The 288,358-nt window shown below is 43.0% G+C and overlaps 1 protein-coding gene across 1 annotated transcript; it reads right to left on the reverse strand.

The window, feature by feature from the left end:
* Window positions 1–36,270: 36,270 nt before the first annotated feature.
* LOC120030233 (receptor-type tyrosine-protein phosphatase delta-like) lies at window positions 36,271–212,487 on the reverse strand. The gene is made up of 32 exons (XM_038975579.1): window positions 212,391–212,487; window positions 162,277–162,422; window positions 157,179–157,320; window positions 131,770–131,958; window positions 127,647–127,757; window positions 123,056–123,325; window positions 121,323–121,904; window positions 120,581–120,726; window positions 120,319–120,463; window positions 118,229–118,534; window positions 117,175–117,368; window positions 115,845–115,871; window positions 115,300–115,417; window positions 113,861–114,448; window positions 113,316–113,413; window positions 112,855–113,111; window positions 111,655–111,748; window positions 106,380–106,589; window positions 104,794–104,954; window positions 99,572–99,684; window positions 96,269–96,366; window positions 63,236–63,359; window positions 60,158–60,333; window positions 52,731–52,850; window positions 52,309–52,463; window positions 44,654–44,939; window positions 43,093–43,271; window positions 42,854–42,980; window positions 42,451–42,576; window positions 41,277–41,431; window positions 40,703–40,838; window positions 36,271–38,248 (listed from the first exon to the last, which is right to left on the reverse strand). Exons 1-32 carry the CDS (start codon window positions 212,485–212,487, stop codon window positions 38,180–38,182), a joined length of 5,745 nt encoding a protein of 1,914 aa, XP_038831507.1. The 3' UTR covers window positions 36,271–38,179.
* Between the last annotated feature and the right edge of the window lie 75,871 nt (window positions 212,488–288,358).

The following is a 288,358-nucleotide window of genomic DNA, read 5'->3' on the forward strand; positions in this document are numbered from 1 at the left end:
AGGAAAACGACCCTAAGCACAATGTCAAGACAACGCAGGAAAGGCTTCGGGAAAAGTCTCTGAATGTCCTTGAGTGGCCCAGCTTGAACCCAATTGAGAGACCTGAAAGACCTGAAAATATCTGTGCAGCCACGCTCCCCCTCTGACCTGACAGAGCTTGGGAAGATCTGTAGAGAAGAATGGGAGAAACTATCCAAATACAGGTGTACCAGGCTTGTAGCATCACACCCAAGAAGACTCGAGGCTGTAATCACTGCCAAAGGTGCTTCAACAAAGTATTGACTAAAGGGTTTGAATACTTATGTAATTGTGATATTTCATTATAATATTATTTTATAGATTTTCCCAAAAATGTACATGTTTTTACATGGTCATTATGGGGTAATGTGTGTAGATTGATACAAATATATATACACTATATACACTACCATTCAAAAGTTTGGTGTCATTTAGAAATGTCCTTGTTTTTGAAAGAAAATCACATTTTTGGTCCATTAAAATAACATCACATTGATCAGAAATACAGTGTAGACATTGTTAATGTTGTAATTGACTATTGTACAGTAGCTGGAAGATTTTTCATGGAATTTCTACATAGGCGTACAGAGGCCCATTATCAGCAACCGTCACTCCTGTGTTCCAATGGCACGTTGTGTTAGCTAATCCAAGGTTATAATTTTAAAAGGCTAATTGATCATTCGAGAACCCTTTTGCAATTATGTTAGCAAGCTGAAAACTGTTGTTCTTATTAAAGAAGCAATAACTAGTCTTCTTTAGACAATTTGAGTATCTGGAGCATCAGCATTTGTGGGTTCGATTCCAGGCTCAAAATGGCCAGAAACAAAGACTTTCTTCTGAAACTCGTCAGTCTATTCTTGTTCTGAGAACTTAAGGCTATTCCTCGAGAGAAACTTCCAAGAAACTGAAGATCTGGTACACCTCTGTGTACTACTCCTTTCACAGAACGGCGCAAACTGGCGCTAACCAGAATAGAAAGAGGAATGGGAGGCCCCTGTGCACAACTGAGCAAGGTGACAAGTACTATTTCCTTTTGCACTTTGGGTTCGCTATGTGCCTTTTGTTTATTATGATATATTTTGAGCACAACAACATTTGGGTTTCATCCCACTTTTTCTAAACCTGCAACTATCTCCTGCCTACTCCTTTCTACACCAGTGACACATTCCTTATGAAGCTGGTTGAGAGAATGCCAAGAGTGTGCAAAGTTGTCATCAAAGCAAAGGGTGATTCCTACACTACATGATTCCATATGTTAGTTCATAGTTTTGATGTCTTCACTATTATTCTGCAATGTAGATAATAGTAAAAAATAACTTCTCTAAGGTAGGGGGCAGCATTCAGAATTTTGGATGAAAAGCATGCCCAAATTAAACTTCCTGCTTCTCGGGCCCAGACGATATGATATGCATATAACTGGTAGATTTGGATAGAAAACACTCTAAAGTTTCCAAAACTGTTAAAATAGTGTCTGTGAGTATAACAGAACTGATTTGGCAGGCGAAAACCTGAGAAAAATCCATTTGGGAAGTAACCCTTGAATGAGTAGGTGTGTCCAAACTTTTGACTGGTACTGTAGATATACATACATATTACCTCAACCCCGCACCGAATACAACAGGTGTAGACCTTACAGTGAAATGCTTACTTACAGGCTCTAACCAATGGTGCGGGGGGAAAAAGGTATGTGTGTGTGTGTGTGTGTGTGTGTGTGTGTGTGTGTGTGTGTGTGTGTGTGTGTGTGTGTGTGTGTGTGTGTAGGTAATAAAATAACAGTAAAAAGACATTTGAAAAAAGAGTAGCAAGGCTATATACAGACACCTGTTAGTCAGGCTTATTGAGGTAGTATGTACATGTAGGTATCGTTAAAGTGACTATGCATATATGATGAACAGAGAGTAGCATAAGCGTAAAAAGAGGGGTTGGCGGGTGGTGGGACACAATGCAGATAGCCTGGTTAGCCAATGTGCGGAGGCACTGGTTGGTCGGGCCAATTTAGGTAGTATGTACATGAATGTATAGTTAAAGTGATTATGCATATAAGATAAACAGAGAGTAGCAGCAGCGTAAAAGAGGGTTTGGAGGGGGCACACAATGTAAATTGTCCGGGTAACCATTTGGTTACCTGTTCAAGAGTCTTATGGCTTGGGGGTAAAAACTGTTGAGAAGCCTTTTTGTCCTAGACTTGGCACTCCTGTACCGCTTGCAATGCGGTAGTAGAGAGAACAGTCTATGACTGGGGTGGCTGGGGTCTTTGACAATTGTTAGGGCCTTCCTCTGACACCGCCTGGTGTAGATGTCCTGGATGGCAGGCAGCTTTGCCCCAATGATGTACTGGGCTGTACGCACTACCCTCTGAAGTGCCTTGCGGTCGGAGGCCGAGCAATTGCCGTACCAGGCAGTGATGCAACCGGTCAGGAAGCTCTCGATGTTGCAGCTGTAGAAACTTTTGAGGATCTCAGGACCCATGCCAAATCTTTTTAGTTTCCTGAGGGGGAATAGGCTTTGTCGTGCCCTCTTCACGACTGTCTTGGTGTGTTTGGACCAATCTAGTTTGTTGTTGATGTGGACACCAAGGAATTTGAAGCTCTCAACCTGCTCCACTACAGCCCCATCGATGAGAATGGGGACGTGCTCTGTGCTCCTTTTGCTGTAGTCCACAATTACTTCCTTAGTCTTGGTTACGTTGAGGGATAGGTTGTTATTCTGGCACCACTCGGCCAGGTCTCTGACCTCCTCCCTATAGGCTGTCTCGTCGTTGTCGGTGATCAGGCCTACCACTGGGAGGACAGGAGGGGACTGAGCACGCACCCCTGGGGAGCTCCAGTGTTGAGGATCAGCGTGGCAGATGTGTTGCTACCTACCCTCACCACCTGGGGGCGGCCTGTCAGGAAGTCCAGGATCCAGTTGCAGAGGGAGGTGTTTAGTCCCAGGATCCTTAGCTTGGTGATGAGCTTTGAGGGTACTATGGTGTTGAACGCTGAGCTGTATTCAATGAACAGCATTCTCACATAGGTGTTCCTTTTGTCCAGGTGGGAAAGGGCAGTGTGGAGTGCAATAGAGATTGCATCATCTGTGGATCTGTTTGGGCGGTATACAAATTGGAGTGGGTCTAGGGTTTCTGGGATAATGGTGTTGATGTGAGCCATTACCAGCCTTTCAAAGCACTTCATGGCTATGGACGTGAGTGCTACGGGTCTGTAGTCATTTAGGCAGGTTGCCTTTGTGTTCTTGGGCACAGGGATTATGGTGGTCTGCTTGAAGCATGTTGGTATTACAGACTCAATCAGAGACATGTTGAAAATGTCAGTGAAGACACCTGCCAGTTGGTCAGCACAGGCCCGGAGCACACGTCCTGGTAATCCGTCTGGCACCGCAGCCTTGTGTATGTTGACCTGTTTAAAGGTCTTACTCACGTCGGCTACGGAGAGCGTGATCACACAGTCGTCCGGAACAGCTGATGCTCTCATGCATGCCTCAGTGTTGCTTGCCTCGAAGCGAGCATAGAAGTAATTTAGCTCGTCTGGTAGGCTCGTGTCACTTCCCTTTGTAGTCTGTAATAGTTTGCAAGCCCTGCCACATCCGACGAGCGTCGGAGCCGGTGTAATATGATTCAATCTTAGCCCTGTATTGACGCTTTGCCTGTTTGATGCTTCGTCGCAGGGCATAGCGGGATTTCTTGTAAGCTTCCGGGTTAGAGTCCCGCACCTTGAAAGCGGCAGCTCTACCCTTCAGCTCAGTGCGAAAGTTGCCTGTAATCCATGGCTTCTGGTTGGGGTATGTACGTACAGTCACTGTGGGGATGACGTCCTCAATGCACTTATTGATAAAGCCAGTGACTGATGTGGTGTATTCCTCAATGTCATCGGAAGAATCGCGGAACATGTTCCAGTTTGTGCTACCAAAGCAGTCCTGTAGTTTAGCATCTGCTTCATCTGACCATTTTTTTATAGACCGAGTCACTGGTGCTTCCTGCTTTATTTTTTGCTTGTAAGCAGGAATCAGGAGGATAGAGTTGTGGTCGGATTTACCAAATGGAGGGCGAGGGAGAGCTTTGTACACATCTCTGTGTGTGGAGTACAGGTGATCTAGAATGTATTTCAAATCAAATCAAATCAAGTTTATTTTATATAGCCCTTCGTACATCAGCTAATATCTCGAAGTGCTGTACAGAAACCCAGCCTAAAACCCCAAACAGCAAGCAATGCAGGTGTAGAAGCACGGTGGCTAGGAAAAACTCCCTAGAAAGGCCAAAACCTAGGAAGAAACCTAGAGAGGAACCAGGCTATGAGGGGTGGCCAGTCTTCTTCTGGCTGTGCCGGGTGGAGATTATAACAGAACATGGCCAAAATGTTCAAAATGTTCATAAATGACAAGCATGGTCAAATAATAATCAGGAATAAATGTCAGTTGGCTTTTCATAGCTGATCATTAAGAGTTGAAAACAGCAGGTCTGGGACAGGTAGGGGTTCCATAACCGCAGGCAGAACAGTTGAAACTGGAACAGCAGCAAGGCCAGGTGGACTGGGGACAGCAAGGAGTCATCATGCCCGGTAGTCCTGACGTATGGTCCTAGGGCTCAGGTCCTCCGAGAGAGAGAAAGAAAGAGAGAAGGAGAGAATTAGAGAGAGCCAAGATGTTCAAAATGTTCATAAATGACAAGCATGGTCAAATAATAATCAGGAATAAATGTCAGTTGGCTTTTCATAGCCGATCATTAAGAGTTGAAAACAGCAGGTCTGGGACAGGTAGGGGTTCCATAACCGCAGGCAGAACAGTTGAAACTGGAACAGCAGCAAGGCCAGGTGGACTGGGGACAGCAAGGAGTCATCATGCCCGGTAGTCCTGACGTATGGTCCTAGGGCTCAGGTCCTCCGAGAGAGAGAAAGAAGGAGAGAAGGAGAGAATTAGAGAGAGCCAAGATGTTCAAAATGTTCATAAATGACAAGCATGGTCAAATAATAATCAGGAATAAATGTCAGTTGGCTTTTCATAGCCGATCATTAAGAGTTGAAAACAGCAGGTCTGGGACAGGTGGGGGTTCCATAACCGCAGGTAGAACAGTTGAAACTGGAACAGCAGCAAGGCCAGGTGGACTGGGGACAGCAAGGAGTCATCATGCCCGGTAGTCCTGACGTATGGTCCTAGGGCTCAGGTCCTCCGAGAGAGAAAGAAAGAGAGAAGGAGAGAATTAGAGAGAGCATACTTAAATTCACACAGGACACTGGATAAGACAGGAGAAGTACTCCAGATATAACCAACTGACCCTAGCCCCCCGACACATAAACTACTGCAGCATAAATACTGGAGGCTGAGACAGGAGGGGTCAGGAGACACTGTGGCCCCATCCGATGATACCCCCGGACAGGGCCAAACAGGAAGGATATAACCCCACCCACTTTGCCAAAGCACAGCCCCCGGACCACTAGAGGGATATCTTCAACCACCAACTTACAATCCTGAGACAAGGCCGAGTATAGCCCACAAAGATCTCCACCACAGCACAAACCAAGGGGGGGCGCCAACCCAGACAGGAAGATCACGTCAGTAACTCAACCCACTCAAGTGACGCACCCCTCCTAGGGACGGCATGAAAGAGCACCAGTAAGCCAGTGACTCAGCCCCTGTAATAGGATTAGAGGCAGAGAATCCCAGTGGAGAGAGGGGAACCGGCCAGGCAGAGACAGCAAGGGCGGTTCGTTGCTCCAGAGCCTTTCCGTTCACCTTCACACTCCTGGGCCAGACTACACTCAATCATATGACCTACTGAAGAGATAAGTCTTCAGTAAAGACTTAAAGGTTGAGACCGAGTCTGCGTCTCTCACATGGGTAGGCAGACCATTCCATAAAAATGGAGATCTATAGGAGAAAGCCCTGCCTCCAGCTGTTTGCTTAGAAATTCTAGGGACAATTAGGAGGCCTGCGTCTTGTGACCGTAGCGTACGTATAGGTATGTACGGCAGGACCAACTCGGAAAGATAGGTATGAGCAAGCCCATGTAACGCTTTATAGGTTAACAGTAAAACCTTGAAATCAGCCCTTGCCTTAACAGGAAGCCAGTGTAGGGAAGCTAGCACTGGAGTAATATGATCAAATTTCTTGGTTCTAGTCAGGATTCTAGCAGCCGTATTTAGCACTAACTGAAGTTTATTTAGTGTATTTAGTATTTCCCTCTGGTTGCACATTTAACATGTTGATAGAGATTTGGTAGAACTGATTTAAGTTTCCCTGCATTAAAGTCTCCGGGCACTAGGAGCGCCGCCTCTGGGTGAGTGGTTTCCTGTTTGCTTATTTCCTTATACAGCTGACTGAGTGCGGTCTTAGTGTCAGCATCTGTCTGTGGTGGTAAATAAACAGCCACGGAAAGTATAGCTGAGAACTCTCTAGGCAAGTAGTGTGGCCTGCAGTTTATCACAATATACTCTACTTCAGGCAAGCAAAATCTAGAGACTTCCTTAGATTTCGTGCACCAGCTGTTGTTTACAAATATGCACAGACCGCCCCCCCTCGTCTTACCGGAGTGTGCTGTTCTATCCTGCCGGTGCAGCGTGTATCCCGCTAGCTGAATATCCATGTCATCATTCAGCCACGATTCCGTGAAGCATAGGATATTACAGTTTTTGATGTCCCGTTGGTAGGATATTCGTGATCTTACCTCGTCTAGTTTATTGTCCAATGATTGCACGTTGGCGAGTAATATTGACGGTAACGGTACCCCCCCTGTATATAGTCTCGCTATTGTTATTTTACTGCTGCTCTTTAATTACGTGTTACTTTTATTTCTTAATCTTATCTGTAAAATAAGATTACTGCATTGTCGGTTAGGGGCTCGTAAGTAAGCATTTCACTGTAAGGTCTACTACACCTGTTGTATTCGGCGCGTGTAACTAATACAATTTCATTTGATTTGATTTTATGGTGAAATACAGCTCATTCAATGCTGTCTTAGTGCCAGCCTGTGGTCTGTGGTGGTATGTAAACAGCTCTCTAGGTAGATAGTGTGGTCTACAGCTTATCATGAGATGCTCTACCTCAGGCGAGCAATAGCTCAAGACTTCCTTAGATATCATGCACCAGCTGTTATTTACAAAAATACATAGTCCCCTTGTCTTACCAGGAGCCACTGTTCTATTCTGCCGGTACAGCATATAACCAGCCAGCTGTATGTTGATAGTGTCGTCGTTCAGCCACGACTCCGTGAATAAACATATTCAGACTATTATATTGTCTCAGAATGAACGTATTCTGACTATTATATTTCTTTGCTGTTATTCTTCTACAATGCATTTGTGAATGGAAACAGCTTGCGTAGCAATAATTTGAAACACTAAGACCCCTGAGAGAGGAAAGGGTAAAATGGAAGATGTGTGAGTGTGAGGAAAAACCCTAAAAGTGCTCCCTTGCTGTGAGTTAGCGTATAAAGAAATAGCTGCTCATGGCGGAACTGTCTCCACTATCAGCTGAAATAACACACACTCCTACACACCCCTGACTGAGAAATTACTACAGCAGCCGGTCGAAAACATTGAATTTCATGACAGCTTATTTTAATTATGCCCCTCCCCGCAGTAGTTGGTTAAGCCCGGCATTGCATAACAGTTTGAACTGACTCTTCCTCCATGTTATCCCCATTAAATGGAGGAAACTGAATTTTCTCATTACAGTGAGTTAGTCACAGCCATTTTTGGTTAGCGCAGCAGCCGTACAAGGAAGAGTTTTATCAACACGTTGTATTATGTAAGATTGACTGCAGGGGTGAGAAAAACCCACTTTGGCTATCAGCTCCCTTGTCGAGAAATGGAAGAATCCTATGCAGGGGTGGTCACGGGCCAGAACCATTCAAATAGGGCCAAAAGTGCTGATGCGTTGTGGTAATGGATTTGTTTTCCCCTGAACCCCCCCTGCCGTCTCCTAGGAACAGTGGGGGCTTAGTTCCATTCACTTTCTGCTGCCTTGGCCATGTATTTTGATTAGGGGAATTAAGTCCTTCACACAGCTATCCCAAGAATAATTGACACGATGCCCTAGGAGGTCAAGAAAAAATATTCCAATAAGCTTTGTACTTATCCCCACGGCGAGGTGCCGGCATGTAAAAGGATTGCAGCCGAGCATGGAATGTTATATGCATTATTGCCACACATTGCAACAACAGCGGTCGGGACGTCCCGTAAATCATATTTCCTTTTTCTGTCTGCCACCTGACAGACAGCATTGCTGGGATAATTGATGAGTGTCATAATGTTCAAATTTGTTCAAATCGTTTCAGTCAGCAAGTTCATAGGTCAACGTCTGACATCAAAGACCTAATTTATGTTGGAAACTTCAAATTGTCTTGAACTCCCAGCTCACCTGCTATGTTGACAAAAAAACACAATCATCCACATTCATCCAAACCATGTTTTGTTGTGTTTTGTCTATGTTCCTCCCTACATACTTTACCTATTTGCTGGAATAGCAACCGGAGGTGAAAGTGCTTTTTTGTTCATGTTCTGAGCGCATTGCAGCAGAGGAATCTCAGGGGCTAATAGGGGGGACAAGGGATGAGGTAACCAGTTGCAGGGGCGCAGGAACTGATGGCAGGCCTGCAGAGGTTGAGATAGGGTGGATATTGGCAAGATGCTGAGGTAGGAAATTAACCTTGGGTCTTTTAACTGCTGCTGCTGGCTGCTACTGGCTGCTGCTGTTACCTCTCCAGCTCTATGGTCATGTGCATTAGGCTCAGTCTCTATTTCTTTCACTTCCTCTCAACCCTCATCTGTTTCTCATCATGCCCTTGTAAAATTATAGATGCATGTGGACAAATACATACACACCATACGGTTCAGTCAGAGAGATAATCATATCAGTTTGAAGAATAGTTCGTTCAAACACTAGTGGATAATGATAGAAAAGCTAAATATATGATCCAACCACTGCAGTGAACTTAATGCTTGAAGACTTTCTTGACCATTGAAAAGTTGCTATGAATTCTTTGCTTCCCATATTTATGTTACAAATACCCCCATTCTCTTTCTCCGTCTTTCCCAATTATTTGAAGGTCAATGGTTACTTGCTCCCAGAATGGAGCAGTAATATGATCTGCATGCACATCCAATGTAGCGTTCGGTGTAGTGTCAGCTCTTATCTGGGCTTGTTGTCTCAGCTGAGCTCCAAGTCTGTATGATGGTAGATGCCCATATGTAATGTGATCATCTGCCTCCTCCAGGGCATGGTGCCGGTCTCGTTACTGGATCAGAGGCTTTGGCTTCTTCTCCATTCTGGCAGGTTTGGCCCGGGGGTGAGGGGGGTTCTTGCTCGCAAAGCCGTGGCTGTCCATTTTATTTGCCCGACACAAACACTCTGGTGCATTGTTGTGTGTTTGGTCAGTGGAGCTTAGACTGGAGTAGTCTTCTAGCATATATTCTTCCCTCCAGTTCAAAGTCGACTGCGCTAGTCGAGGGACGCTGCTGTCTGGTCAGTTGGAAAGCTCTACTGTTTACTGTCATACTGATGTTATACTGATAGGGGACTAGTACCTTCGGGGGACACCAATGGTCCTGCACAGTCAAAACCGCTTTATGTAAATGTCCACAGCAAGAGAAGGGGCAAGTCCTCTAGATCAGATTAATCAAGTTTTAGATTAATCAAGTTGCATTACAATGAATATACAGTACATTGATTAATTTAACCAATTTAACAGTGTTAACAACGGTATCTGGCATTAAACAAACAGCAAACGACATTAAACAAATTATTAAGAAGGTTCATCCCTAGCCGTTCTTTCTGTTTTAAAATCTGACAGACATGGCTACTGGAGTCACTGAGATGTGCCAAGGGCAAAACCCAAACTACAAAGAGGGGTGATAGAGAGACTAGAAGTGGGTAGTTCTGACAGTCATGTAAAATTGAGGAAGAGATGAGGTCTTCTGAAGACAGAGATGGGTAAGGATGTGAAGGTGTAGGGTAGGCTGGAGCAGATCATCTTCGGTTTGAGAAATGGGGAGATGGAAAGAGACATATGTAGAGGAGTAAGTTTCCCAAAAGCCTTGACGCTAACGTGTACTTCCTTTCTCTTGACAACCCAGACACACATCACTCATAGAAAAACAAAGTGCTTTATTCGACCAAATAATGTTTGTCTCCACAGAGTAGAGTGACTGTCAAGCATAGATGTTTTTTACTTATACTTTCTTGCAGCTGTGATACCATTACATGATGTAATACATCACAAAGTGTGTACAGTATAACTACTGACTATCTTTCTTTGCTCAGAATGTTTTCCCCAAATGTGTTTGTTTGTTTTCCTCAACATTCAACATAGAACTTCTCCCATGGCCACCGCCTTACACATTTAAGCAAACACTTTCACTGCTCCTACTTCCGTACTCATGTCAGCTTTTGCTTGAAAAAGCATCAGCCCAAATTTAGACTGAGAGGAGCACCATGGGAGCCTGGCAAGCTGTCTTTGTTAAAGAACAAGGATAAATGAGAAATGACTCGCGTGTGGTGTTGTGACTGGCTGGTTGATTTCATCATTCTGCTGAATCTTGAGAAACAATAATGAAACATCTGCTCTGTGCAGCTGACGTGGAGTCTTCAATGGAAAAATAAGTGAAGTGACAATAGAGTTAGTTATTTTAGCAAAAAGTGTCTTCTGTCTAGTGTAAAGAGAACATCTGCATTGGAATGATTATAAAAAAATAATGTAAAAATCCAATTGGGCCAATTTCTGTATAATTGCGGAAAACAAGATGTAGCAAAGATTTGCTCTTGTACAGAATTGTGAGAGCATTTAGCCTAAACATGTCATATGCTATTTTTATGTGGATAACTATTTCTTTATGGCTTTCAGATGGGCCTATAATCCATTCCAGCGATGGAGCTCATACTATTTTCCCAGTACTCTCCCTTGGGAGTATTCAAATAAACAACCATAGTTTACTAGAGAAAGTAGCCAGACTGACTTAACAGCTAATTTCAATTTAGATGCATCAATAAAGCAGTAAGAAATAGGTTCCAGCTTTCATCTTGACACAAAGCACAGTAATAGTTTCGGTCCTTGATCCCAGATTGAAATCTGGAATCATGATTATTATATCAACCATCCACGTGAACCTTTTATCCTGTTATGGCACGATGTCATTATATTTTGGCACTGAATCTATGTAACAGAGTTTGTTGGATGATATACAGAAGGACCTTCTTTGATATTTCCTTTCAACACTACCATGGTCAGTGATATTATGTGATATAAGATATACATCTGTGAAGCCGATATTGGAAATTAAAGTACATTTCTCATTGGAACCCATACAATGATCTACTTTGGCACCCAAGTCAGCCTTAACAGTTTACATTATCTACAGTGTTCAATGACATTTTATTTTCTGGTAGCAAAGAACATTTTCGAATTCAAGTTCTCATAATCTTACCAGAGATGTTTTATCCAGGCCAGAACTTGATTTAGAAAGTTTTCTATTTCGTCATTCACAAAGTACTGTAGCAAGAGATCTGAACTTGGGTGTATCAATGGTGACCTTGACATTCTTAGAAAAAAAGGTGCTATCTACAACCGAAAAGGTTTTTTCAGCTGATCCCATGGGAGAACCCTTTGAATAACCCTTTTTGGTTCCAGCTAGAACCCTTTTTATTTTGTACCCCTTTTTCTCCCCAATTGGTAGTCACAGCTTTGTCAGATCGCTGCAACTGCCGTACGGACTCGTCCTCCAAAACACGACCCTGCCAAGCCGCACTGCTTCTTGATACACTGCTCGCTTAACCCGGAAGCCAGCCGCACCAGTGTGTCAACAGGAAACATTGTGTAACTGGTGACTGTGTCAGCATGCATGCGTCCAGCACGCCATAGGAGTCGCTAGAGCGTGATAGGACAAGGACATCCCGGGCCGGCCAAACCCTCCCCTAACCCGGATGACGCTGGGCTAATTGTGCGCTGCCTCAGTTATTAATGAAAATGTCTTATTATTTTTGTTTGTTTTGTTGTTTATACCTGCGATCTACTTGAATTCAGACATTTTACCACAGTCGGCTGCAACACAGCCCGGGATCGAATCCGGGTCTGTGGTAATGCCTCAAGCACTGCGATGCAGTGCCTTAGACTGCTGCGACACTCAGGAGGCCAGGTAGAACTCTTTTGAGTTCCATGTGGAACCCTTTACACAGAGGATTCTACATGGAACCCAAAAGAGTTCTACCTGGAACCAAAAAGGGTTCTCCTACGGGGACAGCCGAAGAACCCTTTCGGAAGCCTTTTTTCTAAGAGTGTTTTTTTTTTTGTGTTATCAGATTATTTATTTGCCTATATGCTATACTGGTTTGTTTTCTGTCCTTTACAATTCATTGAAGAGTAGCAATAAATAGCAAGCAATTGAATGAAACAAGTGCATCAAATATTTGCCCCTGACATTACAATTTCTAATGTGCATAGGACATACAGTGTATTCACACCCCTTTACTTTTTACACATGTTGTTGTGTTACAGCCCGAATGGATTAAATTGAGATTTTGTGTCATGGGCCTACACACAATGCCCCATAATGTCAATGTGGAATTATGTTCCTAGACATTTCTAGAGATTAATTTAAAAAGAAAAGCTGATGTTTTTAATCAATAACTATTTTCTTATTTTTTGTTATTTCACCTTTATTTAACCAGGTAGGCCAGTTGAGAATAAGTTCTCATTTACAACTGCAACCTGGCCAAGATAAAGCAAAGCAGTGCGACAAATACAACAACACAGAGTTACACGTGGGATAAACAAACGTACAGTCAATAACACAATAGAAAAATATATGCACAGTATGTGCAAATGTAGTAAGATTAGAGAGGTAAGGCAATAAATAGGCCATAGAGGTGAAATAATGACAATTTAGCATTAACACTGGAGTGATAGATGTGCAGATGAAGATGTGTAAGTAGAGATACTGGGGTGCAAAAGAGCAACAAAAAAAATAACAATATGGGGATGAGGTAGTTGGGTGTGCTTTTTCACAGATGGGCTGTGTACAGGTACAGTGACTGGTAAGCTGCTCTGACAGCTGATGCTTAAAGTTAGAGAGGTAGATATAAGTCATTGGCATCAAATGACTGAAAGGAAAGGCGGCCAAAGGAGGAGTTGACTTTGGGGATGACCAGTGAAATATACCTGCTGGAGCGCGTGCTACAGGTGGATGTTGCTATGGTGACCAGTGAGCTGAGATAAAGTGGGGCTTTACCTAGCAGGGACTTGTAGATGACCTGGAGCCAGTGGGTTTGGCGATGAATATGTAGCGAGGGCCAGCCAACGAGAGCATACAGGTTGTAGTGGTGGGTAGTATATGGGGCTTTGGTGACAAAACGGATGGCACTGTGATAGACTACATCCAATTTGCTGATTAGAGTGTTGGAGGCTATTTTGTAAATGACATCGCCAAAGTCAAGGATCGGTAGGATAGTCCGTTTTACGAGGGTATGTTTGCCAGCATGAGTGAAGGAGGCTTTGTTGCAAAATAGGAAGCCGATTCTAGATGTACAGTCTAACCAGACACCTAGGTATTTGTAGTTGTCCACATATTCTAAGTCAGAACCGTCCAGAGTAGTGATGCTAGTCGGGCGGGCGTGTGAGGGCAGCAATTGGTTGAAGAGCATGCATTTAGTTTCACTAGCATTTAAAAGCAGTTGGAGGCCACGGAAGAGGTGTTGTATGGCATTGAAGCTCGTTTGGAGGTTTGATAACACACGCTAGGCGAGCTGGAGACACGTCGAAGCTAGCGGGCCGGGGCTAGCAGATGGGTCTACGGCGACATCGCGACGGAAAAGCCTGTTGAAACCACCTCGGACGATTTCGTCGGCAGACCAGTTGGAATGGATTGGCCGGGCTCCGTGTCAGCAATAAAGGGTCCAGGCCAATTGGCAAAAGAGGTATTCTAGCCCAAGAATGAACTGGTAGACCTCTTCGGCTAGCCGGGAGATGGGCCTAGCTCGAGGCTAGCTCAAGGCTAACTGGTGCTAGCTTCGGGACAGAGGCATTAGCCAGCAGTAGCCACTCGGTTGCAGCTAGGCAGCGTTTTCCATCACCAACAACAAAACGCCAAATTACGGAGTTTCTGGTGGAAGAATGGTGTTGCATCCCCCCAATAAAGGTCCAGATTGGTGATTCTATGCCAAGGTGCATTGAAGCTCTTCTGGCGGCTCGTGGTGGCCCAACCATATATTAAGACACTATGTTGGTGTTTCCTTTATATTGTCAGTTACCTGTAGGGCGATCATAGGAACTTAGGAATATAATTAACTTAACTAGTTAACCATTGGACAGAAGGGAATCTTACAGACAGACTGTGCTTTTGAAAGGGCAATCTGGAATTTCTACATCCATTTTTGCTTGTTTATAAGACTGTTATAATTTTATATTGTTTAGAAACAATCAAGAAAAACGATGTGTTTGTAAACAAAGACTGTATAGTTTCAAAACATGCTTCAAACTATAATTTTATCTCATGGATGGTCAGTCCTTGCTAAATCTTTGAATTTGAGAGTGGCTACATTTATCCAGCGCCATCCCTCAGCTGTTTACCAAAAAAATGGTGGAGTCTGCTTTGTTGTTGTTTGAATCCCAGATTGCCTTTTTAAATACTGATAAAGGGTCTAAGATCTTTTGATACAATGTTTCCTTTCCAGAGTTCTGAGGGGCTGTTTGTAATATATATATATAAACTTCAAATCAATTGCTATTATTTAATAATGAATTTGCGTGCCAAGGTAGAGGACAAATAGGGAGGGATTTAGGACCTATTCCTCCAAGGATGACAACTAAACTGCAGTGAGATATATAAATAAAGATAGCTGTGTACCTCAAATAGGGGGAGTAACTATAACTAATTCAGTGTCATGGTATCACCCAGGTGGGTGCTACACATGGATAGTGGCTGAGATAAGCTAAGAAACAATTTGATCAAGTGGAAAAATCACAGAAATCAATCCCTCACTGTAGAGGATCATTAGCTGAAGAGAATCATCAAATAGAACTTCAGTATTTGGATACAGTTACTTCCCATGCCATTCTGCGTCTTTGTTTTACGGTTTCAGTATAGTAGGTGTCTCCAACTATTTACCACATTATGCATCTGTAACATTAAACCAGCTAACAATATATTTCAAAACAAGTAGAATCTGAAGCACATGGGTGTTGTATGTTTGTCCCTAGCCCAATAATGGACTAAAGAAGCCTAACGTTACTCTTTATAGTCCAATGACCCTACATGTTCTGTTTAGAGGCGAATTGTCTCTGACAGCCAAAACAGCCAAATATCTAGACGTGAATCGATACTCAATTGCAGTACAGTTCTAGAAATGTAAAGCCATTTACCTTCATATCACATCAAAATAATTTCACAAACGCAAAACATACTCTTACGGTATACTGTTTTAACAATTTTTTACACAGTTCCCATTAGGCACAAACTTCTTGAATCAACGTTGTTTCAATGTAAGTTGTCAATGTATTGTGACGTGGAATCGACGTGGAAAATACATTGGATTTGAAGAAAAGTAATCAACGTAAAAAGTTGTTTTAAGGATGAAATTTCAACCACAGGATTATGTCATCTTGGTAAGCCATATTCAACATAGACCAACCTTGTATTAAATATGTTGAATTTGTACCTTGGAAACAACATCACCTCTTCAGCGTTATATCCAGTATCAGAAAATTAAACAATAGGCTTTGTAGCACCTCCTGCTGGAGAGTAAATCTATCTACAGCTACCATTTGGTCTCACATCCAGGGTTTTAACCAAGCCCAGCCCTGTTAAGCTTTGATATTTGTCACTGACAACAATTTTTTATTTAACTAGCTAAGTCAGTTAAGAACAAATTCTTATTTACAATGACAGCCTACCCCAGTCAAACCCTAAACTGGACGACGCTGAGCCAATTGTGACCCGCGCTATGGGGCTCCCAATCACAGCCAGTTGTGATACAGCCTGGAATCGAACCAAGGTCTCTAGCACTGCGATGCAGTGCCTTAGACTGCTGCCCCACTCGGGAGCCTGTACCAATGTGTTATTGTGAGGATGGTTATTGAGGGACATATAGGCCTAGGGTTTCAAGCTTTGGTTGATAGGCCTAGGGTTTCAAACTTTGGTTCTAATTTAATTTTCAAGTTAATAATAAATATGTTGGATTCACATCTCCCTCTCAACCAAAAATCTATGTTAAAGAATAGGACTAAATCAAATCAAACTTTAGATGCACTTAAATAAAGTTTGGTTTGATTTAGTCCTATTGGGTTGGGATGGAGACGTGAATCCAACATAACAATTATTAATTTGTAGACAAACTGGATATTGTGTTTGGTTGTCAACGCAACCAAATATAATTTGAAGGAGATGTATATTCTGCTTGGATAGTTCCATCTTTGCCACTGACTTAGTCTGGCTTTAATTCCAGTTTCTCTACAAATTAATAATTGATATGTGGAATTCACACCTCCATCTCAACAAAAACATTTAGTAAATGAGGGATACAACATATATTGAAAGCAGGTGCTTCCACACAGGTGTGGAATTAACATCCCATCATGCTTAGGGATTTAGTATACTTCTTGGTTGAGATGATGTGAATCCAACAGTGGTGGAAAATGTAACCAATTGTCATACTTGAGTAAAAGTAAAGATATCTTAATAGAAAATGACATAAGTAAAAGTGAAAGTCACCCAGTAAAAACCTACTTGACAAAGTCTAAAAGTATTTGGTTTTAAATATACTAAAGTATCAAATGTAAATGTAATTGCTAAAATATACTTAAGTATCAAAAGTAAAAGTAAAAGTATAAATCATTTTAAATTCCTTATATTAAGGAAACCAGACGGCACCATTTTCTTGTTTTTTAAATCTACGGATAGCCAGGGGCACGCTCCAACACTCAGACATCATTTACAAACAAAGCATGTGTTTAGTGAGTCAGCCAGATCAGACGCAGTAGGGATGACCAGGGATGTTCTGAAAGTGTGTGAATTAGACCACTTTCCTGTCCTGCTAAGCGTTCCAAGTGTAACGAGTACTTCTGGGTGTCAGGGAAAATGAATTGAGTAAAAAGTACATAATTTAAAAATGTAGTGAAGTAAAAGTAAAATTAATCAAAAATATAAATAGTACAGATACCCCCCAAAAAACGACTTTAGTACTTTAAAGTATTTTTACTTAAGTACTTTACACCACTGGAATCCAATATATAAATTATTAATTTGTAAGTTAAAGGACCCTGAAACAGGTAGAATGATTGTCCAAATCAGATGTTAGCTACTATATTTATTAAAGATTATATGAATCCTATACATTTAAATGGCCAATTTGGGTGCAATCAATTACTGTAGCTTACACGAAAGAATGATCCAGGAATACTAATCTTATATGTTTCTAACTACACAAATGATGAAAAAAAAATCTGAGATGGTGGGTATCTTAATCCTCTTTCTTGTGTATTTTGAGGTGGAATGACTAATGTTATCTGTTGTTGCTGGGTTTTTTTTTGTTTTTTTTACTACACTTTATTCAAAAGATTAGCCAGCTGGCTCTATGACTGAGCTGGATTTGTCATAATCATTGATTTAGGGAAAACTTCACCACTGGCCTATTTTTTACTTCATCTATTGTTATCTCCTGATTTTGGATGGAATTACCTTCATTATTATTCCCAAACTAAACAGCAAATGCTCTGGCAAACAAACAGAAACCTGAAAACACCATCCAACCTGGAACAGAGTGAGTAATGTCTAGTCTGAAGCTGTCTTTTATTTTCAAAAGGCAAGAAGAAAATACATTACAATGATATATTTTACTTTATAAGGACTGAATGCTAAATTGAGGCACACAGCTGCATGTGAGCTCTCACATTTTTTTACATGTTTTTTACAATAAGATAGTTTTAGAGTTAGATAAACTTGGATTTTTCGGCAGGGATATATACAGGGTGCTACCCTCCACAGCATAACCTTCACTCCAGATCAAAACTCCAAACCTACAACCTAATTTTGGACAGACCAGATACAACTTAAATTAGCACTGAGGCGTGAAGTGAAATGTGTCGAAGCCTTTGAGCCCAACACATGGCAGGAGTCTCACAGGCTACCCCTCCCAAATCCAGAGGCCTTGAAGCACCCTCTTGCTGTTCAGGGCCATCCACTGGCGTTTTCAACAAGAAATCTGCCTCCAGAAATTAAGCTTCTCCCAAGTTGGTGTGACACCTACTCCCGCTGCCTGCTGCACTGCTGCTTGGATTCCACCTGGTGATCTGTTCAAAGTCTGCCCTGGCATGTCTTCCCGTCTGGTACAGGTACCCCCACCACACTCCCCCATTTCTACTGAGCTTTCACTCACCTCCAGCACAGAGGCAGTGTTGGGGCGTGTGACTCTGAACTTACAATGGCTAGCCCCAAGTCGTTATTTTTTTATCTTGTGCATTTTGCTATTTTACTATTTGCCTCATGCCTCCTGCATGCTTTGTTGACTATGAACTTTCTTGTTTACCCTACCGAGGGACAGACTATCTTTGTTCCCACACTCTGGACTTTCGGCCCCCCATCCTATTCCAACCACCTCTCGCTGGCTTTGTAGTCATGTTACCTGATGAAATTGCTGTATAGTATGCTCCTGTTGCCATCTAATGCTCATTCAAATGTCATGAATCAACACTGCAGAGCTCTCCCTGTCCTATGCCGTGCCTTGATTGTATTATTGTTGGTGATATCTGGAAATGTGCATGTACAGCCTGGCCCATCTACTGTTGCTAGCCCCAATTCTGACTTGTGCTCTGATATCTGTTTCACAGATTTCTGCTCTCGTAAAAGCCAGAATTTTATGCATGTTAACACTAGAAGCGTATTACCTAAAATGGATCAATTGAAAGTGTGGGTTCTCAGCTCCAGTCCAGATGTGTTGGTCATTACTGAGACATGGTTAAGAAAGAATGTTTTGAATACTGATGTTAACCTTTCTGGCTATAATCAATCAAATGTATTTATAAAGCCCTTCTTACATCAGCTGATGTCACAAAGGGCTGTACAGAAACCCAGCTTAAAACCCCAAACAGCAAGCAATGCAGGTGTAAAGCACGGTGGCTGGGGAAAACTTCCTAGAAAAACCAGAACCGAGGAAGAAACCTAGAGAGGAACCAGGCTATGAGGGGTGGCCAGTCCTCTTCTGGCTGTGCCGGGTGCAGATTATAACAGAACATGGCCAAGATGTTCAAATGTTCATAGATGACCAGCAGGGTCAAATAATAATAATCACAGTGGTTGTAGAGGGAGCAACAGGTCAGCACCTCAGGAGTAAATGTCAGTTGGCTTTTCATAGCCGATCATTCAGAGTATCTCTACCGCTCCTGCTGTCTCTAGAGAGTTGAAAACAGCAGGTCTGAGCAGGTCTGAGACAGGTAGCAGACTGACCCTAGCCCCCCGACACATAAACTACTACAGCATAAATACTGGAGGCTGAGACAGGAGGGGTCAGGAGACACTGTGGCCCCATCCGATGATACCCCCGGACAGGGCCAAACAGGCAGGATATAACCCCACCCACTTTGCCAAAGCACAGCCCCCACACCACTAGAGGGATATCTTCAACCACCGTGCTTCTACACCTGCATTGCTTGCTGTTTGGGGTTTTAGGCTGGGTTTCTGTACAGCACTTTGAGATATCAGCTGATCTAAGAAGGGCTGTATAAATACATTTGATTTGATTGCAAACATAATAAAATGGTGGTCCGATAGTCCAGGATTATGAGGAAAAACATTAAGATCCACAACATTTATTCCACGGGACAAAATTAGGTCCAGAGTATGACTATGTTGACTATAACTGCCTTGGAAGTGAGGGATCTAACATTAATTAGCCCTATTTTGAGATGTGAGATATCATTGTGCTGCTATTTTTATTGACTTGGTCAAAGCTTTTGATAGGGTAGACCATTCCATTCTTGTGGGCAGGCTAAGGAGTATTGGTGTCTCTGAGGGGTTTTTGGCCTGGTTTGCTAACTACCTCTCTCAAAGAGTTCAGTGTATTAAGTCAGAACATCTGTTGTCTCAGCCACTGCCTGTCACGAAGGGTGTACCCCAAGGCTTGATCCTACGCCCCACGCTCTTCTCAATTTACATCAACAACATAGCTCAGGCAGTAGGAAGCTCTCTCATCCATTTATATGCAGATGATACAGTCTTATACTCAACTGGCCCATCCCTGGATTTTGTGTTAAATGCTCTACAACAAGCTTTCTCTGCCCTTAAACCTGTTCTGAACACCTCCAAAACTAAGGTAATGTGATTTGGTAAGAAGAATGCCCCTCTCCCCACATGTGTTTACTACCTCTGAGGGTTTAGAGCTTGAGGTAGTCACCTCATACAAGTACTTGGGAATATGGCTCGACGGTACACTGTCCTTCTCTCAGCACATATCAAAGCTGCAGGCTAAGGTAAATCTAGACTTGGTTTACTCTATAGTAATCACTCCTCTTTCACCCCAGCTGCCAAACTAACCCTGATTCCGATGACCATCCTACCCATACTAGATTTTGGAGATGAAATTTATAGATTGGCAGGTAAGGGTGCTCTCGAGCGGCTAGATGTTCTTTACCATTCGGCCATCAGATTTGCCGCCAATGTTTCTTATAGGACACATCACTGCACTCTATACTCTTCTGTAAACTGGTGATCTCTGTATATCCGTCGCAAGACCCACTGGTTGTTGCTTATTTATAAAACCCTATTAGGCCTCACTCCCCCTATCTGAGATATCTACTGCAGCCCACATCTTCCACATTCAACACCTGTTCTGCCAGTCACATTTTGTTAAAGGTCCCCAAAGCACACACATCCCTGGGTCGCTCGTCTTTTCAGTTTGCTGCAGCTACAGTGGTTCCTCCTTTGAAAGTTGTGTCATACTGCGGCACACCTTCAGTGCTGCCGCAGCATTCTGTGGCACGTCATTTATTTGTCAGACATTTTTTCTGTTACTGCAAGTTATTGCTACTTTGACCACCAGAGGGCATCTTTGAGAGCATTTGATAGTATTCCGTATTGGCATTACCAGAGAATTTAAAACCTTTTTTGTAATAACATAGCAGATGTGGGACCAAGTCAATGTTTTACAAGTCCCAAGTAAGTCTCAAGTCTTAGCACTCAAGTCCCAAGTCAAGTCCCAGGTCAAGACAGGCAAGTCCCAGTCAAGTCTCAAGTCAAGACCGACAAGTCTCATGTCAAGACTCAAGTACCCAAGATGGCGTAGCAGTCAGACATCTTTGTCTTTTGTCCTGTCGTGTTCCTTGTATATATCTTTTTACATCTTTTTCTTCACATATCTATTTAAAATGTTTTCCTAAACCTCAACTTCTAAATACTCTCCTGCAACCCGCCTCACCCAACGTGGCGTGGATCTGCTTTTTTCTAAAGTATTTCTATTTACTTCGGATCTGGAATCCCTCAACTGAAGCTAGCCAGCTAACTACCTACCAGCTATCAGTCAGGAAACCACTGCTAGCGGTCATCAACTAACCTTTAGCTCGGAAAGCTCTTGCCAGTTTGAACAACGTGACTCATACCCGAGCATAACGGACCTATTTCTCTCCATATCCCCGGATTCCTACCGCAATCTCTGAACATTTTCATCTGGATCTTCGCAACTAGCTAACCGCAATCCCAGGTGACCACTCCTGGCTAGCGTTTCCATCCCGGAGCCATCACCAATTAGCCTGAAGCTAGCCGGGCCAGGGCTCCTGTGCTACCACCGAAGCCCACTCCTGGGCTACAATATCCGTACCCCTTCTACTGCCGGTACGGGGCACGGAACCCCGCCGATCCTCTACGACTGGAATACCGACATAACCTGCCCGAAGATTCCAACAGGCCCCTCAGGCACGACGCCCGCTGAAGGCCCATTATGCTAACCTGCTAGGCCTGCTAGCTACCTAGAGCTACTTGGAACCCTACTAACTCCACGACTGGTCTATCGACGTCACCGCACGAAGAGGCAAAAACAGACTTACCCCCATCGCGACGTCCCCCAAAGGCTAACTTGCTAGCCCCGGTCTACTAACTGCTAGCTTGCCTGCCCCGGTCTGCTAACTGCTAGCCCCTGCTAACTGCTTGCTTGTTAACCCGGGTCTGCTAACTGCTAGCTTGCCAGCCCCGGTCTGCTAACTGCTAGCTTGTTTAGCCCCGGCCTACAAACTGTTAGCGTCGGCCTGCTAACTGTCTGAATTGCCGTGTTCCCAGTCAGCCCAACCACTCACTGGACCCATATGTTCACTTGGCTACGCATGCCTCTCTCTAATATCAATATGCCTCATCCATTACTGTCCTGGTTAGTGATTACTGTCTTATTTCACTGTAGAGCCTCTAGCCCTGCTCAATATGCCTTAACCAACCATGTTGTTCCACCTCCTACATATGCAATGACATCACCTGGTTTAAACGTCTCTAGAGACTATATCTCTCTCATCATTACTCAATGCCTAGGTTTACCTCCAATGTACTCACATCCTACCTTACCTTTATCTGTACACTATGCCTTGAATCTATGCTATCGTGCCCAGAAACCTGCTCCTTTTACTCTCTGTTCCGAACGTGCTAGACGGCCAGTTCGTATAGCATTTAGCCGTACCCTTATCCTACTTCTCTTCTGTTCCTCTGATGATGTAGAGGTTAATCCAGGTCCTGCAGTGCCTAGCTCCACTCCACAGGTGCTCTCATTTGTTGACTTCTGTAACCGTAAAAGCCTTGGTTTCATGCATGTTAACATTAGAAGCCTACTCCCTAAGTTTGTTTTACTCACTGCTTTAGCACACTCTGCCAACCCGGATGTCTTAGTCGTGTCTGAATCCTGGTTCAGGAAAACCACCAAAAACCTTGAAATCTCCATCGCTAACTACAACATTTTCCACCAAGATAGAACTGCCAAAGGGAGCGGTGTTGCAATCTACGGCAAAGATAGCCTGCAGAGTTCTGTATTACTATCCAAGTCTGTACCCAAACAATTCGAGCTTCTACTTATAAAAATTCACCTTTCCAGAAACAAGTCTCTCACTGTTGCCGCTTGCTATAGACCTCCCTCTGCCCCCAGCTGTGCCCTCGATACCATATGTGAATTGATTGCCCCCCATCTATCTTCTGAGCTCGTGCTACTAGGTGACCTAAACTGGGACATGCTTAACACCCCGGCCATCCTACAATCCAAGCTTGATGCCCTCAATCTCACACAAATTATCAATGAACCTACCAGGTACAACTCCAAATCCGTAAACACGGGCACCCTCATAGATGTCATCCTAACTAACTCGCCCTCCAAATACACCTCTGCTGTTTTCAATCAAGATCTCAGCGATCACTGCCTCATTGCCTGCATCCGTAATGGGTCTGCGACCACACGACCACCTAGAGCTACTTGACCACCTAGAGCTACACTGTCAAACGCTCCCTAAAACACTTCTGCGAGCAGGCCTTTCTAATTGGCCTGGCCGGGGTATCCTGGAATGACATTGACCTCATCCCGTCAGTAGATGATGCCTGGCTATTCTTTAAAAGTGCCTTCCTCACCATCTTAAATAAGCATGCCCCATTCCCAAAAAAATGTAACTAGGAATAGATATAGTCCTTGGTTCACTCCAGACCTGTCTGCCCTTGACCAGCACAAAAACATCCTGTGGCGTTCTGCATTAGCATCGAATAGCCCCCGAGATATGCAACTTTTCAGGGAAGTTAGGAACAAATATACACAGGCAGTTAGGAAAGCTAAGGCTAGCTTTTTCAAACAGAAAATTTGCATCCTGTAGTACTAACTCAAAAAAGTTCTGTAAAGTCCATGGAGAATAAGAGCTGAGGCTAGGAAACACTGTCACCACCGATAAATCCACTATAATTGAGAATTTCAATAAGCATTTCTCTACGGATGGCCATGCTTTCCATCTGGCTACCCCTACCCCGGTCAACTGCCCGGCACCCTCCACAGCAACCCGCCAAAGCCCCCACCATTTCTCCTTTACCCAAATCCAGATAGCTGATGTTCTGAAAGAGCTGCAAAATCTGGACCCCTACAAATCAGCTGGGCTAGACAATCTGGACCCTCTCTTTCTAAAATGATCTGCCGAAATTGTTGCAAGCCCTATTACTAGCCTGTTCAACCTCTCTTTCGTATTGTCTGAGATTCCCAAATATTGGAAAGCTGCCGCGGTCATCCCCCTCTTCAAAGGGGGTGACACTCTAGACCCAAACTGCTACAGACCTATATCTATCCTACCCTGTCTTTCTAAGGTCTTCGAAAGCCAAGTTAACAAACAGATTACCGACCATTTCGAATCCCACCGTACCTTCTCCGCGATGCAATCTGGTTTCCGAGCTGGTCATGGGTGCACCTCAGCCACGCTCAAGGTCCTAAACGATATCATAACCGTCATCAATAAGAGACAATACTGTGCAGCCGTATTCATCAACCTGGCCAAGGCTTTCGACTCTGTCAATCACCACATTCTTATCGGCAGACTCAACAGCCTTGGTTTCTCAAATGACTGCCTCGCCTGTTTCACCAACTACTTCTCAGACAGAGTTAATATAAATAGTTAGACAGAATAAGGTGAAGCTCCAGTAATATGGATAACTATTTCAAGATAGCTGATATGCAATTTTTTTTACATTGTAATGGACACGGTGCAACCATTGGTAGGTAGGCTGCTGGCAGGCTTCGGCTGCGGTACAGCAAAGCCAAGTCAGCCCATGCTCATGGTTTTCACAGGGGAAGTGAAATGATAGGGTACAATGACTTTGCTAATGATCGTGCAAACCGCAAATGACATGTACGTATCATACTTTGACTAAAATTATGACTTGATTTAAATCGTTGTTTAACCTCAAGTGTAAGCTCTGGCCATCATCTTTCAGCTCAAAAAAGTGGATTTCTACTGGTGTGGGCGTTTAAATAATATAAATAAATCCCTTTAAATAAATCAAGTTAGATTTTATTTAGTCCTATTCTTTAACTTAGAGTTTTGGTTGAGATGGAGATGTGAATAAAACATATAAAGTATTAATTTATAGACGTACAGGAATTAAAGTCCGCCTAAATCATTGGCACAAAATATCCTTCAAATGTTGATATTTGGTGTGCTCACAACCAAACACAATTCAATATCACTTTTGCAATACAGCAAATGGCTTATTAACATTGCGACAAGTTAACAAATTATATGTTGGATTCACATCTTCAACTAAACAAAAAATAAAAGTTAAAGGTAGACTCAGCTAAATAAAGTTGCTACGAGCAGCACCGCAGATATTGAGATGAGCGGGATGCAAGATTTCACAGTCACACACAGTATCAACAGGACCAAAACTGCGGAGATGTTGAGCCTCACGCTTCAACGCTCTTAGTTGTTGCAAAATTGACCCACTATGCTGTTTACTTTCTGCATCTACGTCCTATAGCTGAGTCGACCTTTAAAGAATAGGATTAAGCCAATGGCTCAGATGAAACTATGACTGGAAGTTAGCGCAATGACTGGAAGTCTATCCATAGACTTCAAGTAATTGCACTAACAATAGTTAGCAACTTCCTTCAAACCGCATGCAGATACATAAAAATGGTATCCATGAGTTAATCTGAATCTGGGGAAGTAGACATCTCCAATCCAAACATCTCCAATCCAAAGTTAAATGTAGAATTGGCTTCCTATTCCGCAACAAAGCATCCTTCACTCATGCTGCCAAACATACCCTTGTAAAACTGACCATCCTACCAATCCTCGACTTCGGTGATGTCATTTAAAAAATAGCCTCCAAAACCCTACTCAATAAATTGGATGCAGTCTATCACAGTGCACTGTGAGTGCCATCCGTTTTGTCACCAAAGCCCCATATACTACCCACCACTGCGACCTGTACACTCTCGTTGGCTGGCCCTCGCTTCATACTCGTCGCCAAACCCACTGGCTCCAGGTCATCTACAAGACCCTGCTAGGTAAAGTCCCCCCTTATCTCAGCTCGCTGGTCACCATAGCAGCACCTACCTGTAGCACGCGCTCCAGCAGGTATATCTCTCTGGTCACCCCCAAAACCAATTCTTCCTTTGGCCGCCTCTCCTTCCAGTTCTCTGCTGCAAATGACTGGAACGAACTACAAAAATCTCTGAAACTGGAAACACTTATCTCCCTCACTAGCTTTAAGCACCAGCTGTCAGAGCAGCTCATAGATTACTGCACCTGTACATAGCCCATCTATAATTTAGCCCGAACAACTACCTCTTTACCTACTGTATTTACTTTGCACCCCATTATTTCTATCTCTACTTTGCACATTCTTCCACTGCAAACCAACCATTCCAGTGTTTTTACTTGCTATATTGTATTTACTTCGCCACCATTGCCTTTTTATATTTTTATTTATTTATATATATTTTTTGTTTGCCTTCACCTCCCTTATCTCACCTCACTTGCTCACATTGTATATAGACTTATTTTTCACTGTATTATTGACTGTATGTTTGTTTTACATGTGTGACTATGTGTTGTTGTATGTGTCGAACTGCTTTGCTTTATCTTGGCCAGGTCGCAATTGTAAATGAGAACGTGTTCTCAACTTGCCTACCTGGTTAAATAAAGGTGAAATAAATAAATAAAAATAAAATTAAAGGCCACATTGACAAAATCCTGAAGTATCCCTTCAGCACTCTCTCAACCAGCTTCATGAGGTAGTCACCTGGAATGCATTTCTTAAAAGTTAATTCGTGGAATATCTTTTCTTCTTAAAGTGTCAGTTGTTTTGTGACAAGGTAGGAGGTGTATACAGAAGATAGCCTTATTTGGTAAAAGACCAAGTCCATTTTACGGCAAGAACAGCTCAAATAAGCAAAGAGAAATAACAGTCCATCATTACTTTAAGAAATGAAGGTCAGTCAATACGGAACATTTAAAGAACTTTGAAAGTTTCTTCAAGTGCAGTCCGAAAAACCATCAAGCGCTATGTTGAAACTGGCTCTCATGAGGACCGCCACAGGAATGGAAGACCCAGAGTTAGCTCTGCTGCACAGGATAAGTTCATTAGAGTTACCAGCCTTAGAAATTGCTTGGGCCAAGATACATGAGCAATGGACATTAGACAGGTGGAAATTTGTCCTTTGGTCTGTAGTCCATATTGGAAGTTTTTGGTTCCAACCGCCGTGTCTTTGTGAGACGTGGTGTGGGTGAACGGATGATCTCCGCATTTGTATTTCCCACCGAAAAGCATGGAGGAGGAGATGTTATGGTGTGGGGGTGCTTTGCTGGTGACACTGTCTGTGATTTATTTAGAATTCAAGGCATACCTAACCAGCATGGTTACCACAGCATTCTGCAGTGATACACCACTCTATCTGGTTTGGGCTTAGTGGGACTATCATTTGTTTTTCAACAGGACAATGACAAAACACACCTACAGGCTGTGTAAGGGCTATTTGACCAAGAATGAGAGTGATGGGGTGCTGCATCAGATGACCTGGCCAGCGGGGGAGTGAAGAGAGTGAAGGAATCGCAGCCAACAAGTGCTCAGCATGTGTGACAACTCCTTCATGACTGTTGGAAAAGCATTCCTGGTGAAGCTGGTTGAGAGAATGCCAAGAGTGTGCAAAGCTGTCATCAAGGCAAAGGGTGGCTATTTGAAGAATCTCAAATATAAAATATATTTATATTTGTTGGTTACTACATGATTCCATATGTGTTATTTCATAGTTTTGATGTCTTCACTATTATTCTACATTGTAGAAAATATTAAAAATAAAGAAAAACCCTTGAAGGAGTAGGTGTTCTAAAACTTTTGACCGGTAGTCTATATCTTGAACAGCATTGATCACTTGCACTATGTACTATCAATGTAATCTCAAATGCAATCCAGGTCCTTTGGTTCTGCTACTAGATAAAGCACAGTGATAATACATTAAGTTGTTGTATAAATACAAAATATCTGACATTGTATTCCCATTTTAACTTTGTTGTGCTTTTAAATGGTTGAAAGTGCAGTAATAACATATTAGATCTGGCCGTGTCCGAATACCCATACTTGCGTCCTCAATAGTAGGCCGTTGGAGTATGCGAAAAATATATAGTTTCTTAAGGGTCAAAATGACCCGCCACTATGTTTAATAGCAGAGAAAAAACACTAAATAATACTTTTTTAACTTGAAATTGTATGACTTTTCCTAGAGTGACCCCAACATTAGAAAAAGTTAAGCAGCACCTTTGTTCAAATTTCCATGAAAGCTGTACACCACCAGGGTACAAAGATTGTCTTCTGGTCATTTTTGACCCAGCAGTTATAAAATAATTTACACACCACAAAAACCACAAAGACACACACACAAAATGAGAAATTGAGATTATGTGTGCTACTGATTGAACTCAGCCAGCAGCTCCTGAAGAGGAAAATTACCATGGTTGGCACAGTTAGAAAGAACAAGCCTGAGCTCCCCCCTGCATTCCTCGCAACAAGGGGGAGAGAGGCCTTCACATCAAAGTTTGCCTTCATCCCCACCCCCACTCTAGTTTCTTACCTCCCAAAAAGGAACAAGAATGTGGTCCTCCTTTGCACACTGCACAAAACGGCTGAGATCAGTGAACGTGAGGACAGGAAGCCAGCCATCATCCTGGACTACAACCACAACAAAAGAGGAGTAGACAACCTGGACAAGGTGATTGGAACTTACAGCTGCAGGAGGATGACTGCCCGCTGGCCCCTGGTCATCTATCATAACATCATTGATGTGTACTCATGCAATGCCTTCATGATATGGAACAAGATCAACCCTACCTGGATGCCTGATAAGCGAAACAAGAGGAGGGTGTTCCTGGAGCAACTGGGAAAGGCACTTATAACCCCACACATTCAAAGAAGGGAGCGCCTCCCCCACACAGTGGTCTCTGCAGCGCTTGTGGAAGCTGTTCAGGGGGCTGAATCTTGTCCTGATTCACCTGAGGCTGTAGCTGGGGCAGGCAAGAGGAGGAGATGTCAATTCTGCCCCCCCAAAGAAGGACTGTAAAACAAATACTATGTGCTGCACATGTGAGAAATACATCTGCAACCATGCACACACACGTTGATACTGTCCTACATGTGCTAATTAGAGTTGATTGATTTATGTACTTTTTTGTTTTGTGTATATTATATTATCTTATTTTATTCTTATTTATTGTTGTTGTTTCTACACCTTGTCGGTGGGGGCAATGGTTCAAAAAAATGGGAGAAGACTAGTATTCTGTAGTTGAATTCCTCATTGTACGGTATATAAGAATATATCTCTATGTTGCCAAAAAAGTTCAAGACTGTTATTGTTTCCCTTCAATAAAATGCATTCAAATCTACTTCCTGCACATTTCTGCTACTTTCTTAGTCTATACAAGTGCGATCTCTTGCTAAAAATTGTATGTTTACAACTATGCACTACATTTAGCAATAATAATAATAATAATAAACCTCTACTTTAGTAAAGAGAACAATTTTAACAGGTGTGTTGTAATAAAAACGAGTGGTGTCCACAAATTAAATGCAGTCTTTCTGCATTGTGAAGAGGGAAAACCCAGATATTCACAAAGTTTGTGATGCAGGACAGGTTGTTTCTTCATAGAAAATTGATTTGGGGTTTAAAACTCAATTAAGCTCCGTTATTGTAGGGGTTTAGTGAAGGCGGGTCATTTTTTTACCCTTAGGACAAGGGGAGTATACATAATGTTAAGACTACACAACAGTTAATAGTATACGACAATTTGAAAATCAAGTATACTTTAAATGCCCGGATGTCATACTAACTGATCAATTAGATATGTGGAAGCGCTACCGAAATCAACTAATAGCGGGAATCATTGCTATTGTTCATGATGCATTCTAAGTATGCAAAAATATTATGTTTTATGGTATGTGAATTTCTTAAAATCGAGTATGATTTAAATGCCCGGATGTTATACTCATTTCAGCTCTTCATCTAGTAGAATTCAATGCACACTTTTCCACAATGCATTGGAAGAGGTGGGCTGCGAGGCCCTAGTTGTCTGCATGTAGCCAAACAACAAAACTAGGCTACTTAATAGGGAAGATGCCGAATAGCGAAGCTTCTGCGGTGGTGTTCAAATGTAGGCTAAGTAGTTCAAATGAGTAGTTCAAATGATCACAAGTAGCCTATTGCATCGTATGCTACATATTTGAAAAATATGTAGTCTTTTTTTACCCAAAGTGAATGACTGTTTTCTCATTGAAAAGTGATTCTTGTTCTCTTGGCCATCTTTTGATTTCTGAATGTGTCTGCACCAGGGACTCGGGATGTGGCTGCGTTATTGATGTTATGTTAATCAGGTCTTTTGATTTGAACACATGGATTGTTTTAGTTTTGTAGGCATGGCTATCTATTGAAATATTTAATTTATGGATCAAGCCTTAGCAGTCATTCTGATCTCATTCCCAGTGATAAGTGCTTTAGTTTATTATGTTGCTGTCCAGGGGTTCTGAATTCACAATGCACCAGACTGTCCACGCTTTTCTGTGCAATAGCCTTTTGATTTGAACATTTGAAAAGATTTGGTGTGTCCTAGGCTATTTGATTTCATTTATACTGTATATGTTACAGCACTTTTGTTTCACTAATAAATATGTTGAAATGGAACCAAATGATCTATTTCGGTCTTCAGTCCTTTTTAAATAGGACAGATGGGCTATGTCAACAACGGTATAGGTCGAATGTTATAATCTATCTATAACCAGCCTGAGTAGGCCTATAATGCCATTTCTATTCTATTCCGAGTTTAGAGATCAAATTGGAAATGAGCATTTATCAGGCTGGTTAATCCGATGGATGTCTGTTGAATTTGGAAAAATCCACCCGCACTCGGCCCCGCCCCACCTACTCAGACATTTAGGAGCCACTATTGCGTTGTGGCCGTGGCATACTGCATACTTTTTACTAAACGGTACGTGCTAAATAGTATGTGAAGATGAATACATTTTTTGCAGTTCAAGTATATAGTACGCTACCAGTATAGGTATTCGGACAAGGCCTTTGTTTTTCCATTGGAATTTGGTTGTAATTTTAGATGGCCATGGTTGAAAGCATAGTGATAACACATTGGGAAACTTCTTGCTGTTCTTTCTGAGTGGGTGAATGAAGGTTGAAATCTCATTGATCAACATCTCAACCAAATATTGCCCGAATTGAAATGATGCGGTGTGCCCAGTGGGTTGCAGCCACAGCCTTTTTCAGTGACAATACGTTCGTGGAGTCCGTCCTCCATTTACATACAGGTGTTTAGAGACACAGATAGCTAATTAGCACAGGTAGTCAACTCTGTCTTCCGTAAACAAGCGCTGTAACATAGAAATATGGCCATGTGGGAACCCTAACCCTACAAAAGGTGTGTAGTAATTTAACCTTTTTTTTTGGAAAATAATTTCTCGCTGATATGACAGACACGCTGCTTATGTTTCCAAAACTGTGCCGCAAGCGATGCGTGTTAACATTTAGAGCAAGTGTCAGGGCTCTTAACAAAACTCCCCCAGCCAGAAGATACTACCGTCAATAGGTGCTAAAGGTAGTTAGCATCTATGGATAATATGTTCCTAGAGGAGATAGCATACTCAACAGGGTCCAGGGTGAGCTCACTCACACTGTATAGTGGGTCAGCCCAAGCAGGTCATTGATGTTCAGGTGGTAACAAAGTAATAACATTCAAAAGGAAAACAAAAAGGCATACCAATTGAAAAGGATTCAACTACATGTGGGAAAACCCTGCTGGGTTGGGAGGCTGCTCGATCAGCCTCCTCAAATCAGCAATCACCAGTCAATCACACACACACCTTCTACTTCGTCTTCTTCTTTGGTATTGGGTTTTTAGGTGCATACACCGCCACCTACTGTAGTGGAGTGTGAGGCCAGTCATGGCCTACCTACATAACTTCTTGTAATACAAAATTGTGAAAAAGGAAAATTACCCTGCCGACTATTAGCCCTCATTAAAAAACCCACCACCCCATTCCACTATTTAACCGTATCTAATGCTACACCAGGCCAATGGTCTTGGAGGACAGAACACTCCGACTCAACACCCCCTGCAAATCTTCTGCCGTAAATCCTCGCCATCCCAAGTACTTCTCCGAAGCTGCCACCACGACCTCTATTTTCGGTGACTTACGTTCCATTTCTGCGATACAGTTGACAACCACGGCTATGGATGCTAAGAAACCCACCTTACTGAATCACATATTATTCCCATCCATCTCTATTGGTCTCTGCGTACTCACAGGAATCATCTCAGGATCCCTCACCCTCATATCTTCCTCTACCACACTCATCACTGATTCAGCATACAACACTTTCTGTACTACTCTGACCCTGACAACCTTAACCTGCATTTTTCTCACCGGACACCTCTTTCCTCCAGCCCCATGAACTAACAGCTAACACACAAAACTTGCTCCACCGAAACTACACATTCCTTTGTCTCATGCCCTTCTGCACACTTCTCACATCTAGGAATCTCCCTCCTACACACTGCTGCAACATGACCATAACTTCACCACACTCTCCACCAGGCCTGCGTCGCACCAAACAACTGGCGTCACATTCACAAGGAATCTTCTATTTCAACAGATCCTCCTCAACACATAATGCTACCTCTGTTATCACTCCTTTCAAAGGCGCCTTTCTCCGAAGAGCAAAGCAAGTCACAGTTCTTGTTCCTAGTCGTGTGGTCCGCAGCACCCTCTGGACAGAAGAAACACAATAAATCATCACGAATCCACTTCGAGTTACTTACACCACCTCAACAGTCCCCAACCTCTTCTCCACCCAACCTGACACCACATATGGATCAGCCAAAATACAAAGATCCACTCTCTCCACAAATCTCACTCACACTGGGACAGAATCATCCTAGTCATCATCGGGCCGAGCCTCGAACTCTGCGGTCCATCTCGGAGCTACTGGAGCATGTATCCCTCTTTTTGCACCTGACGCCAACCTTCCTCACCACACTGCTTCCCTCTACACTCGGTGGTCATCACTGCACCTGCCATCGCATTTAATTCATCCTCACTCTCGTCATGTTCAATTTCCTTCTGTAGCTCTTCCAAAAGTTCTATGAAATCCTCCACTCCATATTTACTCATAAGATGTTCCACTTTCCTCCTTTTTGTCCTGTCTACCATCTTACAGCAACAAAGTAATTTGGTTCACACCACTCCATCACTCACACCTGTGCGCAAGCACTACTTGTTAATCCACTCCGAGTATCTGCTAAAGCTGCTGCTGCCCCTAGGGGTGGGAAATGAACTCTAGTGGAAATGAGATGTCCAGCTATAGCCTAACCCTATCCCTATATCTATTACTAACAATACAGGCAATTCTCAGCTGGCATGACATGATAACGCAACTTATGAAACCTGAGGTGCGTTCAGTTCGGAAGGGTTTGTTCTGAATGACACGTTCCTCCAAAACGTTCTTGAACAGACTTCGAGGTACGTTTGCTCACGTTTGGTGGGTGTGGCGAGGTGTGGCTTGACGCAATGAGTGACGTATTTAAAAGGTAGTGGGCATGCTGACAGCGTTCCCCAACCTCCCTATTTTCAATTGGTTGTTCAGTACAGCACCGTTAGCATTCAATTGAACGTACTGTAAAAACGTACTGAACGCAGCCCTGGCCATCACAAGCTTGGTATAGTGTGTCTAGGATTACAATTTAAATTGTCTCTCTTGTTCCTTCCCTCCAAATTCCAACAGTGGTCATTGGTAGATGTACAGTTGAGGCCCAGGTTTCAGCTGATGTGTCAATGACAGAGTTAATTGCACTATGAAAATCCATTATGGCATGATGAGGCCCCATTTTTCTTTTGGCAGGAGAACTATGGATTTCATTAATGACACTGCCAGCAAGAGGCAAAATGGCCTCATCAGTCTTTCAAAGTCAATTTGAAATGGAGGGAAAAAAGTAAGACCATGGTGCATAACACAGACATTGTTTAATAGAATTCATTTATAACAAATGGAACTTGTGTCAGCAAATAACTGATTTTCATACAGACTTATTTCGCCACCAATGTAACCTAAGTAAGAAAATAAAAAGCACTCCTTTCATTCAGAAAAAAAAAACAGTTTACGCTTACAACTAACCAGAGGTAATTGTATGAGTCTTTTAACAAGCCATTTTTTTGTTTACAATTTCATTAATTAATTTCAGTCTATGCATCCAGACGAGCGATAGATAGAGAGCAGAGAGAACACAACGTTTATTTCTGTAATGACACTCCAAGCTTGAATGGCGAAGCCACGTTAGTTAATAACAGATGGTTGGGACAAATTTAGGAAAGTCGTCTTCTGTAGTAATCATGGCACCAGAATGGATGCTCTTTTTGCCACAAACTTTCTTTTTTGTCTTTTTCAAAGTTGATACCTTTTTTGTGTTATTTACATACACACAACGTGAACGTTGAAGGAGATTCTTACAGATGGGTTCAAGTAATATATTATTGGGTTCAGAATCAATAGGGCAGTGCATAGTACAAAGAGATATAGAAAGTGCAATTCTTCCTACTAGGCCTGCTGCGGCCATTTTGCAATGTTTCACCATGCATAATGGAAATCAAAAGATCAAGATAGGAAAACAAAATGAATGTTGTGGATCAATTAATGTACAAAGACTGCTGAACTAGGTACATAAAATGTGGCATTGAGGTTAAATAATAAAAGCACTTTTATACTGTTTTATTATATATACATACACTACCGTTCAAAAGTTTGGGGTCACTTAGAAATGTCCTTGTTTTTGAAAGAAAAGCACATTTTTTGTCCACTAAAAATAACATCAAATCGATCAGAAATACAGTGTAGACATTGTTAATGTTGTAAATTACTTTTGTAGCTGGAAACGGCTGATGTTTAATGGAATATCTACATAGGCGTACAGAGGCCCATTATCAGCAACCATCACTCCTGTATTCCAATGGCACATTGTGTTAGCTAATCCAAGTTTATAATTTTAAAAGACTAATTGATCATTAGAAAAACCCTTTTGCAATTATGTTAGCACAGCTGAAAACCGTTGTCCTGATTAAAGAAGCAATAAAACTGGCCTTCTTTAGACAATTTGAGTATCTGGAGCATCAGCATTTGTGGGTTCGATTACAGGCTCAAAATTGCCAGAAACGAAGACCTTTCTTCTGAAACTCGTCAGTCTATTCTTGTTCTGAGAAATGAAGGCTATTCCATGCGAGAAATTGACAAGAAACTGAAGATCTCGTACAACGCTGTGTACTACTCCCTTCACAGAACAGCGCAAACTGGCTCTAACCAGAATAGAAAGAGGAGAGGGAGGCCCCCGGTGCACAACAGAGCAAGAGGACAAGTACGTTAGAATGTCTAGTTTGAGAAACAGACACCTCACAAGTCCTCAACTGGCAGCTTCATTAAATATTACCCGCAAAACACCAGTCTCCTCTGTCCAGTGTCTGTGTTCTTTTGCCCAGTTTAATCTTTTCTTTTTATTGGCCAGTCTGAAATATGCTTTTTTCTTTGCAACTCTGCCTAGAAGGCATCCCGGATGCCTCTTCACTGTTGACGTTGGTTAGAGCCAGTCAATTTGATGTTATTTTAATGGACAAAAAATGTGCTTTTCTTTCAAAAACAAGGACATTTCAAAGTGACCCTAAACTTTTGAACGGTCGTGTATATATATATAGATATACTGTATATAAATAAAGCAACTGATCCAAAAAATTAAACAATTTAGCTACGTGAAATAAAAAGGGAAAGAAAGCACCTGGAATGCACATCCACAAAGCCATCAAAGAGGGTCAAATGAAAGAGGGGTCCAAAATATGTTGTGTCCTCCACCCCGAAAACCGTAGAAGTCCTCCACGATAGCAGACGTAACACACATTTAAGGATTGTCAGAGTTGTAACACTAACCTGTTCCAACAGTTAGTATCTTTCCGCAACTGTTAATAACTGCAAGTAAATGTATCAGTTGAATACTTTCAAGCCTAAGGCATAGTGAAGGGATCCTTTGGCTGAGTGTCTATACACTTCGTCTATACAAGGAGTGTCAAACATGCGGCACTATTTGAACAGTCAGGAAAGCTCATTGACTCCGCAAATATTCTCATGATCTTTCCCATGGTCTTTGTTGACAACAGGCATGTGGCATTGACTCATTAATAGTCCTAATAAAGTGAATAGTCCTAGTTTGTTGCAAATGCACATCGACTTTCTGCGAAGGTATCAGTGAACGCAATGGGAGTCTTCGATGTTTTATTCTTTTTACTAAGCCACAATAAGGCAACAGAAAATGAAAATAGGGCCTTGCCATGTACGTATTTGCATATATAATTTCATATTATGTGACAAATGAATACTTAAGGTAAAAATGTAATATACAGTTAGTTATATGTTCTATATGCACGGACTTCTCAAAGAATACGATAATGTGTTAAATGAAGGTTATAAAAAACAGGTATAAATATAAGGCACTCTAAATGCTAAATGAAAACATGTTACGCCGTTGAGCGTTTGAACCCCTCAAGATGAAAGTTACATCTATGTACCTTGCCCTATTGTATGGAGCAATGACTTAGTCTAAGGGACCCCCTGCTCTGCTATGGAACTACAGACTGTATGAGCGTATCTATATACACTGGGGATACGTGACGTTCCCAACAAGCCTCACCACGGGAACAACAATGTCATGATGTCTAACAAAGTATCCAGATGAACCCTATCTATAATACACCTATTTATTGCACAAGAAAATATGCACTGAATCAGAATGCGTTTTTGTCCTACTGATGTGCATTCCAGTGAAAAATATCTTAATTTCCCCCAAAGTATAGAAATCTCATCGTAGAAGCTTTCATATACAATCCTTTCGTTTCATATATAGCCATAAATTATGTACTTTATTTCAATATACATATGTTATAGGTTATGCAAATGTATTATTCATATATAATGTATATATCTGTCATCTTATATAACATAAATATGTATATATCATTTCATGTATTTTATCCATCAGGTGCTCATCTTTTACCATCATTCTAACATGGAAGAACTAAGATAATCGGTAGCAGCAACTTCATACTTTGCTCATCCCTGTTGATTCCACAAAGCCCCAGATTATTACATGGGTGTAAGTAGGTTATTGTGTATGTGATCATGGACAAATAAGACAAAACTAAAAAACTAAACTAAAAACCCTGTAACAAAGTCAACATTTGGTAGTGTGAATACAGGACTGCACAAAGTGCGAAAAACAATAATAAAAAAAAAAATAGCAAGAATACCGAAAAGAGCGAAGACTTTCTCTGCATGACGGTGCATACAATAGAACAGTTCTACAGCTTTAAAAAATACAACTCGAAAGGAAAAAATGAACGATTACGCAAGGACTTTGTTTGATTCACTTTGTCGAGTGATACGTTTTGTTAAAAAAAGGAAATCAAATTTCACATGGTTCAAAATTAAGCACATATCAATCAGCTGTATAGTAAAAAACGAAATCAATAGGTTTTATTTGTTTCATATATCTTTAAACATTCCCCCTTCCCCCCAATTGTTTAAATGATGAACGTTGTGACCGGAAACGGGGTATATTATTAATTATTACTTTAGCTGTGTCCTGTTTTTCATATTGGACCAAGCACTGGTGTCTTCTTTTTTGATGGGTAGTTGTCTCTGTGTAGTTTGATTGTGGAACAGAAATGTCTCTTTACAATGTGCATCGAGTTTTAAGCCATTCTCTGTGCCTCCATTTGCCTCTCCTATGGTTCGTAATATGATGCATTACTTGTCGATGTAATAGTACGTTCTGTTATTTTTTTGTTTATGTTTCTTTCAGTTATTTGAACCCAAGATGAATCCTTGAAGCAACAGAAGAATAAAAAATATTCCATAAGATGCTTCAACAGTCAGGATTCCCTCTCTCTTTCCCACATCAGGGTGAGTTCCATGGGTTTTGGGAAACATTTGGTCCTCCAGGAATCATCTTTATAAATTTTTTGACATTTTTGTGTCTCACATCCAACACTTAATTGAGTTTTTAGCTAGGAGTTAAGAAGTACTTTCTCAAACAGGAAATTATGGCTCAGAAGAGAGGCTCGCTGGGGTTGTCCAAGGGCCTTCTGCTTTTCCTCCGGGACAGGGACTCTTACGTAGCATAGTGGTCAAAGCTCCCAAGGTATTCCAAGCCAGCTCTGTAACAGAACTGGTATTGATCCTGAGGAGAAAGGAGAGAAAGAAAATGTGACATTAGTTCAAACTGTTCGTCACTATTTTCCAACCAGGTACTATTTATTTTTCTGTCTGCCTAGTGCTCTTTTCTTTTTTGTCTCTCTTTAGTTTCACTGGCCTCTATCATTTTCTTTTTCTCTGTCTGCAACTGTCACATTTTGATTTGCTGCTGCTCTGAAATTTAAAAAAATAAGCTTAGAAAAAACTTACTTGACTCACCACAGAGTAGAAGATTCCTGCTTTTAAAGGAAAATCCCACCCAAAAACTATATTTTGGTATTTGTTTCATTAGTCCATTGTTGACATCGTCCCATTTTTTTTGCTTGTCGGGAATCAAGTTTTCAACATATGTAACTTTCAAAATACAGAAATCATCCCATATAATGCTGTGTTTTGCTACCTGCCTAATAGTTAACAATACAGTGCCTTCGGAAAGCATTCAGACCCCTTGACTTTCTCCACATTTTGTTATGTTACTGTCACGTTCCTGACCTGTTTTCTGTTGTTTTGTATGTGTTTAGTTGGTCAGGGCGTGAGTTGGGGTGGGTATTCTATGTTGTGTGTCTAGTTCGTCTGTTTCTGTGTTCAGCCTAATATGGTTCTCAATCAGAGATAGCTGTCAATCGTTGTCCCTGATTGAGAATCATATATAGGTGGCTTGTTTTGTGTTGGGGATTGTGGGTGGTTGTTTCCTGTCTATGTGTAGTGTTTGTGTCAGCACTATTTGTCATTATAGCTTCACGGTCGTCAGTTTGTTATTTTGTTAGTTTGTGTATAGTGTTCGTTTCGTGTTTTTTCTCTCTTCTAAATAAAAGAAGATGTATTTTTCACACGCTGCGCCTTGGTCCTCTCTCTCACCCATAGACGATCGTGACAGTTACAGCCTTATTCTAAAATTGATTAAATTAAATAAAAACTCAGCAATCTACACATAATACCCCATAATGATAAATTGAAAACAGTTTTAGACATTTTAGCAAATGTATAAAACATTTAAAACAGAAAATAACATATTTATATAAGTATTCAGACCCTTTGCTATGAGACTCGAAATTGAGCTCAGGAGCATCCTGTTTCCATTGATCATCCTTGAGATGTTTCTACAAATTGATTGGAGTCCACTTGTGGTAAATTCAAATGATTGGATTGTAGAGCTCCGAGACAGGATTGTGTCGAGGCACAGATCTGGGGAAGGGTGCCAAAACATTTCTGCAGTATTGAAGGTCCACAAGAACACAGTGGCATCCATCATTCTTAAATAGAAGTTTGGAAAAACCAAGGCTCTTTCTGGAGTTGGCCGCCCGGCCAAACTGAGCAATCGGCGGAGAAGGGGCTTTGGTCAGGGAGGTGACCAAGAACCCAATGGTCACCTTGACAGAACTCTAGGGTTCCTCTGTGGAGATGGGAGAAACTTCCAGATGGACAACCATCTTTGCAGCACTCCACCAATCAGGCCTTTCTGGTAGAGTGGCCAGACGGCCACTCCTCAGTAAAAGGCATAGGACAGCCTGCTTTGTCAAAAGGCAGCTAAAGACTCTCAGACCATGAGAAACAAGATTCTCTGGTCTGATGAAACCAAGATTGAACTTTTTGGCCTGAATGCCAAGCGTCACATCTAGATGAAAACCCTACGGTGAAGCATAGTGATTGCAGCATCATGCTGTAGGGATGTTTTTCAGCGGCAAGGACTGGGAGACTAGTCAGGATCGAGGGAAAGATGAAAAGAGCAATGTACAGAGAGATCCGTGATTAAATCCTGCTCCAGAGCGCTCAGGACCTCAGACTAGGGCGAGGGTTCACCTTCCAACAGGACGAGGGTTCACCTTCCAACAGGACAACGACTGTAGGCAAACAGCCAAGACGACGCAGGAGTGGCTTCAGGACAAGTCTCTGAATTTCCTTAAGTGGCCACGCCAGAGCACGGACTTGAACCGTATCGAACATCTCTGGAGAGACCTGAAAATAGCTGTGCAGCAACGCTCCCCATTCAACCTGACAAAGCTTGGGAGGATCTGCAGAGAAGAATGAGAAAAACTCCTCAAATACAGGTGTGCCAAGCTTGTAGGTGTCATACCCAAGAAGACTCGATGCTGTAATTGCTGCCAAAGGTGCTTCAGCAAAGTACTGGGTAAAGGGTCTGAATACGTATGTAAATGTGATATCAGTTTTTTATTTGTAATACATTTGCAAAAATGTCTAAAAACGTATTTTTGCTTTGTCATTATGGGGTATTGTGTGTAGATTGATGGGGGGAAAAACGATTTAATATATTTTAGAATAAGGCTGTAACGCAACAAAATGTGGAAAAAGTCAAGGAGTCTGAATACTTTCCGAAGGCACTGTGTATAGTGTGGCAGCTAGGTAGGTCGGTTATGTATCATGCTTGATCGACCTCCATAAGGTTAGAGGTGTGGAGAGTACAGTATACAGGGCATCTCACCTCTGTCTGCACCATGGCCGGTCTCTGTGTCCGGAGCATTTTCACCGTCTGGAAAATATCCACCACGCCCTCGTACCTCATCCGCTCTAATACGATGCTGAGGGTGATGAAGACTCCGGTCCTACCCACGCCCGCACTGCGAGAAAGATGATCAATCACTAAATAAACAGTCTGAGAACCTCCAAGCTGTTGACAACATGACCAGACAAAACCACATGTGACCGGAAAAAAACAGACATGACCAGACAAAACAACACAGTCAAAACTAGACTGTTGTTATTTGTCTTTTTTCTCTAGACTGTTTATATTTATTTATTTATATATTTATTTCCCCCACCTGCCATGGTATGTCAGAGGACTGCTGTGGGGTGTCTGGGAGCTAATTTAATATCTGGATAGATCTTTGATCTTATCTTTTATCCTAGTAGGATCAAAGTAAAGCATCACTATTTCCGTTGCAAGTCGAGCTAAATCTTTTAAATACCATTAAATCTTGTGGTCTTTTATTGTACTTGCTTACCATACTGTCTGTGTATGATATAAAACTCAATTGAACATAAAATATTATCCTTACCTACAATGGACTGAGATAGGCCCATCTTGACCAAACTGTTCTTTTGTTTTATGCACTTGGCCGATAAAATCAATGAAGCCCTCTCCCGATTTTGGCACTCCTTGCTCGGGCCAGTCTGTAAACTGAAACTGCCTGACCGTCCGTGACTGTCCATCCTGGAAAAATAGGGAGAGAGAATACAGTGTGCTCACTTGAATGGAACGTCACGCCAAAGATATGGAAAAATGACAAAGTGCAAGTGATGAAGTCAAGGCAACCCGTCTAATGCACTTGACAAACAGGCCAAGTCGGAAGATAGTGAAGGAAAAAAAGGAAAACTGACTATCTCAATATGCCTCAGTAATGACAAAGGCTTGTGTGTGCTTTTCTATTGAAGATACCAGTTGTTAGCAAATCAGGGTGCACAGAGGCACACAGTTTTAAGCACCAGACAGGCGTTTGTTACTAAAGATATCTGTCATTTTCACCTGAATGTATTAATATATGAATACTAAAGACACTAAGTCCTTTGATGTGCCTGTGTTCGGCAGGCTCTTGAAATGACGTCTTTGAGGGTGTGCATTACTTAAGTGATATTGTATCCCCTTGATAAGGGGAAGTAATCCTATTCAGGTCCCAGTATAACACACACTACAAAGGAGAAGCCTGCACCATTTATCAGTGTAAGCCTTTGATGGAATTAAAAACTCCCAGCGGCTCAAGGCTGCCAGAAGCCGTATTTGTTTTTACACCATTGACACATGTCATAATTCCCTCATATATTTGTGCATATATTCCTTTTAAATCATCAAGTTTGGTATAAACAACATATTTGATCTTGGGCCCAGATGCTGGCTTTAAGACTACTGCACAGTAAAAACAAAACAGTAGGAGTCAGCCAACTGATGCTGTCAACAATGTCTCAATCTGAACTGTTCAAATCAAAGGGCTCCAAAAAATTGTAGCGAGTGCCGCTAGTTTTGTCTCTGTTTTTATCATCAAACAGAGACACAGTTGTTCAAAGACAAAGACTTCAAAGTAGACAGATTTTCCACTTGACCAAACTCCACACTGTAAACAACGAATCTGATATATTTGGACAAAAAGTACAAAGTCGGGAACGCTTTCTAGCACTGTCAAATCTCAATGACTGTTTAGACAGTAACTGAGGGCTGTTTTACAGTACAGCACTTACCCTGGCGTCAGTCACTTTGAACTCTCTCAGGATATACTGGGGCATGTTGTACTCAGCCATGGGGTCCACCACAAAGTACTGGTATCTGGCCGACCTCTCTGCTGGCCAATACTGGTGGCATTTTTCCTGCAGCGGTGGAAAAACAACAGAAACAAACTCCATGAGCGATATACTACCTTCTACGGTACACTGAAACTCCAGCAGAGTGCCTGGATATGTTACAGATTGTGGTTGCACGTGTCATTGTTGGTCTGAATTCAATTTATTTTGCATAGTTCAAGAACTACATAGAAAGGAGAAGTTGAAGTAGCAAAATTGTTATATGTATTGTTAAAGAAGCAGCAACATTTGATTTGCACAGGAAACAGAGTGCACAGAGACAACATCATTTTGCATAACATACCCTGCCCATTTCTCTGAGCTTCGTTAGCATGACCACGATTGTGGAGTTGTGCTCCCAGAGCATCCTCCAGAAGTCCTCCGTGGTCTCCGCTAGAGGCCCTTGCGTGGCAATATAGGCTTTCTGTTGCCTGTGGACATAAAACAATATGCTCTCTTAAGTAACACAGAATACTTGGTAAAAGTGGACTACCATTTGAGTCCCTTATTCAACTATCTTGGTCAACAGAGTTGAAAGCTCACCTGTATCCATCAATGAAACTGGCATTGATGTAGTCGGAGCCTTCCACCCCTCGGATTGGCTGAAGACACACTCGTGTGGACTCGTATGGCATTATGTTCACAAGGCGGTTCTTGAACTTGTTACAGGGGAGATTGGCACTGATGAATCGCGACGTATGGGCTTTAGTGTTGGCTAAACGCTACAGAGAGGTGGATAAGAAGCACGGTGGTTAGGTGAATGCTGGCGAATGCAGCTCTCTTCCATTTATTTCCCCAGTGCCTGGCTTGTGGTTGACATAAAAAACAGGGGGGTTGTCTAATATAAAGACGTGAACGTTATTAATAATCACATGCTACCAAAGTGAGGGGAGGCCTTAGGAAGATCATGGGTTCTCGGCTGCCAACAATTCTGAACGGAAAAAGGCTACCCTGTTTCTGCATCTACAGTACTTACATATTTAATGTTAACGTTAAGTGTGTAAGGGGAACCAAGTGGATTATTGTTGCCGCTCAGATTTGCAGTGAGGGGCAACATTTTTTATTTTGTGATGAACATGAAAATGGATGCTGCGGCAAGCCCGACGTGGACAGGGCCATGAGTAATCTAACCTGTTTCACATCTCTTAGGGGTAGGTGCGTGACAAGCAAGGCAAACAAGCTTTACATACAGCACATATAACACACTGCAGACTGGCTGACTATGACGGGTGGGTGGGTTGGTAGTGGAGCCCGCTCATTGTAAATGCAGGGTGTATGTTCTAACCCCCCTCTGGCAACTGTCCTAGTCATGGGGGAAAACCAGTGTTTGACATTTTGCTGTAAAACTACCCCTCTTATAACCATAAGGGTGGAACGGAAAGGGGAAAGGGGTAACCAAAGGGGGGATTTAACCCAAGTCGGGTTACAAAAGGAAGGCAACTAACTGGAATGGGGGAAACCACAGGCCCCACGCTGTCTCGCTGGGCTAATGGGAATTGGAAAAGTGTCTGAGTGGTGGTACAGAGATTGGCCAATCAATGACGCCAGGGCCAGGATGTGACTTGTAGCTAGGGGAGTTGGGGAGGATAGCGGGGGCAAGAGGCCTGGGGTTTTTACATGAAAAAATATCTAACCACCCTCTGACTTTCGGTAAATAGAATATATTTAAGTTTTCTGTAAAACCTCACATGGGATCAGACAGAATTGGACATAAAAAGGGACTGGTGCTTGCTAGTAAGTTTTTTCTTCTACTTTTCTTTATGTAGCTCTTTTGTCGGCATGGGCCTTTGGAACAAAAGCAGGATATGAGCTGGAGCACATTGCTCTTTGGTTAGCATCCAGTCCAATGTCTTTATGTTGGCTGTTTGTCTGTAGCGTGCAATGCTGCTTTATCAGTTTAGCTATTCCCTTTGCAATATATTTTTGCAATAAACTGCATGCTTACTCATGTAAGCCTCCTGTGCATGCTACTTTTACAACTAGCTTGCACTGAACTGAATTTTTCCCCTTAAAATAACGGAAATTTCTGTGTGGACTTTTCCAATTATCGACAAAGAATTTGAAATTAAATTCAAGGCCAATAATAAGGCACAGAGCGGCTTACCTTGAACTCCAGCTCCATGCCTGAGACGTTCTCTCCACCCTCGATCCCAGTCAGCTTCTGGATGTAGGCGTAGAGGTTTCGGGCGGGCACTTCGGTGGTGCCGCAGGTGACGGCCTCCTGGAGCGCGTCGTGAATGAACACGTACTGGTCCTCCGTCTGCACCATGTAGTTCCGCTGGGCGCGCATCAGCGTCACGTGGCCGTAGATGTCCACCGTCTTCTCGTGCTTGATGCGCTCCATCATGGCGTCGATCACGATGAAGCAGCCCGTGCGCCCGACCCCGGCACTAAAGACAAAACAAAGATGGCAAACTTGATATTGGCCCCCTTAAGAGACACAATAGCCTGTGTGGGAAACGATCAGTGCTGGGCGGTTGACTTGGTATTGACTCGTTTTGAGCCGCGTTGGCAATTGATGACTTCAGCTAAATGTTTTAGTGGCTCATCCATCTTGACAGATGTAAACCATGATGCACCTTTGAGATAATATCTTCATGAGGATAAATTATTATGTATAAACAGATAACAGGCCTATTTAGAATCACCATTTCATCTACAGCTGGAACTGAGTTATTTTACAACAGTAATTACCTAAAACTACATCTGGGGTTTTCACTCAAACATTTTTCTATTCTGTATACTGGCCTAACATATACCCTTCATACCCCAGTGCACCACTATCTGCTGTGCAAGACCATTCACCTATGATGAGAATGATTACTCTCCATTGGTGGAGAATGAGTGACAGATCCACGCTGGGAGAGGTGCCCTGTCTCAGCGGTGAGGAGACCTCAGAAGCTCCCTGGCTACACAGGGACCAGACCAAGGGGCAAACCCCTTGTCTTCATTGCTAACCCCTTGGCCACAGCAGAGCTGACCGTTTTGGCTTGGAGCGTAATCAAAGTGGTGGTGCAGAGGCAGCAGGTGGAGGAGAATGGCTCTAGCTGCAGTGGTCTGGTCTAAAGTGTGGCTCTCTGCTGGTACTGCAATCGTGGTGTACCCGCCCCCCTGTGTGACTTAGAGGCGGGTGAATTTGCCAGGTAACTTTGTCGGAGAGTAGCGCAGCTGACTTCAATAACTGCCATTAGCTTAGCGCATTGTGCTAAAATCAGAAGGCACTGAAAGACAGGCCTCTTCATTAAGACTCCCATTGGCACATTTTCACATTAGAGCCAGAAAAAAGTTAAAAAGGAAAGAAGGAAGGAAAATGTATGGCTACTCTTTCAGTTTGAGGTCTTCTATTCAGGTCAGATAGCAACACATGCTTTGTAAACGTAACCACATGGAAAGACTGCTGAGGGGAGATGTCTAATTTGAATATTATGCTGTTTTTCTTCTTCATTTTTTGGGACAATGGCATCGCTGAGAGTGTGAACTCTAGTCCGCCTGACAGCTCACGTCTTCCCCAGCCGAGCATTGACAAGACAGTCAGTTGTTGGCTGGCTGCTCTAAAGTAAATAGGTTATTCAACCCATTAAGTCGACATGGCTACGAGGTGTGACCAACGCTCCCCTGCCTCTCTTCCCCTGATAGGCCATTTGTTTTTCATTTATACAGAGGAAAAAAGGAGTGAAGAAATACTCAAGAGGGAGTTAAGATAGTCCCCGGGGCCCAAGTCTGGCTAATGTGCCATGGTGCAGCGGAGAGGGAATTAAATCGTATACGAGAGTCGTTTGTCGCTGCAAATCATTGTGGTTGCGCTTAAAATGGCCGACGTTACCTGATTGATTTGGGGACGTGTTTTGATGTTGGCTTTATCGTGACTCTTGAGGTATTACACAGATGCTCATGGGTGTTGCTGGGCTTTCTGAGAGATTGGTGTGTGTGTGTGTGTGTGTGTGTGTGTGTGTGTGTGTGTGTCGTGTGTGTGTGTGTGTGTGTGTGTGTGTGTGTGTGTGTGTGTGTGTGTGTCTGAACCACATGTGACCCTAAAATATTGTGTGTGAAAACATCTCAGGAATATTTGAGGATATGAATCACATCCAGGGTCTAAGGAGCAGCCGTCTCCGGAGCATGGTGAGGGGAGAAAACACGGCAAGCGCAAGACATTTTCTACCCCGGCCCCAGCTGTTTCTAATCCTTCGCCACTTTACAGTCCAGTCTCAAACACCGGAGAGTAATGACCTGTGAGCATGCCAGTGACAGAGTGACAGCATCAAGAGATGGGCAGGTGGAGGAAGAAGAGGAGGGAGGAGCGGGGGTGACATAGCCACTTGGCTCGCCTCGTCCACTATCGGCAGAGAGAGAAAGAGAGGCTCTGTACGTTTGGCAGTCCTGGGGGATGGTTGGCCCTGATTCGGGGCCTGTTACCACACCCCCCCCCGCACTAAAGAACTGACATTGGCTGCTCTGAAAGGCGCAGCCAGCTGCTTTGGACGTTGGCAGACATCAGTGTTAAGCTAATGTGTTTTCAAAGTTTTTTCAGAGTTTGGGGAATGGGGAGATTGTACACTGAAAGATACAGCTGCAACTGGACCTGGAATAGATAAAGCCTAGACAAAGTAAAAGCAATTACATGTTGGTATTGTTACTGAATCTATGTTGGTCGGGCAACCTCTCAAGCCGCCTTTTTACACTCCATTCACCCATTAAACAGACACAGACCAACCAAACCATTAACTTCAAATTCACCATAAAAGTTCAGTGTATGGCTTATATGTAACGGCTGTCTAATGCCTCCTCCTCGGATGAGGAGGAGGAGTAAGGGTCGGACCAAAATGCAGCGTTGAATGTAGACATAATGAATTTATTAAATGAAAGACGAAACACGAAGAACACTTGAATTGATTACAAAATAACAAACGACGTAGACTGACCTGAACAAGAACTTACATAAACACGAAGAACGCATGAAACAGGAACAGACTACCTAAAACGAACGAACAAACGAAACAGTTCCGTGTGGTGCAAACAGATACAGACACAGGAACAATCACCCACAAACAAACAGTGAGAACAGCCTACCTTAATATGGTTCTCAATCAGAGGAAACGTCAAACACCTGCCTCTAATTGAGAACCATATCAGGCAACACATTTAACCCAACATAGAAACACATAACATAGACTACCCACCCAGCTCACGTCCTGACCAACTAAACAAAGTAAAACAAAGGCAAATAAGGTCAGGAACGTGACATTATAATGGCGACCAGGAGGCTGTGCAATTATTTCCACATTTACACTGTGTTTCAAAATGCTCCCCCTCTATTCAAGATTAGTTTTAGCGTATGGCTACTAAATACAATGAGACTGTCTGAATGGCAACGTAGTTTCATCAGAGATAAAATCATACCAAAACAAGATTATGTGTGTTTGCGTGTATACGTGTAAACGTGTGTGTCTATAAACCCTCCTGCAGTATGGTTACATTGTTCTCCACAATCTCAAAAGGAGACACTGGCTGCATCCCAAATGGCACCCTTTCCTCTATGGGCCCTGGTCAAAAGTAGTGCTCTATATAGTGAATAGGATGCCATTTCAGACACACCCAATGACTAATTCTTAACCCATCGTGTGATGTGTGAGACTAGACCGCAGTCTCGCCACTCGAGGGGAAAAAGGTTGAGAATACTTAATTTCACTATGGGATGAGGCAATAAGGTCAATAAAGACAGACTTCCTTGCAGAAGACTAGACTCCTTTCCTGTAGACTTATGTTTATTCCTTCCTCCTATTCATACGAGACACTACTCTAACATTCCCACTCTAACATGAACCTTCAATGTCAGTCTGTGCTGTACCTGTTGTTCAAGTAGACAGAGTACGAATCATACAACCACCAAAGAGTATGTCTGTCGCAGCAAAAAAGGGACACATTTTCCCATCTAAATGATGTCTCTTTAATTCTCCCAGCATTGAACCAGTCCTGCTCTTTGAGAGACGCAAAGAGCTGCAGAAAGGGCTGGCGATCCCGGTTACATTCAATCATGTCCGTTGTGACTTCTCCCTGTGAACCCATAACGCCTGAACGGCCCTGGTTCCAATAGGAGCACAACGGTCCGCAACCCTGTGGGTCACTGAGAACAGAATGGAACTGCTGAAACACAGAACCTAGTTCAGTGCTCCGTGGGGGTGGGTGGGGGACTTTTACAATATGCGCCCCCCACAAGAAACGATGACCTCACCTCATGAGGAGAGAGAGCGAGCGAGAACACATGGATGTACTTTCAATAATATCCTTCTTCACTGCTCCTTGGGGGAAATATTGGCTGATGTCCACGGCTGGGTTTGGGAAGTTTTCCACGTATGATATAAAGTGTTCTGTTGAAATATAGGGATAGTTAACTTTGATCCTGTGTTGTAGGACATTTCCATTTTTCTCTGAAGCTTTGTTGAAAGCTCGATCGTCAATGTTGGCCACAGGACTTAAGATGCAATCTCGCATAGGCCTACTTAAAGTTACTCTCTAATGAGCTTCAGACAGTAAACTGAGCAAACTCACATTAGTCAATCATTTTACTAGAGAACTTGGCCATAAAGTGAACTTTTTACACACTGTGATTACAATGGGAATATAATACTGTGGGAAGTCGTACAACATCAAATTGAATAATGATAATGTAATGATAATCCAATTTAATTGTTTTGTCACTCATTATAAAAAACACAATTAAACTCAAAACCCCAATGCTCCTAATTGCCATGCACTGCCTGTCACGACTTCTGCCGAAGTCGTTGCCTCTCCTTGTTCGGGCGGTGTTCGGCGGTCGACGTCACCGGCCTTCTAGCCATCATCGATCCATTTTTCATTTTCCATTGGTTTTGTCTTGTCTTCCCACACACCTGTTTTCAATCCCATTCATTACCTATTGTGTATTTAACCCTCTGTTTCCCCTCAAGTGTTTGTCAGAGATTGTTTTATGTCAAGTATTGTTTTCTTGTTGTATAGGTGTGCGACGGGTCCTCGTACCCATGTTTATTTGATATATGTATATTTTCGTGCTTGGAGCATATTGAGTGGACATTTAGTAAAAGTCTACATTTAAACTCCGTCTTACTCTCCTGCGTCTGACTTCCATGCCACCTATACACACTAATATGACACTGCCTGGCTTCAACAGGGAAGACATTTTTTATGAACCAAAGACACAAAGCACTTTGAAACCAGGCGAGACAATGTTAAAAACAGAACACCAACCACTTTTCCTCATTGTCGATGACTGTCACGTTTTTACAACGCATGTCATCCAAAGTAATGTTAAGGTGGCTAGCTCGCTATTGAGCATGACTTAAATTCGACCATCGATGTGAAGGTCTGAAGTGGATAGTAGACAGACAGAGTGACAGTGACCATTGGTTTCTGTGTGATAGCAATGTCAAATCTGGGAGGCTCCTCTACTGTCCCGTTCGTAATGTGCACTCTTGAAGCCTGGGTAAATTGGGGTCTCTGTCTGGGCGTGACAACAAAGCAGCTAAATCAATAATAGCACTTGAGACACGGTCGACTTTGGTCAGACATTAATTCTGCTCCTTCCACTCCAGAGGCCATTACAGATTAAATTATTGTATGTGTGTTGTGTGTGTTTGTGTGTCAAATTAATTCTGCTCCTTCGACTCCAGGGACCATTACAGATTAAATTATTGTATGTGTGTCGTGTGCGTTTGTTTTTGTCGATGCGTGTTTGAGAGAAAGCCTCTAATGAAAATATGTTCAGCAAACTGTCAAAAGAAATTACACTGATTTGTGTTGTGTGAAAGCTAAAAACAATGTTTCTTTAGGATTGGTTCACACCCACACCTACTCTGATTATCTCTTTTGGTCAGTTTGAGTGTTGCAACACTGATTTCTTACAGGGAGCATGGAATAAGTGTTTTCCTGCAAACAATAGCCTGGCCAGCTAATTAATCAAATGCCCTAGTGACTGTACAATGCAGTTAATTATACGGCACATTTGTTTTTCCTTAACAGCTTTCCCTTAACAGGGAAAACCCAGCCAACTGTATATTATTTGTGTCGTTGTTCAGCCACGACTCCGTGAAACATAAGATATTACAGATTTTAATGTCCCGTTGGTAGGATAGTCTTGAACGGAGCTCATCCAGTTTATTCTCCAGTGATTGCACGTTGGCCAATAGAATGGATGGTAGAGGCGGGTTACCCACTCGCCAACGATTTTTCACAAGGCATCCCAATCTCCGCCCCCTGTACCTCCGTCTTTTTTTCACGCAAATTTGGTCCTGGCCTCAGAGAAACAGAATATCCTTCACATCAGACTCAATAAAGAAAAAATCTTTGTCCAGTTCGAGGTGTGTCATCGCTGTTCTGATGTCCAGAAGCTCTTTTCGGTCATAAGAGACGGTAGCAGCAACATTGTGTACAAAATAAGTTACAAACACATAAAATAGCAGTTGGTTAGGAGCCCGTAAAACAATAGCCATCCCCTCCGGCGCCATTGTAATTTTTTATTTTTCCTGAAGTGTGCACTCGTTCACTATGTACACACAAATCTAAAAGCATTGGATTAGTGGAGGCAGGGCTAGTGGGAGATCCCCCCCCCCCCCCCATATTTATTATACCAGTAATTTCCTTCAAATCAATAAAGGGAAGTGAACACTTTGGAAGAGATAAGGAGAGATAATTAGAATGTAGCCTTAAGTTAACATTCTGATGCAAGAATTGAAATACAAAAATGGAGGGATGGAAAAAAATATAGATTTTCAAAATGGTGGTCTGACAAGGCATAGGGGATGTGGTATTGTGTGAGATGCTTCCGTACGGATTTGAATCTCTACACTCCCTTTATCTGATGCGGTGGCGAGGCATTAAAATACCCACCTTCTGAGTGACATTAACTCCTGCATTCTGGTTCGCCGTAAAAAGTCTGGATTTTTCCATTTAAACTGATTCTGCGACTAGGTCTAATTAACTCCAGCTTGTAGTAATTTGTATTCTTTGGTAATCCCTTTTATTGTACATTCTTCAGACATAAATTTGTATCTTCTTGCTTACTCTATCTCAGTTTAATTTTCTGTCCCCCTCTCTCTCTCCCTCTCCTCTGGCTCTCTCACACGACACACACGCACACGCACACGCACACACACACACACACACACACACACACCACACACACACACACCAGAGCCTCCTATAACTCCCCAGTCTGAAGAGAGGCAGACGGCTACATTCTTCTTTTGCCTCTGTCTGGAGTTTATTCCTTCTTGTCATTGGAAGTGAGAAGTAAGTGCTTTATTTCGTATTTTATTTTGTAATAACCCCGGGGATAAGCTGGATACTCATGGAGCGCTGATGCATGGATGTTAGTGTGGGGAGGACAGGTGTTTGGGTGTGTGTCTGTGTGTGTGCGGAAGGGATTTACGTTTCTCCAAGGGCACTGACACCGGTAATCCTTACTCTGTTGTAGTAAATACTTTCAGATTGAGAAGAAAAAAACATCCAACAAAGCTAGTAGGACAACTCCCTCCGGCTCTCAGTCGGTGATATGCAGCTCATGTCATCTATTCCCGCCCCTCCTCCTACCCTCCACCTCTTTCTTCCCTCTTTCTTCGCTCTCTCTTCCTTGTCGCATTCTCTTTCCCTCTGTCATTTTATCTATATCTGTGACAACGCTTGAATGATGAGTAACAAGAAGACCTAGTCCTTAGCTCGGCAGGCTAACATAGTCTATGATAGTGATATCATGGGAGCCTTGCTTACCTGCAGTGTACCACCATGGGCCCTGCATCTGGGGGGTTACAGGCTTTGACCCGTCTGAGGAAGGCCAAGAACGGAGTGGGGTGCTCGGGTACCCCGTGGTCCGGCCAGGCCGTGAACTGGAACTGCCTCACCTCTCTCTTCTCACTGGAACCATTCTGATAGACAGAGGGGAAGTAGGCTATATACATGTATAGAACACACATTGGGCAACATTTTAAACAGCAGCGATAATACTTCAATACCTTGAGGAGGTGTGGTCCCTCATCTCAACCACACTGCACCAATGATGTCAGGGGATTAGAGTAAAGCTACTGCCCGTGGCTACGGTTATCCGTTTAATTCAGTTCAACTAAAACCCAAATTGGGTGTCTGACTTCCAGGTGAAATAAAGGTTCAATTAATTATGAAGAAATCAAACGTACTTTATAAAGTGCAAATGTCCTGACACAGTATGTGGCCAGCTCAACCGTGTCCAACAGCGTCACCTGGATGAGGCCGTAGGTCTCCGTCCCTCTAGTGGGCCAGTACTGGTCACATTTCACCTGAGATTGATAGAAAACGTCACATTAGACAACTGGTTTGGTCACAACTTCTAACAACTCTGTATCTAACCAGTTTCTAATATACATAGGCATCATTGCACCTATTATTTTTGAGAAGGAACTAATTACCAACTTTGCTTTGTTTGAATAATGAGTCAAATAACCAATATCTGCTATATTTTCAGTGTACAAATAATTAATCTGAGAGGGTCTGTGCACCCCTTAGTTTCAATGGGCAGGACTCCCCTGCTACACATCCCCAACAATTGTTGAATCACAATAAAGTTCATATCCGATCTGATCCTCAATGCTCCATTTCTTCCCTCTAACTCTCTGAATCACTGTCTGAGATAGAATAGACCCTAATAGACATAACTGGCAAATACTCATCCAGCTTCATAAAGGAAAGTCAATACAAGGCAAACAGGAAAGCGAGGCTGCCAAGTCTTTCCTACGCTGCTGTGCTGACTTGTGTGATTTCACAATGGAGGAAACAGGCCCAGCGAAGACGTTCCACTGAAGCCCGACAGTGCTATTTGTTAGCCTGACAGGCTCTATAATTACAATCTTAACCACAGTTTTCCAATCACATTACAGGCACAGGTTTATTATGATTATAGCGTTTTTGTTGCCGAGCGAACAGCCAATAAAAAACTACTTCCATTACAGTATTGTCATTTCGCTGCCAGAGGAAAGCACAGTGAACTCGAAGAGTCCTTATGCAGATGCCTTACCTCATACACTGTACTACCCTCATCTTACATACAATGGAAGCTAATATATTGTTGCTGAAACTAAATCGAGACAAATCAAATCAAATTTGCCACATGCGCCGAATACAACCGTGAAATTCTTACTTACAAGCCCTTAACCAACAATGCAGTTCAAGAAATAGAGTTAAGAAAATATTTACTAAATGAACAAAAGCAATAAGAAATATATCAAAAAGTAACACAAGAAAATTACATAACGAGGCTATATATAACGAGGCTATATACAGGGGGTACCGGTACCAAGTCAATGTGTGGGGGTACAGGTTAGTCGAGGTAATTTGTAAAATGACTATGCATAGATAATAAACAGTGAGTAGCAGCAATGTAAAAACAAAGAGGGGGGGGGGGTCAATGTAAATAGTCCAGGTGGCCATTTGATTAATTGTTCAGCAGTCTTATGGCTTGGGGTAGAAGCTGTTAAGGAGCCTTTTGGTCCTAGACTCGGTGCTCCGGTACCGCTTGCCGTGCGGTAGCAGAGAGAACAGTCTATGACTTGGGTGACTGGAGTCTTTGCCCATTTGTAAGTGTACATCTGACACCACCTTGTATTTACATTGACCCCCCCCACTCAGAGTAGTAAGTTGGTGGTTTGAAGATATCCCTATAGTGGTGTGGGGGCTGTGCTTTGTTTGGTAAATTGGGTGGGCTTATATCCTGCCTGGTTGGCCCTGCCTGGCGGTATCGTCGGACGGGGACACAGTGTCTCCCGAACTCTCCTGTCTCAGCCTCTAGTATTTATACTGCAATAGTTTATGTGTCGGGGGGCTAGGGTAATCTATATCTGGAGTATTTCTCCTGTCTTATCCGGTGTCCTGTGTGAATTTAAGTATGCTCCCTCTAATTCTCTCTCTCTCCCTCCCCTCCTGGAAAACCTGCTGTTTTTGACTCTCTCTCTACCGCATCTGCTGTCTCTAACTCCGAATGCTCGGCTATGAAAAGCAAACTGACATTTACTCCTGAGGTGCTGACCTGTTGCACCCTCTCCAACCACTGTGATTATTATTTGACCCTGCTGGTCATCTATGAACGTTTGAACATCTTGGCCATGTACTGTTATAATCTCTGGCTACCCCTCAAAGCCTGGTTCCTCTCTAGCTTCCTTCCTAGGGAGTTTTTCCTAGCCACCGTGCATCTACATCTGCATTGCTTGCTGTTTGGGGTTTTAGGATGGGTTTCTGTATAGCACTTTGTGAAATCGGTGATGTAAAAGGGCTTTATAAATACATTTTATTGATATAGGTCCTGGATGCCAGAAAGCTTGACCCAAGTGATGTACTGGGCCGTAAGCACTACCCTCTGTAGCCATACCACGCGGTGATGCAACCGATCAGGATGCTCTTGATGGTGCAGCTGTAGAACTTTTTGAGGATCTGGTGACCCATGCCAAATCTTTTCAGTCTCCTGAGGGGGAAAAGGTTTTGTCGTGCCCTCTTCACAACTGTATTGGTGTGTTTGGACCATGATAGTTTGTTGGTGATGTGGACACCAAGGAACTTGAAACTCTCGACCCGCTCCACTCCAGCCCCGTTTATGTTAATGGAGGCCTGTTCGGCCCTCCTTTTCCTACAGTCCAAGATCAGCTCCTTTGTCATGCTCACATTGAGGGAGAGGTTGTTGTCCTGGCACCACACTGCCAAGTCTCTGACCTCCTCCCTATAGGCTGTCTCATCGTTGTCGGTGATCAGGCCTACCACTGTTATGTCGTCGGCAAACTTAATGATGCTAGTGGAGTCGTGCTTGGCCACGCAGTCGTGGGTGAACAGGGTGTACAGGAGGGGACTAAGCATGCACCCCTGAGGGACCCCAGTATTGAGGATCAACGTGGCATATGTGTTGTTGCCTACCCTGACCACCTGGGGCCGGCCTGTCTGGAAGTCAAGGATCCAGTTGCAGAGGGAGGTGTATACTCCCAGGGTCCTTAGCTTAGTGGGTACTATGATGTTGAACGCTGAGCTGTAGTCAATGAACAGCATTCTCAAATAGGCGTTCCTTTTGTCCAGGTGGGAAAGGGAAGTCTGGAGTGCGATTAAGATTGCGTCATGTGTGGATCTGTTGGGGCAGTATGCGAATTGGATTGGGTCTAGGGTTTCCGGCATGATGCTGTTGATGTGAGTCAGGACCAGCCTTTCAAAGCACTTCATGGCTACCGACGTTAGTGCTACGGGGAAGTAATAATTTAGGCAGGTAGTCTTCGCTATCTTGGGTACAGGGACTATGGTGGTCTGTTTGAAACATGTAGGTATTACAGACTTGGTTAGGGAGAGGTTGAAAATGTCAGTGAAGACACTTTCCAGTTGGTCCGTGCATGCTTTGAGTACACATCCTGGTAATCTGTCTGGCCCCGCGGCTTTGTGAATGTTGACCTGTTTAAAGGTCTTGCTCACATCGGCTATGGAGAGCGTGATCCTGAACAGCTGGTGGTCTCATGCATGCTTCAATGTTGCTTGCCTCGAAGCGAGCATAAATGGCATTTAGCCCGTCTGGTAGGCTCGCGTCACGGGGCAGCTAGCGGCTGTGTTTCCCTTTGTAGTCCGTAATAGTTTTCAAGCACTGCCACATCCGACGAGCATCAGAGCTGGTGTAGTAGGATTCAATCTTAGTCCTGTATTGACGTTTTGTCTGTTTGATGGTTCATCTGAGGGCATAGCGGAATTCTTTATAAGCGTCCGGATTAGTGTCCAGGATCATTGAAAGCGGCAGCTCTAGCCTTTAGCTATGGCTTCTGGTTGGGATATGTATGTAAGGTCACTGTTGGGATGACGTCGTCGATGCACTTATTGATGAAGCCGGTGACTGAGGTGGTATACTCCTCAATGCCATTTGATGAATCGCGGAACATATTCCGGTCTGTGCTAGCAAAACAGTCTTATAGCGTAGCATCCGCGTCATCTGACCACTTACGTATTGAGCGAGTCACTGTTACTTCCTGATTTAGTTTTTGCTTGTAAGCAGGAATCAGGAGGATAGAATTATGGTCAGATTTGCCAAATGGAGGTCGAGGGAGAACGTTGTATGCGTCTCTGTGTGTGGAGTAAAGGTTGTCTAGAGTTTATTTCCTCTGGTTGCATATGTGACATGCTGGTAGAAATTAGGTAAAACGGATTTAAGTTTGCCTGCATTAAAGTCCCCGGCCACAAGGAGCGTTTTCTTGTTTGAGCATTTTCTTGTTTGCTTAGGATTTATACAGCTCGTTGAGTAGATACTGTGGTCTACAGCTTATCATGAGGTATTCTACCTCAGATGAGTAATACCACAAGACTTCTTTGATATTAAACATAGCGCACCAGCAGTTATTAACAAATAGACACACACCCCCACCCCTCGTCTTACCAGACTTAGCTGCTCTGTCCTGCCAATGCACGGAAAAGCCAGCCAGCTCTATATTATCTGAGTCATCGTTTAGCCATGTCTCAGTGAAACATAAGATATTACAGTTCTTAATGTCCCGTTGGTAGAATAGTCTTAATCGTAGATTGTCCAGTTTGTTTTCCAATGATTGCACATTGGCAAAACATACGGAGGGTAGTGTGGGTTTACCTACCCGTTGGCAAATTCTTACAAGGCACCCCGCCCTCCTCCCCCTTTTCTCTGTCTTTTCTTCACGATTTGGACCTAGTCTCGACAAAGCAGTATATCGTTTGCGCCGGACTCATTAAAGAAAAAAATCTTTGTCCGGTCCGAGGTGAATAATTGCTGTTCTGATGTTCAGAAGTTATTTTCGGTCATAAGAGACGGTAGCAGCAACATTATGTACAAAATGAGTTACACACAATGCAAAAAAACTAACAAAATAGAACAGTTGGATTGGAGCCCGTAAAACGGCAGCCAATCCCTACGGCGCCATTATCTAAAAGATCGATACAGAAGATGGGGGCATTAGTTAGCAACAAAATGAAGCATATTTCATCATCAAATGTTGTCAAACAATGCGCTAAAGCTTGACAAAGGTCTATGAGGCAGATTTTGTATATATTCACAAAATTATGAGTCATTCTTATGTGATACTTCATTATCTAAAGCAACTAACAACTAGAACCAGACAATGGTCAAAACATGCACTTGGGTCTACAATATACAGTGCCTTCAGAAAGTATCCATACCCCTTGATTTATTCTATATTTTGTTTTGCTACAACATGAATTCAAAATGAATTACATACATTTTTATAATGACAAAGTGAAAATTGTTTTTTTTGCAAATGTATTGCAAATTAAATACAGAAATATCAAATTAACATAAGTATTCACACCCCTGAGTCAATACTTTGTAGAATCACCTTTGGCAATGATTACCCTTTGAGTCTTTCTGGGTAAGTCTCTAAAAGCTTTCCACACCTGGATTGTGCAACATTTGCCAATTATTATTTTCAAAATTCTTCAAGCTCTGTCAAATTGGTTGTTGATCATTGCTAGAAAACCATTTTCAGGTCTTGCCATAGATTTTCAAGATGATAAAAGTCAAAACTGTAACTCGGGCCACTCAGGAAGATTCACTGTCAGTGTCTGGTGAACCAGGTTTTCCTCTAGGATTTTGCCTGTGCTTAGCTCCATTCTGTTTTATCCTGAAAAACTCCCCAGTCCTTAACGATTACAAGCATACCCATAACATGATGCAGCCACCACTATGCTTGGAAATATGGAGAGTGGAACTCAGTAATGTGTTATATTGGATTTACCATATTGCTTTGCCACATTGCTTTGCCACATTTTGTTACAGTATTACTTTTGTGCCTTGTTGCAAACAGGATGCATGTTTTGAAATATTTTTATTCTGTACATGTTTCCTTCTTTTCACTCTGTCATTTAGGTTACTATTTTGGAGTAACTACAATGTTGTTGATCAATCCTCAGTTTTCTCCTTTCACAGCCATTAACCTATGTAACTGTTTTAAAGTCCCCATTGGCCTCATGGTGAAATCCCTGAGTGGTTTCCTTTCTCTCCGGCAACTGAATTAGGAAGGACATCTGTATATTTGTAGTGATTGGGTGTATTGATACACCATACAAAGTGTAATTAATAACTTCACAATGTTCAAAGGGATATTCAATGTCTGCTTTTTTTATCTACCAAAAGGTTCCCTTCTTTGAGGCATTCAAGAACCTCCTCTGTCTTTGTGGTTGAATCTGTTCTTGAAATTCACTACATGACTGAGGGATTTTTCAGATAATTGTATGTGTGGGGTACAGAGATGAGGTCATTCAAAAATCATGTTAAACACTAATATTGCACACAGAGTGAGTGAGCAACTTATTATGTGACTTGATAAGCACATTTTTACTCCTGAACTTATTTAGACTTGCCATAACAAAGGGGTTCAGTTTTAAATGTTTTATTAATAAAAAATATAAAAAATTAAACATATTTCTACTTTGACATTATGGGGTTTTGGATGTAGGGCAGTGACAAAAATCAATACATTTTAAATCCAGGCTGTAACACAACAAAATGTGTAAAATGTAAAGGGGAGGGAATACTTTCTGAAGGCCCTGTAGGCTAGAGAAGAGTGAAAGCAATCCATTCACAACATCTGTTCAGACAGTTCTTCTAGGTAATACAGTAAAATCGTAAGGTGGAATACATGGAATTGTTCTCCTCTTGAGAGTATAAACAAGTAATTAATGATCTCTAGAGGAGGAATTGTGTGAACGTAGTGAACTTGCAACTTGTGGAGACCATGCAGTCTTTGTTTCTTTGTGATTTCAAACATACATAAGAGACCTTGCAGTGTCAGACAAAGTGTTTGCCTTTTAACTTTGAAAGAGTGAAAAGTGCCATGTGCTTGGTTCTTGTACCGAATGACTGACATTTTACAGTTAGCATTACAGTTAGCATTAACATGCTTAAAGCAGTGCTGCTGGCTAACCTAGTGACCATGCAACTAATTGCAATAACGGTATAGCAGCACTAATACTAAAAAGAAGAAAAGGGAAAGTCATGTTGTGGCAAATAAGTGAGTGAGTGACATCCATTGGAAACAGAATGCAAGATGTCTTGCCTTAGAGAAGAAATATGAGGGCATCTGAAGGAACATGACAAAACACACATAGAAATATGAACACAGAATGAAAGGAGGAATGGGTTCTAGGAAAATGTTAAATGTTGTATTTGCATCACAGAAGCAAATGGTTAGCCATGATGAGTCATGGGTTAGGCTATGATGTTGCTGTTTGAATGAAGCTTGGAAGTAAACAATGGAAAATAGGCTAATTGAATTACACCTAATTTGGTATCTGAAATTATATTCCAGTATGTTTGCTTTACAGACCACATACACTGATATCAAAATGTAGACGACTGAGGTAGAATATATAACGAAGACATAATTATATTTAGACATGTTCTACTTTACAAATCCAATGATATGACACTTCTGCCATATATTTAAATGTACATTTGTAGAATTACTCCATTTTGTTTCGGCGACTATGGCTAATGTCAGGGTAGGATAAAATGGATCTGTGTAACACCTAGACCTGTGCATGACAATCAAATGAATAATGAATCCCATAGGGCTGATTCCAGATCTGTGCTTACCCTGGACCTCTCCTCCAGCTTGGTCATCATGACGATGTTGGCACTCCGCTGTTCCCAGATCATCCTCCAGAAGTCACCAAATGTCTCGGGCAGCGAGCCCTGCGTGGCGATGTATGCATTCTGCTTCCTATAGCCGTCAATGTAGTTAGAATTGATGTAATCACTTCCAGGGATACCTAGAAAATATGAGGGAAAGTGATTAGAATGGATGGTGTCTGGTTGGGGGGGGGGGGGGGGGGGAGTGGTGTGTGTGTACATACTTGTGTGGGGTCTGTGTGTGGGGAGTGATTAACTTTGGTTGTACGACAGACGGGGGAAAAACGATGAGCGACACAACAGTGGCTTTGGCTTTGATTGGGATCAATAGCGTTAGTCCATCCACTAGACTAGCAGGTACTGTGAAAAGTGAAGTCACTCTGCTAGTGCTTAGAGGTTCAGACCCCTGCTACTCAATACCTTGAGTTGTTTTGACATTGAACAACACTTAATCCTGACTGAGTTCTTTCTGACTAAAAGGGCACAAATCCAGAGTTAGTTTACTCAGCCAGGAACTACCCAGGCATACAGTCTAAGTGTACTGTGTTTTTCGTTTAGGCTTTGCCATTGTGTGCCTTTTGTGTCATCCATCCACACAAAATGGCTGCCTACTAGTTGAATCACTGTGTCAATTGTTATCATACTCTTGAATGTAACTTTGATGACTCCAAAAAGAGCATTTCCGCTATCTACAGTGAAACTTCAAGGCGGAGATAAAGTTTAGCTTTGAAAAAAACCTCCGCCCCACCTCTCCCCTCAACCTCACAGAGAAAAACAAACAACGAAACCAGGCAAAACTGTTTTTCTTCCACAACCTCCGCCTACTCTCCTTTTCTCACCGGTTGCTAAATGAAAGCAGTTGTTTTTTTTTCCAATCCGGGGAGAGGCGAAGACGGAGCTGACAGCTAGTCAATGCTTCAGGACTGGCAGTTGGGGGCCCAGCGCACACATGGTCTACCAAGATAAGTCTCATCTGCATGGATGCCACGTTTGCATAGCCAGCCGCCCGTGCTCCAACTCTCCCCCCTTTCATCCACCACTCCCTCTTTCTCCCAGGTAACTTATTCAGTGCAAAAAAAAGAAGACTAGAAAAGAAAATGTGAGCTCATTCAAAACCCGACATTTCTTACGCGTCTTTTTTCTCCCTCCCTTCCTTTTCCCTGCTAAACCTTTTCATGCAGCCGTTGCCTAGCTGTATATTTCCATAATGGACAAGGGATAAAGACAATTAAGCCCCCAGCTTTCAAAATGAAAGGGACGTGTAAGGAAAAAGAGACATTATTATGGTTTAATGAAAACAAGACAGTGTCTGGAAGCATATTTGGTTTCTCTGCAGATGGCCGGAGTGTCACTCAGAATTTGTGCAAAACGCATCCATCTGCTTGCAAAACGTTCAATACCGTTATCAAAAAGAAACACAACTAATAACATGGTGCAGATATCAAACTTACTGGCAAACAATCAAAGAATCACCTACATATTTGGCAATGTGTCTTAAAAAAGGCTAAAAGTGGTGTTTGTGGTTGGAATTTTAATGGTTATCCGTTTTACGAGGCATAATCCACACTGAAGTAACTTTTGGTAAAAGCCCTCTTTTAGAGTTCTATGCTGGCCTGTTCCTTCAGGAAAGAGGCCATGAGTCTGCTTCTCTCTGCTAATACATCATCGGCCTGCTATCACAATTTATGACGGTATCATAACGTTCCAACAATTGGAGAATAACCAGTATACCTGGACATTAAAAGCTCCTCGATCAAGCACAGAAAACCATAATTAGGATATGTTGTGATCTCCATTTTAGTTGCACTGACCTTTTGAGAAACAGCTGGCCAGTGACTCAAGTTGGTCCACTTAGAACTGCGTCTCAACTGAGTTACAAATAAAGTATAGTGGAAAACTGACTATACAGATGTTTGCTTACATAACGTGCATTCATCTGGTGAGGAATGTTACAATGAAAAGAGACAAATTTTGATGAATCGTTCGGAGTTCAAAGTGGGGGGGAGACACGTAGGTTGGCCAACTAAAGTCCTGTGGCAGCGTACAAAGGAATAAATCAAGTGGTCTTCATGTCTGGCTTATGGAACACAACTATAACAACATGTTGTGGACATAATTAATGACTATGAGTCAATAGATGATGCTGAACGTGTTGTGTCAGTTACAATCATCTGACATGACTGTTTATGACATCTGTTAGAACACTATCATGACTTTGTTATGTGGGTCTATAACGACAGAGTTATAGTATCACCCAATTCCCCTCAATACAGTCAACGCTAATAGCCTACCACACATCAGCGGATTCCAAAAGCACCCGAGGAAAACGTCCTCCATTCGAATCCCGACAGTCAGTCGCTAGCTTGGTGAGCTACTTATACAGACATGTTCCTTACGCCAAAAGAACTTAATCTAAGAAGTCCTGGTTGCCAAAGGCTTTGTTTGGAGCTCCAGGGGGAAGTCCCACAAGCCTGTCTGGCAGAGTAGCGGTTTCCTCCCTCGCGAAGGCTTCGATGTGGCCGCACAGATGTGTGTTTATGGCTTGTTAATGGGGTCCATCAACACTCTCAGCTGCATGAGCTTTCTGGGAGACTGCAAAGGGCCTCTGAATGTCTTTATTTATCAGTTTTCTTCCCATTAGCATCCATTTACTGGCGCGGAAGCGCCAGTTTGTTTATGTTATTTTTTAAATGTTTTCTCTCTATGGGAAATATTCAATGGAATTGGTTAATTAGTATGTATGTATGTATGTGTGTGTGTGTGTGTGTGTGTGTGTGCGTGCGTGCGTGCGTGCGTGCGTGCGTGCGTGCGTGCGTGCGTGCGTGCGTGCGTGCGTGCGTGCGTGCGTGCGTGCGTGCGTGCGTGCGTGCGTGCGTGCGTGCGTGTAACAAATAATCGTTAAACCAAATTCCATGACCGTCACAGCCCTAGATACCATAGCTCAGTGTATGCTAGTACTCCTATGGCACAGAAGACAGTGGTACTGTATAGAAGTAGACAGTCACTTGACAGTCAATTCAAGGCAAGGGGAGAGCTGCTTACCGTCAATAGCCGACAGCAGGACTCTGGCGTGGTCGTATGCTATCACGTTAGCATATCTGTTCTTTGGTTTGTTGACTTCCAGGTTGGAGTTCTCCCACGTGAACTGCTGCCCGGGATCGATGGACTGCAAGTAGAGAGAGATTATATTCATTACTTTCCTTCATCACTTACAGTAGTATATTTTGCTCAATACCACCATTTAGCTCCATTTCCCAGACAAGGACTATGGATTCAAACTAGGATCAATAATAGCAAAAAAGCTATTTTGAAGCACTGTGTAGGTTCTTTTAGTCACATTTAAAGGGATAGTTCACACAAATTCCAAAAGTACATATCAGTTCAGATCCTCAAAAAGTTTGACAGCTGCACCATTGAGAGCATCTTAACTGGCTGCATCACCGCTTGATATGGCAACTGCTTGGCATCCGACCACAAGGCCCTAAAGAGGGTTTACGTACGGCCCAATACATCACTAGGAAAAAGCTCCCTGACATCCGGGACCTCTATAAAGGCGGTGTCAGAGGAAGGCCCTAAAAGATGTCAAAGATTCAAGCCACCCAAATCGTCATAGACTCTTCTCTCTGCTACCGCACAGCAAGCGGTACCGATGCACCAAGTCTAGAATCAACAGGACCCTGAACAGCTTCTACCCCCAAGCCATAAGACTGCTGAATAGTTCGTCCTGGTAGCTATTGGTTAACTATTTAACTAATAGCTACCAGGACTACCTACATTGTCCGTTTCCACACTAAGTCTTTTGACTCATCACATATGCTGCTGTTACTGTTTTTGATCTTTTATTTGTTTTATTTAACCTTTATTTAACTGGGCAAGTCAGTTCAGAACAAATTCTTATTTACAATGACAGCCTACCCCGGCAAAACCCAGATGACGCCGGGCCAATTGTGTGCCGCCCTATGGGACTCCCAATCACGGCCAGATGGGATACAGCCTGGATTCGAACCAGGGACTGTAGTGAAGCCTCTTGCACTGAGATGATATTTTCAGATCTACCTCAATTACCTCGTACCCCTGCACATTCCCTCGGTACTGGTACACTGTGTATATAGCCAAGTTATCGTTACTCATTGTGTATTTATTCCTCGTGTTATTATTTTTTTTATTTTGTCTCTCTGCTTTGTTGGGAAGGGCCAAATACAATGTCACAAATACAATGTGATTTGATTTACTTGCCCTGTAAGCAGTCTATGGACAAGGTATGACAACAATCCCCATGCTTTGGTTTGTTAACTTCTCTAGGATAGGGTGCAGCATTTTCACGTTTGGATGAAAAGCATACCCAAATTCAACTGCCAGCTACTCATCCCCAGAAGATAAGATATGCATAGTATTAGTATATTTGGATAGAAAACACTCTGAAGTTTCTAAAACTGTTTGAATCATGTCTGTGAGTATAACAGAACTTATTTAGCAGGTGAAACCTGAGGACAAACCATTCAGATTTTTTTGTTTTTGAGGTCACTCTCTTTTCAATGGATTTTCATTGGGAATCCAGATTTCTAATTGACCTTCTTGCAGTTCCTACCGCTTCCACTGGATGTTAACAGTCTTGAGAAATTGGTTGAGGGTTTTTCCTTTGTGTAATGAAGAAGTAGCCCTGTTCAGAACGAGAGTCGAGTGAAGTGTACTTTTTGTTTGAGGCGCGTAACCAGAAAGCATGCTACAGTTTGTTTTAATCCTGTATTGAACACAGATCATCCCTTCTTCAATTTTATCGATTATTTATGTTAAAAAATACCTAAAGTTGTATTCCAAAAGTAGTTTGAAATGTTTTGGCAAAGTTTACAGGTAACCTTTGAGATATTTTGTAGCCACGTTTGAGCAAGTTGGAACCGGTGTTTTTCTGGATCAAACACGCCAAATAAATTGACATTTTGGATATATATCGACGGAATAAAAGGACAATTTGTGATGTTTATGGGACATATTGGAGTGCAACAGAAGCTCGTCAAAGGTAAGGCATGAATTATATTTTTATTTCTGCGTTTTGTGTCGCGCCTGCAGGGTCGAAATATGCTTCTCTCTCTTTGTTTACAATGTTGCTATCCTCAGAAAATAGCATTGTTTGCTTTCGCCGAAAAGCCTATTTGAATTCTGACATGTTGGCTGGATTCACAACCAGTGTAGCTTTAATATGGAATCTTTCATGTGTGATTTAATGAAAGTTTGATTTTTATAGTATTTTATTTGAATTTGGTTGCATTTTTTCTGGCTTTTGGCCAAGTGAGACAGTAGCGTCCCGGCTAAACTCAGATTTTTGGATATAAATATGAACTTTACCGAACAAAACATACATGTATTGTGTAACATGAAGTCCTATGAGTGTCATCTGATGAAGATCATCAAAGGTTAGTGATTCATTTTAACTCTATTTCTGCTTTTTGTTACTCCTCTCTTTGGCTGGAAAAATGGCTGTGTTTTTCTGTGGCTATGTACTGACCTAACATAATCGCAAGGTGTGCTTTCGCCGTAAATTATTTTTGAAATCAGACACTTTGGCTGGATTAACGAGAAGTTTATCTTTAAAATAGTGTATAATACTTGTATGTTTGAGGAATTTTAATTATGAGATTTCTGTTGTTTTGAATTTGGCGCCCTGCAATTTCACTAGCTGTTTGTTAGGTGGGACGCTACCGTCCCACATATCCCAGAGAAGTTAACCTGGCCACTGTCTCCAAATTCTAATGTTTTAGCATTTGTGGAACAAAGCCAATGCAAGTCAAAATCCCCAATATATGTCATTTTGTAATTTGGGGGAACTATCCCTTTAAGCTTGACAGTATTTAAACTCTTTAGGAATCTCAGTTTGAAACTAGGACCGCGTTCACATGCCTTAGCAACTATTTTCCAACTCCTCCTGGGTTATTTTGACATGTAGCATAACAGACATTTTGTGTAAGTGACAAGCGCTGTTAAATTTAGCTGTCCCAAGGCTGGTTGGCGCATTCTGTCGGCATCATTTCATCAGTTTCCAATAATATGCTCACATGCATGTACAGTACACTGGTCAGTTTGGTTATGAAATGGAGAAGAGGAGGGACACGACCATTTGACACATCCATTTTCCGACCCATAAATATACTGTACATTTCTCTCAACCTCCAGCATCAGGGTCAGCGCACTTTCAAATGTTGTTTTTTGCCATCATTGTAAGCCTGCCACACACACACTATACGACACATTTATTAAACATAAGAATGAGTGTGAGTTTGTAACAACCTGGCTCGTGGGAAGTGACAAAGAGCTCTTATAGGTCCAGGGCACAAATAATAATATAATAATAATCAATAATTTTGCTCTTTATTTAGCCATCTTACATATAAAACCTTATTTGTTCATCAAAAATTGTGAATAACTCACCCCCGGTTAATGAGAAGGGTGTGCTTGAAAGGATGCACATAACTCTGCAATGTTGGGTTGTATTGGAGAGAGTCTCAGTCTTAAATAATTTTCCACACACAGTCTGTGCCTGTATTTAGTTTTCATGCTAGTGAGGGCCGAGAATCCACTCTCACATAGGTACGTGGTTGCAAAGGACATCGGTGTCTTAACAGTGCGATTTGCCAAGGCAAGAAACCAGAAAATCTGACAGTGGCTTCTGATTAAATTAAATTTCCACAGAATGGCTTGTTGAATTTTCTTGTTCAGATATCGATAAGTGGACTGGAGGCAGGGCATAAAAGGGGTAACGAATCCAGTTGTTTGTGTCATCTGTTTCGGGAAAGTACCTGCGTAATTGCGCACCCAGCTCACTCAGGTGCTTCGCAATATCACATTTGACATTGTCCATAAGCTTGAGTTCTTTTGTGCACCAAAAAAATTATACAATGATGGAAAGACCTGTGTGTCGTTCTTGTTACTGAAGACAGAAAAGAGCTCCAACTTCTTAATCATAGCCTCAATTTTGTCCCACACATTGAATATAGTTGCGGAGAGTCCCTGTAATCCTAGATTCAGATCATTCAGGTGAGAAAAAACATCACCCAGATAGGCCAATCATGTGAGAAACTCGTCATCATGCAAGCGGTCAGACAAATGAAAATTATGTTCAGTAAAGAAAATTTTAAGCTCGTCTCTCAATTTAAAAAAAACGTGTCAATACTTTGCCTCTTGATAACCAGTACACTTCTGTATGTTGTAAAAGCGTTACATGGTCGCTGCCCATATCATTGCATAATGCATAAAGTACACAAGAGTTCAGGGGTCTTGCTTTAACAAAGTTAACCATTTTCACTGTAGTGTCCAAAACGTCTTTCAAGCTGTCAGGCATTCCCTTGGCAGCAAGAGCCTCTCGGTGGATGTACCCAAGTGGCGTCGGGAGTAACTGCTTGCACGTGCGTTACCACTCCACTATGTCTCCCTGCATTGGCTTTTGCGCATCCAGATACCAACACATCTTGACCACCAAAGTCCATGTGATGTCACAAAGCTGTCCAGTACTTATAAATATACTTTAAAATATCCTCTCATGTTGTTCTGGTTTCCAGTCGTTTGCAGAAGAGGATGTCTTCCTTAATTGACCCCCATTAACATAACGGACATATACCAGGTGCTGTGCCAGGCCCACCACGTCTGTTGACTCATCCAGCTGTAATGCATATAATTCACTGGCTTATCTGCAAAGCAGTAATTGTTTCAAAACATCTCCTGCCATGTCACTGATGCATCGTGAAACAGTGTTGTTTGATGAAGATATTGTCTGTATAGTTTTTTGGGCCTTTTCCCCCAGCATTGTCCCAGCCATATCCGCAGCAGCAGGAAGTATTACGTCCTCCACATTAGTATGGGGCTTGCCTGTCCTAGCCAGTCTTACCACTCGAAAATCATCGTTATTCTCGCTCAAAAAACTCATGTGTGTAACGGCTCTCTTTCGGTGAGTGAGTAGACCAAGGCGCAGCGGGTGATGAATACATAATGTTTATTTGACAAGACGGAAAAACACGAAACTAAATACACTTGAATGATAAACAAAATAACAAAACGAACTAGACAGACCTAAACTATGAACTTACATGAAACGAGGAAACACATGAACAGACAGGAACGACCGAACGAACGAGACGAGACAGTACCGTGTGGTGCAAAATACACAGACACAGCGACAATCACCCACAAACAAACAGTGAGACCAACCTACCTTAATATGACTCTCAATTAGAGGAAAACGCAAAACACCTGCCTCTAATCAAGAGCCATACCAGGCAACCCAAAACCAACATAGAAACGGAAAACATAGACTGCCCACCCAAAACTCACGCCCTGACCATCACACACATACAAAACAACAGAAAACAGGTCAGGAACGTGACAGAACCCCCCCCTCAAGGTGCGAACGCCGGGCGCACCAGCACAAAGTCCAGGGGAGGGTCTGGGTGGGCATCTGACCACGGTGGTGGCTCAGGCTCCGGACGCTGTCCCCACACCACCATAGTCACTCCACGCTTCTGTATCCCCCTCCCAATGACCACCCTCCAACTAAAACCACCTAAATGAAGGGGCAGCACCGGGATAAGGGGCAGCACCGGGATAAGGGGCAGCACCGGGATAAGGGGCAGCACCGGGATAAGGGGCGGCAGGTCCTGGCTGAGGGACTCTGGCAGGTCCTGGCTGAGGGACTCTGGCAGGTCCTGGCTGAGGGACTCCGGCAGGTCCTGGCTGAGGGACTCCGGCAGGTCCTGGCTGAGGGACTCCGGCAGGTCCTGGCTGAGGGACTCCGGCAGGTCCTGGCTGAGGGACTCCGGCAGGTCCTGGCTGAGGGACTCCGGCAGGTCCTGGCTGAGGGACTCCGGCAGGTCCTGGCTGGGGGACTCCGGCAGGTCCTGGCTGAGGGACTCCGGCAGGTCCGGGCTGAGGGACTCCGGCAGGTCCGGGCTGAGGGACTCCGGCAGGTCCGGGCTGAGGGACTCCGGCAGGTCCGGGCTGAGGGACTCCGGCAGGTCCGGGCTGAGGGACTCCGGCAGCTCCGGACTGGGTGGCAGCTCCGGACTGTAGGGCAGCTCATGACTGTAGGGCAGCTCATGACTGTAGGGCAGCTCATGACTGTAGGGCAGCTCATGACTGTAGGGCAGCTCATGACTGTAGGGCAGCTCATGACTGTAGGGCAGCTCATGACTGTAGGGCAGCTCATGACTGTAGGGCAGCTCATGACTGTAGGGCAGCTCATGACTGTAGGGCAGCTCATGACTGTAGGGCAGCTCATGACTGTAAGGCAGCTCATGACTGTAGGGCAGCTCATGACTGTAGGGCAGCTCATGACTGTAGGGCAGCTCATGACTGTAGGGCAGCTCATGACTGTAAGGCAGCTCATGACTGTAGGGCAGCTCATGACTGTAGGGCAGCTCATGACTGTAGGGCAGCTCATGACTGTAGGGCAGCTCTGGCAGCTCCTGACTGGCTGGCGTCTCTGGCAGCTCCTGACTGGCTGGCGTCTCTGGCAGCTCCTGACTGGCTGGCGTCTCTGGCAGCTCCTGACTGGCTGGCGGCTCTGGCAGCTCCTGACTGGCTGGCGGCTCTGGCAGCTCCTGACTGGCTGGCGGCTCTGGCAGCTCCTGACTGGCTGGCGGCTCTGGCAGCTCCTGACTGGCTGGCGGCTCTGGCAGCTCCTGACTGACGGACGGCTCTGGCGGCTCCTGACTGACGGACGGCTCTGGCGGCTCCTGACTGACGGACGGCTCTAGCGGCTCCTGACTGACGGGCGGCTCTAGCGGCTCCTGACTGACGGGCGGCTCTAACGGCTCGGGACAGACGGGCGGCTCTGACGGCTCGTGGCAGACGGACGGCTCAGACGGCGCTTGGCAGACAGACGGCTCAGACGGCGCTGGGCAGACAGATGGCTCAGACGGCGCTGGGCAGACAGATGGCTCAGACGGCGTTGGGCAGACAGATGGCTCAGACGGCGTTGGGCAGACAGATGGCTCAGACGGCGTTGGGCAGACAGATGGCTCAGACGGCGTTGGGCAGACAGATGGCTCAGACGGCGTTGGGCAGACAGATGGCTCAGACGGCGTTGGGCAGACGGATGGCTCAGACGGCGTTGGGCAGACGGATGGCTCAGACGGCGTTGGGCAGACGGATGGCTCAGACGGCGTTGGGCAGACGGATGGCTCAGACGGCGTTGGGCAGACGGATGGCTCAGGCCGGCTGAGACGCACAATAGGCCTGATGCGTGGTGCCGGAACTGGAGGTACCGGGCTGAGGGCACGCACCTCAGGGCGAGTGCGGGGAGGAGGAACAGGGCTCTGGAGATGCACTGGAAGCCTGGTGCGTGGTGTAGGCACTGGTGGTACTGGGCTGGGGCGGGAAGGTAGCACCGGAAATACCGGACCGTGTAGGCGTACTGGCTCCCTTGAGCACTGAGCCTGCCCAACCTTACCTGGTTGCATGCTCCCCGTAGCCCGTCCAGTGCGGGGAGGTGGAATAACCCGCACTGGGCTGTGTTGGCGAACCGGGGACACCATGCGTAAGGCTGGTGCCATGTAAGCCGGCCCAAGGAGACGTACTGGTGGCCAGATATGTAGGGCCGGCTTCATGACATTTGGCTCAATGCCCAATCTAGCCCTACCAGTGCGGGGAGGTGGAATAACCCGCACTGGGCTATGCACCCGTACAGGAGACACCGTGCGCTCTACTGCGTAACACGGTGTCTGCCCGTACTCCCGCTCTCCACGGTTAGCCTGGGAAGTGGGCGCAGGTCTCCTACCTGCCCTTGGCCCACTACCTCTTAGCCCCCCCCCAAGAAATTTTTGGGTGTTACTCACAGGCTTTTCGGGCTTCCGTGCAAGACGCGTCCCCTCATAACGCCGGTTCCTCTCTCTCTTTTCCTCCGCTCTCCGAACTGCCTCCAGCTGTTCCCATGGACGGTGATTCACTTTAGCCCATGGTCCTTCTCCGTTAAATACTTGCTCCCAACTCCACAAGTCCTGTATACTCTCCCGTTGCTCGAAATTACGCTGCTTGGTTCTGGATTGGTGGGTGATTCTGTAACGGCTCTCTTTCGGTGAGTGAGTAGACCAAGGCGCAGCGGGTGATGAATACATAATGTTTATTTGACAAGACGGAAAAACACGAAACTAAATACACTTGAATGATAAACAAAATAACAAAACGAACTAGACAGACCTAAACTATGAACTTACATGAAACGAGGAAACACATGAACAGACAGGAACGACCGAACGAACGAGACGAGACAGTACCGTGTGGTGCAAAATACACAGACACAGCGACAATCACCCACAAACAAACAGTGAGACCAACCTACCTTAATATGACTCTCAATTAGAGGAAAACGCAAAACACCTGCCTCTAATCAAGAGCCATACCAGGCAACCCAAAACCAACATAGAAACGGAAAACATAGACTGCCCACCCAAAACTCACGCCCTGACCATCACACACATACAAAACAACAGAAAACAGGTCAGGAACGTGACAATGTGGCTTATTTTTCTAATTGTCATGTTTCATTTCTAAATGTCGGTGCAAGAGTGAAGGTTTCCCACAAGAAAGTAACGGTTAATGTGATTGGATGTTAATTATTGGACTAGGCTACCTGTATTTGACATTGTGTTATTTCGCTGAACACTGGATGGTTTAATTTTAATTTTGGCAGTGAAACGAGGCTACTCAGGCGAGAAAAAAACCTCACCCAAATGTATAGCCCCGTTGGAAAATATAAATGTACTGTTTGAAAATGTGAAAAAATATATATATATATATATACTATATATACACTGCTGTTCAAAAGTTTGGGGTCACTTAGAACAAGAATAGACTGACGAGTTTCAGAAGGAAAGGTATTTGTTTCTGGCCATTGTCACGATCGTCTTGACTTTGTAGAGAGGACCAAAACGCAGCGTGTGAGAAATACATTCTTCTTTTATTTGAGAAGAGCAACGAACGAAACAAAACAACAAACTGACGACCGTGAAGCTATATAAACAGAAATGGTGCTGACACTGACCACTACACACTGACATAGACAATTACCCACAACAGCTAAAGCCTATGGCTGCCTTAAATATGGCTCCCAATCAGAGACAACAATAACCAGCTGTCTCTAATTGAGAACCAATTCAGGCAACCATAGACTTTCCTAGACACCTACACTGAACACTAAACCATCTACTCTACTTAACCCCCTAAACCATACAACACCCTAGACCAGGGGTGTCAAACTCATTCCACGGAGGGCCTAGTGTCTGCAGGTTTTTGGTTTTTCCTTTCAATAAAGCCCTAGACAACCAGGTGTGGGGAGTTCCTAACTAATTAGTGATGTTAATTCATCAATCAAGTACAAGGGAGGAGCGAAAACCCGCAGACACTCGGCCCCCCGTGGAATGAGTTTGACACCTGTGCCCTAGACAATACAAAAAACACACAAAGACAACCCACCCCAACTCACGCCCTGACCAACTAAATAAATAAAAGAAAAAGGAACAATAGGTCAGGAACGTGACATAACCCCCCCCCCTTAAGGTGCGAACTCCGGGCGCACCAGCATAAAGTCTAGGGGAGGGTCTGGGTGGGCGTCTGTCCACGGTGGCGGCTCTGGCACTGGTCGTGGTCCCCACCCCACCATAGTCACTACCCGCTTTCGTAGCCTCCTCCAAATGGCCACCCTCCACATTAACCCCACTGGATTAAGGGGCAGCACCAGGATAAGGGGCAGCACCAGGATAAGGGGCAGCTCCGGACTGAGGGACGGCAGCTCCGGACTGAGGGACGGATCCTGGCTGGCTGGCTCTGGTGGATCCTGGCTGGCTGGCGGATCCTGGCTGGCTGGCTCTGGCGGATCCTGGCTGGCTGGCTCTGGCGGATCCTGGCTGGATGACGGCTCTGGCGGATCCTGGCTGGATGACGGCTCTGGCGGATCCTGGCTGGATGACGGCTCATGGCTGGCTGACGGATCTGGCTGCTCATGGCTGGCTGACGGATCTGGCTGCTCATGGCTGGCTGACGGATCTGGCTGCTCATGGCTGGCTGACGGATCTGGCTGCTCATGGCTGGCTGACGGATCTGGCTGCTCATGGCTGGCGGAAGGCTCTGGCTGATCCGGTCTGGCGGAAGGCTCTGGCTGATCCGGTCTGGCGGAAGGCTCTGGCTGATCCGGTCTGGCGGAAGGCTCTGGCTGATCCTGTCTGGCGGAAGGCTCTGGCTGATCCGGTCTGGCGGAAGGCTCTAGCGGCTCCTGTCTGGCGGAAGGCTCTAGCGGCTCCTGTCTGGCGGACGGCTCTGTAGGCTCATGGCAGACGGGCGGCTTTGCAGGCTCATGGCAGACGGGCGGCTTTGAAGGCTCAATACAGACGGGCAGTTCATGCGGCGCTTGGCAGACGGACAGTTCAGACGGCGTTGGGCAGACGGGCAGTTCAGGCGCCGCTTGGCAGACGGGCAGTTCAGGCGTCGTTGGGCAGACCGGCAGTTCAGGCGCCGTTGGGCAGACGGGCAGTTCAGACGCCGCTGGGCAGACGGCAGACTCTGGCCGGCTGAGACGCACTGTAGGCCTGGTGCGTGGTGCCGGAACTGGAGGTACCGGGCTAAGGACACGCACCTTGAGGCTAGTGCGGGGAACAACAACAGGGCACACTGAACTCTCAAAGCGTACTATAGGCCTGGTGCGTGGTACCGGCACTGGTGGTACCGGGCTGGGGACACGCATCTCAGGGCTAGTGCGGGGAGGAGGAACAGGGCATACTGGACCCTGGAGACGCACATTAGGCCTAGTGCGTGGTGCCGGAACTGGTGGTACCGGGCTGGGGACACGCATCTCAGGGCTAGTGCGGGGAGGAGAAACAAGACGTACTGGACTCTGGAGACGCACAAAAGGCTTGGTGCGTGGTGCCGGAACTGGAGGACTGGTACGAGGGGCTGCCACAGGAGAGTTAGCACGTGGAACTGCTACAGGAGGTGCAGGACTAGGGAGGCGTACAGGAGGCCTGGTTCGTGGGACTGTCATTCCCAGACGGTTAGCACGCACCTCAGGACGAGCATGGAGAGCTGACTCAGGTAACATCACTTCCCGCACACGCTCTGTCGGGTGGATTTTGTGCCTCACGCACCAACACAGCAGCTCCCTCATTTCACTCTCCTCCAACCTCCCCAATAAATCCTTAACAGTCTCTGTATCATTCCCATTGCTCACCTCCAATATCAGCCCGACTGGCTCAGGTTCCTTCTTAGGGTCCTCACGGGTAGCACGGGAAGTTGACGCAGATCTCCTATCTGGACTCGCCACACTCCCCATGAGCCCCTCCCCAAGAAATGTTTGGAGTTTCCTCGAGGGCTTCCTACCGCGCCTTCGTGCTCCTTTCTCCAGCTCCATAATCCTGTAACCCTCCTCGCACTGCTCCAGCGAATCCCAGGCAGGCTCCGGCACTTTCTCTGGATCGCACGCCCACCTGTCTATCTCTTCCCAGGTTGTTCTCCACTCATCCTTTTCCCGGGTCCATTCCTCCACTAAGCGCTGTTCCATCCTTTCACGCTGCTTGGTCCTGGTTTGGTGGGTAATTCTGTCACGATCGTCTTGACTTTGTAGAGAGGACCAAAACGCAGCGTGTGAGAAATACATTCTTCTTTTATTTGAGAAGAGCAACGAACGAAACAAAACAACAAACTGACGACCGTGAAGCTATATAAACAGAAATGGTGCTGACACTGACCACTACACACTGACATAGACAATTACCCACAACAGCTAAAGCCTATGGCTGCCTTAAATATGGCTCCCAATCAGAGACAACAATAACCAGCTGTCTCTAATTGAGAACCAATTCAGGCAACCATAGACTTTCCTAGACACCTACACTGAACACTAAACCATCTACTCTACTTAACCCCCTAAACCATACAACACCCTAGACAATACAAAAAACACACAAAGACAACCCACCCCAACTCACGCCCTGACCAACTAAATAAATAAAAGAAAAAGGAACAATAGGTCAGGAACGTGACAGCCATTTTGAGCCTGTAATCAAACCCACAAATGCTGATGCTCCAGATACTCAACTAGTCTAAAGAAATCCAGTTGTATTGCATCTTTAATCAGCCCAACAGTTTTCAGCTGTGGAATTAGCAAACACAATGTGCCATTGGAACACAGGAGTGATGGTTGAGAATAATGGGCCTCTGTACAACTGCGTAGATATTCCATAAGAAATCAGCCGTTTCCAGCTACAATAGTAATTTACAACATTAACAATGTCTAAACTGTATTTCTGATCAATTTGATGTTATGGACAACAGTTATTGAAAAAATATTTTCTAAGTGACCCCAAACTTTTGAACGGTAGTGTATATACAGTTGAAGTCGGAAGTTTACATACACCTTAGCCAAATACATTTAAACTCAGTTTTTCACAATTCCTGACATTTAATCCTAGTAAAAATATCCCTGTCTTAGGTCAGTTAGGATCACCACTTTATTTTGAGAATGTGAAATGTCAGAATAATAGTAGAGAAAATGATTTATTTCAGCTATTATTTCTTTCATCACATTCCCAGTGAGTCAGAAGTTTACATACACTCAATTAGTATTTGGTAGCATTGCCTTTAAATTGTTAAACTTGGGTCAAACCTTTCGGGTAGCCTTCCACAAGCTTCCCACAATAAGTTGGATGAATTTTGGCCCATTCCTCCTGACAGAGCTGGTGTAACTGAGTCAGGTTTGTAGGCCTCCTTGCTCCCACACGCTTTTTCAGTTCTGCCCACAAATGTTCTATAGGCTTGAGGTCAGGACATTGTGATGGCCACTCCAATACCTTGACTTTGTTGTCCTTAAGCCATTTTGCCACAACTTTGGAAATATGCATGGGGTCATTGTCCATTTGGAAGACCCATTTGCGACCAAGCTTTAACTTCCTGACTGATGTCTTGAGATGTTGCTTCAATATATCCACATAATTTTCCTTCCACATGATGCCATCTATTTTGTGAAGGGCACCAGTCCCTCCTGAAGCAAAGCACCCCCACAGCATGATGCTGCCACCCCCGTGCTTCACGGTTGGGATGGTGTTCTTCGGCATGCAAGCCTCTCCCTTTTTCCTCCAAACATAACAATGGGCATTATGGCCAAACAGTTCTATTTTTGTTTCATCAGACCAGAGGACATTTCCCCAAAAAGTACAATCTTTGTCCCCATTTGCAGTTGCAAACCGTACTCTGGCTATTTTATGGCGATTTTGGAGCAGTGGCTTCTTCCTTGCTGAGCGGCCTTTCAGGTTATGTCGATACAGGACTCGTTATACTGTGGATATAAATACTTTTGTACCTGTTTCCTCCAGCAACTTCACAAAATCCTTTGCTGTTGTTCTGGGATTGATTTGTACTTTTTGCACCAAAGCACGTTCATCTCCCTTGCTGAGCGGTATATTGGCTGCGTGGTTTATACTTGCGTACTATTGTTTGTACAGATGAACGTGGTACCTTCTAGCATTTATAAGTTGCTCTCAAGGATGAACCAGACTTGTGGAGGTCTACAATTATTTTTCTGAGATCTTGGCTGGTTTCTTTTGATTTTCCCATGATGTCAAGCAAGGAGGCACTGAGTTTGAAGGTAGGCCTTGAAATACATCAAATGATGTCAATTAGCCTATCAGAAGCTTATAAAGCCATGACATAATTTTCTGGAATTTCCCAAGCTGTTTAAAGGCACAGTCAACTTAGTGTATGTAAACTTCTGACCCACTGGAATTGTGATACAGTGAATTATAAGTGAAATAATTTGACTGTAAACAATTGTTGGAAAAATTACTTGTGTCATGCACAAAGTAGATGTCCTAACCGACTGCCAAAACTATAGTTCGTTAACAAGAAATTTGTGGAGTGGTTGAAAAAGGAGTTTTAATGACTCCAACCTAAGTGTATGTAAACTTCCGACTTCAACTGTATATATATGTAAAGAAAATATATATCATTTTTTTTAGAAATGTGAATCACATTTTTATTTGGCGTACCCCAGACGGCATTGCGCGTACCCCTGGGGAGGCTAAAAATGTTTTGCATCTGTAACTCTCACTTATCATTATTCACGATTCAATCTAGGACTATCCATAATCATGGTAACATCCACATTAACCTTTTGTCAATAGGGGGCGCAGTTAGCATTTTTTATTTCTGGGTGTCGCCAAATTAAACTGCCTCATGCTCAATTCTTGCTCGTACAATATGCATATTATTAATTCTATTGGATAGAAAACACTCTCTAGTTTCTATAGCCGTTGGAATTTTGTCTGTGGGTGACCCAGAACTCTTTCTACAGCGAAATCCATGACAGGTACTGCGATGGTCTGAGAGCGAAGCTCTGATTTCAGATCAGTTTTAAAAGTCTGTGTATATCCTATGGAACGACATGAACTGCACCCGCCTTCCCCTGGATGTCAGTAACCAATGAGAAGTGGAATGGGCTTGCTGCGTAGCTCTCAGAGGTTATAAAAGGCCAAGGAGCGAGAGGAGCCTTCCTTTCGACGCTGAACATTGCGCGAAGAGGACCTCACGATGCCATTTTCAAACGCTCAATTTTAAACGTTAGATGTATCCGTCTGTAATTTAATTAGACATAGGTGTTAGAAGCATCATAACGAAGCTATTTTAAACCGAGTTATATCAGATTATGCGAGTATATTGCTATTTTTCGGAATTTCCTCAGTATTGCGCCTTGAGGATTTGGACACGTTGGGGCAAAATAGCTATGGTTAGCTACTGTTAGCTGCTATATCAGAAGTTGAATGCAACGTTTTACAACCAAGCAACGATTCTTTTGGACAAAGAACCACCATGGCAAGATTCTGATGGAAGCTCGTCGAAAAGTAAGAGCTATTTATGATGTTATTCCGTTTTTATGTGGAAAAATGTAAACTCAATAATGGTGAATAGTGATGCCGTTATTGCGGCACTAGTCTGGCTGTAACGCACACTGTATGTCTAGTAACGTTAATTTAAAAAATCTAACTCTGCGGTTGCATTAATAACTAATACATCTTTCATTTCATGTCCAACCTGTATTTTTTTAGTCAAGTTTATGAATAGTTTTTGATAAAAATATTTGTATTTTCAAAATGGCGCCGGGCAGATTGCTTGAGTAGTTGAACACTATTTCCATTGTGTAAGCACGATTTGTGCCGCTAAATATGCACATTTTCGATCAAACTCTATATGGATTGTGTAATATGATGTTACAGGAGTGTCATCTGAAGAATTCTGAGAAGGTTAGTGAAAAAATTAATATATTTTGGCGATGTTGAGTTATCGCTCTCTTTGGCTAGAATCAATGCTCTGGTAACGTTTGCATATGTGGTATGCTAATATAACGATTCATTGTGTTTTCGCCGTAAAACACTTAGAAAATCTGAAATGTTGTCTGAATTCACAAGATCTGTGTCTTTCCATTGCTATGTGCTGTGTATTTTTAAGAAATGTTTTATGATGAGTAAATTGGTAATACACGTTGCTCTGTGTAGTAATTCTAGGAGCTTTGGTGAGATTTGTGATGCTGGCTGCAATGGCAAACTATGATTTATACCTGAAATATGCACATTTTTCTAACAAAACCTATCCTATACCATAAATATGTTATCAGACTGTCATCTGATGAGGTTTTTTCTTGGTTAGTGGCTATCAATATCTTAGTTTAGCCGAATTGGTGATAGCTACTGGTGTTGAGAAAAAATGGTGGACAAAGAAAAATTGTGTCTTTTGCTAACATGATTAGCTAATAGATTTACATATTTTGTCTTCCCTGTAAAACATTTTAAAAATCTGAAATGGTGACTTTATTCACAAGATCTGTATCTTTCATTTGGTGTCTTGGACTTGTGATTTAATGATATTTAGATGCTACTATTTAAATGTGACGCTATGCTAGTGATGCTAATCAGTGTGGGGGGGGTGGGGGGTGATCCCGGATCCGGGTTTCTGAGGCGGTAAAAGTTAATGTAGAAGTGTTTCGAAACATATATTCTTATTTATATAAAAATAATCTGAAACACAACCTAAACAAACAACAAACGCATTCAACAACCTTGTAGAGTCATTGTGTGCTTGGAATATTGGACCAAATACTAAACTTTTGACTACTTTAATACACATATAAGTGAATTTGTCCCGATAGTTTTAGTCCCCTGAAATGGGGAGACTATATACACATAGCAGTAATTTCTTAAAGGTTCACCTGATATGGATGAAAATATCCTAAAATGAAAGTTGACAGTCTGCACTTTAACCTCATAGACATTGTATTATTTCAAATCCAAAACAACAAAACATTTGTTACAGTCCGAATACTTTTGGAGCTCACTGTAGATAATGTCGTACCTAAGCTCAGCATGTGTGACCACAATGAAGTTGAGTTCGATCGCATGCCATTCTGAATTACTCTTTAAATGTAGAATGCTTTCATTTGGCATGCCCATATACCAATATTACACAAAAAAGCCTTGCGATCTGGAGAGCGGCCTTTTGCATCCCCCCAAAGTTCCAAATGTGGAAACCGTACCCTTACCAATATCATGAACAGTAATGGTTTGGGAACATTCCAAGATTTGAAAGATACATACACATTAACAGGCAACTTCCTTTTTCTTTTTTTCCCTCGATATTTACAACTTAGGTCAGCTATGCTGGCCTGCGGAGTCCCTTGGGTAACCCAACTACCGAACTATCCAAAGATAGGATTTCTAAATAAAATATCTCGGCCCCAGATAGACTGATTCTCTATAATATATATACAAAAATGTGAAAACTCATATTCTGAGCTAGCCATTAAAAAAGTATTGTCCACAGATCTAGTTGAATCTGAACAAATGATGTTTGTTCAGAAAAAACGGAAAACGGAAAAAATAAACATGGACAACTTAAAACAAGCAAGTAAATCAAGGATAATGATTGAATTTCCACAAAATACAAAGCAATACTTAAATGGTTTCAAACTACAGTGGAAATAGTATTTAAAAAAGCACCAGTTTAATCTGAAGTCAGGGCTGGTATGCACAAATAGATTGTAGTATTGTACCAACTCTCACAGAAGCTTTGCTGGTCTAGCTTATATACCCTGTTGAATTAGCTGAATTTGCTTCTCTGAATGCCATCCCACCCAAGAGAACACGCTGCAAGCAAACCTTTCAACAAACATTTATGCAGTAAAGCTATGAGTTCATTCTTCAATATGCATATAATTAAATCTTTAATTGGAATAGAATATGGAATAATATAACTTTGGCGTCCCGTAATCCGAACCATCAACTTATACATTTTAAGTTTGTTCACTGACTAACATCAAGATAACGTTTACGATCAAATTGACCCCAACTCTCAACTGCTCACTGTGTTCCCTACGATATTAGTCCTAGTCAATAGAGAGATAATTTCCTTTGATTTAAAAGCCTATTTTCAAAGTCAACACATTCCGCCATGTTTTCATTTATTTTATTTATGCCATAAAGATATTACTCTCTCTGCGACTTAAGAGACCAATGTTCAGCCATTGTATGCTTCTCTGACAACTGTTATATGAAATTTGTCAACCCAAAAACTTTGCTTGCAGGCTGATGCCTATCAACATTATATTCTTTAAAGACAGCAAAGAGTAAAAAAAAGTGCTACAAAAGTAAATTACTTGAGGTTAGTCAATGCACTATACAAAATCAGTTTCAGACAGACGAATCATTTTATTTGAATTGTGTATATATTACGGTTGTTATGATGTGCACTTTTCCCTCGCCATTCTTCAAGTTATCTTAACATTTAAGAGTTTCTGAATAAGCATGCAAAAACATTTTTGTGAATAACTTTCAACTCTCAATTTATCATCTTTCTTTGACAGGTACCCAAATGATTACTGCAAGCCAGTATAGAAGCCCAGACATTACTGACTCCTAACTTCTTGATATCAGTTATTGTTCGCTCTTGTAAAGCTTAAGCACTTCCGAATTATTCATGCGAACCATTTCCTCCTAACAAGGATCCCTTGAGAGCCACTTCACATTCCTTCATATGGTGTGGGAGTGGCCTGCAGTTATTCAATGCTTTGCATCTAAATATTCAATGCTTTGCATCTATTCAATGCTTTGCATCTATTACGTTACTTAATGATGATAGCCCCTTGAATCTCTCAATCAATAAGACAAGATTACTGCTGGCAGGCAGCACTGCTGCAATCATTTTTGGGGGTTCTAAGACCTCACTCTCTTCCATTTAACCAGAGGATACATTTACTGTTAGAAGTTACAACATTAGAATTATTGACAGCGAGAATGAATGGTGCAAGTCAAGGAACAATTGTGACCTGGACAAATATACTTCTCTATAAAGAACAATCTCAGCTAAAGCCCAACACAATTACTGTGCCTTCAGGAAGTATTCATACCCCTTGACTTACAGTATTGCACATTTTGTTGTGTTACAGCCTGAATTCAAAATTGATTAAATAAATAAAACATTCTCACCCATCTACACACAATACCCCATGACAAAGTGAAAACATGTTTTTAGACATTTTAGCAAATTTAATGAAAATTAAATACAGACACATTTACATAAGCATTCACACCCCTGAGTTAGAATCACCTTTGGCAGTGATTACAGCAGTGAGTCTTTCTGATAAATCTCTAAGAGCTGTCCACACCTGGATTGTACAATACTTGCAAATTATTATTTTTAAATTCATCAACCTCTGGTTGGTTGTTGATCATTGCTAGACAGCCATTTGTAAGTTTTGATATAGATTTTCAAGCTGATTTAAGTGAAACCGGTAACTAGGCAACCCAGGAACATCCAATGTCGTCTTGGTAAGCATCTCCAGTGTATATTTGGCCTTGTGTTTTAGGTTACCAGGTTTTCCTCTAGGATTTTGCCTGTGCTTACCTAAACTCAGCAAAAAAATAAACGTCCTCTCACTGTCAACTGCATTTATTTTCAGCAAACTTAACATGTGTAAATATTTGTATGAACATAACAAGATTCAACAACTGGTACATAAACTGAACAAGTTCCACAGACATGTGACTAACAGAAACAGAATAATGTGTCCCTGAACAAAGGGGGGGGTAGTAACAGTCATTATCTGGTGTGGCCACCAGCTGTATTAAGTACTGCAGTGCATCTCCTCCTCATGGACTGCACCGGATTTGCCAGTTCATGCTGTGAGATGTTACCCCACTCTTCCACCAAGGCACCTGCAAGTTCCCGGACATTTCTGGAGGGAATGGCCCTAGCCCTCACCCTCTGATCCAACAGGTCCCAGACGTGCTCAATGGGATTGAGATCCGGGCTCTTGAATGGCCATGGCAGAACACTGACATTCCTGTCTTGCAGGAAATCACGCACAGAACGAGCAGTATGGCTGGTGGCATTGTCATGCTGGAGGGTCATGTCAGGATGAGCCTGCAGGAAGGGTACCACATGAGGGAGGAGGATGTCTTCCCTGTAACGCACAGCGTTGAGATTGCCTGCAATGACAACAAGCTCAGTCCGATGATGCTGTGACACACCGCCCCAGACCATGACGGACCCTCCACCTCCAAATCTATCCCGCTCCAGAGTACAGGCCTCAGTGTAACGCTCATTCCTTCGACGATAAACGTGCATCCGACCATCACCCCGGTGAGACAAAACCGCAACTCGTCAGAGAAGAGCACTTTTTGCCAGTCCTGTCTGGTCCAGCGACGGTGGGTTTGTGCCCATAGGCGACATTATTGCCGGTGATGTCTGGTGAGGACCTGCCTTACAACAGGCCTACAAGCCCTCAGTCCAGCCTCTCTCAGCTTATTGCGGACAGTCTGAGCACTGATGGAGGGATTGTGCGTTCCTGGTGTAACTCGGGCAGTTGTTATTGCCATCCTGTACCTGTCCCGCAGGTGTGATGTTCGGATGTACCGATCATATGCAGGTGTTGTTACACATGGTCTGCCACTGCGAGGACGATCAGCTGTCCGTCCTGTCTCTGTAGCGTTGTCTTAGGCATCTCACAGTACGGACATTACAATTTATTGCCCTGGCCACATCTGCAGTCCTCATGCCTCCTTGCAGCATGCCTAAGGAACATTCACGCAGATGAGCAGAGACCCTGAGCATCTTTCTTTTGGTGTTTTTCAGAGTCAGTAGAAAGGCCTCTTTAGTGTCCCAAGTTTTCAGAACTGTGACCTTAATTGCCTACCCTCTGTAAGCTGTTAGTGTCTTAACGACTGTTCCCACAGGTGCATTTTTATTAATTGTTTATGGTTCATTTGACAAGCATGGGAAACAGTGTTTAAACCCTTTACAATGAAGATCTGTGAAGTTATTTGGATTTTTAAGAATAATCTTTGAAAGATAGGGTGCTGAAAAGGGATGTTTCTTTTTTTGCTGAGTTTATATTATGTTTGTTTTTATACTTAACACTCCCTAGTCCTTGCCGATAACAAGCATACCATAACATGATGCAGTCACCGCCATGCTTGAAAATATGAGTCCATCATTACTTTAAGACATGAAAGTCAGTCAATCGGAAAACTTCAAGAACTTTGAAAGTTTCTTCGCCCTCCTTTCGGCAAATCTGACCAAAACTCCATTTTGCTCCTCCCTTCCTATAAGCTGAAACTCAAACAGGAAGGACCCATGCTAAGGAATTTTCAACGCTGGTCTGATCAATCGGAATCCACGCTTCAAGATTGTTTTGATCACACGGACTGGGATATGTTCCGGGTAGCTTCCGAGAATAATATTGACGAATACACTGAGACGGAGACTGAGTTTATCGAAGAGTGTATAGGACGTGTTGTACCCACTGTGTCTGTTAAAACATACCAAGGCAAAGGGTGGCTACTTTGATGAATCTCAAATTATTCCATATGTGTTATTTCATAGTTTTAATGTGTTCACTATTATTCCACAATGTAGAAAATAGTAAAAATAAAGAAAAACCCTTGAATGAGTTGGTGTGTCCAAACTGTTTTCCAGCACTGTACTTTTTAGTCAAAGTAAATTCTCTCTCTATTGCCTTTGACTATTGTTGTATACAATGAATGACAACCGTAGTAAGCAGAAAAAGAACACAACAATAGTCTACTATAATAACTACAATGATAAGAGACCACTATTTTAGCCATTGTAGATTAGGTTTTCCTCAAAGGCCAAGTTTGCTCTCCACCATCCTTGGTCCTTCTATCGGGTTAGGGTTTACGGCACACAGAAGAGCTGTACAATTGAGTACAACCAACAGAATCAGCAATCTCTGTAAAGCCTGGATGGTCCCTCACCGTAAATAAACTGGCTATTAAATGTAATACCACTTGTTGTGTAAGAGCAAACACCTCGTTGTTAAACATAGTGTTCAATTTCACATGTCAGAGGAAATATTGGGCTGTGTTCTTTAATGAGTCTCTAACTTTTTATATTTCCAATAAGGGAGTTATGAGCTTGATTATGCTCACTATTGGAAATTAAGGTACCTGATGCCAAAGGGCAGGAAGCACAGAGAGGTAAACATGTTAAAATATTATTTAAATGCATAATTCCTTCCTCCTTTCTGATAGTGATATCACATAATTGGTGAAGGCAAGCTAGTGGAAAGGTTTATGACACCAATCCAGTAAGGTCAGGCTACTACAATGGCACTGGAGAGAATAGCAGACGTTTTACGGGCTACTGACCAATTGTGCTATTTTGTGTGTTTTTTTGAGCTAATCTTAATTTATTTTGTACATGTTTCCGGCATCCTTTTCTATGACCGAATAGAGTTTCTGGACATCAGAACAGCGATCACTAACCTTGATTTAGATGAGGATTTTTGCTTCAATGAGTCGGAGGCAAATGACATACTGCTCATCCCAGACCAGGCCCAAATCCCTGACACTCGAAGAAGGAAAAAGTGGCGTTATAGAGGCCGGCGTGTGGGATACCTGACGAGACTACGTCAGCTAGTGGATAAACCACCTCTACCGTCCGTTATATTGGCGAACGTGCAATCACTGGAAAATAAACTGGACGAGCTCTGTTAGAGACTAGCCTATCAACGTGATCTGAATAACTGTAATATCCGTTGTTTCTCCAAGTTGTGGCTGAACAAGGACATGGGAAATTTTAATCTAGCTGTTTCTTTCTATACATTGGCAAGACAGAACGGGCAGCGTTGGGCAAACTCGGGGGGTGGTGTGTGTCTCTTTGTTTTCAACAGCTGGTGCGCTGTGAGGAAGTCTCGAGGTTCTGCTCGCCTGAGTTAGAATACCTCATGATAAGCTGTAGACCACCATATTTACCAAGAGAGTTCTCATCTATATTATTTGTACCTGTCTACTTACCACCACAAACCAATGCTGACACTAAGACCACACTCAATGAGCTGTATAGGGCCATAAGCAAACAAGAAAATGCTCACCCAGAGGTGGCGCTCCTAGTGGCCGGTGATTTTACTGCAGGAAAACTGAAATCCTTATTACTTAATTTCTACCAGCATGTCAACTGATGCTAAGCTACAGGACTGTTTCGCTAGCACAGACTGGAATATCCACAGAAGATGCAATCTCTATTGCACTCCATACTGCCCTTTCCCATCTGGACAAAAGGAACACTTATCTGAGAATGCCGTTAATTGACTACAGCTTAGCGTTCAACACCATTGTGCCCTCCAAGCTCATCACTTAAAAAAAATATATATATATTTCACCTTTATTTAACCAGGTAGGCAAGTTGAGAACAAGTTCTCATTTACAATTGCGACCTGGCCAAGATAAAGCAAAGCAGTTCGACACATACAACAACACAGAGTTACACATGGAGTAAAACAAACATACAGTCAATAATACAGTAGAAAAATAAGTCTATATACAATGTGAGCAAATGAGGTGAGATAAGGGAGGTAAAGGCAAAAAAAGCCATGGTGGCGAAGTAAGTACAATATAGCAAGTAAAACACTGGAATGGTAGATTTGCAGTGGAAGAATGTGCAAAGTAGAGATTGAAATAATGGGCTGCAAAGGAGCAAAATAAATAAATAAATATAGTAGGGGGAGAGGTAGTTGTTTGGGCTAAATTATAGATGGGCTATGTACAGGTGCAGTAATCTGTGAGCTGCTCTGACAGTTGGTGCTTAAAGCTAGTGAGTGAGATAAGTTTCCAGTTTCAGAGATTTTTGTAGTTCATTCCAGTCATTGGCAGCAGAGAACTGTAAGGAGAGGCGGCCAAAGGAAGAATTGGTTTTGGGGGTGACCAGAGATATATACCTGCTGGAGCGCGTGCTACAGGTGGGTGCTGCTATGGTGACCAGCAAGCTGAGATAAGGGGGGACTTTACCTAGCAGGGTCTTGTAGATGACCTGGAGCCAGTAGGTTTGGCGACGAGTATGAAGCGAGGGCCAGCCAACGAGAGCATACAGGTCACAGTGGTGGGTAGTATATGGGGCTTTGGTGACAAAACGGATGGCACTGTGATAGACTGCATCCAATTTATTGAGTAGGGTATTGGAGGCTATTTTGTAAATGACATCGCCGAAGTCGAGGATCGGTAGGATGGTCAGTTTTACGAGGGTATGTTTGGCAGCATGAGTGAAGGATGCTTTGTTGCGAAATAGGAAGCCAATTCTAGATTTAACTTTGGATTGGAGATGTTTGATGTGAGTCTGGAAGGAGAGTTTACAGTCTAACCAGACACCTAGGTATTTGTAGTTGTTCACATATTCTAAGTCAGAACCGTCCAGAGTAGTGATGTTGGACGGGCGGGTAGGTGCAGGCAGCGATCGGTTGAAGAGCATGCATTTAGTTTTACTTGTATTTTAGAGCAATTGGAGGCCACGGAAAGAGAGTTGTATGGCATTGAAGCTCGTCTGGAGGGTTGTTAACACAGTGTCCAAAGAAGGGCCAGAAGTATACAGAATGGTGTCGTCTGCGTAGAGGTGGATCAGAGACTCACCAGCAGCAAGAGCGACATCATTGATGTATACAGAGAAGAGAGTCGGTCCAAGAATGGAACCCTGTGGCACCCCCATAGTCTGCCAGAGGCCTGGACAACAGGTCCTCCGATTTGACACACTGAACTCTATCAGAGAAGTAGTTGGTGAACAAGGTGAGGCAATCATTTGAGAAACCAAGGCTATCGAGTCTGCCAATGAGGATGTGGTGATTGACAGAGTCGAAAGCCTTGGCCAGGTCAATGAATACGGCTGCAGAGTATTGTTTCTTATCGATGGCGGTTAGGATATCGTTTAGGACCTTGAGCGTGGCTGAGGTGCACCCATGACCAGCTCTGAAACCAGATTGCATAGCGGAGAAGGTATGGTGGGATTCAAAATGGTCAGTAATCTGTTTGTTGACTTGGCTTTCGAAGACCTTAGAAAGGCAGGGTAGGATAGATATAGATCTGTAGCAGTTTGGGTCAAGAGTGTCCCCCCCTTTGAAGAGGGGGATGACTGCAGCTGCTTTCCAATCTTTGGGAATCTCAGACGACACTAAGTTAAGGACCCTGGGACTGAACACCTCCCTCTGCAACTGGATCCTGGACTTCCTGACAGGCCGACCCCAGGTGGTGAGGGTAGGCAACAACACATCTCCCATGCTGACCCTCAACATGGGGACCCCTCAGGGGTGCGTGCTTAGTCCCCTCCTGTACTCCCTGTTCACCCATGACTGAGTAGCTGTGCACAACTTGACTAGCTGCATCATCGCTTGCTATGGCTGCTTGGCATCCGACCATAAGGCGCTACAGAGGGTAGTGCATATGATCCAGTACATCACTGGGGCCGAGCTCCCCGTCATACAGGTCCTCTATACCAGGCGGTGTCAGAGGAAAGCCCTAAAAGTTGTCAAATACTCCAGCTACCCAAGCAGTAACAGAGTGCCAAGTCTGGGACCAAAAGGCTCCTGAAAAGTTTCTACCCTCAAGCCATAAGACTGCTGAACAGTTATTCAAATGGCTACCCTGACCTGCACCGGCTCTATGCACACTCACTGGACTCTACCCACACACAAATGCACATGCACATGCACACGCACGCGCACACGCACACACACACAAAACACACACACATGCATATTGATGCCACACACACACTCACACATGGACACACATGTGCTGCTGCTACTCTGTTGATTATCTATCCTGATTGCCTAGTCACTTTTACTCATACCTACATGTCCATATTACCTTAATTACCTCGTACCCCTGCATATTAACTCGGTATTAATCTTCCTATATTGTTTTTTTCTGTTATTATGTTACTATTTTCATTTATCTTTTTAGCGAATTTTCATACTTTTTAACTCTGCATTGTTGGAAAGGGCTCGTAAGTAAGCACTTCACAGTAAAGTCTACACCTCTTGTATTCGGCGCATGTGTAATACAATTCAATTAAATTTGATTTGAGGTTAGTGATTCCTTTTAGGAAGTGTGGAGGAAGGATGCATTGTAAGAGTATTGAAACCGAACAAGGCTCTAGAGTTTACAACCAAACGCTTTCTCCCTCCTTGTTTAAAGATGAAATGATCATGTTTGTTTATACATGAGGCGGTTAGAGTCTTGGATAAAATCTCCCTGTATAATCTCGAGACGAATGACTGAAAAAGGGAAATTTACTTTTTGGACAGTTAACCTTTGATTTATGTCTGATTTCTCTTTGGCTTGGGGATGAGATACACTTTAATAAGGGTTAAGAGCATGTGAACTTTGACCAAATCTCAGTTGTGCGACATACATTATCTGCAGAAATACAGACCAGAATGCAGTGTGAGTCAGTCAGAACAAAGCTAAGCTGCCACATTTTTAACAAAATATGTTGAAACAGTCGGTCGCAACATTGCTCATAACAAAGACCTTTCGTTGTGCTCTGAAAATTACTTTCCATTCCTTGTGAAAATACCAGCATTGGAATTAAAATTCAATGTACAGAAGGTGCAATAACGGTTGGGGCAGCTTGGCAGCCAGCCACATTTTGAGCTCATGGTTTGGATCTGTGGTGGCACAGCCCACAGAGAGAGGGAGAGAAGGAGTGAGAGAGACAGAGAGAGAGTTGGAGACAGAGAGAGAGGCGGAAAGCGAGAGAGAGAAAGAGGTTGACTGCAGTTCCATCACACACAATGCCCGTGAAAGGACCCCGGCGCTCTAGCGCAATTCTGCAGCTTCACCAACATTCAGTTGAACGCAAGTTCATCTATTTAGATTTACTCCCATTGTGTTTCGCACAGAATCTATCTAGCAATAGCGAGCGGCGGTAGGAATACAGGGGATTTATTGGGCTTTAAAAAAGTATTTATAGACACATTTGTGGAGTGACTGCCGAGAGCAATGACTGTGAGGGGAGGGAAAAAATTGTAACTTTACGTTTGGCCCCTGCCACTCTGCTAGAATCAATCGAACCCAGTAGGTTTCATCGTCTGATGAAATCACAGAAATAGGATTATGTCTTTGTGAACGCCACAAACCAAAGACTAGGGCTGTTGCGGTGACCGTATTACCACCCCACCGGCAGTCATGAGTCATGACCGCAGTCAAATTCCACGTGACCATTGAGTCACGGTAATGAGTCACGGTAACCTTTATTGAACTAGGCAAGTCAGTTAAGAACAAATTCATATTTACAATGACGGCATACCCCGGCCAAACCCTAACCCGGACGACGCAGGGCCAATTGTGCATTCACAAAAACAATCAAGCGCTATGAAACTGGCTCACATGAGGACCGCCACAGGAAAGGAAGACCCAGAGTTACCTCTGCTGCAGAGGATAAGTTCATTAGAGTTAACAGCACCTCAGATTGCAGCCCAAATGAATGCTTCACAGACTTCAAGTAACAGACACATCTCAACATCAACTATTCAGAGGAGACTGCGAGAATCAGGCCTTCATGGTCGAATTGCTGCAAAGAAATGACTACTAAAGGACACTTGCTTGGGCCAAGAAACACGAGCAACGGACATTAGAAATTTGAACTTTGGTCTGATGAGTCCAAATTAGAGATGTTTGGTTACAGCCGCTGTGTCTTTGTGAGACGAAGAGTAGGTGAACGGATGATCTCCGAATGTGTGGTTCCCACCGTCAAGCATGGAGGAGGAGGTGTGATGGTGTGGGGGTGCTTTGCTGGTGACACTGTCTGTGATTTATTTAGAATTCAAGGCACACTTAACCAGCACGGCTACCACAGCATTCTGCAGTGATACGCCATCCCATCTGGTTTGCGCTTAGTGGGACAATCATTTGTTTTTCAACAGGATAACAACACCTCCAGGCTGTGTAAGGGCTATTTGACCATTAAGGAGAGTGATGGAGTGCTGCATCCGATGACGTGGCCTCCACAATCACCCGACCTCAACCCAATTAAGATGGTTTGGGATGAGTTGGACCGCAGAGTGATGGAAAAGCAGCCAACAAATGCTCAGCTTATGTGGGAACTCCTTCAAGACTGTTGGAAAAGCATTCCAGTTGAAGCTGGTTGAGAGAATGCCAAGAGTGTACAAAGCTGTCATCAAGGCTTAAGGGTGGCTACGTTGAAGAATCTCAAATATAAAATATATTTTGATTTGTCTAAGACTTTTTTAGATATTACATGATTCCATTTGTGTTATTTCATAGTTTTTATGTCTTTGCTATTATTCTACAATGTAGAAAATAGTAAAAAAAAAAAAAAAATTTAAACAAACTTGAATGAGTAGGTGTGTCCCAACTTTTGACTGGAACTGTATATAAGATCCCACAGTTGACAATGCATGTCAGAGCAAAAACCAAGCCATGAGGTCGAATTAATTTCCCATAGAACTCAGAGACAGGATTATGTCGAGGCACAGATTTGGGGAAGGGTACCAAAAAAGTTCTGCAGCATTGAAGGTCCCCAAGAACACAGTGGCCTCCATCATTCTTAAATGGAAGAAGTTTGGAACAACCTAGACTCTTCCTAGAGTTAGCTGCACGGCCAAACTGAGCAATCGGGGGAGAAGGGCCTTAGTCAGGGAGGTGACCAAGAACCCGATGATCACTGACAGAGCTCCAGAGGTCCTCTGTGGAGATTGGAGAACCTTCCAGAAGGACAACCATCTCTGCAGCACTCCACCAATCAGGCCTTTATGGTAGATTGGCCAGATGGAAGCCACTCCTCAGTAAAAGGCACATGACAGCCCGCTTGGAGTTTGCCAAAAGGCACCTAAAGACTCTCAGACCATGAGAAACAAGATTCTATGGTCTGATGAAACCAAGATTGAACTCTTTGGTCTGAATGCCAAGCGTCACGTCTGGAGGAAACCTGGCACCATCCCTACGGTGAAGCATGGTGGTTGCAGCATCATGTTGTCAGGGTGCTTTTCAGCAGAAGGGACTGGGAGACTAGTCAGGATCGAGGAAAAGTTGAAAGGAGAAAAGTACAGATAGATCCCTGATGAAAACCTGCTCCAGAGCGCTCAGGAGTGGCTTCGGGACAAGTCTCTGCATGTCTTTCAGTGGCCCAGCCAGGGCCCGGACTTGAAACCGAACTAACACCTGAAAATAGCTGTGCAGCAACACTCCCCATCCAACCTGACAGAGCTTGAGAGGATCTGCAGAGAAAAATGAGAGAAACTCCCCAAATACAGATGTACCAAGCTTGTAGCGTCATACCCAAGAAGACTCAAGGCTGTAATTGCTGCGAAAGATGATTCAACAAAGTACTGAGTCAAGGGTCTGAATACTTACAGTTGAAGTCGGAAGTTTACATACACTTAGGTTGGAGTCATTAAAACTCCTTTTTCAACCACTCCACACATTTCTTGTTAACAAACTATAGTTTTGGCAAGTCGGTTAGGACATCTACTTTGTGCATGAAGTAATTCTTCAAACAATTGTTTACAGACAAATTATTTCACTTATAATTCACTGTATCACAATTCCAGTGGGTCAGAAGTTTACATACACTAAGTTGACTGTGCCTTTAAACAGCTTGGAAAATTCCAGAAAGTGATGTCATGGCTTTATAAGCTTCTGATAGGCTAATTGACATAATTTGAGTCAATTGGAGGTGTACCTGTGGATGTATTTCAAGGCCTACCTTCAAACGCAGTGCCTCCTTGCTTGACATCATGGGAAAATCAAAAGAAACCAGCCAAGATCTCAGAAAAAAAATTGTAGACCTCCACAAGTCTGGTTCATCCTTGGAAGCAACTTATAAATGCCTGAAGGTACCACATTCATCTGTACAAACAATAGTACGCAAGTATAAACACCATGGGACCACGCAGCCATCATACCGCTCAGGAAGGAGACGCGTTCTGTCTCCTAGGGATGAACGTACTTTGGTGCGAAAAGTGCAAATCAATCCAGAAAAACAGCAAAGGACCTTGTAAAGATGCTGGAGGAAACGGGTACAAAAGTATCTATATCAACAGTAAAACAAGTCCTATATTGACATAACCTGATAGGCCGCTCAGCAAGGAAGAAGCCACTGCTCCAAAACTGCCATAAAAAAGAGCCAGACTACGGTTTGCAACTGCACATGGGGATAACGATCGTACTTTTTGGAGAAATGTCCTCTGGTCAAAAATAGAACTGTTTGGCCATAATGACCATCATTATGTTTGGAGGAAAAAGGGAGATGCTTGCAAGCCGAAGAACACCATCCCAACAGTGAAGCATGGTGGTGGCAGCATCATGTTGTGGGGTACTTTGCTGCAGGAGGGACTGGTGCACTTCACAAAATAGATGGCATCATGAGGATGGAAAATGATGTGGATATATTGACGCAACACCTCAAGACATCAGTCAGGAAGTTAAAGCTTGGTCGCAAATGGGTCTTCCAAATGGACAATGACCCCAAGCATATTTCCAAAGTTGTGGCAAAATGTCTTAAGGACAACAAAGTCAAGTTATTGGAGTGGCCATCACAAAGCCCTGACTTCAATCTATAGAAAATTTGTGGGCAGAACTGAAAAAGCTTGTGCGAGCAAGGAGGCCGACAAACCTGACTCAGTTACACCAGCTCTGTCAGGAGGAATGGGCCACAATTCACCCAACTTATTGTGGGAAACTTGTGGAAGGCCACCCGAAACGTTTGACCCAAGTTAAACAATTTAAAGGCAATGCTACCAAATACTAATTGAGTGTATGTAAACTTCTGACCCACTGGGAATGTGATGAAAGAAATAAAAGCTGAAATAAATCATTCTCTCTACTATTATTCTGACATTTCACATTCCTAAAATAAAGTGGTGATCCTAACTGACCTAAGACAGGGAATCTTTACAAGGATTAAATGTCAGGAATTGTGAAAAACTGAGTTTAAATGTATTTGGCTAAGGTGTACAGTATGTAAACTTCCTACTTCAACTGTAAATGTGATATTTCTATTTAAACATTTTTATAAATTAGCAAACATTTCTAAAAACCTATTTTCACTGTGTCATTATGGGGTATTATGTGTAGATTGATGAGGGGAAAAAAGAGATGTAATCAATTTTAGAATTAGGCTGTAACCTAACAAAATGTGGAAAAAGTCACGGGGTCTGAACACTTTCCTAATGCACTGTATTATGATTACTGTATGGACTGGTTACCTTATGGTTGCCTTATGCTATGCTACAATCTTTCTATCCACGAGTCTGGGAGATAACGTATAGGCCTAGGCGATGCTGTTGGTTCATTGATTGTGCTTATAGAGTTAGCCTACAATTATGGTGAATTTGTATTTGATTTTTAATAGCCAGGTGAAAGCTCTGATCCCTTATTGATGTCACCATTTAAATCCTCTTCAATCAGTGTAGATGAAGGGGAGGATACAGGTCAAAGAAGGATTTTTAAGCTTTGAGACAATTGAGACATGGACTGTGTATGCGTGCCATTCAGATGAAGAATTGTCAAGACAAAATATTTAAGTGCCTTTGAACGGGGTATGGTAGTAAGTGCCAGGCACAATGGTTTGAGTGTGTCAAAAACTGCAAAGCTGCTGGGTTTTTCACACTCAATATTTTCCCGTGTGTATCAAGAATGTTCCACCACCCAAAGGACCTCCAGCCAACTTGACACAACTGTGGGAAGCATTGGAGTCAACATGGGCCAGCATCCCTGTGGAACGCTTTCGGCACATTGTAGAGTCTATGCCCTGATGAATTGAGGCTGTTCTGAGGGCAAAAGGTGGTGCAACTCAATATTAGAAAGGTGTTCTTAATATTTTGTACACTCAGTGTATATTAAATTGATTTATTAGACTTCTTTAAATGTAGGGGCCTAGACGTTCCAAAGTCTTGCATCAGTGGCTTGTAAGTGTGATGGTGTGGAGATGCTAAACATGTTTATGTTAATTAACGTTCAATTACTGGCAGTCATTTGCATGACAATAACCGTCTGACAAAATTCTATGACCGCCGCAGTCCTACCAAAGACTTCTTCTTCTTCCCTTCTTCTTCTCCGGTCAGATGAGACTTTGGCGAATCCTGGCCGATGAGTCGTGTCACCTTGTCTGCGAGCAACTGAGATTATGTTGTGTTTGCGAGAAGCTGACCTTTTCCGAGCGGCGTCCATATTAAATAGGAAAATGATTGCCGTTCAAAGATACGGCGGCGCGGAGACGACAAGCCTTTCAATCAAGCCCGCTATGACTGGATAAATGTTTCATTTTCACTTTGCATTGGGCAGATTGGAAGGATTGTGAGATTTGGGTTCCCCGGGTGTGACCGGTGAACAGGTTCTCCACAGGAAGCCATCTTTGTTTTTTTCCCCTGAATGCCAGCCGCCATGTGAGGACTGGCTTTCCTGAACGGCAGGTTGGCAGGGCTGTGACACTTTTGTAATGACTGGATTAAAGGGTTCCGGGAAAATAACATTACATGGCGAGACTTGGGGCTTAAATAAACTCCCTGACACATTACACAATGAGTGACACAATGAGTTTAGAGGGCATCCAGCCTCTCTCAAGCACATGAGCCTACACTGTTGGGGTAGCATACGCTAACAAGCATGTAGATTAATGGAATAATTTCAATGTTTTTACATACAATGTACCAGGGGTGAACAACTCAGTCCAAACCGGGACACCCAGTGATGTTTTCACTGTGACCATGAAGCATAATCAAAAGTTGAAATTCTTTAAAAACATCCTAAAGATTGATTCTATACATCGTTTGACATGTTTCTACGGACTGTAATGGAACTTTTTGACTTTTCGTCTGGACCTAGTGATCTATGCCTCATGAATTTGGATTACTGGGGTAAACGCGCGAACAAAAAGGAGGTATTTGGACATAAATGAGGGACTTTATCGAACAAATCAAACATTTATTGTCGACCTGGGATTCCTGGGAGTGCATTCTGATGAATATCATCAAAGGTAAGTGAATATTTATAATGCTATTTCTGACTTTGTTGACTCCACAACATGGCGGATATCTGTATGGCTCGTTTTGTTGTCTGAGCGCTGTACTCAGATTATTGCATGGTGTGCTTTTTCGGTAAAGCTTTTTTGAAATCTGACACAGCGGTTGCATTAAGGAGAAGTTTATCTAAAGTTCCATGCATAACAGTTGTATCTTTTATCAACGTAACGCGCCAATGTAAACTGAGATTTTTGGATATAAATATGAACTTTAGCGAACAAAACATACATGTATTGTGTAACATGAAGTCCTATGAGTGTCATCTGATGAAGATCATCAAAGGTTAGTGATTAATTTTATCTCTATTTCTGCTTTTTGTGACTCCTCTCTTTGGCTGGAAAAATGGCTGTGTTTTTCTGTGACTAGGTGCAGACCTAACATAATCGTTTGGTGTGCTTTCATTGTAAAGCCTTTTTGAAATCGGACACTGTGGTGGGATTGACAACAAGTTTATCTTTAAAATGGTGTAAATACTTCTATGTTTGAGGAATTTTAATTATGAGATTTCTGTTGTTTGAATTTGGCGCCCTGCACTTTCACTGGCTTGCTGTCAAATCGATCCCGTTAACGGGATCTTAGCCCGTCTCAGCCATAAGAGGTTTTAATATACCAACCTTTTGTTCTGAATGACAGATGGCATTTTAATTCATCGAAATCATGAATCCTTCTCCGATAACACCTCCAATCTGACCCTAATATGCAAACAGATAAGAAACAAGCCTCATGTTTACCTCATATTCCTGCGAAAACTTTAGGTTGTCGTTGGCTTTCAAGCGCTCCAGATGATCAGCTAGGTCCAGGATGGGGATCGGTGGGTGGCTGGCCATGCCTGTCAATCAAACAGACGAGAGGTCAGTCGCCAGGGGAGAGGGGTCGATACCACGGTTACAACTAGTGAATCATTATAAAAGCAGCATGTGTGTAACAGGGGGATGGAGAAGTGGATCGTTGTTAGGCAATTTTTTCACTCAAAGCAGTGGCATGCTCATAGGAAGATATGGACAGGAAAGGAAGTCAATGAGAAGTCATCGAACAGACTTCACTTCCTGTAACACTTCCTACTGTGAGAGAAGAATGTTATTCACCCTGAAGCGGCCGGTGGGAGTTAGCATGACGGAAGACATACTCACAAACAAACAAACCAAACCACAAACAAACAAATCACGAAGTTAGGCCAAGATGTTGTCTGCTTTGAGTGATGACATGTTACTAGGGGGTGTAATTTCTTAACTCCGCCTCCTGCGATGGATGACATGGCAATAAGTAACGTGTGGATTAGATGGGGGTGAGATTAACTACAAGTTTACGTAGAAAGGAGGAGGAGAGGGGGATGAAGGGAAAAAAACGGAACAAAACAAAAGAGAGAAAGAAAGAAAGAATGTGGTGAATGCATAAACAAGACCAACTAACTTGACAAATGGAGGTTACTGGGGTAACCGGAGTCACCTGAACCTGCGGAGGAAATGGCGGTATAAATAAAAAGTCTTAGACGATCGTAGAAATGTGATGAATCTTTTGTTTTAGGGGTAGAAACCGTTTGGGAAGGTGACTGACGGAAACTAGAATTATACACTGTATCATCTAAATGTCACATAGATCTGTTAGTAACGCACACATTGACATGCTAGAAGCTAGCCTACGCCACCATGTGTAAATCGGTGGAAAGGACATGAAAACACTCAACAAAACAGAGCCGGGAAACAATTCAGAGACATTGAAGAACTGAGTCAAGCGATCGCACAATCCTATCATAATGAGATCCATTCTGACCATCAGATATCCTACAAAGTCTGCAGGCAGGAAGTTTCACCTTGCATAAAAAACATTTGGTGGACTTTACTTTGACAAGGTAGAACTGACATTATAAATAGTGTTAGCACACAGGCTACCAATGTATTCTGTATAAGTTGTTTGTGGCGAAGGTATGTGAGAGAACAGAGAAGAGAGCAGAGAAGGGGGGTTGTGTGGGGTTGACCGAAGTCACTATGTATGTCCAGGCTTAAACATAGCTTCCGAAACGTTGACTAAGGACACCTTTCGGCCACCGGGTGGGGGGGTTTGTGACGACGGCGCCACACAAAGTGCTGTCACCCAGTCCCAGATAGCAGAGGTTTCATAATAGCCGGAACACAGTGACATTTTTCCCACTCTCCCGCCTGAGACAAGTGTCTGCAAGGGCAAGTCAATGGTCTTTTCATCTACACTGATAACACAAGTGGGCATTAGCTAATGGAAAAAGCGAAAAAGCGGGGCCTCTTTTCTCCCGCACTCACTCGCTCTATTTCTCCAAGAGGGTGTTTCTATCGGCCCCTACCACTCAAGACCCATTTTCAGCCGCCGGTTGACAATGGAAGTACCACTCGCCGCGTGGCGCCATGCACACATCAAGCATCCTCAAGATGGAAATACGCATTGAGGAGCAGCGAGGTGAGAGGGAGGAAAAGGGGGAGGGAGCGAGGGAGGGAGGGAAGAGAAACAATCTAATGTAGCACCAATCAGCATTGGAGAAGAAGCTCTAAAAGAGGGAGACAAAGATGTTTGGATCGCTCGAGCAAGTCGAGAGCCACTTTGAGAGGCTCTTTGGAAAATGAGAATGGTGTGCGTGGCTAATCAAGATGGCTGTAGAGGATTCCGGAAATAGGGAAAGTATGGTGGTTTAGATCACTCTGAGGTCCCCTTCTCAAAATGAAAACTGAGAGGGGAAAAAACGCCCCCTTTGCCAAGTTTGACATTTCCAGTAATGGATATAACGTCATTGAGAGTAGGGGTTTCATAAATATGCATAATCTTTCAAAAAAAAATCTGCCTGCGGCTGGGATATTTTATTCCCTTTTCATACGAGCTGACCTGAAAAATGTGGCTTTGATATTACATTATTGGCAGTCCCCGAACACCTGTCCCACTACTCTCGCTGCCAGAAGAACTCCAGTACCAAGTTGAGCGTGTCTCTTCACTCAAAAAAATTGAAAATGCATTGGCTATCCAAGGGACAAATGGACTGTGACAGCCATCTTTTCCCCCTCGGCAACAAAAAGGGGTCACATAACCAGACAGCTCAGGCATAAACGCTGTTCACCTCTGTTCACCTCGAAGGTCAAAAGGGAGGGGACATTTGTGTTCACAACTTGTCACTGGCCCACTCTCCACCGTCCACTGCCTCATGTACAGGATGTAACATGGCACTGTGACACTGTCATAGTTTCAGCTACCTGTGACTTCCAACATGCTACACTGTCACTTTGAGTCTAGTGTTAGCTTGGCAAAGGCTGCAACGACCTACAGATGTAGGATCTTAATTTGATCACTCTTTTGTTGCTGAGAATTTTCCTTCACAGCAGTAAACGTGTAATGTATTCAATGTTAAAAAGGATTTCCACTTTAAAATGTCAGTATTGATTTGCCATAATGAAAAATGTATCAACCCCACATAATAATTCACATTTGCTGTTGCTACAGGATTATTTTCATGCTATAGCAAACTGTCTCAAATAAATATCCTACATCTGTAGGTGACCCGTGAAGACAAGGATGATGGTAACTGCCATGAAAGTATTAGCCTTGCACTGCTGTCTTCAGCACCTCTCTTTGCTCTCTCTCTCTATCTCCTGGGAGGAGTTAATCAGTTTTGACCCTGTGTATCTTTTCCCCACCACCTGTCCATTTTCCATCATGTCCGGCCACACTTTGAACAATGACCTCCCCTGAATGTTGTAGTCATGGGAACTCCGTGAGAAGTGTTGGTTTAGCATTTAGGTGTTGACTTTTAAAGAGGTCACGCATGAGCAAGCACATCGCAAAGAGGAGACATTCACACACTTTCCCAATGATAACAAACCAGATTTGATATATTACATTAATTCTGCTGCTTCACTTACTAAGTCAGGTGAAGATAAGTAACTACAGCCATCTAAATATAAAGCCATCTTAATTTGACTAAGATGTCCGTAATTTCTTAAATCATTGAGTGATTATGGATCTAGGACGCTTTGCAGTGGTTTGTGTGATTTATGATTGCTATCACAAAATTCCCTTACCAGGCGTTTGGAAGTTCATGCGTCGGAGCTCCACAGGGTCGGTGGGGTTATGAGATGGAATCTCCTTACTGTTGGGCAGACTTCCTTTTCTAGCTTCGGATTCTGCCCTTTTCCTGTGGGGATAAAACATTTAAAACATGAATACTTTAAAAAAAAATGTTTTGTGTTCTATCGGTTTTTTGGGTGCATTTTCATCCCTTTTGAAGATATTTCCCTAAATGAAATGACACTAATAAAATGTATACATTTTCCATATACAATGTCTTGATGATGAATTACATCTGATGGGTTCCAGCATAGTTTGCGTCCTCCTTTAATCCGCCAGATTGTGTTATGTTTTGTATACATGGGGATGAATGCTACTCTTAGTGGACATATATCTTAATGTTCATACAAGTTGATCAGATTCACATTTCAAGAAGCATGAAGTTAAAGCCCAGTAAAGAACATTCGTGCATCTTTAATTCATTCCGATAATGGGAATGCAGTCTAATAAATTCCATATCATGCTTATGAGAGGATAGAGGTGCCATAAATACACTCAATCTCTGAGATTAACCTACATGGCATTGAGAGATTTCATCAATTAAATATAATCCATCTACTTCGGGGATATAATACTTTTGACCACTTATTTATATAACTGTGCAGTCTCTGACAAAGAGCTTTGCCAAAGAGATCTGCCCAAAGACTCACTACGGTGACATTCGATCTGTCTAACGAGAGGTGTACAGAGTACAAGGGGGACTAGCACTATACTAGAAGTGACCTTTCAAAATAGTTTATCATCATTTGACCTCTGACCTCCAACCTCTCTTCATTAGGGTTAAGTAAAATCACTAACCTGTGACCTTTGCATTATATGGGAAGCAATGAGGCTTGTGTAAATAGCCTGGGGGGGGGGGGGGGGGGGGGGGTCAATGGTGTAATGGTCCAAAACAACAACAAAGGATGAAATGGGTCGTGTGAGGTCATCGTTGCATGCGTCTGAAAACACGTAGATGGGACCATACAGAATGAGTCATATGATTTGCTACATTTGGTGGAGAATGCAGGCATGAAAAGAAAAGGCTGAAAATGATAGCATGGGTACATCTGAACAGATATCTGAACACATACAATAGTCTATGTATGACATTGTAAGAGTACGGCAAAGTGTACCTACAATTTAATAGCCATCTAGCAATGCAAGGGCTCATTTGGTAAAAACACAGGGTTAATCAAATTGAAAGCTGAATAAAAAATGGAATGAAATGATTTGGGAGTAAGAAAGCTGGGCAAACGCTGTTAAAGTGTTACAGTACCGGTACAGTATAGTGCTTTCCCGGCCAGTGAGTACATTTGGCTGTGATGTAATGCTGTTGAAGAAATATATCTATTTGTGATATATTATTGGCATTCAATGTTCATGCCAACTAGCATTTTGAGAATTAAGGAGAAAGTGAGGGGGAGCAGTCTTGGCATTGTAATGCATGTTGGTTCTGTTCAAGGCATGCAAGTCAGTTGTTTCTTGCGTACAGGCGGTGAGACATTGAATTCAGTAGAAATCTAAGAAATAAGGATTTCTAGGGGTTGTGTTTATCAAGAAATTGACCCTTTGTATTGAGACAGACAGGACATTTAGACATGTTTGGTCAATGGAACATTGAAATGGTGATATGGGTTTTCGTCAAATTTGAAATAATATTACTATTTTTTATGTAATGTAGGGTGAGAGTAATGGAAGAATGGAAAGCACACATACATTTTTTGAAAATGAACTGTCCTGGCTGATCAAATATATGATGTCGATTCAAATACTATCAATTGGAACGTAGGTCAGAATTCAATCAATGCAAACAGCTGACTTTTAAAAGTGCTTTGGAATTGCACAGCAGTGGGGGAACTCACTTTCTGCAATGATTGAACTCTGCCCAACAAGCTAGAGGGTAGGAAATGTCTGCAAAGGGATCAAAAAAAGGGTTGAGGTGGGGATAGTTGTGGTATTGTCAGCCATATCACATCCTTTCACTCTTACCTGTCTGGTTTGCTGCTCCATTCGTAAGCAAGGAAAAGAAAGAATGACAGGATGTTAGCTGGCACGACAACTATGACGACTTAATAATCCTGACAACAGTATCACGCCCCATGGCCGAAGTTGAACTACGACGCTTATATTTTATACTGTAATGCGCTATTTCCTGTTTAAGAAGAATAAACATGTGTCTAACTACAAAAAGACAACTGAGCGACAACAATCGCATCTCAATGTTGGTTGGCATGCGATATTAGTGTCCCTTCACTACCGACACAACGCTCAATTATGCCACTTTGGGTACTTGTCGTTTAAAATCATATAATCTCATCCCAGGTGCAATCCAAAGATGTATTATTTATTTAGTAGTTTCAGGTGATTGTTTGTCACTCGAGCATGGAAGGGCTCTTGTGTATCTGTTTACTGTATATCCTAAAGAATAACTACATCAAGGCAACAACACAGGACAATTGTGATAATACTGAATACTGATTATACAAAATAATGTGCTTGCATAGAGTTTCTAAGAAAATACATTAAAAAAAGATCAGATAATAAAATTTGAGCTTAACGTTGTAACAAAAGCCACTTATGTTCGTTGTGATCTATAATGGGGTCTGGGACATGGGGAACCTGGACTTTCAGCTCAGATGAACATAAACCATTTTGTGACCTGTATCCAAGTGTGCATGTAGGTGTGCATCTTGCTGTGACTGATTTATACAGTTAATCAGCAATGCTGTGGGGCTATTATTTCATCCCTTCCCCCTGCCGCAACACACACAGCAACATGAACATGTTGTCCTTTGCTCCTCACACAGGGCACCAATTATATTACATACAAATGTATCTTAACAAGTGAAGCATTTCCTGGTTATGTTCCAGAAATCCCGACACGCTGGTGACATTGACTCAAAAAACAAGCTGGTGACATTGACTTAGTAAACACATTGACTTGGTAAACACGCTGGTGACATTGACTTGGTAAACACGGTGGTGACATTGACTTAGTAAACATGCTGGTGACATTGACTTAGTAAACACGGTGGTGACTTAGTAAACACGGTGGTGACATTGACTTAGTAAACACGGTGGTGACATTGACTTGGTAAACACGGTGGTGACATTGACTTAGTAAACACGGTGGTGACATTGACTTGGTTAACACGGTGGTGACATTGACTTAGTAAACACGGTGGTGACATTGACTTAGTAAACACGCTGGTGACATTGACTTAGTAAAGACAGTGGTGACATTGACTTAGTAAACACAGTGGTGACATTGACTTGGTAAACACGCTGGTGACATTGACTTAGTAAACACATTGACTTAGTAAACACGGTGGTGACATTGACTTAGTAAAGACAGTGGTGACATTGACTTAGTAAAGACAGTGGTGACATTAACTTAGTAAACACGCTGGTGACATTGACTTAGTAAACACAGTGGTGACATTGACTTAGTAAACACATTGACTTAGTAAACACGGTGGTGACATTGACTTAGTAAACACGCTGGTGACATTGACTTAGTAAACACAGTGGTGACATTGACTTAGTAAACACATTGACTTAGTAAACACGGTGGTGACATTGACTTAGTAAAGACAGTGGTGACATTAACTTAGTAAACACGGTGGTGACATTGACTTAGTAAACACGGTGGTGACATTGACTTAGTAAACACGCTGGTGACATTGACTTAGTAAACACAGTGGTGACATTAACTTAGTAAACACAGTGGTGACATTGACTTAGTAAACACGGTGGTGACATTGACTTAGTAAACACGCTGGTGACATTGACTTAGTAAACACGGTGGTGACCTTGACTTAGTAAACACGGTGGTGACATTGACTTTGTAAACACGGTGGTGACATTGACTTTGTAAACACGGTGGTGACATTGACTTAGTAAACTCGCTGGTGACATTGACTTAGTAAACACGCTGGTGACATTGACTTGGTAATTGTTGTGTAAATCTTTCCAGGCGCAAACAGAAACCAGAGGAGGACCCCTCTACGTTGATTCCATACCTGACAGTTAGTTATCAAATCAAATCAAATCAAATTTTATTGGTCACATATACATGGTTAGCAGATGTTATTGCGAGTGTAGTGAATTGCTTGTGCTTCTAGTTCCAAAATTGCAGCAATATATAACAAGTAATCTAACAATTCCACAACAACTACCCAAAACACACAAATCTAACTAAAGGTATGGAATAAGAATATATACATATAAATATATGGATGAGCTATGACCGAGCGGCATAGGCAAGATGCAATAGATGGTATAAAATACAGTATATACATATTGGATGAGTAATGCAAGATATGTAAACATGCTTAAAGTGGCATTATTAAAGTGTCTAGTGATCCATTTATTTAAGTGGCCAACGATTTGAAGTCTGTATGTAGGCAGCAGCCTCTCTAAGCTCTACTCGGGTGCCCCTGGCATTGAACGACCAAAACAGTCAACATGGAAGGACAATCAAATTGTCACCTACGCCTAGAGTAAGTAAATAGCCATAGGACTCAATGATGTTTGAATGCCTTCCGATTATAGTGACATATTTAACAAATACCTATGCATTCAGGGGTACTTATGTTCTCGATTGGCGTTGAGTGAAAAACATATCTATTGATAGACTGTCTATAAGCCCAGGCTTCACTTCTCTCAAGGCTGATTCTCCCAGTAATGCGTTAATACACTTTACAGTGCCATTCAATGTGGATGCTATGGAGACTGCTTCACTTGGCCCAAAGCAGCATTCAATCAAGGTGAAAAATATAAGAGGGAGAAGCTAGGATCGAGAGAAATGTGTCCCTGTTAAAGCACCAGGTCAACCGGGGGTCACAAAACAGGCCTGGAGCTTGGCTCTCTTGTGTATGTGTGTGGTTCTAAAGCAGCATGCACTGCCACACAGCAGATACTCTGAGCGCTCCCCCTCTACGCTTGACTGATGGACGGTGGCGGCGAACGGTCAGCTTACGCTGGAGGTTCAGACAAAGAGCTACTATGATTTCTTCTGTGTATGTGTGCGTGTGTGTGACTGTGTGTGTGATTGAGTGTGTCTGTCTGATAGGTAGACTGTTTCTGTGACAGTGTATTTGAATGTGCTTCGTTTGACTTTGATGATGCAAGTCTCTCTCTCTCTCTCTCGCTCTCTCTCTCACTCGTGTGCTTCACTTTCTTTAGTCCTTACCTCTTGTACAGGAGGATGGCGATGACGATGCAGATGATGAAGACCACAGCGAGCACTGGGCCCACCACCCAGATAAGTCCCTCCTCCTCGTCAATGATTGGCTGGGGGTCAAGGTCAGCTGACACGACAGGGTCGGAGTAGGGGCTGGTGGCATACATGGTCTGGGAAGGAGAGGAAGGGGAGTTGTATTAGTCATCGCTGTGTTATTTTATTGAGGTTCTCAGGCTACACTTTACATAAACTACTAGTGGAATAACTTATTTAATAACCACGCAATAGGCTAGTTCTACATGCAGGTAGTGTAGAGTAGAGAAGGGGAAATTGTTTTATCACCACAATGTAGTTAGGTATCCAGGCAACAATAGGAAATATTTTTGGCTGACTCTAATGCCACTATTTCTCTGCCTCCCATGACTTTGAAAACATATTCTGTGGTCCCAGTTCAGACTCTGTTCCTAGGTTCCTGAAGTGATATCTTATTCCTGACTGTGTAGCTTTGTAGAAAAACAACCTGCACTCTCTCACATATCTATCAACCCTCACGGCTGAGCTCCAATCAATAGACCTCAGCCCTTCTGTGAGGCCACCGCAAGTTCAAAAGTGTCCAAGTTTCAACTTTTCCTCTTCAAGTACATGTATATTCGGTCAGTCTGACTTTCAAAAAGACATCAGGACAACCTGTATGTGCCGAGTAGGCTAAGATTTGCCCATTCAAATGTATTGTGTCAATGCAAATGTACAAATTCAACTATCCACATGATATGGGCACGTTCGTAATATCCGTAACATCTCTCATTTGTGATTGAGTACATTTACGCCGTTCTGAGCGGAACGAGATAAAGACTGGGGGCTTTGGGGCAAAGAAAAAGCCAATCAGTGCTGGTGGGCAAATTAAAGATTTCCCCCCATTTTGTCCGCTCGCCCACCTGCCATTATCATCCTCCTAGATCTGCAGTCAAGACTGGAGGAGTCCAAGACAGACTCCCTTAAAACCTCCCAGGTCATCAAATCCATCATTCTGATGCATTTAGCCAGCTAATCATGCCCCTTTCTCCTTTGATCCACACTCTCCTTCTCGTCTCTCTCTCTCTCTCTCTCTCTCTCTCTCTCTCTCTCTCTCTCTCTCTCTCTCTCTCTCTCTCTCTCTCTCACACACACACACATGCACACGCACGCACACACACCCTAGCTGCAGTGGAGGAGATAATGGCGTCCACACGTAGGTGTGCAATTAAAGAGGAGTCCCGTTATCGAGTTATTCCTGGGGAATTTCCCCCATATTTTCCCCTATTTCCCCCTGTTCTTGCCCTTTTTCAGGGACCAGGGCTCAAACGGACTTGACGTAACACATCCAGCCAAGGGACGTGCCCCCTGCCAAGACGCAATTGATTTCGGTCTTTGACGTTTAATATGCAACTTTAACCATGAGGGAAAATGAAAAGGAAATCGACAGAGGGACGACTGTTGCGCCTGTCTGAACTAATTCCTTTATGGAGTGGGGTGTCTAAGAGAAGAGAAGGAAACAAAGGATGAGAGAGAGAGAGAGAGGTTTTCTAAGAAAAAAGCATAAAAAGGGATATACTTACATTTTCAGAGATCTCGAGGACAGCAAGCACAAAGAAGATGTACTCTTGGCCGTTGGCGAGCTGCTTGTTTTCAAAGTCCCCATAGATCTTGGTGTCTCCCAGAGTGAACTCGGTAGGAAGGTCTTTGAAGTAGGCAGCGATGTAGGCTTTGGGCTCAGCTTGCCTCCGGAAGCGAAGGCCTCGGCTTGTTCGGTTAATCTCTTTGAGCAGCTAAAAATGAAAAGAGTTGAGACGATGTAGCTAGACAGTCGATAAAAATGTTGTTTTGCAGTCATACACACATGGACACACACACACACAAATCTGTGTTACATCCCTTCTGATTACAAAAGCTCAAACTACTGATTGCAACGGAAGAGGAAATATTCCCATTTGGATTTCATTTGTTTTATGCTGCAAGGATTTCAAGATGTGTGGATTTTCATAAATGAGTTTCTATAATAACCGTGAATACTGTCAAACATTTCAAAATGATTTCAAGTTAAAAAAAATAAAAAATAAATGTTTGGGAAAGGGGACAATGTTTTGAAGTTCCAGTGGCATGAAATAGAATAGGAAGAGATGCCCTGCTCTGCTGTGTGTGTGTGTGTGTGTGTGTGTGCATGTGTGTGTGCGTGTGTGTGTGTGCATGTGTGTGTGTGTGTGTGTGTGTGTGTGTGTGTACGTATAATGCATAATCTTTAGAAGGAATGAGAGGCAAATATATGGTAAACTGACTGAATACTTGTCGATAGGTAGAGATGGACTTCTGTCTCTTAATATTGTTTTGATATATTGCAATCAGACTCCCCAGACACCAGCAACCTTTTAGAACCATCATGACCACATGATGGCTTGTAGTCATTGGAATGTACTTATTAAAACAGTATAATAGCAAATGCCCTGTGGCATGGTACACAATATAGGTGAGGCTACTCATTGAAAGTGCTGAGCGCACCAAATGTACTGTAAGTACCAAGCCCCTAAAGGTATCAATTAAACAACAATGCAATGGTGTTCTGTTTCTTGCTGAGCATGGGTAATTAAATACGCATACACACACACACACACACAAACACACACAAAGAACACCCTTGGCTCCATTTCCTACATCCAAGAAAGTGGTGAGTCCCTGAGCAAGTGCAGTGTGTCATAACAGAAAAATTCTGCCTCAGAGCATTAGCACCAAGCTAGCCCCCGTCAGATATTGCATTGTAACACTGCACTGATAGGGAGACCAGATATTATTTACCCACTAGCAACACCAGGCAACTTGATCAGAATGTGAATCAGATCATATTCGTACAATGGGAGTGTGATTGCTCACTCAGAAAAACAAAGCCAAATTTGTCTCGCTCTTATGGGAAAGTGTAATGTTATGCAGGTCTACGCTCAAGTGCTATTGCTATAGGCTACATAACTAGGTCTAAGTATACCTATGTGGTTTTGGGCGCAATAATGCCAACCAAAAATTATTCAGTGAAGTGATGCCGGTGGAAGAATGGCACGACAATGGGCCTCAGGATCTTGTCATGGTATTTCTGTGCATTCAAATTGGCCATCAATAAAATGCAGTTGTGTTTGTTGTCGGTAGTTTATGCCTGCCCATACCATAACCCCACCGTCACCTTGAAACACAACGCCATACATGTGATCTGCGGTTTTGAGTCCGGGATGGACGTACTGCCAAATTCTCAAAAATGACGTTGGAGGCGGCTTATGGTAGACAAATGAACATTCGATTCTCTGGTAACAGCTCTGGTGGACATTCCTGCAGTCAGCATGCCTATTGCATGATCCCTCAAAACTTGAGACATCTATGGCATTGTGTTGTGTGACGAAATGTCACATTTTAGAGCGGCCCTTAATTGTCCCCAAAACAAGGTGCACCTGTGTAATGATCCTGCCGTTTAATCAGCTTCTTGATATGCCACACCTGTCAGGTGGATGGATTATCTTGGCAAAGGAGAAATGCTCACTAACAATCTGTGCACAGAATTTGATAGAAATAAGCTTTTTGTGCGTATGGACAATTTCTGGGATCTTTTATTTCAGCTCATGAAACATGGGACCAACACTTTACATGTTGTGTTTATATTTTTGTTCAGTGTATGTGGTTTAAGCCTACATAAAAGTACACGTCGAATCAACGTGAGCCAACTTCATATCTCTCTCTCTGGAGTGCGTGTGTGCCTATCAAGTTTCTACAATGGCTTTGGCTAGGGGGGCGGTGTCACTACTCGATAATGTCTTCAATCATATCCCTTGTCAACACGGCTAAAACAAGCCGCCCTTGGTAAAATTTGTGAAAATGTGAGAGCCCAATACTGACAAACAAACTATTTCTGATGGGAGGGGGCTTTCTGGTAATTGGTCAAGGCGTGAGACAGATGAGACTCAGTGAAACAACATGGTTCTTCTCAAGAGATAAAGTGTATGCTCATATTGTGTTTTTGTTTGCTCTATTTACTGGGTTAGGAATAAATCATCCCCATAAGTACCTACCCACAATGACAAGTAAAGTATTAAATAGATATTAATCTATCCCTAAACCGATCTACTTACATCAAAAGTCTAGTGACGCAAAAAGGGCTAACACCTGTTCACACTTGGGTTGGGATAAATAATTGAACGAGAGGGAATGGAGACCATTTTATGGGCCCCTAACCAATTTATCAATTTGTTTTGGAGGGGGTGGCACTGATCTTAACTTTTTCTGAACATAATGTTTCCACCAGCATTTCCTGTGACCCAAAAGAGCTTCTTAGACATCAGAACAGCTATCACTAACCTCCATTTGGACGAGGACTTTTACTTCAATCAGTCGCAGACCAAAGACATAATGATTATCGCGGACCAGGCCCAAATCCCTGACACTCGAAGAAGGAGGAGACAGCGTTGTGTGGGATACCTGACGAGACTCACTGGATACCTCCCTGAAGAAAAAAACTGGAAGAGGTCCATTCGAGACTATACTATCAACGTGATCTGAAGAACTGTAATATCCTATGTTTCTATGAGTCGCGGCCGAACAAGGACATGGTAAATGTGTGTCTCTTTGTTAACAACTGGTGCACGATCTCTAATGTTAAGGAAGTCTCAAGGTTCTGCTCGCCTGAGTTAGAATACCTCATGATAAACTGTAGACCAGATGATTTACAGAGAGAGTTTATCTATATTTTTCATAGCTACCTATTTACAACCACAAACCAATGCTGGCACTAAGCCGGCACTTTAAAAGCTGCATAGGGCCATAAGCGAACAAGAAAATGCTCACTCAGAGGCGGAGCTCCTAGTGGCCAGTAACTTTAATGCAGGAAAATTGAAATCCGTTTTACCCTAATTTCTACCAGCGTGCAGCTAGAGTCGAAAGAAACTCTATATCACCTTTACTCCACACACAGAGATGCACACAAAGCTCTCCCTCACCCTCCATTCGGCAAATCTGACCATAACTCTATCCCCCTGATTCCTGCTTACAAGCAAAAAATTAAACAGGAAGTACTAGTGACACGCTCAATACGTAAGTCGTCCAATGAAACGGATGTTAAGCTACAGGACTGTTTCGCTAGCACAGACTGGAATATGTTCCGGGATTCATCCGATGGCATTGAGGAGTTTACCACATGGATTACCACACAGTAAACGGCAACATTAATACGGGCATCTGTGACGTTGTCCCCACAGTGACTGTACGTACATATCCCAACCAGAAGCCACGGATTACAGGCAACATATGCACTGAGCTAAAGGCTAGAGCTGCTTTCAAGTAGCGGGACTCTAATCCTGACACATATAAGAAATCCTGCTACGCCCTTTGATTAACCATCAAACATGCAAAGCGACAATATAGGACCAAAATCGAATCCTACTACACCAGCTCTGACGGTCGTTGGATGTGGTAGGGCTAGCAAACTATCACGGATTACAAAGGGGAACCCAACCACGAGGTGTCCAGTGACGCGAGCCTACCAGATGAGCTAAATACCTTCTATAGGCATTTCAAGGCTAGCAACACTGAACTATGCATGAGGGCACCAGCTGTTGTGTTCACGCTCTCCGTAGCCGATGTGAGTAAGACCTTTAAACAGGTTAACATTCACAGGCCGCAGGGCCAGATGGATTACCAGGACACATACTCAGAGCATGCGCTCACCAGCTGGCAAGTGTCTTCACTGATATGTTCAGACTCTCCCTGACCCAGTCCGTAATACCTACATGTTTCAAGCAGACCACCATAGTCCCTGTGCCCAAAAACGCCAAGCTAACCTGTCTAAATGACTATCACCCCGTAGAACTCACATATGTAGCCATGACATTCTTTGATAGGCTGGTCATGGCTCATATCAACACCATCATCCCAGACACCCTGGAATCCACTCCAATTCACATACCGTCCCAACACTGACCTTTCTCAGGTGGGAAAGGGCTGTGTGGAGTGCAATAGAGATTGCGTCATCTGTGGATCAGTATGACAAATAACATTTGATTTTATTTGATCAATTGCAGACACTGGATTTCTGAATCGTGCTTTTGGAAGTGCATTGTACTGTACAGCAGCATGTCCTGGATAGAGGGAGTTCAAACACACTTCCGGTAGCTCTATCTGGAGACCTACTGACTGCAATTGATTGAATGCCATCCTCAGTATCTTATGACTGTTAGGAATGTTTCACATGCATTAGGTAAGTGAGTTTGTGGTGTGCTGAAGGCCATTAACATAGCTGAGAGATTGTCTATATGCGAATGACGCATCACAAAGAACACACACATTTCACGGTTTGAAGGCTAAATCATTACGCCAGCTTATCCCCAAATGTACCTAAGGATACACAGAGCACAAAAGCTTCAGATATACCTAGACTGGCTAAATATAAAAGTTGTCAAGTACTTTGTGCATAACCAGTGTGCTACCTTTCCCTTGAATAAGAACACAGAGGCCTGATGCAGCTCTTCAGGTAATTACCGTTGAGAGGGAGAGGGGGTGGGAAGGGGGGGTTGAGTTGCAGTGCACTTGATGACTACTCCATGTTCTACCTATTTCCCATTTGAATAATTCGCTCTGCAGCTATTTTCGTCAATCAACGAGCCCCGTCCCCAGGTTTCCCCACCCCCATCCTCTCGTATCTGCAGAGTTAGAGTCGAGTTCTCCCCACCACCTTTGTTTTAGTAAGACTTGGGTTGAAGTCGATTCCATTGCAATTCAGTAAATATTGAGATTCCACAACATGAATTGAATGTTAATGTTTAATAAGGACTTTTTGACAGATTTTATGGACCATTTTGTGGTACCTACCTCTTCTAGATTCATCTCATCTGGACTGTCCCAGGGTTTGAGATACTTTCCTGTGCGTTGTTTCTTCAGAGGCACCACCACTATGTAGTATCCCCTGGAAATGGGAGGAAAAGAAAGAAAACAACAGAATGACAAGGTATTTCAAGCTCTTCAAGGTCAAAGGTCATTGTCAGTTCATTCCATAAGATGTTTACAATACACCATTGTATTGTAAACAAAACAAACCAAGATCAAAGCTTTGAGCTTCATACACAAAGCTTTGAGCTTCATACACTAGCGTCCCTGAGGAGCCTTATCCTGTAGGTGTAACAGGGTAGGAGGCATGGAGGACAAGAGACAAAGATGACAAATGATCGCGCCATTAGCTAGTTACGCTAGCCCGTTATCATCAGAGAAGTCGGCGCACTGTTAGCCCCGCGGGCTAATTAGTACCCCTCCGTGAGAGTGAGAAGAGGAGCTGGAATTAGAGGGATTTTCAACCCTCCATTGGGGCGACAAGGGAGATAAAGGCCTCGACCAGAGTTTTTTCAGGGCTTCTCCAGGCTGGGCACGGTGCTAGCTAGCATTAGCCAGGAAGGCAGTGTGGCAGGCTGATGGGAAGCTAATTAGCTTAAGCACTGGCATAGGGGAGAGTGGGCTCGAGTCCATCCAGCAAGATCAAAATCCTAGATTGGTTTGAAGTGCCCGTCTACAATCAGATCTGTGCATTGGCCTTTTGACAACCCAGAGCTTAGTTGGAAAGGCTAGAAGAGACATTACAAGGCTTAATACTGGGGAGTGGGTTAAATTGGATGGGAGAATTCATTGTGTCATCTTCTCTCTGATGAACAGAGAACAATAAGAACAGGCTTGATACAATGCAATTAATGTAATATACAGGGTACACTAAAGAAAGTGATGACCTCTTCAGTGCTGATGTTCTGACCTTTCAAACAGTATTAAAAAATAAAGTGCTACAAAATCTGGCAGTGTCAAATCTTGCCCCTTTCACTTATTGAGAGGAAAAATAAGCTTTAATGGTATTCTGCTGATATAAAAATCAAATCAAATCAAATCAAATTTGAACCCAAAGACGAGCTCAAGGTAAATAAATGGATTAGGGCAGCCACCGAGGCAAATGAATTAAGTAAATTCAAATTAGGCTAAATAGCCAGCTCTATAAATACAAAACAAGCGTTCGTTTTAATCCCCGCCACTCACCTGACTTTCTCTGAAGTCTGGACTGAGGGCAGCTCCACAGAGACCATGCCATCCAAGTTGGTTTTGCCGATCAGGTAGGGCTTGGTGCGCAGGATGTCCGGGGCGGTCATGGTGGAGACGCGGTGCTGGAGACCGCCGGCGCTGTTGCCCCGGTTGGTCAGCAGGAAGGAGTACTGCGTCCCGGCCTGCAGACCCGTGATAAGCTTCTGAGTGAGCTTGCCGTCCACCTCCACGCTCTGGCCATTGTCATAGAGGATCTGGATTTGCAATGGTAGGAAAGCGTGTGTGAATGTTGAGGAGATGCACTAATCCAACATATGAGGTCTGTTTAGTCAGGGAAATGTCCGGACTTGTTCAGATATTTATGTGACTACTATATTTTTTGGCTCATGTCACTTGATATTTTCTGGATCCTCGAACATTGTTTATTAAAATATGGAAGATAATCAAAAAGCTCTTACTGTGAAGGGCTGAGCTGCGTTATAGTTGTCTGGGATCTCCCAGGTGAGGAGCACAGATGTCTTCATGGCAGCTTTCACATGAAAGTTTTTTGCAAACACTGCTAAAAGAAAGTGGGAGCAGATGATTTAGACACGAAACAAACATAACCCTCCTTAAATGATTCCAGAGCAATAAACCTCTTACCTGAACATGTTTCTCTTTACAAGCAGTCTGAAACCAGCACTAGTGTGGTCTTAGCAGGGTTACAGTGCTCCCATCTTACCTTTGCTTTCTTTTATCTTACCTTTTTATTAACAGGAGCCCTTTATAATCTACAGACTCACCTTTGGCTTAGCTGACAACACATGGGACACATATACTTACTCCACCTGGGGTGGGAGGGCTATGTATACATACAGCAGATTTTTTGACCAATCATGAGATCAGTAATCCCATTCTGTTTGTTCTTCTGTCACTAAAGCTTGACGAGGTGGTTGCTGTTGATGGTGGTTGTGGAGTGAAGTTGGATTGGGGGGCGGGAGGGGGAATTGGGGTGGGGTCCTACCTTGATCCAAGGGCTGTGTCCTGAACTGGACACTGGGACTATAGGGGCCGGAGCCCTTGCTGGTGAAGGCACACATTTTGATATCGTAAGTGGTGTCAGCCTTGAGGCCGTCCAGGGTGACGGTGGACTCTGGGGCAGTGATGAAGAGTTCTGAGGGACTCCGAGGGCTGTTGATGTCCTTGTACTGCAGGGCGTATTTCACGATAATGCCGTTGCGCTCCGCCAGTAACAGGGGATTCCAATTCACCTGAATGGTGGTGGTAGTGCCGCCCTCGGCCGCAATGCTTTGTGGGAAGCCGCTAGGCACATCTTCAGGAGTGTTGATCTCTTTGACTGTCTCCTCGCCAAAGCCCACCTTGTTGCGAGCGGACAAGCGGAAGGTGTATGATGCCCCCTTGTGGATCTCTTTGGTGGTGTAGTGGTTTTCACGCTCAGGGAACTCGATGATGGTCAGGGGGTCGACATCTTTGCGGCCAAAGCGAAGGCGGTAGCCCTGCAGTGGGCCATGGGTTAACGTCGGAGGGTGCCACTGGAGGAGGGCAGTGCCCATGTTGGTAGGGCTGACCATGAGTCGTGGTTTTTCAGGTACTAAGAGACAAAATAACAAATTCAATACAAATACCGTGCAAAGAACCCATTCAAACTTCATTAGCATTTTAAAAGCAATATCCAACGACAGACATTATGACAATTTTGAGAGGATGATGACAACCCAAAAACAACCCAAGCCATAATCCCTGACATAGCATAATCTAAACTCCTTTCCAACTCATAACAGTGTTAAGGGTTACCATTGGCTGATGTTGTTATGTGTAAAGTGTTAAGCCACCAAGAGAGCAGTATATAGCTAACACCCTGTTTGCATAAATGCTAATGCTGTTTCCTTTGATACCTACTAATATGGCCTCCCTTTTAAGCATTTACTGAGTAAAGGCTCCCATCCTCTCCCCAACACACACACACACACTAGCCGTCTGTATCTGTACGCCAGGCAGGTGCGGCATGAAAGGCTTTTCAGACGGATTAGACGACAGCGCAATTATGTCTCACACACACAGCAAAGTATTTCTGAATTGCCATTTGGATTCTGTCATGCTGCTCTCTCAAAAGAAACCAATGAGAGCTGAACAGACCATCGGGCTGCCTTCAATTTGGAAGTATTTTTCTTCCCCCATTTCCCCACCTCATTTTTTCATTAGTTCCTTAACCCCTGTGAGCATTCCAATGTCAAAATGGGGGGGTGAGCGGAATTACAATTGTTGTTATAATTGAGGTGGCAATTAGCCACATTCACACTTTAATAGCCGTGGGCGGAAAGGTTTGCTTAGCATCATTTTTTTGGGCTTCCTTTCACTGGGTGCAATTTCACAGCTTTCTACAGGACAAATGCATTTTTTGATGATCACAGGGTACATTAACAGCGGTGACAGGTCCGTTACCTGCGCCAGTGGTGGTGATCAGCTTAGGCTTGCTGCGAGCGCCGTCTCCCTTTGTCGTGTAGGCTGCCATGGCAACCGAGTACGTGCTCTCAGCCTGCAGCTCTGTGATGACCATTTCCTGTAGAAGAATAGTGATTTGTATTTGTTTTACTCTTGCTTGAGATTTTACTGCAATTTGGGCATTAGGGGGGAGTGTTTAGGGATGTTGTGTAATATTAGGATCATTCATCATACAAAGGACCAAACTAATGTACATTTTTGTACATGCATTTATGCTGTAACTCATTGATTCAGAGGACATACATTATCTCACAGATATTATCTCACAAAAAAGCAAATAACTGACAATGAACATGGTTACAAGTACAAAACAAGTCGTGTATGTGTTGTCTTTTTGTCTTAGCGGGATTCAGAGGAGTCAGGAGGTGATGTGAGGTTCATAACAATCAAAACCAAGGGGAGGTCATGAACAGAGGAGACAGAGCATGCAGGGGAACGAAGGGGGAACGGGATTAACACTGTATCAGGTCTCTGTATTTACTCACATGTTCAGTTGAATCATCATATTCCCACTGATTACGATTTGAGATGAGTGGAAACAAGAAAGAAAACAAAACAACGACTAAGTACAGAGTCACCGGTCACTAGTAAGAGAGTAGAGACTAGAGAGAGTTGTTGAGTAGTTGCCACAGACAAGACACATACTGTATATCATACTGACTGATGATTTTACCCTTAAGAGATGTCATTCACTTACCACCAATACGTTCTTGATTATGTCAGTTCCATTGAGTTTACAGATGTGTGATCCATTGGATCTAAACTAAGGCCCCAAAGCTCCTGTGATTGTCTCAGATATTGAGAGTAACATAGGAGGAGTCACATAATGTGTAGGTCTATTCATAGACATGTGTAGACAATGTGTATTTTATCATAGATGTACTCAATGGGTTTTAAAAGGTCCTGAGAACAACTACACTGAACAAAAATATAAACGCAACATGAAAAGTGTTGGTCCCATGTTTCATGAGCTGAAATAAAAGATCCCGGAAATGTTCCATACGCACAAAAAGCTTATTTCACAAAATGTTTGTGCATAAATTTGTTATCATCCCTGTTAGTGAGCATTTCTCATTTGCCAAGGTAATCCATCCACCTAACAGGTGTGGCATATCAAGAAGCTGATTAAACAGCATGATCATTACACAGGTGCACCTTGTGCTGGGGACAATGTAAGGCCACTCTAAAATGTGCAGTTTTGTCACACAACACAATGCCACAGATGTCTCAAGTTTTGAGGGAATGTGCAATTGGCATGCTGACTGCAGGAATGCCCACAGAGCTGTTGCCAGTGAATTCAATGTTCGTTCCTCTACCATAAACTGTCTCCAACATCGTTTTAGAGAATTCGGCAGTACGTCCAACTGGCCTCACAACCGCAGACCACGTGTAACCATGCCAGCCTAGGACCTCCACATCTGGCTTCTTCACCTATGGGATCGTCTGAGACCTGCCACATAAAAAGCTGATGAAACTGAGGAGTATTTCTGTCTATAATAATGCCCTTTTCGAGGGGAAAAACTCTGATTGGCTGGGCCTGGCTCCCCAGTGGGTGGACCTGGATCCCAAATGCGTGGGCATATGCCCTCCTAGGCCCACCCATGGCTGTGCTCCTGCCCAGTCATGTGAAATCCATAGATTAGTGCCTAATGAAATTATTTCAGTTGACGGATTTCCTTATATGAACTGTAACTCAGTAAAATTGTTGAAATTGTTGCATGTTTCGTTAATATTTTTGTTCAGTATTATTTGTGCCATAAGGTTTAACCATATCATAAAAACTTGTGGTTTTAAGCGAAGGAGGAGGGTGCTTACCTGCGCATCCTCGATCAAGATGTCCTTGATGCCTGGCTGTCCCATGGGTTCCCCATTAACCATTCTGACATAGTGCACCTGGTACCCTCGGATCTGCCCGTGCTGCTTGGTGGGCATCGGCGAGCGCCAGATCACTTTAATTGATGTGGAGTTGACAGCCTCCACCTCGACTTTACGAGGTGGGCCGCTGGGAACTGGAGGAACACCATGGGATAAAAGAAAGAAGGTCAAGATTATAGAGGACCCCTTCTCCCCGTTTTAATTCCTGGCCAACTCCAAAGAGCAAAATGCTGAGGTGAAAAAATCTAGAAAACGGGAGCGAGCATACTGCAACAAGCACTGTATGACATCAATATTTCAACAACGGCACGGGAAAAGAAAAACAAACCCAAAAACAGGTCTGACAACTGACCTAATCTGGAAACATCAAAAAATGGAAGTAGTGGATTAAAAACATGGAATAAAAATGTGTTTGTCAAAATAGAAAAGAGCCAAAGGGAATGCTTCAAAAGTTTGAAGCACCCTGCAAGAATTTTGGCTATGAAGCGTGAAGAAAAAATGAAATTGAAATTGAAAAAGATATTGTTGTTATAGGCCATTAAAAATATACCTTCCAAATTGTGTCCTTTCCACTGTCCATAACTTGCCATTCAGTCAAGTTTATAAAAAAAAGTTACAACTAAAAGTTTTTTTCTCATAAAAAAAGTGTTTTAAATGACAGTTTGGGACTGGAAGTCAAAAGGCCTGTGAAGTGCTTCCGTGCAGGAGAAAAATGCCATACCATATGTTGAAATTGAGTAAAAGCATAAAAGGATAAAGGCTGAAAAATACTGACAAAAAGTTCATTGAGATTTACAAAAAAGTCAGTCGCAGTCAGTTTAGTAAAAAAAACAAAGTTGCATGAGAGTTAGGAGTCAGCTTTGTTAGAAGCAGGAGGAAGAAGCAGGGAGGGACGCTAGGTCAGAGGGACTGTAGATGCTGTTAGACAGTATCTAAAGGAGGTTAGAGGGTGGACTGGATTTGCAACAGGGGCAGTGGTTTCAGAAAAACATACCATCCTCCTCGGTGCGAATGAGTTGTGGTAAACTTTCAGGTCCTTCACCGACATCTGTGTGAGCAGTCACTGTCACACGGTATTCGGTCCATTTTTCCATGTTTTCCAAGAGGTACTGGGAGCTTTCGGGAGGGATGTCGGATATTTGTCGGATGGTGGTGTCCTCCCCTTCAGTGGCGGCGTATTGGATGGCATACTTGGTTATGATCCCATTCTGTAACTCCATAGGGGGCGGCCGCCAACTTACCAGGATATTGGTGGAGCTGGGGCTAGAGCACTTCACATCCTGAGGTGGGGCTGAGGGCTCTGATTGGAGGAGTGGATTTGAGGACGAGCAGGGTTTTGTTTGAATGGATCAACCATTTCAGTTGGGGTTTTGTTTTATTTTGTTTGTTTCGAGGGGTTTCACAGGTAGGTTGAAGTTTTTTGGGGTTGGGATGATGGTGGTGGAAACGAACAAACAATAAAAAAAGGGAAAGGGAAAACAAATATGACACAAAATGAGGACGAACCACAAGGACTGAAACAATGTTTGCAAAGGTCAATGAGGTTTCCCAAATTAACATGAGACAAAAGGCAAAGACAAAAGACTAACACTTTTTAAAACAAGGTCAACTCAATAAATAAAATCACACACACTGAGGATGTATGGATGGGGTTGTCATGAGATAATAGAACACCTTCAAAATAGGTAACCTACCTTTGAAATAATACCTTACATATTCTTTCCTAAAAGCTGTTATCAGTCTAGGGCTTCATATCTTGGACTTATAAGCATGACTGAAACCCACATTTAATATAAACGTATCCAATTACTGCTCAGTAAAAGTTCATTGGATCACATAAAATCCAAATAAAATCAAACAAATATCAAACATTGGGCAAGCAGTTACCACGAATCCAAAAACATAAAGGTTGATGCTTCAACTCTAGCAAAGTGTAAAAAGTTGTATTGGTCACCAACCTTTCCGAAGCCTGTTGGTTTGTGGTAAAAGCCTGACTGTACAGCAGAGAACTTCCCAAGGAGATATGAATGACTTTTCAAAGTCTCAATGCAGACATCTTTTCTTGGTACCTCCCATCGAGTTTGGACTTTTTGAACTTAATACCTACCTGTTCTCTGCTTGTTTGTCTTACACAGACCTCGGGTTTATTTTAAATATCTTTTAAATAACAATTTTCTAATAAATACACTATGTTTTTGTCCTTAGCTTTCAATTTGGTGCCTTGACAAATTGGTCAATACTTTAGCAATTTCAATAAACCTGAGGGCTTATTGTGAGGTAAAATAAGGTTATTCTCTATCGTCAGTGATACTACTTGCTTTTGAGCTTTCTACAGTATTTGTAGTCTATCCAATTTTGTATTTTATTATTTTGTTAAGGGGTTGGCATCACCAATGATTAATTATACTGAGAAAGGGAAACTCCACTGACCTCCAGATAAAAGGTGCAGTATTGTATTTCCATAGAAAGCTCAGTCTCAATATGCAAATATTCTGACGTGGCTGACACGCAAAGTCAAGAGACAAGGCTTTTAATAGTGGGATAACATGCCCTTCCCCTAATCAAAACTGTCAGACAGTCAGACAAAGAGAAAATTGAAATTGAAATTGAAATGAATAATTCACATATCTATTATTGGCCTTAGTTGGGATGTTTTGCACATCAAAGGTGTTGAAGAGGAGTAGCTTCTGTATATAGTGTGACCTTGTCGGTTGACTTCACAGGAGAGCCCTGGTGAACGCTGTCCATGCAGCTATTTGAAAGTGAATAGGTGCATGGTCAGGTTCCAAACACCCCGTTTCAGCTCCAATCGCTGCAGAACGTGTCAATTTTCAAAGTCACCCACCTCTTTCGATTACATAATTTTTTTATTAAGAGTCATCCACCTCTTTCAATGACATTCACTTTGTATCATGTCATCAACATGTTTTGGGCAAAAGGTTGTGGAATTAGAATTTGCAATTCTAAATTGGCAAAGGTAGATGCGTTTGAAAATTGATTTGATTTAATTTTTTTCTCTCCAAGGTGTTTCCACATCCAGTGGTAAACTGTCTGGCCAGAGCTTAGATATGGAAGAGGACCTACGTGTTTGAGGGGTTTCTGCAGAGATCTCGTTGGTGTAGGCTCCGATACCATGCTTACTGCGCGCGGCTAGCTGGAAAGTATAAGTAGTGAAGGGTTTCAAGTCCTTCAGCAGGTATGTGGTGGTTGGCTCAAAGCTGATTCGTTTCTGTTGAGATAATGGTATGTCATCAGATCAGAACATTAAGAAAAAGGTATACCATTGGGTGTAAGATACACTGGACCAGTATAGCTAGCCATATTTTGAATATGAGAAACCAGTTACCTCCTCCTTGTCGTCCCCCTTCTTGTACAGAAGTTCATATCCCATGATTTGATTGTCTTGTCCGGTCTGTGCAGGGGCTATCCACGATAGTAGTATACTTGTTTCGGATTTGGCTTCCCCTTTGAAGTCGGTCGGTTGAGAGGGGACTGGGAAAGCAATACAAATACACATTTGGTCCACTAAACCAATGATACTAACTGTCACTTCCATCGTACCTCTGCTAAAACATATTTGACGAGTGCTGCTGCTGGTACTACTGCGGCTATGTTTATTAATAATAACATTAGTAGTAACCTGTTATTAATACATGATTACTATTACCTGTTATTGCTACTATTGCTTTATATATTTGAATGAAGTAAACAAGGCCCCAATCTTGTTTATTAAACTGTGATTTTTGTCATTCAGAATGGCAAATTAAAAAGGAAATTGCTTGGCACTCAAGAGCCAAAAGAGATTTCAAGTGTTTACAGCTGTGGTCAAAGATGAGGAGACTTTTATCTAACAGGACAGAGTGCGTGAAGTGTTTTCCCAGAAAGACACTTAGCTGTCGAATTAGCCTGTTGATACTCTCCATTGCAGAGTTGGTTGATGCGCTTGTTTACTCATAACTCAAACATTGCAGCGCTTCAGCTCCTACAATAATGTATCGACTAGCTCACATACAGTTAATGTTATTGTCCATGTAAAGGCTTTGGTCCAAACAAAATCACACAAAAAGCCGGCTACACACAGATCTTACCCCCCGTCTTGGCAATGATCTGGAGATCTGCAGATAGAGGTCCATCGCCCACCGACGTGTAGGCCAGGACCTTAATGTAATAGGTCTTGTTAGGGATGAGGCCTTGAATGGTGAGGAAGTTTGACCCACGCACTATCTGCTTCTCCCACAAGTTGACGTGCTGGGCAGAGTCCATGGTGTAGTACACACGGTAGCCCATAATCTGCCCATTGGCCTCCTCTGGTTCGTCCCAGTGGATAATGGCTGTGGTGGCACTGAGCATACGACCCCTGACCTGCCTGGGCGCCGTGCTAGGTGCCTGCTCAGCCGTCTTGGCTTCGATGCCATCGCTGGGCGGCCCACGCCCGATGTTGTTCACCGCCACCACTCGGAACTCGTAGTCCGAGTAGGGACTGAGGCCACCCACGCTGTATCGAGTGGTGGCCACGCCGTCGATCTCCTTGTATGTGTCCTCTGAGATCTTGGACTTGTGCTGGATGATGTAGTAGGAGACAGGCTCAGGGTTGCCTGAGTCCCACGTCAGCGTGATGCTGGTGGCCGTGCGCTCCGTCACCAAGGGAATGCCGGGCGGCTTGGGCAATGCTGGAATAACAAACAAATAAGATATGATTTAAAATATGCATGCTCAATATACATGGTTAATCTACAAATGACTATAATGTACAAATAACAGTTGTGGGCCAAACACTAGGCCCAATTCCTGTGGAATAACACCGCTATTTATTTGTTATAAAGAAGAGAATATTGGTGACTTATTGGTGACTTATCCAAGGAAAACGGGATATCCTCACTTGAAACACATAATAACTAACAACAGGCAGAAGCCTTGAACATTTCATATGAATTCCTCAGGCATTATCACATTTCCATGAATAGGCTGGCTGTGAATAGGCTGACGATAACAATAATAGCATTCCTACCCTTCATACTGTAGATTTATTTTCAGACTGTATATTATAAAAGGTCATATTTGTTTTAACCTTGCCTTACTTATTAGTATGCCACGTCAGTGCATTATAACCATATTTGAACTATTGTAAAACCGATAAAGGGCCAAAAGTCCTGGAAGCCTCCCAAGTACAACAAAAGACGTGCTTTTCTCTGCTGTTACCACCACCGGTGGCATGAATTGAAAGATATGAGAGCGATGGATTCTCGTTATATGCCACCTCAAATGTAGAATCTGGAATCTCTCTCTCTAGTATGCAGCGGAGGAGATATGATTACACTCCGATAAGAACCCTGCCTTCTGAGAAGACCAAACAATACCCACTGTGCGCACACGCACGCACACACACACACACACACACACACACACACACACACACACACACACACACACACACACACACACACACACACACACACACACACACACACACACAGGGCTCTTTGGCTGTCATCAGGTAGAACCCTTTTGGGTTCTATAGAACCCCAAACGGTTCTATAGAACCCCAAACGGTTCTATAGAACCCCAAACGGTTCTACCTGTAACCAACACGGGTTCTTCAAAAGGTTCTCTTATGGAGACAGCCAAATAAAACTGTTTTTTGGGGGGGGGGGGGGGGGGGGTAGAGCTTTGGTGTTTAACTCCCCTGGTTGAAAGATAACCCTTTCACTGATTCTCAATCTAGCATCTAATGCACTGAGGCTGGTGTCAACACATCCCAGGCTTTAGGAACCCTCCTTTTGAGACCAACAAAACATGACAGGAAGAAGTAAACAGGCGCTACCTTTCACCGTGATCTGCGCCACCGCCTCAATAACCCCGAGAGTGGACATGGCTACGCAGGTATAGTTGTTAGACTGGCGGACGTCAGTGAGCTCCAAAACGTTTCGCCCTATGGGCATGTCGTCCTCGGGCGTCAGGTCTTCGGCTCCCAGCATCCATTTAACGTAGGGCATGGGGGAGCCCACCGCCACACAGGTGATGTTGACGCTGCCTCCAGGCATGATCTCATTGTCCGTAGGCGGGATGGAGAACCGCGGGGGCACCCGGCGCACTACAGAAGACAGAGGGTAGGGGTAACAACTCATACAAGCTGCACAAGGCCAAGGTTTCCCATCAACGGCCGAGAAAAAAACAGACTCATAAGTTATATACACGGATAACAAATATATTTACCAACTTGCCAGAAATGTTACTTTTATATCTAATGTAATATATTTAGACATGGATCTTTTATTCTGTGATGGTTGGATGGAGAGTACAACACACAGTTGCACACACAACTCGGTCCAGGCCTAGAAGCTCGATGATGGGACTAGCTATGGACTAACAATCATAAACACCATGCATAAATGATACCATTCATACAGATATAAAGAGAACAGCACAGAGGAACTGGAGGGTCGACAGCATGCCAGAGTGAAGTGATCAAGAGAACAACTTCAATGCTGCGTTCTTCCAGTTGATGTGGCGTAAATGTGCCGCGTCACATTGTCACATCACACATACAGATGCTCCGTGGTGGAGACACATCCAACTATGGTACAAGTACATGGAATATGGTGCAACTCTGCTTCTCAGATCAAAAAAGTGGAAACACGTTCCAAAATAACCACGTTCGAAGTAGAAACTAAAACCAAATCAAAATTTGAAACCGATCCCAAAACAAATTGATTGAAAATAAATGATGCAGCACTATGCACATGGAAAGATACAAGGCCGGGTCCTGTCATGGGGGCTTGGGCTCACTGTCATGCAAACGGGAAGATACAAGGCCAGGTCCTGTCGTGGGGTCTTGGGCTCTCTGTCATGCACACAAGCACATAGCTGGCTTGGAAAGGCAACCATGGTTGGGAATTGGAAGGAGAGAGGAGGATTGAGAGGGAAAATAAATAGTAACACAGACATACAAAAAACAGATATCAAACATGGGGAGGGTGCCTAGGGTTAGGCTGGCAGCTTTGGGTTGCTCGGAAATAAACACGACTGGCTATTATTAAGCTAGAGTTGCCAGGGCAGGACGAATGCACAGCGTCACTGAACAGATATGGGGAAGTGCTACAGTGTGACAGGACAGGACAGGGAGAGGCAAAGGAGTCATCTTAACACAAATCACAATGTTTTCTGAGGTTTGACTTAGGTAGTTAACCACACATGATTCAAACACACCATATAAGGTAAGAGGATTTAAGGGACAGGGACTGGAAAAGGGGTAGAAGAATACAGGAACTGGGTTTGGATTTTAATACATTTCTAGGGAGGAATGACATTAAAGGAATGAAGTCAGTGTTACTGCTTATAGTACTCAGAATGAATAAAGGCCCCAATAGACCAGTCTCCTTGGATACTCAGAGACGTAATGGTGGGAGTATTTGGGGAATGTTGTTTGCTCTTCCATGCGCCTTGGAAAGATTAATCACTCTGGTGCTTTGGCGGTGTACCTCAGTGATACTAATAAAGAGTGAAACACTCCCATCTTCCCAATCACTTTTAATTAAAATTAAACAAGCTTCTCTCTCGAATATGTGGCACAAAGATGAGCCTTGACTAATGTAATGGCAAGAGCCATTTGGATTTTCTCGCTGTATGTGGCCATTAATATACATTAACATGATGTGATGTAAAACTGAGCGTTAGCTAAAATAGCATTTTTTGCTAATAGCATTGTTGGCTAATAGCATTGTTTGCTAACGCTACAAGCCTGAATCTACATGTAGCATTAGCGAACGTGTTCAACCGCCATCACATTTCATACAGCACATTCTGCTAAGCAGATTGTTCCTCTCCAGAGAGAAGGAATTTCAGAGAACTCCTTGCATTATTAAACACAACTTATAACTCGCTTAATATTTAATTAATATCCAATTGGATCACAATCCACCAAGACATAATGTTATCATACTCATTTGAATATCATTACATTTGTCAAGTCTTGCGCCTATTGCTCCAAATACATTATGCTTTCATCTCACAAGGCTATGCTACCTTAACAGCTGAGCGCTAGACCTCGCCACTGACAATAACAAGGAGAATTTAGCTTATGGATTTAAATATATATATTTCTCTGATACTATGACGAAGAGCAATAGAGGGAACATTTTCATCCAGTCTTAGTTAGTCAAATGGCTGCTCAGTGGGAATTATTTGCTCATTTTCCTGTGCCTAGGCAGGCCGCAGAGTGTGGCAGCACTTCATTCCAGGAGCCTGTAGTGATAGAGGACACCCTTCCTGCTCCGGTGCTGCGGCTCAAGTTGGCGCTGTGCTCTTTTGTGCCGCCTGCCGTTGTCACGGCGTTGACCTGAGTTACCAAGCAGGAACACTAACAAGCTAAGGACACCGAGGGGCGGGGGCAAAGGGTAGGGGTGAGGCTGAGAACAGAGGTGAGGGGGGGGATCTCTAGCTTGAGCATAAACAGGTCACCATGCAAATACTCCCGAAGATGCAAATATTATCCCACACCCTCCCACCACACTAAAGCTGCACTATCCCTTCCATTACATGCACCACTTTTTGGACAGTCAAGCATTGTAGCCAAGACCAAGGGAATTCCTCATGGAAAAAAATGTACTGAGCAACTAAGCAGAAACAATAATAATACAAGGCTATAAATAATAATGAACCAAGGAGAGAACAAAACGAGAGAGAAAAATGGCACGCAGGTGCAACTACTGTACATTCACTTCATTTGTATTCTTGATATTTTTTATATTTTTTTTATGGTTGCAATAAATTAGTTTCTTTAGTTTCAGTTTTGTAAGGCGGTATAAAAGTAAAAAAACACCAACCTTCTCGCAGCTCTGAGGGATGTAGGGGGTTTGATGCAGAACACAATGAAATGAGGAAAGGAGAAGAAAACAAGGGAAACACAGAGAGAGTAAAAAGGCCATGTTCAAGGCGTTCAAAATGCTACTTTGAAGGACCTCCTGTCACATGGGGACAGGGAGTCCGCTGCATCGCCCTCAGACCCTGGTTTAGAGGCAGACGTCTTAACTAGCACCACTTCAACATGTTAAGCATTTTGAGGGTTGAAATAATTTACTATGTTTAGCATATAATACAATCCTATCCCAGTCATGTGGTTGGCTTGTATCGAGTGCTAAGGATGAACATATATGTGCTATGTGTAGGTTGGGTTTTACATACAGATGTTCTGCATGTTGAAAATGTGAGCGATGCAAAAAGTCCTAATATGATATCCAGAAAGATATCGCTGTTCAATTTGGTCAATATCCACTTTCAGTTTGTTCCACCCAATCAAATATCTGTTAACTCACCATTATTCAGTATTCTAAGTATTGTCATTGACTGTGTTTTAAATGAATGATCTGTGATGATACTGCAAACCACAAGACTCGAACAGAATTAGAGATAATAGTTTTTAAAGAAAAATAGCTACAGCTGGCAATTAAAATATTCATATTAAATTCATGAAAAACTATTTTATTTAAAATAATAATAATATCCAATGGTGTTCAAAGATTGATATAAAAATGTAACAATGGCCTTAATCTTATCAGTAAACACACAATAATATTTATTACAATGGACTTAAACTATGTAATGTGACTTTCACATCGAAAGCCGAACCTCAAGACAGTTCATGATAATTGGAACAAAGATTTGTGATAGCTCAAGAAGGTGCTATGAAGGCCACAATACAGTGTTACCTTTCAAGGAATTATCACTTATAAGAAAATCAGCAAATCAATTTATGCGCTGATGCTATCAACATTAACTTAAACATTAAAATTGTTGCAAAAAAAATTGGTGATTTTCATCACGTAGTTAAAATTCATTATTTAGAAAATCTACATTTATCTGATGACTACATACAATCACTATTAAATATAATCTCAGCACTTTTAAAACTGTATTGACAAAGAGTTAAAGGTGTCCTTCCAATGTTGCTCAAAAGAGAAAAAAGAAAAGAAACAGAAAGATCAGAGAGGATCTGCTACTATGAAAAGAGGGGATTGGTGGAGGGGTTTGTCCACCTGTTTCCCCTCAAGGTACATTTGGGAGTAAAAGGCAATTAGTAGGTAAAACACACCAAGCAGTCAAGTCATTGGAGTTAGACAGGAAAATGAACGAAAGACAGAAAACAGAACACACAGGTTCAAATCAGTGCAGGTTGGTCAAATAGAACAAAAGAGCCATACTTACAAGTACCTCACTGGACATGAACATTTGGACTGGATCACTAACTCCAATACCCAGAATTACCCAGTTTTGAACACCCATCTCACCAGTTGTACCATAATATACCATACCAAATACCACTTTAATGTTTTCTTCTATATATATTTTCTTATCAGAATGTGGGTAACCTGCTTCCAAAGGAGAATACCGTTGTTGTTTTGTTGTCACTTTCCTACCTCTGACGTATAGATTGGCGGGGGCAGAATAACGGGTTCCATCGTTGTTGGTGGCGACGCACTCGTACTTCCCCTGGTCGGACTCTTCGCTCTGCTCAATCTGGAGGGCCCCTGCGTGGGAATAGAAGGTAGGTGCCGGACACCATTGGTTTAGTGTCAGCCATTTTTTATATAGTTAACCAACTTTTTTTTAAACTTGATTGCCTGGTCAGGGACCAACATGTTATTGAAGCCCCCTCACTCCTAGACTTGCTTATTTTATGAATCGATGAGGGTACATCGTAAAATCGGCTACCATTGTAACTAGCGTAGAGGGATTTTTTTTGTATCTGTAGGGATCATTTGCACAGAGGATAGTTTACTTCACCATTGACCAACACAACCTTCCTTGTTTCGCAAATAGGCATTCTTCTTGTAACTTGACAGTTTTCCCCTAACATTACACCAGCCTGATGTATCAAATGTGTGACATCTTTATTACATATTTTCTGTAATTATAAAAAGACTAGTTAGTATAACATCAATCATGGATAGTTTTAGTCAGATAGCTTTATACTATCAGGCCTACAGAAATCTTAGGGGAGCAAATAAACATTTAACAACCATGGAAAAATATTTAACATTTAACATTTACCTCATTGTTGACATCAGATGATAAAAACCAACCTACATACATGTTGCAGGGTCTAAAAAGGCACTCAACTTTAATACCAGTGTGAAAATATGTCATAGTATAGCTCGACTTTGAGGGATAGGGGCAAGCCCTGCAATGTACAACATTTCACTGGACTGTCAATATGGGGATGAGTGAAACTGCTTCAAGGAAGCATGGATCAAACAAAAGAGGTTTACAGTATACAAAAGCAGCATAACAAGGGAGGACAATTAAAAAATTAATTTGGGTATGAATTTTAGCATATTCAATCACAGATCTAATATCAATAAAATAAATTTAGGACTTCATCTAGTCAAAGTCGGTTAGAAAAATGCAGCACTTACAAAAAAATGGGGAAAAAATGCTGCTGAGATATGTGAAAAAATACTTATCATAATATCGTTTTACCAATATATCACCCTCTGTCACAAAACTTTTGACATGCAGATCTTGTCCAAAGAGCAAGAAATGTATGTCGGCACAACTTACAACCTTTTGACAACCCTTAGCTGAAAAATAAAATGCAATTGTATTAGAAGACAAAATTCAAAATGGTGGCCTTGATCCGACAAGAAGGCAACCAACCACTGCGTTAGCTTGTGAAAGCTACAAAAGACACCCATAAAAATCCACCAATGGGATCCGCAGTGTGGTGTCATATGACCAGGGGAAAAATGGCTTATGCATCAATCACTCTCCAATTCCCAAACGGCAAAAATGGACCCGCCAGGTCCTCGCCAGACTCAACTGTTTGCCTTCCCCCAAACCCTGAAGAATAAAAAAACGTCAAAAAGTAAAATAGCCTTCAAACCCAAGAAAAGTAAGAAAAATAGGTGAAACAGGAAAAAAGCACCCGGAGAAACTTTATCAAAAAAGTAGTTGTTTGGGCTTTTTTTTACACAAGGTACAGGAGAGGAAAGCAAATAGAATAAATTAAAAAATAGGCTTGCAAAGATAGAAAGAATTCTTTGGGAGAAAAAAGCAGAGTAAAGGAAATGTTGTCTTCAGCATGCCTGCGTGATTCCACAGCATCTGTGCATAATTTTAGTGCTGAACAAGAGCAGCTAAGGGGGAAAAATGTTTGGTTGTTTTAGTTGGACAAAAAGAGGGACACATGAGCGCTATGGCCAAAAAGAAAACAAAAAAATGAAAGAACAATTAGAGTTTGAAAAAAAAGTTGTCATTGGATATGCTTCTTTGAGCCGGAGCAAGCATATCACAACTGAGTTTTTTGAAAAAGGCTCTTCAAATCAAAATTCAAAGGAGGAAATAAAGCATAGACAAAAAATGGAGATTGGATGGAGTCAACAGAACAGGACAAATAAGAAGGAAGGTCGATAATGGGAACGAAATGGGATTTGGAGTTGGGAAACAGGACAAAAATGAAGGCGGACGGGCGGATGGATGGGACGACAGCAAGAATGAATTTGTTTTGTTCATTCTGTGAACATCAGTTCAGCACTCTTACCTCTTATTGGTGTACCACCTGGGTGGATAATATGAATGCAAATAAGATTAGAAAGAAGAATCATTAGTAGGAGAAGATACAGGCTGGGGGCTTTGGAAGAAGAATCAAATTAGACTTAACAGAGTACGTAAATAAAGCGGACTAGAGGAAAGAGAAATGAGAAAGAGAGAGAGAGCTAGAAAGAGAGAGAACTCTGTACTCTATTGGCAAAAAAAGACAGGATTCATCTTAGGAAGGTATCATAGGTCAGAGAAGGTCAGAGAACGTTGTACAGTGGTGTGCCACAGGGGAGGTGCCATTTTGGAAGTGGCATGGATTCTGAAGACCATCTACTGAAGGGAAGGCTTGGAGGAGTTTGAATATGAGAGGGAAGATACTCGTTTAAGAGACCTGGAACCCTTTAGCTTGACCTCCTAGTAATCGCTAAACATCTGCTTAAATCTCTGTAGTGGTGGTAGGCTATACAGTATTGAGTGAGTGAGTGAGTTTGTGAGTAGGTGAGTGAGTGATTGACCATACAGTGAGGGTAGATAGGTAGGTTTTATTACTAAGGTGGGGGATATGGCATCTACCGGGCTAAAGCTGGGTGAAATGTGTGTGCTCTGGAAAAGGTGCCTGTATTGCTTATAGGAAAGCTTTGTGGGGGGAACGTATGTGTGCCACTAGCGTTATCTTTGTGTCTACACTAACTGTTAGTAAAATGCATGCCATGCATTTTATTAATAGTTATAACATGAAGAAAAATTAGTTGGGAGTGAAGTGTGCTTCAGAACTAAGCACTTACCAAAGGATTCTGTAGATTTAAATACGGAGAGAAGAAAGACAGCATAAAAATATTATTATATTCCTTAGGTTAAGTTACATTAGTTTTTTTGTCAGAGTTAAAACTTTATCAACTCTACGTCACAGGAAAATCAAAGTCGCACATTAAAAAAAGAGGGTTAATTTACACAGATTCTGTTAACAATAAGGTAAAGGAGGGTTAACAAGACATTTTAACAAAGGACAGCTGTGAAATCTGAAAAGGCAGGTGGTCAAACGTAGAAGACGAATTGTACCAGAAGTAGTGCAAAATCTCAAATAGGAATGCTAATAGTAAATATTGCCAGCCAAACTACAAGTTAAGTAACGCTAGCATATATCCGATGGATTCTGAATTTCTAATGCTTTACCGCATTAAAAGGAAACTTGGAATATTCAGAGGAATGGGATGAGGAAGTATTGGGAATAAGCCACAGGCAAAGAGAATAAAAATCTGGAGTCTACGTGGAAAAGCAGGGAGTAGATCCAGAGAGAGTCAATAAGGGACTGGGAAAGCTAGACACAAGCCTCACACACTACTGTGGCTACTTAAGACCGGAAAACATTCCGGAAGGAATAGGTGCCTCGACTGAAGTTTTTATTTTCTGTTTTAATACAACTGTTAGTTTAAATCACAACAAAAAATGACAAAGAATTAGAAAAGGAAATAGCCTAAATGTCTTCCTATTCACTCCGTTCTGCAATTTTCTCTTGGAGCCTTTAAAAACAACAAAATTACTAAAAACCACGGGTGCTCCTTTGCAAGTTCTGAATGAAGCCCAATGTTGAATATTCATCGTTTTTTTATAAAACAAGAGATATAAAACAAAAGAGAATGGATCCGTCAAACACTGCATCGAGGCAGTCAAAGGGAATCAACTAAAATTAACTCGTCAGAAGAACAGTCACAGCAGTGAGCAATGTGGAAGTCAGACTGAAGCGGCAAAACACACAGAGACAACCGACGGAGCCATGACAACACCAGAGACAGGGGATGGGAGGAACAGACGACACACACCAGGATACACACACACAGTAGAGAAGGAAGAAGAAGCAGTAGAAACAATGCCATTACCTAGAAAATTAAAGCCAAAGAAGAAGAGGAGAAGGAAAATGAGAGAACAGAAACAGAAGGGATTAGGGTACAAATATGAAAGAGTACTCCCGGTTTAGTTCTGGTGGCGGAAGTGACACCCTACCTGATCTGAGCTGCTTGATACGTCCATTGTTGTTGGTGGTGTTGACGGGCAGGAAATCTTTGAACCAGGAGATGTCTGGGTCAGGGTTGCCGCTGGCGGCACAGAGCATGGTGGCCGTACGAGTTCGCTCTACCACTTTCAACTGGGGACCCATGTCAATGGTGGGGAAACCAGGGGGCAGTTGGTCCTCTGTGAAAACCAAGAGAAAACCATAGCTGTGAGCTCATTGAGTGCAAGTGAGAGGAGTGAGAGAGGAGAGAGCCAGAGGAAGATGGCAGAAATAATTACAAGCAATAGGAGAGAGAAAGAGAGGTAGACTGAGTGTGTGTGTGTGTGAGTGTAGAGAATTAGAATCAACAATAATGTGTGTGAGTCAGAGAGAGAGACAGAGAGACAGAGAGACAGAGATAGAGAGAGAGACAGAGAGAGAGACAGAGAGAGAGACAGAGAGACAGAGAGAGAGAGACAGAGAGAGAGAGAGAGAGAGAGAGAGAGAGAGAGAGAGAGAGACAGAGACAGAGACAGAGACAGAGACAGAGACAGAGAGAGAGAGACAGAGAGACAGAGAGACAGAGAGAGAGACAGAGAGAGAGAGAGAGAGAGAGAGAGAGAGAGAGAGACAGAGACAGAGACAGAGAGCCAGAGAGAGAGAGAGAGAGAGAGAGAGAGAGAGAGAGAGACAGAGAGAGAGAGAGAGAGAGAGAGAGAACAAGGCAGTGGCATATAGAGAGATGTGTGCATTGTGTTCATACTATTGTCAAGTTCTAAACAGTTATTCAGTGACATCATACTATTTTCTGCTTCCATCTGAGATATACTTTGCTGAAACCTTCCCTTTATTTACCAGGCTATTATATTGACATGGACAGAAAATACAAATAATATGAACATGGAGATTGAACATTTAGATAACCACTAGTCTCACAATATTCAGCAAGGCTCTGCATTAACAAAATGATACACAAAACTTAACAGCTTTTTTAGACAGTTGACATTTGACAATGGGGTGTGTTTTGAGTATTTGTACTGTATCGAGCGTGTTTACAAGTGCATATTGGATGGTGTGACAGGAGGGTATGCATGTGTCTCTGCCACATTGCGTAAGCTTGTCTCTTCCCTGTATCCACCACAAAGTGCTGCTATTAGAAAGGGGGGCTGCTCCCCTTCCTGTTCTCTGAGATGCGAGACAAGATAACTACCGCAGCTCCAGCTCCTGTGCAAAAAAATTATAATTTTAACCAAACAAAGACAATCAAAGGCCTACATCAGCTTGTCTGGCCCCTTGAAGCTCTTAGCAGGAAGCTGACTTCCTTTCACAGTGAGAGAAGACTTACAGAGAGCACTGGGTAACATATCCCATCCAAAATGGCTATTGCTTTAGCTTTGTTCAGGTAGCCGCTAATGCTAAAGTGTTAATATGGAACAAGGTTGGCATACCAATGAGGCTGAAGCACACCTTAAAGCTTCGCTCTCCCTGTTGTGATATGCCTAATTAGCGTCTTTCCCTCCCTTCTCTCAAACGCCACCTATTTCGAGTCGCTCTCTTCATTAAAGTTTCATGAGACACACTTCAGGCTGGAAACAGCTTTGAGCAGTCGCTGTCTCTGTGCAGCCGACGATAGCCGTGGCTGCCTTCCAATGATGCTTTCGGGTATCTGGCAGGAGAGGATACCTTAGTGGGTAAATCCTTTTCAAGAATTGGACTTCATTACAAATGAGGAACTTTGTTTTGAGCTTCTTAACTTCCCCTCTTCAAGTTAGTGTCCCTACCTGAACCAAGGTTTACTTTAACGATTGGATGCTATTTATGAGGGCATAAGCACAGAAATAGAATGACATTCTATTGATATTCACATAGGTTTGACTGTCAACTGCTAGAAAATCACCTTGGAGAGTGTCTTTGGGGTGGCTGAAAGTAATTGTCAAGTCTTTGTGATTCAGAGTAATTGCAATTAAGGAAAGGGGTAAGGAATCTTATAACAACACTATTTCAAGTGTCATTAGCAATACATGTCACAAACACACAGTTTAACATAAATCCTCAATCCAAGGTGTTACATATGACTTAAGTATCCTGAGTATCTTCTTCTTGATCATTGGCCATTAAGGAAATTAGGTATGCCCTCGAGGTTGGTCCTATTAAAAGTTTGCTGGCGTCATGTTTCCTCGTCCTACACTAAGACCCTCACTCTCACACAACCTTGAATGTGTTCCTCATTAGTCGATAAATACCACAGCTTAGCGTGCTACTAATTTTAGCTCCATTGCGGCATATTGAGCTACCTGTTGGGGAGACACTACAGGCTACGTGCACTCTATTAACATCTTGAGTTACAAATCAATCACGCTGATGGAGAGTAGTAACTGAGGCAACTAGTGACAGAGAAAGGGAGAAGGACACGAGAAAGAGCCACAGCGTGTGCTAAGAAGAAATACAAAACGTCCACTCCATAGTATGGAGTCTATATAGTATGGAGGTTATTATATAAAAATAAGTCACCACAAAACATGATCTCTCATTGCATGGTAAATACCCATAGCTGAAGGCAGGGATTTGGTATCAGATAAGGCTTTAAAATGTGAATCTTGGATACTCATGCAGGCCGAAATGATCAGGAGTCTGGTTATTAGTCAAATTACTTACTTTTAGTTGTTAACAACAATTATGAGAATAAGTTATGAGAAAAATAACCTATTTAGGGAGCCTAACATTAACATTTCTCTCACAAATATGTAATACTTAAAAACTATTTAGAAAAATGCCACCTCTCATGACTTAGGGGCATACAGATAAGAATGCTGGGCAAGAAGAACGCCTTAAAAGCTTAGCTTTGCGGATTAATACATCAAATGTGACAATAAATCTACTGGTTACAGCCGTTGCCCACACTGCATAAAAGAAACAGGAAACGGTTTTAGATCCCAAGTAAAAAGAAGAAGAAGACAGGAAAAAAAAGAAAAGGACGGTACATTTCTCTTTCATAAAAAGAACCTCTGTGTTAAAGTGCCATTAAAGAAATAGACTAATGAAAGAGAATGGGTTTGCAGAGGTGTTTCGTTTGAAAGGAGGGAGAGGAGGAGGCGGAGGAATTAATTGTGTGAGGTAGCTCCCACTCCCGAGCCTCCCACAGCCCGTTGCAAGGTCGAACGGAAAAATCAGTTGATTTCTAAAGCGAATCAAAAGCTACCTGCTGGAACACAATAGCCAGGAACATGCCTCGGAATATGGACGCATGTTGACTATCATAATGGGATGTGACAATCTGTGCAGCCTAAAAAACTCTGTAGAAAAGTACAATGTATCGTTGAAGGAACAAAAAGGTGCTCAGGAGATCATAATTTAGCCTTTCTTTGAGCAATCAAAGTTGCTCTCGTGCTGGGCAAAAGCAATAGCCTTGGAAAGTCTGCTCCAGAGTCTACATGTTTAAATATATCCACTGTAAGGTCTTTGTCAGAATTATATTGTTTGACACCATATCAACTAAGTTTGAGAGATCTAAGGTATGTCATACCATGTTTCTTTCATGTCAGACAAACCGCTGTATTGCCTGTTCAATTTGTTGCCTATGATGCTGTCTTGTAGACTACGATGTTACAGTATCCACTACACGTTGCACAATTTGAAGTTAAGTAATGTTCAAGGATGCCTTGGCATCCCTGTCATTTCCCTTTGGTTCAACTCCAATAACATATGGGCAGCTGAGACTGCCGTATTGGTCGGTCTGAAACCAATGATCTGGTAACAAAACGTTTTCTGGCCTTTTGAACACATTCCTGCGGACCTCACAATATGATTTACAGTCCTTTTGTGCAGTCGTGTTCCTCCAGAACAGCTAAGAAGTCATGACATCAGCTGTGAGGTATCTGCAGACACTGCCCAACCATAACTCTAAAACTACCCTAGGTGATATAAAAATATCTTACCACAGTCCCTTTTCGCCTTCCTCTGCCACTCCCAGTACATTCGTTTACCTCACAGAATAAACTAGCATTGCGCTAATAAATAAAGGAGGAAATTAAACACCTTTCCTCCACTTCTGGTGTGATTAACAACTCAAACCGTCCGAAGCTGCGGCAGCATTTTCTTCAGGAGGCCAAGAGAACCAAATTAAACAAGAGTAATCGCTAGTTAATTTATGTGGCAGACCTGATGTTTGTTGTATGCCTTTTTGAAAAACTGTGGAGTTATTGACAAAACAAATAATAAACAATTAATTAATTGGGTTTTCAACTTGCGGTTACATAAATGATCAACCTGGGCTAATTCATTACCACTCAGGGAACTATTGGCTGTTTCCTGTGATAGAATTGGAAATTGGATACGTTTTAATTTGTGTTTGTGTGTGTGCATGCTTGTGTAGCACATGGGGATGTGTAAAACGTACTATTCAGCCTGAGGCGTCCCCATTTCCGCCAGTGATTAGCTAGCTTTTTGCGTGTCGCCGACTGGTAAGACGCTTCAGGAGGGTGGTCACGTGTGCTAGCAAAGCAGAGGTCCCGAGTTCGCTAGGTATGGGCTGAATCGGGAGGAAGTGGTACTCGCTAAGCAAGCAGCATGATGTCCTTTACACTTGTATGTGCTAATGTCTGTGAGTGGGTTCTCTGTGTGTCTGAGTACATCATGCATGACATCACCATTCCGTGTGGATTGAAGTAAAACGTGAAATGCAGCATAAAGGGGCCTCTGTGTGGTTTCTTTTTCACGTCACTGGAAGAAAAAAACCTGAAAGCTCAAGGACAGTTTCAGACAAGGGAAGTTTTATAACTTTGCTCAAGACCGTACTGTATTCAACAATGGATCTACACACTAAATGAGATGGAGGGGAGTAATGCTGAAGTCACCTTCGAAAGAACTGCTGAGCACTGGTGCTTGATATAAAAGGACTCCCAATGACAATTTGCACACATTAACCAGTCAGGCCATCAGGCACTATAGGAACCTGGTGCCAAGTATGCGAGGGTAGGAAAAAAAGAGATTGGCTCAAATAGTACCTCAGTGAGCATATTTTCACAAAATACATGAGGTCATTGGACATAAGCTCAGGCTATTAGCAAATGATGTCTATCGTTCACTCTTATGTCTCCGCAGTGTCTCCCTAACAACATGCTTCTCCACAATGACACGGGTAGCCATACAAGTATATTAAAAAAAACAATAATTTGGTAACACTAACCAGCCCTGTAAATGTCTCAACTGCTACCACCAAACCCCTCTCCCCTAACCCCAAAGAACTCTCAGAAAACACGCTGGCATGACACCCCCTTTGCACAGTCATGTAATTACAACAGACAAACATAAGTAATATTCTCCTTGGGAGGACCGCTAATTAAATCTGGCTAATTGAGTCTCGACAGACCAGACTAACATTTGGGATGTGATTAGTTACTGTTTACCCGACCAACTTAGCCCAGTTTGCGTAATGGTGTATAGAGGGAGAGAAGAGGGAGAACCCTGTTTACAGAACGTTGAGGGCCTAATGTGGTTATCTCGACGGGAAGCGATTCATTAGCACAGCGAGGTGACAGTGCAGCTGAACCAAGGGGCTGAATGTCTAGTTCTGCCACTTGATATTTGCTCAACGTTGACAGAAGATTTACAGAACGATTATAAACCACTTCTTTGACAGACAGCTTCCTGTTGACACTCCAAAGACTTGACCTGGGGAGAGGAAGTCAGGAAGAGTGCACTTCCTGTGTGACATTCTTTGTCACCCTCACATGATCCTGACTAGAATATTGGTTTGTGGAATATTTTGTAAATCTATCAGTCAACACTTCTAATACAGCGATGATAGGTTTCCATATATCACATTGCATTCAACTCCAAAATTACCTAATAGGTACAAAGGGATGTGAGGAAAGGAAAAAGCATTTGCTGCGGTGCGGTGTACTCTCCCCCCAAAAAATGAATTCATAAAGACATAAACCTTTCTGGTCACATTCCGGCTTTAATTTCGTGCCTGCCGCACGGGAATTGGATCCAGTCAGGTCTTTTTTCCCCCCAGGCGGAACAAAACTTTTCACCCCAGGCTTGAGGTTATTCTTCTGGGAAAATCCCTGCAGGCCATAATAAGATATATTTGTTGGATGTTTTTGAGCGGATACAATCTACTTAAAGAGGCTGTCACAGGTCAGTTGCTGTGGCGCCACGCAGGAGAAAGAGCGTGCTGAAACGCATTGTGGTTTGGGAATCCCTCCTGCCTGAAAATGGCGGATTATCAGAATGCTGGAATGTCGGTGGGGGAACTCTTCAAGTATGACACCCATCCGTTTAAAATGTCTCACTCCTTTTAGCTTTGTTGTACAGCATGCTCAGCTTAGGATGCGCTCTTAGTCTTCTTCTCGGTGTTCGCGAGATAAGGTTTTTCAGCCAGCACAAAAAGCCCACAAAACATTTTCCATTTCCTTTTAAATGTGACAGTAAACTATTTTCTTTCCCCCTTAAATGCCACAGCAGCGTCAACCACAGCCGTTTCTTCTCGCAGTATAGCGTGTAATGTGCAGTTAAGGCACACTGATTAGAAATGTATCTGCTATCAAAGCGCCAAATAAATGAAGCAACAGCCTGGAAGAATTTCCCCAGGTTAGTAATGTTAACCAACTGTCTCTTTTGCTCCTGTAACACTCCTCCAATGACAATTGAGTTCGGCCTGGCTTGCTGATTGGGCATTCATTGTAAATGGGTTCTAATTAAGAATTGGTTGCTTTATGGACTTGGACAATAGTGACCTACAAGTGCAGGCAACGCACACAGAACAGAGAGAGAGAGGGAACGAGAGAATGAAAGACAGAGTGCAGTGACCTCGGGAGAGGACTAAATGGAAATGGTCTTAGCATATGAAAAATGGTGCCGGAAGACAGGATAAATCATGTAATAAATCATCTCTCAGGACATAGATGAAGGAGTGAAATCTGCAGGCCCAAAAAATCTGCCAGAAAAGGCCATCTAAGGATGACTGGTGCCATGACGCACTCAGGACTTGACCATAATCCCAGGACACTGGCAGATGTCCAACAGTGTGGGACGTGTGGGTAAATTCCTTTTGACAAAGAGGACGGACTGTGCAACACTAACGTTATAGAGTTAATCTGTGCCAGCCACTCTGTTTCAATACAGCATGTGACCCAGATGTTTACGTAGCAGTGTAGCATGCCTAGGATTTGGTATTCTTTTGTGATGGAAAAACAGTGTTTATTTTGTTTGGCCATGGACTACAGTATGTTACTTGAAGGTGCTTAATGGTTGAGACAAACTTTTAAAGAAAAATAAGCAATGTTGTGTGGAATTGAATAGGACAGCTTATTGTACAATGACGGCATCATTCACCCTAATTTGACAAACTGTTTACATTTTCCATAAAGTTCAATACAAACATGTTAGTACATCAACTAAATGGCAAACCTGAATCCTCTTCAACAAAATGTTCCTCTCTCTGCACCAGTTCAACTGATGTATTCAATTATGTTGTTTTTGGCATTTGAGGCGGAACTGTTAATTATGCTTTTGTTTTCTCTCAAGCAAAATTACTCGACCAAATGTAAGAGTTCTTCATGAACAAAGGCAGACACTAATGCCTCTTTGTGTTAATCGTATGACGCCATTTGCTCTCCTTTTCTCCATCTCTCATTCTCTGTTTTCCCCTACATCTTTCACAGTCCCGTTGTTGTCTTCCCCCACACTCTACTTACAAGGCACAGTTCTCAACGCGGTAAAAATGTGATATTTTACAGTTGAGCACATCAACGATGACAGGCCTCTAAATCTACCCACCTTTGCTTTATCAGCAATGTACAGCTGGGTTGGGATATTCCAAAATGTGACAGTTCCACCTCAAAGAGAGCCTTTTGATAGACATAATAGAGCTGTATTTCTCAACATATCCATCCATAATTTTATCCATATCCCTTTACAGAGGTGAAACTTGTCCCTGTATGCATTTTTGGACACTGAAAGTGCATTGTGATATCACTCACATATTACTGAATTATCGTGCATGCACAGATGTTTGACTGAGGAAACACTCTTCTCACTCCACTTTGATACCGAAGTGACTTTTTTGTAGCAGGTTAGGAGAATTAACCTAGCAGGTTAGGAGACTGAGGTTAAGGTTAGGAAAAGTTTCAAGGGTTAGCAAAAATTGCTTTGTATTGCTTGAAAATAGTTTGTCCATGTTTGACTGTGATTTAAATTAGCTTCTTTGAAACAGGAAATAGGGCGACAGGCTAAGAGAGGTCTTGGAAATTAGATTTCCCTTATAAACATACCCTTCCCGGGTTATTTTGGCCAAAGGAAATCTGCTTTAATACAATTTATATCTTATAATGAAATAAATTGATTTCAAAATTGATGTATTATTCATGTTTCAAGCAGAACAAGTGGAGGAAGCAGAGATTGAATAAAGGGTCTAGAATTGACACAATATAAAACAGTCGTAACAATTTCCTACTGCTGACATCTTGGTTTCACGGGCCTTCTGTCTGTCACTGTTTGAAACAGGAAAGCTATCACCTTAATTATGCTTTTGTGACACACCCAAAATGTATGGTCACATTTTTATGTTTATTTGTGTTAAACAGATAAATGTTCATGTGAAGCAAGAATTGTACCATTTTTTGACGCATGACAACCGATAAAAGGTGTGCTGACGGTGTGGTCTCGATATGGACTAGGATAATGGTTGTGTGTGTGTAAGAGAGAGAGATTAGGCTTGAGTTCTTTGGCGTGAATGGTTTTTGGCCACTAGGAGTTTTGCGATACTGATATTGTCAATCGACTTCTCTTTACTGATAGCACATCAGCGCAAGCTACTCAAACACAACATATCCCTTTAATACACACTGCTGTCCACAAAGGGCTTGTTTAAGACTCAGTGACTGAGAAAATTGTAATAACATGTATGCCCATCACACTGGAACTTGATCCGCCTCGATTGTCGGATTCTGTTGGATTCCTTGTCAGATTATAAACATCTCAATGTCACCTCGGACAGAATACTTGGAATGCGTCAGATGCAAGTGAAAGTGATGATCTTTGACCATCAATGGAGTCAAGTATCTCACGGAGGGGCTGGTGTAGCAAACCATGCAGAGAAACACACGTCAAAACTGCCACCGATTGCAAGGTTCTCAAGGTTGGGATGGAGCACTAAATATAATCCAAGAGAGCACACACCAAATACAGTACAATACAAGTTCCCAAAATAGTATTTGATGTTTACATCGAGATATGTCAGATAGATCATGTGACTGAATTAATTATATTGGTGTATTGCAGCAGCATATTCATCTTATTAGGGCACTACATTTAGGAATTTAAATCCATCCTATACAATATCAGATGATATGCTTCACTACACATCACTCGACTTCATGACTAGCAACATCCCCCAAAAAGCTTCCTTACATCAAAAGGCATTAGATAACCGTCAAAGTACTAATACAATCATGGTAGACGCAATCCTCATAACCAGCACTTAGTAAACGAGGCACAGCATGCATGGGGGATTTCCCAAATATATAATTCAGGCTTGTACTTGGTAGACCAGTAAAAAGCTCAGAGAACACAGACTGCCTTAAAACACAGCAGGGTGCTTTGGGCTCCAGTCTTTTTTTTTGGGGGGGGGGGGGGTTGAAACTCATTGAGTCAATGATGTTACATCGTGGGAAGTTATCCGCATTTGATAACATCTGATCGGTGAAAATACTACACTAGTGGCTTTAAAGCAAAAAAGAAAGGGCTGGGTAAACAGAATCTTCCCGACAACTGACATTCACAAATGCATGTGGGAATTGTCGGTGCTCCGTAATCCCCTGGGGATTTGGAAAGCAAATGAATAGTTCAACTTTGCAGTGAAAGCCCCTGGCCCAGTTACCTCGGCTGTGTAAACATCTGGGATTGGGTGACCCTGGGTAAACAGTATCAGGTATTTGAAACAGTGAGCCAAGTACAGCTGGTGTTGATAGTCATGTAATCGCACCATGCGTTGAGTAATAGACAGCATCTAGACAAATTAGCAGACATTGATGTTTGGGAAGCACTGATACTATGTATGCAGTATGTAACTGAGTTACGGGTGATATAGTTGTAACTGGTGAGTGTAGTGAAGGTCCTTCAAGCAGTCAGTAAAGGCAATTAAACCAATTGTACAGTAGGATAAAAATCTATTATTTTGCCTATTTCCAAGTGCAGTAGTAAGGGACTGTGGTGTTTCTACCATGCCTCCCAAACAGAGAATGGCATCAACGGTACCCTGCACAACAAATGTTCCTCTTAAAAATTATGCGGCTAATTTACAGACCACAAAGTTAAATTTGTGGAAATCGCTGGGACTGAGTGCATTTTCAACTTCTGCTGTGTTTTTCACCTTCCATCGCCTGTGGGGTTGAACAGGATGAGTTGTGAAATTGTGTCCGGTCTGCTCATTAACATAATGTATCAGCTTTGACAAGAGGCTAGGTATCCCATTACAACGAGAGGGAGAGAGTGAGGGAGGGAGAGAGGGAGTGAGGGAGGGAGTGTGGGAAGGAGGGAGAAAAAAGGGGGAAAGTGAGACAGAGAGAGAGGAAGGGAAGGTGAGAGAGAGAGAGGGAGAGACGGAGACAGTAGGGAAGAGAGCGAGAGAGAGAGAGAGAGAGGTTAGAGGGTGGGGGAGGAGAAAGCTCTCTAACCTCAGCCATTTTGTCTCAGTGAAAAATAGTATCCTCTCCCCACTCGCTCTCTCCACTGATTGTTTCCTTATAAATCCCCTTTGAGATTCCATAATTCATTGAATGCTTCTTATTTGCTATTAAAACACACTTGGCTAATGCGTAAGATTATGGGGACTCTGTTGCAGAGTCAATCAATTAGTCATTGGCTGCTTTATTTTCTATTTTCCAAAACCTCACTCACAGAAGAAGACTCCCAGTCATTCTTCATTCAGGATGACACTGAAAAACTTGCATTTAAAAGTCCAGGAGTCTATGTATAGAAAGGAGGTTTAAAACCAATTAGCTAACAATAACATGGAGCCTCTTTACTGCAAACTATTATGGATTACAAAGGGAAACCCAGCCGCGAGCTGTCCAGTGGCACAAACCTATCAGACTACCTAGATACCTTCTATGCTCGCTTCGAGGCAAGCAACACTGAACCATGCATGGGAGCACCAGCCGTTCCGGATGACAGTTTGATAAAAGCTCTCCGTAGCCGATGTGAATAAGACCTTTTAAACAGGTTAACATTCACAAGGCCGCAGGGCCAGATGGATTACCAGGATGCGTACTAAGAGCATGTGCTGACCAGCTGCCGAGTGTCTTCACTGATATTTTCAACCTCTCCCTGACCCAGTCTGTAATATCTACATGTTTCAAGCAGACCACAATAGCCCCAGTGCCAAGAAGTGCCAGGGTAATCTGACTGAATGACTATCGCACTGTAGCACTCACATCTGTAGTCATAAAACACTTTGAAAGGCTGGTCATGGCTCACATCAATGGTATGGGCCCTCAGATCCTCAAAAAGTTCAACAGCTACACCATTGAGAGCATCCTGACTGGCTGCATCAATGCTTGGTATGGCAACTGCTTGGCATCCGACCGCAAGGAGCTACAGAGGGTAGTGCGTACGGCCCAGTACATCACTAGGGCCGAGCTCCCTGCCATCCAGAAACTCTATACAAGGCGGTGTCAGCCATCCAAGTCATAGACTGTTCTCTCTGCTACCGCATGGCAAGCCGTACCGGAGCGCCAAGTCTAGGACCAAAAGGCTCCTGAACAGCTTCTACCCCAAAGCCATAAGACTGCTGAACTATTTGCATTGACCCCTTTAGTTTTTTTGCACTGACAGTTTTGCACTGACTCTATGCACACTCACTGGACTCTACCCCCACACTCATACATACTAGACTGACACTCCAACACACATATACAAACACACTCACACACTAAATATGCATATTGACGCCACACACACATACACACTCACACATAGACACACTTTCACACTCTTCACATACGCTGCTGCTACTCTGTTTATGATCCTGATTGCCTAGTCACTTTTACCCCTATCTACATTATGCACATTATTCCTCAATTACCTCAACTACCTCGTACCCTTGCACATTAACTCAGACTCCTTGTACATAGCCTCGTTATTGTTGTTTTATTGTGTTACTATTTACTTTTTTATTTTTCTAATATTTTCTTACTTTTTAACTCCGCATTGTTGTGAAAGGGCTCGTAAGTAAGCATTTCAAGGTAAAGTCTACACCTGTTGTATTCAACGCATGTGACTAATAAAAATGTATTTGATTTTAATTTTATCTATTGAAAACTTTTTTCCCCACATAAATATATGCAAAACGCTAGCTCTTGTCAATACCAGGACAAATGACTGCTCTTTAAATATGAGAGGTTCATTACGAGGACAAACGGCCTCTCGCAGAAATCAAACTGTACAGAACTGAACACTGCTCCTGCCAAGGCAAAAATCCCTTTCACTGTAGAATGACAGATAGGGAAGTGATGGGATTCCATAGGCCAGCCCCTCTAAACTAACCCACACACTGTTCCTCTATGCCTGCAGTCCCTGTAGCCCAGTCACCAATCTGTCATGGCCAGTAGCTAGTAGATTACATCAGCTACATCAGCTGACAACATCAGTGCAACAGAGATGAACAGGTAACTGTGAAAATAAAGCAAACAGTGTTTTTTTTATTTTACCAGGCAAGTCAGTTAAGAACAAATTGTTATTTTCAGTGACAGCCTAGGAAGAGCATGTTAACTGCCTTGTTCAGGGGCAGAACAACAGATTTGTACCTTTGCAGCTCAGAGACTTGAACTTGCAACCTTTCAGTTACTAGTCCAACACTCTAACCACTAGGCTATGCTTTCACCCCTAGGGCAAGGGGCATTGGGCCATGATGAGCCAGAACAGCTTACATGCACCTTGGCATAGATTCTACAAGTGTCTGGAACTATATCGGAGGTGTGACACCAATCTTCCACAAGAAATTCCATAATTTTGTGTTTTTTTGATGGTGGTGGAAAATGCTAATCTCAGGCACCACTCCAGAATGTCCCATAAGTGTTCAATTAGGTTGAGATCTGGTGACTGAGACGGCCATGGCATATGGTTTACATAATTTTCATGCTCATCAAACCATTCAGTGACCACTTGTGGGGTCATATCCATGGTAGCCAAATAATGGCCAAAATAACGGCCTGCTCAGCATTTTTATACATGACCCTAATCATGATGGGATGTTAATTGATTAATTAACTCAGGAACCACACCTGTGTGGAAGCACCTGCTATCAATATACTTTGTATCCCTCATTTACTCAAGTGTTTCCATTATTTTGGCAGTTACCTGTATGTGATGCCACTGCACTGCTGGCAAGGGGCCTGTGCATATTCTCAGAGCTGCGACATTCATAAACATGACAAGTTGGCCATGATATCCCTCTATTTACACTTAAGCACAGAGAGCAGAGCGAGTGAGAGAGGGGGGTAGGTAGAGAGGTCGGTAATGAGTGTGTGTTGGATGCCCCGGGGGTCAGTTGGGCTGAAATGGACGGATAAAGAGAAAGATGAAAAGGAGAGATGGAGAAGGACGGACACTGGGGCTTTCTCTCCACAGGCCTGGCCAGGCAGGCAGGCAGGCACAAAGCTCTGTTTTGACTCAAATGCTCACCCAGCTTTGCAGACTGCACTTCAGCTCAGACAGATGTACTACCTTTGAGTGGTGGAGATCACCTAGAGGGAGCATGGAGGGTGGTGGGAGGGAGGGAGGGAAAGCTGAAAAGAGAGAGGTTTATAGAGAATAATAGGTAGACGCTGCCTCCCTCTACCGCTTTTTGTTTGTCTACCTCTCTCTTGTCAGAATGTCCTCCTGTGACTCCTTCCTCCTATCTTTACATGAGTTTGTCTTTTCATCCTTTTATATCCACCTCTTTCTTTCTGTCTGGGTGTCTCTATGTCTCTCGCTCTCTTCCCTCCCTCCCTCCCTCCCTCCCTCCCTCCCTCCCTCCCTCCCTCCCTCCCTATGCCTCTGTTTAAGTTTTCACTTAGCATATTCCATTTGCTGTCTGTTACCCTGAGCGATGAATCAATTTTCCTTAGAAAACGGAACCTCATTTGTTTAGTGTGGGGTAAAAAATTCTTATTCGTCATCTTATCTGCCATCAGCACTTTTTTTGTTATGATAAGTATTATTCAGAGGAGGAGCAAAGAAAAAGAAAAGCTACTTCAAAAAATCTCAGAGCTATTTGCCAAACACAAATCAGAGATGCGAGTCTCTTTATTTTTTTCTTCATCATCCGGGAGGCGTACGCTAGGGAGCTCTGGTTTTAACAGTCCATCAACCTCCAATCTCTCCTTTTGAGCACAATAAGCATTTGTAAATAAAGAAGATGTGGCTAGGAATACATAAACAGCGTAGTACTGGTGTTTCTTTCATAAATATGCTTTCCTGTCTGTGATGAAGCCCTTTTGAGTTGAGTTTGAGTTGAGTTTATTTTTACAGGGACAGTGCACATTAATCAACGTTTCAGTAAAAGTGCCGGTTTTAGCCAGCCGGCTAATTTTCAACCGCAGTCCCTGGGCAGGTTATTAAAAACAATTACAATATAGACAATAGCAACATAGAACAAGACATAGCAACATAGGACAAGCAAGACGTAGCATACAGACAGAGCAACATAGAACAAAAAGCAGCAAGACAAAATTCATAAAATTCATAAAATTCAAAATTCATTTTGAGGATTTAATGCTTAATGCCATGAGGACTTTCATTCATTTAATTCTCCTCATGTTTTAATGTGTCTATTATTGTACGTCTAACCTGCTCAAAATCATTTGGGCTATTTATTGTACGTTCTACTTTGAATAACTGTATTTTAACTGTATTTAGGTGTATAGCATCATGTATTTGTGTGACATATACTGAGTGTACAAAACATTAAGGATACCTAATATTGAGTCAGAACAGCCTCAATTCGTTGGGGAATGGACTCTGCAAGGTGTCGAAAGCGTTCCGCAGGGATGCTGTCCCATTTTGACTCCAATGCTTCCCACAGTTGTATGAAGTTGGCTGGATGTCCTTTCGGTGGTGGACCATTCCTGATACACACGGGAAACTGTTGAATGTGAAAAACCCAGCAGCTTTGCAGATCTTGACAACACCGGTGCGCCTGGCACCTAATACCATACCCCGTTCAAAGACACTTAAATATTTTGTCTTGCCCATTCACCCTCTAAATGGCACACATACACAATCCATGTCTCAATTGTCTCAATGCTTAAAAATCCTTCTTTAACCTGTCCCCTCCCCTTTATCTACAATGATTGAAGTGGATTTAACAAGTGACATCAATATGGGATTATAGCTTTCACCTGAATTCCCCTGGTCAGTCTATGTCATGGAAAGAGCAGGTGTTCATAATGTTTTGTACACTCAGTCTATGTACAGTATGTTTAATGAAGTTTGGGTATTCCAGGTCTCCTGTAAAAGATTCTGAATAAATGTAGCATTGAGATAAACAATAACAGTTGATCTTTCATTGTATTCCCATGAAGCTCCAACAAGGAAAAGTAGAGATCAGACGATTACCTTACCCCTCCCCAGTCTTGAGATAAGGAATACAATCACATGCACTAATCATTAACTAGTACATTTTGTTCCACAACATACAGTACCAGTCAAAGGTTCGGACACACCTACTCATTCAAGGGTTTTTCTTCATTTTTCCTATTATCTACATTGTAAAATAATAGTGAAGACATTACAAATATGGAATCACATATTAACCAAAAAAGTGCAAAATAAATAGATAGCCCTATTTGGTAAAAGACCAAGTCCATATTATGGCAGGAACAGCTCAAATAAGCAAAGAGAAACAACAGTCCATCATTACATTAAGACATGAAGGTCAGTCAATCTGAAAAATTTCAAGAACTTTGAACGTTTCTTCAAGTGCAGTCACAAAAACCATCAAGCGCTATGATGAAACTGGTTCTCATGATGACCGCCACAGGAAAGGAAGACCCAGAGTTACCTCTGATGCAGAGGATAAGTTCATTAGAGTTACCAGCCTCAGAAATTGCAGCCCAAATAACTGCTTCACAGAGTTCAAGTAACAGACACATCTCAACATCAACTGTTCAGAGGAGACTGTGAATGAGTCCTTCATTGTCAAATTGCTGTAAGGAAACCACTACTAAAGGACACCAATAATAAGAAGAGACTTGCTTGGGCCAAGAAACATGAGCAATGGACATTAGACCGGTTGAAATCTGTCCGTTGGTCTGATGAGTCCAAATTTTAGTGGGACTATCATTTGATTTTAAACAGGACAATGACCCCAAACACACGCTGTGTAAGGGCTATTTGACCAGGACGGAGAGTGATGGAGTGCTGCATCAGATGACCTGGCCTCCACAATCACCCGACCTCAACCCAATTGAGATGGTTTTGGATGAGTTAGACCACAGAGTGAATGAAAAGCAGCCTATGTGGGAACTGCATATGTGGGAACTCCTTCATGACTGTTGGAAAAGCATTCCAGGTGAATCTGGTTGAGAGAATGCCAAGAGTGTGCAAAGCTGTAATTAAGGCAAAGCGTTGCTACTTTCAAGAATCTAAAATCTAAAACATATTTTGATTTGTTTAACACTTTTTTGGTTACTACATGATTCCATATGTGTTATTTCATAGTTTTGTTGTCTTCGCTATTATTTTACAATGTACTCTGAAAAACCCTTGAATGAGAAGGTGTGTCCAAACTTTTGACTGGTACTGTATATCTGGATAGGGAGCATTGACACAGACCCAGGCCAGAAGCCCGTCCCAGCAGGAGGCCAAGGCAGTGTCGGAGACCAGGTTAGCCTCCCTGCTGGTCAGGAAAACAAGACAGAAGGTCGGCCTGTAAGATATCGTATTGGTTCATTAACCTTCATGTGCCTTACATTCAGAAACAAATGGGTCAGTTTGGTGAAACAGGTGTAACTAATGACCTGGTGTGAACTGTGCATGAAGCACATTATTTTCCTGCAGTATTCATCAATTTGTTTTTTAGGTGTGAAACAGGCCAGGCAGGTTTTTGCGGACAGATACATTTTTAAAAGAGCATGTGCTACAAGTTTAGTTAAAAATGCTTTTGTTTATGTAAGGCAAGGCATGCTCTCAAATGTAAGAACTCTTCCCAATTTTCTCCCTGAACTTAAACTATTTTAGTATAACAACACTGTGATATTTTACAGGTCATGTCTCAGTGCTCGTCCATGTCTGAGAAAACAGACTTTATACAAGTTCATGTCCACCTGAGAAAGGCAGTGCATAAATGGCCAGAGGAAAACGGTAAATAAATAATTGAAAAGACTGGGGCTAAGAGCTTGCTGCAGAAAGTGGAGAGTACTCATTCTTGGACTAACAAGAACGGACAACTTGTGTCCCAACAGGCCTTAATGGAACCGGGTTACATCATGCTTTTCAATTAAGCAGACAGAATTTACTGCGGCAGAAGTTGGGGTGTCTCCACGGGACGTGGGTGGTTTTGAGGCATGCATTACACAAATGGCTATATCTAGGCGCAAGGTCTTGTCATAGGACACTTGAACCTTGAAAGGTGAGTTTGAAATTCGTGGTAAACTTTTGGTTTGAGAGACTTGTTCTCAATGTATTCTATACAGCCACAAAAATCTGAGGAATGAGCAAAGAATGTCATGTGGCCTCGCAAATAACTTCAATACTTTGGTATAACACATTTTAAATAATTCAACTAAAGTTAGGCTGTCCCATACCTTGTTTTTTTTGCCAGTCTAAAGCTGTTTGGCTTTAATTAGCAATACCCTTGTAGGCAGGCTTGAAGAGGTTTCTCGAGAGCATCGTGAGATGCATTAGGAGTGACCCTGAAGTGCCCAATTAATCTAGTAGAAAATGACTTGAGTATGGCCAAGATCAAAGTCAAGCACCTGCATTAGCACCCCTTGACTCAGACTGATACACTCCCACTTGACGACCTTTAAGTCCCCACAGCCCACGGAATGTTCAAAGGTAATGATGACGACGACAACAAATTCCACCAAAGAGCCCCTTGTCAATTCGATGATTGTGACTGGTGTGTGCAGGTGGCTACTTATACGCAAAAGATAAGCCTCTCCAGCTTTGTGACATGTTTTAATGCTACAGAACTAATGGAGATAATTGAAATGATTGAGCTATTATTCATTTCCTGACACGCCCTTTGACTTGTATGGTAGTGTCATCAGTGTAATGAAACCTACAGTATGACCATAGATAGGTATCTCTCACCAAAATTGCATAACTTAGGGGCATAATACACTAAGTATACCAAACATTAAGAACACCATGGACTCTACAAGGTGTCGAATGCGTTTCACAGGGATGCTGGCCCATGTTGACTCCAGTGTGAAAAACCTAGCAGCGTTGCAGTTCTTGACACACTCAAATTGGTGCACCTGGCACCTACTACCATACCCCGTTCAAAGGCACTTAATCATTTTGTCTTGCCCATTCACCCTCTGAATGGCACACATACACAATCCATGTCTCAGTTGTCTCCAGGCTTAAAAATCCTTTGTTAATATGTCTCTTCCTCTTCATCTACACTGATTGAAGTGAATTAAACAAGTTACATCAATAAGGGATCATAGCTTTCAGCTGGATTCACCTGGCCAGTCTATGTCATGGAAAGAGCAGGTGTTCCTAATGTTTTTTTACACTCAGTGTATACTGTTTGGGTACTGGAATGTTTAGGCCTTGAAATTTACTTGTAAAAGGCCTTGTCTGGCGTGTCCATGTAGGAGATTAGTTGGTTGGATTTTTTTTGTATTCTCCAACCTTTTGGGGCCATTAACAAGTCAAATTACTGTTGTCAGGAGATGTGACAAGACATTAGCATTTTCAATCACTAAGCAACTAATTGCACCCCCAATTTTGCGACCTGAGGTTGTTACATAGGACACTGCATGACGTCTGGGAGCACCAAGCAGAAAACAACTGACCTATCTCTCCGAATCGATAATGATTCATTTATAGGGGGTTGTGTTTACTTTAATAATAAAAAAATACTGTGCCATTCTGGCCACCATGTTATCTATCATTTTCACAGTGCAATCCCAGTCCCTTTGTGGCTTCAGCAGATGTTTTCGCACTCGCTATTGGACCGTAAAGCTTCACATCCATCTTGTTAGCAGCCAGACGTGGGTCATTTTTTGCTAAACACCACATCAGCGCTCTTTTTCGTCTTAAATCATGCTCAGTACTGTACAAATACCGATTCTCCCCCTCGATGAATTAAGCAGAGACATTTTGAGAATTATCATCCACCGAGAGATCAATTTCTTCGATGACAGTCAATTCAATCTTTTTAATTACAATCATAAATAACTTGTCATTATCTGTTCCATTTTTGGTGATGAACGAGACTGGGATTTAGAATTGAGGGGAGTGCCAATACAAGACTCTTCTTTTGTCCAGCAGATTTATATTATAATGTGCAGAGTCTCCACAGTTTTTACAATCATTCAGAGGCTTGTGGTTGTTTGAAAAACGCACATATTGCAAAAGCTATCTATCTGGACAGATTTATAGAAGACAGGGACTATCTGACAATATTGATGAAATACCTCAGTCTATGGACGCGTTTAGAAGAGGGTGTAATGAAAATCCATAATGGGAAGTCTAAATAATCTGTGTCTGTTCAATTAGGCCTGATGGAATTTCCCTACAAATGACTACTTTTTGCCCTGATGGAAATAACCAACTGCCACGCTCCACCTGTTACTCAACTGCCCAGGAACCGGAAAGAAATGCACAATTCTGCTGATTTAGGAAACATGAATGAGTCAAACATCTCAGACAAGAGTATGGGATGATGGGGGTTCTTTTTTCACCCATGCACAAATAAGGTTACAGAACTTCTGATACACTTAAAACGGCTGTCTCAGGCACTTTTATAATTCTTCCATGTATTCTTCCCCTCGAAAGGAGTTCACCTGGGTTGAAGTCAGCAGGATTTTGAAAGCCTCTATTTATTGAAAAAAGTACTTCTGCAGCACAATTGAGTGTTCTGAGTCTTCTGTATTGTAGCCTGGGTCTTGGCGTCTACAGAACTTGCCGGTGAACCAAACTGAATAGCGTTCTCGCTCCTGGCCCCCTATGCTGCCTTGTTCACCTCCTGCATTGCTTTTTGCAAGCATAGTGATCTCAGGCTCTGCAATTTTACAATAGCCACCTGCTTCACCCTCACTGCATGCCTTGCTCTGGCAGTCCATGACAGCTGAGCCAGCTATTTGCTTCACGAGCAATTTGAGCACTCAGTCAATGTTTTGTTTTTTCTTTCGGGCTGTGCTTCTTTGAAGTACAACCTGAGATACAGAGTAGAGTACAGAGTAGAGGAACTTGCAGAGAAACAAAGTAATGTGAAGAATTTGCATTAAGACCCTACATCACGACACAGAAAAGTAGTTCCTAGTGGACTTGAAATGCAAATCCATGCAAAGTAGTATGGTGAAGAGGAGTAAAAAAAAATATGTGATATGTCTGTGTGGTGCTTATGAATATTCTTGGTCTAGACTTATTCTGTTCCTTGCTGGATTTAAAAAGCAAGCGTAGTCTGGGCACTGCAACTCGGGGGAATGATAAAATAAAGAATATGATATTATTTGTCCGGGTCTACTCTGACTCTGAACTTCAGACTGGGAACATTGGTTTAAGTTTATCACTGTTGTGAATCTATGCCAGTAAGGCGTACAAATACATACAGTACCAACACACAAATCAGTTTTTAATGGACATTCTTATTGGTTTACGTGGGTGGAATTATATTATCTTCCTCCTCGCTTTACAGAAGCAGATGCACTTAATTCCTTCATGCACTTAGGCTGTGTTTACACAGGCAATTCTGATATTTTTCCACTATTGGTCTTTTGACCAATCAGATCAAATCTTTTGCCAATAATTGGGTAAAAGAACAGAATTAGGCTGCCTGTGTAAACTCAGCCTTAGTTTTCTGAGGAATTTTCTCATTCCGTATTATGAATATGCACTATTCAAACTATATTCTTCTTGAGTGTCTGAAGACTGCAAAGTGTAGAAAGTTAAGTATGCATAAGCTATAGTCTACAGGCCTCTTCTGGCTATGGGTGAAAAGATAATCCTTTCCTACAACGTGGTCACTTTTACAGAGCGAGAGCACGCTGCACCACTCCTTACAAACAGAAATTATGGATTTTGTTTAGGTCTTTTTTCCATCACAGTAGAGAGTCTTTCTATTTTCCACTCTTACTATCAAGTTGAGCACATCAGCACAACTCTGCATGCTTGTGAGAATGGCGAGAGAAATCGCTGTTCACAGTATAATGGGAATATATGGATACATTAACTTCCTTAATCACGACTGAATCTGCAGCGAAGAAAGTTGACACAGCCATACCACGTGACAATAGCATACGATTGTGCTGCCTAAGTAAAATGAGGTATGTGCTTGTGTTTGGGTGCCTACATAGGAAGGCAATTATTTTAATTGAATGTCTCACTATTTAAACTAGCTAATTGCTCCAGCTGACATGTAATGGATATAGATTAGAATGACAAACTGATGGTTCTATCTCCATCTATAGAGTGTGGATACTTGGCTGACATATTGGCTGGTGCAATCAACTTTAACATTTTGAGGATCTATGTGTTATTATGTGTTATTATGTCCTGGAGGAATATGCTAAATGTCCTGCTGAATCAGAACACATGTCGTAAAATCAGATGAAAAACATCAAATGTTAAAATCCAATAGAACCCCACAGTGGAGGTGTCATAATACCCATAAAACCTAGTGGTCAAACACAATACACTTCACAAAATTGTCCATTTAAAGAAATGTAGCCAATTTATTAATTACTACATTTAGCTAACATTAGATAATTAATCCAGAGATACTTATTTTCGCCTCGATTCGGCAGTCTCGTCCAGATCCTCATGGCATTTGTCATTCTTTATGATAGCCACATTAGCAGCTAATTGGCATTACATTTTGGGAGGGTAAACACAGGCGAATATATTGATAAAAGTCACCTTAAGACAGATTTACACGGTTATCAAAACGTCACGCCAGGGTAAACCTACATGAAACACAGCCCTTATTTTAAGTGTTTCTAAAATCCCTGCTGGGAAAAATGATTGGAACCCTTTCCCTGTTTGACCGCTAGGTTTTATGGGTATTATGACTCATAAGGTGGTACTGTATGCTATATGTGGTATCAAAACTACACTATGACTCCTGCACCATTTTATCTGCTTCTCTTTAATCTTTTATCACCCTTCATCTCCTACCGTTTTCCAATTCCAATTTCAAATCAGACAACCTTAATTCAAACACCCATATCACATATGACTTAAGTCATCTCTGAGTTAATCAAAACAGAGGGAGAAAGAGATCCAAGGGGGAAAAAAGTACAATATGCAAACTAGGGCCCTCATTCATTGGACAAGTAGATTTCGGGTACGAACATCATTATGCTAGCGGTTCGCCTTTCATGCAAATTACTTTCTCTCTTTAAGCCAGGAAATTCATTGCTAATCGCATTTCCCATCAAGTCCGTGGCTCATCCAAATGCTAATATCTCTGCCACTGGATCCTTCACCTCGCAGCCCTGATGCTTCATGACTTTGGCAATTACAACAATTTTACTTTTCCCCCTTTATGGAATTAGCCATTATCTCCTCCTGGAGCAAGCTACCAGAAAAAAACAGATGCTAACCAATCTCCTAGCAAAGGCCACTGGAGCTCAAATGAACTCAATGAACAGTCACTTTATATGTATTACTTAGCAGTGTCTTCATCAGGTGATTAGTTTATGTATCTATTGCGGGCCTTGTGTGGCTGTAGCGTCTCGGCAAGAGGTATACAAGGTGGGATAGAGAATCTCTAAAGCTCCTAGCTACGCCGAAAGATTGAACTCAGATTGTAATTTTTGGTGGTATCAAACACCAAATAAAGAACCTGGCAGAGGAATTTCCCAAATAAATCTTGGCGTGCAAATACAGACCTACTGTATTCTCCAAGGGAGATACAGAACCATGTCAGAGATACATAGAGTATTTTTGGTACAAGGCAGAAAGAAACTGGTATCTCTATGGCTTTTTGTGTTATGTATTATGCATTGCAATTTAACCTTGTAAAAGTACACTACCCTTACATTGTCCTCAAACTAAACCCACCACCCTGCCCTCTAATGTAAAAGTTCACCCTTATATCCCAGCTCAGTAGACTACATGAATAAGACATGAGGCCTCCAAAATAAGTTGCGTTGCAACTTTGACAATGTTTCAATTTGGCTGGTTGTGCTGGTTATAATACACATTCTAGAGAAAAGGTATAAAGCCCCCGAAAAATAACTATTTGGTGAATATTCTCATTCAGGTAGAAATTGACAGGTCTGTTGAGGATGTGTGTGGATGGGGATGTGAAAGTGTGTGTATGCCTGGGTCTCTGCATGAGTGAGTGAGAGACATACTCTCATCTGCCTTGACCAGAGAGCATCACTTTATTGCAACACAGGAAGGGCTTTTTGCTGCGGCATATGCGGCTTCGCTCACCTTCAAACTGGTGATGGGATACAAGGAGGGGTAGGTATAGCTAAGGACAAAGTGGAATGGAATGGTAATATACATGCTAATGCCTTGGCATTGGAGCTGAGAGGCACAGGTTCAGTGAAGCAGATGCTGTGACACTCATTTCCTTCGCCAGTCTCTCTGTGTGTGCATGTGCGTGTGCGTGTGCGTGTGTGTGTGTGTGTGTGTGCACGTGCATGTTATTGTGTTTCTACACACATACATAAACACAAACACACACGTGCAGAGACATAGCGTAAACAGGGGAGAGATTGCATGAGAATCTGCCACCTTTCCTTTTCAAAGGGCCCTTGGGGACCGTGCCAGGGGCCTTTTGTTCATCTCGGTGGTGGTGATAAGGAAGAGAGGACAAGGAGCTTCAGAGAGAATATACAGAGCTGGCTCTTTTCTATAGGTGGGGAGCTGTTGTGTAATTGTGGGGGATAATGGAGCACACCTCATTCAGAATGTCAAGGGATTTTAGAGCCAATTCTCCATTCAGAGCATAACAAGTCTCTGCTTTAGAGAGATAGGTCTACAAGTACAATGTATTTTGAGTCCGGGGCCAGTAAGCATTTGCGTTTCAATAGGATGTTGTGTGTAATCAAGATAAACATTTGCTTTTTATATGTACGGTATGTAGCAGTGGTTATGATTGTGGTATCAGCAGATAACTTTAGATTTGGGACCAATTTTTGCTGTCAGTATTCAAAGTATCTCAAGCAACTGCAAGTATTACAAAGTTACAACAAAATACAGGAATCTCGCCTCCCGAATGGCGCAGTGGTCTAAGGCACTGCATCGCAGTGCTAGCTGTGCCGCTAGAGATTCTGGGTTCGAGTCCAGGCTCTGTCGCAGCTGGCCGCGACCGGGAGGCTCATGGGGTGGCGCACAATTGGCCCAGCGTCGTCCGGGTTAGGGAGGGTTTGGCCGGCAGGGATATCCATGTCTCATCGCGCACTAGAAACTCCTGTGGCGGGCCGGGCGCAGTGCACACTGACACGGTCGCCAGGTGTACGGTGTTTCCTCCGACACATTGGTGCGGCTGGCTTCCGGGTTGGATGGGCATTGTGTCAAGAAGCAGTGCGGCTTGGTTGGGTTGTGTTTCAGAGGACGCATGGCTCTCTGCCTTCGCCTCTCCCGAGTCCGTACGGGAGTTGCAACGATGAGACAAGACTGTAACTACTACCAATTGGATACCACGAAATTGGGTTGAAAAAAATAAATACAAATTAAATACAGGAATCTCATTTAGTTAGGTTACGGTAAAACTATAAGAAAATCTAAAGCATGATATTTCATGAACAATATGATGAAATTAGCTACCAGTTTTAAACCTGATTCAAATACCTTTTTCTCCAGTGAAGTGAATATTAAAGCAAGAGCAGATAAGTACAATTTAATCTGAATTGAATAGCACTCAGCATTCCATTAGAACACCAAGAGCCAGCAATGGAAAACTACTTTGCATAACTCAACCAGCATCTTAATTATTGTGTCAAGAAACTGTAAGAAAATGTGTTAACTGACTTAGAAAATCCGTATTTGGCTAAGTCGCTAATGGAGTAAGACCAATTAAGTCAGGAAATTCATCATGAGTGGAATACTGTGGCAAAACCTGAGATTCAACTAAGTGTACAATAAAGTGTGAGAAAAAGAAAAGAAAGAGGACAGACAGACAGGACAGACACACCAGACAGAGAAACAAAGAAAGTCTTGCTTACCTGGTTAGTTGAAGAAACTGAGAGTTAAAAGGAAGAGGAGTTAGCATTTTGGTTGTGGAGAAAGCAGCACCTACCACGTAAAACAGTGAGTCTCGTAGTAGCACTCAGCTCTCCAACAGTGTTGGAGGCAACACACTCGTATATGGCTTCATCTCGGGGCGTACGCAAGGGCTGAATTCTTAACACCGAGCCAGAGCCGTCATCGAAATCAATCACCTGCAGGTGCGAGAAACAAGATATGTTAAAGGAGTTTTTTTGTTCACAATCAGTGACGGAAGTTTGCACAGAGCAATTCCAACCACTCCTGCAGAAGAGTATAAACACATTTGTCCTACAACACTGATGGTGCAAAAAACACTGTGCTTCCCATCAGAAAACAATGGAAGCTGCTATGGCTAGTATACCCTAACATCAGCTCCTTATTTGAGTGAGTGTTTGGCTCTTTTCTCAATTGTCTATAAAGACCATCCACCCTTCACCTCCTCTCCTGAAAGATGTTTCCAGGTGAAAGCCAGCCTGAAGCAAGCTTCCACCAAATTGGTTTTCCCCTGTCATGTCTTTTCAATTAAGAGCAGGTGAAGGGGGAGACAAGGAGAGGATGGATTTTCAAGCAATTGATATAGAACCTACGTGTGCATCGCATTGTATGTGTTTGAGGAAGAGATACCACATCTGTAGTATGTACAGTTGAAGTCGGAAGTTTACATACATCTTAGCCAAATACATTTCAAATCAGTTTTTCACAATTCCTGACATTTAATCCTAGTAAAAATTCCCTGTCTTAGGTCAGTTAGGATCACCACTTTATTTTAAGAATGTGAAATGTCAGAATAATAGTAGAGAGAAGGATTTATTTCAGGTTTCATTTCTTTCATCACATTCCCAATGGGTCAGAAGTTTACATACACTCAATTAGTATTTGGTAGCATTGCCTTTAAATCGCTAAACTTGGGTCAAACGTTTCTGATAGGCTTCTAATAGCTTCCCACAATAAGTTGGGTGAATTTTGGCCCATTCTTTGTGACAGAGCTGGTGTAACTGAGTCAGTTTTGTAGGCCTCCTTGCTCGCACACGCTTTTTCAGTTCTGCCCACACATTTTCTATAGGATTGAGGTCAGAGCTTTGTGATGGCCACTCCAATACCTTGACTTCGTTGTCCTTAAGCCATTTTGCCACAACTTTGGAAGTATGCTTGGGGTCATTGTCCATTTGGAAGACCCATTTGCGACCAAGCTTTAACTTCCTGACTGGAATGTCTTGAGATGTTGCTTCAATATATCCACAGAATTCTCCTTCCTCATGACGCCATCTATTTTGTGAAGTGCACAAGTCCCTCCTGCAGCAAAGCACCCCCACAACATGATGCTGCCACCCCTGTGCTTCACGGTTGGGATGGTGTTCTTCGGCTTGCAAGCCTCCCCCTTTTTCCTCCAAACATAACGATGGTCATTATGGCCATTTTTGTTTCATCAGACCAGAGGACATTTCTCCAAAAAGTACGATCTTTGTCCCCGTGTGCAGTCGCAAACCGTAGTCTGGCTTTTTTATGGCGGATTTGGAGCAGTGGCTTCTTCCTTGCTGAGCGGCCTTTCAGTTTATGTCGATATAGGACTCGTTTTACTGTGGATATAGATAACTTTTGTACCCGTTTCCTCCAGCATCTTCACAAGGGCCTTTGCTGTTGTTCTGGAATTGATTTGCACTTTTCGCACCAAAGTACGTTCATCTCTAGGAGACAGAACTCGTCTCCTTCCTGAGCAGTATGACAGCTGCGTGGTCCTATGGTGTTTATACTTGCATACTATTGTTTGTACAGATGAATGTGGTACCTTCAGGTGTTTGGAAATTGCTACCAAGGATGAACCAGACTTGTGGAGGTCTACAATTCTTTTTCTGAGGTCTTGACTGATTTCTTTTGATTTTCCCATGATGTCAAGCAAAGAGGCACTGAGTTTGAAGGTAGGCCTTGAAATACATCCACAGGTACATCTCCAATTGACTCAAATTATGTCAATTAGCCTATCAGAAGCTTCTAATGCCATGACATAATTTTCTTGAATTTTCCAAGCTGTTTATAGGCACAGTAAACTTAGTGTATGTAAACTTCTGACCCACTGTAATTGTGATACAGTGAATTATAAATGAAATAATCTGTCTGTAAACAAGTGTTGGAAAAATTACTTGTGTCATGCACAAAGTAGATGTCCTAACCGACTTGCCAAAACTATAGTTTGGGGAGTGGTTGAAAAACAAGTTTTAATGACTCCAACCTAAGTGTATTTAAACTTCCGACTTCAACTGTAGATAATAATGTCATCATTGTGACTATTGATCAAAGTTTTGCATGGCTAGTTACGGCCTTAGACTGTTGTTTGTGTTATGATTGACTATCCATTGGTATAGTTATTACCAGATCAGTTGTGTTCAGAGAGCCATTATTAGTTATATGCATCTTATTATTATCTAGTGATGTACTGGAAGATTAAATATAATATACACCACATGGCCAAAAGTAAGTATATGGACACTTGCTTCCATTCAGCCACATGAGCATTAGTGAGGTCGGGCACTGATGTTGAGCGATTAAGCCTGGCTAGCAGTCAGTTTTTCAAGTCATCCCAAAGGTGTTCGATGGAGTTGAGGTCAGGGCTCTGTGCAGGCCAGTCAAGTTCTTCCACACCGATCTCGACAAACCATTTCTGTATGGATCTCGCTTTGTGCACAGGGGCAATGTAATCAGGAAAACTTTTGCCACCAGAACCACAGAATCGTCTAGAATGTCATTGTATGCTGTAGCGTTAAGATTTCCCTTCACTGGAACTTAGGGGCCTAGCCGAAACATGAAAAACAGCCCCAGACCATTATTCCTCCTCCACCAAACTTTACAGTTGGCACTATGCATTCGGGGGGTAGCATTCTCCTTGCATTCATCAAACTCAGATTGCTCTGTCATACTGCCAGATGGTAAAGCGTGATTCATCACTCCAGAGAACGCGTTTGCACTGCTCCAGAGTCCAAAGGCGGCGAGCTTTACACCACTCCAGCCGACGCTTGGCAATGCACATTGTGATCTTAGGCTTGTGTGCGGCTGCTCGGCTATGGAAACCCATTTCATGAAGCTCCTGATGGAAAGTTATTGTGCTGACGTTGCTTCCCGAGGCAGTGAGTGTTGCAACTGAGGACAGACAATTTTTACGCTCTACTCGCTTCAGCACTCGGCGGTCCCATTCTGTGAGCTTGTGTGGCCTAAAACTTCACGGCTGAGCCGTTGTTTCTCCTAGACGTTTCCCCTTCACAATAACAGCACTTACAGTTGACCGGGCAGCTCTAGCAGGGCAGAAATTTGACTAACTGACTTGTTAGAAAGGTGAATCCTATGACGGTGCAATGTTGAAATTCATTGAGCTCTTTAGTATGGGCCATTCTACTGGTAATGTTTGTCTATGGAGATTGCATGGCTGTGTGCTCGATTTTGTACACCTGTCAGCAACGGGTGTGGCTGAAACAGCCTATTCTACTGATTTGAAGGGGTGTCCACATCCTTTTGGCCATGTAGTGTAAATTCAAAGATGGCTCACAGCTCTCTGACATCAACTTTGGATCCAAAATATGAGCTGATCTTGTGTATCAATTATTGGGAAGATAATCAAAGAGGCCAACTAACTTTAAGAATGGGAAAGTATCCATTGGCCAGAACGAATCATTTGGACTTTTATGTCTGTTTTATATTGCATGTACATTTTGGTTCGCCCCACTCTTAAAGTTAACAAACTATTAAAAACATTGAAATATTTCAATGGGACAGAACAATAACAAACAATTAAATGTGGTTCGATAAATAGTGACGAACAATTGTTATCACCATGACGTGATAGCAGTACAAAAAGACATGACCAATTGTTTTGGACATACAACACATAAAATGTTCACAAACGGGTGTTTTGTAGCTTTTACAGCTATCGTTCCATGCTGTATACTCACTGTTTTTAGAAAGCCCTGTATCATAACTCATTTTTATGCATTTTTAGGTAGGTTTAAAAAAAAAATTGACTGTTAAGAACCTCTGCTTCATATACAGACACACAAGCACAAACACACACGCAGAAAGGCCGGCCTCGACACTCACTGGTACAGTTCAGAGCATATCATTTCATGTGTTAGTTGAACAAAACACCTTGACGGTTCAGTGGCCAAGCGACAAGGGCACATTTGGGCAATCATTGCAAGAGCGCGTGATGATGGTAAGTAAAAGTGCTCCCTTTCCCATTTCAAACTCAAAGAGAAAGAAAATTGGGTTGAGAAAGTCTCAGTGTTTCTGTAAAGGGAAATGGGCTTTGTTAGGGATGAGGAGCCGGCCGCGTGAGTGAGTGGGGGAATAAAGGCGTGGCAAGCAAGCCTCGCAGCGGCGATGGGTGAGTTAGCGAGCTAGTGCATTAGCATTCAGTACGTGCAGCGGCACAAATGTGATGAACTCTGATAAGATTCGATTCCTGCCCGACCTGTGAGACGCCAAAGACTCTCCAAATCCAGATAACCCATTACTGCTGAGTAGTAGTATGGCAAGGAGAGAGGAAGGTGTTTGTTCATATCACACTGTGATACACTCCGAAAGGGAATGACACAGAAATTTATAGAAATCTTATCAGTGTTCGTAGATGATGTGTTATTTGTCATGGCGATTAAAGAGAAGGACAAATCAAAGCTTGCAGCCAAACAAAACAGCGAGGGGGACATGCATTTAGACATGCATTTAGATAAATGCCACGAAGCAAAAGACCTTTGAACTACAGAGATACACTTCTCCCTCGTTTTGCATAAGCAGCCAAATTCAGCATGATGTTAATATAGGTATCTGGGTCACACCATTTCTTCCCCCTTTTCTTTCTTTCACTCCCCATCATTCTTTCTGTATTTCTTTAATTACAAATATGTCCCAGATCGCTGTGTACTTGCTCATTAAATCTCATGCATGTTAGATGGCTGGGCCAGCATGATTATGAAAGCCTGCTCATGCGTGGTGGCAAAGGCGGGCATGTGATTTGGGAGATCGGGGGGATGGATTATGTGTTAGAGGTTTGGAGAGGGACGGGAGGGGGGGATAGGGGTACCAAAAGCACTGTTGAGCATTCCCGTTTTGTCGAGCGTTTTACATCAGAACAATAGACCTAATACCTCAAATCTCTGGTTGCTGACTTTCTTCCCCTTCTTGTTCCAAACTATCTTGGGGCGTGGGTCTCCCGTTGCTTGGCAGATGAATGATGCCACGCCTCCTTGCACGCCCGTTTGGTCATTAGGGGTTCTCAAAAACTTTGGTGGTGCTGGAGAGAGAGGGAGGGAGAGAAAGAGTGAGGACATAAATAGTTATCGAAGGTGCTAAGTGTTGCAGAGAGAAAGTGATTTATCTTCCTTATGAACGCGCCAAGACCAGAAAGTCACAAAGTTGCAGATTTCAGCACTTGCATGTTATCACTAAGAGGATTGTCTTTGGAGGTCAAGCCAGACTCCGTTTGGAGACTGCATTGCCTTCTCAATGTGAGTGGAAACATAAGATCTGATACTTGTAAAATGATGCAATCAAGAGAAGTAGGAATACATACAGCACCAGTCAAAAGCTTGGACACACTTACTCATTCAAGGGTTTTTCTTACTTTTTTACTATTTTCTACATTGTTGAATAATAATGAAGACATCAAGACTATGAAATAACACAAATGGAATCATGTTGTAACCAAAAAAGTGTTATAGAAATCAAAATATATGTTATATTTGAGATTCTTGAAAGTAGCCACCCTTTGCCTTGATGACAGCTTTGCACACTCTTGGCATTCTCTCAACCAGCTTTATGAGGTAGTCACCTGGAATACATTTCAATGAACAGGTGTTAAAAGTAAATTTGTGGAATTTCTTTCCTTCTTAAATGTGTTTGAGCCAATCCGTTTTGCTATGACATGGTATGGGTGTTATACAGAAGACAGCCCTATTTGGTAAAAGACCAAGTCCATATTATGGCAGGTGTTGTAAATCAAGTCATCAATTTAGAGTACAATACCGTATAGGCACTAAATGTTAGAACCACCTTTGGAAGCGATTATAGCTGTGAATCCTTCTGGTTAAGTCTCTAAGAGCATTCCACACCTGGACTGTGCAACATTTGCTCATTATTCTTTTCAAAATTCTTCAAGCTCTGTCAAATTAGTTGTTGATCATTGCTAGACAACTGTTCAGGTCTTGCCATAGATTTCCAAGCAGATTTAAGTCAAAAGTGTAACTCAGCCCGTGAGGAACATTCACTATCTTCTTGGTAAGCAACTCCAGTGTAGATTTTGCCTTGCGTTTTAGGTTATTATCCCACTGAAAGGTGAATTAATCTCCCAGTGTCTGGTGGAAAGCATACTGAACCAGGTTTTCCTCTAGGATTTGGCCGGTGCTTAGCTCCATTTGAAAAACTCCCCAGTCCTTAACGATTACAAGCATACCCATAAAATGATGCAGCCACCACTATGCTTGAAAATATGGAGAGTGGTACTCAGTAATGTCTTGTATTGGATTTTCCCCAAACATAAAATGTTATATTCAGGACAAAAAGTGAATTGCTTTGCCACATTCTTTGCAGTATTACTTTAGTGCCTTGTTGCAAACAGGATGCATGTTCTGTACAGGCTTCCTTCTTTCACTCTGTCCATTAGGTTAGTATTGTGGAGTAACTACAATGTTGTTGATCCATCCTCAGATTTCTCCTGTCACATGCATTAAACTATGTAACTTTTTAAAGTTACATAAAGTTTTGAAAGTCACCATTGACCTCATGGTGAAATCCCTGAGCGATTTCCTTCCTCTCTGGCAACTGAGTTAGGAAGGACGCCTGTATCTTTGTAGTGACTGGGTGTATTGATACATCATCCAAAGTGTCAATAATAACTTTGCCATGCTCAAAGGGATATTCAATGTTTGTTTCTAAAAAAAAGTTCACAGAGTAAGCCCTTTCAGCAGGACAATAACGTATAACGCAAGGCCAAATCTACACTTGAGTTTCTTACCAAGAAGACAGTGAATGTTCCTGAGTGGCCGAGTTACAGTTTTGGCTTAAATCTGCTTGAAAATCTATGGCAAGACCTGAAAATAGTTGTCCACTTTGACATTACAGAGTATTCTGTGTATATCTTCGACAAAATATGACAATTAAAACCATTTTAACCCCACTTTGTAACACAACAAAATGTGGAAAAAGTATGTCTACTGTATGTCTACCTGACATATGTCGGATGACATGTCTGGTGAAGGTTTGAACGACACATATATCCATTGTTTAGCTGGAATGGAATGTTCGTCTCCAGTATATTTCACTGTGATATGTGGTTGTCTCACCTAGCTATCTTAAGATGAATGCACTTACTGTAAGTCATTATTATATATATATATATATATATATATATATATATATGTCACAAATGTATCATTTGTAGTTCTTTATTAAAATGTAGTTTTGTTACATTTGACTGTGTAAAACCTAGCAGTACTACATTTAGCAAAAAAACATGATTATTTGTCTCTGAAATGAAACCATCAAGTGATAGATTTTAAACAAATACATGTCTATCATTGACCAACCCCATGCCTATTAGATAGTGAAAAATCACACCAATCGTTTTCATAATTTCTTTAAAAAAGAAAAGCTAATTTACCAATATTTCTGAAAATTGATATCTAGTGTTTCGGAATTAAACTCTTCAAATAAATGTTTAAAGGTACTTTACGTTTGTTATTGGGGATAAGATTGGATAACAAGTTATTTATTTGTTGTCACATTACTTTGCTGATGCTTCCTATAGTTGCACAATATTAGTAGTGAATCATGCCATTTAGCAATCATTGGCAAGAGAAACAGTTGCAAAGTTGGCTAAGCTACCAGCCGGGTGAATCTACATAAGTTTAGCACACTCTACAAAATTACACAGTAACTATTTTCCTCTCTTGTTGTGTATGAACATGAGTTACTAGTATCCTCAACGTTAGTGACACAAAAGGTCACTGTGAGACAGTCTGGTCATATTAAATATATATATAATTCAACGCTCCTACCCACATCCATCTAGGCAAGCTGTTTCATATCACACAGTGCATAATGTGTATGTACTGTTTTATGGGACATACATCTCGTGGCCCCTTGACCCCCATTTTGTCTCTAATGACCGAGGCCAACTTTTTCCAAACATTACAGAGAAACAGAAGGCAGGCGATGATTGATGCTCAACATGGGTCTTTGCAGCTGGCATGCTAACGTTAACACTGAAATTGGACTGAGCTCGCCTCCCTAAAGAGAAGAGAAGCTCTAACCAGCTCTGCCACCCCTCCCCCCAACTCAGAATGTTGCAGAACAGGTGTGGCCAAACATCCTTCTGGATAGCTATTGGCTATGCAAGTTGAGCTAATCAAGGTACTAATGAGCATTTAGTGGTAGAAACAGGTATACTAGAACAATGTTGGAACAAAAGGCTGTACAGACAGTAGACTGTCCAGGAGGAGGGCTGGAGGAAGATTTTATAACCCTTGTTATAGAATAAAACAACTTTTGAATAACTATCCCACATAACAGCCATGACCACACAGACTTGTCTAACAGTGTGTGGAGAACATATCGCTATCTCACATTTTGTTATCCCTGGAAAACCACCCACTTGGCATTGGGGCTTGTATCCCGCGTAAATGAGAACCGTTCTTGATAAGAGCTCTGGCAAGGATCTGATTGGCCATGCGAAGGTTTTCTAAGCCCTAATTGGTGCTCGCAATTCAGCACAACTAGTCAAGTGTAAAGGCAATAAGGGACAGAAATGTAAAACATGCAGGGGAGGAGTGTGAGATGGGAACAGCGTTTTCTTTGTCCGACCATGGCATGTGTAGACAGCCATGAGAAATTGACAGTTGATGGAATTTCACACTATATGATATTGTTCGTTTTACATGTCCATTGTCACAAGAGTCAGAGAAGTGTAGTTTTAAGAACTGTAAATCCCTACTTTTTAAACTTTGCTCATGATCAGCACCTCGTACCCACATTATCTGGGGATATTGTTTGATTAAACATCTCATTCCACAAAATGAATCGGTTGATTTATTGTTGATCTGTCCAAGGAAACCCCTATTTTACAAGGAATACATGTATTGTACATGTACACGCATGGCCCAATGGACACACAACACATTAGGGTTGGGAATTGCCAGGGACCTCACGATACGATATTGTTACAATACTTAGGATACAATTTGTATTGCGATTCTCCTGATTCAATATGTATTGTGATTTGATACTGTGATATTATTGCAATTTGATGTTCCAAACATATTTCTCACTACATGTCTGCTGCAGAGAGAAGAGAGAGCATGAGAAAATTCAAAAATTTGTTTTGATCAGTCATGGAAATAAAAGTGCTGAAAACATATCGGCTCACTATTTAAAAAGAAGATGGAGAACTAAGCTATAGGATGAAAAATATCAGAGTTTGGCGCATGTATAGCTGACTAGCGCTAGCTACCACTACCTAGCAAAAATCTAACAAAAATACAAATATATTTTTTTTACAAAGTATCGATATGACATCGTCCAAAATAATAAAGCGATATGTAACTGTATCGATTTTTCCCCCATCATTACAACACATGAAAACGATTGCACCATAAAGAAGAAGTAATCGCTCTCAGAAGTGGAGGTGATATCCTAAGAGGATTAAAATGATAACATCATTATCATCATGATCATTGTTATGACCATTACACATCTTCATTTTTCATCTGTCCTCTTTTATGTAAAAATGCAATGTTAGGGTTTTAATAGCTTACAGTTTTTTACGATTGCTGACACACTACAATTGAACTTTTCCCACAATTAGCAAAACCTTACACTCAAGGAGCAAAACACAAGGCTAGATTTGCACAACTGTAAGCACATTGTCAGCTTCACACTATTTGCAAAACATTACACACAGTGATTTGCAAAACACTAAACACACTTGTATACATCAGACACAGAAGTATATCATGATGTCACTTCCTTGCAATTCAAAAGCACTGACTGTCAAATAAACACACCTATGAGCCAATCTGTTAAACACAGCCATCAGGTGCACAAACACATGATTGCTAAATTGTAGACACACCAATCAGGTTTAAGCACTATAAAAATGCAGGAGGTAGGTTCACCTGCCTTCAACCAAAATGCCTTCAACCAATATAATCAATGTCACAGGGCAACGTGGGGGTAACATCACCATTTGCGCTGCCATTTCACAGCATGGGGTTGTCCTCTATCATGCCAAAATGGGCCTTTACAACACACCTCACATTCTCTAATTTTTGGACCGATTGCACCACATCGTCACAGTAGGTAATGAAATGCACCAGATGCAATACACGGTCTTCTGGGACAATGTGTCATTCCACCGCTCTGCTTTGGTCCAGAACTGGTTTCAACACCATCCACAGTTGACAGTACTATACCTTCCACCATACTCTCCGTTTCTAAACCCTATCAAAGAGTTTTTCTCTGCATGGCGGTGGAAGGTTTACGATCTCCAGCCCCAGGCTCAGGTACCCCTCATTCAGGCCATGGAGGACGCCTGTGACCAAGTCGACGGCGCAGCTGTGCAAGGATGGATTCGACATTCAAGACGGTTCTTCCCGCGTTGTCTTGCTAATGATGATATTGCTTGTGATGATGAAATTCTCTGGCCAGATCCAGCTAGGCGAAGAGATAATGTATAGTATGTTTACTGTAGTATTTTCTGTACAATATTGTCAGTTTTTTTCTGATAATTTTTTATGTTTGTTGTTGTTGTTATTTACTGTAATTGTAACCTGTACTGGATACAGTATTTTAAGTTTGTCTGTTGTTTGCTGAGCTAACAGTGTTATGCACACTACTGTAGTAGCATGAAAACTGGGACATGTTTTGTTGTGATTCTCCATGTTGACATGTTGACTGATTTGGGTATATGGAGAGAAATAAATGATATTTTCCTCAGTCTGCAGCGTTGGTCTTGTGTAGTGTTTGTATAGTTGCACTTTCTCTGTGTACTTCATTTACACTACTCTAATCACTGACAATTAGACTTGCTAAAAGTGTTTTAGGTTAGCAACAGCAGTGTGTAACTGGTTCAAAAAGATTGAAGTCATATGAAATGTGTGTGTTTCGTATGGTAACAAAATATCATTTTTATGAAGTCGTGTATAGTTTTGACAAAAGTGTTCCATTTTGCAAATGATCTGAAGTGTTGTGCTACTTTGGTGTAGGGTTGTGCTAATTGTGTGTAGTGTTTTGACAAACCGGGCCCTGTTTTCAAAATTGTGCTTAAACAATTGAAAAAAACTGTAAGTTCGCCAGTCAGCTGCTGAGACAATAGGATAGGCTACATAGGCAGGCGTGAGACATACCACCTCAGCCTGAGACGAGATGGAATATGAGGTATGACTCCATCTGTCCCTGTGCCGAACAACCGTTTTCCTTTTATTTGATCACTTCAGTGGGTCATTAGGGGCCACACAGCTGCAATAATACCAGGATCGGCTGAATCACCTCTGCTGTGAGTGTGTGTGTGTGTGTGTGTGTGTGTGTGTGTGTGTGTGTGTGTGTGTGTGTGTGTGTGTGTGTGTGTGTGTGTGTGTGTGTGTGTGTGTGTGTGTGAGATCGTCAGCAGTACTGAAACTGAACAAATGAACCTGAAGGGTTTATAGAGAAGTGACATGAGACATGTTGCCTGCAATGAAAAGGGCACAACAACAACAGGCTGGCAGATGGCTCTCCATTGTCAAAGGCGACTAGGAAATCACCAAACACACACACACACACACACACACACACACACACACACACACACACACACACACACACACACAAACACAAACACACACACACACACACACACACACACACACACACACACACACACAGGTGTGCTGCCGGGTCTACAGCACACAATTTGTAAGTGACAAAAAAAGATGGCGTAATATCTGCGTTGTACAGTATCTTATTGTCTGCTGGGCTGGGGAGTGGTTGCATTGTGGCGTCTGGCTGAACAGGGCTGGATGGGTAATTGATATGCTGTTGGGCTGTTTGCTCCGGGGGCCATCTATTATGGCTCAACGCCTCTCCCTGCGTGGGCTGTGATGGACTATGATGACACGAATGGGGATTCGCAATGGAGGTGAGAGAGAGGGGAAAAGTCATCTCACAATGGGGAATGATTGAGGCGTGACATGGAAGAAATTGTGTTTTTACAGACAAGGGCGCCAGATATCATGATGAAACCCCTATTCAAGTCTGGCTGTGACGCACAACTGCTTTTTGTGGGGATTTGTTGACGGGGATATGTTGACGCAGATATTGAGGAAGATCACCCCAGATCTAGGATCATATTACCCTAACCTTTACCATTGGGGAGTAAGAGGGGAGCAGAACATACTGTATCTGACTCAGTGTCAGATCCAGTGTCTTCTAACTACTCCTGTCACTTTTTAAACATGCTACGATCTGTTGTTATGCTCATTGAACGAAAAGGGAGATCTCAGGAGAGAGGCAGACGTTGATGCGGGAGTGCCTCTGCTACTGGCTATTGTCAAAATGTACATTTAAATGTAGAGGGGGCACGATAGAAACCAAAGGGATAACTGTGCAATACGTAGAGACTGCACTGCATCTTAGTTTAGAAAGTGTCAGTCAAGACGAGGGTGACATCAAATAGTGTGCTGTCATAAAATCTGTTACTAAAGCCATTTGGGTGTCTAAAAAAAATCCCTACTTAAGAGCTTATGGCTAATGGGTACAACAAGGGGAAAACATTGCTTTAGAGTTAAAAACAAAAACAAATATGGTGCTTATCGATCTATGGTCAGAATATTATAGGAGGGGATGATGGCAACAAAAACCGAACAATCTCACACCTCGCTAGCCCCGGTCGTCACTTTGGAAAGGTGCCTCGGTAGCTTCTTCGCTGGGTTCCCCTTAAATCAACCTAAATTATTGAGGCTAGCTCTGCTAATCCGCTGTTAAGCTGTCGCCCACAAACAAATGAAAAGTGTAAAGCCCGGTGCAAGCTAAAACATTAGTGGCGCTGTGCCCATGCTACCGCCATTCCACTCTGCCGCGGGCCATTATATAACCTTGTCCGTATTCACTAAGTTGAATGAAAAAAAAGCCAAGCTTCAAAGCATCCCCCTGCTCCCTTTTTCAATTTAACCAGGGTAGACACAGTATTAATAATTTGGTGACTGAAAAGCCTGTACCGCTCTTAAGAACACTGTGTCCGGGGGTCTGTGTAGCAGAGAGACTCACGACTGGCAGTGGGTTTTTAATGCTGGATCTTAAAAGGGGGGCTTGAATACTTTTTAACAGAGCAGGTGATCTATGGCAGGATCTTCACCACCTCCTCTGTAGCCTTTTTGCAAGCTTTATTCCCCGTACTGCTAAATGTGATGTTTTTTATGTCATTGCCTTAATGTCTAAAAGGGGGCAGACAAATAAAACATTGCGGGTAGTAAAGGTTTTATTCTAATCTATACAGGTTTCATAATTTTCTATACAGGTTAACATAATTCGGTCACATCCATTTTTAACCACTCCTCCCCCACCTAGTTCACATGAAGTAATAGTCTGATCCGCCAATGAGGTCATAGCGGGATCAAAAGTTGGGATGGTGTGGAGCATTATGGGAGATTAACCCGAAATATGGCCGACGTTGTTGTAGTGGCAGCTGCTGCACAGAGTTTCTTTTTTTACTGTGGCTAGCTACGAAATCAAACGTTACTTTCTCAATGCTTATTAGCTCAACGAAGACCCAAGTATGTGTGTGAAAGTGCTTTGAGAGGAATTGGCAAGAAGTCCCCATTCTTTTGCTTTATTATTGTATTAGGGCTGTGTGATTTAGGACTGCCTTTTAACTATTCTTTCTATAGAAATTGCAGAGGCGGCATGCAACAGGGCAAATGCGCTTTAGAGCACCAATTACAGAATAAGGCTGCCATTTTGGCAAAACTATAGGAATCATTCGGAGGTCAGTCTGGTTTTAAACTGATTTGATTTGGAAGAAAGTATATCAGTTCATAACTTTGTGACCAAATGGATTTTCAAAGCTTCGTGGAAAGGAAGAAATTATTATATTTTTTGCCAAATTCTCCTCAGGGAGTGCTTCTGTTTTTGGGGGGGGGGGGGGGGGGGGTTGTGCTAAAAGTCTCCATTCATTGCCCGTTTGTTTGAAATTGGCTTAGCGTCCAGACAAACATAGCCCTGAGACATTCTCTTCAAAATGATCTGAAAGCGGAGCTTCAACTCCACTCGTAATGGCAAAGCTATTGAGCCTTCGCCACAGGTAGTGTTCTAACTGCCAGACCATTTAAGAGTATGAATTAAGAGGTCGAGAAGGGTGCATTTGTCACGTTCCTGACCTATTTCTGTTAGTTTGTTGTATGTGTTAGTTGGTCAGGACGTGAGTTTGGGTGGGCATTCTATGTTTTCTGTTTCTATGTTGGTTTAAGGGTTGCCTGGTATGGCTCTTAATTAGAGGCAGGTGTTTTGCGTTGTCCTCTAATTGAGAGTCATATTTAGGTAGGTTGTTTCACAGTGTTCGTTGTGGGTGGTTGTCTCCTGTGTCAGTGTTTGTCGCACCATACGGGACTGTTCGGTATGTTTGTACATCGTCATTTTTGTGTAGTCTATTTTTCCCTGTTCGTGCGTTCTTCGTGTTTTATTGTAAGTTTGTATGTCTAGGTTTGTCTACACATTCGTTTTGTTATTTTGTTAGTTAATTCAAGTCTAGTTCGTTTTCTGTCTTAGTTGTTTCGTCGTGTCTTTATTAAATCATGTCATTTCACAAAGCTGCGCCTTGGTTCAATCACTACTCCTCCTCTTCGGTTGAAGAGGAGGAGGACTGCCGTTACAGAACCACCCACCAATCTAGAACCAAGCAGCATAAGTTCGAGCAGTGGAACACGCAACAGGAGAGGCTTAATTATTTGGAGAAATGGACATGGGAGGAAGACCTAGAAGGCAAAGGACCCTGGGCGCAGCCAGGAGAATATCGCCGCCCCAAAGCTGAGCTGGAGGCAGCGAAAGCAGAGAGGCGGCGATATGAGGAGGCAGCTAGGAAGCAAGGCTGGAGACCGGAGAATCAAGCCCAAAACTGCAGATATGAGGGGACGCGTCTAGCACGGAAGCCCGAAAAGCCCGTGAGTACTACCCAAAAATTTCTTGGGGGGGGGCTAAGAGGTAGTGGGCCAAGGGCAGGTAGGAGACCTGCGCCCACTTACCAGGCTAACCGTGGAGAGCGGGAGTACGGGCAGACACCGTGTTACGCAGTAGAGCGCACGGTGTCTCCTGTACGTGTGCATAGCCCAGTGCGGGTTATTCCACCTCCCCGCACTGGTAGGGCTAGATTGAGCATTGAGCCAAGTGCCATGAAGCCGGCTCTACATATCTGGCCACCAGTACGTCTCCTTGGGCCGGCTTACATGGCACCAGCCTTACGCATGGTGTCCCCGGTTCGCCTACATAGCCCGGTGCGGGTTATTCCACCTCCTTGCACTGGGCGGGCGACGGGGAGCATTCAACCAGGTAAGGTTGGGCAGGCTCGGTGCTCAAGGGAGCCAGTACGCCTGCACGGTCCGGTATTTCCGGCGCTACCTCCCCGCCCCAGCCCAGTACCACCTGTTCCTCCTCCACGCACTCTCCCTATGGTGCGTGTCTCCAGTCCGGTGCCTCCAGTTCCGGCACCACGCACTAAGCCACCTGTGCGTCTCCAGAGCCCTGTACACACTGTTCCTTCTCCCCGTACTCGTCCTGAGGTGCGTGCCCTTAGCCTGGTACCACCAGTGCCGGTACCACGCACTAGGCCTATAGTGCGCTTTGAGAATTCAGTGTGCCCTGTCCCTGCTCCCCGCACTAGGCTTGAAGTGCGTGTCTCCAGTCCGGTGCCTCCAGTTCCGGCACCACGCACCAGGCCTACAGTGCGTCTCAGCCGGCCAGAGTCTGCCGTCTGCCCAATGGCGCCTGAACTGTCCGTCTGCCAAGCGCCGCATGAACTGCTCGTCTGTATTGAGCCTGCAAAGCCGCCCGTCTGCCATGAGCCTACAGAGCCTTCCGCCAGACAGGAGCCGCTAGAGCCTTCCACCAGACAGGAGCAGCCAAAGCCTTCCGCTAGACAGGATCAGTCTGAGCCATCCGTCTCCTCTGAGCCATCCGTCTCCTCAGCGCCGTCTGAGCCATCCGTCTCCCCAGCGCCGTCTGAGCCATCCGTCTCCCCAGCGCCGTCTGAGCCATCCGTCTCCCCAGCGCCGTCTGAGCCATCCGTCTCCCCAGCGCCGTCTGAGCCATCCGTCTGTCCCGAGCCGTCAGAGCCGATAGTCAGTCAGGAGCCGCTAGAGCCAGTCGTCAGTCAGGATCTGCCAGAGCCGCCAACCAGACAGGATCTGCCAGAGCCGCCAACCAGACAGGATCTGCCAGAGCCGTCAGCCAGTCATGAGCTGCCTTCCAGTCATGAGCTGCCTTCCAGTCATGAGCTGCCTCCCAGTCATGAGCTGCCTCCCAGTCATGAGCTGCCTCCCAGTCATGAGCTGCCTCCCAGTCATGAGCTGCCTCCCAGTCATGAGCTGCCTCCCAGTCATGAGCTGCCTCCCAGTCATGAGCTGCCCTCCAGTCATGAGCTGCCTTCCAGTCATGAGCTGCCCTACAGCCATGAGCGGCCAGAGCCGTCAGACAGTCATGAGCTGCCCTCCAGTCATGAGCTGCCCTCCAGTCATGAGCTGCCTCCCAGTCATGAGCTGCCCTCCAGTCATGAGCTGCCCTCCAGTCATGAGCTGCCCTCCAGTCATGAGCTGCCCTCCAGTCATGAGCTGCCCTCCAGTCATGAGCTGCCTTCCAGTCATGAGCTGCCCTACAGCCATGAGCGTCCAGAGCCGTCAGCCAGCCATGAGCGTCCAGAGCCGTCAGCCAGTCCGGAGCTGCCAGTAATCCAGAACTGCCCCTCAGTCCAGAGCTGTCTCTCTGTCCGGAGCTGCCTTTCAGTCCGGAGTTGCCCCTCTATCCTGAGCTACCTCTCTATCTACCTCTCTATTCTCACCTACCTCTATGTCCTGAGCTACCTTGTCCCGGAGCTGTCCCTTTATTTTGTGTTGCATATATTAGGTGGGTGGAATAGAGGGGTGGTCATTCTGAGGGGGATTAGCGAGCTGGGATTGACTATGGTGGGGTGGGGACCTCGCCCAGAGCCTGAGCCACCACCGTGGTCAGATGCCCACCCAGACCCTCCCCTAAACTTGGTGCTGGTGCGCCCGGAGTTCGCACCTTAAGGGGGGGGGTTATGTCACGTTCCTGACCTATTTCTGTTAGTTTGTTGTATGTGTTAGTTGGTCAGGATGTGAGTTTGGGTGGGCATTCTATGTTTTCTGTTTCTATGTTGGTTTAAGGGTTGCCTGGTATGGCTCTTAATTAGAGGCAGGTGTTTTGCGTTGTCCTCTAATTGAGAGTCATATTTAGGTAGGTTGTTTCACAGTGTTCGTTGTGGGTGGTTGTCTCCTGTGTCAGTGTTTGTCGCACCATACGGGACTGTTCGGTATGTTTGTACATCGTCATTTTTGTGTAGTCTATTTTTCCCTGTTCGTGCGTTCTTCGTGTTTTATTGTAAGTTCGTATGTCTAGGTTTGTCTACACATTCGTTTTGTTATTTTGTTAGTTAATTCAAGTCTAGTTCGTTTTCTGTCTTAGTTGTTTCGTCGTGTCTTTATTAAATCATGTCATTTCACAAAGCTGCGCCTTGGTTCAATCACTACTCCTCCTCTTCGGTTGAAGAGGAGGAGGACTGCCGTTACAGCATTAATAAACCCAAATTTCTGTTCAGACCTCTTTTCCACACTAGACCCCCGGTTCAGGACCACTCCATTTCAACAATTATACTGAGTTACATATTCAATTTAATTTGCGTGAAAGGGCCCATTTCTGTGTCAGAATTTTGCACTTGGTGGGTGCGCAGGGCGAAAGTGAGGGGGTGAGGAAAGGAAAAGGCTATAATCAATGTTCCCTCTAAATTTCAGGTCTACTGAGTGCAAACCTGAACGTTGTGAAACTTCTGTGCAATTTCCGGCGCACATTTACTGTGAACACTGTACACGCTTTGTTAGTTTTAACAGTGGTCAAGTAGGCTACTGGGGCTATTTGATCATAATGTAGGCCTACCAGAGTGGCCTAGTATCAAAAACAATGAACACTGAGGCTGTACACCCTTTAAGTTAGTTTTAACAGTGGTCAAGTAGGCTACTGGGGCTATTTGATCATAATGTAGGCCTACCAGAGTGGCCTACTATCAAAAACAATGGAGAAAATGCATCCCTTATCATTTTAACATGGAAATAGCTATCGTTCAGCCTACAGCAGCAGCCAATGTATGGTGTTCAATGTAGGCCTAGATTCCATGAGGTCCGAGGTGACTGAAAATGTTGTCGTGTTGTTTGATGCAAGAAACCACTTTACAAAATAAAATGCATTATTATTCCCATACCATTACTACTGAGAATCAGGCAAATGATGCTACCCTCTGCCTATTGTCTACTTAGCTAATTCAAGCCTGTCTCAAAATGCCCCTTTAAGACAAAAGAAATGCACACGTTTTGTGCTCTTGTAGGAAGCAATCACTCCCTCATTGCTGACTACAAATTATCAATAACGGTCCTAATAACTCACTAACTAGCAAAGGATATGAACACATGTACAAATGTGCACATGTTGCTACATGTAGCTCTCGCTTTGATCTCAAAACAAGAGCATGACCGCTCATGCTGTAAAAACAGCCCAGTTCAAAGTGAATGGCAGAGATCCATATATGGCAATGGTCTATTTGCATATAGGCCTACTGCCGCTCTGATTGGTTATGGTGCACTAGTCTGTGTAGAGTACGAGCCTGGGTCTTGCCAGTCGATGCAATAGAATCCTACTCATGCATAGTTAGTTTTGCATACTAAGTCTTTCATAGTTCGATTTGTTTCAGTATGTTGCATTGAAAGTGGCTAATATTGGGTTGATTCGAACACAATTCCCACAGGAAAGGGAAACATTGGTAGTGTTAACTAACAGGGAAAACTCTAGAAAGTTGAGTGTAGTTCAATCTCGTGATTCTCTGCACAGGCTGATATTTCTTATGTGCGGCAGTCCCAGGGAAGCTGCGTGCAGCTTAGAGGGAACATTGGCTATAATTAATCCTAACAATTTGGGTGGCAGTAGGACAAATACCCGCTCCGTTTGGACATATGAGGGAAGAAAGGGAACTTTTAAAGATGCCATTAACCTCGTTTGATGTCTTTAAGACACGCCGTATCAGTTCAGAAATATTGATGACTGATCGTAGTTTTGCCCAGTTGAACAAAAACGGATTGGCCAGGAAGAAAGAGGAGGGGAGTGGTGTAATGGCGAATCCTGACCACGTGAACAGACTGGGAACAAACTCTGGGCCCAAGTTAGAGGCAAGACATTTTCTTGGTCGGGTCATTTGGTCAGGAAACTCCCTGAGATAAATGTCCAAAGAGCAGTATGCAGGCAAGAGAGACTATTATAGATGTGCAAAGTCATGTTAGTGAGTGTGCATCTGCAGGAGCTATAACTTCTCTCTGCATTGTTTATGATGAAAACGATGATCCTATTTTATAAATCCCTTTCCTAGAAAAAAGAGGGGGCAGCTAACACACACACACACACACACACACACACACACACAAAGTTCGACAAAGGAGGAAAACATTTACATAAAGGCTCACACACGCACCGAATGTGGATCTAGCGTTTTGTATGCCAATCGTTCTGACTGCCGACATTTTTTATGCAATTCTACATGTAAAATCGGTGCGCACTCAATTTCCAAATGACGTTCAGAGGTGCTAAGTATTCTCTACCATCAAACGCCCTAAACACAACACACATGGCATTCCTAACTGTTAAGTATTTTTGAGCAACACAAAACAGCTTTACATTTGCACATTAGTGATGAAACAAACAGCCTTTTCGTTGCTGATGGAGAAACAACATTGTGTGCTCACAAAGGGCCAGGCGAGAGGGAGGAAGCAAGGCTTAATTAGAAACGCTCACTGATTTGCATTGCATGCTCATCGGTTATCTCGCCTAAAATGGAACTGAAATTCTTATTGCAATTAGTGATTACTTGAAAAGGGATATTACCCCGAATGACGGTTAACTACTGGATCCGGGAATAGTGCATATATTCACTGTGGATGTTTAGTAGAGTACTGTTGAGGAGGCCGCTCTTCCGTCAATACTTTGCGTCCTTGTCACACATGAGGAAGTTAATAATACGAGCCCCGCAACTGCTTATGTGCTCTCAAATATAGCACAGAAATACAACACGTGAAATTAGTTCAGTAACAAATGCAAGGGGACAACGTAATAACATTATAAGAAATACAATAACTGTATTATATTTTCGGAGTTGATAGGTTAAATAGGTTAAGTCCAAATCATATGACACGACCCAAACATGAACCACCAGCACTCATCCCAACCCCTTCAATCCCATACACATTCAATAGGACTTTTCTTAGCCATAGACAGGATGCATTACTCATGCTCTGTAGGACTGCTATGTGAGGTCTGAGTTCTGGGGCTTTAGGGGCACTCTGTACAAAAGAGACAACCGCTTCAGCGAAAGAGTAGATAATAGCCTCACGTCTTCCGTTCCGCAGTACTTTACACTACAGTACTCTGTCCTACATGCCTCCCCTGGCTACTCCACACACAGAACTAAACAAACACAAACACATTTTTATACTTTCCCAAGTAGCAGCTGGAGAGGAGGTGTGAGAATATTCTAGCATGTGGGAGAGAGAGGGAGGAAGAGCACTGTGGAATGGGAGGAAAGAGGAGTGCGGATGGCATGAAAAGTTAATGGTTTCTCCGCCTTTAAAACCTTCCAGATGGAAGAGGGGAAAAAAGAGTGTCCCTGGAAGCGTTCATTAAGCAAATGTGACTATCTACGTAATGACACCGTACCACTTAGTAAGCTCTATGATTACAGCAATGTGTCTCCAGGCTACAGTGGTCAATGTAGAAAAACCAACCCCCATAAATGATCTTAAAACCGGAAGGAATAAGTTATTTTTGTCAAATAAGCCAAATAGGAATTAATACACATTATAGTTTCCTATGCCTTAGTCTTTGAAGGATAAAGACAAAGCTCCAAGTTCTATTATGTATTCCAATGCCCACTTATTGAACTGAATCTATAATAGTTATTGTGCTCCACAGCTTATTCCTCAGAGTTTCTTAGCACGTTTGAAATACGGGATAAAAAAGTGTCCTGTGGAAAGAGTCAGCAGCGCAAACCATCCTATGGATAGTTTACCCACTAAGACACACGCACACGCACACACACACACACCAACCGCTGCCTTCCGCCACCGTCTCACGGTTAAATGTCCAATGAAGCTGTTTTTATCTCAATATCAAATCATTTCTGGGTAACAATTAAGTACCTTACTATGATTGTTTTTAATTCAAATTGGGGAAAAAATAAAAAAAAATAGCTTTTTTCCAAAGAGCAAGGATTGTCTGGAAGTGGTCTGAGTGGGGAGGGGAAAACTGAAAACTAGCTGTTATCGGCAGAGAGGTTTAGAACTCTTTCTTATTGGTCTATTAACTAATTTACCGCCTGGTGATTTCACCAGGCAGGCCAAAACAGGCGGTCTTTTACAGTATTAGTCCAACCTCATAGTGTGGAAATACTGTATATATAAAACCAGGAAAATCACGTTTTTGACTGCACTGGATCTTTAATAAAAACGGCACACTCAAACAGATGGATTTGTTCAAATGGCCCCCGACGCTCAGAGGAACCGGATCGCCGGCTCGGTGGCAACAGCACACATGAAAAGAAACCTTGCTTTGCGGTGGAAACCAAACAGAAGGAGGCGTATACATATTGAATTGCGCCAGTGACGGCATGAGGCCATCAGTAGTGAAAAGAGGTTGGAGGGGGAAACATTAGGCTTGAAACATCGAAACATCTAGTCTTGACTTGTTGAATGGGGAAGCATCAAAATAACACGGAAAATACATCGCTTCTGTCAGACTTGAATCTACCAATTAATACATTATTCATTCATTTGTGTATGAAAAGCGAACTTGCGGGCTGGTTGGGTGACAAATAAGGGATTCGGAAGATTGGTTGGCCAAGAAGTATGACATTTGACTTTGTTTGTTTGTATTTCCGATTTGTGGAAATAGTAGTGTGCAAAGATAAGTCATTCTAATTGTGCAGCAGGCTTTCTCTGCTCGGTAGTCGGTGCAGTGTATTTGTGAAAGTTAATTATCTGATAGGATAGGCAGTGGCAGCCACGCTAACACAAAAATGCATTCGTTCATTCTGTTATCCACTATTTCATTAAGTGGCAGCAAAACTACAAATGGCCAATGGTTATCACGCGAGGGCAGTGAGGTTTTGAAAAGAAATGACGAAACGATAACACATACTTTAGTCATGCCAGTGTAAAGGCATTGTAAGAATGCACTGTATAGTTAAAACTAAAATTACCATACCCTATAGAAATGTGTTTCAAATGCATTTGTGCTTAATTCTAACCATAGGGAAACATTATGATGGCATCAGATATACACTGGATGTACAAAACATTATGAATACCTTCCTAATATTGAGTTGCACCCCCTTTTGCCCTCAGAACAGCCTCAATTCGCCGGGGCATGGACTACAAGGTTTTGAAAGCGTTCCACAGGGATGCTGGCCCATGTTGACTCCAATGCTTCCTGCAGTTGTGTCAAGTTAGCTGAATGTCCTATGGGTGGTGGACACACTCAAACCGGTGAGGATGGTAGCTACTACCATACCCCGTTCAAAGGGTTCTTTTGTCTTGCTCGTTCCCCCTCTGAATGGCACACATACACAATCCATGTCTCAAGGCTATTTAATCTGTCTCCTCCCCTTCATCAATAAGGGATCATAGCTTTCACCTGGATTCACCTGGTCAGTCTATGTCATGGAAAGAACAGGTGTTCCTAATGTTTTGTACACTCTTTGTATATCATTTTTCCAATATGACACAGAGCGGGGAAAAGTAATATGCTAGTAGCATTGTAATCAATGCTCTGATTACAATCCATATAACCAAAAGCTTTCACGTAATTGTCTTTTCCCTCAGCCGCAGAGCAGAAAAACCTGACTCATATTTGCTTCCATAGGATCACAAATGGATTATGTCAAGAATCATTCCTGGGGATTTGCCATTGTGTACATAAACAGATGTACACAGATGTACAAGCCATTTCCAATGGATTCCAGTTGTCAAGCCATGACAAATGACACATTCCATACACACTGTATTTTCTCAGACTTTCGCAGAAGACTAGCACATACCGTACTGAGCTGCGTATTAGCCATCTCTGACTACATCTCTAGACAAGAGGACTATATTAGTTGTCACAGAACTTCTGCAACGGGGAAAAACAGAACTGGATGTGGGACGCTGTCATAGAACCCACACTACTCCCAAACCCTCGCCTTAACCTAACCTTGATACTACTACGAATGAGTAATCCATTACCATACTTTCCACCTAAATGTCAACATTGGGAACAGAAAATCCTTCAACTTTGTTCAAGCTACAGCCTACAGGTCTACTTCAAGTTATCTTGAAGTCATCTCAGTCTGCCCAAAAGCTTCAGTGACAACCCAACCAGTGGCACTACGGCTCAGTTCTTCACTTCCCCCTAGGAGGCCCTATCCATGGCACTCTCTGTCACCAACCCACCAGTGTTTCTGGCTCAGTCCAACTCCGATGGGTGCCGTGTGGGAGAAAACAAACCCCCACCGCCAACGGCCGCTCCGAGACCAAAATGACCTTTTACAGCCCATTAATAATGGTGGTAGTAGAAGGCATTGAAAGAAAGAGAAAGAAAAAATGTCCTTGTTGCTGTTTCAAACCGTTTATTTTTCTCCCCACAGCAGAACACCTTCATAACAGCCTAACACATGACAGAGAAATAACAGGGGTAAGTAGCTTGTGGCCATCCCATGTGGGTTCCATTAGGGAAACATGTTCCTCTGGATCCCCCGACCACCAAATCAGAAAGGAAACCAGCCAGAGGGGAGGGCCTCCCTAAAATCACTGTTTGGATGAACCTTGAAATTGGTGTCAGAAGTGGGATCCCCTTTGCAGAGGGTCAGCATGAATTTGAGCCTCTCCCAACAAGAGCAGTCACACGTGCTGAGATGCGTACAAATGCATCAAACAACATGGCACTTTTGTCGTGTGCTTCGTGGAGAATGAAGATGAAATTAAGATAGATAAACTGACATAGAGTGTGCAAAGCTGTCATTAAGGTAAAGGGTGGCTACTTTGAAGAATCTCAAATCTCAAATATTTCTGATTTGTTTAACACTTTTTTGGTTACTAGATGATTCCATTTGTGTTATTTCATAGTTTTGATGTCTTCACTATTATTCTACAATGTAGAAAATAGTACAAATAAAGAAAAACACTGGAATGAGTAGGTGTGTCCAAACTTTTGACTGGTACTGTATGTCTTGCAGGGATTCATGATAATGTATGATGCCCAGTGCAGATATTCACAATATGCCAACAGTAAAGTGTGACCGCTATGGAAAATCAAATATGAATGAAAATGTACTCCGTATGCTACCTTCGCACAAAGCTAAGGACAGCTTCAAGGAGGCCCTAACAAGAAGACTGATGAATCCTCAGGCGATAGGTCCTGTTATCTTTATCCTTCATCAGTAGAGACATTGACCTTTAATGACTGTAAATTAAAAAAGAAGCACACGAATACACTATGAATACACTTCATTTGTGCAGGAAATTGTCCAGCTTCTTAACTTCCTTTGATTTCATCAAAAACACTCAACCCCAAACGAGTAGGTCAACGGTTTGGAGATGAACATCATTTTGACTGTGAAAATGTAGTCTCCCGGATGCCAATATGAATGGCGTTTACAGTGAAGAAACTACAGCTATAACATTCTAACTACACTGGGAATATACAGTATGTGATGGCTTGATATCTTACATTCAACATAATTAGATTTGTTTGACACGTGTAAGTGTAAAGTTCTCAAGACGGTGTGTTATATTGATGAAGACGCTGGTTTCATTAGCCGTGCTCGATTTGAAATGTATTTACATTTCCAGATCAACAACAAAACTGCACTCGATGTACACCATAACAATGTAGCGAGCTGCTTTGAAGCCTAATTGCGCACCAAAAAATACACAGTTCATTGTGTGTGTGTTTCTGTAGCCGTGACTTAGTCTACAATGGTAAACAAATGAAAGTGGGGGGTAGAGAGCGCTGAAACTAGGATGTGAGGAGCGCAATGTGACCACAAAGAGCAAAACAAGGACACTCCGGGGACCTCATTAAATTAATACGGAGGAATTAGGAGCTTCAGATCACTTTAAAGAGTGCCTTTTTTTTATTGTGTGTGTGTGCTGGCTTAACCGATGGAGCGGGAGACGGAGAGAGAGAGAGAGAGTGTGGGCTGGCTTAACTGATGGAGACGGAGAGAGAGAGAGTGCGTGCTGGCTTAACTGATGGAGCGGGAGATGGAGAGAGAGAGAGAATGTGTGTCTGTCTGTGTGTGTCTTTTGTTGTTACCACCATGTAGTTACTATTGTTACCACTGAATTTGTCAGCGATCATCAAATTTGTGTGAGTTGAGAAGCTGCTTAATTAAGTACCAGCCCCTCGTGGCTCGCATGGACAGCCTCGGCTGTACAGTAGGTGCAAGCTGGTGGCACTGATATTTGGCAGTCTCGTCCACGTACACAGGCTTGCAGTGCATGGCCTCCAGATTGAGGGCCTGACAAATACCACGGCAAAGCAATTGGCTAGGTACTGCTCTGTTTCAGCTGTCGTGGGCAGCCTAGCTGTTTGTCGAAGGGAGGTGCTTTCTGTACCCTTGAGTGCCATGCATACAGGCCCCTTTGAAACTTTGGATCCTTTTTTTGTACATTTGATTGATGGATTCATATAAAGTATTTAAAATGTGTGTGTGTGTGTGTGTGTGTGTGCCTGTGTATTTGCCAAATCCCTTAGTGACAGACTGTCTGTTTTGTGAGGTCTACAGAGCTTACAAACCAAATCCAAAACGTTCCAATTTACTGTACTATCTTGTGTATGTTTTGTAGTCCAATCAAAATGCAATACAGAGCAGGATATTGTCAGTAACATGTCACTAAATTGTTTTGGTGTTCAACCAAGTGTGCCTGCCAGGAAAATAGGACGTTGGAACACCCTGCTTGGCTCTCAACCACACTAAAGAGCTGTCAAAACACAGCAAGCCAAGACACAGTGCAGATGATGATGATGATGATGTGGAACAGTGAAGTCTGATCCTGAGTGTGAGAACAATAACTATCACAGCAGTGGATGACATGTACCCAACTGCCAGAAAACAAGAGGGAGACCGATATTTCCAGTACCTCCAAAGGCTTGTTTTAAGGCCATTGGGTTAGTGCACTGAGGTGATATGTACCAATGTAAAAGATTGCAGTAAGTTTTACCTCAGAGGTTCCCCATAACAGTACCTTTATTTCTGGCTGGGTTTGTATCAGAATTTTAACTGGCCGTTGTATTAACATTCCCAGGTTGTTTCCAGATTTAGTTATAGTTGTGTTTTCAGGGAAGGTGACTTTTTGAGCGATGCCTCTCTACAGCAGTAGCCTGTTAGTCTGTTAAGGACTAGGGAAGTGGCCTTTGGACTGCTGGAATATGTTACATTAGTCTCTTTAGGCCAGGCCTCCCCTCACCGGACCACAGTTGACAGAGCAGGAGGTTAAACAAATGCGGCGGCCTCGAGTACAAACATTTACACACATTAATGGGCTCTGGATCAACTTGGGAGAGAGAGACCAAAAGAGAAAGAGAGAGAGAGAGAGAGAGAGAGAGAGAGTGTATGTGTGAAATCACATTTGTTTCTGCATTTAAATGTAAATGAATCATATGAACTCCTTTGTGTTTGTACCTGCGAAAGTGTGTTTCCTGTGTGTTTGTGTTTAAATTGGCACATTTATCGACAAATATTACGAAAACAAGCAACACCCAAACATGACGGAGAGTAAGACAGGGGAACCGATTCAAAAACGAAAACGTGACTCCTCAACCGATACGGATGATTTAATATTCTCACCACCGGCAATGGTAAAGGTCGAAACCGATCTGTTAAAATCAATAAATGACAAACTGGGTATACTTGAATTAGTTAGTAAAGATATAAAAGAGTTGAAGGCAAGCCTAGAGATGAGTGATGAAAAAGCTGCGACATTGGAGAAGGAAACACACGCGCTAAAAGGGACAGTCAATAAAATTGAAACCGAAATGAATGAAATTAAAAAGGAGAACACCGTTCTGAAGGAATGCTTACTAGACATACAAACTAGATCCATGAGAGAGAATTTGGTACTTACAGGTATCCAAGAGAAAGAAGGAGAGGTTCCTGAATCTGTAGTTAGAGAGTTCCTTTTTGCAGCGCTTCAGATTCCACGCGAAGTTATCGATAAGATCCAACTTGAACGTGTACACCGCCTCGGACAGAGAGGGCAGAGGTACGAACGCCCAATCGTTGCCAAATTTGCTTCATTTAAAGATAAAATAATGGTTAAAAGCCTGGGTAAAAGACTTGCTGGGACCAAAATTGGCATGAATGATCAGTTTCCGAAAGAAATTGCAGAACGGCGCAAAGTTCTGTATCCAATTTTCAAAGAAAATAGATTAAAAGCGAAACGAGTAGCTCTCGTCGTTGATAAACTATATATTGATAACCAGTTGTTCAGAGACACAAAGACTACTCCATGGTTATTTTAAAAATTACAAAGTTCTCATAGATGAGGAAAATAAACACAATTCAAGCCCGGTTATTGATTGTAACAATACAATACAAAATATAGCTTTTCTATAAATCTTCATATATAACTAATTGAACACAAGCACTATTTCTACATAGTGAAGATAAAAACTAAGTAAACAGAAGGCACAGTATGTGTGGATGGTGTGGTGTGTGTTTATTTTTATTTGTTATGTTTGGAAAGTTGAGTGAGTGAGTAATGAAATAGTTGCATATCCCAGAGCCAGTGTATTGCTGTGGGCCGGGTATGAGAGGGCTTTCAATGTTGTTCAGATGATGGATATACTTTTATAATGAATTATACGTCTTATTTATTTATTGTCCTATCATGGGGAACTACATTTTTAAAATAAATTATATCTAATTATTTATTATCCTATTTTAATGGTACGGTCCATGGCCCTATACCCTAGACACCCACATGAATGGCCCAGATACTAAGGAGAAGTCCCTAACTGTTTTATGTGCATGCTGTAAGCGGTCTGTATGCAGCCAAAATGAGGTCAGGGACCAAGAGCAGCACTGCCCCCTCAAGATTCTGAGCCTGCTTGGCAGGGTTGGTCCTGCAAAGCCAAAGCCCCCTAAAGGGAGAGCATAATAAACAAGGAAATTCTCAAAGCTGCTAATGAGAACCTTGACGACCTTGTACCTAGCCGGTGGGGATTCCGGTGGGGTGCCCCCACTCAGGCAGTGGCAGTGCTGGCAACACTAGCTGCAGTAACCCATGGGGAGGGGGTCACACTCGGACATTCAGAGAGGGGGTATATTATTGTGGCCCTGGTGGCACGAAATCAAGTCGGACTGCATGGAGATGCTTGGGAACATGGTCAAAATGGATGACCGTATTGTGGGTGTTTCAGGAAGAAGGTGTACATTTGACCTCCATCATTTAGGATGTGACAATGGTAAATAAATCTCTACATTTATGCTCATTTTTTGCGCGGTCTTGCAGGCCTTCTCATGCAGCTGCAACTGCAAGTACATTTGTAAATCATGATCCATCTTGAGTTGGGCTCTGGGATGGTGCAATTGTTGAGAGGGTGAGCTTATGGTTGTGTGGGGGTAAGGGCTGAATGTGTGTGGGTGTATGTGTGTATCCCACAACTGTTGCGAAGGAAGAAGTAAAAGATGTTAGGGACTATAGAGGATGATTCACAGCAATATGTAATAAAAATAGAGGTGAGGGCGATGGAAATGCATTTGGCAATGGATCTGCTTCGGTTCGGTGGATGGCGCTGTGTGCACTTTTCGAAGGATGGATCCCAGTCGGTCCGGGGCTGTGCGATGCGGGGGGTCGGGGGTGGTCTGCCGGTCATTGGGATGACAACCCAACTCGAGATGGGGGCTTTTGGCGGGTGGAATAGTGGGGACCAATTGGAGGTTTGCTTAGTGGAGATGCAAATGTCATGGTACAACTATATAGACACTCAATCATTATGTTACTTTTTAATAGGACGTTTACAAACATATATTTTGATAAAAATAATTGAAAGGTGTGTCTCATTATGGTAAGTGGTGAAATAAGTATAGCCAGTTACAATTGTAATGGCTTAGCAGATAATAAGAAAAGACGATCAGTATTTACCTGGCTAAAAGAGAAGGATTATAATATCTACTGTTTACAGGAAACCCATTCGACAGTTTTAGATGAAGTTTTGTGGAAAAAGAACTGGGGGGGCGAAATATATTTCTCCCATGGGCAAAGAAATTCAAAAGGGGTGATGGTTTTAATTAATAATAACTTTGATCCAAATGTGCAACTTGTCCAAACAGATCCTCAAGGTAGATGGATTATTTTAAATATGTTATTGGACAATAAACATATATGGCTTATTAACCTATACGGTCCGAATAATGATGATCCAAGCTTCTTTGACAATATATATAAGAATGTATCAACTCTACAAGCAACACTAGACTCTATTATTATAGTGGGAGATTTTAATACGGTCTTAAATACCTCTATGGACCGGAAAGGAAATCACACTACAAACTATCACCCTCAGGCACTTAAGGAAATCAGGAATGTCATGGATATATTGGAATTAGTGGATATATGGAGACTTAAATACCCTGACCTAGTGAGATATACATGGCGGAGGCTTAATCAAGCTAGTCGCCTTGACTACTTTCTTATATCATTCTCTCTGGCACCAAAAGTTAAAAAGTGTTTGATAGGGGACAGAATGCGGTCGGACCATCACATAATTGGCATATATATTACTCTTACAGAATTTCCACGTGGGCGAGGATATTGGAAATTTAATCAAAGCCTACTAGATGATAAATTGTTTAGAACTAGGACAGAAGAATTTATAACTGACTTTTTTAGACATAACATAGGTACAGCAGATCCCCATATTGTATGGGACACTTTTAAGTGTGGCTTTAGAGGCCATGCAATTCAGTACTCATCTATAAAACAAAAGCAATTTCGATCAAAAGAGTCCATATTAACAAAGGAAATTGAAGGACTAACAGTACAGTTAGATAACAATAAAAACGGTACCATAGAGGCACAGAATAAGTTAGAGGAAAAACAAAAAGAAATGGAGGAACTTATTCAAGAAAGATCCAGTGTAATATATTACAAAAATAAAGCGAACTGGATGGAATATGGGGAAAAAAGCACCAAATTCTTTTTCAATCTTCAATATAGAAATGCTACCAAAAAAAACGTATTAAAACTTGTTACAAATGATGGAGTCACGCATGATTCACCAAATGATATTTTGAAAGAGGAAGTAAAGTACTTTAAAAATATATTTTCGTTTCAGGCTCCTCCATCTCCACTAACTGAAACTAATTGTATGGATTTTTTCCCTAATAATAATGTAAAATTAACATCTGTACAGAAAGACTCATGTGAAGGCCTAATTACAGAGGAGGAACTACTTGATGCAATTGGGGCCTTTAAGGATGGGAAAACTCCAGGACTGGATGGCATACCAGTGGAAGTATACAAACATTTTTTTGATATACTCAAAGGACCATTATTAGCTTGTTTTAACCACTCCTATATAAATGATAGATTATCAGACACGCAACAAGAAGGTGTGATATCATTATTACTGAAACAGGACCCAAGTGGTATATATAAAGATCCAGTCCATTTAAAAAATTGGAGACCTCTTACACTTCAGTGTTGTGATGCAAAAATCCTAGCAAAATGCTTGGCGCATAGAATAAAAAAAGTTTTGTCAGATATTATTCATCCTAATCAGACAGGTTTTTTACATGGACGATACATTGGAGATAATATAAGGCAAGTACTGGAAACAATAGAACACTATGAAATATCGGGGACACCAGGCCTGGTTTTCATAGCTGATTTTGAAAAGGCTTTTGATAAAGTACGACTGGAGTTTATATATAAATGCCTAGAATATTTCAATTTTGGGGAATCTCTTATAAAATGGGTAAAAATTATGTATAGTAACCCTAGGTGTAAAATAGTAAATAATGGCTACATCTCAGAAAGTTTTAAACTATCTAGAGGAGTAAAACAAGGTTGTCCACTATCGGCATATCTATTTATTATTGCCATCGAAATGTTAGCTGTTAAAATTAGATCAAACATTAATATTAAGGGATTAGAAATCCAGGGCCTAAAAACTAAGGTGTCATTGTACGCTGATGATTCATGTTTTCTTTTAAAACCACAACTAGAATCTCTCCACGGCCTCTTAGAGGATCTAGATACATTTGCTATCCTCTCTGGATTAAAACCAAATTATGATAAATGTACCATATTACGTATTGGATCACTAAAAAATACACATTTTACATTGCCATGTAGTTTACCAATTAAATGGTCTGACGGTGATGTGGACATACTCGGTATACAAATCCCAAAAGAAAGAAATGATCTCACTCCAATAAATTTTTATAGAAAGTTAGCAAAAATAGATAAGATCTTGCTACCATGGAAAGGAAAATACCTGTCTATTTGTGGGAAAATCACCCTGATTAACTCTTTAATCATATCACAGTTTACCTATTTGCTTATGGTTTTGCCTACACCTAGTGACCTGCTTTTTAAATTATATGAACAAAAAATATTCAATTTTATTTGGAACGGCAAGCCAGATAAAATTAAAAGGGCCTATTTATATAACGAATATGAATTCGGAGGGCAGAAATTATTAAATATTAAAGCATTAGACCTCTCACTAAAGGCATCAGTCATACAAAAGTTATACTTAAATCCAAACTGGTTCTCTAGTAGATTGGTACGAATGTCTCATCCTATGTTCAAGAAGGGCCTTTTTCCCTTTATTCAGATTACACCTGCTCACTTTCGGTTGCTTGAAAAGGAAATAATCTCCAAAATATCTTTATTTTTTAAGCAAGCCTTAGAAAGTTGGTTGCAATTTCAGTTTAATCCACCTGAAAGGACGGAACAAATAGTACAACAAATCTTGTGGTTAAATTCAAATATAGTAATTGATAAAAAAACTGTATTTATCGAAGAAATGTTTAAAAAAGGTATAATTTTTGTGAATGATATCATAAATAGGACTGGTGGAGTAATGTCACACATGCAGCTAACGCAGACATATGGAAATGTCTGCTCTACCCAAAATTACAACCAATTAATTGCAGCATTACCACAAAAATGGAAGAGGCAGGTGGAAGGGGATAAAAGTAAGGAACTTGTATGTCGGCCTTATATTAAAGAACATAAATGGTTAAAGAAAAGTGTGATAAATAAAAACATATACCAATTTCATTTAAGGATCAAAAAACTTACAGCTGTGCCATATAAATTGCAAAATAGTTGGGAAGAGATTTTCGATGTACCCATTCCATGGCACATGGTGTATGAATTGATACGCAAAACAACGCCGGATTCAAAACTTCGAATTTTTCAATTTAAATTATTGTACAAAATTCTTGCAACTAATAGAATGTTATATATATGGGGGATACAATCTTCCCAGCTCTGTAGATTCTGCTGTGAGGAGGCAGAGTCATTAGACCATTTATTTTGGTATTGTCCGCATGTAGCTCGTTTTTGGTCACAGGTCCAGGAATGGTTGAAGAATTGCAACATTTGCGTAGAACTAACGCTACAGATAGCAATACTGGGGGATTTGAAAAGCCATAGTCAATCAATCAATAATATAATAATTATTTTAGCAAAAATGTTTATTTTTAATTTACAATCCGTGGAAGCTATGAGAATAGGAAGATTCAAATCTTTTGTGAAGCATCACAGCACAGTTGAAAAATATATGGCAAATAAAAATCCGAAATGGATGATGTTGGAAGATAGATGGGAAAGGTTGAGTGGAGCTGAAGGGTGGGACTAATAACAAGATAAACAATGTAGGGCATACGGGATCTGTGAAATGTGTATAGGTGCGGAGCTATTGTGAAATAGCACAGTTACAAGTGGAAATCAAACTGGATGGACAACAGAAATAGAGGAAGGACTAAGAACAAACAAGAGAGAACTATTATAAAGTAGACTGTGTCTGTAAAATGTGTATAAGATGTATAAATTGAAGGTAAAAACAGAAATGTTTATCAGTTTACTCCAATTGGGGGATCGGTGGTAGGGTTTGCGGGGAATAATAATAAAGGTATACTCTTTAAAAAAGTATGTATGTCTATGTAGGTATGTGTATGTATATATGTGTATATGTATGCATACGTGAATGGATATATATATTTACCCAAAACAATATGGGGGATTGGAAATGATGCAGACAATTACATTGGAAGCAACATTCTTTCCGCAATATTAAGCTGATCCACCCCCCCAAAAAAAAAAAAAAAAAAAAAAAAAATTGGCACATTGAGGAAATCTTCAAATCAAATCAAATGTTATTGGTCACATACACATGGTTAGAAAATGTTAATGCGAGTGTAGCGAAATGCTTGTGCTTCTAGTACCGACAGTGCATTAATATCTAACAAGTCATCTAACAAATTCACAACGACTACCTTATACACACAAATGTAAAGAGATGAATAAGAATATGTACATATAAATATATGGATGAGTGATGGCCGTGCGGCATAGGCAAGATGCAGTAGAGGTTTAACAGTCTGATGGCCTTGAGATAGAAGCTGTTTTTCAGTCTCTCGGTCCCAGCTTTGATGTCTGTAGACCCTGCCACATACGTGTCATGTTTGGGCCGTTGAATTGCGACTCTACTTTGTCTCTATACTGACGCTTTGCTTGTTTGATTACTTTGCGGAGGGAATAGCTACACTGTTTGTATTCGGTCATGTTTCCAGTCACCTTGCAATGATTAAAAGCGGTGGTTCGTGCCTTCAGTTTTGCGCGAATGCTGCCATCAATCCACGGTTTCTGGTTAGGGAAGGTTTTAATAGTCACCGATGCACTTGCAAATAAACTCGCTCACCGAGTCAGCGTATACGTCAAAGTTGTTGTCTGAGGCTACTCCAAACATATCCCAGTCCACGTGATCGAAGCAATCTTGAATCGTGGAATCCAATTGGTCAGACCAGTGTTGGATAGACCTGAGCACGGGCGTTTCCTGTTTTAGTTTCTGCCTATAGGCTGGGAGCAATAAAATGGAGTCATGGTCAGATTAGCCGAAGGGAGGGCAGGGGAGGGCTTTGTATGTCTCGCGGACGTATAATTGCTGATTATATATATACACGTGCTGATATAATTTAGGAAGCCTTGTTCTCAGATTAGCTTTGTTAAAATCGCCAGCTACAATAAATGCAGCCTCTGGATATATGGTTTCCAGTCTACATAGAGTCAAGTTCTTTCAGGGCCGTCGAGGTATCTGCTTGGGGGGGATATACACGGCTGTGACTACAATCGAAGAGAATTCTCTTGGTGGATAATGTGGTTGGCATTTGATTGTAAAGAATTCTAGGTCAGGTGAACAAAAGGACTTGAGTTCCTGTATGTTGTTATGATTACACCATGAGTCGTTAATCATAAGGCCCTTCTTACCAGAGAGATGTTTGTTTCTGTCGGCGCGATGCGTGAAGAAACCAGGTGGCTGTACCGACTCTGACAACATATCCCGAGTGAGCCATGTTTCCGTGAAACAGAGAATGTTACAATCTCTGATGTCGCTCTGGAAGGCAACCCATGCCCTAATTTTGTCCATCTTGTTGTCTAGAGATTGGACATTGGCGACTAATATACTCGGAAACGGTGGATGGTGTGCTCGCCTTCTAAGTCTGACCAGTAGGCCGCTCCGTTAGCCTCTCCTGCGGCGACCGCGTTGTTTTGGGTCGGCCTCTCGGATAAGATCCTATGTCCAATGTGGAGGTCCGAATAAGGGATCCGCTTCGGGAAAGTCGAAAGACTAGGTCGTAATGTTGGTAAGTTGACGTCGCTTTTTTATCCAATAGTTCTTCCCGGCTGTATGTAATAACACTTGAGATTTTCTGGGCTAACAATGTTTCCTAAGGACCATCTCTGTCGGAGCCATTTTCAAGATATAGTATAAAATTACACTGGCTTGGGGATACTGCACTGTTTCTGTAATAAAATACAGATAATTGAGTAATTTCATTAGACATGCAAAAACCCCTAAGCTTTGAGCAGTTTCCCATTTTTCCATAGTCATTTTTACCATTTCAGAACTAGAGAGCATTCAAGACAAACTCTTAGTTAACCCTCCAGCTATTGTCTTTATTCTAGAGAGGGAGTGGTGATGTCACGTTGGTATAAAGGATTTTGGGAGACAGACGCAGGTGGGCCAGCTGCAGCCGCCAAAGTTGCGGCGGCGCCGTACAGACCAGTCGCAGCATCGCCGGACGTGCCATTCCCGCTGTCTCCCTCGATGGTCGATTATTCCGTCACGTTGGTATGAATGATTCGGGAGACAGGCGCAGGAATGCGTAATATTTTTTTTTATTAAGCCCAAATTACAGCGTGTCGTGTAAAGGCACAGGACGAAGACCAAACAAACACGTAACAAAACACAGGGTAGAAACCCAAAACAAAAGAGCGAGGAGTACCTTGAATAAATAACACAAGCGCATGATGATTAACACACATGACGAGACCCGTAATCATCTGCGCAATCCACAAGGGCACGGAGGCCCAACACACACAGCACAGGTACTCACACGCACCAACGGACATAGTAACAGTAATCGACCAGACCATGGAAACCAAAGGGCACATATATACAAATACTAATAGGGGACAGGTGTGCGTGATGAAAGTTCCGGAGGGATCCGTGACAGGTGAAAAAACAAAAACAGTCCCTCCAGGGTTTCGCAGGGATATTTTGTGATATTTGTGGGCAAAAATGCTTGATTTCGATTTTTTTCGGACATTTTGCATGGCAATATGCAATGATTTTGTCCAATTTGTCGCGGGAATGCGCTAATGAGAGAAACGTTTGTTGACATGTGGCTTGATTGAACCATATATTGCGGTAAATGTGCAGTGATTGGTTGAAATTGCGAGCCCTCTTGTTGTACAGCGATTATGGGTCAGTTTTATGCAATAACAATGCGATGACTTGACTGTTTTATGTGGAAATATTGCTATGATTCCACTAATTTGAAAGCCCACATAATATGCAGGATATTGTTGATTTTGCACAGAATCTTGGGAGAGACTGGAAAAAGAGAGAGATAAAAATACCCACAGACCTTAATGAAAAGCCAATGCTATTTAATTAAATGCCACAAGGTATACTGATGCTCTAAAGCTTGGGAAGCCCTGGCTCCATTCTACACTAACAGGCAGAAAGGTTAAATACTCGGCAGTCACATTGACTCAGCATTACTGTTTGTTAGCTTCATGAATATTCTAGGGAAAGCCAGTTCACTTAGTGCGTCAAGTGAGTTGTAAAGTGAGTGCGATTTCTCTACTTTAAAGCGGTTGGACTCAGAGAAAGCTAATTTGCCACACCGAGCTGAACCCATAACGTCAACCAGTGTGATTTTAACACCATACGCTTGATGGAATACTTAGCTGTTGTAATGGTACCATTTGCAGCAAGTCGGGGCTTTATTCCATTCCTTCTCTTCTGCTCAACATTTTACTTGGTAAAATCATCCATAACCTCTAAGAACTACTGTGGCCTCCACCATTGCAAATTGAAGTATCCAACAATGCTTCTAAGATTTGGTTCAATGCACGAGGGCCTTGGCCATGAGGAGAGGAGCAATTAGAGAGAAAAGATACCTCCTTTAATAAGTTTCCAAGTGGAAAGAAAAATGGCCGCCCATTGTGTTGGAGGGGGTCAGTGAAGATGCCACCGTGGCACAAGTTGCCACCCAGTGACACTGGGACGTGGGCATCACCCCATCGTGGCACCTCATTACATCACAAACGGGCACGGTTGGCGTCATCGACACAATGTGACACCTGTCATGGAGGCAACTGGCTTGTTCAGATGAATTCAACCACGTCCAATTACTACTGGTCTAATTGGGATAGGATTCGGATACACAGAACTAAGATGACTGTAGTTAAATTGGAGTACAGAGGTCGCTTTACCTGGCTATCAGCTTAACATGAGGCAGACTTCAAAATGGCTACCATTATACTAGTGAAACAATTGTTTGGTGTGACAACTGGTAATATAATGTTGGCAGTTTGTCATGTCAACATTTCCTTGACACATTGCCCACGGTATGTTTGCAGTATGACTTTGTGTGGTTCTGGGCAGCCATTTTTATTTTCTAGCAGCACATGAGGTGTGGAGTCTCTCATTAATCATTCCACCTGTGCCATGGCATTGTCAGAATCCATACAGCTCCTCTTACTATCAAAAGAGGGGTGGGTTGGAACCCGTCGCTAAAAAACGATTTCCTTCCCTGGCCCTTCCGGACTGAATTTGTCACAAGGAGCCGAGTTCAGAAGGAATTGGCTTCCATTACGTGCCCATCCTCGTTTTTTCCTGTGTCTGTGTGCTGTGCCGCTTTCTTTTTTTGTCTAGCCTACAGTCCTCCCAGCTATGGCGGTGCCATTTATCACGTTGCCATCTCGACAGTGCCTGCCTCCCTTTTTGCTGGAAGCCATTAGAGCATCTCTGCATCGCGGTGGCCAGATTGCATTTTGGCCGAGCTCCGACATTTATCATATTTTGTCCCCAACTTTTTATCTTCACCTACCCTGTGTGTGAAGCAGTCCCTATCAGCTGCTGGCCTATGTAATGAAACACTGGGAGGTAAGCTGGGGTAAATAACCTAATTAAACTAGCTGAAAACAGGGACAAAGGAGGGAGGAAAATACACAAAAGGATGGTGATGGGTCCTCAAATGCCAGGGGAGGGACATGCTCACAGATGGGCTGTGGCGGAAGTCAAGGCGGTGGTGTGGCACTCTGCCCACCTCATCCCAATCCCTGTATTTATTGTAGGCTAAGTGACGCTAGTGGAGGACCCTGAGAACGGTTCTCTTTGGTTTATTTCAATGATGTAACAAAAGTCACGAGTTCATCTTTCTCTTCAGAGGAAATCCAGGGCATCTGAATTCTGGCCCCGCTACCTGTTTCGAGGTACAAATCTGCAACTCCAATAACGGTTGGAGCACAAGCCATGACTTCTCTCTCTCTCTCCCGCTCTGTCTCTCTCTCCAACTTTGATGATTCTCGTTAGGGCTGAAAATGAAGAACGCCCGGTGTCATAATTATCGGCGTTGTGGCACTTAACAGTATTGAGTCGATGCAGCGAAAATGTCAGAGGGCATTAGAGGCCGATTATTAATCCATATCAAGCTGGGGAAGGACAATATAATTATCACCTGATCGATATTCCTGGATCGGGTACAGATGTTGTGCAGTGACCACTGGATGGATGATGCTTTGTGAGTAACATTCAGAAAAGGTCAGATGCTGTAACAATGGTCTGTCTACTTCAGTCTGGGGAGTTTCTTCATCCTACCTTGACTGGAAATTGTGTTCCGTTTGTTAGCAGCACTAGGGTAGCCTGTTGGAGCAAACTTCTAAAAAGACCACTGTGAAGCAAGAGAGGAAGTATGTTTTTTTTTGTCTGCTGTTATTGTTGGTGGGACTTTAAGATGTCCTGTAGTGTGAAAGTAGCACAGTCTCTGCCTGCCTTCGATTTCTGCTTGCAGCCTATCTGTGTCCCCTGTATAATTTTCCTATAACAGGAAGTTCTCCCGATCCTCTTACAGAGGCAACACCAATAATATGTCTCCTTTGGCTTACTGTACATTTATATCTACCGTAAGCTAATGCTACGTTCCAAAATGCACAATAAACGGATGCTTTGTCGCACAGATATAATGCAAGGTAATGGCCTTTACAAACCAAGACAGACTGAATTCTTGAGACAAATGTAAACACTGCCATGAATTGTGGTCGTCCTGGTTTAGGATTTTCTTGTCATAGAATCTGACAGAGGCATCCTTTTCTCTTAAGTCTGCATTTTACCTCACAGCAGCTTGGATCATCGCTGCACCACTGTTGGACACAGCCCAGCTCAAGTTCGGTCGGCCATGTCTTTTAGTGAACGACCAAAAAATTGAATGAATACCGAGTAAATTCTCTTGTGGATTTCAAAGACACGTCAAAACAAAGCGGCCAGGCTCCCTTAAGATGACTGTATCCTTCAGCGCTTCTGTTTTGCTTTTTTGTTAGCTATTTATTGTCTTTGAGATGAGAAAAAAAGCTATTCTTTCCATTTTTTTATGCCTTCTGTCTTTCTCTGACTTTCTCAGAGGCGGAACACGCATCTTCTTTGGGTATTGCTACCCAGTGGATTTGACGACTGACAGGTTGTCTTGGCCTAGTTTTTTTCCCTCCCTCTCTCTTTTCCACTGGATCAGAGTATTAGTCTTAATCCCAGGGTTCACTGTCACATGCCTGTAATTCCGCAAAGCCATTAGAGGGCTATCCAACAGCACCGAACACCAAAACTCACAGCTCACACTGCTGTTGAACGCAGGTCAAACACACACACGGTCACACACACACAGTGAGGGACCATCCACTGTAACATTTCATTGACTGAAATGTTCCATCATTACAACTTCATCCCTGTTGGAAATGGGGAGAAAAATATCCTGAACACCAATTACATGGTGCAGCAAGTCAATGGGGGATTTCTGTTCTTTGACCATCAGGTTGACAAACTCAATTTTGAGAACTGTTCCTCTAATGTGCTTATATTTCAACTTGTTCTAATCAATCTGCCTATTTCAGATGGTGTTTTATTTAATTCCACAATTGAGAGGGATACAACGGCTCTGGAGGTTTTAGTGTTGTGGAGCTATTATATCATCAACCAGTAAGATTATACTCATCACCACTTAGCACCAATCAGATCCTTTCCATTTATCTCTCACCACTTACAAATACAAGAAGCCGTACATGGTGTTTGTTTGGAGCGATAGAACATTACTTATCTCATATGGCCTAGCAATGATGTACAGGTTCCTCAATATTCCACTATACAATTTAGCTTGTGTCCCCCAGTATCCCTCTGTTCCATTGGTTAGTCAGCAACAGTACCCCATACGCATGCAAGTCGCAACAGGTGTAATAAAATGTTAAATAAAATTGTAATCGCATGAAGGTTTTCCTCCCTCACAGACTTTCAACAGATATTTGAGATGAGACCGAAGATTAATTTGCAATTGACCTTCAATTCAGGGGTGCCGTCATTTTCTTCATCTGTTTATCCTCAGAACTCATATCCAAACCTTGAGGCCCATGAGATTAGGTTGGCACGGTGATCTTTAGCGAAATTTATTAACGTTGAGAACCTGTCATGACCAAATTATGCCCTAGTTAAAACTAATAATAAAACGAATACTTCTTGTTATTACTTTTCGTGCAAATTATTCCCTCAGCAAATATCATTTGACATTCCGCGTGTATCAATCATGCTACCAAGCACCCGGGTCTACAGTAAAGCATGCTCAGGCAACTGATTCAATAGGAATCACTCGATCTTTCTTTTCAAAGATGGAAAGGTAAAAGCAATCTTAGCAGATGTGGTTTTGTCTGTCACACTTCATTCTCTCTGCATAATGTTCTACCTTTTTCTCTATGATTCCCATAATGCTCTCTGGTACTCTCTCTCATACTCCCCGCCCTCACCCTTTCTCAATTTTGAACCTCTTTCCTTCTCTCTGCTCGCTCTCTCTGTCCCTCCCTCCTTCTCTACCCACGTCCTTTCTCCCTCTCTGGCTGTCATGACGATTGGAGAGAGGCAGCCTGCCTGCCTGTCCTCCGGGCGGCTCAGGGGCTGACGGCTGATGGGCAGGTAATCTGATTCATTCAGCATCCCTCTCTCTAGCGGCTTAGGAAGCTGGCTGCCTCTGCCTCAGCCTGCCACAGCTGCTGCTCTCAGGGTATTCTCCCATCCATTAACATACATTACATAGACGGCTAGATCACACAGGGCCATGCAGGCCTGTACCTGTGGCCCTCGTGAGTCGTTTTACAGTATTTAATCTGGTGAAAGAGCCCCTGGACACATGGGTGGTATGACCCCGTTGTGGCCTGTTGAGTGTCACTCTACGTGCGACAGGCCACATGGTGGGAGAATAATTGACCTAGGGCTGGATAGGCTCTTGTTTTGACATGTTTATGTAGGAAATCAGTATGTCCTTTGGTTGCAGTAGAGGGGATGTAGTAGTGCTGCCTTAACTGACATCTGTATGTTTGTGTGTGTGCGCCTGTGACCTGTATATGTCATGTGTATGGGAATGAATGTGTGCATGTGCCTGTGTAAATGTCTGTGACAGTATTTGTGCATTATGTGTGCATGTGCATGATTACATATGTAGGTGTGCATGTTGGGCGTAGTGGATCGGGCCAGATCGGGCTCTCAGAGTGCCCTGTATCTCAGTGTAGGGGTGAAGGTGCTTTGCGGTATTCGAGGTCTCCCATGCCCGTCTTCTACAATCAGCAGTTCAGCCCATCAATCAAATGTCCAGGGCATCTCTCTAACCAGCTATCTATAACCACCGAACCACAGCTCTCTCAATGGCTTATAGGGGAAATCACCACACTCACACTGTGGCCCTGTTTAACCGGGCTCTCCGGTGGCTCCTTGTTCCCCCGCTAAGAGCTAACCGCTAAATGCGTTGCCGATCCCCATTCCACTCCCGCTGGCAAACCGTCATAATTTCCGCACGCGCACACCGACGCAGCATCGCCACGTGGCTTTAATGGCAAAAATGCAGCCTATCTTTCCCCGGACGCCTCCGCCTGAAAAATCGGGGAATAAACTGCGAGCAAGCCAATTAAAGGGCTCTGTCATAATGAGACGCAACAGATCATGCGGTGTGAAATTACTGTCTTCTCTCGCGCGGGCAGAGAGAGAGAGGATCACAGAGAGCTCTGATGATGTTTTTTCCTCCCTCCCGCTCTCCAAGGGGACGGAAAGAGAGACTGGGAAAATTTGAAATGTGTACTTAAAGAAATCTGCGTAGACACAAATCCTGACATTATGTGCTCTGTTTGACAGCTGCCCTCCCATATGTATGGAGTAGCATCCCAACACAACACAGAGAGAGAGAGAGAGAGAGAGAGAGAGATGGAGAGAGAGAGAGAGAGAGAGAGAGAGAGAGAGAGAGAGAGAGAGAGAGAGAGAGAGAGAGAGAGAGAGAAAGAGAAAGAGAGAAAGAGAGAAAGAGAGAGAGAAAGAGAGAAAGAGAGAAAGAGAGAAAGAGAGAGAGAGAGAGAGAGAGAGAGAGAAAGAGAGAAAGAGAGAGAGAGAGAGAGGGAGAGGGAGAGAGAGAGAGATTAACTCTCCTGCATTGTAGTCACCCAACCCCTGTCCTACACTAATTAGCTACACTTAATATTCAATATTCATATTGAATATGAGTGATGGTGAGGAGTGGACAATTAATTTGCTGGAGAGAGGATGATGAATGAAACAGATGTCACCCCCAAGAGGATGGGCCTGAAACGTTCAGGGGATGGGGCGGTCCTGGTGAGGCTTTGATGGATGCCGTATAAATATCTCATCAGTGGTGTGTGGGTGTGTGTGTTCTGTGGGTGTTAATGTGAGAGAATGGGCATGTGTGTGAGTAAGAGTGGTCCCTCTCTGTATGTGTGCGAGAGAAACTGTGTGCTTGTGCATGTGTTTAGGGGGAGCAGTTGAAACTGGGCAGCTCCACCACTAATGGAAAAGGGTTGTTTTGCGTGTGTGTGTCTGTGTTTGTGTCGACATGTCGATATTCTGCAGTGGCGGTCGGATGGGTACTTAGTGCACTGCACCATTTGAATCAAGGCCTTGGCTCAGTTTCAAGTGGAAAAGCCTTTACATCGGACCATAGTGTGAGTTTATTTTCACCTCTCATTGGAATCTTTCCCTCTCATTAACTGTAACATAAACTACATTAAAGCCTTGTGTCAGAAGTCCGCAAACAGCAACATACTTATAGGTCAAAGCTGCCAAAAGGGTTTGAACTATGCTGTTTTTGAGGCTGAGTGAGTGAGTGAGTGAGTGAGTGAGTGAGTGAGTGAGTGAGTGAGTGAGTGAGTGAGTGAGTGAGTGAGTGAGTGAGTGAGTGAGTGAGTGAGTGAGTGAGTGAGGTAACGGGAGAGAAAGAAAGTTAGAGAGAGAGATAAAGAGAATGGGAGAGTGTGAAAGAAAGGTGGTAAAAGAGACGACATGGAAAGAGAGAAAATGTATGAAATAGAGCACTCACTATCACGTATGCTAACCTATTCGGACAACGAGAGGCCAGCGGGGATGTTAGCCCTATAGATTTCCGATCAACGTTGGGAGGATTGGAGTGAAACGTGAAAAAGGTATAGGCTTTGTGGCCTCGAAGCACTTCAATGAGAGGAAGGCTTTACACCATTAACCACTCTGCAGCCCCAAGGTACTCCCTTCCCAACACGTAAATGTGCTGTACTGGGATCAGTGAAATGTTCCTCCCCCAGAGTGAGACCAAAGAACAGGCTCCAGGCCAGGTGTCCTAACACAGTGATATGGAGAGAGAATGACACGTGTGAAGGTACTATCTATCAGATATGGACACAGACACACTATAGTACATACAAACTGTATACTCATGTGAACACACACACACACACACACACACACACACACACACACACACACACACACACACACACACACACACACACACACACACACACACACACACACACACACACACACACACACACACACACTTCCCTCCCACACACAGCTTCAAGAATGTAAGGGCTTTTACGAGTTTCAGACACTGTAAGGACCTACTCAGACACAGCCATGTATCCAGTCATAGGCAGAGGGGCCTTTGGCCTTTCAAGGGGAGGCATCGGGCCCTGATACAATCTGGTGTCGTCTTGCTCTCCCAAATGTCTCTTTTTATTTTTGCTATGTTTTCTTCACAAATATATCAAAATGCAGCACCCATAACTGTCTATGTGCCTGCATCTGATATGCATACCTTGGTTGATACATGTATTATTAAATATCGTTAATAAGGTTGCTAAAATGAGACACGTTCGGCTCGGGAGGATATCCGCTAAACCATTCTGATCCGGGGCCTCGTAATAGGAGGCGAGGTTGTCGTCATGCATCTGACTAATTAGCCCAGCGTAGGTTATTAAGCCGCTAATTGATTGGATGTGATGCCTCTTCAACCAAACTGGCAAGGGGGAAAAACACTTTTTTGCAGCTCCTCCACTCCCCCACTCCTGCAGCTCCAAGTGAAGGGTTGGGATTCCTAACATCTCAACTGACATTCCAACGCCATCATGTCTTGAATGAACCATACAAGTATACAGAACAGTATGAACCACCACATAAAACAGTAAGTGTTAAGACTTCTTATCCGAAAAGAGAAAAGTCTACTAAAAATAGAATACCCCCTCCTCATTCGTCCCTCCAATTCCTAACTGGCCATATGTGTTCTAAAGCAGTTCAAATAACCACCTTGGGAGTTTGCTACCACTGGACAACTACTGTACCTCAGGGGGCTGGCCTCAGTGAACCTCACAACATAACTGACACTGACCTGGAGGGAAAAGAAATGTCACCGGCATGATGTGTGCCATAAATACCGTCTGCCTTCCATACCGAAACATAGTCTTTCTTCTGGGTGATTCACTGTTGCACCTATCCTTCTGGTATAAGCTAGTCTAAGCGTTTCTGCTGTAGCGCTAACCTCTCCAACTTCGTGATCATTTCTTCAGATCAATGATTCACTTTCAACACAAAGTTAAGTTTTCAAATGATCATGATCTGGTGAGTGGAACTGTTTTGTTATTGCAGTGCGATTGCTGTTGTTAGCCATCTCTTTAAAAATAACTTATGTGTGTGTAAGTCGCTCTGGATAAGAGCGTCTGCTAAATGACTTAAATGTAAAATGTAAATGAAACATTGTTGCAGTTAAACTTTAGATCACCCGTTACTTTGTGTGCTGAACGTGAACGTATTTTGGAATGGGAAGTAATAGTTGTACATTTCGATTGGGAATTGCTTAGCCTAATGGTTGTGTTTTTGTGATCTTATGATTGGAACCTACTCTCTTATTATGTCCTCGTGAATGAACTGCTTATTCTATAACATCATGCTGTGTGTGACTGCTGTCTTTCTATCAGTCTATGTGTTTTACAGAAAGTGCACTCTCCTACATGGAGTGAGCTGGTATTACGGTCGCTGTCCTTTCAGCATCACGGGCCTGTCACACTCACATCCTTTATGTGGTCGCTTTTGGTGATAGTGGGATAGTGACGGCGTTAGGCTACCATGGGTTGTGAAGTGGCTTGTTGCTTGTTGTAGCATTGTCAGTGCGGGTGCCGTCTCTGCGTGAGTGGCAGGCCAAAGCATGGCTCAGCCTCAGGCCTGTTTCATTTAGTTGAGTGCTTTAGGCCTAAGTGATGCTATGTTTCTGTTATTTCTCTTGATTTTTGAGTTTGGTAGAAACGTGTTAAAATAAGTTTTTCCTCCACTGAAGGTCCAATAGCCACGATTCGCCACCGTAATGTACTAACATTGATCATCCACATTGATGTACCCACTATTAGAAAACCACAAAACAGTATCCTTTACTCTGTAACAGGAATCATTATTTAACGGTAAAGCACATCCATTCAAGATAGTGACCAAATCCAATAATCCCAAAGGCTCTATCTATTAATTGCACAGTCACTCCAATGACGTCGCGCAACATCTGCATTGTTACAGGGTGCTCTGGCATACGGAGGGGTTATCCACTTTAGCATATGCCAGCATGCTAAACGCTGTGCCAAGCGTAACCCAGGCATACGCAGAACAGCTGGCATTGTGTTCGGCTCACCGGCTGATCACGGCATCAAAGGCATACTAGAGGGTTCTGTGTGAAACCTGGCCATTTGTGCTCTCTTACTGGGAGCATACAGTTCAAATCAGGCTTTATATTCCATCTTTGACAGACAAACATGCCAAAACCCGAGGTAAAATCTGTCCAAATTCATTTCAATTTAGGTTTGAATTGGGTGTGCATTGTGAATGGGAAAACACAATCCATTTGTATTGTGAAGAGACTTGGTCAGTTGTCAGTCAAGAGGGCACACCATAACCATTTGGCAATTTGGTTTTGTGTTCAGGAGGTTTTGTTCTGTCAATACCTTTTCTCTTGGATTCGAATGCCTCAGAGTGGCTAAATTGCCCCTCCATTATCAAGTCAATGTCTCTTGGAGACGTAAGTGCACTTAAAAATAGCATTAGCGCCCGAGGCTAGCCCTTAATTACGGTATGTGCATCTGAGCATGCACAATGTCTCTGTATTGTAAGAAAAAGTTCAATTTCTTAGCCTTTCTATGTGTATGTGAGGGTCAAGGAGCTTTGGGAATCGGCCTAACCTTTGTATGGTACTCTGACCTTAAGTGGATGGCCAAATTACAGCATTCCATAGCTAGGCTAACAGCATCAAATAACGCACTGCCAGGGGGTTTCTACAAGACAAACCAGCATTCCCAGCGTAAATGGTCAATGCACAGTGTCCTATGGAGTAATTACATTATAAAGTAACGACATGATTGTGAAGCACAGAGTTTGTAGAGTACAGTACTTCTACTGGAGAAAACTATGATTACTGCTTATCCCTTTATGATAGTGAAGCCCTGGTAGCGGATAGCTTCTCCGAAGGCCACGATAACATTGTGCTTAATTACGTTTCCATTGTCTTGTGATCTGATTGCGTGCGACTGAACCACAGGTTTGTAATTTAACACAGTTGTTGAGGAGGCTTCTGGAGCCTTTGGTGTTTTCTAACTCATATTTGTGCTGTGAACATGGTCACATGGTCAGAGTGGAATGGACTCAATTTAAATCGAATTACCATGCAGCCAAATTAAGCTGTGGAATTTAATTTGAACTGTTGTAAAAATGCAAATTTCAGAACAGCCTGGAAGCCCATATGCAAATATAACACTATTTTACAATAATTCATATTAGGGGAGGCAAGCATAAAACACACAATTTACAACCCCCTGACATCTGGGAATACAGTATCATTAGCCCTAAGTCTAGCTAGGAGGTGCGGCTCAGTGTGCTCACATGAGCCTGTGTGTGTGTGTGTGTGTGTGTGTGTGTGTGTGTGTGGACTTGTTTACATTTACATTTTTAGTCATTTAGCAGACGCTCTTATCCAGAGCGACTTACAGTAGGTTGCATACATTTTATTACATTTTTACATACTGAGACAAGGATATCCCTACCGGCCTAACCCGGACGACGCTATGCCAATTGTGCGTCGCCCCACGGACCTCCCGGTTGCGGCCGGCTGCGACAGAGCCTGGGCGCGAACCCAGAGACTCTGGTGGCGCAGCTAGCATTGCGATGCAGTGCCCTAGACCACTGCGCCACCCGGGAGGCCAGGTGACTACAAGTCCCCACAAGAATAGTAAACCAATGTTTTTTTAGACCAACTGTGGACATTTTGTTAGTCCCCACAAGGTCAAATGCTATTTCTAGGGGATTTAGGGTTATGGTTAGAATTTGTGTTCGGGTTAGAATTAGGTTTAGGGTTAGGGTTAAGAGCTAGGGTTAGTTTTAGAGTTATGAGCTAGGGCTAGGTTTAGGGTTAAGGTTCGGTTTTTGGGTTAAGGTTAGGGTAAGGGTTAGGATTAGTGTTAGCAGTTAGGGAAAATAGTATTTTGAATGGGACTGAATTGTGTGTCCCCACAAGGTTAGTTGTACTATATTGTGTGTGTGTGTTTCTGTGTGTGTGTGTGCATTCTTATGTGTGTGTGCGCGCGTGTGTGTGTGTGTGTGTACGTGCCTGTCAGAAGGTCTATGAATGTGTGGCTCTATGGATGAATATAAATTGAGTTAAAAGCATCGAGTTAATGACCATTGACATATACACTCCATAGAAATATGTATAATTTTCGAGAAAAACACCATATTATTCCATAATCTATTCATACACTGACACTGACCCTGACAGCCATCCGAGTGACACAGTGACGTGGTTGGGCTCGAGCCCTATGATAATGCCCGTGAATAATAACAATATGGGAAAGTCTGTTCCTCACAGTGCACTGAGTAATTATATTGCACATTATGTTCGCCGCAGAGCCGCGCACAATTTGACCTCTGCATGGAAACGCACTAGTCTGTCTCCTGATTCTACTTGAGCCATCAGAACATGGCAAGAGCACTTTCATTTGTTGGTGTAGGACGCAGCCAGCGTATCAAATGTATGTAATTCCCCACGTTATTGTTCTCCCTTTCTCTCTCTCTCTCCCTTCTATTCTCACTCCGCACGCAACGGCTTGAGTGAAGAGAGTAAAGGAAAGAGAGAGGGAGAGATGGACGGTTGAATAAATAGATGGAGAGTATTTGCTTTTCCACTTTCCATGTAGTTAATCAAGGGCTATGCCAGAGGGAAAGATAGAGTGTTCTGCATCCAGAATGGCACCATGTTCCCTTCTTTTGACCAGGGCCCATAGGTGCCATTTGGGGTGCATCCTGTGTGTGTGAAGGACAGCCAGATAGAGTGAGTTTTGGGGACGAAAACGGTTCCAGTGTTTACAGATGTCCGGGGGAGCCCGTCGATACTTATTCCACGCATTAAAAGAGGAGCGTTCACTCCACTGGGATACAACACGCCATCCGTCATTAGTGGAGAGAATCAATTAAACCAGCATTAGGCCCCAGGGTGACTTAGTTTGTATTCCAAATGGCACCCTATTCCCTATATAGTGCACTACTTTTGACTAGGGTCCATAGAGCGATTGATTTAGGAGGGATTTAAAGTAACAAGTCACATATGACCTAAGTAGTTGCTCAATAGACGAACAGGAAAACCCATTCCTACTCTGAAGGAGTGATCTTCGGGAGTGTATCAATGATCAATAATGATCAATAGATCGTCAATATGTGTCTAGCTGCAGTGAGGAAGGTGCCAAATAGGTGTAAGTGCCCAAAGGGAAAAATGGCAGAGGACAAACAAACAAGCACAAAGGCAAAACCATTAGAGACCTCGAAAAACCTCCAGGGCTTGTTGTGTTTTGTTTGGTGCTGTTTGTTTGCTAGGAATGCTGGGGAGGCAAACAGTCATTGAATTTAATGTCGCTAGTGAATCACTGAGCTGTTCAGTTCCCTCAAACCCATGACTACGTCACGAATAGCATTCTATTACCTACATAATGCACTACTTTTGACCGAAGCATCTATGGGACCTGGTCAGAATTGCACTATATAGGGACACTAGCGACATTAAATGCAAAGACTGTTTGCCTCCCCAGCATTCCTAGCAAACAAACAGCACCAAACAAAACACAACAAGACCTGGAGGTTGTTAGAGGTCTCTAATGGTTTTGCCTTTGTGCTTGTTTGTTTGTCCTCTCTGGACCATTCCTCACTGCAGCTAGACACATATTGACGATCTATTGATCATTATTGACCATTGATACACTCCCGAAGATCACTCCTTCAGAGTAGGAATGGGTTTCTCTGTTGGTCTATTATGCCATTGTTCAAGCAGAGACACAGCACGGTTGTTTGGCTCCCCCACCGGCGTCCCCCCATCTCACGCCAGGGCTCATCAGGGAAAATAATGCCCTCTTTCAATAGTCCCGAGCCCAATTTGCCACATAAACTAAAGTAATAGCCTCAAATCCACATAGGCACAGTCCTATGTCAACAAAAGGCCCTTTCTATCCATGCCTATCCACATGTTAACAAAACAAATGCCATATAGCATTTGTCCGTGTTAGCATCGTTAGCGCCAAAACCCCAAACCCTCCCTACGTGTGTGCTGTCCTGTCCGGGGACATTTTTTTCCCGCCTTTGCGGGAGAGGTTAGAGCAGCCAGCCGGACATGGGCACACAGGACTGGCTCCGAGGATGGTGCCATCTGTTGAGCAGGCCGAGTCAGCCATTTTCGCCCTCTCACGTGTCTCATATCCTCCACCATATCTCCTCGCCTGCGGGGCTAACACACCCCAGTTGGGCTAACACACTGCACTGACGGAGGGATTCAGCTTCCCTTCTTCCTCTATGGGGTTTCAGAGTGTTAAAGTGAGGAGGTGGGTGGTGGGAGGGGGTTATTCGGTTGGTATTTTGGTCTTTCCTCTCACAGCTAGTGCAGTATTGGGGAGAGTCCTAAGGCTGAGCTGAGCAGCTGAAGTGTTTATGCAGATGCAGTGGCACACTAGAGAGAAAATGGATGCAGTCACCGGCATGGAGCTAACACAGAGGCTCAAAAGCGATGTAGGGAGGGAGGGAGGGAGGGGGAGAGAGAGAGAGAGAGAGAGAGAGAGAGAGAGAGAGAGTTTTGAGTTTTTATAAAACCTTTATTTTATACTCAAGTGTTAACATAAATAATGACACACTGCCTTTTCAGAAATGAAACAACAAATGTAATTCCTAAACAAAATAAATAAAAATAAAAATACAAAAGAACATATACATTCAACTTATTTCATCAACAAAAAATAATTTCCCCTCCTCTACAAAACAAAGCGCTCCTTCGTAGGCCCACTTCTCCTCAAACAATGGGAGATCTTTTACAGCTGAGAAGAACTCAAAATCCACTTTTATTCTTGCTTTCACTAATCCTTTAAAAACACATCTTACATCCTGCCCATATCCCGTTTCTATCTTATGTTTCCTACTCAGAAAAATTGACATCTTAGCTTGTCCCAAAATAAAATTTAACAGTTGACATTTTCTTTTCTGTTGCTTACTATATTGAAACCCCAAAATAAAAACAGTATTATTGAAAATCTCCCCTACAGCTTTAAACAAAGATTCCATCATTTCCAATAGAGGTTTTATCCTCTCACACTCCATAAAACAGTGAAAAATGGTTTCTCTTATATTACAAAAAGGACATCCATCTCTAACATCTGAGTTAATAACAGATACAAAAGCATTAACTGCAATGATGCCATGTAAAACCCTCCATTGCATATCACCAGTACCCTTTTGTAACGGTGGTTTGTACAGTGCTCTCCATGCTGGCTTTACCTTGTCATCAATTCCCAATTTTACCCTCCATGGAGTGTCTTTTCTATTTTTCAATTTATCTTTATTCAACACCTTGACACACCCCCTATACAAGTCCTTCCCATTCACCTCATCCAAACCCACCTCCTCCAACCCTCTCAAATCCAGCAATACCGCCTTTCTTTCTGACTCTGGGATATTTGGTGTAATCCCTAGTCTAGGAAATGAGACTTCTTCCTCTTGTACCTTCTTCTTGTGGCTATTAAGCATACCCCACTCTTCCGCTGACAGAGCCTTCCTGCAGCTTCCCAGCATTTGTCCGACAATCCTTTCCGACCTCACCCCCAAATGTTCAGCCACCCGTCTTCCATCCATTAAGGCGGGCCCAGCCATGGCCATTAACTGTTTTAAGGTGATGATTTTGCCCTTCACCAGAATCTTGGAGAAATGTGGAACAGCTGCAGTTGTACAATCCAGTCTTGCCCCATACACCAGAGGTTCCTCCAACAGCCAATGCACTGACTCCGCTGAAGTTCGTCTGGACACCTTCATTATGCTCCACACTCTGAGAAGACCTCTGTAAAACGGAGGTACTCCCTCCCTAGAAATCTGGCTACTATCAACCAGAAATAAAGCCTTCTTTAAACCTAATCCTCCAACCCTCTGTAATACAAGACCTGCCACCCCTCTCCACACCACATTTTCCGGTCCATAAAGCAACCTTTGAATAAACTGAAACCGGAAAGCAGCAGCCCTACTAGCAAGATGTACAAGACCTTGTCCCCCCTCCTCTTTTGACAAATACAACACACTTTGTGGAACCCAGTGATATTTATCCCAAAAGAAATCCACAATAATTGCCTGTATCTTAGCTAGAAGGCCAGATGGTGGTTCTAAAACTGACAACCGATGCCATAGTGCAGAGGCAATCACATTATTAACTATAATAGTTCGCCCCCTATATGACATACGAGATAGCAACCAACGCCATCTCCTCATCCTCCCTTCCACCATTTCAACAACCCCAATCCAATTTTTTTCCATAATCCCCTCATCTCCTAGGTACACTCCAAGATACTTAAAACCTCCCTTACACCATTCCAGCCCACCTGGCAAAGCCATGATCCCTCCAGACCATTCTCCAATCTGTAAAGCACAACTCTTTTCCCAATTCACCTTTGCAGAGGATATTCCCCTAAAACGATCAACCATTAGACTCAAACTATCCACCTCCGCTTGATTTTTCACTAAAACAACTACATCATCAGCATAGGCTGAGAGACGAATAGGAGGAATATCCTCTGAAAGGTACACCCCTTCAATGCGACTTCTAATGCTATTTAGTAGTGGCTCTATAGCAATGGCATATAACATCCCTGATAAAGAACATCCCTGCCTAATACCTCTAAAAGGAGCACTCAAACCACCGTTAACTTTCAATACACTTTCAATGTCACCATATATCACCTTTATCATGGCAATAAAACCAGAGCTGAACCCAAACGCCTCAAACGTGTGCCATAAATATTGATGTTCAACTCGGTCAAATGCCTTTTCCTGATCAATTGAAATTAGACCAGCATCCAACCCAATAGCCCTAGAGACGTCCAAAAAATCACGAATCAGAGAAATGTTATCCCCTATCTGCCTGCCAGGAACACAGTAGGACTGGTCCGTATGTATGATTTGCTCCATCACCTCCCTCAGCCTGTTGGACAAAGCCTTGGACAGTATCTTATAATCAGTGCACAATAAAGCCACCGGCCTCCAGTTCTTCACCTCCCTAGGGTCACCCTTTTTGGGCAGTAGGGTGAGGACAGCCCTTCTGCAGCTTATTGGTAGTAACCCTCCGGTTAAACTATCATTAACTACTGCTAGCCAATCCTCTCCCAACATAGCCCAAAAAGACTTAAAAAAGTCAACTGGAAGCCCATCAATGCCTGGTGCTCTTCCATTTTCCATGCCTTTTAATGCAGTGTATAACTCCTGCAAAGACAATGGTTGCTCAAGTTCAACCTGAGCTTCTGCAGCCACCTGTGGGAGCCCATCAAGGAACTGCTGTGTCACTGTTTTATCCTCTTTGTACTCACACTTGTAGAGCTCAGCATAGAACTCTACTGCCCTCTTTCTAATTTCACTAGGGCTATTGAGCTCTTGTCCAACAGCTGATTTGAGACAATGAATAATTTGTCTTTGTCCATTCTTTTTCTCTAAACCAAAGAAAAATTTGGATGAGGCATCCATTTCAGAGATTCCCTGAAACTTACTTCTCACCAATGCCCCCTGTGCTCTGATACCCAGCAGGTCTGCCAATGCAGCTTTTTTCCTCTTGAGGGCCTGAGTATGGCCTCGATCTCCTGTGGTCTCACCCAACGTCATGAGTTCCACTATTTCAAATTCTAGGGCTTTCATTGATCTGGTGATATCCTTGGTGACATTCCTCGTGTATTGATTACAGAATTGTTGAATCTGGATTTTCCCTATATCCCACCACTGTTGAAGGGATACAAAACTGGCCTTTTGAGACCTCCACCTTTCCCAGAAAAAACTAAAACATTTCCTGAAGTGAGCATCACTCAATAAAGTTATATTAAAATGCCAGTATGCGCTTTTGGGTTTTACATCGTTAATGAACACCACCTCTGTTATTAAACAATGATCAGAAAATCCCACTGGGGTTATCACACTTGATTTACAGACCTGAGATTGATGCTCAAAACAATAAAACCTATCTAACCTGGCCATAGAGATGGTGTTCTCTCTCACATGCGCCCAGGTGTACTGCCTTGTGCTTCCATGTTGACTCCGCCAAATATCACACAGTTCATGTGTTACAATGAGGCGTTTTAAAAACTTCCTTGAGGCTATATGAGGTTCTTGGTGATTTCTATCTAAATCGCTGACTGTGCAGTTAAAGTCCCCAGCAATAAATAAATAATCTTCATTGTTACATTTCTCAATGGTATTTGATAATGTCTCTAAAAAACATACCCTCTCAACTGCCACCACTGGGGCATATACATTTATCAGACACATAGTGATGTTTTCATACCTTGCTCTAACTTTTAATAACCTCCCCTCCACTACCTCTTCAACCTCATATGACAAAGGCAAAAACCCTCGTGAGAACAATATAGCCACACCCCCACTTTTTGAGTTTTTATGACTACACACCACTGTCCCCCCCCACTCGTTGCCACATAACTTCATTTTCCAAATTACTATGCGTTTCTTGTAGAAAATTTATGTCACTTCCCTTTCCCCTAATTAACTCATACACTATTGCTCTTTTTTTACCATCTCTTGCCCCATTTACGTTTAGAACTGCTCATGGATGAAAATGGATGGATATACATGGATATACAGAGGAAGATACAGACACCACATCTCTTTACAGAGTTAAAACTGCAACTGAACTCTTTCATTTTCTTTAGAATTTACATCACTTATCACTCTCGTGACCACTTTCTTGAGTCTAGCAATTTCAGGGCTTGTCAAACCTCCCCCTGTAATTTTTGACATCAGAAACTTTGCTGATTCAATAAACAATTCACTTTCAGGGAAAAAATCTGTTATATTATAATCCTGCATATATTTCTTCCCTTTTGTCAACTTCAGAAATTGACATACCTTCTTAATCCCATACCTCCCTTCCACCCCAGTTATCTCGCTATTTTGTTGTGACGCGTCAGATGACTCACTCTCGCTATCCTCCCCAGAAGAAAACTCCACCATCTCTACAACCTGTTCATCTTCAACTAATTTATCAATCTCTACCTTCCTCTTAGAATTAGACCCTTCACCACCCCTTAAATTCTTCCTTTTACTCCTCGGTACTTTGAAAACAGCTGCTTCCTTTTCCGTTATTTCAATCTCCTCTTTATCTCCAATTTCATTTTCCAGCACCACCTCAGCGACGGCAGTCGCCATCTCACCTACTGTTTCCCCTCCCTCTTTGTTCTGATCTACCACAATTGCCCCCGTATCCACAATGCCTTCCTCTCCTACTTTTCCAACCACATCTGCCCACCTTCTCCGTTCCCCTGCACCCTTAGCATGTTCATCCCTTCGCGTTGATGCTTTAGCTGCACCATCACTAGAGCTACTACCAGGCTCTGCGCGCTCATTCTCGGGACAACTACGCACCAAATGCCCCTCTCTTCCACAACCAAAACATTTCATTGATTCAGTAGAAGCGTAGAAAACATAATCAAATCCATCAATCTTAAAACTGAACGCTAAATTCAGTTCATCAACGTCCTTTTTTAAGATCATATGCACTTGTCTCCTATGAGTCACGACATGTTTCAGCAACGGAGATTTGCATCCAAAAAGAACCTTCTTTATTGTAGATACGATTTGACCATGACGAGATAACTCTCGCTCCAACACTTCATCTCTAACAAATGGTGGTACGTTAGACAATATAACTTTCTTCGCCGGATTCATAAGCGGAAATACCGGCGTCTGTGTCTCCCGCAACACAACACCCCTCTCCACCATCTTATTCACCTTTTCAATGGAATCTAAGAATATCACTACTGCGCTATTCATCCTTGAGGCTGATTTGATGCTATCATACCCAATGATAGCACCCACAGCCAAGCTACATTCTTCCACTGAACACCCAGCCGCGGCAGGGATCTTTACCCCATGTCGCCTACTAAGTTTTTCAAACTCCAAACTTCCACGAGTGGCCATTGCAACCAGCCCCACCCGCTGGTTGTGCCCTCGCGAAAAACCAACCTCAACGATCCCACCACCTCTATACGTGCTTAGTGATAGTTAGACAAGATACCCTTAAATCAACTAAACTAATCAATATATATACATACCAAAAAACCCAATAGAGTGAAAATAATTCCAGTCGCTCTCACAATCACTCCTGTTTGACGACTCACTCCCAGCATGCACTCCGACGAGAGAGAGAGAGAGAGAGAGAGAGAGAGAGAGAGAGAGAGAGAGAGAGAGAGAGAGAGAGAGAGAGAGAGAGAGAGAGAGAGAGAGAGAGAGAGAGAGAGAGAGAACGAGAGAGAGAGAGAGAGAACGAGAGAGAGACAGAGAGAGAGAGAGAGAGAGAGAGAGAGACAGAGAGAGAGACAGAGACAGAGACAGAGACAGAGAGAGAGACAGAGAGAGAGACAGAGACAGAGACAGAGACAGAGACAGAGACAGAGACAGAGACAGAGAGAGAGAGAGAGAGAGAGAGAGAGAGAGAGAGTAAAATAGGGAGACAGAGAGAAGGAATATACGCAATAATGGGTCCATAGCAACAAAGAATAAAGGTGGAGAGAAGAGAGAGCTGAATATAGCTGTTTATATCTGATTATAAACTGGATGGTTCGAGCCCTGAATGCTGATTGGCTGAAAGCCATGGTATATCAGACCATATACTATGGGTATGACAAAACCTTTATTTTTCCTGCTCTAATTACGTTGGTAACCAGTTTATAATAGCAATGTTTGTGGTATATTGCCAAAATACCATGACTAAGGGCTGTATCAAGGCACTCTGCGTTGCGTCATGCTTATGAACAGCCCGTAGCCATGGTATATTGACCATATACCACACCCCCTCTGGCCTTATTGCTTAAATATAGCAGGATACAGCTGAATATAGCTGGATATAGCTAAATATAGCTGGATATAGCCACATATAGCTGAATATAGCTGAATATAGCTGGATATAGCTGGATATAGCTGGATATAGCTAAATATAGCTGGATATAGCCACATATAGCTGGATATAGCTGGATATAGCAGGATATAGCTGGATATAGCTAAATATAGCTGGATATAGCTGAATATAGCTGAATATAGCTGGATATAACAGGATATAGCTACATATAGCTGGATATAGCTGGATATAGCTGGATATAGCTAAATATAGCTGGATATAGCTGAATATAGCAGGATATAGCTGGATATATATGGATATAGCTGGATATAGCTGGATATAGCTGGATATAGCAGGATATAGCTGGATATAGCTGGATATAGCAGAATATAGCTGGATATAGCAGGATGTAGCTGGATATAGCAGGATGTAGTTGGATATAGCTGAGAGAAGACATAATCTCTGAGCAAATATATACTACTTCAAATTGGTCTGGATCTCCGTTCTCTTACACCTTAGCTGTGGACACTGGCCTGTCATCCAACCCCCTATCCCCAACCCCATCTCTCCTCCGTTACTCAGTCATTGCTGGACTACCGTCGACTTCCCTCACGGTCAGTTTGTTTTGGCTTGGAAATGATAAACAAGCACAGCTGTCCAAAGGGCTATCAGATCAGCTGTTAGCACGCAGACAGCAACAGGGAGAGAAGGGAAGGTGGGGATTTAGGGGTTAGGATGGCCAAGTGCATTTGTGGTTGTCTCATGGGTTACATCTGTGCTCAAATTCCCCCGTGGAATGCCCACTGGCGACTCAAGTTTGGAGTTGAGCTTTCCTTTATTTTCTTTTGCATGACACATTAGTCATAGGACCTAAACTATAAGTGCATGGTGACATAGTCCATGTTCATGGTCTATTCTATTCTAAAAGATTGCTAGTTGTGCTCAATAGAAAGCACATAAAATGGTGCTATGATTAAAATGGCCAAGTCAATAAAAACCTAGACACACCTGAAGTGACAATTTACTTTTCCATTCATCTCTCTCACTGTGAAATATATGCAGTGGGAGGGGACAATTGAGATGGGAGAGAATGAAACAGATTGCAGCGAACATTTCTCAACCAAAAGTTTTGAGTCTCGCCCATCAATTTCTCTTTTGCTGCTCCCTCGTCTGTGACCTTGGGAGGACGCTCCGCTATTCAAACATATTCAAGCTGAAGAGGGAGATTCCTGCGGTGTGAAGGGTGTAATAAAACTTTTATTCACCTGCACCTGCTTCCTGGAACGTAGTGATTAATGGGAAGCGGTGTTAACCAGGGGAAACGGAGTAGGATAAACTCACTGGAGTCTGAAACCTGTTGTGACACCTCAGTGCTCAGATTTCAACTCCAAACATCCTGTAACTCCAATTCAATGTATTTTTATGGTGATATATGTAGTTATCTCCATATTGGATAAAAATATAGAGGAATGGACTTATGGCCATGGCCTTGTACTCATCAGGGTGTTGGGGGGGGGGGAGAGAGAGAGAGAGAGAGAGAGAGAGAGAGAGAGAGAGAGAGAGAGAGAGAGAGAGAGAGAGAGAGACAGAGAGAGATGGAGAGAGAGAGAGAGAATGCTGTGTTTTGTGTGTGTATAACTGTTAGTGTGTGTATGTGACAATGAGATAAGACCACTTACAAGAGGCATCTCTCATCCCTACAGTGGCACGAACTGAGGAGAAAGAGAGGACGAGAAGTAACGAAAAGTGACACTTACTTTCGGCGTCGGCGAGAAGGAGGAGCAGACCCAGGACGAGCAGTGCGGGTCTAGCTATGTGCATCATGGGACAGCTTGGCACCAGCATGCTTTGGCAGCCTCAGTGGTGCTGGCTCACAGAGCTCTGTGAGTCAGTCTGGTCTGACTTCTCAGATGCAGGATATTCACAGCCTGCGGGGGGAGAAAGGGAGTGGGGGAGAGAGGGGAGGGGAAGAGAGTGAGGGCATGAATGAAACAAAGTGGTTTGGCATCTCGTACTTTATCTATCTAGTGCACATTTCTGACATACCCACACAGACTCAGTAGGTTCTGACAGCTAAAGAGGAGAGAGGGTGATGTGCTCGCAGGCTATATTCGGACACTTCGGAACGCATGTTAGTGTGCGCACGTCCACACGCACGTACACAGATGAAAGGGCTCACTAACGCAATTTTATCCTCGCAGCAAGGATTTGCACACATGCTCTAATCAAATTAACTATTTGTTTGTGATCATCACTGTTACATGTCAGACTTTTACATAATTTGCTAAATCATTTACTGATACCATGTGCTATGTAGAATGTTTAAAAAAATAGGTTCTGAGATCCACATACAGAAAACTCACACATTCAACATGCTAGAAGCGGAATCAACATGCTAGAAACGGAATCAACATGCTAGAAGCGGAATCCTAACTTGTTAAGCCTACTATATTAACACTAATGGGGAACTAACCCAAACCGTCCCTGGAGAACCATATAGCTGGCCATTCAAGTCATAGCACCTAATGTCTCCTTTCATTCTTTATTGAGCGTATGGTGAGACAGTAACATATTGGTGGATTTCTCTCCAGAGACCAGTGCTATCCATAAACTACGTAGTGACAAAATGCCACCATTGTTCTTAGTACCTTTAAAACCATTCCGCTCCGCCTCATATTTATGCCCGTCTTACACCAGTAGCTGAAGCTTTAATAGCTTTAAGTGTCTCCAAATGGATTAGGACAAAAGAGAACGCAACAAATCTATACAGTTTGATGGAGTAAGCTAGCGTTAGCCAAACGTATACTGTATGCAACCAACACGTCCTTTATCAAGCACTGCTTGAAGTACACAAAAAATCTGTATGACCAAGTAGGTTAGGCTTGTGTTCACTCTCATGTTTCGCCACCCCTTCCTTTATCAAAAGCCACTATGTGGATGGGGTAATTGATCTGACAGAGCATGATAGCATTAGCAAGTAGCCCACTCGATTCCACGTCATGAATTTGCAAAAGCCAGTGCTTAATCCATAGTGACTGACACGTTTTGGTGGTCATGAATTTCTGTACTCTTCTGGTAGCTAATCCGCTCCATGAGCTCTGGTGACACACAGTGTATTAGCATTAGCATGCTAACCCGTTAGCATGCTAGCTAGTTAGCATGATAGCCAGTTAGCATGATAGGGCTAGCATGGGAGGAGGCTATTATCTGAGACAGACGGTGCATTCCAACATACACATTTTCCAAGCAGGTCTGCACAGATTAGATAATGTGGATTTGGTTCCTGAGATGTAAAACACTTTTCCAGGCATTGTAGATATCTAATCAGTGTGTAGATCTGTGCTTAAAATGTGTATTTGGAACGTACCCAAAATGGTTGAACTTGCTTGAGGTACACTGACGCTGAGAGCCTTCACACTTCTTCAGACGGACACATCATTTGACCTCTGACCTCTTAGACAGTTTGACATTTAGCAGAGTAGCACCGAATGCTAACTAACAGATAATATTGACCATTAGCGCATTAGCCACACCACAGGCGCAGACAGAGTACTGTTTACCCTCACAAACGCATTAGAGGAATCGCATAATCCTTTTACACACGGGGCTCATTCGTCCGGCTATTTATCTGATGATTTATAAACAAATAAAACATCCAGAATACCACACTGATTGCACTTTTGGTTGACGATGACAAAGTACCTCATTTCCCTGCTACCCATCTCCCCGCCTCTCTCTCCCCGTTTCTCCCCCTTTTATTCCTTCAGCTGTAGCCTGTAAATGGCAGAAAAGACAGGGAGATAGTGCACCTGTCACACTCTATTTGTGTCGTGGGGAGATAGACGTGACTACCTGTCTCAGAGCGCCGTGAGGCCTGTGGTGGCCGTGAGCGGGGGGCGCGTGGCGAACAGAATCAATTTGAAGCAATCTCAACCTACAGTACGCACCCGCGCTCACACACACACAATGGCTCACATGCGCACACACACACACACACATGTACACAAACACACACACTGTCATACACATACAAGCACACACACATAATTTCTGCATGACTAGTATTTATAGTGCATTCTATTCCATAACACTGTTTAAGGATAGGGATATCACTGAAGTGCAATCCATAGTAAGCAACGACAGAAACAGAAAGCTCCTCTAATCAAGGTCGCTGACGTCTTCCCTGACTTTTGCTTTGAATGCGAAATCTGGGTTGATAGCCTTTGAGTTAATTAATGTAGTGTGAATTTCCATAATGACATGACATTAGGAGTCCTCACTATACACAGTACTCAGCAGCCTTCCCTTCCTTTCACTTCCTCCCTCCACTTCCCTCCACATGCTGATACAGACAAACAAAGCCATCTGCATGTTTCGTAAGCACCAACCAGGGGAGAGGGAGGCTGTGCCATCCATGTGAACACAAGCAGCCCTAATGAGAACAAAGTAGCCGACAAATCGATCCTGAAATTGGAACCTAGAACCTAAAAGGGTTCTTTGACTGTCCCCTTACGTGAACCCTTTGAAGAACCCTTTTTGGTTCCAGGTAGAAGAACCCTTTTGAGTTGCAGGTAGAACTCTTTCCACAGAGGTATTTAACCCAAAAGAGTTTTACCTGGAACCAAAAAGGGTTCTCCTATGGGGACAGCTGAATAACCTTTTTGGATGTCTTTTTTCTAGTAGTGTACATCAGAATTCCCTGTGTTACCCAAGGCACATTGTTACCTCAAATATTACCTCTGACCATTGTCACCAAAGCTTTCGTTCCGCAACATGGCCGCTCTGTTTCACGTGTCAGTTAAATTTCACACATACAGCGATGCTGATGCTTCCATTGAACATTTATTGCCAAAAAAAAGAAGAAAAGAAACCAGAACAAATCTTGTCCTTTCTTTCCGAGCCCCTCGGCGGTATTATTGTGTACCTATTCAGCAGTGTTCCGTTCAAAGAGCCGGGTTGTGATAGGATCATGCATTATTAAACAAAAGGCAGACAACATGCACAATGTTAATTAGAAAATGGGGAGATATTGCCAGGCAGTGGAGGAGGAGAGAAATAAAGAAAGAGAGGGAGGGTTGGTGAGTTGTCGTTCTCTCTCCCCTGATTCTTATCACTCCCTGAAAAGGTTGATAGAGGAGGGAGAGAAACAACATAGAGAGGGATTCTCTGTAGAATGGCTAGCCCGTTTAGTGTCTTCTTCTATTGCATGTGGGAGCTACGTGTTTCAAACAATGACTAGTGATTTATTTCATAGCTTTTTTTATCCTGCTGTATGAAATGTCAAACAATGTTTGATAAAAGACACTTGGGCTCATTTTTTTGTTAAAACATCTTGAGATGACTGTTTGATGATCAACAGACGTGAACACATTATTGTAGCATCAGCATCCTTCTCCCTCGATCCCTTTCACCGCCATGCTGCGGTGGTCTTGACCCTGAAGGCATGCTGTTATAGAAGCAAATTTCATCTAGAATGACACATTCTGTGTTAGCGTGCTAACTTAGCGTGCTAGTATATCCACTATATGACCCAAACTAATGGGAACCAAATCCTAGCATGAGCATTATATTAATGCAACTGTTGAAAAGAAAAACTTGGCATGGGATAAAAACAATACCCCATAACCAACCTTGACTCATCTTTCATGCATGTTGCCTCAGTTTTGCTTCAACACATCAATTGGGTTTCAAGGGGTTCTTTATGTTCACGAATAGCATGCAATGCTTTCCCATCTTATAAAATGGATTACATGGAAACAGTTGTTGTTCTTCCCCCCCAAAAAACAAAGCGGCCACAAAAATACCAAGCCCAACTATTAAGTCAACCCCTTCCTTAATTGTGTGTACACACGCAAAGACAGAACTCTTGCAATGCCACTATATTGGAGCTAAATCAAAAGCTTCACACTGTAAGAATGCCGAAGTATTATGCCTCACAGAGCAAAACAAATACGATTTTTAGCCTTTTATTAAATGTTCCCTTTCAATGCCCTGTCATAAACAATGCAGTCATTACATAGTCCAAAACCACAAGTAAAACATGCCAGGTTTCTTAACTCTAGCAAGGTAAAGCTGTGTTTTTAGATGTTTTATACAGTCTCTTGTATCCAGATGCCACGCTAGAGGTAAGAGTCAAACGCTCAAGGACTCTATAATTAAGGCAAAACCGCTGTACCATGGCCGAGCGCTCACCCGCCTATTTCAACCGAGAGGTCAAATGGCATCTCCACAGAGGGCATAGGGTATCGTGTACCCATTCCTCACCCTCCCCACCTACCCATTTCAACAGAAATATGACTTCAATAGAGTTGAGAAAAAGGCTACATGAAAAATGATTCACACCAATTCAACAATAATAATAATAATAAGGTGCCCTCTGGGTTATTGCTATGTGTCATATGATTGGAGTTAAAATGTCTCCCGTTGGAACACTCGACAAAGGCATAACTTCCCCTAGCAACCGTCCGCCCACCTGTCAAAAAGGGTGCAGGCTAAGTCAGAGTGGCAGGCCATGAGCTTGGGATGCTGACTGCACTTATTATGCATGACACATGCAGCAGTCTTTTATCTTGCCTCCTTCCACTCATCTATTCATCTCTCTCATTCCAACAAAATCTTCTTCTTCTGTTCTCTGCCTCTCTCGTTCACTCTACTTTCGCTCCCTCTGTCTTTCACTGTCATTCCTCTGCCCTTCTCTGTGTCTTTTCTCTCTCTCACTCGCTCATACCTCCTGTCTCAATCCTGTCGCTGTACTCTGTTTCCTCTCTTTCCATCGCTCCCTCCATCTCTCTCTCACTTTGATTTAGGACTGGTGTCTGGGACGTTTCTCACGCATCGCCCCAGATCAGCGGGCATGTGTAATAACATCCCTCAAGCTAAGCTAAGCTATGCCCTCAAGTGCAGCCTCCACATGAAAGCTTCTGACAAACCGCGGCTTAGAGAAACTTATTTACTCCCCCCCCTCCTTCCGACCTCAGTCAAACAAGCCTCCCACGCTCATAAATTACGTTTTCAGAGATGCTCGTCCCACCCGAGTTACTCTGTTGTCTCCATGTTTATTCGAACGTCAGAGGTGTTTGTTTATGCCGTGGCTAGCGGCTAATCGCTAAAGGGCTAACAACAAGCTAGCATCCTCTCTAGCGTACCACTCTTTGTTGTTATGAGTGACGCCTTCCAACATAAGACACTGAGATAAGCTTATTGGGTTCGGGTGACATTTCCTGCGCCAGTAATTGGGTTTAAAAGCACCTGCTGTGTCTGGAAGAAGGAAGCAACGGTGAACTTGTCACTGCATCGTGTCACCAGGTGCGGGTACAGGAAATGCCAAAGCCATTTCACCTTCGCAGCAGGAGTTTGAACTTTGAGAAGCCTCCAAATAAAGTTTTTCTGAAGGGAGATGTGTTTGTTTACCTAATCCCCAAAGGTCACTGACAAAGTAAACCCATAGATATGTCTAAGAGTTGCTTAACTTGTGCAATGTATCTATCTGTGGTTATAGCTCTGTAGGGAGAATTTATGCAGGTTGGCATTTGTGTCATGACTTACCCTGGAGACAGCTCTGCAGAGGGGTCACTAGCTGGCACAGTCAACAAGGTCATGAAATCTGATTTTATACCTAACCTTAACCCTAACCTTAAAAACACTGCTAACCCTAATGCCAAACCCTGACCTTAACTTAAGACCATAAAGCTCTTTTTTCCACCAGGTATTTTTACAATATAGCCAATTTTGACTTTGCAGCTGGCCTATCTAGTTCCGCCTTCAGGGTAAGATTCATGACAATAAACGTCAACCTGCAGAGTTTAGATAAATACAACAGTTTTAACAAGCTGGTGTTTGCCCATATAGCTGCAAGAAAAACTAACAATTGAACAGAGGCCAATATATACTGTATATTCTCACTTTACTATAATGATCCTATGTGACAGTCTAGCACTGTCTCCCTCCCTCCTCTTCTTCCTTTATCTAGCACATTTTCCCTGTGCCTCTTACCTTGTCTATTTCACTTTCTTTCTCTCCTACCCACAGTAAAACACATCTCGTTCTTCTTTAACCCTTCCCTCGCTCTTTCTCTCTCCCTGCATCTCTCTCTCTCTCCCCGCCCCTCCTCTAGTCCGTTATCCCCATCTCACAGCAGCTGTTAGGTTCAGATGGATGGTCCCCCAGTACACGACCTTGACCACCAGACTGGTGAGTGATTATCCCAGTGCCCTGTTGGGCTGCTCCCCTGCACACTGGCATACAGAGTCAAACACACACACACAAAGGCCATGCGCGCACACACACACACACACACACACACACACACACACACACACACACACACACACACACACACACACACACACACACACACACACACACACACACACACACACACACACACACACACACACACAGTTACCCAGAACCTAAGCTCCAGGGGTAAGCATCAGGGACACTAGGGGGGAATAACATCACCACAACACTCTACATCTGTGACTGCTTGTTTGTATTTCTGCTGACCTTGATTACATTGGCCAACACATGGTTAATTCAATCATATAGAACACTTGAATGCCTCTGAGGGCTCCCCCATGCACTTGAGGGGCCACGAGTTTGTGTGCTGTCTCGATGCTGACGATTTAGAAGTGCATAGTGTGTCGTGCTCGTGTCGCCGCCGTCCACTGAAGGACACTTCTGTATGAGTGCCGTGTTTCACGTAGAAAGGAACTCATTACCGTGTAAATGTGCTGAATTCAAGTGCCCATTGTGTGAGAGGGAGAAAACAGTAGACTCAGCAGCCGCCAACCTGGAAACAGTGGGATTCAATTTACGCCGCATGAACAGGGGAGGGCCAAATCATGTTACATATTATGAACAAGAAAACAGGGGAGAGGGAGGAGATGGAGGGAAAGAGAATGGTAAAGAGGGAGCTGAGAAGGAGGGAGCAGGCAGAGAGAGTGGGGTGGGAATAGAGAGAGAGAGAGAGAGAGAGAGAGAGAGAGAGAGAGAGAGAGAGAGCGAGAGCCTCGCTGCTAGCTTTTCCCCTGCTCTGTCTGTGCTTGTGCCAAAGTGAGAGAGAGAGAGGTGGAGAGTGGTGGAATGAGACAGAGGGAGATGAGGACAACAGAGAGCGGAGGGTGAAGAGTGGTGGAATGAGACTGAGAGGGAGAGGAGGACAACAGAGAGCGGAGGGAGGAGAGTGGTGGAATGAGACTGAGAGGGAGAGGACAACAGAGAGTGGAGGGTGGAGAGTGGTGGAATGAGACTGAGAGGGAGAGGAGGACAACAGAGAGCGGAGGGTGGAGAGTGGTGGAATGAGACTGAGAGGGAGAGGAGGACAACAGAGACCGGAGGGTGGAGAGTGGTGGAATGAGACTGAGAGGGAGAGGAGGACAACAGAGAGCGGAGGGTGGAGAGTGGTGGAATGAGACTGAGAGGGAGAGGAGGACAACAGAGACCGGAGGGTGAAGACTGGTGGAATGAGACTGAGAGGGAGAGGAGGAAAACAGAGACCGGAGGGTGAAGAGTGGTGGAATGAGACTGAGAGGGAGAGGAGGACAACAGAGAGCGGAGGGTGGAGAGTGGTGGAATGAGACTGAGAGGGAGAGGAGGACAACAGAGAGCGGAGGGTGGAGAGTGGTGGAATGAGACTGAGAGGAAGAGGAGGACAACAGAGAGCGGAGGGTGGAGAGTGGGGGAATGAGACTGAGAGGGAGAGGAGGACAACAGAGAGCGGAGGGTGGAGAGTGGTGGAATGAGACTGAGAGGGAGATGAGGACAACAGAGAGCGGAGGGTGGAGAGTGGTGGAATGAGACTGAGAGGGAGATGAGGACAACAGAGAGCGGAGGAGGAAGAGTGGTGGAATGAGACTGAGAGGGAGAGGAGGACAACAGAGGGCGGAGGGTGGAGAGTGGTGGAATGAGACTGAAAGGGAGATGAGGACAACAGAGAGCGGAGGGTGGAGAGTGGTGGAATGAGACTGAGAGGGAGATGAGGACAACAGAGAGCGGAGGGTGGAGAGTGGTGGAATGAGACTGAGAGGGAGAGGAGGACAACAGAGAGTGGAGGGAGGAGAGTCCTAGGCACACTAGAGCAGTCTGGAGGTGTCGTTTTCCGGAGGGGGTGATGACGGGTTGGAAAAATCTGCGATGGTTGGAGTACGAGAACGCGTATGGGCTTCAAGATCCTCTGTTTCCTGCAACATGCATGTATACACAATCTCTCGTTCTCTCTCTCTGTGTCACACACACACACAGTCTCTGCACCATACGCTCCGGGCATCTTGACATCTACCCCCCACCCAGCCACGGTCTGTGGGAGGATGAATAATATCACTTCCGAGAGAGGAGAGAGGGAGGAAGGGAGAGAGATGGAGGGAAATAGAGAAAGTAAGAGAGAAAAGGATGAGGAGGGAGAGAGAAGACACAGAGAGAGGATGGAAAGAAAGAGAGGAAGATAGAGAGAGAAAAAGAGGGAGAGTGGATGGAGAGAGAGACACAGAGCACAAAGAGAGAGAGAGGGGGGGGGGAGTGAGCAGTAGAGAGACCATTCCCACCCCCCTGCCCCTGCTCTTACAGTTTTATGGAAAAGACAGAGGCCATGAGAGTAGGAGTGTTCCCCTGAATAGACAAAACAGCACTCCTCTGTGACTAGCGTGGCTGAAATCAACTGTAAAACCACTGCAATTGCATGAGTTCCTACTTCATAGACCAGACCCTAACTCCCAATGCAGTTTTCATAGGAACACAACAAATCACTCCTTTTCTCCCATACAACCAGTTCACCGTTCATCACTTTGAATATCAAGGTATTTTGCCACAGTGACATTTTAGCCGCATTTGTACCAAAGCCGGGGCTTGCTTTAGATATGAAAATGCATTAGTTAAGCATACACGGAGGATGTAAAGAAAAGCCTACGGTGTACACGCAGCTCTCAAGGGCAATGTCGTTATTAAAATGCTAAAGTATCTCCCATGTTCTAAGCATTAATTTACGTGATATACCCTGAGATAAATGTAACGGTACATTATATGCGCGGGAGCTTTTGAACTATGGCAGGGAGGGTATCCCTCAACCCATATCCCCTCAATTATCGTATTATACCTTTAGCGGCATGGCTAATGTTTCTACCTCCCACAAGCCCACATGATAGGTCATCTCATTTCACGTTGTACCGGCAGCTCTTGACCTGATTCAAAGTTGTGTGTTTTGCACGTTTATGCACGTTGTTTCGTGCCCAACTCCCAAGAGACTAGAGACGCACGGGTATCGGTCTATTGGACGCCACATGGCTACCCAGTCTGGCTTGACATGAGTATAAAGGGGATTATGACTGCTCATGTTTTGTCATGAATTATATTCGATTTTTTTTTTAACACACACACAGCAGAAGTCTGTAACTGACACAACTGACCTATTAGCAAAACACAAGCTTAACAGAGTGCGTTATGTGAGAGAGCTGCCAAGATGGCTGTTGACTGGGCATCAAATATTACCACAAATATTAGGCAACTTTGTTGAATAAGCAACAGAGCAATGAAGCCGTCCTTTTGCACGCTTCAAAGAACATCCTAGGAGGCGTTGAAACGTACTTGAAAAGTTCTACTATTTTACCGGTGGGGGATTTTGCAGGACTCATTTGTTCAGAAATATCCTTTGATGTGTATTTTAGCGAGTCATTTCAATAAAAAACACTATATTTATGGATGATTTTAGACCTCCTTTGGACACATGTTAGCTACAGTTCCCACAGACTGTGGGAGTGAAATGTGCTTTCTTAACGTGCGGACCTAGTGCTACACACATTGCCGTAAGGACTGAACACAGGCAGGAGTGAACAACTGTCAACAGTGACCTAATCTGTTATACAACGGTCTACGTTAGCAAGAATCAAGAATAGCTCAATTCAATGCTAAGTCCATTTAACTGATGGCCTGTTGTAGTACTAGAACACAACACTGTTTTGATGACTTTCAAAATGACTGAATAAGACCCTTTCTTCTCCCCCAGTTTTGAGATGAAATTAAATCAAATCTCAGTTCGCCTCGCAGAGCCAAATAAATGGCTGTTAGCTTATTTTTTTCTCACTTGGACATAGATTGTGAGACTGTAGTGTATATTCAATATGCAAATGTGAACATTTGATTAACTCCCTCAAAAGACCAACAACCACAGGAATAATGCCAATTTTTCACACACACACACACACACACACACACACACACACACACACACACACACACACACACACACACACACACACACACACACACACACACAGAGACAGACAAACAAACACACACACAGACAAACAAACACACACATAGACAAACACACACACACACACACACATACAAACAAACACAGAGACAAACAAACACACACACAGACAAACAAACACACACATAGACAAGTCTGCACTGTCACGACACCAGCATTTTGACTCCGATACCGATACCAGGTGAAATATTAGATTTTTGTATGCATTAATTATAGCAATTATACAATATAATTATAGAATATTATATAATTTTTTTAACCAATCTAACTACATAACAACATAATGGGAATAATTTATTTGAATGGTAAATCTCTAGTCTATTGATACTGGTTAAATCAAGATGTAGCCTAGGCCTCCTCACGAGTTAAATGCATGCACACACCCACAAAACATTCTGGTACTGAACCGTTTTCCTGTTCTAGTATAAAACAATTACCGAAGTTTCGATATACCGAGCAACACTAAGTGCATCATCCCAACTAGCAGAGCGTCCTTTCCAAGAGTTTAAATGACCATTAACCAACTGTTTACTGTAACGATCGTCGTAATCCTCCTCCTCGGACGAGGAGGAGAGGCGAGAAGGATCAGACCAATATGCGGAGGGATTAGTGTCCATGATTATTTATTAGATCGAAACTGAACACGAAACAAAAGAACACCATGAAAACAATCGACAAACAGTCCCGTGTGGCACGAATGCAGACACGCGATACAACCACCCACAAAACACACGTGAAACCCCGGCTGCCTTAGTATGATTCTCAATTAGGGACAAACGATCTACAGCTGCCTCTGATTGAGAATCATACCAGGCCGAACACAAAACCCCAACATAGAAAAACACACATAGACCAACCCACCCAACTCACGCCCTGACCAACTAAATAAATACAAGAAAAAAGGAAAACAGGTCAGGAACGTGACATAACCCCCCCCTTAAGGTGCGAACTCCGGGTGCACCCGCATAAACTCTAGGGGGGGGTCTGGGTGGGCGTCTGTCCACGGTGGTGGCTCTGGCGCTGGTCGTGGTCCCCAACCCACCATAGTCAAACCCCGCTTCCGTGGTCTCCTCCCAATGGCCACCCTCCATGTCAAACCCACTCTACTAAAAGGCAGCACCGGACTGAGGGGCAGCTCCGTACTGAGGGGCAGCACCGGACTGAGGGGCAGCACCGGACTGAGGGGCAGCACCGGACTGAGGGGCGGATCCTGGCTGGCTGGCTCTGGCGGATCCTGGCTGGCTGGCTCTGGCGGATCCTGGCTGGACGGCTCTGGCGGATCCTGGCTGGACGGCTCTGGCGGATCCTGGCTGGACGGCTCTGGCGGATCCTGGCTGGACGGCTCTGGCGGGTCCTGGCTGGACGGCTCTGGCGGGTCCTGGCTGGACGGCTCTGGCGGGTCCTGGCTGGACGGCTCTGGCGGGTCCTGGCTGGACGGCTCTGGCAGGTCCTGGCTGGACGGCTCTGGCAGGTCCTGGCTGGACGGCTCTGGCAGGTCCTGGCTGGACGGCTCTGGCTGGTCCTGGCTGGACGGCTCTGAAGGCTCAGTACCGACGGACAGCGCTGGGCAGGCAGACAGTTCATACAGCGCTGGGAAGGCAGGCAGTTCAAACAGCGCTGGGCAGGCAGGCAGCTCAAACAGCGCTGGGCAGGCAGGCAGCTCAAACAGCGCTGGGCAGGCAGGCAGTTCAGGCGCCGCTGGGAAGACGGCAGACTTTGGCCGGCTGAGACGCACTGTAGACCTGGTGCGTGGTATAGGCACTGGCTGCGCTGGAGAGGAGGAAAGCTCTGACAGCGCTGGACAGGTGGGAGCAGCTGGAGAGAGAACCCGGAGAGACAGCCTGGTGCGGGGGGCTGCCACCGGTGGACTGGTACGTGGAGGTGGCACCGGGTATACCGGACCGTGAAGGATGACACGCGCTCTTGAGCACCGAGCCTGCCCAACCTTACCAGGTTGAATGGTCCCCGTAGCCCTGCCAGTGCGGCGAGGTGGAATAGCCCGCACTGGGCTATGCTGGCGAACCGGGGACACCATTCGTAAGGCTGGTGCCATGTATGCCGGCCCAAGGAGACGCACTGGAGGCCAGATGCGTTGGGCCGGCTTCATGACATCCGGCTCGATGCCCAACTTAGCCCTACCAGTGCGGCGAGGTGGAATAGCCCGCACTGGGCTAAGCACGCGTACTGGGGACACCGTGCGCTTAACCGCATAACACGGTGTCTGACCAGTACGACGCCCTCTCACTCCACGGTAAGCACGGGGAGTTGGCTCAGGTATCCTACCCGGCTTTGCCACACTCCTCGTGTGCCCTCCCCCAAGAAATTTTTGGGTCTGACTCTCGGGCTCCCAACCGCGTCGCCGCGCTGCCTCCTCATACCAGCGCCTCTCTGCCTTCGCTGCCTCCAGCTCCGCCTTGGGACGGCGATATTCCCCTGGCTGAGCCCAGGGTCCTTTGCCGTCCAGGATCTCCTCCCAAGTCCAGGAGTCCTGGGTTTTTTCCCACTGCTGTCGCCTCCCTTCTCCACTCCGCTTGGTCCTAGATTGGTGGGTGGTTCTGTAACGATCGTCGTAATCCTCCTCCTCGGACGAGGAGGAGAGGCGAGAAGGATCAGACCAATATGCGGAGGGATTAGTGTCCATGATTATTTATTAGATCGAAACTGAACACGAAACAAAAGAACACCATGAAAACAATCGACAAACAGTCCCGTGTGGCACGAATGCAGACACGCGATACAACCACCCACAAAACACACGTGAAACCCCGGCTGCCTTAGTATGATTCTCAATCAGGGACAAACGATCTACAGCTGCCTCTGATTGAGAATCATACCAGGCCGAAGACAAAACCCCAACATAGAAAAACACACATAGACCAACCCACCCAACTCACGCCCTGACCAACTAAATAAATACAAGAAAAAAGGAAAACAGGTCAGGAACGTGACATTTACATCTTGTCATTAACATGGCTGCCTGTGACAAAGGTGCCAAAGTAGCATCTGAAGCTCCCATTGGTAGAGCCCGGACCCACCTTACCCGCCCAAGTGACATCTGAAGAGAGATAGGAACCATGCATAGAGGATTAGCTACTGCATAATTACTTATTTAAAGATCCTAATTAAGAATTTCATTTAGAGTCGCTGCCAGTGAGATTCTGCCACTGAGGTACTACAGGGAAAAGGTGTGTTTGTGTGTAAGTGTGTAAGTGTGTAAGTGTGTGTGTGTGTGTGTGTTTATGGTACATTGATGTCGTTTAGCAGATGCTCTTTTTCAGAGAAGCTAACAAGGACTACAACATATAGTACAGTAGGCCTGCTAGGGAAACATAACATCTCGAATTACTTCAATGATTCATGTATGACCCTTTTGTGATGAGACGTACATATGTATTATCTAAATTTGATCACTCTTTTGTTGATGATCATGTTCCTGTGCCGCAGGAAATGCAGATGAGCTTAGTGATTTGAATAAATTCACTGAAAACCGCCAAATAAAACAAGGTTAAATTAACAGTATTGCACTTTTCATGTCGCCTCATTTTGAAACGCTAATAGCCTAACCACAAATCAAGCAACATTACGGACTAAACGTTCAAATCTTGTTGCTGCAGGATTATTTTGCTTCGACAATACAGGTCAATTTAAGATCCTACATCTGTACTGTTACGTTTACGATGAGGGGCATCATTAAAGGTCATGGTGGTAACCAGTGTGGGATGTGTCTGTAATTACCAGCTGTGGTTCAATCGCCTAATATCATCCACCTACGAAATGCACTCATAAGACAATGCCAACCATTCCAAAAGGTTACTACACAATTCATAACTTTGCTCACAAACTTGTTTTAGTTGTCAGAACTCGCTTGTCTCTTGTCAGACTGCGGGCAAACGCTGAAATTAATTAGCTATACATTCTCTTTCTCATAATGCAGCCCAGCATCGTGATGTATTGCCTTTCAACTTCTCCTTTTGTTTCATGTACGGGAAGGCATTGTTGTGTGTGTGGTAACGCCTCACTAAACCCCTGCTGTTTAGTCGGTTGTAATTAGCCGAGGAAAGTTGCACTTGTGCTAATGCCATGCAAATGATGCTCTACTTTTATGATTGAAATGCTGCTTCTTTCACCTGCATATTTGTTTGGAGTATTGTTAGACTGCAATACTGTATAAACAGTGTTGGTCACAGATAACCTTTTTTTAAAGTAGGGGCGTGGATCAGAAACCAGTCAGTATCTGGTGTGACCACTATTTGCCTCAAGGAGAGCAACACATCTCCTTCGCATAGAGTTGACCAGGCTGTTGATTGTGGCCTGTTGAATGTTGTCCCACTCCTCTTCAGTGGCTGTGCAAAGTTGCTGGATATTGGCGGGAACTGGAACACGCTGTCGTACGCGTCGATCCAGAGCAACCCACACATGCTCAATGGGTGACATGTCTGGTGAGTATGCAGGCCATAGAAGAACTGGGACATTTTCAGCTTCCAGGAATTATGTACAGATCCTTACAATATGGGGCTGTGCATTATCATTCTGAAACATGAGGTGATGGCGGCAGACGAACGGCACGACAATGGGCCTCAGGATCTCGTCACGGTGCAATTGGGTTTGTTGTCCGTAGCTTATGCCTGCCAATACCATAACCCCACAGCCATCATGGGGCACGTTGACATCAGCACACTTTTTTTTCAGCACATGAAACATGGGACCAACACTTCACATGCTGCCTTTATGTTTTTGTTCAGTGTAGTTAGACAAAGACACCACAGAGAAAGTTTGGAGCTACTGTGTGGAGTGTCAGTCATACTGTATAGCATTGTTGTTGGAAGCTAGGAGAAGTCAAAACATTTTCCCTCTGCTGTTGAAATGAAGTGATTCCAATACGGGAAACTGCGTATACACATCATTTTACAGCGTCCCTGACAATTCCTTCAACCCCAGACAAAAAAAAAGAGCAAGCGAGCTAATGACGCTAGCATTGTCAGCCATCAAAGTTATCCTTTTATCTCTCGCTCTGAGTGTCAGCCACATCCATTTCCAGCGCTGCAACCAAAACAAATGTGTCAGACAAGGGAGGGAGAAACAAGAGGAAATTTATATTTTTTGTTATCTCTTGAACAGGAGCAATGATAACACAATTATTGGACGTGATGGCTGGCCTCTGAAGCTTGATCTGATGTGTTTCTCGGGGTGGAGTTGAGATTGTAAAACCGCAATCTTTACCTGCACATCAAAAACAGCTTTTATCTGCAGAATCGCTAACATCCAAAAAGTAATTGTGACAGCTCAAAAAAGGTTGCGGACAAAGTCAATTGAGGATGCTATAGTTGTCATTTATCCAAAAGGTTGAGTGTGGTGGAATACATTGTTCCAGACCCTCATTCACTCCACACCAGTAAAACGGTAAGATTCACAATCATAAAGAACACCAAAAATGGCAAACTTTTACTCTACCTCTCTCTTCTTTCAAAAGAATTACAAACAGTTGATACCAACTGGCAGTTAAGACGGTTGACACAGTTAGACCCGGGACAGGTATACATACAGAGGCCTCTGAGAGAATGGCTGGGTAAGGAGAGGTACAGTGAGAGAATGCTTGAGCCCCTGATCTTTCCACTGTAGTCGTATCATTGGGGGAGAATACACAGTCTGCAGTTTGCTGATGAACAATTTGACCTGATTTCAGGCCTGGCTACCCGCATGTCCCTCCACTAAAGATCCTCAGTCTTTCTCTCTCTCCCTATCTATCTCTCTGGGACTACCAGAAAAAGAGATATCTCAGGGTGGACAGTCAGGGCATTGGCCAGTCGCTGGCAGTTAGCCTGCGTGTGATTGAGGTGTCACTAACTTGCAGCAGCATTGGGGAAACAGGAGCTACTCGGAATGGCTTGGGGCTGCTAGCAGATGCTAACTGCTACTACGACTAAACTGTCCCTCCTCCTGGGGATTCATAAAAGTTCAACGATGGGGACTGGTATTGAGAAGATGCCAAGGTGCTCAGGGGCATAGTGACACTCTGATTTCACACGTTTTGGATGATGTCCTTGCACCCTGTTGGCCACAACAAAGAATAGGCCAAATATATGAAGGGCGAGACCCAAACAAGCATGCAAGCAGTATGTGCAGTGTGTGTTCCATTGCACAATTAAAGGTGAGAGGTGAAAACTGGGAACGGAACCTAATCAAACTCAACACGCCTTTGCCTTTTGAGGTTGCGAAACATGGTGTGTTGACGAAGGAGCAGTTAAACAGCGAAGTCAGACACCATAACAGTTCAACAAATCTGATATCCCTCTTGGGTATATTTGACCTTTTGCTAGTCAGATATGTTCCTCACAGATCACAAAAGCACCAGAAAATGCCTTCTTTTGTCAAAGTCCCATTCTCCTCACCTGTTGAGAAAAAAACGGTCTCAGTTTGCACTTGACAAGCTGTCTATCACCCATCTGACCTTAAACATCAGAAACAAACTGTCCCAATGGCGCCTGTGGCTCAACTGATGACTGTACGGCAACAAAGTGTCTGAAACATTCACCTCTGCCTCATTTCTCCTGCTAGCTCTCGCTTCCTTTTTTTTCTCGGTGTGAGAGACAAATAATGGTTCATCTCTTCACATCAAAGGTGGTTTTCTCGCCACACGGAAATGCCTGACTGGCTGCCGTCTGTTTGTTTGGGGGAGGAGCCAGTCTTATCCTGATCTCTGGCTTTAAACTTTGCTGACTAACTCCTTCGCCTTTGTTGTTCTTACAAGGAGCTTGGCAAGGTGACAATAAGCTTCAAAGGGCTGAAATGTATTCATGCACATAAATGGCAGATTGGCAAGGAGAACGCAGGCTCCATAATCTCTAAACAGGGGAAGAACAGAACTCTTTGTGCGTGTTTGTGTGCGCATGTGCGTGTTTACACCTGTGTGTGTTTGTAAACGCCTGTGTGTTTTCATGGGTATGTGTGTGTGTGTGTGTGTGTGTATATTGCTGATTATAACATAAGCCCCTCCAACCCCTTGCTTTGAATGCTTGACTATGACATAGATTGTCCTGTAATGGCCACAAGACTGAGGGCTTCACCTAGGGACTGCCTGTAATTGGCTAGAGGCTATGACGTTTACTTTTGTGTGTAGCGGGCAAATACCAGGGGAGGAGTGTGTGTTGTAATGCTGATGTTGCAACAGAGTGTTCCTATGATGTCATTTTGAGGTGATAACCTTAAAATAGTTTTATTTTCTATCTGCTATCATTAAATGCCATCACAACCAAAGGCTACTCTCTGATTGTACATTTTAAAGCAGTGCATAGGGAAGGCCTATTCCTGGCAAATGACAATTCAATTCAAAACAGGGTCAATTTTAAGCAATCATAAAGTTGCATTCGCAAACATATACACTAAAACTGGACAGGACCGGACCATTTTGAATGTCACATGAAATCCATAATATCCATAACATAATGATGTATCCATAACATAAGGATGTATCCATAATATCATAACATACTGATGTAACCATAATATCCATAACATAACGATGTATTCATAATATCCATAACATACTGATGTATCCATAATATCACGATGTATCCATAATATCCATAACATAACGATGTATCCATAATATCCATAACATAACGATGTATCCATAATATCCATAACATAACGATGTATCCATAATATCCATAACATACTGATGTATCCATAACATCACGATGTATCCATAATATCCATAACATAACGATGTATCCATAATATCCATAACATAACGATGTATCCATAATATCCATAACATAACGATGTATCCATAATATCCATAACATATTGATGTATCCATAATATCACGATGTATCCATAATATCCATAACATAACGATGTATCCATAATATCACGATGTATCCATAATATCCATAACATAACGATGTATCCATAATATCCATAACATCACGATGTATCCATAATATCCATAATAACGATGTATCCATAATATCCACAACATAAGGATGTTTCCATAATATCCATAACATAACGATGTTTCCATAATATCCATAACATAATGATGTATCCATAATATCCATAACATAATGATGTATCCATAATATCCATGACATACTGATGTATCCATAATATCCATAACATAACGGATGTATCCATAATATCCATGACATACTGATGTATCCATAATATCCATAACATAACGATGTATCCATAATATCCATAACATACTGATGTATCCATAATATCCATAACATACTGATGTATCCATAATATCCATAACATAAGGATGTTTCCATAATATCCATAACATAACGATGTATCCATAATATCCATAACATAAGGCTGTTTCCATAATATGTATAACATAAGGATGTATCCATAATATCCATAACATAACAATGTATCCATACTATCCATAACATACTGATGTATCCATAATATTACGATGTATCCATAATATCCATAACATAACGATGTATCCATAATATCCATAATATTACGATGTATCCATAATATCCATAACATAACGATGTATCCATAATATCCATAACATAAGGATGTTTCCATAATATCACGATATATCCATAATATCCATAACATAACGATGTATCCATAATATCCATAACATAAGGATGTTTCCATAATATCCATAACATAACGATGTTTCCATAATATCCATAACATAAGGATGTTTCCATAATATTTATAACATAAGAATGTATCCATAATATCCATAACATACTGATGCATCCATAATATCCATAACATACTGATGTATCCATAATATTTATAACATAAGGATGTATCCATAATATCCATAACATACTGATGCATCCATAATATCACGATGTATCCATAATATCACGATGTATCCATAATATTTATAACATAAGGATGTATCCATAATATCCATAACATACTGATGCATCCATAATATCACGATGTATCCATAATATCACGATGTATCCATAATATCCATAACATACTGATGCATCTATAATATCACGATGTATCCATAATATCACGATGTATCCATAATATCACGATGTATCCATAATATCACGATGTATCCATAATATCACGATGTATCCATAATATTTATAACATAAGGATGTATCCATAATATCCATAACATAACGATGTTTCCATAATATCCATAACATAATGATGTATCCATAATATCCATGACATACTGATGTATCCATAATATCCATAACATAACGATGTATCCATAATATCCATAACATAACGATGTTTCCATAATATCCATAACATAACGATGTATCCATAATATCCATAACATAACGATGTATCCATAATATCCATAACATACTGATGTATCCATAATATCACGATATATCCATAATATCCATAACATAATGATGTATCCATAATATCACGATATATCCATAATATCCATAACATAACGATGTATCCATAATATCCATAACATAACGATGTTTCCATAATATCCATAACATAATGATGTATCCATAATATCCATAACATAACGATGTATCCATAATATCCATAACATACTGATGTATCCATAATATCACGATATATCCATAATATCCATAACATAATGATGTATCCATAATATCCATAACATAACGATGTTTCCATAATATCCATAACATAATGATGTATCCATAATATCCATAACATAACGATGTATCCATAATATCCATAACATACTGATGTATCCATAATATCACGATATATCCATAATATCCATAACATAACGATGTATCCATAATATCCATAACATAACGATGTATCCATAATATCCATAACATAACGATGTTTCCATAATATCCATAACATAATGATGTATCCATAATATCCATAACATAACGATGTATCCATAATATCCATAACATACTGATGTATCCATAATATCACGATATATCCATAATATCCATAACATAATGATGTATCCATAATATCACGATATATCCATAATATCCATAACATAACGATGTATCCATAATATCCATAACATAACGATGTTTCCATAATATCCATAACATAATGATGTATCCATAATATCCATAACATAACGATGTATCCATAATATCCATAACATACTGATGTATCCATAATATCACGATATATCCATAATATCCATAACATAATGATGTATCCATAATATCCATAACATAACGATGTTTCCATAATATCCATAACATAATGATGTATCCATAATATCCATAACATAACGATGTATCCATAATATCCATAACATACTGATGTATCCATAATATCACGATATATCCATAATATCCATAACATAACGATGTATCCATAATATCCATAACATAAGGATGTTTCCATAATATCCATAACATAACGATGTTTCCATAATATCCATAACATAATGATGTATCCATAATATCCATGACATACTGATGCATCCATAATATCACGATGTATCCATAATATCCATAACATACTGATGCATCCATAATATCACGATGTATCCATAATATCCATAACATAACGATGTTTCCATAATATCCATAACATAATGATGTATCCATAATATCCATGACATACTGATGTATCCATAATATCACGATGTATCCATAATATCACGATGTATCCATAATATTTATAACATAAGGATGTATCCATAATATCCATGAAGTACTGATGTATCCATAATATCACGATGTATCCATAATATCACGATGTATCCATAATATTTATAACATAAGGATGTATCCATAATATCCATAACATAACGATGTTTCCATAATATCCATAACATAATGATGTATCCATAATATCCATAACATAACGATGTATCAATAATATCCATAACATACTGATGTATCCATAATGTCCATAACATAATGATGTATCCATAATATCCATAACATAACGATGTATCAATAATATCCATGACATACTGATATATCCATAATATCCATAACATAAGGATGTTTCCATAATATCCATAACATAAGGATGTTTCCATAATATCCATGACATAAGGCTGTTTCCATAATATCCACAACATAACGATGTATCCATAATATCCATAACATAACGATGTATCCATAATATCCATGACATACTGATGTATCCATAATATTTATAACATAAGGATGTATCCATAATATCCATAACATACTGATGTATCCATAATATCCATAACATAACGATGTATCCATAATATCCATAACATAACGATGTATCCATAATATCCATGACATACTGATGTATCCATAATATTTATAACATAAGGATGTATCCATAATATCCATAACATAACGATGTTTCCATAATATCCATAACATAAGGATGTATCCATAATATCCATGACATACTGATGCATCCATAATATCACGATGTATCCATAATATCACGATGTATCCATAATATCACGATGTATCCATAATATTTATAACATAAGGATGTATCCATAATATCCATAACATAACGATGTATCCATAATATCCATAACATACTGATGTATACATAATATCCATAACATACTGATGTATCCATAATATCCATAACATAACGATGTATACATAATATCCATAACATACTGATGTATCCATAATATCACGATGTATCCATAATAGCCATAACATAACGATGTATCCATAATATCCATAACATAACGATGTATCCATAATATCCATAACATAACGATGTATCCATAATATCCATAACATACTGATGTATCCATAATATCCATAACATAATGATGTATCCATAATATCCATAACATAACGATGTATCCATAATATCCATGACATACTGATGTATCCATAATATCCATAACATACTGATGTATCCATAATATCCATAACATAATGATGTATCCATAATATCCATAACATAACGATGTATCCATAATATCCATGACATACTGATGTATCCATAATATCCATAACATAACGGATGTATCCATAATATCCATAACATACTGATGTATCCATAATATCCATAACATAATGATGTATCCATAATATCCATAACATAACGATGTATCCATAATATCCATGACATACTGATGTATCCATAATATCCATAACATAACACTGTATCCATAATATCCATAACATACTGATGTAACCATAATATCCATAACATAACGATGTATCAATAACATAATGATGTATCCATAATATCCATAACATAACGATGTATCCATAATATCCATAACATAACGATGTATCCATAATATCCATAACATACTGATGTTTCCATAATATCCATAACATAATGATGTATCCATAATATCCATAACATACTGATGTTTCCATAATATCCATAACATAATGATGTATCCATAATATCCATAACATAACGATGTATCCATAATATCCATAACATAACGATGTATCCATAATATCCATAACATAACGATGTATCCATAATATCCATAACATAACGATGTATCCATAATATCCATAACATAATGATGTATCCATAATATCCATAACATAACGATGTATCCATAATATCCATAACATAATGATGTATCCATAATATCCATAACATAACGATGTATCCATAATATCCATAACATAACGATGTATCCATAATATCCATAACATAATGATGTATCCATAATATCCATAACATAACGATGTATCCATAATATCCATAGTCCACATGTTCCTGTCAGGGATCATCCTGTAGCTAACATCATTCATTAACGTGTTCCTATGACATCTTGGGTACGTCACAATATTCTCTCCTAACAGCATTGGATTGATCTAGGCATGGGTGACTTTCCATATACAGTACCAGTCATTTTCTTTCAAATCCATGAAGGGAAGCAAACTGGTACACACTTCGGGAGAAAGGAGAGATTGGGACATAGCCCTGAATCACAAGAACCCTAAGCCATTATGATCCTCCAGTCCTCCTCAGCCTCTGGGTGTCTAACCCTGTGTGACTGCCCAGCCTCTGTGTTCTAAAGCCAATCCGACTGGGGCCAGAGGCATGATCAAGCCCAATCTCACCCCTCTGCACTCTCTATCTCCCATCGACATGGGGGACATCCATCTTGATTTCTGCCGAGTGCCCAAAAAAAAGAGGAAGAGAAAGAGAAAGGGGGGAGAAAGGGAGATAGAGGTAGACGGCCTCCCAGATAAGGATGAGGAGAGGATCGGAGGAGAGGATCTTGGGAGTTTAGCCCCAGAGTGAGGGTGAGAGGAACTTCATCTTCATCTAATTACTGGGCTAGTTTCAGGGAAGGGAGATAGTGTGATCTGTGAGCGTTTATGGAGGCTTGAGTGCGGTGTTACAGGCTCATGTGAGATGTGAACGCAGACAAACACACAAACACACAGGAAGGAGCACAGACAGACACACAAATACACACAAACAGACAGACAATCAGCTCCCTCTCACGCAAACAGAGAACCCCCCCACACACACAGACACACACAGAAACACGCACGCGCACACACACACACACACACACACACACACACACACACACACACACACACACACACACACACACACACACAAACACAAACACCCTCTCTCTCTCACACACAGACACTCGCTGGGGCCAGGGCCGAGCGCCATAACAGCCCAATGAAATATATTCCGATTAGAAAGTTGTCGCATTACTCCCCCGCCCGGATGATAAATACGCCGTTAGCACCGCCATTAATCTTCTAGCCATCCGCTGCTGGATGTGACGAAGGGAGGGAGCCCTCTTACGGAGCTAGCGCCTCGGAGTATGACTCTAACATACTGCAAGGAGCTCATATCAATGGGCTGAGGAGTTGGGTTTTCATGTCACTGCTGAAGAGAGACTAGTCTAATGTGCCGTTCATTGGGATGATATCTTGTTTCTGTGCAGGATTGTTTGAGAGTATCTTTGAGCAAGTGAGGCAGTATTCATGGCGTGTATGTGTGGGATAGATTTTCATCGTGCTCCCTCTTTCTATGCCCCTCTTTCGCTCCCTCCCTGCCCTTGCTCTCCCTCTTCATCCCCTCTCTGTCTACCCCTCCCATCTCTCTCTACCCCTTTAATCTGCACCCATCACCCTCTCTCTCTTCTCCATCCCTCTCGCTCTCTCTGTCATAGAGGGTTTACTGATGCATTAGCCTGTGAAAGGCAGATTCTAAGTGAGCATTGTCTTGGTAATGTGTGCCATCCATAAAACACTAGGACTGGACAGCACCTCTATGTGTGTGTGTGTGTGTGTGTGTGTGTGTGTGTGTGTGTGTGTGTGTGTGTGTGTGTGTGTGTGTGTGTGTGTGTGTGTGTGTGTGTGTCTGTGGTAGCACATCCGTTCAGTAAACACCGCCAGAATTCCCAATGGGAGTCCGGACAGACAGTTAATTCCCTCCAATACAAACACCAGCCGAGCGAAAGATCAAAGGTCCAGAGCTGAGGAAATGACATGTGATAAGTAGGTACGGAGGCTGTGGTGTTGTCTATATTTCGGAGCCCCCAATGCTCGCCGGTTACATGTTTGATGGAGTGGGGCTGTGTGTCTTTGAGAGTGCGGCCCACGTCTCCCCGAATAAGCTCTGACCATTCTGCTAGAGGTTACTCCCACACATTTTAGATTGCAGGAGGTACTCATGTTGTACTCACAGAGTGAATCCTGTCCAGGGAAAGTGTTACTTTTAGTGCTCAAGCTCTCGTTCCGCGTGAGTCATGGCTATGATTCTCAAAGCAAACATTGATTTTTTTCTGTTGCCCATGGTGTTTGCTTGAATAGAGAAAATAAGTCTAGTAAATATTACATCACAAAGTTAGTATTGAACTGCACTGTGGGATAGAATTCGATTATATCAATAAGAATGCATTTGTTTCACTTCTATCTGCAATGGTGTGTATGTGAGCTAAGATGTAGGCTAAAGAGTATTGCTCACGTGCACTATATTATAGGAAATGCATTGAGTATAGGCTACTAAAATAAAGAGCTACCTTGATTCTGGCAAACAGAAAGAGGATTACTCCTTTAGGCCAAGGTGCTGTATGTTTCCTACGGGCATGATCTTTTTATCAATGTATCATACTATCAGCAAAAAACGTCTCTTTCGATGACGACAGCAGTTTAATAGTGGGAAAAACCCTCTAAAAGAGGCACTTGTTAATAAATGAAACTTTGTTATTACAGCTGTCGACCTATTAGGAAAAGAAACCCAACAACACATTCCGAACAGTGCCCAGCATATTGGAGTGGCTTTGAAAAAAAATTATGAGATATTTGGCCGACACGCAAATGTCTAGCAGAAAATAGATGGTACAAACTGGTAGGGTGAATTTATATTCCAAAGTCCATATGGATGTTTTTCTTTCTCCCCGGGTGGATGGATAGTTTGAGTTATCGGTGTAGAGCATCAACCATGTACAAGCGTAATGTATTCTAATGCCTAGGCTTCAGCTCAGAGGTCTAACCGTCGTGTGGCGCAAAGGAGACCTGGATTGAAACCCAGTCAGGGTATGGGAGACTTGAGATGTTCCAGTATAAACTCTTCTGTTTCAGTGTGGGGTGGCTGGGTATCTCTTAGGGGTAATGTAAACAATATACTGTCTTCAGATAGGGCCTAATCACTGGTGATTGTTAGAGTGGGGTAATAAAAAAAACTGAGAATGGACCCCCAGTAAAACACACACATACACAAACAGTCCTAGGCAAACACGTACACACACTCCCCACTTGAATTACACCATTTACTGAGTTCCTCAGGCACAATCGCGCTGTGCTCCATAAAACGCAGACGAGTGGACTTTAACGACGGCACAATGCTGAAATAAACTTGTTTTACTGCGGCAAACAATGTGATGTGACCTGGAAAGGTTGTATTTTCTACTGGTTAACGACAGTGTTTTAGAGGCCCAGTCTCAACGTGCCCACTAATTACTCGTCTAGGTCTCCCAGCCACGTCCTAATGAAGGCCATATTGGTGGTACACGTTTATTAGTGGGAGGCTTAGTGTCTAGCGAAAACGTTGAATCTAGTCACCTAGCTAGCTGGCTACCTGCCGCACTCTCCCCTTTGTTAGGCTGCATTGTATGTAACTTCTTTCTGGTCAACATCTTAGTCCATACTGGTGGTACAATATATACAAAAGTATGTGAACACCCCTTCAAATGAGTGGATTCAGCTATTTCAGCCACACTGACAGGTGTATAAAATCGAGCTCACAGCCATGCAATCTCCAAAGACAAACATTGGCAGTAGAATGGCCTTACTGAAGAATTCAGTGACTTTCAACGTGACACCGTCATAGGATGCCACCGTTCCAACAAATCAGTTCGTCAAATTTCTGCCCTGCTAGAGCTGCCCTGGTCAACTGTAAGTGCTGTTATTGTGAAGTGGAAACGTTTAGGAGCAACAACGGCTCAGCCGTGAAGTGGTAGGCCACACAAGCTCAAAGAACAGGACCGCTGTGTGCTGAAGCACGTAGTGTTTAAAAATCGGCTTTCCTCGGTTGCAACACTGACTACCGGGATCCAAACTAACTCGGGAAGCAACGTCAGCACAATAACTGTTTCTTCAGGAGCTTCATGAAATGGGTTTCCATGGCTGAGCAGCCGCACACAAGCGTCAGCTGGAGTGGTGCAAAGCTCGCTGCCATTGGACTGTGAAGCAGTGGAAACGCGTTCTCTGGAGTGATGAATCACGCTTCACTATCTGGCAGTCCGACAGACGAATCTGGGTTTGGCGGATGCCATGAGAACGCTACCTGCCCCAATGCATTGTTCCAACTGTAAAGTTTGGTGGAAGAGGAATAATGGGCAGGGGCTGTTTTTCATGGTTTGGGCTAGGCCCCTTAGTTCCAGTGAAGGGAAATCTTAATGCTACAGCATACAATGACATTCTGGACAATTCTGTGCTTCAAACTTTGTGGCAACAGTTTGGGGAAGGCCCTTTCCTGTTTCAGCAAGGCAATGCCCCCATGCACAAAGCGATGTTACCTGCACCTACCTACAACATTGTGTCTTTTGTGAGGATGTGTTCTAGCTATCTCTTTCTGTTTTCTCATGGGTATATTAGGGTTAGATTTGGTTTGCGGTTACTGTTGATTTAATCCTGTTTGTTTGCCTGGAACATACTGCCCTTTCAAGGTCTCTTGCAGCAGTAAGTAAACAGTCATGCAGTTTTAAGTATGAATACTAAATCCCCTCAGTTAAATAGAGAAGACAGAGGAAACTCTTGATTAAGACGTCTTTGACAGGGGTTGACATTTCTTCAATGGCCCAATACTGTACAAACAAACACGAAGAGGAAATCACCCTCTACAGTTAAAAGATAGAGGGGCTTTACATCTCACTCGTAGGACTTTGTGAACTGTAATCTTTCACAGTACGGGGAAGAAGATATTTTGGGAGAAATGTCCTTTGACTTTGACTTTTTATGTGCTTTCATAATCCAGACTCTGCAGAACTTATCCCAGTTAACTTAATAACTGTGACGCCCATTCTCATAAATATGCAAATATACAATACAGACATTCTCAGTATTTTTAGTGTGCAATAGGGCATTACGGGTAGAAAAAGTCCCTTACAAAGCAGAGACTTGGATAAAAATACCTCATGTGGGCCAACTCTTTTCAACATTGTGTTGTTATGGGGCATCTCTATGGCGACGCGGGTCCAAAAAAGCAGCATGCTCGCCTATCACAGCAAATTATATCATCCCAAATCAGAGCGATCGTTCTGCGCTTTCTCTTGTCAATGGCACTTCTTGGAGTGACTTTATTTCCCGCTGTGGTAAATGTTTGAGGGACAGGAGGCCCCGACAGAGCTTGGCAACTATCCCTGCCTCCCGTCTTTTCATTTTGAAAATAATATTGTAAATGGCAAAATGGTACAGAGGTTACGTTATATTGCCTAGGAATACCCCCCCCCCACACACACACACACACACACTAGTAAACTGGGCCTCCACAGACTGTAAGGCGACATGGGTTTGAGAGTCGGCAGAGAAAATTAGAGGGAGGGGAGCCGATGGAGGGGGATTGGTGGGGGTATTAAAGCATTACACTCTGCTGGCTAGCGCCTTATCCCACCGCACATTCCAGTGGTGCGCCGTGTGAAACTTTTACCACCCCGCCAAGGGGGAAAACGGCATCCGAGCTTGACAGGGGCATGGCAGCAGCAGCGCAGCAACAACGACCCCCATTGAGGAGGTGTTTCTGGATGAAGCCCCAAGTCCAACAGTCAGCTGTCTGTCTAGGGTCACAGGAGCTGGATGAGGGATGTGTGTGTGTGTGTGTGTGTGTGTGCAGGGGGTGTTTGTGTGGGGGTATGTGTTAACGTGTGCCCAAGTGTGTGTACGCTTCAGTGTGTGCACGCTTCAGTGTGTGTACGCTTCAGTGTGTGTACGCTTCAGTGTGCGCGCTTCAGTGTATATGTGCTTCAGTGTGTGTACGCTTCAGTGTGTGTACGCTTCAGTGTGTGTACGCTTCAGTGTATATGTGCTTCAGTGTGTGCGCTTCAGTGTGTGCATGCGCGCTTCAGTGTGCGCACGCTTCAGTGTATATGTGCTTCAGTGTGTGCATGCGCGATTCAGTGTGCGTGCGCGCTTCAGTGTGCGCGCGCTTCAGTGTATATTTGCTTCAGTGTGTGTACGCTTCAGTGTGTGTACGCTTCTGTGTGTGTGTGCGCAAGTGTGTCCTGAACTGAAAGGGATCTTCTTAATCTCCGACAGAAGAGCTGAGACGATGTCTGTGTACAAACAGCTGGGAAATCTTTGCCCTCGACTGCCCTTGCACTCATCCCTCTCCCTCTCCATCTCTGTCCCTCCCTCTCTATCCTACCAGGTCAGCCTACTGATGGCTAATAAAAGAAGCGGCCCTTGACTCGGAACAGCTGGCCTCCTGTGATCTAGCTCTGCAAGCGGCTGTTGGACTCTCTGAGTGGAATAGTAAAACGGATAAGAATAGCACAGGGAGAGAGAGGGATAGATGGGCAGAGAGAGAGGGAAGGGAAGAGAGAGAGGGAAAGAGGGTAGAGAGCGAGAGGAGGAGAGAAAGGTAGGTAATGATGGGAGAGAGAGAGTGAAGAGAGAAATCAAGAGCGAGCGAGAGAGAAGGGAGAGGAGAAAGAGAGAGAGAGAGAGAGAGAGGAGAGGAGAAAGAGAGAGATAGAGAGAAGGGAGAGAGAGAGAGAGAGAAGGGAGAGAGAGAGAGAGAGAGAGGAGAAAGAGAGAGAGAGAAAGAGAGAAAGAGAGAAAGAGAGAGAGAGAGAGAGAGAGAGAAGGGAGAGAGAGAGAAGGGAGAGAGATAGAGAGAGAGAGAAGGGAGAGAGAGAGAGAGAGAGAGAAGGGAGAGAGAGAGAGGAGAAAGAGAGAGAGAGAAAGAGAGAGAGAGAGGAGAGGAGAAAGAGAGAGAGAGAGAGAGAGAGAGAGAGAGAGAGAGAGAGAGAGAGAGAGAGAGCAGACACTAACATACTAAGCCAGAGGAAGGGAGCTCAGTGTCTGTCCTGTTCCTGGCTTTTCATGGAATAACCAGCTAATCAATAGCACTGAGAAGAAGCACGGTGGGCTTTCTATACAGGGAAAAGTACTGGAGATGGACCCCATTCTCACACCGAAACCTCAGAGGTGGCAACCCAAAGCACCGGTGACACAGGTGCAACGCCTGTCATTCTAAATGCACCATGAGGGTACTTACATACACGGCTTTAAAAAAGTGTTAGAGCGTGACTCCCAATGTCAGGCTTTTGCACCTGTGTCACCAGCGCTTTGTGTCTCAAGGGCTATGGCACGTCATTGTCAAAGTCTGACATGGATGTTGATGGTTTAGTTTTTTTTTTTTCTTTGACACGTGTCAAAATGATGAGATCATATGTAAGTTGCTGCCTTAACAAGCGAAGGAAAAAGCGGGGCACAAAGACCATTGGGTATTGTTCCTAGAAGTCCTCCTCCCCACTCCACCCCTTCTGCTCCCAAATTCTTTAACGTCAACAGGGACAGCGTTTCGTGCGGCGTTGGAACTACCAGCCTGGCACTGGATGAACCCCTAAACCCCCCTGAAGCCCCTAAAAGCCCTGCGACCTTCCTTGTCCACATTCCTGTCTCGGGAGACGTGAGAGCACGACCATTCCGGACCCATTCAAAATAACCACACCAGACATGGGTGGAGAGGCCATGTGATGACATAGGAATTAAATGAGGCAGACTTAAATAGCCGGGTGTGTGACCCGCCGTATCTGACCTAGGCTTCGGTTCGTGCTGGTATTCCATACAGATCCCTCCCTAACTGAAGGGAGGAGGGGGTTGGGTAGGTTCATGTGTGTGTGTGTGTATGGCATATACATTAAAACCAGTAGATAGTGATAGCGCCGACTTTCATCCACGTATTCCTATGGAAAACTCCTGATGGCACATGAAGCCGGAAGTACTTTAATTATTGTTGAATGGGGCTGAATGGCACCAAAAAATCACTAAAAGGGTCCCATGGTGAAAGTGGCCGTAACTAGCAAAAGGATCATGATCCATGTAGTCGTTTTCATCCTGCCTGAGAGAGACAACCGGGAGCCTCCTCGTAGCCGGCCCTTGATTGGTCTGTCAGCACGTGGTCCTGTCAGAATGGATCACTATTTAATTAAATATCACAATTTGTAGCAAACTTTAAAATAATTCACAGTGGGGGTCGAACGTGATCAAAATAAACACATTTTAGAGCCCAAAACGGCTTTCTGGGGCAGACCAGGGCTTTTGGCACCTCCAGGTTTCCACACAGTAGCCGACCAGCAGAGCTTGTGGCTTCACGCTCCAGACCGGACTCTGGGGGCCTAGTGTCTGGTAATGAGTGGGGGGTTGTTGGTTATAAAGGACTGCTCCAGATGCTCCCAGAGAGGCTAATACAGCCTGTGCCTGCCTCATTATTAGAACCCACACACATGGCAACCCACACACAAGTCCATCCAACATCCACCTCCTCAACTCAACGTCCTGCTGTTTCTATGGTTTTACGGTAGGAAGAACATATGCCTCCCATGCCTAATAAAGGACAGGCAAGCAGGCAGCTAAACAAACACTACACAATATGGGGGAAGTGGGGGTGGGTCAGGAAGTGTTGGTGTTGACCGTCTCTCTCTCCTTCCCTAAATCTAGACCACACTGAGAGGGATTGATTGACAGAATAAGAGCCTAATGTCATTAGCTTGTAAACTGGTGGAGGCTAGTAAATAAAGGGGCTCTCAATTAACACTCTGTCTTGCCTAATGTGTAGCGCAAACTGACCCGGGAACAAAGCTGCTGAAAGTTGCCTCGTGCGTGTTTCTGTTTCTGTGTGTATTTACTATATGACTATCTGGAGAGTTGATCCATCCAATCAGAGAATACCATCTCTAGAAGGATCCACTGTTGAGAGACAAAGTGCCCTCACAAATCCAGGGATTACATCACTGCCTGTCTATCTGTCGGTGTGTCTGTCTGACCACAAAGCAAGGTCTAATAGGGAAACTAATAGCCTCTGAACAACCAAAACAACAGACGGATGCTGTGCCAGCCGAGGAGAGAGAGAGAACGAGAGAGAGAGAGAACCAAAGAGAGATAGAGAACGAAAGAGAGAACCAAAGAGAGATAGAGAACAAAAGAGAGAGAGAGAGAGAGAGAGAAAGAGTGTGTGTGTGTATATGTGTCTGAGAGCTTCCCAAGGTCCCTGTTCCTGGACCAGTGTCACAGCAGGGGAAGCGAGACGGCGTGGACAGATGTCAGAAGTGATAAGCGGCGAGGCTGACAAGCTCCGGCTTGACTGTCAGTTACCGCTTTGGTCCCCGGGTCAAACCGGTGGCAAGACCTTGCCAACGCTCGGCCGTGATGAACCATAGAGCCTGGGGGGTGCAGCAAAATGGCCGCAACACTATGCTAACACTATGCTAACACAATGCTAAAACAATGCTAACACGTTATCTCAAATCAGATATGGCACACGTTATAACGGAAATGCCATATCTAACTGAAAACAGGCTAACTATACAGTTTTTGGATCCTCTTGAGTTATTTGTGGTCTTCCTTACAGAAAGTGCCATATACAGTCTCTTGATATTTTCTTTCCTGAACATCATAAATACAGCTAGTCTCTTGTTGTTCAGCGATTCTAGACACCGCGTTTTTTTTACGTCACACTGCTACTGGCAAGGCTATTATTGTGTCTGTGGTGAGTTATATCTGGCATAGCATTAAATATATAACTTTTCCACATTTTCTTATTCATCCATTTGAGTCCTTACAATCCCACAAGCATCACTCGCGCGGCAGGAAAACATAAATCTTCATTTTCGCATTTGAAAGGAGACTGGCACAATGGCCAAAGTCCAATAATCACGGGAGTGCTTGGTCTTGCTTTAAGCATAATAAAAGACCCTGCCAAATAAATCAATAGCATTCAATTTACTGTCGTATTCTGTAATCATTGATGATCTGTCAAACCATTTATTTCCGAGCCAAAGCTGCAGTTCAAAATTATTTTCCCAAAGAACTTTCCCTACTTCCCAAACAAATCACGAATACCTTGCATATCGATATGGAAAGCCTTATTGTGCTCACATGCTCAACTTTTGTGTAACACTTGGCCCAGCTGCATTTCAGCTTCTAGGTGTTTGTTATTGTCGATAAGAGAAATGTCAGCGGATGTTCACAAATGACAAACGACTCAGGGAAGGTTGAATTAAGTTTAGTCGTTGGATTTGCAAGGTTTATACAATTCAATATCAGGCGAAACATTAACAGCTAAACCCCATTTCTACAACAATCTTTCATCACAGTTTATATTCCAAATGGATTGGGTGGAAAACATCCGGTGCCATTGAGACCAGGCACAGCAGCCTTAGTCAGCTGCAATCAATGGGGCTTCTGTTCCTCAATAGAGCCGTTGGCATTGCCAGCCCGACCCTGAGGTCACAACCTGCTGTTATACTGAGTGGAGCGGAATCAAATCATCCCTGGCAGTTTGAGAGCTCTGCCACCTCCGCCAGCAGACGGGGTCAACAACACTGACCTCCAGCAGGAGGCTAAGAGGGCCCATCGAGGTCCCATCTTCCCAAACACTTCAGAAAGCACCCGAGTCAGCGGGAAGTCTGGAGTTGTAAAAAGGAGTCCACTAAAGAGGGGTTCTGCTGAGAGAGAGAGGCCTCACTGACTGACTGACTGACTGACAGGCAAACTAGCACTCATGTGTTTATTGACTCGGACACAATCCGAGCGTGTCTGAATGGGACTAATTTCAAAGAGAAGTGCTGGAAAACGCCAAGGGCGTGAGATGTGTTCAAAAGCTTACCAAGAGAAGTGAAAAGTGTAACATTGGTTGAATGGTCATAAGAGGGCAAACTGGTGAAGTTGAAATAACTCACTCATAAGTTAAGCACACAAAGCGTAAGTCAGATAAACATCCCTCGCAAACCATTCATTTGAGTAAGTGTGTAAGCCTAGCTCAGAATAGCTCTCCAACCAATAAACCATCAACCCACATGCAACAGCACTGGACAGCACTAGCCTGAGTTTAAATCTATTTTCGCTCATCCCTCGCTTTCTATCCCTTTCCCGCGATCTCACCTCAGTGGAAGTGAGTCTTGCCGGTGTGTATGAGAGGCACCGGTGGGCAGCTCAACCCGCTGACCCCACCCTGGCTGACACTAACTTCGGTCCTCGGATTCAAAACCCGACAGAAAAGTGAGAGGCTATGGATGATCAATAACCTGATTAAGGTCGACCTGGCCGGTGGAGCTCTGGCGCAGACAACACAATTTGCAGCGGCAGTTAAAGCAAATGACTTAATCTGTTGAATAGTTTCATTGTTTTAGGACTGAGCTGAGGCTTAACGACACAACAAAGGAATACGCAACTGGAATAAAATATCAATCCTGCCACTGACTAAACCTCAGAAGCACTAGTTAAACTTGGAATACTGTGTATAGCACTGCATATAACAAATTACGGTGATATCTATTTATTTCTATTTTATTTTGTAGTCAAAACACAACATCAGTGTTCTGGTAGCCATCCCCTATGTTGGGATACTGGCCATTATTTAGCGGAAGGGGCACTCGGTCCTGATGTCATATATCTGGTGTCTGCTCCTTTTGCATCAAGCATCTGTTATCCCTGATGCTAGCTGGCATTGAACCATATCGGATTCTGCACTATCCACAGATCCAACCCGCGACAGCGTGAACATGTCTCTTCGTGTATGTCTCATTTGAAGCCCCGGAACTAACTTAGTGTGTGCACATTTGATTGTGTGCATGTGGCTCTGTGTGGAGTTTTGTTCATTTCCACCCACTCCCTAGCCTGTTGAGGATGCTGTGAACCTGGAGGGCAGCAGTTTCAGTTGTAGGACAATCACAATTTATCTCTGGGCATGATTTCTTGGCTTCTAAGTGTAGCTAGTCAGCCATTTTGTGTCTGCCTATTTCAAACACTGGGGAATCCTGCTGTGCCTGCCTGGAATCCTGGGAATTAAACTTGTCCAGTATATCAGTGATAAACTGCCTTGACGTAGCCCTCGGCTCTCAAAGCCCTGGGAAAGGATAGGGCTGAAGATGGGACGGGGCTGAAGATTAAGATACGTGCAAGGACGTAATCGCAGCCGTGCCGTTAATAAGATCACCGGTGGCTTGTGCCCCTGGGTTCGACGGCTTTTTGTAACCGTGCTGCGGGACAATCTAAAAATGAAACGGCGCTGGAAATATTGCGTGCCTGTGACAGGATAAAAATGGGAAGGAATGCAATGGGCCACGGTGTCAGCGTGTTTAATCGAAAATAATGGCTGGCAATTTATACCCGCAGTCCTGACCGACGCTGGATCTACTGATGCAAGACATCTCATTTTTTATGTGCACATTCCATCACCCTATTCAGTCTACTGATGTTCAGGGGCAGAAGTCAAACAGCAAATGATTCTATAGGTAGTAGTTATGAAAAGAATAGTGATAATTCAGAAAGGACTATAAGGTGCACAAGAGGGGTTGGGTGTATGTGTGTATGTGTGTTTGTGTGTGTGTGTGTGTGTGTGTGTGTGTGTGTGTGTGTGTGTGTGTGTGTGTGTGTGTGTGTGTGTGTGTGTGTGTGTGTGTGTGTGTGTGTGTGTGTGTGTGTGTGTGTGTCTGTGTGCAGGAGCAAGTGTGTGCAATCTGTGCCATGGCTTGTCCCAGACTTGTTCAGCCTTAAAATTGATTGACTTTCGTGTCATTTCAGCCAACGGTCATTTGCAATAAGCAAAATAGGAAGGAGAAAAAAACTAGCTTAAGGGTATCAGTTTCATTTGGAGCACCATGCAAATCAAGGCTGCCAGCAGTGGCTGTTGAGACAGTGGGGAGGCCTGGCTGAAACCAGTCAATATTCTCAGCAAGTAGACACTAGACCATCCACTCTCCTTACTCCCTCCTTCCCTCCAACTGCACTCCCTCGATGCTGAAGACTTGAAGTAGAAGCAGGAAGAAAAAAAAGATTGAACAAAATAAATCAATGGCAGCCGTCTACAATAGCCTTCCCATTTTGCTGGCCGCCTCCCAACATCCCTCAGTTAACGTGACATAAGAAGTCCCTTTTGCGTAGCTGTCTAACTTGAGGGGGCTTTGACAGCCAGGCAATTTATGAGACACCGTTTGAACTTCAGAGATGAGGATGATGCCAAAAGGATGGATTTTTACCCCTTTTTCTTGATGGGCATTTTCATAATGACCCACTGTCTGTGATAGTCTGTGATATGTTGTCAGATAAATGTCAACATTAAACCGCTACTGGGCTCATCAAGGAAGTAAGTGTAATGAGTGAAAAGGAGAAGACCGTATAATATGTATAGAGGCAGTAATGCTAGAACTTTCCTATTTGGAATATTCTGTCATGTAATCAACCACAATCACCAGTGTGTGACTCATAGCCATGAATGTAGGCTAATGTTCCGAATGAGCTCTCGACCTGGTTGTGCAAATGCACCCGTGCGCCAATACGAGATCTTATTTATGGATTTATGGAACTCGATTTGGAGCAACCAAAAAAATCAACACATCCTGTGAGTCACGAAGGGACAAACCAGCTAAATACACAACTCTCTTCACGAACCCAGTATCGAGTTGCCGTTCTCTACGTCAGACCGCTTAATGAAGCCACGGTTAGCTTTACCGCCGACTTCTGTTTGACTGTTACTGGGTGTGTCCCAAATGCCACCCTAATCCCTTTGCAGTGCACTACTGCAATATAGTCCCTGGTCAAAGTTAGTGCACTAACCCTTAATGAATGTCGTTTGAAATAATATGCCTTTATTGAACAGAAATAATAGGCCTTTATTGAACAGAAATAATAGGCCTTTATTGAACAGAAATAATCGGCCTTTATTGAACAGAAATAATAGGCCTTTATTGAACAGAAATAATAGGCCTTTATTGAACAGAAATAATAGGCATCTGTATCCAAACAACCCTAAATGAGTAGACACCATTTCAACAGATAATCACCTCACTGTAGTAGTGTTCTACGCTTCATTGTATTGCCATTAAGGGCAATAAAGTTACACTGAATCCATTGTTTTTAGAAGAGGTGCTCCATACCACAGTCCTCTGGGACATCATTAGTCCCTTCCTCCATTTGGTTGGCATGCCACCACTCTTACTGAGCGCAATAAACATAGTTTCTGAATCCTGGGACTTTCCTGGCCTCATCCAAGGCTTTCTATTCTGTCTACTTCCGAGACAAGACAAGAAAGAAACTACAAATGCCTCCAACATGCTCAAATAGTAAACAAGAGTGAGAATCGTAAAGATGCTTGGGTAATGAAGTCCGCTGGGAAGGGCAGAGACACAATTAGAGGCAAGAAGCAATGAGACGAACAGGGCAGGGATCTATCTCTGAAGAGGGGGGATTTTAGGCACTGGGTACTGGTGTCACTGATGACATAGAGGCAGTGGAGTCATGCAGCCATTGCAGATGGCAGATACTTAACGAGAGGAAAGGAGAGGGGGAGAGAGGGAAGGAGGGGGAGAGAGGGAAGAAGGGGGAGAGAGGGAAGAAGGGGGAGAGAGGGAAAGAGGGAATGAGAGGGAAGAAGGGGGAGAGAGGGAAAGAGGGAAGGAGAGGGATAAATGGAAGGAGGGGGAGAGAGGGAAGGAGGGGAGAGAGGGAATGAGGGGGAGAGAGGGAATGGGGGGAGAGGGAATGAGGGTGAGAGAGGGAAAGAGGGAGAAAGAGGGTATGAGAGGGAAGGAGGGGGAGAGAGGGAATGAGGGGGAGAGAGGGAATTAGGGGGAGAGAGGGAAGAGGGGAGAGAGTGAAGAGAGGGAAGGAGGGGGAGTGGGGGAAGAAACGGGAGAGAAGGAAAGAGGGGGAGAGAGGGAAAGAGGGGGAAAGAGGGAAGGAGAGGGAGAAATGGAAGGAGTGGAGAGAGGGAAGGAGGGAGAGAGAGGGAGAGGGAGAAAGAGGGGATGAGAGGGAAGAAGGGGGAGAGAGGGAATGAGGGGGAGAGAGGGAAGGGGGAGAGAGGGAATGAGTGGGAATGAGTGGGAGAGATGGAATGAGGGGGAGTGGGGGAAGGGGGGGAGAGAGGGAATGAGGGGGAGAGAGGGAAGGGGGGGGAGAAGGGGGTAGAGGGAAAGAGGGAAGGAGAGGGAAGAAGGGGGAGAGAGGGAAAGAGGGAAGGAGAGGGAGAAATGGAAGGAGTGGAGAGAGGGAAGGAGGGAGAGAGAGGGAGAGAGTGAAGGGGGGATAGAGGGAATGAGTGGGAATGAGTGGGAGAGATGGAATGAGGGGGAGAGGGGGAAGGGGGGAGAGAAGGGGGAGAGGGAAAGAGGGAAGGAGAGGGAAGAAGGGGGAGAGAGGGAAAGAGGGAAGGAGAGGGAGAAATGGAAGGAGGGGGAGAGAGGGAATGAGGGGGAGAGGGGGAAGGGGGGGAGAGAATGGGGGAGAGGGAAAGAGGGAAGGAGAGGGAAGAAGGGGGAGAGAGGGAAAGAGGGAAGGAGAGGGAGAAATGGAAGGAGGGGGAGAGAGGGAAGGAGGGGAGAGAGGGAATGAGGGGGAGAGAGGGAATGGGGGGAGAGGGAATGAGGGTGAGAGAGGGAAAGAGGGAGAAAGATGGTATGAGAGGGAAGGAGGGGGAGAGAGGGAATGACGGGGAGAGAGGGAATTAGGGGGAGAGAGGGAATTAGGGGGAGAGAGGGAAGAGGGGAGAGAGGGAAGAGAGGGAAGGAGGGGGAGTGGGGGAAGAAGCGGGAGAGAAGGAAAGAGGGGGAGAGAGGGAAAGAGTGGGAATGAGTGGGAGAGATGGAATGAGGGGGAGAGGGGGAAGGGGGGGAGAGAGGGAATGAGGGGGAGAGAGGGAAGGGGGGGAGAGAGAAGGGGGGAGAGAGGGAGTGAGTGGGAATGAGTGGGAAAGAGGGAATGAGGGGGCGAGAGGGAAGGGGGGAGAGAGGGAATGAGTGGGAGAGAGGGAATGAGGGGATAGAGGGAGGGGGGAGAGACTGAGGGGGAGAGAGGGAAGGGTGGGGGGAGAGGGAAGGAGGGGGAGAGAGGGAAGAAGGGGGAGAGAGGGAAATAGGGGGATAGAGGGGATGAGTGGGAATGAGTGGGAGAGATGGAATGAGGGGGATAGGGGGAAGGGGGGGAGAGAGGGAATGAGGGGGAGAGAGGGAAGGGGGGGAGAGAAGGGGGGAGAGAGGGAGTGAGTGGGAATGAGTGGGAAAGAGGGAATGAGGGGGCGAGAGGGAAGGGGGGGGAGAGGGGATGAGTGGGGGAGAGGGAATGAGGGGATAGAGGGAGAGACTGAGGGGGAGAGAGGGAAGGGTGGGGGGAGAGGGAAGGAGGGGGAGAGAGGGAAGAAGGGGGAGAGAGGGGATGAGAGGGAAGGAGGGAAGGAGCGAAGAGCTGGAATGAGTGGGAGAGAGGGAATGAGGGGGAGAGAGGGAAGGAGAAGGAGAGAAGGAATGAGGCAAGGGAGTGGTGAGAACCCGTGATGACAGAACCCCGACCCTGTTGAGAGAAACGAGGAAGGTCACGGTTCCCAACAGCTCTGTAATGTTCCATTCAACAAACTCACACATTTCTGTTCACAGGCTTGTCGTGAAAGAATGCTATGGCCTTTCGTCAGCCCAAAGGTTGCTTGAGCACCATAGGGAGTCATGAAATACAGAAAGTATTGGCGAGATATACTGTACATTTAGGTAGAGTAGGCATGTGTTTAGTCAGCCGTCTAGCCCTCATTGGTCTTTTGGAGTGGTGGTGACCGCTACAATTGGACGCAATTGTTGAAAAAGAACAGCCGCAAATAAATCCCTGGTGCAATGTTACGCAGCCTGGCAGCCAGGCAGAGCAGCAGACAGCAATATGCTAGCAGCTAGCACAGGACATTCCCCTTCAACACTCTCTGTTGGGCTTATCCCAATGGACGGTTGGGAACATTTCCAAAACAGCAGGGGGGCGGATGGGGGGAATGGAGGGATCCGAATGGAAGGAAGGATTCTATTGTTGTCATGTTTTCATGACTACAAAAAAAAAACTTTCTATGAAGTGTGACAGAATAAGCCAGTGATAGAAAAGCGGACACTCCTACCATGCAACCCCCTTTCTTTCTCTTCCTGGGTTCTTTCCGATACAGAACCAATTGTGGAGAAGAAGAAAGGGAAAATCATTTTGGAATATTAAAATGTGAATTTTCAGATTAAAGAGTAACAGCCAGCTAGGATAAATCAGAAGTGCCAACCCTTTTACACTGATGTTGGCTTACCTGGGAAATGGTTAAAACATATTTTTCCCAGTTGGCTTTTTTTACTCTGCCAATCCCCAGGCGAGTAATCTAACTTGACACCAACACAGATCAACCCTTGAGGGTGAAAAATCAGATCCAAAGTTAGCCGGCCATTTCACAAGTGTTGGCATGTGAGGCCATTCATTCATACTTAAAAAGTGGATAAAAGTTCGTTTTTTCAAAGACTTTAATTCTCTTTCATTGATTACTCTCTAGATCTGTGAGCAAATAGCTGTCTGTCTCTCTTTCTCGCTCCCTCCCTCACTCTTCTCTGTCATCCTTGCCCTCCTTCTTCTCCGCAAGATGGATGATGTCCCTCTTCTCTTCCATCGCTCTCTCTTTCTCTGTAGAAATGTTGATTTATCATGGTTCTTTCTATTCCTTTTCTCATTCACTCGGTGATGTCTACCTGTCCATCTCTATGTAACTGCTGCTGTATGTCAGTGGTTTGAGTTGTCCATCTCTTATTTACTAACTATTTCCCTCTGACACGTCTAACTGTCTATCAGAGTGTGTGGAGGTGTGTTAGGCCCCGTTTTCATCTCACTCTTTCCAGCCGTGCATTTCTCTCTGTGGACAGGATTGACCAGAGATCTTCATTCTGTCTGACGAGGATGATGAAGTCTCTCTCTGAAAAACACATTTTCTCCCTTGGGCCTAGAGGCGTGTTAAATCCCCGTTTTGATCACCGGCGGGCCTGTGGGATCAGCGCTTGATTACTAAATTAATCCTTGTGCCACCAGTCCCTCACTCTGAGCAGGCATACACACACACGCACGCACACACACACACTAACACACTAACACACACACAAACCGATTTGGGCACTCACAGGGAACTGTATGTACTGGGGACTACCCACACACACAGAGAAAGAGAGGGAGAGAGACAGGGAGATGTAGACACATCTCAACTGTGACGGGCCATTTGGCTCAAGATTGCCACCGAGCATCATCTGGTTGGTAGGTTGCCATTCATCTGTGTTGGAATGAGTCAAATCCCAAATGACAGTTGCAACAAATCAAACCTATGACGTGATCTCTTTGTATTTGTCTGTGTTACATGAACATACTTTAGTGTCCAACTTCTCACAAGTTGGAATATGGTATAACTATGTCCCATATGAATATTTCCAACAGTTACAGCACGACAGTGTCCAGTTATTATACCGTTTAAGCCTTCTTGGAATGTTTCTTTGGACTGCGTGGACTGTTCCGCACATGCAACAAAAAGGCCCGAGGCAGGTTGAGAATTAGGTGGTCGGAATTGAGTTGCATTCCTGGCATTTGTGACCTTGAACAGCACACAGCAACCTACTACCACTACTGATGTAGTCAGTTCAAGGAGACCTGTGGTGAACATACAGTACAATGGAGATAGCCCTATTGTTGATGCTCTGCCTTGTGTTTGCCTTCCGAACGGTAGAAATCTGCCGAGTCATCCTTTATTTCCGTCAGGGGACAAAAAATCTACAGCTATCGAGCATCACAGCATCTGGTTGTTTCTAACATCAAATGTTATCTTTGGAGCCAAATGATGTATATTATCATAATGTGTCTAGATTATCATCCCTGTGCAATAATACAGCCGGGTGTTAAATAAATATCATGACCTCATTAGAAGGGTATACTGTCTCTGTGTATTTGTGACAGCTTCATTTGTTCCAGCCTGGACTACGTTTAACAGTAGCCTGACCATCATGTGCCTGTGGCTAAACTTTCCCATATTATAACCCTATCATCTCATGGGGTATTTATTTTCTTTTTTATATGCTCTCATCCAAACATAGTTTCTATCTGACTATGTGCTAGCGGGGAGAAACCTAGTTTGCTGATATTGCTGTAGTTGACACTTCATAACCTTATTTGAGGCTGTGTTCGATTGCAGCTATACGGCTCCATATTTTTGAAACTTAGAGATGATATTTGTGAATAAATATATTGGTAGAGTCAAAGAATGTTTGGGCTTTACCGCACAAGTATGGCCTCCAATGCTGAACAAATAATTAATAGATATATAATAGATAATATAAATATGCTGGCGGGTCATCCGAGCCATATTTTCTTTTTTTTAGAGCCAACTAAATATAAACAAGGCCCTGTCTACAGAACAGTATCAACTTGCCCTGCATGATGCAACAAGTGAAACCCCTCTGACATACTTCTTAAAATATACATGAAAAGGCTACGTATGTAGCGTCTGCTAGCACCCAGCTCACTTTGAAGATACAAACACAGCCTTCACCTGTCATCATGAATCGGATGCTAAAAATATCACAATGCCAAAGGAGAACAAAAAGAATAGGAAGAGAGAGAGAGAGAGAGAGAGAGAGAGAGAGAGAGAGAGAGAGAGAGAGAGAGAGAGAGAGAGAGAGAGAGCTCATACTAAGAATAGTCATAAACATTAGCGTCATCCAAACGCTGCAACACGACACACCCGAGTGGTCTATTACATATAGAATGATGGCAAAATATGCAACCCGTTCACCAAATACGAACACCAGCCAGAAACGAAAGTGAGACAGTATTGCCTTTATAACCAAGTCTTTCAATATAAAATTCCTTTTTATTCATTTGAGAGCTGAGTACAATTTCATTTTCCCACAGGACAAACCCTTATGCCGTACGCCGGTGATAAAATTCTCCCAAACAACTCCATTCTATATTAATAGATGAATAATGACTCCAGCCACCAAACTGTCTACACTCATTAGAGCAGAACTGTAAAAGAGAGCCAGCTGCTTACCTAGGTGATCACACACACACACACACACACACACACACACACACACACACACACACACACACACACACACACACACACACACACACACACACACACACACACACACACACACACACACACACACACTCATACACGCTCGCATAAACACACACACACATATGCTCAAACACACACACACACATATGCTCAAACACACTCACTCACACACACACACACACACACACACACACACACATATGCTCAAACACACACACACACACACACACACACACACACACACACACACACACACACACACACACACACAAACACACACACACATATGCTCAAACACACACACACACACGCACACACACACAACCAAAGGTATTGCCACTCTACCCTGGCCTCTGGCATCAGCCCCCCCCCCCCCCAATCCACACACCACCCCTCCCCCTGAAAATAATATACTGCGTCTCTCCCGGTACAATTCATCTTGTAATCTGCCTTAAAGCTGCTAAGCTTCCCTTGGTCTAAATTAATTGGGAACTATAGAGGGAACAGGAGCCTTGATGCCCTGGCCTGGATCAGAGAGACACTAGGCGACACAAAAAAGCATACTATCGGTCTCTCTATCCCTCTCTTTCTCTTTACCCTTCTCTGTCATACACTCTCTCTTTACCTCCCTCTCTTACTCTGCTGCTCTCTCTACCTCTCTCTCCTTTTCCGTCTATCACTCCCTCTCCCTACCTCTCTCTCCATTACCATTCCCCTTCAAAATGGTGGTCATTACGCCGGGCATGAAAAGTCATTTTAGTTCTGCATGGTTTCTTCAAAGCGGCTGGGCTATAATTGCGTCATGAGGAAAGAGAGAGAGAAAGAGTGAGTGAGAAAGAGAGAGAGAGAGAGAGAGAAATACAGAGAGAGATAAAGGAAGTAAGAAAAAGAAAGAGAAAGACATAGAGAAAGACATAGAAACAGAGAGATAGATAGAGAGATCGATAAAGAGATAGATAGAAAGAGACATTGAGAGGGAAACAGAGAGATAAACATAGAGAGGGAAACATAGAGAGAAACAGAGCGATACATATAGAGATAGATAGAGAGAGACATAGAGATAGACATAGAGAGAGACATAGAGAGAGACATAGAGAGGGAAACAAAGAGAGAAACATAGAGAGGGAAACATAGAGAGAAACATAGAGACAGAGGGAAACATAGAGAGAAACATAGAGACAGAGGGAAACATAGAGAGAAACAGAGACAGACAGAGGGAAACATAGAGACAGAGGAAAACATAGAGAGATACATAGAGAAACATAGTCAGAGGGAAACATAGAGAAACATAGAGAGAAACATAGAGACAGAGAGAAACATATAGAGAAAAATAGAGAGAAACATAGAGAAACATAGAGTCAGAGGGAAACATAGAGAAAGATAGAGAGAAACATAGAGACAGAGGGAAACATAGAAAAAGATAGAAAGAAACATAGAGACAGAGGGAAACATAGAGAGAAACATAGAGACAGAGGGAAACATAGATAGAAACATAGAGAGAAACATAGAGACAGAGGGAAACAGAGAAACATAGAGAGAAACATAGAGACAGAGGGAAACATAGAGAGAAACATAGAGAGAAACATAGAGACAGAGGGAAACATAGAGAGAAACATAGAGACAGAGCTTTAGATGAGCAGTGTGGACAGAACACATACTGTATGACACATCAGCCTTGATCTTTGGATTTCTAGAGTAGCTAAGATACCAACGTAATACCAAGATGAGAATATTTGTGGATTCATGTATTGCAGGGGAAATCAGGGAACATTTTCAAATGATGAAAATCCATCACTGTTAAATGCATTCCTCAGTCGTGAAATTACTGTGGGCCTATGTCACTGCACTTTCTAATAGAACTTTCCCCATGTAGACAGCAAACAAATGAAAGACCTGGGCTAAATCATCTTAGTTCTCCAATTCCATTTGCTTCTTTTTTCCCCCTTCTATTTCACACAAAAATATATTATTTTCCGTACAGCTGAACAAAAAGCCAAAAAGCTGAAGGGACCACATTGGATTCTTGATCTGATGTAAGAAATAACCGAACCATCTGTGGGCTTAAATGTGAAAGAAAATCGAAGAGTTGACTGCCTCAGCATGAGAAGAACAAGATCAAAACAGAAGCCATCTCCCTTTTGACAAAACTTCCTCCACTGTTGTCCATGATCATCTGTTATGTACATCTCCACAGGACCACCATTTAAGTATGTTTGTCTGTGTGTGCGTGTGTCTGTGTGTGTGTGTACCCATGTGCGTGTCCATACCTATTTGTGTGTGTTTACAAGGCTGTAACAATCTCTGTCCAGACTGTTTACAATCCCTGAGGGTTAAATGTAGGTTGAACTTCCTCATTTTGAACTAGCCACTGGTCAGACTTGGCTACTCTGAGCCAAGTCTCAGTCCCTAGCACTTATCTGTTGCCACCCCTCTATCTCTCACAGCGGGTAGTGTAATTGTTCTCTGAAAAAGCCTGTCAACCATCTTGAAAGTTATTCCAAAGCCCCCTTTATCATAACACTGTTGCTGATTGGCTCTGGGCTATAACCACAGCAGAATGCCTCAGAACCAAAATGTTTTAGCCTAGTCATTCCTTTCTGAGAGATATAGAGAGAGGGGGAGAGAAAAAGAGAGAAATAGAGAGGATGAAATCGAGAAATCGAGAAAGTGAGAGCAAGAGGGAAACCAACAGAGAATATAGACTGGAGAATACGTCTTCTGTGCCAAATCACTTTTTGTTCCCCTCATGTAGCAGAAACAAATTTTAAAACTGTCATACTTTAATTGAAATTCCATCACTTTTGTGGCTGCTATTGTGGAATAATTTGATAAAGCGCTGTGACATGAATGCACATAGCAGGGCGTGACTTCCATTTCTCCTGCCTTTTATTTCCCCCGTTCAGTCCGTTATTTAAATGAACCCCTCTGTGGATTCTGTTCTGGCCCAAAATTACAGATAAGAGAAAAGGAGACGATAACAAGGGCAAAAAGACACCACCATTTTGGGTGAAACCTGGAAACCTGTCATATTAAGCGTAAATCTACCCAGCTACTTAGCCATGTATTGAAGGGAAACATCATATTAGCAACCAGAACAGCTAAACTGTTTCTTTACATTTGTTTCCATTAGTTTCCAGTTGGTACTTGCTAACTGCTAACGATTGGCAGTGACTAGCATTCTGTCGAGCCAAAATGGAGGTCAGAATCCCATCCCTGTTCCATGCAGTGCTACTACAGACCCCAATTCAAAGCCATAGCAGTAGCCGCCCACCTATCTCCTCACAACTGGCTACAGGCATGTGGCATATCTGTTGAAACCCAATCCGCCACTGAAGAACAGCTGCAGAGAGAGGCAGTCGTGGGGCATTCCCTCCCATTTGTGGCACGTGGGTGGTCGCCTGATCGCCCCTATAGCTTTAAGTCTACATCCTCCCCCATGAAACCAGATGGAGAGACAGAGGAGAAGATCTAGAGGGTAAAATGGATTTGCTTGGTAATACTACTTAAAAGTCTAAAGAAGTGTCTTGGTTGGAGATGTGTGTGTGTGTGTGTGTGTGTGTGTGTGTGTGTGTGTGTGTGTGTGTGTGTGTGTGTGTGTGTGTGTGTGTGTGTGTGTGTGTGTGTGTGTGTGTGTGTGTGTGTGTGTGTACATGCGTGTGTGTGTTTGTGTGTGTGTGTGTGTGTGTGTACATGCGTGCCTGTGTGATGTCAGTGTCCGTCACCTTGTCAAGTCTTCATCTTGACAGGGTGATGGACAGTAGAGGTGATTCCTCCTCCTGGGTGTGAAAATATGTTTCTTACTACTCTGACCCCAGCGGGTTAAGCTGAACATCACTAAAGTGCTAGTGCTTTTCCTCCGTGTCAAGCCAATTCCAAGTGGCAGACTTCTTTGAATGTGTCTCTAATGGCACCATATTCCCTACGTAGTGCACTACTTTTGACCAGAGCCCTATGGATACCCTATGGGCCCTGGTCAAACGCAATGCAACACATGGGGTGCCATTTGGGACACATTCCTGCTTTATATCAGGCAACCACCCTTGAATACTAGTTGGGTAGAACTAGGGGGTTAGGGGAAGGAATGTAAGCATGGGTAAATCAGTAGATGAAGGCTCTTAATGATTAAAATGGCGGGCTGCAGCCAAGTGAAACAGGAAGTAAGGCCGGAGAGAAGCTTGATTACTTCATTATGATGTGGGACTGACCAGTGTTTTGCAAAATCAATCTATATCCTCATTTGTCACATTGCATCAGGTTCTCATTGGTAAACTGGGTCTATAGAATAGGGCCACTTCACACACATGAAGGCATACACACATGTATGGATGTAAACACACATACTGTACACACACATCCACACGCACACGTACACAGGCACACTAACACATACACACTTACATAGGCACGTTATTATACACACACACACACACACACACACACACACACACACACACACACACACACACACACACACACACACACACACACACACACACACACACACACACACACATACAGTACCAGTCAAAAGTTTGGACACACCTACTTATTACAGGGTTTTTCTTTATTTTTACTATTTTCTTCATTGTAGAATAATAGTGAAGACATCAAAACTAAGAAACATTTATTTTAAAGTTTCTTCAAGTGCAATTGCAAAAACCATCAAGCACTATGATGAAATTGTCTCTCATGAGGACCGAGGAAGGACCCAGAGTTACCTCTGCTGCAGAGGAAAAGTTCACCAGAGTTACCAGCCTCAGATTGCAGCCCAAATAAATGGTTCACAGAGTTCAAGTAACAGACACATCTCAACATCAACCGTTCAGAGGAGACTGCGTTTATCAGACCTTCATGGTCGAACTGCTACAAAGAAATCACTACTAAAGGACACCAATAAGAAGAAGAGACTTGCTTGGGCCAAGAAACACAAGCAACGGATATTAAAATGTTAGATTTTTGGTTCCAACCGCCGTGTCTTTGTGAGAAGCAGAGTAGGTCAACGGATTATCTCTGCATGTGTTGCCACCGTGAAGCATGGAGGAGGAGGTGTGATGTGTGGGGGTGCTTTGCTGGTGACACTGTCTGTGATTTATTTAGAATTCAAGGCACACTTAACCAGCATGGCTACCACAGTGACACGCCATCCAATCTGGTTTGCCCTTAGTGGAACTATCAGGACAATGACCGAAAACACACCTCCAGGCTGTGTAAGAGCTATTTGACCAAGAAGGAGAGTGATGGACTGCTGCATCAGATGACCTGGCCTCCACAATCACCCAACCTCAACCCAATTGAGATGGTTTGGGATGAGTTGGATCACAGAGTGAAGGAAATGCAGCCAACAAGTGCTCAGCATATGTGGGAACTCCTTCAAGACTGTTGGAAAAGCATTCCTCATGAAGCTGGTTTAGAGAATGCCAAGAGTGTGCAAAGCTGTCATCAAGGCAAAGGGTGACTAATTTGAAGAACTTCAAATATAAAATATATTTTGATTTGTTTTACCACTTTTTTGGTTATGACATGATTCCATATGTGTTATTTTATAGTTTTGATGTCCACTATTATTCTACAATGTAGAAAATTGGGAGGGGGGTAATTTGGGCCTGCTGGTACAAATAAGGTAGATTACACCAGATGATTACAGGGAAAGACAAGTCGATGGGATGATTGTTAGCAGACCTTTTGGCACTCTGTGGCCTTCTCTCTCCAACCAGGTTGGCGCCCCATAATTGCAGCCTGTGTTTAGGTATCTGTTTTTATAATGTAAGTGTTGATTTTTCATTCCACAGCTCATAATGGAAGGCCACAGCCTTGGCTTGCATTCGATGAGCAGTGCTCACAGACACACAGGCACACACACACCAAACACACACACAGGCACACACACACAGGCACACACACACAGGCACACACACACACACACACACACACACACACACACACACACACACACACACACACACACACACACACACACACACACACACACACACACCAAACACACATCAAACAAGCTTTTTTACTTCCCCTTCTGAAATAGGATGGTGAGTCATAGCCAGATTTGGTGGGAACAATAGCAGTGTAAAACGAGAGCCCAATTCTTTAAGAGGGTACTTGGTTTTGTCTCATTCAGAGACTGAATGCTGAGTTTATACCATCTCAAGATGTTTCAATTATATTAGCTAAGTCCCTCTGCTTGGTTCACACTATGTAGGCCTAAGCCTTTTGACCATAGTGGAACATATTAAAGGCTAAGTATATTTTAAAAAGTCACTGGAAACTTGATAAACATCTTCACCTGTACACCTGGAGCGCAGGTCATGATGCTAACTCGTGTAAACTCCAATAACATTTGGATATTTTCAGAATGAGGTTGCCACAATAGCAACATTTTACTAATGATGTGATACCAGGCCAAGTACCACGATAGCGAGAAGTATCGTGACACCACAGGGCATCTGAGTGACTCATTACAAAATCAACGGGGACCCCGTGTCATGCTATTTTGGGAATTGTAGATTCTCCCTGACTGTCTAGTTGTATTCTGGTGATTGTAGATGCTCCTGAATGTCTAGTTGTATTCTGGTGATTGTAGATTCTCCCTGACTGTCTAGTTGTATTCTGGTGATTGTAGATTCTCCCTGACTGTCTAGTTGTATTCTGGTAATTGTAGATTCTCCCTGACTGTCTAGTTGTATTTTGGTGATTGTAGATTCTCCCTGACTGTCTAGTTGTATTTTGGTGATTGTAGATTCTCCCTGACTGTCTAGTTGTATTCTGGTGATTGTAGATTCTCCCTGACTGTCTAGTTGTATTCTGGTGATTGTAGATTCTCCCTGACTGTCTAGTTGTATTCTGGTGATTGTAGATTCTCCCTGACTGTCTAGTTGTATTTTGGTGATTGTAGATTCTCCCTGACTGTCTAGTTGTATTCTGGTGATTGTAGATGCTCCCTGACTGTCTAGTTGTATTTTGGTGATTGTAGATTCTCCCTGACTGTCTAGTTGTATTTTGGTGATTGTAGATTCTCCCTGACTGTCTAGTTGTATTTTGGTGATTGTAGATTCTCCCTGACTGTCTAGTTGTATTTTGGTGATTGTAGATTCTCCCTGCCTGTCTAGCTGTATTTTGGTGATTGTAGATTCTGAAAAAGATGATCTTCTGTAAAAAAATATATATATATAACAATGAAACCATTTTAACATCATATTTTTAGGGGAGTGGCGGCTACTATTAGCTGCACTTTTTACTGTATAATAATAAAAATAATAATAGAAAAGGATAATGCATATTTGCTCTTATCCAAAGGCCTACCTGTGATTGGGCAGGAGGAATGTAGTAAGGGATATAAATGCATAATGATTTAAGTTTTCATTGTGACAGTAAGGGGAAAAACCACTAGGCCTTTATGAAACCATCCTACACACTCCCTCCCTCACACGCACACACACACACACTTACTCCCTCTTCCACACACATCCTCTTTGTCTCTCAAACACACACACTCACACCACCAGTAGCGGTGCAGCCACTGTGCAGTAACATCACTGGGGAAGCAAAGCCAGGAAAAAAATGCCATATTACAAACTATGTGTTGTGATAATTGCGTTGTTTGCTTTATAACCTGTTAACTCATATGCCTTGGCATCGTGATATGTAGGCCTAAGGCCGAGACAATAAGAAGACACAGTGGCAGAATAAATTCAACCAAGTTTTGTCTGTCAATGACGCTTGGTTTTTGATGAGATGTGATTGGTGAGTATCCAAATCCAAACAGGCTTCCCTTGACACTTTTTTTTTGGTGCGCCAAGACCATTCAATGTTGAGCTTGTTCAGTTTAGCTCAAGGCTGATTGGCTATTATTTAAAAAAATGTTTTATCAAAGGTGGCTAAATGCTCGCTGGCTTCCCTTGCATTCAATGCTACAGACGGCAACAATATCATACTCTTTTTGACCAGACAAAAAGCATCAAATTCAGCATCAAATTGTAAGGACCGACGCCGGAGATGAGAAGCAGGTACGGGGAGTCAAACATTTAATCAGAAACAGAAAGGAAACAGGACAAGAACAGCATCAGCACACAGGTATACAAAGACAAACAACAATTAATGCTGAAGCAGGGAACAGAGTGGGGAACCAGACAGATATAGGGAAGGTAATGACAGAGGTGATTGAGTCCAGGTGAGTCCAATAATCGCTGAAGCACATGATGGGCGGAAGGCAGGTGTGCGTAATGATGGTGGCAGGAATGCGCAGTGCTGGGGAGCCTGGCGCCCTCGAGCGCCATGGGGAAAGAGCGGGAGCAGGCATGACACAGATATATGGGCTACACATACAAAGACATAGGGGCGCTGTTTCGCTCACTCGGATTCTTCCTCCGGTGAGATACCTTCAGCCTCTTGTGAATTGAAGGAAAATTATGAAACACAGAGAGACGAAAGATAAATTATTTCATATCTATTTTAGTTTTTTGTCTTGGTAAATCTTGTTGAATACACACCACTGCACACCACTCTCTTTCTCTCTCCCTCACACACAGACACACCAAACAGAATTTAAGGAACACCAGAAAAATAGACGTTTTTGCATAGAATTACAGTGATTAGGCATATGCATCCTACCTTTAAAGCATCTCTTTAAGTAGGCTATCTATCCCTTTTCCGTTTTCCCTGTGCATAGCCAAGGGGTACCATGTTGTAAGCTAACTAGCCAGTGGCAGTGCCACTCAAAGGCTGCATAGTCAGACTGGCTTGCTTGTTCTTACAGGCGAAATGAAAAGATATCTACGTATCCACTTTGCTGGCGCTGCGAGCCACTCCAATAATTAAACAAATGTAACAACAGAAACCTCATCACTACCTTCACACCCCAGCTCGCAATTACGGCTAAATAATATTTTAAAACTGATGGAGATGCGCAGAAAGAACGGACGGAGAGAAGCAGCTCAGTAGGCTAAGAACCAATTTATGCTTGATCCAAAAATGTGGTCGGAGGGTGTGACACAATTGCGAAGCCTCCTGAGGCATGCAGAGGCCAAATTGAGCACCGTACCGCATCATCGTACACCTCTCAAATGTTGCAACAATACAGAGGGCTCCGTATAGCTCCGCATTGACATGATTGGTTGACGGTAGGTCGGGGTGGGAGGTCCTGTATAAACACAAACTCACTTCCTTCACAAAAGCTCTGCTCATCCGTTCTGAGCCGCTCGGCGAAGGGCACAAAGTATAAATGCCGTGACTTCTACAGATGCCAAATCACCGTAAATGCTGCATGGCCAATGCAGACGTCGGAATGACCACGCAGCGCCTTTCATGGCTGGTTAGGGGCTGCTCTCAGCTGTCACACGTGGTATTGGATGAAGCACTCATAGCTCAGTGGGTGATACACTCTGCGTCTGCACACTTTCTGTTTTTTTCTAATCTACACGATTCACATGGATGACCTATTTTGAGATCAAACGGTGAATATCGTTGAAAAGTGCAGAGTTTGCATCCCTGGGGAATAGAACATTCTAGCCAGGTGAGTGTACAACAAAAACATGTCCTGGGGGGGAACGGGAATGAACAAAAATGCTCTGACTCCCCCCAAAGGGAATCTATTAACCCTTTGGCAGCAGGCGCTTCTCGTGTCAGCGGCCTGTGTACTGTATCATCATTTTCAGTCCCAGCACGAAACACACACTGCAAATTAACTAAAAGCCTCACTCTCATCGATACACAATACAGTCTTCCCCTGTAGCACTGAGTCATAGAAACTTGGTGTGTTATGACAAAACGGTTCTTCATACACAGCCATAAATTGTTTCAAAGGACTTCACAAGGAAAGCAGCCAAGGACAGAGGCAGACAAGGTGGTTGCTTCAACCCTGCTTTCAAAACAGCAAAACGCATCTCTCACAACAGCTCTCTTTGGGTTGAACAACTCAAATCAACTAGGCTATTCCACGTAAACGTATATTCGTTTAGTCTCCTCTTTTGAGGGAGGCTGTCGTAATGGCGGAATTAGAAAGCGAACAAGTAGCGACGGGTGCTACTTGGGCGGGTGCTAATTGTTGGAGCTGGAAACTGTAAAACATAGAAGACAGTATTGGTGCTTGGGTGAGCTCTCTGAAAGTGCTTACTGCCTACAAACTGCATGGAGATTGCTCAATCACACAGCTGCTCACGTAAAGAGACGTGCGCACACACACACACACACACACTCATACGCACACACACAATTACAAAGCACTTACGAGACATTTTCAACACCTCACTACCCCAACCTCTCTTAATGGATTTTATTTCACTCAGAGCAACAAACTCAACACAACCCAGTACTGAGCTATAATGCAGCTGAACGGACATGGACTGTAGGATAACCAAATGCCAAGTCATTTGCATGTACTGTTTCATACATGCACGTACTCTTTTACTCTGCCTAGAAAAGTCTCAAACCCAGAAAATTTTATAAAATGATATACTGTATAAAAAACAAGCAATTAGCCCTAAATGTGATGACTTTCTTTAAAATATAAGAATATAATTTATCAAAAAAGATCAGCAGTAGACCAGCACACAGCATTGCAACCTTATTATTCTCAAAATAAATGTTGTCTACAACAACCATGATAGCCTTGTATGATCACAACAGGAGCTTAACAACATGGAACATCTCTTGAGGGGCATCGGTAAGGCAAAGGGGAGAGAATTTATCCTGTCTTCCTCTGGCATCACTGGCCATCTCAACCCCATTGGCCATTCTCTGCTCTGCATTCCGATGTCTTACTGTAGAGTAGAGTAGGCTATGAAGGCCCCTAGCGGCTAAACTTGCTCAGCGAGCACAGGTGTTGTTCGCAAGTTTTATTTGAAAAATTGTCATGGAAAAAAACGTTCGCTTTCACCTGATTTAGTGACAGGCGTTTTTGCCTTTATTTGTGTGCCCTTTTCAACGCCTGTAAACCCAGGGATACAGTTCGCCCTGTCCGACAGTTAAGTTAGGACCGTTGGGAAACAAAAATGTGTTCCAAAAATAGGCGACAACATAGATAAGACGCGCGTCTCTTCCAAGTGCGAGGAATGCGGCTTTAAATCATGATGGCAGACTCCACAAAAATCGTTGTTTTCCAATCAAACTGTGATATCACTATCGTAATCTTAAAAGAGGACCATCGATTAATCGGAGAAAAAAAAATCTGAGAAGCAAATAAAATACTTTATGAATGTTTTATGAACCCGATCATCTATCGATAATTGATATTATTCTACCATAGGACTACACAATACATTAACTGTATTTCCGTAGCCTTCTGTTGTAGAATTTACATTATCATACAGTAAACGAATACTCAGATCCTCAAAATCGACTAGTCTACTGGAATAGTCATAAACATAATATTTCAAATACCTATTGTTATCCTGTTCTAAATGTGCATGTATATCAAGTAATTTAATGGGTTGCTCTCGTCCTTCACAAAATAGGCACTGGTCTATCAGTTAATTCCATCTCAATTAACTGCAGTCTTCCTTTCCACTCTATAGGCCTACATAATAAAAACAACAAACTAATCGATAAGTATAACTCACGAAATGCCTAAGCACAGACATAGTTTGGTGCTCCATTATATTTGACAATAAACAAATACAACAAATCAATCGCATCTCAACACGTACCACACTATTTGAAAGACTTGCGGCGACGACTTCAATCCGCTCACACTGTGCGTGAGAAGTCATACATCCACAAATTCGCCAATTTGAATGGTCATTGCCATAGAAGCTTACCTTATCATATTTTCATTCAGTCTTTGAACTCGGTCTCCAGTTGTATAAGAATAGTCGCGAATTACATCCAGAATGACAGCAGTATTAGATCAATAATCCGTCTGTACTTCTATATACGCTTCGCTTCCAGTCTGTCCGCTGTTATTTCGCCTCTTTTCCTTGACTTTGCTTTTTTACTCTTTAGTTAATCTTCCTCAAAGCAAGAGGCAAACCACAACAGCGAGCGTATGGACCAGAACGTCCAGCGATGAAAACGTGGTATATTTCCCGTCGTTGTGCGCGTTAGGTATTCATTATTCTATGTGTCGAGACTGTAGTTCTGTGTGTGCTGTGCAGCAGGGACGCCTTCTCGTTCTCTCTTGCCGACACTCATACACAGACTGCCCGACTCAGGCACAGAAACGGAGAGGGGATGGAAAGGTGACGTCACTCAACAGGAACAACTAACTCCCCGGGATCAACTTTCCCCCCTTCAGTACACCAAAGTAATCCTGACGTTTGGACACGATGACACTTAACAGTTTTGAGGGAAACATTTGTCTAGCGTGGTAAAATAATCGGTCAATTGTTTTCAGATGGTGAAAATGTGTGAATTGAAGAAGGAATGGTGTGCATGGGAGGAAGAGAGGGGGGAAGAGAGAGAGAGTGTGACATTTGAAATGTATTTATTATTTTGGAACTTCTGTGAGTATAATGTTTACTGTTAAATGTTATTGTTTATTTCAATTTTGTTTATTATCTACTTCACTTGCTTTGGCAATGTTAACATATGTTTCCCATGTCAATAAATCCCTTGAATTGAGAGGGAGGGAGAGAGAGAGAGAAAGAGAGAATGTTGGCCATTCAGATTTAATTCATGGGCTTAGTTTTATCTGAGGAATTCCCCCACTTACTTACACAAGCCACATGCAGTCAAAAGATGTTCAAGAGGAATGATAACAATACATTACCGATGACAATGTTTTTGCCCTTGAAGAACCAATAATGTAATCACTAATGATTGTTTTAACAATGTAAGAACCACTACTCATATTATATTTACTACTACTATTACTACTACTATTACTACTGCTAATGCTACTGCTAATGCTACTGCTCCTACTACTACTACTACTACTACTACTACTACTACTACTACTACTACTACTACTACTACTACTACTACTACTACTACTTCTACTACTACTTCTACTACTACTTCTACTACTACTACTAATGACACAATGTGTTATTCATCTCTACACTTTTTTATAAGCCAGTATTATCGACTGAGGCAAACATATCATTGTGCATTGTATTCTGCAGTTCACCAAGCCATAACAAAGTCAAGTGTATGCCGGGCCCTTATTTAGAGGATGAAAAACAATGTCCTGGGGCGACGAATGAGTGAGGGTGTTTGGAGAAAACTTGCTTTTGTGGCAGGGACCCAAAGCTTCTGATGAACAACTTAGCCCACAGGCACAAACATCTCGCATCTAACAATGGTAACATTGAGAGAGCCACCTCACTCAGTGTATCAGTGTCCCGGCCAACTCTGTCTCTCTGTCTCTCTCCCCTCTCTCTCGGTCTCTCTCTCTCACTCCCCATTACATGTATCTGATTGAGTAATGTTGATTTATCCACACAAATAATATTGTTACACTTTAAGGGCAAAATTGGATATAGGAGCGTGTTGCTGAATATATATTTTATAGGTTAAATAAAATAGGCAGTTTTATAACAATGAACAATGTGGGCACACTTGAGAAATATGTAATTTCAAATAACTTTTGATGTCGTAATTATCCAGTTCTGGTTATGGGAAAATGACAGGTTTGTTTAAACAGTGAAGTTCAGTTGTACCTACAAAAGCAATGTTGTAAAATAGTTTGAATGTCATTGAAATGATTGTTTTAAAAAACGCACGATTCAACCAGAGCCAAAGCCACAATTAAATGATTCGTCCTTGACATGTTTTGGTGGGTTTAAGCCTACAGAATGTGACATACAGTGTATGCATTCATATACCTAAAGTATGTAACATGAAAATGTCAACATTTCTTGAAAAGTTGTTGACATTTCTTGCAATGTACACCTTAAACATAGTGACTAGACATGCTCAGACACATTACAGTACAAGCTATAACAAAAATACAATATGGCCGCAATACGACTAGCTACTGTTTTCAAGCCTGTTCTCTCTTTGAATATAATTGGATGAGACTAGTTATTAGATTTACAACCCCATGCTACGTCTAACCTTGTGGTTTTTATGTTCTTGGGCCAAGAACAAGAATCTTGGCACAGTTATGGGAGTCAGGCTATTGTTGATAAATGTGGGCAAGGGTGGGATTTCTTTAGAGCACTCATTACCTATAATGGGTGAACTTTGTCTTGTAGGACTATATGACAAGTCCATGAACCAACTGTCCAATAAGATGGATTCAAGACAAAGGCAATCCAGATGCTTGGCTATGATACAGTGCTTCTCTGCTTTTGCATGAGATAAGTCGAGTTTGTTCCCTATTATTTCTGGCAATGTAGTAACCTTTTACATTCCTACGGTGACGCCACATCTGGAACAGATGGTGAATATCATAAGATGAACACTGTTACAAGGAGATTAGCATGCACTAAATAGTGTGCCAATAGGCATTATTCTGATCCTCTATCTACGTCATGTTTACTCATCTACACATACAAAAGTGTGTACATACAAAAGTATGAGGACACGTGCTCGTTGAACATCTCATTCCAAAATCATGGGCATTGATATGGAGTTGGTCCCCCCTTTGCTGCAATAACAGCCTCCACTCTTCTGGGAAGGTATTCCACTCCATGTTGGAACATTGCTGCGGGAGTTGCTTCCATTCGGCCACAAGAGCAATAGTGAGGTCGTGCACTGATGTTGGGCGATTGGGCCTGGCTAGCAGTCGGCGTTCCAATTCATCCCAAAGGTGTTTGATGGGGTTGAGGTCAGGGCTTTGTGCAGGCCAGCCAAGTTCTTTTACACCAATCTCGACAAACCATTTCAGTATGGACCTTGCTTTGTGCATGGGGGCATTGTCATGCTGAAACAGGAAAGGGCCTTCTCATAAACTGTTGCCACATAGTTGGAAGCACAGAATGGTCTAGAATGTAATTGTATGCTATAGCGTTAAGATTTCCCTTCACTGGAACTAAGGAGCCTGAACCATGAAAAACAGCCCCAGACCAGTATTCCTCCTCCACCAAACTTTACAGTTGGCACTATGCATTGGGGCAGGTAGCATTCTCCTGGCATCCGCCAAACCCAGATTTGTCCGTCGGACTGCCTGATGGTGAAGTGTGATTTATCACTCCGGAGAACGTGTTTCCACTACTCCAGAGGCCAATGGTGGTAAGCTTTACACCACTCCAGCTGACACTTGGCATTGCATATGGTGATCTTAGGCTTGTGTGCGGCTACTCGGCCATGGAAACCCATTTCATGAAGCTCCTGACTAACAGTTCTTGTGCCAGAGGCAGTTTGGAACTTGGTGGTTAGTGTTGCAACCGAGGACAGACTATTTGTACGTGCTACGTGCTTCAGCACTCTACATTGCAGTATATAAAGTGGGAAACCCGTTCACCCACAATGGCAGGGTTCCCCAACTGGCAGCCCACGGGGGAATTTATTTAGTGCCCCAAGTTTAAAAAAAAACATAAAATACTGTAAAAATATCAGCGATTCAGCTCCAAGTGATTTACATTTTGGAAATCTGTTCCAAAGTATTCCCGCAAATAACAGAGTGACATATGTGATCGTATACAAATGTAAGCAAGGTTTGAAATGATGATGTTTTAGTCAAATATTATATCTGTTTGGGCTTCTTGTGGTCAATTTGCATTCTACAAATTATTAGTAATTATGTTCCGGCCCCCTGAACATCTGCTCAAGAAAAAATCGTCCCGCGGCTGGATCTAGTTGATGATTTCTGCATTATGGGGTCCCCACATACTGTATGATAACGAAAACATTACCAATGCTAATGATATGTAAATGTCGCTAATTATGTCAAGAATCACAGAGTGCTCTCAGAAACTGCATATTGGCTGAGGGTAATACATATATTATACCGGCTGTGTATTATACACAAACAACAACAACAACAAACACCCTCACTGTGCTACAGTAAATCTCTGGAGACCTTGACTAATCCCAAAAACACTGATGAGCTTTTGAAAATCGGAAATGATGGGAGGTGGTGAATTCCCCTTTGACATGTGTTATTGGATACACCACCAAGTCCTATAATGCAAATTGGCGCCATTGATTATTTGTGCTGATATTGAAGGTAAGGCTGATCTGAACTGATAGACATATTTATTTTTGTCACACAGAAAATATTGTTTTGTTGATTTGATCAATCCAAATGACATCATCCATATTGGCAACACTTTACAATAAGGTGTCCTTTCAAGGGATTGCAAAGGGTTTATTTAAGTGATCATACCCGAGAAGCCGGTGTTTGGAGGATATTGTAATGGGTGTTTTTAGGCCCGAGACAAATTTATTCATACTATTTTATCCTTCCACGAGATATAGTCCCGACACAAATCTAGGGTCGCTACCCAAGCCGGTTGATCGTTTGTTATATCAGTTCGGTTGCCAGAGACAAGAGCCGGTCGTTAAGTATTTTTGTTCTAAATCTATGTTATTTGTTATAAATGTTCCGTTGCCAGCCCTTATCCCTTCTTTGCTAGCTAGCCAACTTTGGCTAACATAGTCACGTCAAACAGTGTAGCCAGAATAACAATTGCTCTCTCGCCAGGCCACTGTTCAGAAGAGATAGCCAACTACAGAGCTAACACACTCACGTCAAACTGAAGCTGGAATGACATCAAACTAGCTGCATTTCGTGTTTTTCTATTGACATTTCTTCGTATACAGTGCATTCGGAAAGTATTCAGACCCCTTGACTTTTTCCACATCACAGCCTTATTCTAAAATGGATTACATTGTTTCCCCCCCCCCTAATCAATCTACACACAGTACCCCATAATGACGAAGTGTAAACAGATTTTTTCACATTTACATAAGTATTCAGACGCTTTACTCAATACTTTGTTGAAGCACCTTTGGCAGCTATTATAGCATCGAGTCTTCTTGGGTATGACACTACACCCTAGGCACATCTGTATTTGCGGGTTTTTTTCCCATTCTTCTCTGCAAATCCTCTCAAGCTCTGTCAGGTTGGAGGGGGAGCATCGCTGCACAGCTATTTGAAGGTCTCTCCAGAGATGTTTGATCGGGTTTAAGTCCGGGCTCTGGCTTGGACACTTATGGACATTCAGAGACTTGTCCCGAAGCCACTCCTGCGTTGTTTTGGCAGTGTGCTTAGGGTCGTTGTCCTGTTGGAAGGTGAACTTTCGCCCCAGTCTGAGGTCCTGAACATTCTGGAGCAGATTTTCATTAAGGATCTCTCTGTACTTTGTTCAGTTTATCTTTCCCTTGATCCTGACTAGTCTCCCAGTCCCTGCCGCTGATAAACATCCCCACAGCATGATGCTGCCACCATCATGCTTCAACATAGGGATGGTTTAATCTTGGTTTCTTCAGACCAGATAATCTTGTTTCTCATGGTCCCAGAGTCCTTTAGGTGCCATTTGGCAAACTCCAAGCGGGCTGTCGTGCCTTTTACTGAGGAGTGGCTTCTGTCTGGCCACTCTACCATAAAGGCCTGATTGGTGGAGTGCTGCATAGATGGTTGTCCTTCTGTAAGGTTCTCCCATCTTCACAGAGGAACTGGAGCTCTGTCAGAGTGACATCAGGTTCTTGGTCACCTCCCTGACCAAGGCCCTTCTCCCCCGATTGCTCAGTTTGGCCTGGCGGCCAGCTCTAGGAAGAGTCTTGGTAGTTCCAAACTTCATCCATTTAAGAATAATGGAGGCCACCGTGTTCTTGGGGACCTTCAATTTTGCAGAAATGTTTTAGCACCCTTCCCCAGATCTGACCTTATATAGACAGGTGTGTGCCTTTCCAAATGATTTACCACAGGTGGACTTGTCACGCCCTGACCTTAGTATTCTTTGTTTTCTTCATTATTTTTAGTTAGGTCAGGGTGTGACAAGGGTGATATATGTTTTTTGTCCTGTCTATGGTTTTTGTATGTTTATGGGGTGGTTGTTTCCTGTGTCTGTGTTTGCACCATACGGGACTGTTTCGATATTCTTTTGTTCATTCACTTTGTAATTTAGTATTTTTGTAGTGTTCAGTTATATATATTAAAATGGACACTTACCACGCTGCACATTGGTCCGATATCTCTTACTCCTCATCAGAAGAAGAGGAAAGTCGTGACAGGACTCCATTCACGTTGTAGAAACATCTCAAGGATGATCAATCGAAACCGGATTCACCTGAGGTCAATTTCGAGTCTCATAGCAAAGGGTCTGAATACTGATGTAAATAAGGTATTTCTGTTTTTTATATTTGAGAAATTTGCCAAAAAATCTAAAAACGTGTTTTTGCTTTGTCATTATGGGGTATTGTGTGTAGACTGATGATTACATGTTTTTATTTAATCAATTTTAGAATAAGGCTGTAATGTAACAAAATGTGGAAAAGGGGAAGGTGTCTGAAAACTTTCTGAATGCACTAAGCCATAAAAAGTATGCTGATTCATGATTTTGACTGGCTGATGAAAGCTGCGAGCCTGTCTGTCTCGTCCCGACTCTGAGATGTTCATTTCCATAGGACAGCTGGAGATCAAATTTCAAAATTAAAACATTGTTGTAAATGTCAGAGAGACAAGACAGCAAGGTTATTACAAATCTTCAGTGTTGAAAACCAAATGTTAGTCTAAAAGAAATGGGAGATAACGTCTAGATGCTTTTTACAGTGTAGATCTAGTATCTATATTGCCTTGCTGAGCTGTGGATTGCAGTGCATTGCGCAGTCAGATGGAACAGAGTAAATATACACTACCGTTCAAAAGTTTGGGTTCACATAGAAATGTCCTTGTTTTTAAAGGAAAAGCACATATTTTTTTGGTTAAAATAACATCAAATTTATCAGAAATACAGTGTAGACATTGTTAATGTTGTAAATGACTATTGTAGCTGGAAACGGCTGATTTTTAAAGGAATATCTACATAGGCGTACAGAGGCCCATTATCAGCAACCATCACTCCTGTGTTCCAATGGCACGTTGTGTTAGCTAATCCAAGTTATCAATTTAAATGGCTAATTGATCATTAGAAAACCCTTTTGCAATTATGTTAGCACAGCTGGAAACTGTTGTGCTAATTAAAGAATCAATAAAACTGGCCTTCTTTAGACTAGTTGATTATCTCAAGCATCAGCATTTGTGGGTTCGATTACAGGCTCAAAATGGCCAGAAACAAACACCTTTCGTCTGAAACTTGTCAGTCTATTCTTTTTCTGAGAAATTAAGGCTATTCCATGCGAGAAACTTCCAAGAAACTGAAGATCTCGTACAACTCTGTGTACTACTCCCTTCACAGAACAGCGCAATCTGGCCCTAACTAGAATAGAAAGAGGAGTGGGAGGCCCCGGTGCACAACTGAGCAAGAGGACAAGTACATTAGAGTGTCTAGTTTGAGAAACAGACGCCTCACAAGTCCTCAACTGGCAGCTTCATTGAATAGTACCCGCAAAACACCAGTCTCAACGTCAACAGTGAAGAGGCGGGATGCTGGCCTTCTAGGTAGAGATCCTCTGTCCAGTGTCTGTGTTCTTTTGCCCATCTTAATCTTTATTTTTATTGGCCAGTCTGAGATATGGCTTTTTCTTTGCAACTCTGCCTAGAAGGCCAGCATCTCAGAGTCGCCTCTTCACTGTTGACATTGAGACAGCTGCTTTGCGGGTACTATTTAATGAAGCTGCCAGTTGAGGACTTGTTTCTCAAACTAGACACTCTAATGTACTTGTCCTCTTGCTCAGTTGTGCACCGGGGCCTCCCACTCCTCTTTCTATTCCGGTTAGTGTCAGTTTGCGCTGTTCTTTGAAGGGAGTAGTACACAGCTTTGTACGAGATCTTCAGTTTCTTGGCAATATTTCGCATGGAATAGCCTTCATTTCTCAGAACAAGAATAGACTGACGAGTTTCAGAAGAAATGTATTTGTTTCTGGCCATTTTGAGCCTGTAATTGAACCCACAAATGCTGATGCTCCAGATACTCAACTAGTCTAAAGAAGGCCAGTTTTATTGATTCTTTAATCAGAACAACAGTTTTCAGCTGTACTAACAAAATTGCAAAAGGGTTTTCTAATGATCAATTAGCCTTTTAAAATGATAAACTTGCATTAGCTAACACAACGTGGCATTGGAACACAGGAGTGATGGTTGCTGATAATGGGCCTCTGTACGCCTATGTAGATATTCCATAAAAAATCTGCCGTTTCCAGCTACAATAGTCATTTAAAACACTAACAATGTCTACACTGTATTTCTGATCAATTTGATGTTATTTTAATGGACAAAAAAAGCGTGCTTTTTATTAAAAAAACAAGGACATTTCTAAGTGACTACAAACTTTTGAATGGTAGTGTACATTTCAGCGTCATAGAGTTAGCCGGTGGTAACTTGTGGAATAGGCACTGGCTGGAATGTGGTTTTAACCAATCAAAATCCAGGATTAGACACACCCGTTGTATAAACATAATTTACAGACAGTTAAGTATCATACATGAACAGCTATAGCTCATTGGTTGAAACTGAGTTATTGTCGTTTTGGTGCTTGCAAAATAATGGGTCTGCTGACAGTGAGGATAGAATGTTCTCAATGACAGCCACTTTATCAGAGGGTACAAGTCAATCTGGGGCTTGCATGGCACCAGCCTCCTACCACAGCTGTCTCTCTCAAAGCCATGAACCAGACTATATGACAGCTGTTATGTCGCAAATCAATGTATCGATTTTCCTTTACTGGGGTAGTGTTAATCTCAGCAAGATTCATAAAGATCCTATTCAATTAATTAACGGCAAGATAAACTACCTCTTAAAGCTCCACTTTGTTGTTGTGTGTCAGTTCAGTTTGTCCAGTGCAGAAAAAAAAGATCTCCTTGTTACAATAGTTAGATATAGAGTTAAGGGAGCTACTGAGCAATACAATCAAGGATTTCCCACGAAGACCAACCAGCACATACTGATTTGATTTCTATTAAGTTTGGGCATTTAATCAGGCTTTGGATCAATTCAACATGTACAGTATGAATGAATTGCCCATTATTTTTAGAGTAGAATTTCCAGTGATTTACCTGAATTGATTGAGTTAAAATGGATTGACTCCAACCCCAGATTATGTACAGTATGTCTACACAGGGAGTTCTAACAGACTTCATAGAATGAGACCTTGGAGAAAATAATATCCAATACTTGTATTTTATTTTATCCTTATACATAAATCTAAGGTACAGACCAGGCCTGTGTATCCTTGCCAAGGTGCTGTGCCTTTGTAGATGAGCCTACGTCGCGTCATTACTCTCTGTTTGTGCATCTCGGGACAACACTGTTCATAACCTAGGGGTGGAGCGACAGAACTTGTATCCCCACCAAAACAGACTCTCATCCAATTACTGAGTCAATCTTCCCTCACCGCAATGCGCCGTTAAAACCCTCACCATTCCGATCAAGTGAACCAGTCATCGTACAATTAATTTCACCCCCATCAAGCCATCGTCTCTCACTCTTCAGATAACAATCTCCTAAGCGGATATATCTAATCTGACATGTCGAGGCGACGGACGAGATTTACTTGTTACAGTTTTTTACAATCACTTTGGCACTAATTTCGGAACCTTGATGTCATTTTTCAAAACTCTAGACACAAAACTCACAACAAATGCAAATTTTTCAAAACTCTAACACTTTTTCCAATTGCTTGGATACAATACACATAAAGCTAAGATCATTTGTTCATTGAACTAAAATCACCTGTTCAAAATGGCAGAACTTAACATCAAAGTATTACCATTTCAAAATGCAATTCACACATTACATCTGAGATGACTGTCTATTAATTTCATTACTATGATCTAAATATCAATTGATACAACCGCTCAAAATGATAAGTAACTGTTGCATTACTCTTAATGCATAGTTTTATGGAAACTGACAAACAATATTCCATGTTTAGATCATGAACGTTTCAGGATAACGAGATCCATTGACACCAATTACCGTGGAACATGAACCAATTAGACTACATTATCTATGGATGTAATATTTCATCATCATTCTTTATCAGATACTGTTTCTATGGTCCCATGTACCACTTTTCCAGACCATGTTTTCAGATTTGACATTACTGTACACTCACCGGCCACTTTATTAGGTACACCTATCTAGTACTGGGTAGGACCCTCTTTTGCCTCCACAACAGCATGAATTATTCATGGTGTTGTACGTTAAGAGATGCCATTCTGCACACCACTGTTTTAAACAGCTGTTACTTGAGAATTTGTGGCCTTTCTGTTAGCTTGAATGAGTCTGGACATTCTCCTCTGACCTCTCTCATTAACAAGGTGTTTTTGCCCACAGAAATGTCACTCACTGAATGTGTTTTGTTTATCGCACCATTCTCTGTAAACTCTAGAGTGTAGTGCGTAAAAATCCCAGGAGGGCAGCTGTTTCTGAGATGCTGGAATCACCATGTGTGGCATCAACAATCATACCACGGTCAAAGTTGCTTAGATTATGCATCTTGCCTGTTCTAATGTTTGGTAGAACAACATCTAAAGCTCTCTACTCTATATACTCTATATATTGAGTTGCAGGCAGCCACATGATTCGCTGTTCGAATGTAACCTTCCTTGATGAGCTAAATCAGGTCTGTATAGCTGATGGCATGACCTATGTCATTGTGTGGGATAATGTCAGGTTCCACCATGCTCAGAATGGTGCAAGCATGGTTTCAGGCCCAACCACAGTTTACCACAATTTACCACCCTGTACTTACTCCCATACTCTCCGATTGAGGAATTTTTCTCCACATGGTGGTGGAAGGTATATGATAGGCGCCCTCACAAACAAGCAGCCCTTCTCCAGGCCATGGATGAAGCATGCAATGACATCACGGCAGACCAGTGTCAGGCCTGGATTCGCCATGCCCGAAGATTCTTCCCAAGATGTTCGGCTAATGAAAACATCCATTGTGATGTGGATGAGAACCTATGGCCAAATCCACAAGACAGGGTTGAGGGAAATATAGAAGTACATTAATCTATCTTTGGTTTGCTTTTTACACTAAGCCAGGTGAGGAACACTGCAGTTGACGTTTTACTGTATTTTTTATTTTTTTTGTAGCTAATTATTTTTGCGTTGATTCAAAGAAACCTATGTTGTGATTTTATTGTATTTTATCAATAAATTTCATATTTTGTTCAATGATTCCACTGTGTCTGTAGTATTCTCTCTACTAGTCCTTTTACAGTGATGCATTTACGTGTAGTAGCATAATGAAACATGTGTCACATATTTTGCACTACAATATGTAATGATTGTACGAACAACTACACAGTGAAACTATCGGTATCTTGTGTGTGGGTGATCTAAATGAATGTTCCTATGGTATTTCATGATAAATGAGTTATCTGAACCAATGATTCTGCAGGTGCAAGGTTTCTTTAAAGATATGAATGCCCAATGCAATGTTGTGAACATTGGACAGCCTGTGTTACAAGTGATGACCGTTTTGAGTTTTGTGTCTAGAGTTTTGAAAAATGACCACAAGGTTCTGAAATTAGTGCCAAAGTGATTGTAAAAAACTGTAATGGCCACTGGCCAAATCAAATCACATTTATTTGTCACATGCTTCGTAAACAACAGGTGTAAACTAACAGTGAAATGCTTACTGGGTCCTTCACAACAATACAGAGTTAAAGATAAAGACAAAAAAGTGACTAGGCAACAGGATAGATAATAGACAGTAGAGGCAGCGTATGTCGTGAGTGTGCAAGTGTGTGTTTGTGTATTTTAATTTCTGTGTGTGTGAGTATGAGTGTGTGTGTGGCGTTAGTATGCATGTGTGCGCGTGTTACACGTGTGTGTGTGTGTGTGTGTGTGTGTGTGTGTGTGTGTGTGTGTGTGTGTGTGTGTGTGTGTGTGTGTGTGTGTGTGTGTGTGTGTGTGTGTGTGTGTGTGTGTGTGTCAGTGTAAGTGTGGGTAGAGTCCAGTGTGTGTGTGTTGGGGTGTCAGTATAAGTATGTGTGAGTGTGTGGGTAGAGTCCAGTGTGTGTGTGTTGGGGTGTCAGTGTAAGTATGTGTGAGTGTGTGGATAGAGTCCAGTGTGTGTGTGTGTTGGGGTGTCAGTGTAAGTATGTGTGAGTATGTGGGTAGAGTCCAGTGTGTGTGTGTTGGGGTGTCAGTGTAAGTATGTGTGAGTGTGTGGGTAGAGTCCAGTGTGTGGGTAGAGTCCAGTGTGTGGGTAGAGTCCAGTGTGTGGGTAGAGTCCAGTGTGTGTGTGTGTGTTGGGGTGTCAGTATAAGTATGTGTGAGTGTGTGGGTAGAGTCCAGTGTGTGGGTAGAGTCCAGTGTGTGGGTAGAGTCCAGTGTGTGGGTAGAGTCCAGTGTGTGTGTGTGTGTTGGGGTGTCAGTATAAGTATGTGTGAGTGTGTGGGTAGAGTCCAGTGTGTGGGTAGAGTCCAGTGTGTGGGTAGAGTCCAGTGTGTGTGTGTGTGTGTTGGGGTGTCAGTATAAGTATGTGTGAGTGTGTGGGTAGAGTCCAGTGTGTGTGTGTTGGGGTGTCAGTGTAAGTATGTGTGAGTGTGTGGGTAGAGTCCAGTGTGTGTGTGTTGGGGTGTCAGTATAAGTAGGTGTGAGTGTGTGGGTAGAGTCCAGTGTGTGTGTGTTGGGGTGTCAGTGTAAGTATGTGTGAGTATGTGGGTAGAGTCCAGTGTGTGTGTGTTGGGGTGTCAGTGTAAGTATGTGTGAGTATGTGGGTAGAGTCCAGTGTGTGTGTGTTGGGGTGTCAGTATAAGTATGTGTGAGTGTGTGGGTAGAGTCCAGTGTGTGTGTGTTGGGGTGTCAGTGTAAGTATGTGTGAGTGTGTGGGTAGAGTCCAGTGTGTGTGTGTTGGGGTGTCAGTGTAAGTATGTGTGAGTATGTGGGTAGAGTCCAGTGTGTGTGTGTTGGGGTGTCAGTATAAGTATGTGTGAGTGTGTGGGTAGAGTCCAGTGTGTGTGTGTTGGGGTGTCAGTGTAAGTATGTGTGAGTGTGTGGGTAGAGTCCAGTGTGTGTGTGTTGGGGTGTCAGTGTAAGTACATGTGAGTGTGTGGGTAGAGTCCAGTGTGTGTGTGTTGGGGTGTCAGTGTAAGTACATGTGAGTGTGTGGGTAGAGTCCAGTGTGTGTGCATAGAGTTAGTGCAGGAGAGTTAGTCACGAAGTACGATGATTCGGCGAAGTGCAGAAGGCGAAAGCCAAACCAACCCCCTAGGTGATATTACAGACAACACTACCCCCCCCCCCCCCCCCCCCCACCAAATCTCAGCCATGATACCCAATATGTCTCTTTTCTCAGAATGTCTCAGAATGTGTCAGTGACCGATGATGGATGGCGAAGCGTATAGTCTTACTTTCACGGTCAATTAACAGTTTGTGGAGATTGGAGCACTTAATGGTTGCTGAGTTCATGATACCAAAAAAACACAGGAGGGGATTATGAGACTTTGGAGCTGTCGCAAAGTTTGCCCTTGAACCTCAAAAAAGATTGATTGCGATGATTAAGTTTCATTTGGGTTGAGTTCGGAAGTAGATATATTGACATTAAGCCATGCAGCTGTATCGTACAATCTTACACAATCAGTAATATTGTTTTAAAATGACTTTTTATAGCCATGCCCCCAACTGTATTGGAACACTGTATGAAACTGTATTGGAACACTGTATGAAACTGTATGGAATTTGAACCAGATAGAAAGACTACTTATTTGTTCCAGCTGTGCTAGTTCTAATGTATATGCACCTGGTTGTGTTCGGTTCTACAAACCCATTCTACCTTTACATGTGAGTAACTACTCATCTCCTCCGACCATGCATTTGTGGTGACCTCTTCTTGCCCGAGACATACAGTACCAGTCAAACGTTTGGTCACACCTTCTCATTCAAGGGGTTTTTCTTTATTTTTTACAATTTTCTACATTGTAGCATAATAGCGAAGACATCACAACTATGAAATAACACATATGGAATATATAGTAACCAAAAAAGTGTTAAACAAATCAACATATATTTTATATTTGAGATTCTTCAATGTAGCCACCCTTTGCCTTGATGACAGCTTTGCACACTCTTGGCATTCTCTCAACCAGCTTCACCTGGAATGCTTTTCCAACAGTCTTGAAGGAGTTCCCCCAAGTGCTGAGCACTTGTTTACATTTACATTTACATTTAAGTCATTTAGCAGACGCTCTTATCCAGAGCGACTTACAAATTGGTGCATTCACCTTATGATATCCAGTGGAGCAACCACTTTACAATAGTGCATCTAAATCTTTTAAGGGGGGGGGGGGGGGGGGGGTTAGAAGGATTACTTTATCCTATCCTAGGTATTCCTTAAAGAGGTGGGGTTTCAGGTGTCTCCGGAAGGTGGTTATTGACTCCACTGACCTGGCGTCGTGAGGGAGTTTGTTTCACTTGTTGGATGCTTTTCCTTCACTCTGCGGTCCAACTCATCTCAAACCCAAACCATTGGGTTGAGGACGGTGATTGTGGAGGCCAGGTCATCTGATGCAGAATTCCATCACTCTCCTTCTTGGTCAAATAGCTCTTACACAGCCTGGAGGTATGTTTGGTCAATGTCCCATTGAAAAACAAATGATAGTGGGACTAAGTGCAAACCAGATGGGATGGCGTATCGCTGCAGAATGCAGTGGTAGCTATGCAGGTTAAGTGTGCCTTGAATTCTAAATAAATCACAGACAGTGTCACCAGTAAAGCACCCCCACACCATCACACCTCCTCCTCCATGCTTCACGGTGGGAACCACATATGCGGAGATCATCCGTTCACATACTCTGCATCTGTCTCACAAAGACACGGCGGTTGAAAGCAAAAATCTCAAGTTTGGACCCATTAGACCAAATGACAGATTTCCACTGGTCTAATGTCCATTGCTTATGTTTCTTGGCCCAAGCAAGTCTCTTCTTATTATTGCTGTCCTTTAGTAGTGGTTTTTGCAGCAATTTCACCACGAAGGCCTGATTCACACAGTCTTCCCCGAACAGTTGATGTTGAGATGTGTCTGCTACTTGAACTCTGTAAAGCATTTATTTGGGCTGCAAATTCCGAGGCTGGTAACTCTGATGAACTTATCCTCTGCATCAGAGGTAACTCTGGGTCTTCCTTTCCTGTGGCGGTCCTCATGAGAGCCAGTTTCATCGTAGCGCTTGGTGGTTTTTGCGACTGCACTTGAAGAAACGTTCAAACTTCTTAAAATGTTCCAGATTGACTGACCTTCATGTCTTAAAGTAATGATGGGCTGTCGTTTCTCTTTGATTATTTGAGCTGTTCTTGCCATAATATGGACTTGGTATTTTACCAAATAGGGCTATCTTCTGTATATCACCCCTACCTTGACACAACAAAACTGATTGTCTCAAACGCATTAAGAAGGAAATAAATTCCACAAATTAACTTTTAACAAAACAAACCTGTTAATTGAAATGCATTCCAGGTGACTACCTCATGAAGCTGGTTGAGAGTGCAAAGCTGTCATCAAGGCAAAGGGTGGCTACTTTGAATCATTTGTTGAACACTTTTTTAGTTACTACATGGTTGCATATGTGTTATTTCATAGTTTTGATGTCTTCACTATTATTCTACATTGTACAAAATAGTAAAAATAAAGAAAAACTCTGACTGGAACTTTTGACTGGAACTGTATGCTCAAAGTCAGTAACCTGCTCCTTACAGTAAAGTATGCAGAGTCATCATTATTAGACACTGCCTTATTACAAAAGCTCTATCACACCGGCACTGAAAGAGCTTCGAGCTCCGTTCGGATTTAACGTGGATTCAGAATGTCATAATGGGCTTGAAAGGCAATCAGATTCCATTAGAGCTGAATTGGGTTAACGTGGAAGCGTGGTGCGCCGCGGCCGTGCAGTGTGAGTGTTCTGACAGTTCCTGTCTGCTAGTGGAGAATATTGTCCTCTCTTTGACAGGAGAGGGAGAGAGACTATGGAGAGAGAGAAAGAGAAAGAGAAAGGGAGAGAGAGAGTCAAGTTCCAGGAAAGAATTCAGCGGACTGGGGAAATGGTGCAGATCCGCATCTGTTGATGTGTTGGTATAGATATGTGTGTGTTTGCGTGTGTGTGAGGCTGTGTCAGGCTCTGTGTGTGTTTGCGTTGGTGTGTGTGTGTATGTGTGCGTGCGTGTGTGAAGTTGTGTCAGGGTCCATGTGTGTGTGTGTGTGTCTGAGAGATCGGCAAGGAAACTCTGTGAAGACGGGATTGGAATAGAGAGGGGGAATAGGGGAATAGGGGTGTGGATGAGAGAGTAGATGAATGAGAGAGTGTTGTTTGGGAGGGCCTGGTGAAGGGCTACAGTATGTGTAGTCTGGGTCTATGGCGGTTCTGAAGCAATAATTCCTCAATCTACTTACAGTATATACAGTATTCCTTTGTCTTCTGCACTCTTTCAGTCACTCACTTCCTCTCCAACCCATGTCTTCCCCACAATCATCTTCCATCTCCAACCCCTCTCTAACTTACCTTTTCTCTTTCCATCTCCAACCCCTCTCTCTAACTTACCTTTTCTCTTTCCATCTCCAACCCCTCTCTAACTTACCTTTTCTCTTTCCATCTCCAACCCCTCTCTCTAACTTACCTTTTCTCTTTCCATCTCCAACCCCTCTCTCTAACTTACCTTTTCTCTTTCCATCTCCAACCCCTCTCTAACTTACCTTTTCTCTTTCCATCTCCAACCCCTCTCTAACTTACCTTTTCTCTTTCCATCTCCAACCCCTCTCTAACTTACCTTTTCTCTTTCCATCTCCAACCCCTCTCTAACTTACCTTTTCTCTTTCCATCTCCAACCCCTCTCTCTAACTTACCTTTTCTCTTTCCATCTCCAACCCCTCTCTCTAACTTACCTTTTCTCTTTCCATCTCCAACCCCTCTCTCTAACTTACCTTTTCTCTTTCCATCTCCAACCCCTCTATCTTCCCCTGCCTATCTATTCCTCCCTCATCTTCCTAATTTTCTCCTCATCACTTCTCTCTCTCTACTCCTGCCTCTTACTAACTTCCATGACTCACTTTCTCTCTCCTATACCTTCTCTCTATCTCAAATCCTCTCTTTGCCTCTCTTGCTCACCTTACCTCTCCTCCACTCTAGTCTCTGTACCCATCCCTCTCACCCTCCCGAAAGCTGACACGGTAACACAATGTGATGCTCCCATGCGCTCTCTCTCTCTCTCCTCTCTGTGTGGACATCACCTCTCACCGTGCGACTACAGGCATTTACCAGAACTCTCCCAGCGTAGCCGATTGATCACGGTCATTGTGTCTGCCCGAGCCCTCCATTTTACACTTCAGTGTTCATGAAAAGGTGCTTTTGCCGGCCCGATCCGTCACCCCCCCCCCCCCACACACACACACACAGAACAAAGTGGAGCGCCTGCTGGCTGATTCCCCAATGACATTTTCACAAGCGCACCTTCATCAATTTCACACCTCCGATGCCCTTCTATGGAGGGAGCAGGGGGAGAGGGGGGAGGGAAAATTGACGGGAGAGTGTTTGAGAGAGTAAACATGAGGTTTGACGTTTGGGGAGGGGTGTGAGTTATGCACAAACAAACAGGGTGTCGTATCCATTGAAGTAAGGGACAGTGCAAGGTCATCGATGCTATACGTACATACACCAATTGTTATGGGAATGGCTTTAGATCATTATTGTTCTGTATTAATAAATAGGTAACGATCATTCTGCATTCTCATGTTAA

This window comes from Salvelinus namaycush, chromosome 36 (assembly GCF_016432855.1).
Source record: "Salvelinus namaycush isolate Seneca chromosome 36, SaNama_1.0, whole genome shotgun sequence".
Lineage (NCBI taxonomy): Eukaryota > Metazoa > Chordata > Actinopteri > Salmoniformes > Salmonidae > Salvelinus > Salvelinus namaycush.

Coding starts and splice junctions, on each gene's coding strand:
- LOC120030233 (XM_038975579.1), bottom strand. CDS start 212,487: ATGAGCGCGCAGAGCCTGGTAGTAGCTCTAGTGATGGTGCAGCTAAAG. Junction 111,749..112,854: donor CAGACTTCAGAGAAAGTCAG/GTGAGTGGCGGG, acceptor TCCCATTTCCAG/GGGATACTACATAGTGGTGG. Junction 106,590..111,654: donor ATGAGATGAATCTAGAAGAG/GTAGGTACCACA, acceptor TTTCATTTTTAG/CTGCTCAAAGAGATTAACCG.